At 37.9% G+C, this 288358-nt stretch overlaps 5 protein-coding genes and 1 non-coding gene across 16 annotated transcripts; 3 read left to right on the top strand and 3 right to left on the bottom strand.

Moving 5' to 3' along the window:
- Nucleotides 1-60468: 60468 nt before the first annotated feature.
- Nucleotides 60469-162656, bottom strand: NLN (neurolysin). Its single transcript, XM_045494617.1, has 13 exons — nt 162475-162656; nt 121090-121349; nt 116617-116765; nt 102449-102556; nt 99063-99165; nt 98274-98434; nt 90855-90990; nt 89549-89915; nt 85348-85549; nt 74802-74988; nt 74347-74475; nt 72731-72867; nt 60469-62346 (listed from the first exon to the last, which is right to left on the bottom strand). Exons 1-13 carry the CDS (start codon nt 162513-162515, stop codon nt 62212-62214), a joined length of 2115 nt encoding a protein of 704 aa, XP_045350573.1. The 5' UTR covers nt 162516-162656; the 3' UTR covers nt 60469-62211.
- Nucleotides 162657-162849: 193 nt separating this feature from the next.
- Nucleotides 162850-213433, top strand: SGTB (small glutamine rich tetratricopeptide repeat co-chaperone beta). Of its 2 annotated transcripts, none has more exons than XM_045494770.1 (11): nt 162850-162959; nt 164443-164563; nt 174015-174118; nt 179020-179089; nt 185220-185319; nt 198776-198880; nt 202805-202931; nt 203048-203110; nt 206103-206140; nt 206365-206448; nt 208111-213433. In XM_045494770.1, the coding sequence occupies exons 2-11, from the start codon at nt 164464-164466 to the stop codon at nt 208220-208222; spliced, it is 903 nt and encodes a 300-aa protein (XP_045350726.1). In that variant the 5' UTR covers nt 162850-162959; nt 164443-164463; the 3' UTR covers nt 208223-213433. The 2 variants fall into 2 exon arrangements, with proteins under 2 accessions (XP_045350726.1, XP_045350717.1); XM_045494761.1 differs by having other exon boundaries at nt 202805-202943.
- Nucleotides 211301-251265, bottom strand: TRAPPC13 (trafficking protein particle complex subunit 13). 8 transcript variants are annotated; one of them, XM_045494707.1, is made up of 13 exons: nt 250564-250939; nt 239593-239661; nt 238979-239078; nt 237770-237854; nt 228372-228499; nt 225330-225402; nt 223954-223998; nt 220568-220585; nt 218475-218608; nt 217001-217199; nt 215481-215581; nt 213158-213308; nt 211301-213038 (listed from the first exon to the last, which is right to left on the bottom strand). In XM_045494707.1, exons 1-13 carry the CDS (start codon nt 250607-250609, stop codon nt 212931-212933), a joined length of 1257 nt encoding a protein of 418 aa, XP_045350663.1. In that variant the 5' UTR covers nt 250610-250939; the 3' UTR covers nt 211301-212930. The 8 variants fall into 8 exon arrangements, with proteins under 8 accessions (XP_045350663.1, XP_045350681.1, XP_045350642.1 ...); XM_045494725.1 differs by having other exon boundaries at nt 213158-213305; XM_045494686.1 differs by having other exon boundaries at nt 225312-225402; nt 250564-250938.
- Nucleotides 246204-247156, bottom strand: SHLD3 (shieldin complex subunit 3). Its single transcript, XM_045494802.1, has one exon. It carries the CDS (start codon nt 247039-247041, stop codon nt 246286-246288), a length of 756 nt encoding a protein of 251 aa, XP_045350758.1. The 5' UTR covers nt 247042-247156; the 3' UTR covers nt 246204-246285.
- Nucleotides 251266-251309: 44 nt separating the features above from the next.
- On the top strand, nt 251310-288016 carry TRIM23 (tripartite motif containing 23). 3 transcript variants are annotated; one of them, XM_045494671.1, is made up of 12 exons: nt 251311-251458; nt 256795-256957; nt 258227-258348; nt 260556-260834; nt 261399-261581; nt 264552-264767; nt 269132-269266; nt 277650-277779; nt 278526-278636; nt 283377-283501; nt 285707-285812; nt 286133-288016. In XM_045494671.1, the coding sequence occupies exons 1-12, from the start codon at nt 251312-251314 to the stop codon at nt 286189-286191; spliced, it is 1776 nt and encodes a 591-aa protein (XP_045350627.1). In that variant the 5' UTR covers nt 251311; the 3' UTR covers nt 286192-288016. The 3 variants fall into 3 exon arrangements, with proteins under 3 accessions (XP_045350608.1, XP_045350627.1, XP_045350618.1); XM_045494652.1 differs by having other exon boundaries at nt 251310-251458; nt 285707-288016; XM_045494662.1 differs by lacking the exon at nt 283377-283501 and having other exon boundaries at nt 285707-288016.
- Nucleotides 262880-262986, top strand: LOC123581668. Its single transcript, XR_006703920.1, has one exon. It is a non-coding gene; the product is annotated as a U6 spliceosomal RNA (small nuclear RNA).
- Nucleotides 288017-288358: the final 342 nt, after the last annotated feature.

Genomic DNA, 288358 nt, shown 5'->3' with positions numbered 1-288358 from the left:
TTAGAGCTCCTGCAAGAATCCTGGAATCAATCCATTCCTTTGGATGCTCTTATGCATTTCAATTCTGAACCAGACATGTGGTCACACTCCTAGAGGGACTATTAATAAGAGCACATTTCTTGGGCCCTTTCAACTGACCCTCTAAACACTGAAGACTCAAGTTCAGGATGCAGTAAGCTACTGAGAGTTTGAGGTGTACATGAAGAGCCACGAAATGAAAAGTGTCTCTACAGGGAGCCTGCTTCTAACTTCACATTGTACTGACTTAATTTTCCCAAATAAAATGTAATTTCTTCATTTAAAAGAAAGAATGCTATTTGCAGAGCCGTTGAGACAAATGTAAATTTAAGAGCATCACAAGGCCACTCTCAAAAGAAGTGTGAAAAGCAATTAAAATTTATCAATATTAACAATACTTTTACGATGAGAATGAGAAAGCAAGTTTCACGCCAAGAATTTGGCCAGTCGTGCAGAACTGAAGTCTGAGCAGGCAAGTAACTCAGTTAATCAGGGTCAAAGGAGGATAATGAAAGAGGCCTTTGAGGTATAGAAAGAATATATAAAAATTGGGTGAACATGCAGAAACCAGAAAATCCTGAGGTTTAAACCTCTTGGAGTCCAAAAGGTTTGACATTGAGGATATTTTCCATACTCGTAGTTAAGACTATGAAAACTTTCTTCACATAAATTTCTACCATCCACAAATATTCCCTTAGCCATGGTACAAATGACCAGCATTAGACATTCCCACTTAAAAAGAAGGAGTGTCAGCGCAATTGGGTGACTCTTGGTTTCGGCTCAGGTCATTATCTTGTGGTTCGTGAGTTCGAGCCCTGCATCCGGCTTCACATGGACAGCGCAGAGCCCGCTTGAGATTCTCTCTCTCTCCCTCTCTCTCTGCTTCTGCCCTGCTCATTCTCTCTCTCTCTCTTTCTCTCTCTCTCAAAATAAATAATAAACTTTATTTATTAGTTATATGACGGGTGTTATTATATGAGGGGTGTTTACCAGTGAAAGACATGCGCAAGGAATAGTGAATGTATATTCAATGTCCACTATCTTATCTATGAAGAGAAGCGGTAGAGAATCCAGAACAGAAGCTGACCCCCAAATCACTCATATTTCAACTTGAAATATACATGTTAATTGTAAATTGCTTCCTTATTTTATCCTTACGTAGGCCAAGGTTTCTCAACTTTAAGACTACTGATATTTTAGACCCGATCACTTTTTTTTTTTTAATTTTTTTTTCAACGTTTATTTATTTTCGGGACAGAAAGAGACAGAGCATGAACGGGGGAGGGGCAGAGAGAGAGGGAAACACAGAATCGGAAACAGGCTCCAGGCTCTGAGCCATCAGCCCAGAGCCTGACGCGGGGCTCGAACTCACGGACCGCGAGATCGTGACCTGGCTGAAGTCGGACGCTTAACTGACTGCGCCACCCAGGCGCCCCTAGACCCGATCACTTTTTGTGGTGGGTACCCTTTGTATTGTAGGATGTCACCGGCATCTCTGGCTTCTATCACCAGGCGTCAATTGTGACAACCAAAAATGCCCCCTGGGAGGCAAAATCAGTCCCAGTTGAAAACTACTGATTTACACCAATATTAAAGTTAGTGTATCTTTTCTGCTGGCACACCCCAGCTGGGCGGTAGGGGACGTGGAGTGAAAGAGCACCAGAAGAAGTTGACCCAGGACGAAGAAAATTTACTGCACATCATCTGCAGTGCAGATAATAAACAAGTAATTTATGGAAATCAAATATAAGGCTGAGAGCATCTTATTAGAACCAAGTTTCTCAGTTGGTAGACAGTGAGTGATTGAGGTTGATATAAATACAGGACATGGTTGCAGTCACCTTCCGGCTGCCAGACCCCAGCCACTGATGATCAAATCAAGCATTCCTTTTATAGAACTGAATGACCTAACACACGCGGTACAGTGGAGAGCTTCTTGTTTTTCATTCACTGACAGCTGGTCTAGCAGAAAGTCTGCTGGATGCTTGGGTCAGGCAACCAAATTCCAACAAGCACACAGAGCCTGAGAAGCTATAGACCTGATGAGTAAAGATTTTCAGAAAGACGGAGTAATCACTACTAACTGAAACGTATTTCATAGCATTTCTGATGCATTTAGGCAAAGGACGTTTTAGCCTCTTTTATGTGTTTCGTATGTAGTTTATAGACAAAACTCTATTTCTATCGGAAAATCTTAAGTGTTGACAATGGCACAGTACATGAATAAGTACAAAATATAGGCTAGACCCCTACAGGACCCCTTCTACCCACCTACTCCCTCAAGGATAGTCACTAGGCTGATTTCTAATAGTGTTGATAACTTTTGCCTGGTTTTGTACTTTATTTAAATGGAATAATAGAATGTGTGTTATTTCGTGTCTGGCTTCTCTCACTTGGCATTACTTGGTGAGACTCATCCAGGTTGTTCTGTGTGACTGTAATTTGTTCTTGTTTTTATTGCCATGTATTATTCCAATAAGTTAATATCCCACAATTAATTTCTCTACTGGTGGGTTATTTTCAGTTAGAATTATTAAAAATAGTGATTCTCTGGGGAAAAAAATACAGGCTGAAAAGGGTACATTCTTTAGGAGAATATATACGTTAACTGTATTTCTTCTTGTTCTTCTATTAATGATACTGACTGGGTCTTGAACTCTGTTGTGTGTCCACCGTGAAACATTTTTTTTCAATATATGAAGTTTACTGTCACATTGGTTTCCATACAACACCCAGTGCTCATCCCAAAAGGTGCCCTCCTCAATACCCATCACCCACCCTCCCCTCCCTCCCACCCCCCATCAACCCTCAGTTTGTTCTCAGTCATCATGAAACATTTAACAAAAAAGTTAAACAGATGTGCTTGTGGATTGAGAAAAGTTTACTAACTTGTATTTGTATCAGTTTCAACAATCATAATCTTTGTATATTCATTAATAGATATCTATCTACTTACCCACTTAAAGAAAAAGTTAGAGTTGAGAGATGTGTCCATGGGGTGCCTGGGTGGCTCAGTTAGTTAAGTGTCCAACCTCAGCTCAGGTCGTGATCTCACAGTTTTTGATTTTGAGTTCCATATAGGGCTCTGTGCTGACGGCTCAGAGCCTGGAGCCTGCTTCAGATTCTGTGTCTCCCTCTCTCTCTGCCCCTCCCCTGCATGTGCTCTGACTTCTCTCTCTCTCGCTCTCTCAAAAATAAATAAACATAAAAAAAAAAAAAGAGAGATGTGTCCAGGGGTTGATTCTTGAAGCTACTGTAACTAATGTGTGCAACAATTTTATTAGTCAATTCAATGAACACCCCAGAAAACGTATTTATTGTGTATCTAACACAATGCCTGGCAAGAGAGATGTCACATGACTAAGTTAGAGACAAAGGTTAGTAAGACTAAGTTAGAGACAATATGGTTAGTAAGAAAAAAGTGTTATTTAAGAAAATATTTACAAGGTAAAACAGTTTGCCCAACATCATAGCTAGAAAATGGATGAACTGAGTTCCAAGCCCGGGCAGTTCAACATCAAAGCACTTAAGCTCTAAACCAGGTAGAATGCTCAGAAAAGGAATTCTAACGGGGATAAATAGAAATTCCTGAATTTAAAGGAAAAAATAAATCACACAAGGGAAGAATTGTGTCCTGTTAATGGCCACAGTTCATATGAGAGACCTGAGCATAATCACAGCTGAGCCCACAGAGTGATGCTCTAGTTAAAAAGGCAAAAGCCATCTGAGGCTGTTAATCAACACAGAATATCCCATTCAAAGCCATACAAGCTCTGTTCAAAACAGCTTAGCATCTTTCACTTCTCTCTCCTTGATTGATGCCTCGGATAGGATATTGTAAAAAGATTCAGCTCCTTATCTCTGTGTTCTTGTGTTTTATTGTCCTGGAAATATGTAAGCTTTACCCCATAGAGACAACTAACAAGAACACATTAAAACATTCCAGGGGCGCCTGGGTGGCGCAGTCGGTTAAGCGTCCGACTTCAGCCAGGTCACGATCTCGCGGTCCGTGAGTTCGAGCCCCGCATCAGGCTCTGGGCTGATGGCTCAGAGCCTGGAGCCTGTTTCCGATTCTGTGTCACCCTCTCTCTCTGCCCCTCCCCCGTTCATGCTCTGTCTCTCTCTGTCCCAAAAATAAATAAACGTTGAAAAAAAAAATTAAAAAAAAAACATTCCAATTTAACCATTCTGGATGACTAATGTTTTGCTTCGGGTCCAATTTTGCCCTCCCCTTACTTGACATTTTGAATTGTCCCTTACTTCTGGTCCACACTAAAATTGGAAGCGGCCATCAAATATTTTTTTGCTTATACCTCACAGACCCAAGCAGCAAGGTCCACTCCTACAACCAGCCTAAAAATCTGGCCTGGGTCAAGCTCTGGGTCCTACTAATTTGGAAAGTTTACTCTAAGATGGAATTTTATATTTGGTGATATGAGCCTTGTTAAGACAGATAATGATAAGCTAAGGGCAACCAAGTTGATGAAATATTTGGAAACCATACCACATGTACACATTTGATCTTAGCCAAAGGACTGAAAGAGAATATGTTACAAAAGGAAAAAAATGAAGAAACTGGAGGAGTTTATTATGGACAAGAAAAAGAAATGCGGTAGGCATAATTGTGTTCTGCATTTGGACAGCTGTTATGCAGATAAGGGAATAGTTAATCTCATTTTATTAGTAGGAAATACACACGGATGGAAGCTTTAAGGGACACTTTAGATCTGATGGGAAGAAGAACTTAACCGTAAAGAGGCATCTATGTTAGTCATGTTTACACACTGAAGAGAATGTAATGAATTTTTTTTCTTTTCTTTTTAAAGGTATGATAAACATACAATGTTACATTAGTTTTACATGTACAATGACTCAACAATTCTATACATTTCTCAGTGCTCATGAAGATAAGTGTCCTCTTGCTTCCCTTCATGTGTCTCAACCCTCCCCACACCCCCAAACCCCCACTCCCTAGCAACCACTAATTTGTTCTCTGCATTTAAGAGGCTGATTTAAAAAAAAAAATTTTTTAATGTTTTATTTATTTTTAAGACAGAGAGAGACAGAGCATGAGTGGGGATGGGACAGAGAGAGAGAGGGAGACACAGAATCCGAAGCAGGCTCCAGGCTCTGAGCTGTCAGCACAGAGCCCAACGCGGGGCTCGAACTCACAAACTGTGAGATCGTGACCAGGGCCAGTCGGACGCTCAACCGACTGAGCCACCTGGGCGCCTCAAGAGTCTGTTTTTTTGTTTGTCTCTTTTTCTTTGTTTGCTCATCTATTTTGTTTCCTAAATTTCACATTCAAGTGAAGTCATATGGAATTTGTCTTTCTCTGACTGACTTATTTCACTTAGCATGATTACACTCGAGTTTCATCCAGGTTGTTGCAAAAGGCAAGATCTCAAAGAATGTACTGTCTTTTGAAACTGAAAAAGGCGTAGGAAGAGTTGGCTTCAGATTTGAGGGGGAATAGGGCAAAAAGAAAACAAAGACCAGGATTCCACAACATTCGGAGTCCCTTTAAATTATTTCCAAAGGTTAGAGTATTTTAGGGTCCCTTTCTTAGAAGAGGTTGGTTTTTAAAATATTTTGAAGAATAAAATAGAAATGATTTTCCAGGACACAATGAAAGACTGTTTGACACAATGCAGCTGAGGTGGAGAGAGGAGAATAATGGGTATAGTAAAGGGTTTTCTGTTTGACTAGACTAGAACAAGAAGTGTACTGAACAAAGAGTAAAAGGATAGGAAATTTGAGACAGTGGCAGAACAATTGGTGAGTTAGTCTTAATCTACCTCTTATGGTATTTACAAAACACTTTAGGTCACAGGCTCCTAAAAAGTTCTTAAATGTTGGGGCACCTGGGTGGCTCAGTAGATCAAGTATCTGATGCTTGATTTTGGTCCAAGTCACCATCTCACGGTTTGTGAGTTCGAGCCCTGCATCGGACTCTGCCCTGACAGCACAGAGTCTGCTTGGGATTCTCTCTCCCTCTCTCTCTGCCCCTCTCCCACTTGCACTCACTCTCTCTCAAAAACAAAAACAAAAAAAGCATAACATCTTTTTCAAAAAAACTTAAAAAATTAGAAACTATAACGAATTATTTTATAAGAATTGAATTTCATACAATTTTATTCAGGGGTAAAGGCATGTGCTATTATGAGGATGAAATACTATAAACTGAAAAGAGGTTGTTTCAGAGTATTTTGTGCAGAGGCAGGAGCTGTAAGAGAAAGAATGGCGGCAAGCAAGGTGACTTTCAAGAAAATTTAATAAAGTCCTAATCAAATAAATTAGATGTCCCGGTATTCTCATATTATAAAATTCTCTAACCACAGAGCCAGTCTTATTAATGTGTGCGCTGGATATAAACATACCCTCAACTCAAAGGAAGTATTCTAATGCCTTCCTTCCAGGAATTCAATAAAGACAATATTCATGAACAAAACTTTATTAACACAGTTTAGTAAATTAAACTGGTAAGATCCCCCTCTTTTCCATGGTTCCTGCCAGGCGAGTCTTTACTACCAAATAGGACAATATTATTTTTTTGTATTTATTTATTTTTATTTATTTTGTATTTGAGAGAGATCGAGTGGGGCAGAGGGGCAGAGAGAGAGAATCTTAAGCAGGCTCCACACTCAGTATGGAGCCTGATGTGGGACTCAATCCCACGAACCTGGGATCATGACCTGAGCTGAAGTCAAGAGTTGGATGCTTAACTGACTGAGCCACCCAGGCACCACATTTTGTAAGATTTTATTCTTAAGTAACCCCTACACCCAATATGGGGCTTGATCTTACAACCCAAGATCAAGAGTCACATGCTCCACTGACTGAGCTGGCCCAGAATCCCTATAGTTCCTCAATTTTAAGATTTGAAACATTTTTCTTCCTTTTCAGGGAAAAAGCAAAAATGAAATTTGATATAACCAACAAACTTAAGAGTCACTACAGTATCAACTAGGCTGTAATATGAAACACTATGTCTTAAATACACATATACTCACATAAACATACACATACTTGGAGAAAAGAATGGAAGGAAACACAGCAAAATATTAAGGCTGATGGGATGTTGGATTATGGTTAGTTTTGTTTTCTTTCATTTTTTTCCCTATGTTTCTACAAGAGGTAGAGCTATATTTTTCATATAATTAACAAAAATTAATAAACTTTAAAAATAGGTCTGATGTATTTAACGTATCTTTTGCTTCTCTTCTAGATGCTTAAGGTTTCTAAGTTCTCAATTTATGAAATGAATCAATATACTGTCCCCATATGAACCTGTATTAATGACTCTGCTTCTCGTCTTTTCAGACGAAGGTCATTCTTCTTTCTGGACGTAACTCTATAACTCTTACACAGTCCCCAGACTTGTGTGGCTACCAATTTTTGTCTTATTCTGCACTTGTATGTTATATTCAGAACATGAATTAGGGCCCCTAACATAACCGCACGTCTGATACAAATGGGAAGTGATAGAAATCAGTTTCCAACAGCCTGCAGATGGTACTACATTTTGTGTCTATTCATTTAAATTAGGTGATGGCACAGAAACTAGAAACGCCGTAAATGCTCTTACTTCCTTCTCATGTTCGTGATGCCTGAGAAAACAAAGCAGTTCAAAAACCATTTTTACCTTCCATGCCTTTTCTCCTGTAGCATTTCTTACCCAAACAAAAAGGCTCCAGATTTTATGTACTTTTTTCCTTTATAAAAGTTTGAGCAACCATCTTGGAAAATTGTCCTTCTGGTAAAGCAAAGTTAACTTCCTTTCTTGACAGTTTGCCTGAGAGCTGCTGTACTGGTTTGCAGGGCCACTGAATTCTTGGAAGCAGATGGACAGAGATAAAACTCTGGAAGTAATAGCCAGTACAATAAAAATTTGTACATCTCAAAGCACTTGCTAAAAAGCTCATTAGGTAAAAGAAACATGGCAAGAAGCTTCAGCTCCCTCAATCAGTAATATAGAATTTCCCCAAAAGACAATTTTCTCACCTGTTCACTACTTGGTCACTCAAAATTTTGAGCCATCTTGGGCACTTAGCCTTAAACTTAAAAGACTCTAAATTCTTTTCTTTTAAATGTTTATTTATTTTTGAAAGAGAGAGCATGAGCAGGGAAGGGGCAGAGAGAGAGGGAGACACAGAATCTGAAGCAGGCTCCAGGCTCTGAGCTGTCAGCACAGAGACTGACGCTGGGCTCGAATTCATGAGCCACGAGATCATGACCTGTGCTGAAGTCAGCCGCTTAACCAACCGAGCCACGCAAGAGCCCCTAAAACCTCTAAATTCTAGCAGCAGTAAAGATACACTGCTTCAATCTTTCTGGTAGCATATTTCTATTCTTTTCTAGCCATTCTCATTGAAAAAGTCAATTGCTTTTTAAAAAATCAGCTGATTGTTTTTTCCACTCTACCCCATGAAGAACAGTAGATCTTATCCACTCTCATGGCTTCAGTTACCACTTCGATGCTAGTGGCTTCCAGTTTGACATCTCTTGCCCAGACAGACTTCCCTCCTGAATCTCAGACAACCAACTGCCAGCTAAATATCTCAGTGTAAATGTACCAGAAGTGAGGTGCCTGGGTGGCTCAGTCAGTTGTGTGTCCAACTCTTGATCTCGGCTCAGGTCATGACCTCACACTTAGTGAGACGGAGCCCCGAATTGGGCTCTGCATCGACAATGAGGAGGCTGCTTGGGATTTTCTCTCTCCCTCTCTCTGCCTCTCCCTGACTCATGTGCTCTTGTGCACATATGTGTGTGCACAGTCTCTCTCTCTCTGTCTCTCTGAAAATAAATAAATGAATGAATGAAAAAATGTACTAGAAGCGACTCAGTGCTAGGAATTCACAGCTTAACTTCTTCCCATACCCTTCTCTCATCTTTGATTTACTACCTGGGTGAATGGCCCCACTATTGGCCTAGTTTCCCAAGCCAGCAACCTGTCATCTCTGACCCATCCCTGTTCGTCATCCCCCATATCCAAATGCCAAGTCTTGTCAATTCTACTTGCTAAACATATCTAAAATCACTTCTCATCATCACCATTGCCACTAACAGTAAAGACCACTAACATTTCTCACCTCAAATACTGCAAAAAGATTCTAAATCATTTCCTTGCCTTTGGTCTCTGTCCTGGAAGATTCAATTTGCACTTTGTAGCTAGAGTGATCAGCTACACAAATCTGATCATGTCACTCTCATGCTGCAAATAATGTATTGGTTGTCCACTGCCCTCGGAATTAAGTCCAAATTTCTCAACTTGGCTTTATAAGATTTTCATGATCTGGTCCCTGCTCATTTCTATATTACAGCTCCTCCCACCTCCCCTTCCCCCAAATCTCGTAGCCACAATGAGCTTCTTTTTGTGTGCTCTATTATTTCCTGGTCTTTGCATATACTACACCCATTACTTAGAACACTCTGGCTTCTCTGCATCACCTGATACTTGTTATCAGCTACACTCAGTCTCAGATCTCATTGTAAGTGGCATGTTCCCTGGGAAGCCTTCCCAGCATCATTCTTGCCCTAGATTGAGTAAGGGACCTTGCTATATTCCCATTACACGCCTCACTTCCCCCTGTGTTTTAATTTTTTTATTTATTTGTTAGATTGTTAGCTCCCTAAGGGCAGATACAATGTCTTGTTTACTTTTACATCTCTTTTGAAGTGACCTTGTCTTGTAAAGAACCTAGTAAAGTTCTAGAACCAGCACATTCTCAATTAAGATTTGTTGAACCAATGAATAAAGTTATAGAAGTAACAGGTTTCCTGATGGCTAGACCATTTGCAAATAAAGCTTGAGCTATTCTGATTGCTTGGGTAGCATGTAAACCTGCAGACCTGGGCCAGATTGAAGAAAATTGGGGCTCCTGGCTCAGTCGGCTAAACGTCTGACTTAAGTTCAGGTAATGATCTCACAGTTCATGGGTTTGAGCCCTGTGTGGGGCTCTGTGCTGACAGCTCAGAGCCTGGAGCCTGCTTCAGATTCTGTGTCTCCCTCTCTCTCTCTGTCCCTCCCCCACTCACACTCTGTCTCTCTCTCAAAAATAAATTCACATTAAAAAAAAAAAAAAGGAAAGAAAACCAGCACTCTGATTTTTGGTAGAGGGCCCGGCCTAGATTAAACTGACTATAGCCAGCTGTTTCCTCAAGAGTCTGAGGCATGCGGCTTATAAAAAGCCTCTAATCGCTGATTCCAACCGAAACAATTTCATCTTTAAAATGGGTTATAACCTAGGCAAAGTGAGTTTGCTATTCTGTTCCTTGTTGGAGTACTCTTCTAGGGATTAGATAGTTTCAACCTTAGATTCCAGAAAAACAGGCACGGGAAGTTAGTTCTTGAACGAATGGGTTGAATAGTTAGAATATTTCTACGCTTATATGCCAGAAACAGAGGTGAGCAGGAGATAGTACCCCTGCTGAATAGAAGAGTCAGACAACAAGCAAACGAATAAATCAAGAAGATAAAATCAGAAAACGATCAATGTTATGATGCCAAAAGAGAGTGATGTATAGAGGGTGGGGGTAGGGAGGTAGCTACTTACAATAGGGGTCACTGGGGGCCTCTTTCAAGAAGAAACACTTGAGCTGCAGTGTGAATAGTGAAAAGGAGGCAGGCATGTAATGAAATGAAGGAAGAGTAATCCTGTTGGAAGGAACAGCAAGGGCAAAGAATAAATTTGCAAGTTCAAGGAACAGAAGAAAAAGCCATGTGAACAGGGAAGGCATGGCTGTGACGAAAAGAAGGAAGTGGGCAGAAGCTGCTCGGGAGTTTGGGTTTAATAAACAGTGCTCTGGGAAGCCACTGGAGGGTTCTAGGCAAGTGATTGACTTTGTCTAAATATTCTTGAATTTATAAACTGAGGAAGAAGGAGTTAAAAGGGAAGGAAATAATTATGTTTTATAATTATGTTTTAACCTCTCCTGCTTAAACTAAAACCATGTGTTTGTGCTTTTCAGCATTTCAATACCCAGAATGATTTGTTGATATATTAAAATGCATTTCTTGTATATTCTATTTCCTTAATTGAGGAAGAGCTTAGAAATAACCTTGCTGACAGTGATCTAGGGAAAGAATCAATATTCCCTGGACATTTTAATTTTTTTACTGTTCCTGTGCAATGGGGGATTAGACAGTAATTTTGTTTAAGAACTAAAATTAAAGTAATTACTAATTTTAACCTATTCTGCTCCCATGTGGTTATCTCAATTAAAATCAGAATTTATAACAGTCACATCCAACTAGAATTCAGGGTTTTTAAACCTTTCATTCCAGACCTTTCAGTGAATAGCTGAAATCCTGCAAACCTCTGCTTAATTGCAATTTACACAGCCTTTCTAGTGAAACTATGAGGTTTAAATGTGAATTGAAACTGGGTTCAATTAAAAAGTTATTTGGACAGCATTCCTTGTTAAGAAATGTGATCTACATGGTGTTTGTTGATGATTATAAAGCTTGGTTTGTTATCTACAAATCAGAAACCTCATGTGGTTCTCTGTCAAAATAAAAACGTCATACACTGTAGTACTGAGACAGTATTTTTTTTTCCTAAGGAGCTCAAAGCACTTCACTGATGTTTTCTCATTAGTCCTCACCATTTCCCCAAGGTAAGTAGATGGAAAGTATTATGCACATTCGGTGGAAGGGGGAACAAGGCCAAGAGAAGTGAATGAACATGCCCAAGGTCATATAACACGTCAGCAGCAGGGGAGGGATGATTCTCAGGTCTTCTAATTCCCAGGGATCTGGCATTTTGTCATGCAGGGCAAGGTACCAAACCAGTTCTTGTCTGGTTTGGTACATTTGAATCTCCATGTATACAGTTACAGTGAACTAATAACACATCTGTTCTAGGGTATATGTCTATGCTTTGGTGTTTACATCAGCAATAATTATTAAGTGTTATTTTTAAACGAAGACATTTGGGGAGCATCTGGGTGGCTCAGTCGGTTAAGTGTCCGACTCAGGTCATGATTTCATAGTTGATGAGTTTGAGCCCCACGTCAGGCTGTGCTGATAGCTCAGAGCCTGGAGCCTGCTTCCGATTCTGTGTCTCCCTCTTCTCTCTGCCTCTCCCCTGCTTGTGCTCTGTTTCTCTGTCTCTCAAAAATGAATAAATATTTTTTAAAAATTTAAATGAAGACTTTTTTTTTTTAATGCAGTGAGATTAAGATATTTATCTCATATATTGCATGTGGGTTGTCTGTCTAGGAACCTGTACTGGCTATAGGAACTTTATCATTTTGCTAAAGACTAGATTTGTCGCGGGGTGCCCAGGTGGCTTAGTCGGTTAAACATCTGACTCTTGGTTTTGGCTCAGGTCATGATCTCACAGTTCATGAGTTTGAGCTCCACATTGGGCTCTGATCCTGCCTGGGATTCTCTGTCTCCCTCACTATCTCTTCCCCTCCCCTGCTCACGCTCTCTCTCTGTCTCTCTCTCAAAAATAAAATAAATAAACATTATACATATATTATATATAATATATATAATATATTTTATATGTAAATATATTTATATATAATATATTTTATATAATATAATAATATTACAACATAGGATTGACATTATAATTTAATATTTAATATTTTAACATTAATTATTAATAATGATTATTTAATATTTTAATATAACTATAATAATATATAATATAATATAATATATAAAATAAATAAGCATTATTTATATATATATAGAGAGAGAGAGAGAGAAAATTTGTCGTTTGCTATTTAAGGAATTAGAAATATAAACACACACACACACACACACACACACACTCTTCATTGCATCATTTTCCCATGAAATGTTTTTCCTCCATAATAGGATATTTGAAACCTGTGAGCTCCTATAAAAAGTTAAAGTTGTCTAAACTTTGGTTCTTAGGTTTTACAGTGTTTACATGTCCTCCCAAATCAGTATATATCCTCGTTTTTTTTGCCTTCTTTCTCTTTCTCATTTGGAATTTCTGTAAAAAAATCCAAACACACATAAGCATAGCAAGAATAGTACAATAAACCTCCATATACCCATCATCATGATTATAATTACATATAATCATAATCACACAATTACAAAGATTTTGCAACATTTATTTGTCCCTGTTTTTGCCCTTGCTGAACTTCCAAAAAGTACGTCTCAGACATGAAGTCATCTTATCCCTGCACGCTTGACCTATGAATCTCTAAAAATAGGAACTTTTAAATCATAGTCATAATGCCATCATTGTGTCAAAATTTTAACAATAATGCCTTTATAGGATCTAAAATCCACTCCTTAATAAAGTTTGTCAGATTATTTTTTAAACGTTTATTTATTTATTTTGAGAGTGGGGGGAGGGGAAGAGAGAGGGAGAGAGAGAATCCCAAGCAGGCTCCACACTTAGCAGAGAGCCTCACATGGGGCTCAGACCCATGACAGTGAGATCATGACCTGAGTGGAAATCAAGATCAGACGCTTTAAACAACTGAGCCACCCAGGTGCCCCATCTCAGATTTTTTCTTTTTAATTTTTTTTTAATGTTTATTTTTGAGACAGAGAGAGACAGAGCATGAGTGGGGGAGGGTCAGAGAGAGGGAGACACAGAATCCGAAACAGGCTCTGGGCTCTGAGCTGTCAGCACAGAGCCCGACGCGGGGCTCAAACTCACGGACCGCGAGATCATGACCTGAGCCGAAGTCGGCCACTTAACCGACTGAGCCACCCAGGCGCCCCTCAGATTATTTTTAAAAAAATTGTTTTCATAGTTGATTTGTTCCAATCAGAATCAGAACACGTGGCACCTGGCTGTGGTGCAGCCTTCCCTGGAGGAGCTGCTTCCTCTTCCCCACCCACTGGTCTTGGCTAGTTGCAGAAACCAGGTAAGCTGCCCTGCGGAATGCCCACATTCTGAAATGATCTGTTTGCTTCTTTGTGGCATCATTTAACTTATTTCTCTATCTCCCGTATTTGCTATGAATGGAAGTTAATTCTAGAGGCTTGATTATATTCAAGTTCATTTTTTAAAAAATTATTGTTGCAAGAACACTTCATAGGAGACACTGTGAGCTTCTGATTACACTGTATGAGGAGGCCCACAATGTGTGTTCATTCCAGTCTTGGTGATGCTAAGATCATTAGAGGATTCACATGGGGACAGCCTGACCCCTCCACTGTAAACTTCCCCATCAGCCTTTCTGATAATACTATCATCTAGCATCTGGATGTCTCCGTTGGTTAAGTGACCTACTCTTGATTTTGGCTCATGTCATGATCTCACTGTTGGTAGGTTCAAGCCCCACATCTGATTCTGCACTGACAGTGCAGACCCGGCTTGGGATTCTCTTGCTCCCTCTCTCCCTGCCCCTCCCATGCGTGCTCTCTCTCTTTCTCAAAATAAATAAACTTAAAAAAAAAAAATACTGCTATCAACCACTGATGATTTTGGCCTGAATCAGTTATTTCAGGGGTTTCAAATGATTATTTTATAATCTTATCATTGCTTCCATGTTTATTAGCTGAAAATCTTCTGTTAAGAAGAACAGTTTCCTCCTCAACTAAGCCTACTAAAGAGAGAATTGATGCTTAATTCTTTCCTTTGATTTGGCAAAGGACTGATACCCCAGTTACATTCATCAGTGTCCAGTGAGGTGGGTTTCAGTTAAGTGCATTCATGCACTGAATTTTTACTTCTAACAACAGCAGACCGTGGAAGAATATAATACAGGTAGAGTACTAGCTATGTATTATTTTTTGGAGAAAGCCATGGAACAGCACGTAGACACTTCTCTACGACAAGGTACTTCCCTGACTCAACTGAGCCTTTTCTTTTGTTTCCTCTGACTTTCCTTCACTCTCTCATGGCTATGAATGGGATGTAGAACCAACGAGGAGGAAAAAGAGGGGGAAAGGGCAGGTAGAAACAAGAGGGGTAGAATGGTGACTCATGGTCCAAAGCCAAGCATCCTGGAAAAATGAAATGCAAAGGAACCAAAATATGCTTCTATAATATCTCCAACCTTGAAGGAAGTGAACCAACCACAGGAAGTTCTTTACAACTTTGTTTAAGGTCTGTAACACTGAACTTTTACACTGAATATGTGAAAACTCATTTGACCCTGACTGATACTCTGCAATCATTAATATGAGCCCATCTTATAGATGAGTATATTTGAGTTCAGAGATATTAACTGGCTTGTCTAAAAGACAAAATCAGGAATAAAACTGTGGTCTCCGATTCCTGGTGCAGGATATTTTCTCCACAACCATAGTCACTGCCTCTGCATCTATTCTGTCTTTTGCCTTCATGATTGTGTGATGAATTGGTGAGAGTAGCTAAAATGGGGAGATGTTGATGACCAAGACTTCTTGCAGTGCCAAGACCTTTCATGTTGTACATCAGAACAAGATCACTAGGCAGAAACACCCTTATAAACCCGTAAGCCAAGTTGGATTGTGGTTAGTGTACCTGTGAGCCCACAGTGTTTGTGCGATACTAGCATTAACAGGGAACATGGCCCTGTTTATGCAACTGCCACAGGCCTAACTGGTTGGGTAACTTCTTTCTAATAACAACCCTTTATTCAGCAACAATATACTTTTTATTGTAGGTGTCAGAAATAATTTCATCCTTTGCCCATGTACAAAACGAAGGGGAGAGATGCTTTCAGCAATGAAATTTAATACCAACATTTTAATATCTTTCAATGTTAGAGATAGTTACAGAATATAAAAGATCTTTTCCAAATTTAAAGGGTCAATTCACAATATTTTTTTGAATGGCTTAAAAATTCATGATGAAAATCATCCCTCAGAATAAGAACGCTTTGTTTTGCATTCACCTTCCTGTAATGGATATTAATCCCTGAAGGTAGAAAACTTTCACCTGCCTTGCCAAGTTACACATTCTAAACATCAAATTTTATACCACAGCCTAACATTCCTCAAAGATAAACAACATCAGGGACAGAAGTCTTAGAATATTTGAAGACAGGTGGAAGTAATAAATTACTGCCCTTTTATGGAGAGCAAGCTTAAATGGTGTCTTTTTCTAAAAATGGTTGAAAAGAATCTTGACACTCAGTTCTGCTGTCAGTTGGGTGGTAGTCCTTGTGGGGAAAGTTATACGAAGGTTAGACTGGGAAAGTCTGAATAATGAGTTCCCAGAGGTTAAATGGAAATGATTGCTTTTTGGTGCTGCGAGAGGATTTCTCATTAAGGAGCATATATATTTGTGGATGGACCTATGTGAGTTGGCATAGAATGTGAAGATTTTTGTTTCACGCATTAACACCTACTAGGGAGAAAACACCATGAAAGAGTTGCTAAACAACTAAAGAGACGAAACGACTTGGCTCTGTCATTGGCCACCCCAGTGCTGGCATCATGGGCACATGGACAGAGCCACAGAGAAAGATGGAGGCTGTGTATGAGCCCAGTTGCATGGGCTGTCATTTACTGAATCTGATCAAGAGTGTCACTGCCACATGAGAAACATGTCAGCAAAAGAAAGCAGTGTTGAGCCACTATTGCAGCATTATTTACCAAAGAGGGGATACCGAATAGCACCTTGGTAAGAATTGAATACAATGGAATCCTTCCATTAATTTTTTTTTCTGACAGAATATGCAAATATTCTGGTTATATGTTAGGTTTTTTTTTTGTTTTTTTTTTTGTTTTTTTTTGTCTACAGAGCCTCTCCTAGCATCACTTTCTAAGAGCTTATAGAACATTTGATCCACTAACATGGGATCCCACAAAACGGCCATCACACTGAGGACCCACTTCACAGCAAAGGAAATGTGAGAGTGGACCTATAACCGTGGGATTCCCCTGGCTTTACCATATACCATGCCAACCAGAAGCTACTGGCTTTCTGGATAGAGATCTGGATAGAGATAGAGATCTCTAGATAGAGATTTGGAATGGCTTGCTCAAGACATGCTTAAGTGCCAGCTCAGAGCCAATAGTTTATAAGGATGAGGCACCATCCTTCAGGATGTAGTGCCCCAATAGATAAAATTCATGAGACTGAGAGCCAAAAAGTTAAAGCATGAATGATCCTACTTACCATCATTCCAGTAATCCACCTAGGGAATTTGTGCTGTCCATTTCCATTACATTAGGGTCTTCAGGGTTAGGGATACCAATCCCCAAAGGGAAACGTTTTTCCCCAAGGAAAACAAGAAGAACCCCCATTAAACTATAAGCAGGCTGTCCCTGAGCATTTCAAGCTTCTTGTGTTAAGGGACGAGCAAACATGAAGAGGAGTCTTTATTCAGGCAGGAATAATTGGCCCTGATCGTCAAGAGGGGGTAGCGCCACTATTCCACAACGGGGGCATGGAGGAACAGGTTGTAGAACTCGGGTGATCTACTTGGGTACCTCTTGTTACGCCCTTGCCAAATAGCGGTGGAAATAGATGAGAGAGATGAGGTAAGGATCTGTAGCCTGAGAAGGACATGGAGACAAGGGGCCCATTCCGCTTGGGAATGGTCATGCCACCAGCTACACCACACAAACCAGCACAGATGCCAGCTGAGGGTGAGGGTATTCCAGAATCATTAGTGAAGAAGAGATACATTGAGTATTAGTTGCAGCCCCAGGACTAGGCTCAGCAATAGCGGGTATAATTTGTTTTGCTAGCCTTCCCCTTCTGAGGAAGAGAGGCCTGAGGGATATATACATGAAGCACAAAGGGGTCATCTGAGAATGCAACTGACAGACAGCCTTCAGCTGTCAGTTCTTGTAGGGATGGCCTGGGCTGCAGAAATCCACGCTACCCCAGGTCACATCCTTCTGGAGTGGCCCATACCCAGTGAATGGCTGAGGCGAGGATATAAAGGCCTGGCTCATGTGGTCCCATGTGGGACAGCTCTGAGAGAATATTTAAGCTCTAGAGCTCCCCAAGGAACTGGCTGAGGCTTGCACTGCAACTTGACTCATCCCCTCTGCTCAATCCTTCTTTCTCTCCCCTCCTGGAAAATGTCCCAAACAGTAAGGTCTGATGGTCCACTTCTCAGAGTACACAAACTGAGTATTGGTTACAGAGAATCCTGCTTTTGTCAATTTTCCTGTCTGCCCATTTCTTTCCTTTTAAATTTTTTAAAATGTTTATTTTTGAGAGAGAGAGCGAGCGACCATGAGTGGGGGAGGGGAAGAGAGAGGGAGACAGAATCTGAAGCAGGCTCCAGGCTCTGAGCTGTCAGCACAGAGCCCGATGTGGGGCTTGCACTCAGTAAGGGCGAGATCTTGACCTGAGCTGAAGTCAGATGCTTAACTGACTAAGTCACTTAGGCCCCTCTGCCCATTTCTTTGGTTAGCCATGTCTCTGTGGGGTCTACTGATTGTCCAGGCTGAGTTGACCCTCACCTCTCTGCCACCACAGCACGAAGTTTCCTCTTTTCATTGCCACACTTATCACATCAAATCTAGTGCATCTCATCTATGCCAATGTGTCCGTCAGTTGTGAAAACAGGGATCTTTTCCTCAGCAACCTTTTATTCCCGGGTGCACCATCGGTGCTCAAACTATGTGGTTTGAGCTTTTGTTTCACTCCTTCTTGAAGTTCTAAGCCCTTTATAAAACAAACAAACAAAAAATACGATCTTCACCAGGCCAGCTTCTATATTTGACTCTGTGTCAAGAAAAGTCTTACCGATCACACAATTTATTTTCCCTTTGGGGGGATTATGAATCAAGTGGTAAGTGGGTCCCAGCAGCAGAGCAGCAATTAGTTCCTCAAGCAGGGGTAAAGAGGGAACGAGTCCTGTCAACTACACTCGTCAATATCCTCTGTGTCGGTGTCTCTCTGCTGACACGCGTAGCTGTCGCTTACTGAGAAGCTGCCATAGGGCTATCCTAGGAAGGCTAACCTTATGAGGAAGACAGAGGCGCAAATAAAGCTTGGATGTAGATCAGCCAAGTTCTTTCTAAAACCTGTGACAGCATCCGTACCTGGACAAGAATGAAATGTGAAGGATTCTTTGAAATGTGATAATAAAAGCCAACAATAACTAGAGTTTCATTGGAGACGCACACACATACCCACAACCAAACCCTCCCCAACCACCCCCACACCCCGACTTTCCTCCATAGGTAAGCAGCTAAGGAATCACAAACCTTTTCAGAAGATAGTAGTAGAAAGTGCAGGTTATTTACTGGGAAAAGAAAATAGGTGATTAGGTGACAATGAAGTGTTTCTGCAGTAAAAGCTCCAGGAAGATTGTACCAAAGATGAACTCAGGGATTAATGGGAGACACCACAAGACTCATGTTCTCTTTTTCTTCTACTTTGAGGGGTATGTGGGTTCAGAGAGCAGACAAAGAGTGGATCCACAGCCCTTATAAAATGAGAGCCTAGGGGCGCCTGGGTGGCGCAGTCGGTTAAGCGGCCGACTTCAGCCAGGTCACGATCTTGCGGTCCGTGAGTTCGAGCCCCGCGTCGGGCTCTGGGCTGATGGCTCAGAGTCTGGAGCCTGTTTCCGATTCTGTGTCTCCCTCTCTCTCTGCCCCTCCCCCGTTCATGCTCTGTCTCTCTCTGTCCCAAAAATAAATAAACGTTAAAAAAAAAAAAAGTACCTTTAAAAAAAATGAGAGCCTAACATTTAAACTAAGTATTTAAAGGGCTCTTGGGTGTCTCAGTCAGTTAAGCCTCTGACTCTTTATTTCGGCTCAGGTCACAATCTCACAGGTCTGTAGGTTTGAGCCCCGCATGGGGGTCTGCGCTGACAGTGCAGAGCCTGCTTGGGATTCTGTGTCTCCCTCTCTCTCTGCCCCTCCCCCACTCACGCTATCTCTGTCTCTCTCAAAATAAATAAATGTAAAAAAAATTAAACTAAGTGTTTGAATGCATAGACTAGAAGGGGTACAAAGTTTTGTACCAGGATATCAATTAATTACTTACACACAGAAAAAGAACAAAGTGTCAGAATCTTTGCAGAAAGTTAATGCATCTTTTGGAAGACTAGGATAAGAGCTGACATCAATGAGATAATAAATTTTACACTAAATTAATGAGTTGCCCTTTGTCAACAGTAAGAATGGTACAGCACCCCCTTCAGTAGGGCTTGCTCTGCTAAAGAATAAGAGTGGATTTGTCCTAAACCAGCTCTACTCTTTTACTCCTTGGTCAGGAATGAGAACAGTGAACGGGTTAGGATTCAGCAGGATGTGTAGTCAGACATTCACAGAAGATCACATGATTGGGGAGAACCCAAGGCAAGCATCGTTTTCAGAGGACAATAATAAGGAAGATGCCAAAGATATATGGGACACAGCACTAATCAAGGCAAGATGGCAAGTTTGGTCACTATCCAGGTGTCCACTGCAGTGCTCTGGGAAGGTCACTATTAAGCTTTGGTCTTAAAGCCTACACGGATCCTTATGTCTTACAGCTGTGTAGATTGTGTGGCAGCCACAGAGAGTGCTTCTCCTCTGAGCTGCTCTCTTCTCTAGCCCCAGTACTAAATACTGGTTTCACACTCCAATGGTGAAATGAGCCAAGGGGCAAGAAACCCCCCAGAAATGAACCCATTAAAAGAACACAGACTAACAACATGGATGAATACTACAGGCATAACAATGAGCAAAAGAAGCCAGATACAAAAAGAACATACTGTATTACTCCATTTATATGAGGTTCAAGAACAGTAAAACTAACATATGGTGACAGATGTCAGAATAGTAATTATTTCTGGGTACAGGCTGGTGGGGGTGGTAGATACTGCCTGGAAAGGGATTCAGGACCTCTTTTTGGGCAGTGAGGAAGGTTCTGTATCTTGATCTGTATAGGAGTGACCTGAGTGTATCCAATATGTAAAAATTCATGAAAGTATACATTTAAAATTTCTACACTTTATGGGGGCACCCGCGTGGCTCAGTTGGTTGTGTCCGACTTTGGCTCAGGTCATCAGCTCATAGTTCGTGGGTTTGATCCTGGCATTGGGTTCTTTGCTGACAGCTCAGAGCCTGGAGCCTGCTTAAGATTCTGTGTGTCCCCGTCTCTGTCCCTCCCCTGCTTGCACTCTGTCTCTCTCTCTCTCAAAAATAAACAAACATTAAAAACTTTTTAAAAATTTCTATACTTTATGTATGTTACACTTCAAAATGCAGTAGAAAAAAACTTATTTTACTTACTTGTTTTTAACCCCATTTTCCTTTCCTTCCTTCCACCACACACATGGTGCGTGTACACACACACACACACACACACACACACCACGCAAGTTATATAGCCCAAGTATGTTGGCCAGTTTACCTGTGAGCTCCTCTTCCTTGGGAAACGGTGTATGGAGGGGCCGCTTTGCATTTTCTCTAGTGGTTGGAGGACATGAAGACATGGTAGTATGGTAGTACATAACACAGTCCCATACAGGGGCATTCAGGATGGGTAGAGGGCATTTCCTGAGATTTGGGAGTGAGGTGGGAAAGTCTGGAACCCTAAAGCAAAAGGATATATACAGAGATAAGACTAGCTACTTATAAGGACTCAAGAGACTTGGTCACAAAAAGCAAGACCAGTGTCCTATCCTGTCTGGAAGTTGCAGTAACTGAAGGGGACCAGATACGGCAACTATTTTGCTGGACACCATGGAACTAACAGCCCAGGTTCTGTGATTTCCCTGGTTTAAGAAGAGGATTAGCTCCAGAATCTACAGTGGAATTAAACTACAGGGATGGATTGTTGTGTGGCCCCATTTTTGTGAAAGGAGCCAAAGCAATCACTAGAAATACCATCTGAAGCCAGAGAAACTAAAGAAAACTAACTCTCACCAAGGGATTAACCTGAAACCTTAGGCCCAGTAACACTGTATTTTAATCAAGCGTCTTCCAAAGAGGTAATAGGCACTGGAAACAAAAGCAACATTGAACCTTTTCAGGATGTGAGACCTTGTCTAGTACCTTCATGGCTTTCAGCTTTGAGAAAAATATAATGTGTCAGTGGCACAGTGCACATAACAGAATGGCAGGATGGACTCTCCCACTGCAATCAGTAGATCCGTGAATATAAGCGCGGCTTGTCTAAGATCAGACATAGATGCTATTGTAATCAGAAAGACAGAGCAGCTCTCCATGCAGTCATTTAAGGACAACGTTAACCATTTTAGCATGCAAAGACAACAACGCCGTCAGAAACAACAGCTGCCTCTGAGAACACACTGCTCGTCAGAGACCAGCACCAAACTGGACAATCAAATAGATGCCGGTAATTAATTAAGTTAAGACATTGTTCCAAGTTAGCTGCTGGTCTTATTCACCATTGCCATTTATTACAAGCATTTTTTTCCCAGTTGGGACAAGAGCACATGTTCACACAGGTGAAAATCCTGCCCCCAGGAACAGGAACTGTGCGGGAATCCCTTCCTGAAATACCTCTTCCAGGATTCCCCTCCTCTGCTCTTCTTCCCAATGAACCAAATATGCGTCATTTTAATTGGCTTCCCAGCTATTCCATTATCTGGCCCCATTCTACATGGCAAAAATTCTTTTTACTTAAGCTTATTTATTTATATTGAGAGGGGGGAGAGAGAGAGAGAGAGAGAGAGAGAGAGCAAGCGGGAGAGGGGCAGAGAGAGAGGGAGAGAGAATCCCAAGCAGGCCCCGCACTGTCAAAAACTGTAAGATCATGACCTGACCCGAAGTCGGACGCTTAACCGACTGAACCACCCAGGTGCCCCTATGTAGCAAAAATTCTAACTATACGCTCGGCTCTTTGTGCTTTGGCCAGCTTAGAGAGCCTGTGCTGGCACTGTCCCCCTTACCTCAGCCTGTCCCCTCAGCCTCCCTCCGACTAGTTCAAACTTTAAGCAGGCTTCAAAACCCACTTCCAGACTCCCCTTCTGGAGACGGTGCAACTGTTCTGGATTCCGTTAACTGCCAGGGAGCTCACCCTCACGTCCCTCAGCACTTGAAAACAAAGTAATGCTCCCTGCGACAAGTCAGCTCTCCATCTCTTCATTTTATAGGAGCACTCCTCTGTATATTATCCTTGTTTGTGTGAATTTAATCTTTGCTCTGCCTTAGAAGCCCACATGGCAACCTTCCCGATGACATCGTCATCTCTCTCTGCCAAGAAGAACTTGGCTGTAAATTTTTTGGGTGAGAGTGTCTCTAGAGTATATACCTAGGACTGGAATTTAAGTTGTAAGGTTTACGCATCTTCCACCTTACCGAGTAATTCCAAACTGTTTCGGAAAGTGCTCATGCCGGTTCATATTCCACTGGGGAAGCAGACTCTGAGACAGTGTGCATGGGAAAGGGAAGGGGATGAAGCAGGGCTGAACAGGGGAGGAAGCTGGGCTGTGATGAAATCGCAAGGAAAGCTTCAGCTCACTCACCGGGAGCTTTGAATCTGAGGCACTTCGTTGTCCATACGGGGCCAGGGCCTAGGGCTGTACAGCCCCACGTGACCACTTATTGGCCGCAGGGAGAGTGCAGCACTCTGGGCAAGACAATCGTCTTCAGTGGTTTCATGACACGGCCAGAAATCAACTTTCCATAATGTGTTGATTGTGTGGGGGCTCTCCATTGTGTTCCACCAGTCTCTTTGTCTATTCTTCCACCAATACCACACTGTCATAATCACTGTTCCTCTCCTGTAGCTACAGACTCGTTTTGCGAGTTTTCTTAAAATACTGAGTCTTCCTGGGACGTCTGAGTGTCTCAGTCGGTTAAGCGTCTGACTCTTGGATTTGGCTCAGGTTATGTTCCCGGGGCTTTGGGTTCATGGTTTCAAGCCCCACGTTGGGCTCTGAGCTGGCAGTGCAGAGCCTGCTTGGAATTCTCTGTCTCCCTCTCTCTCTGCCCTTTCCCTACTTGCACTGTCTCTGTCTCTCTCAAAATAAATACATAAATAAATAACTTAAAAAAAATACTGAATCCTCATGTCTAAAAAAGTGATTTCTTTCCAGATATTGAACTCTTTTTTTTAAGTTTATTATTTATTTTTAGAGAGAAAGAGAGAGAAAAACACATGTGGAAGGGGCAGAGACAGGGAGAAAGAATCTTAAGTTCTGTCAATGTGGAGCCTGATGAGGGGCTTGAAGCCCAACTATGAGATCATGACCTGAGTCAAAGTTGGATGCTTAACTGACTGAGCCACCCAGGTGCCCCCGAAATCTTCTTTGATGGCTGTCAATAAAGTTTATAATTATCTCCATACAAGTCTTGCATATGTTTTGTTAGATTTACGCCAGGGTTCTTTATAGTTCTTGTTGCTATCATAAAATGGTGTTTCCCGACAGCTTGTTGCTGGTGTTCAGAAATACAATAAATGTTGATTTTTATCTAGCAATTTTACTGAATTCTCACATTAATTCTAATAATTCCTCTGTAGATTCTTTTCAGTTTTCCAGTAATTACATCTATTTCATAGTATCAAACTGACAACAATATGTTTCTCTAATAATTCATTACAATACAAAGATGTCTAAAATCAAAGCTAATTATTTCCTTCCTCCCTTGCTACATTCCACATTCTGGGTCTTCATCCTCTTGAGTTTACCAGTGTTAGCAACCTCCCATGCGTTCCCCCTTGTTCTTTCACTCTGTGTATGGGTATGCAGAGGAGTTTTATTTGCTTTTGCTGGGATAAGACCATAACAAACTCATTATTCTGCAACCTGCTCTCCCCCCTTGCCTGTTACCATGAAGTTCCATTTTTGCATCAGTTTTTCCAGCATCTTTATACATTTTGCATAAATTAGCTCATGTCATATATGCTGGGTTTTTTGTTTTTGTTTTGTTGTTGTTGTTGTTTTGCTTGGTTGGTTTGAGTGCCTTACTCTTTAAAAAACAAAAACCGGTTGTTGATATTCAGCAGGTCCACTGTGAAGGCCTCGTTTGAACCTTCATCAAAAGATTGCTTAACTCTCAAAAAATTAAAAAATTAAAACAGGGGCACCTGGGTGACTCAGTATGTTGAGCATCCGACTTCAGCTTAGGTCATGGTCTCGCTCGTGAGTTCGAGCCCTGTATCAGGCTCTCTGCTGTCAGCACAGAGCCCTCTTCAGATCCTCTGTCCCTCTCTCTGTCCCTCTCTCTCCTGCTCACACTCTCTTGCTCTTTCAAAAAATAAAAAATAAATAACAACAACAACAAGATTGCTGAACTAGTTGCACATATAGGTACTGAGTTTAAATAAAATATTTAAAGTATTTATGTATCTTTTTAAATGGCTCACACTTCAATTGACTGTTTTGATTACTGGACACAGAGTTAAACACACACTGCTCAGGGACAAAGTCTGTTAAACTGTAAAGTCATGAGCAGACACACACACCAACTAAGAAGCCACGCTCAGCAAAATACTTGTTGGGCCTCTAAAGATAAAATAACAATCTGACTTTCGTTGTCCTAGGGCAATGTACTGTATCAGGTGACCCCAGTTGTCCCCGTGGCACCGTGCCGTGCCACAGGGATCACGTCTGTCCGGTGGGATTAAGTGAGAACAGAAACTGTTTCAGTCAAGCTGCTAATAACTTGACTGAGATACTGAAGCTGTAATCTAGTGGTGATTTTAAGCTAGAACCCGAGGACGTGAACATAACAAGGTTTGGTGGTTTTTGTTATGTCTTTGCGGTAGAACATTCCACTTGTATCACAGCATGTAAAGTCCCATTATGTCAAAAATCTTGAACACATGGAGGCTTCTGCAGAAGCATGATGTGTTATCTGCCAACAAGATATTAAACAAACCAAATTCATCTGGTGTTTTCTGTAAATAATTCGCTATTGTTATTTAGAATCTTATAAGTATGGACTGTGTTTGTGAAAATAGAATTCTAGGAAAGACTTATCCTATTTTCTGGGATTTCATTGAAGAAAGAGCATATTGTTTTATTTGTATACTTCATGTCAGCAATGCTTTAATGTTATAATTTCCTGTTAATATTTTATTCCTGGAACCATGAAGTCATAATATTTTCCAAACTAAGTGATTCATTAAGTTAATAGCCAAACAAAGCAATTCGTTATTTCTTTGAAGTTAATAGTATGTATATTTCACAATCCTCATTATTGTCACGAACAACAGAAACTAAGTATGTATCATATAGGAACCCCTACTGGACAGAGTTCAGTGGATACTAGTTTCTGCTATCCAGGAGTTGACAATCTAGACAGAGAGATAAGATGTCAACAGATGATTAAAAAGATCATCATAATATCAGCTTTTTAATGGATAACTATGTTCTGCTACTGGGGTAAGTGCTTTTCATAATTATCATAACTCTCACAATGACCCAACATGATAGGTCATAGTGTGTCCCATTTTACAAATGAGAAAACCAAACTTAACAGAAATTTGAACTTGACTGGGAAGATTTATTCATAACTTCCTTCAATAATTATCACTTCCTGAGTATCAGACATCATATTATAGATGAATCCAGGGAGGGAGAACCCTGTCAGTAGTACCAGATCTGAGCTTTGTAGCTTAGTTGGATTTTAGCTAATGGAGAAGAGGGAAAGCATCAGGCAAGGGGAAAGGGGCTCCCAGAGGTGGAAAACATGAAAGCACATTCGGTGAGAACGGTTGGGCTCACGTGAGTGTAAATAGGAGAGTGAAGAGTACCCTCAATTCTATCAACAAACATTTCTAAAAGACTGGCGAAAGTAGTGGAGGGACAAGCTGGTGAGTGCTTTAATGATAAAGCGAAGGAGGTTATACTTTATTCCACAGGAAGTGGTGAGGCAAGGTGATTTAATGCATAAATTATTTAAATTATAATAGTAACATATGTGCACTTTTAAAAACTCAAATGATACAGAAGTATAGAAAGAATAAAGCTAAAGTTTCCCTCCCTACTACCACATATAATTTTAGTTCCCAGAAATAATCACTGTTAATAGTTTGGGTGCCTTTCCAACCTTTTGTTGTTTGGTTTTAAAAAAAATTTTTTTAAATCTTTATTTACTTTTGAGAGACAGAGATAGAGTGCAAGCAGGGAAGGAACACAGAGAGAGAGAGAGAGAGAGACAGACAGACAGACAGACAGAGTGTGAGCAGGGGAGGAACAGAGAGGGAGGGAGACACAGAATCTGAAGCAGCTCCAGGCTCTGAGCTGTCAGCACAGAGCCTGATGGAGCCTGATGTGGGGCTTGAACCCACAAACATGAGATCATGACCTGAGCCAAAGTCCAAGGCTTAACTGATGCAGTCACCCGGGCTCCTCTGTTTGCTTTTTAAATTTTAGTATATATATATATATTTTTTTTAGAGAGAGAGAGAGAGAGAGAGTGTGCGTGAGTGGGGGAGGGGCACAGGAGGAGAAAGAGAATCCTAAGCAGGCCCCGAGCTCCACACAGTGCTGGATCCCATGACCCTGGGATCACAACCTGAGCTGAAATCAAGAGTTACATGCTCAACCGACTGAGCCATCCAGGCAACCCCAACATTTAAAAATTCATAAAAACGTATGGAGCGCCGGGGTGGCTCAGTCAGTTAAGCTTCCGAATTCGGTTAAGGTTTAGGTCATAATCTTGCAGTTTGTTCGTTCAGGCCCTGCATTGGGCTCTGTGCTGATACCTCACAGCCTGGATCCTGCTTCTGATTCTGTGTCTCCCCCCCTCTCTCTCTCCCTCCCCTGCTCGTGCTCTCTCCTTCTGTCAAAAATAAATAAACATTAAGAAATTTTAATTTATAAAAATATAGATCTAATTTTTAACATAAGTAGAATTATACTGTCATGTTTTTCAGCCACCTGCCTTGTTTTTTTCAGAGAGTAATGTATCATGAATACCTTTGCATGTCAATACATGCTATGAAGACTCTTAGAGAGCCTCAGGCATTTCAAAGTTTGGATGTCCTGAAATGAAAAAAAAATTAGAAAAATAGATATTAACATAGGCAATATGTTGCAATAAATATCTTTGTATGATTATCTTACACACCCAGGTATTTCTTTAGACTAAGTTCCTAAAAGTGGAATTGCTAGATATATACATGTTAAAATTTGATATATGTTTTCAAATTGTCCTCTGGAAAAATTATATCAATTTATGCTGTTAAAGAAGGTGTTTTGGAATGCTTTTTCCTCCATACCCTCACCAATATCAGATCTTATCAACAAAGAAGCTTTTTAGCAAGGATGTGACATGATCATAACTGTGGTATGTCAGGTAGCTGGCTTATCCCAGATCATTGTTTTTAATGCATGATTCATTGTCTATTTTAAGTCTCAAAGTCAAGAATGGGATAATCAGATACCAAGGAAATGAAGATTTCTAATGTATTAGGAAGGAGACTAAACATAATAAATGTCACGTGGCAGAAAGCTAATCTTACTGCTTTAAGTCAATGGTTCTCAAACCTTGGTGTATGCTGAAATCATCTGGGGAGCTGGAGAGACTAGCAGGGTCTGGGTCCCATGTCCAAAATTCTCATTTAATTGGTCTGAGCCTGAGCATTGACTTTGTTTTTTTTGAAGCCCCTTAGGTGATTCTAACATGAGACACGGTTGAGAATTCCTGCTTTACATGTTAATTTTTAAAGTTTCTAAACTCCATGCCCACCCAGCTCATAAAGATGCCTCATGTAGCTCTTTTTTCTGAGGCTGTCTTGAAAGTAAGATATGCATTCCACTTTTGGGGGAGATCTCACTAGATTCAAACCGGGCACTCCATAGTAACTGTCTGAAGAAATTTATATTTCTTTTCTTGGCAAAGAGCCTGGATTGTATTCCAAGGCTACATTTCATTTCTATACTTTGGGCCACAAAGACTAAGAAATACAAGCATTCATGGGCTTGAGTGAGACATTCTGCTAGGCCTTGGGTGAATTAAATAGAGGCCTAGTAAATCTGCAGAAAATGAACAAAATGACAAACATGCTTCTTGGAACATTTCCTGGAAGATGAAATGTAGAGCCAGAAGCTCTAGACTGGCTGACATACAGAGAAAGCAGGGTTTATACACGGGAATATTAGCAGAATAATGAATAACTATTCCAGTGGAGAATTATTCTTCAAGTTTCAACTGTGTGAGTTCTAGTTTTTCCCATCCCGTTACTCTATAATCTTCAAACACATTCATCATGAATAATGGTATTGGAAGGATAATCCCATCATGTTTTGAGGCATGAATGTCCCCTCACTCTGCTGACCAGGAGAATGAGTAACTTGCTTGCCACAGACGTCAGGATATTTTGGTACTTCATGGCAACCTATCATTGCCAAGCAGCAGCTGACACTTGAAAGAGAACTTCTGCCCTTCAGGGATGCAAATTGATCTCTAAACATTGCTATTCTGAGTTTCATATTTGCCTGGGTTGGTAACTTTCTAGGTATTAGGAGAAGCAGGTTGCTGACTTTTGGCAACAGAGCGTTAGGTCTGCAATTCACTTCCTGACATCTCACTGCAAACAGGATGTCTCTGGCCCAGGGGTATGATGGTAAACCAGCTCTCTGGGGCAGGAACCATGTGGGACTGGGCTGATTTCCAGTATTTGCTAATTTCTGTGGTGTAAATACTCCCATTGTGACTGAGTTTAGGCTACCAGTGTTTAATAACCATACTCAAAATCCTGAATATTTAACAATCAGCTCTCACCTTCCGGCTCTAGCATGCTACTGATTCCACCTCACCAAGAATCAAAATCTTGGTGTTCTGGTGGGTAATTACAGATTGACAGCTAAAATACACTGCAGTTATTATGCCTGAGGCCATTTTTTAAATTTAAAATTCGGTCTAAGTAAGCAGCAAAGCCCAGATCACACCTAGATCACAAGTTTCTTGGCATGGACTTTCAAAGACTCTAAGGGTCTGACAATGTCAAAGCTCAGCTGTTAGCAGTTTTAAAAGGTTCATTTATAGGAATTTTTATAAAACTTATAGTCTACAGTAAAATAATTATTTGGGGCTAGAACCATGGAATGCATCGAAATTTAAACTATATTCAATCTGACGACTAAACCAACTTATTGGCAGTAATGGTTGCAGGCTTGACCATGCCCCCCTTTCCTCATAAAATTCAAACGCTCTTTGAGAAGTGTGCAACCGTTCCAGATTCCATTTTGTGTGACCCATCTATGAGTCGTAATCTTTTTGGGAGAGAGGACTTCTCTATTTCCCTTGTGAAGTCCCATGTCCCTCAGTGGGTGCCTTCTAGAATAGAAAGAGGCACTGGTTGGCCTGGCTTCTATTTGGAAAAGGAACCTGTCCATGTCATCTCAGGAAATACTCATTTTTTATACACCTGTTTGTAGGGGGGAGTCATTATTTTTATTTAGCACTGTTCCCTTAAAAATATACGATATATATGAATAAAACACGTGAGGAAATTAATATTTGAAATAATTATCTGTATCTGTTTTTTATATCATCACCATGTCATAAAAACTGCTCATCAGACCACCATACAAAGATAACAACACCTTGCATTTGTAAAGAGGTTAAGAGTGATCAGGAGTCTGAATAAATGTTAGTTTGTATCCTCACTTGTAAAAACAGACATAAAAATAGGACCTACTTCATGGGGTCATTGTGAGGATCAACTGAGATAATATAAAGAAACTACGTAGCATAAGCTTGGCATTTAGTAGATGCACAGGAAATCAAGAAATCTTCTTTTTGTGGCATTATTCTTTTTACCCTTTACAAAGTTCTTTAATTAACCCAATCTCATATATTCTTTTATTATAGTCATGTGAAGTATGTAAGGTAATTATTACTATCGCCCTTTTAAAGATAGGAAGAAGGCTTAGAAAAATCCAGAATTTGAGTTCCCCATTTCATTGGAATTCCTCAAATGGAATAGCTGGTAAATGGCAACCTGGGATGTATTTTTCACTATAATATGTTTTATATAATTAACCATAATACTACTTTGCTGACTCAAAATAGGGTTAAATTGATAAATATCTGTAAAAATGGAGTTCTAATCAGAAGATATTTTTTTCACTCGCAAATAATATAAATATTGCTAGCGACTGATTTTGGAAATATTCTTATTTCTCAAAAAGAACCATAAGTTTCTTCTATTAGGAGCAACAGCAGAAACTATTCCTAAATGTTTCCTATGTGCTGAGCACTATGTTAAAGGCTTTAATGCTTTATCCCTTTTGATCCTCAGAACAACTCTCGATGACAAGTATTCTTTTTACAGATCGTCATAATGTAATAATCATACATTTATCGCCATTGAGTCCGTGCCAGATGTCGTGCCAAGTGTTTTACATGAATTGTCATTTTGATCAGCCCAACAACCTCCTAAGATAGGAAGCTACTACTACTACCATTATTATTATTATTATTATTATTATTCCAGTTTGCTAATGAACTTAATATATAGACAGATATGCTGGAATTACAGAGCAGGCAACTTTTTATTAGATATCATCTCTGTGTAATTATGTAATTTAAAGGTCCTGCCAGGATTATCCTTCTAGAGCCAGTCCCCTTAAAAATAAGCATTGAGGTACAGATTAGAGAGAAAACACTTCTTGGGGGGAAAATTCTACTCAAAGCATGTTTGTGAGTTCCCTGAGACTACCCCTCCCCCAGAGTTGTAGGATAGCAAGATGTTCTATGAAAAACTTGAATTTTGGGTAGTCATTATATCAATCGGGCTCTATCCAGTTTGAGTAAAAAATAAATTCAGTTTGGCAACTGCACACTGAAGAGTAAACTATTCTTAACACCCAGTAACACTTCAGAGCCTTTCCAAAGATAAAAACGGTGATGGGGTCAAAGAAGTATGTTGTTTCAGAAGTATGTTGCTATTATTAAAACAGTCTCTCTGCAGGAAGTATACACAGACTGCGCACAAAAACAGGAAAGTCACTCAGGAACCTACTTTAAAACTGCTGGTCTGAACTCATGAAATTGCCCTAAAGTCACAAGGAAGAGGTATCACAAATTAGAAGTAAAAAAGAACATACTTTTTCTCATACTCTACCTCAGGCAAGTACTATATTTTCAATCCTGTGAAAACTGAACTGGATGGACTAAGGAACAAAACTTTTTACACCAGCGCCCTCATTTTACAGATAAAGAAACAAAGAATACAGTGGATAAGATAGATATCTAGCGTTTTTGCCTGCCCAGAATTCATTTCCCCTTCTGGTAACAACCCATCTCATGGAATTTTCTTTGGTACTCCTCCCTGATTCATGATCTTCTGGTTGTTAGAGGGCTGACCTCAGCCTTAGTTCCAGTAGTGGGCATTAACCAGACATAGACAAAGGAGGTCACATGAAGCATTCACTAACTTGCATGAAGCAGAATCTGGAATGATTTCACACAGGCTAAAGTGAATCCAACACCACACGGTTAATACCAAAACCAGGACTATATTCCAAGCCCGATGCTCTTTTCATACCATCATGTCACATAACCTATGTAAATTGAAAAAAAAAAAAAGTTCTGACTGATTTAAAAAATAGTTGTAGGTTCCACTTCAGTGCGAATAAGCCAGACCGTCTCAGAGTCAATGCTACTTCCTGTTTATATATTAGAATACCTTCACAACATATGCCCACATTTCCTTCTATTTCCTTAAAGGGACTAACAACTTACACCAGGGTAAGGAGAGGACAATGTAATTTGCTACCTAATTTTCAATATTCCTCTAAGGCCTTAAAAAAATCATCCTGGGGCGCCTGGGTGGCGCAGTCGGTTAAGCGTCCGACTTCAGCCAGGTCACGATCTCGCGGTCTGTGAGTTCGAGCCCCGCGTCGGGCTCTGGGCTGATGGCTCAGAGCCTGGAGCCTGTTTCCGATTCTGTGTCTCCCTCTCTCTCTGCCCCTCCCCCGTTCATGCTCTGTCTCTCTCTGTCCCAAAAATAAATAAACATTGAAAAAAAAAAAATCATCCTATGGCACTAGGACACCACAATCTATTTTATCCTACTGATGACTGCAGTGTGATTTACACCTATGTGAAAAGGGGCTGGGGAAGAAAGGCAAGAAAGTACAGTATTCCATAATGCTTCCTGTGGTCGCGTCAGAGTGACTAGATCAGAAATAATTTCCCCTCATTCCATTATTTTCCCACTTGGGGGGTAATATCATATTCCAAAAATCAAGAAGCTGATACTTTCCAAAAAATCGAATTATTCAAAGATCAGTTATCTGTGTTTTAAACTATTCAATCCTTTTTTATTCTCTTTCCTATTTTGGTCACTAATCTCCTTAATTCTGCCAGGAGAAAAGGCTGGGAAACAAGCAAGAGGACGCTGGGCCTATCCCCTGGTGTAATTTTCCTAGGAGTGCCTGTGTAAAGCGTGGCTGGCTCAGGGCAGGTGCTCCAGGGCACCCAGGAAGGCAGCCAACTCCCAGGAAGTCGGGGAACAATCGAAGAAGAAGGTTTAGGAATTACCCAGACCAACTTTATTTTTTTTATTTTTAAAAATGTTTATTTATTTTTGAGAGAGAGAGAGAGAGAGAAAGAGAGAGAGAGGGAGCAGGGGAGGGGCAGAGACAGAGGGACACAGAGAATATGAAGCAGGCCCTGTGCTGACAGCAGAGAGCCCAATGAAGGGCTTGAACTCATCAACCATGAGATCATGACCTGAGCCGAAGTCACACACTTAACCAACTGAGCCACCCAGGCGCCCCTCATTTTAAGTAACCATATCAATGTGGTCTTTCATGACTTCAGGAAATTTGGAAATTACTGAAAATGATGTTTGGGTGTCACACTCAGCCTCAAGCACAAAATGTCTGAATTTCTTATCTTTTCTTTTCCAAAACAGCTGTGTACTCTGCACACCATCTCCCAGCTCTGTCTCACTGCCAACATCAGATTGTCACCAAGTACCAGTGTGTGTTCTTCACCATTCTCATATTATCAACTGCCCTGTGGACTAAGAGTTTCTCTGTGGCCAGTCTCTTCCTCCTCCCTTTAGTCCTCCACCCGGGGTCTTGAAAATCACAAATCCAATCCTGCCCCGCCCCCACCTCATCTCCACCCCCCAACTCAAAACCATTCGGTCGTTCCTTATTTCCTTCAAGATAACATTCACACTCCTCTGGGATGGCATTCAAAGACTTTCAGGATCCGGCCTCTCTGGCTGTCATTCTAGCATCATCTCTCACCGGCCCCTGGACATTCATAGCCTCACTTCAGTCCCATCAATCTACCTGGTAAATAAACACAATCTATCAGGTAGATTGTGTATAAAGTGCATGAATTATTACCACTGTCTGGAAAACCTTCATCCTTCTATGTGGGGGTGATTAGTTCACATCTGTTGGCAAAAGAGTTTGTGTTGTGTTGTAGCTTTGATGTAAAACAGGACACAATTCATATATATGTTTCCAAATGCAGAGTGTTTCTGGAGGAATACACAAGAAACTGGCAAACGCTGGCTGTCTCTGGAAAAGAGAAGTATGGAACTGGAGATGTAGGAGTAGGAGAAAGACTTCTCACTCTATACTCCTTTGTGCCTTTAGAATTTTGTGCCATGTAAATACATGCAATTTTTTTTTTAACGTTTATTTATTTTTGAGACAGGGAGAGACAGAGCATAAACGGGGGAGGGTCAGAGAGAGAGGTAGACACAGAATCTGAAACAGGTTCCAGGCTCTGAGCTGTCAGCACAGAGCCCGACGCGGGGCTCAAACTCACGGACCGCGAGATCATGACCTGAGCCGAAGTCGGACGCTTAACCGACTGAGCCACCCAGGCGCTCCAATACATCAGCAATTTGATGAAAGCTAAAGATACGTCTACTCCACAAACCAGCAGTTCCACTCTTTGCTATAAACACAAGAGAAATGAATGCAGATGTCCCCCAAAAGACATGGACAAGAATATTTGTAGCAGCTGTTTTCATAATAGGCAAAACCTGAAAACAATCCAACTGTCCGTTGATAGGAAAATGGATACATAAATTGAACTATATTTAATGGAATGCATACAGCAATAAAAAAGAATAAACCATGATGCATTCTGTCAGGGATAGATTTTTGAACCAAAGGAGTCAAAACAGAGGGCAAATACTGGATATTTCTATTTATTTCAAGATCAAATACAGGCAAAAGTAATTAATGGTGATAGAAGTCAGAATAGTGATTGCCTTTCGCAAGAGTGGCGCATGGAGGTTTGGCGGGGGGCAGGAGGATATTGGGAAGGGGATAAATTTGGGGGTTGTTGGGAATGTTCTGTATCTTGAGGTGGGTGACAGTTTTACATATATACATATGTAAAATATGCATATACAGTAGATATATACATATATAGAAAATAATTGAGCATTGTATTAAAGATTAGTGTATGTGGGGGAGCCTGGGTGGCTCTGTCGGTTAAGCATCTGATTCTTGATTTCAGCTTAGGTCATATTTCACAGTTTTGTGGGTTCAAGCCCTATGTCAGACTCTGCACTGGCAGTGTGGAGCCTGCTTGGGATTATCTCTCTCCCTCTCTCTCTCTCTGCCTTTCCCCAACTCATGCTGTCTCTGTCTCTCAAAATAAATAAATAAACTTAAAAACAAAGAATAGTGTATTTTACTGTATGGAAGTAAATTTTTTTAAAGTTTTTAAAAAGCATAACAAGTATATATTACCAATTTGAGAAAAGCAGGTAACATTTATAAATTTTACCCAGAATGTAAAATGATTTCTCCAAGCACAGTGATAAAAGTCAATACAGTCTCCATACTAAGAGTCAGTAAGGGAAAAAAGGTAATAGGGAAAATACCAAGAATTTCTTTAAATTAAAGAAAGAAATTTTGAAGTAACTATTGACTGTAAAAAAAAATAAATAAATAAATTCTGATTAAATCAATTACAAAACAGAAACAAAATCAGAATTTTCTATCATAACCTGACAGCCCCAAAGAGTGTAAGGTAATTCTTCAACCCATCAGGGGAAAAAGGGTTCTTTCACAAATTTATTAGAAAACTTTTAGAAATGTAAGTGAATAAAACGGAACTTAGATTGACATTTTCTCAGGGGACATGATGGTAACCTGGGAACAGAGCTCAGTTTGTGGAAAAGAGGCAGCTAGAAATGGAAGTGACAAGGGCAATTATGAGTAACTAAGGTTTACCTGGTACACAGAGAGAGAGGCAGAGCAGTGGTGAACTTTGTAGGTAAAAGGACAGGAGAACCAGATAGTCCAGAGAAAGAGGAAGAGGCAAGGAAGAGACAAGTCTCCTGGCATCCGGAATGTTTACAAGTGGATTTTAAGTTACATGAGACTGAAAAATAAGCTGCTTTAGACTGTATCAGAGGAGCTCAAGAACAAGAGTAGGGCAGAGGGAGTCACCCAAAGTGAAAGCAACATGAGCTGCTTTTTAAAAAGACTCTTTTCTTTTTTTTTTTAAGTTCCGGAGTGGCAGTAAGGTGCTAAAAGAAGGTGTTTGAGTGAGCCTTCCACAGTCCCAAGATTTACTACTTTGAACTTCTTGCCTGTCACGTTTTTTTCCTCTTAATAAGCTCTTTTTTTTTTTTTAATTAAACAGTAATAGAGCCTCATTGTAGAAAATTTGGGAAATACAGAAGAACTTTAAAGAGAAGCCAAAAATTACTCACAAGATGGTCACTGTAACATTTCAGTAAAAGACAATTTCTAATGGACAAAGAATAACAAAACAAGAGCAGGTCAGAGGCTCTCCTGCTCTAGGAACCCAGATGGCATTTATCTTTGGAGGTTTGTCATTTTTACTTTACTGGTACATTTTCCCACTAGAAGTTCCATGAAAACAGAGATTTTGTCTGTATTTTTCACTGCTGTATCCTGGAGCCTGGCATATAATGGACACTCTAGAAATAGTTGTTGAATTAGCTTTTCCCCCCTGCACATTAACTTACAAAGATTAGCTGCTACTTTTTTTTTCCCCCTCATAATTACAACATTTTAATTCCTTTTCATGTACCATTTCATGACTATTATTTATCAGAACATGTAATCATTAAATAAAAATGGCTGTTGAAGTTACGTAAATGCCAAATGTAAACAAAATCTTCATGACTTTTATTAACACCACATTGTATTTCTTCTGTGATGTCGTCTTGTGCATTCTCCCTGCATATTTGAAGAAATGATTACTTTCATTCCCTATGTCAATCTATTGCTCACATAACTTATCAAATAGAACTTGAAAATCAAACATGTAGGGCATTTCAGCTCATTTCTCCTTATAAACCATGATTTCTTATTAAAGTTTAAGTTAGGATACTGATTATTTTACCCCAAATTCAGGACTTGCCTTTGATAAGTTGAAAAATGATCAGGAGACCCCATGATGCTTAGAAGTCCAGTGAGGGAAGTAAAGAATATTGAATATTTTTGCAGTAAAAAATTTCAGGGAGGGCAGATGGAATTACTTAAGCTTGAAATATGGCCAAAATTCTGTAGTCAATATTCCTACTCTTGGAATTAAAACAAGACCCTTGGAATCTTTCATAATCAGAGATAGCCAGGGCCCTTCAACCATCCAAACCAACAAAGGCCTTGAGGACTATAACACAGTTATTTTTTGGGGGAAAAACCCACACAATTACGCAAAAGGGTGTTTTGTTAGTTAATAAAACTGGGAAGTCTAGAAGTAGAACTAAGGTGAGCATGGCTGCATCCAGGGGCTTAGATAATGTCAGGGTTCGCTCTCTCTGAGCACTCGGGTGATCAGATCTCAGTAGATCAGTTGGTCCTGTTTGGATCGTGTACCCTTTCCTGGATCATTAATAGTGATCAGAGGAGAAAGATATTTGAAGTGGCAGGGCATGGTCAGGGCTGGGGCCATATACTCATTCATATAAAAAGGGAAGTGGGATCAACCTCATTCAAACCAAGGGAAGTAGATTCTCCACAAGATGCATTCTTCACCCCATGGAGTGGCAAAGAATGCTGGCAACCACATTGACATTTATCTGAGCGCTGTGCTCCTGGAACAGAAGCCCCCAAACACACACCAACTCACCCTCTGTGTTCCAAGAAACAGCTTCCTGCAAAGAACCACCCTTCTCCATGTGACTTAGATAAGACTCATGACCACCTGTCTACCTATGACAAGACCAGACACAGACTCTACAAATTTCCATTCTTTGTCTCATAAATCATTAGCTGAACTGTTTATCTCACTGACCAAGGTAGAAAAATGCCTGCTAACTTGCCTTGAGTAGACTTTAGTCGAGTTTCTCTCCCTCCACCTGAATTTGGCTCCTGAACTTAGCCTATCTTTGACCTACCTGACCTCTGAGATGCTTAAAAGTCTTATGGCCTATGATTAGAGCACCCCTACTGTGACAGCCCCCATCCCTTCACTGCAGTAATCCTTCTGAATAAAGTCTCTCCTTACCTCATTCTAGATTTGTTTTTTCTTGACTTTGGACAGATGAAACAATACATGTGTACCACAAACACTCCGTTATCCAATCTGCTGGGTCTTAAGGGAGTGAACACTAATTACTATCCCTTCCCATCCTTAGTTTTGGACCAATGGACAAGTACAAAGAGAAGCCAGAATCAGGTAGGTAAGAGTTCAAAATGTCAGCCTCATCAACGGATAAATGGATAAAGAAAATGTGGTACATTGGAATACTGTGTGGCCTGAAAAAGGAAGACAATCTGACATATGCTACCACACAAATGAACCTTGGAGATACGCTAAGTGAAATAAGGTAGTCACAAAAAGATAAATACTGTACAATTCCACTTAATCTCAGTTACCTAAGTTACCTAGGAGTAAAATTCATAGAAAAAGAAGTAGAACAGTGATTGTCGGGAGCTGGGACAAGGGGGAAACGAACTTGTTGATTAATGGATAGAGAGCGTCAGTCTGAAAGACAAAAAGAGTTCTGGAGATTCCTTGCATAACAATGGGAATATAATTAACAGTACTGAATTGTATACTGAGAAAGGGTCAAGACGGCAAATTTTGTTCCGTGCTTTTTCCCATAAGAAAAAATAATTTTTACCAAAGTCAGCCTCATGACTAATACAGCTGACTGGAGAATGGGATGTAGATCTGTGGTCAAATGAGCTTCCTAATACTTTGCTGAATTAAAATAAATTCCTTCAAACTTCAGTCCTTCTTGCAGGACAGGACCTACTATGATATGGTTATTTCAAGGTAGGTCTTTTTTTTTTTTTTTTTTTTTTTTAATTTTTTTTTTTTTTTTAACGTTTATTTATTTTTGGGACAGAGAGAGACAGAGCATGAACAGGGGAGGGGCAGAGAGAGAGGGAGACACAGAATCGGAAACAGGCTCCAGGCTCTGAGCCATCAGCCCAGAGCCTGACGCGGGGCTCGGACTCACGGACCGCGAGATCGTGACCTGGCTGAAGTCGGACGCTTAACCGACTGCGCCACCCAGGCGCCCCACAAGGTAGGTCTTTAAGGACAGGCAACTCTGAAAGAAAGAAGGGCTGCGCGGCGCATTAGTTCTTTCTCTCCATCTTACCAAAGGTGCTTTTTCCCAAAGCGAGAGTAAGTGGGAGAGGCCCAAGTCCTCCAAGTTGTCCCTCCTGGGGAATAGACAGATTTCAGAGGATAAGCATTTACTCCTAACCAGTCTGTTAAAAGAAAAACACATTAGAATATAGACTGGGAAGGATTCTTTTTTCTCAAAACAATTTTAGTATTGGTATGCCTTTTTAAAAATATAACTTTGCTAACTTTGGAAGTATTACATTTATAATAATTTGATACACTTAATTTATTAAGTGGCAGAAAGGGGAAAAAATAACAAGGATTATTATGTACAGTTCACTTTTTATAATTACCTTTTTTCTGACTTTTTGTCATGTAAGTGTCATTAATACTATCCGTGAAGCTGAACACTTTCAAAATGCTTTTCAATGATATTAATGCAAAAACAAGAGTATAATTTTGTATTATAAAGAATCCATCTGACTTATATGCTTTCATTTGAAAAAGAAAGACATCCTTTTGGGCACAAAAACTTAAAGTTTAGATATAAAAGTCAATTAGATATATTTGGCTCCACATGTAAAAAATATGTGCAATTCAATTTACTGTAGGGTTGGGACATCTCTGTCTTGCCAACATCTCTATGGAGAAGGTAGAGCAGATTTAATTTTTCTAGGTTATCAGAGAAGAAAACAAGAATATTATGTTAAATTATATGCTTAGTATTATATATCCAGGGATTGAAATAGCTAAATTTAAAACTCCTTTCTTGGGGCACCTAGGTGGCTCAGCCGGTTGAGCATCTGACTTCTGCTCAGGTCATGATCTCACAGTGTGTGAATTGAAGTCCTGCATTGGGCTCTTTGCTGACACCTCAGAGCCTGGATCCTGCTTTGGATTCTGTGTCTCCCTCTCTCTCTCTGCCCCTCCCTTGCCCATGCTCTGTCTCTCACTGTTTCTTTCTCTCTCTCTCTCTCTCTCTCTCAAAAAATAAGTAAACATTAAAAAATTAAAAAAAAAATTTAATGTTTTTATTTATTTTGACACAGAGGGAGACAGAGCATGAGCAGGGGAGGGGCAGAGAGAGAGGGAGACACAGAATCTGAGGCAGGTTCCAAGCTCTGAGCTGTCAGCACAGAGCCCGATGCGGGGCTCGAACTCACAGACTGTGAGATCATGACCTGAACCGAAGTCAGATGCTCAATTGACTGAGCCACCCAGGCGCCCCTAAAAAAATTTTTTTTTAAATAAATAAAACTCCATTCTTTCTGTGTTTTCCAAAGAGAGTATGTTTAAATGTATATCTCTCTCTTTAATTTTATGGTGAAAGGATTACCTTTACAAGTTATGTGCAATCAGATTTTAAAGAAAAAAACCCTTACTTATAGTAAATGTAAATTATACCTCAATTAAATTTATGAAACAGTAGCCCCAGCTTGGTTCAGTCGGTAGAGCATGTGACTCTTGATCTGGGGGTTGTTAAGTCTAAGCACCATGTTGGGTGTAGAGATTTTTTTAAGTTTATTTATTTATTTTTTAGAAAGAGAGAGAGAGAATGAGAAAGCATGAGTGGGGGAGGGACAGAAAGAGGGGGAGAGAGAGAATCCCAAGCAGGCTCCACGCTGTCAGTGCACAGTCTGACATGGGGCTCAATCTCACAAACTGTGAGATCATGACCTGAGCCCAAATCAAGAGTCGTTCTTAACAGACTGAACTACCCAGGTGTCCCAGGTGTAGAGATTTCTTAAAAAATACAATCTTTTAAAAAAGTTTATAAAACATAAAACAAAGCTGGGGAAACATTTCTCTGCAGAAACTTTGGACAAATAAATAAGTACATTGAGAATAAGTTGTGATATGACACTCTGAATAAATAGTACAGACTAAAACACTTTGCATCTTTTAAAAAAAGATAGATACTGTTATGTCAAAAAAACGTATATCCTCTATCAACCGAAAGCACATTTGGTTTGAATAATTTCTATGTCCTCAGAGACATTCTCTCTCTAAGGAATCAATCCATTTAGGAAATTACTTCCTAGAACTTGTACTAAAAAATGAAGAAGGCTTATCTATCACACTTGCTTTGAGGGGAAAATGGTGCACTTTAGATAAAACATTATAGTGACCAAAATACTTCCCATCTGTCAACTTTATATTCCTCTCATTTAGTTTCACATCAGGCACTTTGGCAGGACTCATGGGAGGAAAGCAGACAAGAACCTATTTTTACCATTGTTGAAAGCATGCCAATTTGGCAAGGGTGTGGGACAATGGGCACTCTCATACGCAGTAAGAGTATAAATTGGTTCTGCCTTTCTGGAAAGTAATTTGGCAATATAAAAGATATCAAAATTTTAAATATGCATATCTTTTGGCCCAGAAATTCAACTTCTGGGAATTTATCCCAGTGAATGAATTGAACAAATATGTAAAGATATACACAAAGGGCCTTCATGAAGCACTGTTTACAATAAGGATGTTAGAAACTACCTCCATCTTTTATTGTTAGTGGATTGATTGAATACATTATGGTATATCTGTTCAGTGAAGTACTTTATGGTACATAAGAACAATCATATATACTTGTGTTTACTGCTAAGGAAAGGTTATAGGATATTATGTGTAGTCTGGATGAAAAATTTTTTACAGGCATAGGAAAAAGCCTAGAAGGATATTCAGCAAAACAATGTTGTTATCTCTGGGTTGTGTAGTTCAAATGATTTTATTTTTTATTCCTTTTATGTTTTTTGAAATTATATCATGAGCCTGTATCATTTCTTTAGTCCTAAAATACATGTGTTCTGGCTTGAAAAAAAGTTAAAACATGCCAACTTAAACAATTGTTTCAGGAGAAAGTATTTGCAAATCATATAGCTGCTCAGGATTAATACCCAGAATATACAAAGAACCCCTACAACTCAACAACAAAAACACAAACCACTCAATTAAAAAATGGGCAAATGGGGCACCTGGGTGTCTCAGTCGGTTAAGCGTCCGATTTCATTTCAGCTCAGGTCATGATCTTGCGTTCGTGAGTTCAAGCCCTGCATCGGGCTCTGTGCTGACAGCTCAGAGCCTGGAGCCTGCTTCAGATTCTGTTTCCTCCTCTCTCTGCCCCTCCCATGCTCACGCTCTGTCTCTCTGTTTCTCAATAATAAAGATTTTAAAAAATGGGCAAAGGACTTGAGTAGACATTTCTCCAAAGATGATATATAAATGGACAATAAGCACATAAAAAATGCTCAAAATCACTCATTATTGGGGACATGCAAATCAAACCCACAATGAGATATCCCTTTACACCGATTAGAATAACTAATATGAAAATAAAAACAGAAAATAGCAAGTGTGTTGGCAAGCACATGGAAAACTGGAACACTTCTGCTTTGCTGGTGGGAATGTTGCTGTGGAAAACAATACAGTGGTTTCTTAAAAAATTAAATATAGAATTTCCATATAACTTAGCAATTCTGTTTCCAGATAGATTCCAAAAGAACTGAAAGCCAGGACTTCAACAGATATTTGCACACCAATGTTCATAGTAGTATTAGTCACAATAGCCAAAAGGTAGAAATAACCCAAATGTTTGTAGACAAAATGATGGGATAATCAAAATGTGATACATACATACGCGCGCGCACACACACGCACGCACACACACCATGGGATGTAATTCAACCTTGTAAAGGAAGGAAATTCTGATGCATGCTACAATGTGGACGAACCTTGAAGACACTATACTAAATAATATAAGCCAGACACAAAAGGGCAAATACCATATGCTTCCGCTTATGCGAGCTATATAGAGTGGTTAAAGTCATAGAAAGTAAAGTGTTGGTTGCCAGGGGCTGGGGAGGGTGGAAATGGGAGTTGTTGTTTAATGGGTATAGTGGTGATGGCTGAACTGTGAATGTACTTAATGTCACTGAACTGTACACTTAAAAAATGGTTAAAATGGTAAAGTTTATATTCCATATTATTTCACCACAATAAGAACATTTCTTTTCCCACCTAACACTATCTATTTCTACCATGACTGAGAAAGAACTAACTTGTCAGAAAAATATCTACAGACTCTAGAAAGCAGATAACCCTTCTTCATCTCAATTTATTTCCCTTAGCCAGGCTTGGCCTACATTGGAAGGTATAAGTGACATTAATCCAAATTAAGAGGGATTGAGTTAAACCTCTTCATTTCCTTAAATCCAATTAGGTTTATTTATATGTGACCCTTATTTCTCCAGCTTATACCAGATACCTGAAAGAAAAAGAGAGCTTGTGGGTTGTAACAGGCAGATGTTTATACCAGACACTTTTTTTTACCCAGCTCTTTCAGCCCACCTGAAATAGTCTGGCTTATAAGTGATTACAGCTCTTCAGGTTCTCAGAAACAGTCTGGCTCTTACCAGTGTTTAATCTTCATCATTAAAGATGGGACTGGGCTAGTAGGAGCCACTACTGCTGTGACCCCGGTCTGTGCCACTTTCCTTAGGCATTTTCAACACCCTCAGCTCCTGGCCTCAAAAGGAGCATGTACCCCTCTCTTCAATCTGATGGTAAGTTTCTGTCCTTTTCAGAGACCATCTCCCCAGAGGTGGGAGCAGCTTTCAACCCTGCTGATGGAAGAACTTAACTCTGGTGGGGGGGCTCTCTGTTCCCAAGTCCCCCGTGCTGTGCCTCTCAATGGTGCCACTACGGTGGGCAGACAGTGCTTGGGTTAGGACTGGGTGAGGGTGGCGTGCCAGATCACTACCCACCAGGGTTGGTGCAGGGAGGGCAGGGGGAGCTGGAGCCCCTGCTCAGTCACCCTGGGCAGGTCAGCATCTTCCTGGTCCTCCTTACAAGCACTTGTGACAGTATCCAGATGAGCCATCTACCCTATAGCATTTCCCATTGTGTGGCAACTTCCCTTCCACCACCAAGAGAAAAATAAAACAGAAACAAACGCTGGCCATCCTCCTCCATTTTACTATCCAAAACCCTATTCTTACTTAGTAAACATCACCTTCTCCTCCAGAAAAAGAAAAGAAGGGTGTTCCTTCTACTGTTATAGGCAGGGGGCCCACACTGCACCAGCCATATCTTTACTGATCAACTCACTGCCCACTGTCTGTGGAACCCAGGAAAACCTATGCAAATAGGTCTTCTGACTGTGTGCCCTGTACCCCATCCTTCCTTAGGCAAATAGGCATATCAAATGCTACTTTGATTCTCAAGGCCAAAGCATACAGGCTCACGGGACTTTAGAGCTGAAAAAGACTTCGGAAAGGGGTGCCTAGGTAGCTCAGTCCACTCAGGTCATGATCTCATGGCTCATGAGTTCGAGCCCCGTGTCAGGCTCTGTGCTGACAGCTCAGAGCCTGGAGCCTGCTTCAGATTCCTTGTTTCCCTCTGTCTGTCTCTCTCTCTCTCTCTCTGCCCTCGCTTGCACTCTCTCTCCTTCTCTCAAACATAAATAATAAACATTAAAAAAAAAAAAAGACTGAAAAACAGCCAGTCTAGGTGCTTTAGTTTTTGATGAATTTCAAGGACGTTAAGTGATCTGGCCAAGGGCACAGCTATTAGATATAGAAATCTCCACCATTAAGTCTAGGGATAATTAAGATATCTCACTTTTGTTTGTTTTCAATCACTGCTTTAAGTATTATGAGGGGAGAAGTGAGAAGAGAAAAACAATCTTAGATTAGTCATTCTTGGTAGTTGTTCACAACTTGGATGTAAGGTTTTTGCGGTAAAGGAAGTTGAAATTCATGACTAAAATGAGTAATTTTTAAAAAGTCAATATTTGCTTAACATTCTCCCATCCTCGTGGACATTTAAGAGTTTGCAGAATTCGGCATATACCGAATCAGCTGCGTGGACAGAGTGGTTAAGAACTATAAATGATACAACAAAAGAGCTAGTTGAAAAATAATTTCTGAAAATACAGTCACAAAGTTAGGCATGTATACACACACACATACCCACAGAGTATGTTTTTAATCTGAGCTTTGGAAAATTGGGTCCAATTTGCTTTTGGAAAAGGCCCTATTCTTTGTGACTGAGCCACTCCTAATTCATTGGAATGGTCTTTCTAACCATCTTTTACAGCTTGTATCAAGACTTAACAAGCTTGAGGTTCTGCTGGTGTCCACATGAAGCTGGTGAGATGGAGAAGGCTTAAGATCTGCCTATCACGGTTGGACAGCAAGATGGACCTGGCTACTAAGGTTGACTCCAGAAACCTAGGTAGTTGGGACAGACAGAACTACTGATGCAGCTTCCAAAGGACACAATCATTCAAATTCCAGAAGTAGTGACCATTGGACTTTCAATAAAGCAGGCTGGGCACAGTTACAGGAAATTCAGGAGGTACTTACCACTCATGACTCAGTCTAAAGGGGAAGTAGGGGCAAGGGTTAGAAGGATAGGGAAGGGCTTAAGTCTGGAATAATTTGAGTATAGAGATCAATACAAAGCTGACCTTACCATAGGCTGGGAGAGGGAGGAGACGATAACATAACCATATTGATTCAGAGCTCATCCCTGTAAACGCCCTAACTCCAGTTAAGAACATGAATACCTGAGGGCTAATTAGCCGCAGGCACTATCATTCAGTTGGAAGAACTCACATTTTCAGGACTCCTGTATGCTTTTCTTTTTTTTTTTTTTTTTCAACGTTTATTTATTTTTGGGACAGAGAGAGACAGAGCATGAACGGGGGAGGGGCAGAGAGAGAGGGAGACACAGAATCGGAAACAGGCTCCAGGCTCTGAGCCATCAGCCCAGAGCCCGACGCGGGGCTCGAACTCACGGTTCGCGAGATCGTGACCTGGCTGAAGTCGGACGCTTAACCAACTGCGCCACCCAGGCGCCCCTCCTGTATGCTTTTCATATATCACACACACACACACACACACACACACACACACACACACACAGAGATTTATTGCAAGGAAGTGGCTTATGTGATTGTGGGGGCTAGGTGAGCAAGTCCAGAATCTGCAGGAGAGGCCATCAGGAAAGGCAGGCTGGAAACTCTCAGGAAGGAGTTGACATTTGACTTCACAGACAGTATTTCTTCTTCCTTGGGAAAAACCTCAATTCTGTTCTTAGGCTTTCCACTGATTGGTTCAGTCTCTCCAAGATTATGGAAGATAATCTCCTTTCCTTAAAGTCAAATAGTTGTAGATGTTCATCACATCTACAAAATATCTTTACAGCAACACCCAGATTAGTGTCTGGACAACTACATATTGTATATAGCCCAGTCAAGCTGACAAATAAAGTGACCATTACACCAGTGTGGTATCATTGAGTATCTCAAGTATCTGTAGATGTGGAATCTGAGCCCTTGAGAGGTAATAACTTTATCCTAGAAAATAGGCTATGGGTTTTTTGCATTATACCATCCTTCCCAGAGGGATACAAATGTATTCCACTCACCTATCTGATTAACATTCCTAAGATCTAAAAATGTGGGAGAGATAAAACCAAAAACATATTGCCTGTCTTGAAGATTTGCAAATCTGAAAACAGGTGAGACTGAGCCTTCTGGTGAAGGACTCAGTGGGGTCAGTCGTGGAAACTATGTAGGGCAGAGGTTAGGGGAGGTGGTATAACCTCATAAAAAGAGGAAGGACTTTGGAATCAGACACGCCTGGGTTTGAATTATAGCTTTACTACTTTGCAAATGCTGACTTGAAGCAAAGTGCTACTTTAAAAAAATCCATTTCTTGAGGTATCATTTGCATATGATATAATTTAAATGTATATGTCAAAGACTTTTAATAAATTTATACACGTGTAATCATACACATGATCAAGATATAGAAGTTCCCTGTACTGCTCAGTCATTTGCCCCTCCTCACTAGTCCAAGGCAACCAATGACCTGCTTTTCTATCACTATGTATGAATTCATTCATTTTAAACTAATATTTATTGAGAACTTACTATGTGTCAGGCATAGTTCGGGGCACTGGGATATGGTAGTAAATAAAACAGACAAAAATAGCAATGATGATGTAGACAGAAAAAGAAAGCAAACAAAAATACATTAGGGAAATATGTGTAGATCATGTGGTAATTTCCACAGATGAAAATACAGAAAGTAATTGGGGCACATGCTGCTCTTTTCAGGAAGGTAGCCCGGGATCACATCCCTAGGAAGTTGAGTTATGAGCAAAGAGCTGATCGAAGTAAGGGCACGAGCAATGTGGATATCAGGACAAGAATGGTCTAGGTAGAAAGAACAGCAAGCGCAATGGCCCACTGGTGAGTGTTGCTGGAATGTTGGAGAAACTGCAAAGAACCCAGTGTGGTTGGAGGGGAAGGGGCAGAGACAGAAAGCAGCAAAAGGTAAGAGAAGTAAAGAGGTCCAGGCAGGATCGGGCCCATAGTCCACAGTGAAAACTTTGACTTTTTATCTTAGTGTAATTGGGAGCCATTGCAGGGTTTTGAGCAGAGGATTTGACATATTTAAAGGATCACTCTGGCTGTTGTGTTGGGAACTGACTATAGAGGCCAAGGGCAGAATTAGTGTCATGTGCCTGGTACATAGTAGATGTTCAATAAGTTTCAGCTATTTGGAGGTTATTGATTTCTTAGCGCAAATGAGGCTGTGACCTCTTTTTGTGTGTTTCTTGTTTCTGTAGAGTGCAAATACAAATCCATTCATTTACTCAACAAATACTTGTGAAGCATGCCTATCCGGAGTGCTGGGGAATAAATGTTGAGTTAAAAAAAGATAAGATTGCAAATTCATAGAAACAGAAAGTAGAATGATACTGGGATGGGGGAGGGGAAAATAGAAAGTTGTGCTTAATGTGCACAGAGTTTCACTTTCACAAAATGAAAAAGGTCTGGAAATCGTTTGCACAACGTGAATATACTTTACTGAGCTGTACCCTTGAAACTGGTCAAGATGGTAAATTTTATGTGTTTTTTACCACAATTAAAATTAATTTTTTTTCAAAGTTTATTTATTTGAGAGAGGGAGGGAGAGGATAAGCAGAGGAGGGGCAGAAAGAGAGGGGAGAGAACAATCCCAAACAGTCTTCATGCTATCAGGGCAGAACCTGACATGGGATTCCATAGCATGAACCACGAGATCATGACCTAAGCTGAAATCAACAGTCACATGCTCAACGAAATGAATCACTCAGGAGCCCCTAAAAATTAAAAAAAAAACCATAAGATTTAGGGGTGCCTGAAAGACTTAGTCGGTTGACAGTTCAACTTCGGCTCAGGTCCTGATCTTGTGGTTCGTGAGTTTGAGCCCCGCACCCAGCTGTCTGCTGTCAGCACAGAGCCTGCTTCAGAAACTCTGTCTGCCCCCCTCCACCCCTCCCCTGGTCTCTCTCTCTCTCCCTCTCAAAAATAAACATTAAAATATATATATAAAGAAATGTTAGGAAGGAATAAGTAGCTATGATGAAAACAATAATGGTGATGTACTGTGTCTGAAGGGCTACTTTAAATGAAAAAAATTAAGACCAGTAAACAAAAGAAAGCATGACCGTATTTATGTAAAGATGTATTTAGGTGTCTGTTGCCTGACTAGACAAGCAATATTCTAAACAGTATGAAGTCTTACATCTTTATCCCCTAGGATGTGGAATCAACTATACAGTGAAAAAAATAGAGCCATTTCTTTTTGTCCTACTAAAAATAGATGTGTGCTGTGTACATATGTGTGTATAACTTAGGTATGGATATATGCACATACACACATCATATATGCTTGTGTGCATGTATGTGTATGCATATGTACATGCCACATTAAACAGAGAAGTGTCTGGTTGCTTATCCAGCTTATTTACCATCCAGGTAACAAGATGACTTTCATTTCATTTGTATTCTTTTCTGTATTGTTTTAATTTTTAAAGTAATAGCATGTAACATTTTCCCTAAAACAATAAAGCTATTTTAAAAATGAAAGCCACAACAACTCTACAGGACAGTTCTGGTATACGAGTTGGTAAATATGAAGTGCTTGGAACATGTCTAGAACATAGTAAGTGTTAGTAAGTATTGGCTGTTATTATTCTGCTTGTTACTGTGTCACCTGTTAGGCCCTGCTCTAAGTATTTTACATGTATTTTCTACCTTAACCCTTATAGATACTGTAAATGTTGAGATACAGACAAGTTATGACAAAGATGACACAATTTTTAAGTAATGAGCCCGTATTTTACAGACGAAGGTCCTTTAACTCCTTTAACATAAATGGCTATTTATTTATTATTATTATTTTAATGTTTATTTTTGAGACAGAGAGAGAGCATGAGTGGGTGGGGGGAGGCGGGGGCAGAGAGAAAGGGAGACAGAGAATCAAAGCAAGCTCCAGGCTCTAAGCTGTCAGCACAGAGCCAATGTGGGGCTCAAACCCACAAACCATGAGATCATGACCTGAGCTGAAGTCGGACGCTTACCCGACTGAGCCACCCAGGTGCCCCATAAATGGCTATTTAAAATTCCTCGAACTTGTACTCAAGTAAAAACTCATTGCTGAGGATATTCTCAACCGACAGTATAAATATATAACTGCTTTATATGATTCAAAAGAATGACATATAAATTTTCATGTTTCTGAAGTATCACTTAGATGAGTCAAATAACAACATTCTAAGATATACATAATTTACATAGTGAACTAAAATATGTATCTCAAACTTCATAGTAAAATTATTAATAATAGTACCAGTTTGCCCTTGAATAGTAATTTATAGTTTGCAAAGCACATTCACATACATTGGCTCATCTTGAGCTCCAAAACCACTCATTGGAGTTGTAGGGCAGGCCAGATGTTAATACCATCACTTACAGCTGAGGAAGCTGAATCATATATGTATGCTTCACTTAGAATGCCTTTGGTCACAAGGAACAAAAACCCAATTCCAAATGGTTTAAACAACACAGAGCTATACTGGGTCACTTTCTTGGATGCCCAGATGGACTTCACACTTGACACAATCTAGCTGCACTATTTCTTTATAATTCTCTTGATTCTGTCCCATAAGGGCTGGCTTCATCTTGAGCCTTGTGCAGTTCCAGGTCCCAATGCTACACATGATGATGCCAGAGGAGAACAATGTTTTTTTCTGTAACTTTGTCTTGAAAACTAGGAAACCATCCTCAGAAGTCCTTAGCAAATTTTCCCTCACTTATCATGGGCCCAAAGGAATTCATATGCCCACCCCTGAGTCAATTATTGGCAAAGGCCATGGACTTACCCTTAGATGAATCAAGATACTTGATGAAAATGTGGGCTCTGTTGGGAAGGAAGAAAAGTGGCAATGGTAATGAGCACTGGTTGAGTACTACAGTCGGGGAAGGAGCAGTCAGGAATCAAAGCCACCTCTCTTAGGTTAAGTACTGGGGCCAGGAGTACCAATGAGGTCATGAGAGCAAGACTCAGGCCCTCTAATTTTCATATTTTTCATATAACAACCTCAACTTGATCTTCATTGGATTAGAATGCTCATTTTTGGCTTTGGTGGAGACACCCAAGGGGCATCTTTAAAATATTTGAATGGGGGAATTATCTACGCCTGGATTTTGCAAGATTGAAGTTGGATGGACTGGTAAAAACTTGGTTTTGAAAGCCACCTTTTGATAAACCCCTCAGAAGCATTATACTTGTTTTTTAACTAAAAGTATTTCAAGGAATAAAAAAGAAAGCTTTAAAAAGATTTGTACTGGATTTTTGAAGAAAAAACGATTGCACTTATAGTTGAAAGTATCTCTCCCAGATGCCATTCTTTTTCCCTCACCAGAGGAAATCCTATTCTGGATTTGGTGTCCATTTTCATGTGGATATTTTTGTACTTTTACTACTGTGTATAGATCCAAGATAAATAGTATTGTTTTAAAAATACACACACACACACACACACACACACACACACACACAAACTTTATAAAAATACTAACCTCAACGTATCTTTCTGCAGTGGGATTTTGCGTTTGATATTTTTTTTAAGTGATACCTATAATGATAGATGTAGCTTTAGTTCACTCATTCTAACTGAAATATAGCCTGTTTTTCAAATCTGCCCCAGTGTATCATCTACTCTTCTGTTGGTGGATATTTTCATGGTTTCAACTGTTTCATGATTCCAAACAAAGCTCTTGTGAGCATTCTAGTAGATATCTCATGCTATTCAGAAGAGCTTGTCTGGTACGTATCTTGGAATTTTTGGACATGTTCATCTTCAGCCTTAATACATCTTGTCATATGGCCCCCAATCTGATGGCTGTGACGTGGAATTACACTGTTGGCTTCAGAAGTATAGTAACTTCTTTTTTTCCCTTGTTTCCTATGCATTTGAAACTCTAGTTTCTTAAATTTATCCTATTTTCTTCATTGAAAATTTGTTTTCATTCCTCCATCATGGAAAATTGTAGCGCCTATGATGAGTCTTTTCATTTTGATATGTCTTATTTCAGTTAGCCTGTTTTTTCCTTTGGAAATATATTTTATTATTCATTGGACACCATGAAATGACAATGAAAGAAATAAACACACACATCCAGACACTTGACATTTTCTCTCCAAACTGTTGAGATCAAATCATTTTTCTTGATAATTTCTGGCTCACTTGACTACACAATGTGATCAGAATTTGTGTATTTTCTATGGAGAATGGAATAAATACATCCCTCTTTCTTCTCACTGGAGAAATCCTCAAATCACAAGATTTAAGAATAGCACCGATAACCAATTAGTTTAATTAGTATCTGGCAACTCTGTTTAGCAGAATCTTTGGACGTGCACCTGGCTTATAGAGATGGTGCTACTGAATGATGCCACTTTAGCATCCGAAAGCATTGCTCTATTTTTACACAGTGTCTACCTAAGAGATTCAGCTGAACTTGGATATGCTTACAGCAAGCTCCCTGAAGACTTTCCCTGGGTTTGGGGGAAGAAGTAACGTCAGTAAGTCAAAATTTACACCCTATTGTCCTAGGAAATGCAAAGCCAACCCAATAAACAAACATGAGATCATATTTCTATTTTGGTTGAGGGTAGGGGGAACACTTAATCCTGAGCAGCGTGAGAGAGAGACAAGAGGAAATGAAACACACACTGATTGAGATTGTGCTGTCTTCTCTTGCAGTTTGCAAAACTCAGATGGGAAAGGAATAAGCATTTACTTCTCTCAGTTTCCATGCTTACCTTTTAAGTGTCTCAGCATCAAAGAAACACCTGCCCTGAAACTGTATTTTCTTTACCCAAAGAATCTGGTGTAAGTGAGAATGTTGTATGAAAGGGTGGAGGGGCAGGGTGAGCTGTGTGGGCACAGAGAAGGATTCAAGATAAAAATCAAGATAAAAAGGATAATTTCCAAGACTTGAGAAACATGCTTCTGATGGGGGGAGAGTTGGTTACATTGGCTATAGGTTCCTAGAGAGTTAACCCACACCATTTATCCTTATTGATTAGGCTGTTTAGAAATGTTAGAGATGGTTGTCAAGTTTGCCAAACAGCTCCTTTTATTGCTTCCTCTAGAGTCTCAAGATGACATCTAGATTCTTCTGGCATGCACAGTAAAGGTGAACTCAGGTAACGTTCCATTAAAACAAGACTACAAAAATTGCCATAAATAAGAGGTAATATGGAAGGTTTTAGGAGGTTTTTTTGTAATTTATTTTTAAGTAATATCTGTACCCAGCATAGGGCTCGAACTCACAACGCTGAGATCAAGAGATCAAGCAGGCAACTGAGCTAGCCAGGCACCCCTACCACCAACTGAGCTAGCCAGGCACCCCTACCACCAACTGAGCTAGCCAGGCACCCCTACCACCAACTGAGCTAGCCAGGCACCCCTACCACCAACTGAGCTAGCCAGGCACCCCTAGGAATTTTCTTCTAACTTCATAGCTTTTTATTTTAAATTTTTAAAAAATGTTTATTTTTTAGAGGGGAGGAGGGGCAGAGAGAGAGAGGGAGACACAGAATCTGAAGCAGGCTCCAGACTCTGAGCTGTCAGCACAGAGCCCAACACAGGGCTCAAACTCACAGACCTGAGATCATGACATGAGCCGAAGTCAAACACCTAAATCACTGAGCCACCCAGGCGCCCCCATACCTTTTTATTATTAAAGGCTGGTAAGACCTGAACTTTGTTGGAAGTAATTAGATATTTTCTTATATTACTTTTGAAAAGCAAAGCTTCCCTTACTTATCTTGAATTAAAATAATAATTTGTTAATCAAGTATATCTTGAAGCCACTTTCCTCTCTGAAATATTAGTGTCCCCCTCTCTTTTGAGTCCTGAAATTGTTCACAGCCAGCACTTCCTGCTGTCAGGTTCTTGTCCCTGCATTCTGACACTGACGTTCCAGCAGTTACCTTCTGACAGGCACCTTCAACCAGCCTCCTACGAACCTCTGTCATTATTGTCTCCAGTACCAGAAACCTCTGTGTTCCTAAGTGGCACTTCTGCCTCACCCTCTCCTGGCTATGAGAACCCTTCCAGCTACTGGATCAGTGACCTTAACCTGAGAGCGCCAGTGTGTTCAGGGGGAGAGAAGTGTATCCTGAGCACATGATCCATTTTCTGATGTGATGACTTCATTTCTATTATCCCAGAGGAATGCAACAGGCGTACTGACATTTTGTCTACTAGCAACACAGACAACAGTGTGTTGCTGTACTAACATGCCCAGCTAAATTTGGATACGGTCCTGAGAATTTTATTAGGTAAACGGAGGAACTAATCAGGTCTCTGTAGATGTTAACACAACTCTACACTACCTTTATAAAAGAAGTTGGCTTTAACTAGCAGAAAGTTAAATTAGGATTCAAAACATTAAATAGTGCTTAGTGGATGTTCCACCTTAACCTTGAACTTCAGTAGATAGAGGTCAACCAGGTAGCAGTCTGGCTTTCTGGAACAAGTATTTAATCTTACTTGAAATTTGGATGATAAGTTAGGAAAGAAGCCAAATCTTCGAGAGCTCTTAGGCATTCTGCAGACATTTTTAAAAGGCATTTACTTCTAAGGGTGGTTGAATATAATCTGCCCCTCTTCTAGTCCTTCCAAATCTCTTCTTTAGCATGTAGCCATGACAATATTGACTGTTCTTAAAATGGGATATTGTGAGAAAAGCCCTCCAAGCCTGCACGGCCTCACTAGCTGTTTTCTGCCTCAGACCTCTGTTGTGCTCCTAATGGGATTTGGAGATATTTGCTTAGAATCTTCCATTCATCTAATTAGTCTTTTGGGAGAAAGACAGATGAAAGACAGGGAAGGCAGGAGAGAAAGCAATGCTTCATAGGCCTGGTTAGACCACAGGATGTAGCTTATCTACCAAAGAATGAGCGACATGAAACTCATTACACAGAAGGATTGAGCTCTGTGAATTTGGAGGTTCTGTCTTCATTTACAGAAGTCACCATTCAACTACTCCTATTTCCCTATCCTTAACTACGGTGGAATTTAAAAAGGAAATGCGAAGTTGGGGCTTCAGAAAAATTTCCCTCATCAGGGGCCCCCCAAACAAAGAAACGTACTGGGGTATAAAAGGGATTGATAGATGAAGTCTGAGAAATTTCTCTCTTGCCACCTGATCCCAGTTGGAAATTCACTGGCTAACTGTGCTGCTGACTGAACAAAACAGAGTATAATAGCCTCTGGCTGAAGATTTTATAATTGAAGCTGAGGCAGAGTGGGCCATGTGCGTGTTCAGAACAGTGATTGCATTGTGGATGACAACACAAGTCCCACTTGTCAGTCACACAAATGTTTAAGACTGTAGAAAGGCATCTGATTTGGGACAGGGATGACAAAATGGATCTTTTGGTTTTCCCCACTTAGCCCTGAACACAAAGGACTGATGACTGCTTTGTTCTGGAATAAAGTCTTACATTCCTTATAGGACCTATCCAATCATTAATAGAGAAAGAAAATTCCTGTCTGGAATTACTCCTACTACTTTCTGAAAGAAGCCAACTTTTAGTCTCATCACCCAGTGGGGGAAAGCAGTATGAACCAGGTTTTTTTTTTGTTTTTTCACTAATCATCACTTTTCCTTATTCATTTTTAGTGACTGCCTCAATGTTAAACAACTGTACTAAACTGTATTAAGACACATAGCTCTAATTTGATAATACCTGGCAATACTTAAAATGCCTCTTCCCGTTGAACCAGGAACTACACTTCTAAGAATTTGTTTACTAAACTGACAGATGTGGAAAACTATATATTTGGAAAGATAATCTTGGCAGCATTGTTTGTAATGTCCAAAGAGTGAAAATGACCTAAAAGCTCACTGACAACAAATTGATTAAATAAATTATAGTATATTTACACAGGGAAATGGGATAGAAGCTTAAAGTCCAGTTCCAGTCCTCATGAAACTTGGAACTTTGAAGTTTTTTAGTCTTTCATTGATCTGCTTAATTAATTGCTATCCTTAGTAAGGGAAGTTGTAAATAACGGGCAGTAAAGGAATCAAGAGTTGGGTGCTTTTTCCTCAGCTCTCATTAGTAGCAATGGAAAACTAACACTGATGGGAGAAGGAAGTAAGGAATCTTGACGAATTCTGGACCATCTCTAAATAGCTTGATGGGTCATCTTAACAGCCTATTTTCAGATTTATAGGATGTACCAATGCCTTTTGGGTGTATCATACTTATCAGGTTAAGAGGAGTCCCGTGTGAGTCCTCTAAGGGCTAGGGGTTTATAACCATTTGATCACAATGCATAGATAGGGTTAAAGGGAATATTTTCACCTCTTTCTGGTTAAGTCCTTTAATCACAGGGCCTGAGAAACTCCTGGATATAAGACAGATGGAAGGGCACCATTTAGTCCCACTGCTGACAGGCTGAAAAAAGAGAAAATCAACCATTTTGTTAGAAATGTCTGTGGTGGCAGGTGGCATGGTAATCATAAAATTTGGTGACACAAAAGTCAAATTGTACAATGGAGTCAACCATTGTCAGGAAAAACAAGAAGGCTTTTTAAACATACCTTTCTTCTTTAATTTATCTCCACTTATTTCCTTTTCTCACTATATTTAAGCAATATGAGCTCAGGAGTTTTTGTCATTTTTTGTATCCGCAATGCCTAACACAGTGCCTGATACATAATGGGCACTTTACAGTCCTCAAAATGAATTAAAAAACAACAGTTTGAAAGCAAATTGTTTAAGATTGTTCTTAAATTTTTCTGATTAATGCTAAGGATACTTTTCCCAGAAAAAATACACATATCCATGTACGTAAAAACTTAAATATATTTTCTGGACAACCATGGGCATCTACTTTCACTCTTCTTTTCATAGATTTTCTAGGGAGCCAGAGATTGTAGATTAAGAAATTCCTACGTTTAGAGTACATAATCACAGAGAAAAGTGGAGGAATCTTCAGAAATATTTTCCATTCTCCAATTTTTCTTTTACAAAATGCATGTTTCTTTCATCTAATTCATAGAGAAACTCTTTCAGTCCCTAAGGATAAGGGCCTCTTCATGTAGAAAGTGTAAAAAAATTTTACGTATGTAGATTCATATCATCTACATAGATAAATCCATCCTTATAGCAGAAGGTAATTTCAAAGAAGATATGTTTATTTAACATACACTTAGGGACTATTCACCATGAGTCAAGGGACTGTAGAGGACAGGGGCTATGGGGCTATAAACAATGACTCAGAAATCACAATATGGTGGAGAACATGTATAATAAACTGGGTACTTGAGTTTGATTTTGGCGTCTGTGTATGTTTGATGAAGATAGTGATGGGTGGAACGGGCAGAGAACAACTATAAATTCTGTAAAGGAAGAAAATGCAACTGCAAGAATCCCTAGCTTTACTATGGTCATACACAACTGACCTCTCATCCCGTTACCAGATTATCCATAAGGAGTCTGATAATGACCTCTGGATAAGCACTGACTAATTACGGAAGAGGAATAAGGCAATATACACTATAAATGCTTAAATCAGATATCTGCGGTATGGGCAGCTGCAATCATCTACATACCATTTGTAAGATCCAGTGTGTAAACGTTTCTTTCACCCGAGTGATGTTTTTCTGGTGAAGATTATACATTTGTTGCATCTTAAACTTTGGGGAGACTTCAAAGCTGATCTGGCATGAAAGTCTACTCAAAGGAGCAATGCCTGCTGTAACACTCCTGGTAGCCACAAGCTTTGCTTTGATCTTCATTAACAGCAGCAGAATATATTTCAGTCAACAATAATTATTAGAAACAACTTCCTCATGTTGAATTAAAACCTCTTTGTATTTTCCAACCATTTTTCTAAGCTTTGGCTTCTGGAGATGTAGAATAACCTATCCTCTCTGCCATACCTTAAGTATTTGAATACAGCTTTCATTTGTATTGCTGAATTCATCTTCAGGAAGGCTGAAATTCCCTTTCGTCAATGTATTCCTCTCGAGAAGTCATCACCTGCCTGTCCCTACTCTTTCAAACACTGTAATACTTGGTCAAAATCTGCTTAAAATGTGACACCTAGAACAGAACACGATATTCTAGCTGTGAATCATCTTAGCACATCTGGGTCCAGAGGATTTCTTTTGATCTGGACACAACCTTCCATCAACACACTCTTACAGGCTTTCATTCTTACCTTCTGTACCCCTCCCAGGTGTGCTATACTGTGTAGGCTTATATTGGAATTTGGTCAAATAAAACTGTCATGTCTTTTTTTTTTTTTTATTAAAAAAAATTTTTTTTAATGTTTATTTTTGAGAGAGACAGAGACAGAATGTGAGTGGGTTAGGGGTAGAGAGAAGGAGACATAGAATCCGAAACAGGTTCCAGGCTCTGAGCTGTCAGCACAGAGCCCGATGCAGGGCTCGAACCCACGAGCTGTGAGATCATGACCTCAGCTGAAGTTGCATGCTCAACCAACTGAGCCACCTAGGTGCCCCAAACTGTCATGTCTTTTTTTTTCTGAGTACCATCAAGTCAGGTTTCCCCTCTGTTTACCTTGGCAAAGGAATGTGTCTAATTTTGTCTTAAATTTGCCTCGGCATGGAAATAATTTTAAATCTTAATGATAACATTTTCAACGACTGCAGTTCTGCTATCTGTAAATTTGATAATACCTTCTATGGAATTTCTTGTGTCTTCATCCAAAGGATTGGAAATTTTCTTTGGTTTGGTGTGAATCATTATTCAGCTCTCTTAGGCTGTTTCAATAGCTAGGAATCCACCTCGCTAACAATAATCTATCTGAGCCACAAAGATTTCAATAGAGATGCCAGGTTTCTTGCCAGATTCAGTGAATACGGTACCTTAAAATCAGTCTAAGCCATACAGTTTCTCCAACAACAGATGTTAGGGACATTCTGTCATCACAGTAAAATTTTAGGTGAGCCTCCAAGCTTCATGAAGTAAGCAGCCAGAATGGATGCCAGGTCATGTGAGCAGAAATGAGAGCCTGTGTCATATTCACCATTTACCTTTTCTTGTACATACACAGTGGTCCAGATGCACGGGATCTATATTTTATTAGGAAAGACTACAAGGTAAATTCAACCAAATAAAAGCTCAAGAATCACTCACTGGAGAGGGATGTATGAGGGGTTCTGTTCACTGGCCCAGTTTTTCAAGATTTTTTTCAGACAAAATCTCCATGTATAGCATTATTGTGGGTGTGTTAGAAAAGGCTACACTGATCTAGTATTCAGATTTTATAACCTTTACCTTTTGCCCTGATACAGTTGGGACTAGATGAATCACTTAGGTGGCTCTGTTTCCGGTGCAAGTTTCTGAAAAAGACAATTGAAAAAGTAAATGTTGCACATTGACTGGTTTTCAAAGAAAATGAAAGCATGTCTTTTTTTTTTTTTTCCCTTTTATTCCCACCAAACTCTTGTAAGAGAAGGCATATTCAATTTTGAAGGGCTATCCAATTTCAGATGGGAGATCTGTAACTATAATAATGTTGCATTGAGAGAAGAAGGAAGCCTTGGTCACTGCATCTATTTAGGTGATATATGGTTTCTCTTTTTACACTTTTAGGGGCTCAGTTAACCACCTCTAAGCCTAATTTGGGGGATTAGTGTTTTAATCCAATTCCCTCAGAGCATGGAAAATTCTTCCTGTGCATGAATGCAAAGGAAAAAATGAATAATGGTCATAAACAAACCAGCTGATCCACCAAAGAGACAGGATTGTTATACACATTAATTCATATACAAAGGCTAAAGGCAAAATGGGAAATAAATCATCTCCTATTACTTAAGGAAAGTACAAGCATAAAATCATATCATTTAAAAATTAAAAAAAATATTTTCTCTATTTTGGCCTCGTACACAATGCAGTTTGTCAAGTCTATAGAGCTACAGATATCCACCTTTCATCATATTAATTTTAGAAAAGCAAGATTTTCACATAAATAGCTCAGGTGGTAACTCTTCAAGATCACTTTTAGTTATTCATTTAGGTAACATGTAGCATTTGCACTAAAGGGAAAAAAAAGTCTGTATTAGGTGGCAAAACATCATGGCTTTTCTTTCTCTTGTCTGTAGTAACCCGAAACAGACCTAAATATCTTGGGTCAATAATCAAGACAGACCTTATTATATGTTGCTCAGCTCACAAACCTGAAGTGTAGCTTGGCTAATTACAATTTTTATAGTTATCCACCATTGAGAACCTTACCAACACTCTATACTCTGATATGAAAAAAAAAAAAAAAAAAAAAAAGGGAAGAGAAAAAAAAAGGTAGATAAATGGCCACATTCAAAAAGTCTTTTAAAAATTAGTTCTGGGGCGCCTGGGTGGCTCAGTCTGTTGGGCGTCCGACTTCGGCTCAGGTCATGATCTCACAGTCCGTGAGTTTGAGCCCCGCGTCGGGCTCTGTGCTGACAGCTCAGAGCCTGGAGCCTGCTTCGCAGTCTGTGTCTCCCTCTCTCTCTGCTCCTCCCCTGCTCATGCTCTGTCTCTCTCTGTCTCAAAAATAAATAAAAACATTTAAAAAAATTAAAAAAAAAAGGAAAAAAAATTAGTTCTTAGTTTTTAATTATTGTAAAGAGTAAGTATTTAAATTTGTTGCCGTGCTTTGGTAGATTTTAAATATCATATATGGACTCTAAATAAAAAGAACATCATAGCACTTTTGTTTTCTTAGGCATTTCAGCTTAAACATTAAAGTATGAAAGAAATGTGAGTTCATTCTTATGGATAATAATGCAACTTTATTGTGTGCAACCTGTTTCACACCAAGTATTAGTTTTTCCATGTGAAGTAAGTTGAGATTGAAAATGATAAAGTTATTGTTAAGGAGACACAGAGAAAGGCAATAGAAAATGCTGAAAAAAGTTTTTGTCTGAAACTGGAAAACAGAACAGTCTGGAAGAAAAAAAAAAAGATATGAGAAGAGTACCACAGGTTACTAACACCAAAAAAACAACTTTGTGGGAGAGAAGGGCCAGGCGATTATCTCAGAAGGGAGGGTTGGATTTCATGTGCATTTTTAACGTATTTGCTTGGCAATAATAATCCCGGAATTTTCTTCTGCGTTGTTAGAGCTCTTAACCTTTCCCACTGTCTATAATTTTATTATGCAGCATAATATATATGTTTTTATTTAGCGCAAAGTCCATCTGTCTAATTTTGTCCCTCACCAGCAAAGTCATACCTCAGATACACAGCGGGAACCAACTGGAAGACCTATCAGAGTATATGTGAAGTTTGGATTTTTTAATTAAAAATTTTTTATTATCCTATTTTGGTTTCCTTACTGAGTAGACTCCTAGGGAAAAATAAGTCCTGTGAGTTTACTGGTCTGCTTTAGAAGTACAATTTAGACTCACAGAAATGAAAGTTAAAGAGAGATCCAAAGTTTCGCTTAAAATAAAAATCACCAGACAAGATAGGCTATGAAATCCTCCTCCCTGTGGTTGAGGACACGTAACACTTTGGAGCAGCTGTTCTCAAACACTTCTGTCCAGAACCCACTCCTCTTCTGGAGTTTCTGAACTCTTTCTGCTCCACACCACCTTCAGCTCTCTTCCCTAAACTGCCATTGGTGATATGTATATCTGTCACTTTGGGTGAGATGGTAATAAAGGAGGCAAAGTCCGTACCACTTATCAGAAACACGAGAAGAGAAACATATCCTTGGACTTGTTTTAGTGTTCTAATTGGCAAATATGCCAAAGGACTGACAACCTTGTATGCTGTGGTGGAAACGAACCTCTGATGCAAGATCTACAATCCTCTAACGCAACATACAAAAGCAATATACATAGGCCAGTTCAGTTGAAACTCTTACTTTTTTTGGTACTCTGTGACAGGACTTTAGAAAAGATAAATCCCAATGGTGGAACATAATTTAAGTGCGGCAGAAAAGTAGAAATAATGAGGCCTGAAATCCAAAGATAAACGCATTATTGAGGCATATTCCCCTGGCCCTTAGGTATGTGGACAAAGAGGTCACGCGTTACTGTGAGACAGAGGGTCAAAGGTGACACAGGGCTCCAAGAAAATATTTACCAGAGAAATGTGATGATTCATTTATCAGTCCAGAAATACCAAGTACAAAACTTCAAGATATAAAGAAGGATCAAATTATATAATGTATATGATTCAATTTAAAAATTCTTAGCCCTCTTACATTATGTTATCTAGATTACAATAGTAAAAAATCAAATTACATTCATATGAAACTTGTATAAAAAGAAATCAAATCCATTGTTATGAAATTTTATAGTACAATTATTTTCTGATGGGTCTTTTCTTAGGTCATGGTATTTATAATTCCATTTACATCTGTGACATTTTTCAAAGTGAAAAACAAAAGACAGTCAATAGAAATCTAAACTTTCATTTGCAAAACTCCATTCAGTTTCCGGGATAGTAACACATGGTGATGTCGACTTGTCCTCCAGACATGGACTGCTACCAAAGATCCCCAGTTTATGGAGCATGCAGGCCTCTACTCATTAGGAACGCTTTTTGGTTTGGCTCACGTTTCAAGAAATTCTGCAGCATGTCCATGCCGTCCAGAGATCCCCCAGGTTTCAGGATTAGGTTTCTGTATTTCATTCCAACCTAATAAAATAAAACATCACACCTAATAATTCATTGTTAAAGCAATTTCCCAAATCTCTAGATGCAAAAGAAAAAGGAGGAAGGGTGAAGAAAAAGGGACTTTACTTTGTCTGGATGTTCTCTTTTGCCTTAACTACAACTCTATAGAGCTGTACTTATTTATTTTGGTAGCTATGAGAGCTGAAGCTTAAACCTCCAGTCTTCTACGTTCCCCTTTATTACTGTCTTATCTCCTTAGAGTTTCAACGGTGAGCAAACAAACAAAAAATAGCCAATGGAATGTATAACAGATTCCTATTTAGTAGCCCATCTCAAATGCTATTTCAAAAGAGTTAGCAAACCAAGTGTTCAAGAAGGCCACAAATAGGGGATTTGTGTACCTAGAACCAGTGGCATCACCACTGCCAAAATGGCTTCTGCTATGTTTTTACAAGGGGTTTATAAAAAATGCCTCATCCTTATGGATGGCGGTAGGACAACAGCACATGTCCCAGGTGTAGGTTAAGTTATTTCTGTGGGCTCAGAGCTAGGAATAAGGACCTTTGTAAAGTTTTCCTTGGGGATGAGGTCTGCAACCTTAAAACACAATGTAGTTACTCTGCCTTTATTTACATAAATGTAGCAGCAAGTAAAGTGAAGGAAAACGACTGAAAATCAGTATCAGTGTCATTCATTATTTTCACTTCCTTTTCATCATCCTTTTAGGGATACAAAGCAAGACAATTCAGTGAAGAAAAATTCCAAATATACATATAAATAGTTCACAGAGTAACACTTTTAAATTTATATCCATTAAATCATTTGATCAATATGACTAATAGTCTTTTTGACAAGAATAGCTAGAGAATTTTCAGAGACAAAAGTAACTTTTGACTTGTAACAATAATTCTCTTTGGTACAACCATCAGAGATAAGTCTAGTCAAATTGTTAATAAACGAAAACATGCATGAATGAAATTTACCAAGTTAGATACAAAACTATTTTATTCCCTATAGCGTCATAAAATAAAAATTTTGGGGTTTATCTTTTTGTTATTAACAGAAATCATCTGCAGTTTATTAATCCTGACAGGTTAACATCAAACTTCCTAGTCTGGGCCCTGATTAGGAGTAAATAATTAGTCAGTTACCTTCTTGTAAAGTCTAGGGCAGCACAGTCCAACAGGAATATAATATAAGAAACATAAATAACTTAAAATTTTCTAGTAATCACGTTTTAGAAGGTAAAAAAAGTCAAAATGGTGAAACTAATTTTAATAAGATATTTTAACCATATATCTACGTTACTTCAGCATATGTCAATATAAAAATTACTGAGATTTACTTTCTGTGGTAAGTCATCAAAATCTCGTGTGTGTTTTTCACTTTTCCAGCACAATTTTTTAGTTATGCTAGCCACATTTCAGGTGCTTGACAGCCACAGGGAGCTACCACAGTGGACAGGGGTAGGGCCTAGAACACAATGTGATCTTTAGAAGGGCTTACTGGACAATATTCTAGTATGACAATGAAAAGGCATGTAGTAATCTTGTTGCCTTATCTACAAGTTTTAGATAAATTTTCCTAAAGAGGGTAGGCCTGTAATCACTGATATTCGAATTCCTGAAAACTCTGGTAATGAAGACTTAGAGCTAGATTTAATGTTCTTTGGGGGGGTGGGGGATGATGTGTAGTTTTTTGCTTGGTCTGTAGCAATCCATTACTGCTAGGCTAGCAATTGGGAACCTAAAATGTGAGTGATGGCTGATCCTGCCATAGACATTATTATTCTAAGAAGTAGCAGCTTAGAGCTCTGGAGCGCAAACACAGTCTACCTCCCTTTTCTTTCTTTCATTGCCCCAAATGCCTACATTTGACCAGTGTTAAATCAGTAGGGGGAAGGGTAGGATGGGGAAGAAAGACGGTGCTCTCCTGGATCTTCACCCCTTTCCCTAAGAAGCCACCATAAAAATAGGGAGAACTGGGGCTCCTGGGTGGCTCAGTCGGTTAAGTGACTGACTCTTGATTTTGGCTCAGGTCATGATCTCATGGATGTGCAATCATCCTGCATCGGGCAGCTCCATACCCAGCACGGGGCCTGCTTGGAATTCATTCTCATTCTCATTCTCAATCTTTCTGTCAATTTCCCTCTCTGTCTCTGTCTCTCTCTCTCTCTCTCTCCTCCCTCCATACCTCCCTCCCTCTGACCCTCCCCTGCCTGTGCTCTCTCTCTCTAAAAAAATAAACAGACATTTAAAAGAATCTCCCACAATGTGGCTACCTGACAAAATAGTCTCATTTTGTACAGAGAACTGCAGTTCTAGCCAGCAAAGAGATGCAGGTACTTGAGGAGTTGCATGGTGCTGTGAAGAGGCAGCTCAGGGCTCCTCTGACCAGTAAGGTCATCGGGGAGCCGGGGAGGGGGGGCGGTGCAGCTCAACACAGCTCCAGTCCTGTCCCGCTTACAGCTCCAAACAAGTTGATTCAATTTCCTGAATTACAGAGCAATGGTCTTTTAATAGTTTCATTTCCTTCACAATGAAGTTTGGAGAAGAGTTTAAGAGTCATTTTGGTAATAGGATCTTGCTTTTCTTACAAAAAAAAAAAGTTAAGTGAATTTTTGTGTTTTAGGAAGGTACCGGCTCTCTGGGTGAGAGAACACTGTCTGGGAGACATATGCCACAGGTGGAAGGAGTCTTTGCCATAAGTTGTTCTAGTCTGTTTACATAATAAAGAAACTTGAACTGTAAGGAAGGCAGAAAGACAAGTTCTTTTTTAAAATTTTTTTTTTTTTCAACGTTTATTTATTTTTGGGACAGAGAGAGACAGAGCATGAACGGGGGAGGGGCAGAGAGAGAGGGAGACACAGAATCGGAAACAGGCTCCAGGCTCTGAGCCATCAGCCCAGAGCCCGACGCGGGGCTCGAACTCACGGACCGCGAGATCGTGACCTGGCTGAAGTCGGACGCTTAACCGACTGCGCCACCCAGGCGCCCCAGAAAGACAAGTTCTAAGACAACCAGTGAAATTTTTTTATGCTAGAAGAATCCTTCAGGAGGATCTGCACATAGTAAGAGCTTCTATTAACTAGTCTATGAAGGCAAATCAGCATCAGTCACCTGTGTGGGTTTTAAAATTTTTTGGTTTTTTTTTTTTTTTTTTTTTACTTATTTGTTTAGAGAGCCAGGGAGGGACAGAGAGAGAGAGAGAGAGACAGAGAGAGAGAGAGAGAGAGAGAGAGAGAGAGAGAGAGAGAGAGAGAATGAGCAGGGGAGGAGCAGAGAGAGCGGGAGACAGAGAATCCTAAGCAGGCTCCCCACTGTCAGCATAGAGCCTGCTGGCAGGACCTGAACCCATGAAGTGTGAGATCATGACCTGAGCCAAAATCAAGAGTTGGACGCTTAACCAACTGAACCACCCAGGCACCCCACCTGTGTGGTTTTTAATCCTGGAAGATTAGAGTGTATCTTTTGGCAACTGTGCAAGTCCTCTCTAACAGTGATGTTTCCTAAAGCAAGGTCAGGAGTCTTGGAGTCAGGCCCAGGTTTGAATCTTGGCTTAACCCTCAGCTCTGTGACCACAGGCCTTGGTTTCTTTTCCTGTAAAATAGGAACATAACTCCCTCACCTAGTTTATGGGGATTTGGGGATGATTTCAGGACACTGCCCTGTCCCTAGTATAACACATGGCACCCAGGGCCACTCAGTAACCCTCTGTGGTCATCCATTCCTCCTCTCATTTCTGTCCCTCTCACACTGGCCCTCCGTTCAGTGTCTCATGTACACAGCAGGGACACAGATGCATTCCTGGTTTGGAGTCTCCTTAAAATTAGTTCTGTTTCCTAATAAAACTAAAAAAAAAAAAATACAAGAGACTTCATCTCCATTATTAATAAGAAATAGACTACCTCGTTCAGTAGGAATATTAGGGAGGTGAGACAAGGCACTCATCTAAGAATACATACTCTTTATTTGAGGTAATATTTTAAGAGCAATCATAATGGCCTGAACGAAGGATGCCACCATCTGTAAGTAACGAGAATATGTCTCCTGCTGGGTCTGGCATTTCTGAGGCAGCACATGCAAACTCCCACTGTCTTCCAATCCTCCCTCCTTCCTACTGTGACTGACTCTGGGGAGGAGAGCCAGTTGTCTCCTTCCTACACTGAGTAACAGGCATCAGGGAAAAGAGCATCCATCCAACGATAGGTGATGATGATCAGGCACCCAACAGGCTCCCTAGCCAGCTTTAAAAGTGGATGCTGAAACCTTTCACAGCCCATCTGTAAACTCCTTCCCAACAGCACACTCTTTGTGGGGATATCGTGGGTGGAAAAAGAATACCTTGGACAACAACAAAGAAAAAGGGAGAGAGTGAAAGAGTGGTGCTGGTAGTCAGGGAGATGGAAATGAGAACAGCGGGTCGGAATCTGCTTGATTAGAAGAGGCCTTCTGGAAACTGTGAGCAAAGTTTCAATTTGTGAGGATAGAAGGAAAGATCTATATTTATGGGGAGGGAGATCAGAAAAAAAGAAAAAAAGAAAAAAAAAAGAAGAGTAGTCTGGCTATTAATATGTAATGGGGGAAGGGGAAATAGATGGGGACAACTACCGTAATTAAATGTAACAGTTTTGAAGTAGAGGACACACAAAAATGAATAAAACAGCTACAATTACAAGGACTTTATCATCTAGGAGGTAAAAAAAAAAAGACAATGTACAAAGCAGATTATTAGGGTTCTAAGAGAAATACAGAGAAAGGCTGTAAGAACACAAAGGAAGAAAAAGTGCTTCCAGTTGGTTGGGATTCAAGACTTGGAAAGTCTGGTCTTGTAAATATGCAAGAAGTTAAGTTGGAAATCAATCCCATTTCTTTCCTTTGTCCCTTAAATCAGGCAAAATCTAAGTCTGTCAAGAAAGGCTGAAGTGTAAGAAAAATCAGCTTTGTGGTGGTAGGTCAAGAGAGCCGAAGCAGAAGTTAATCCATTTGTAAGGACCTTCAGAAGGAATTTCATATTCTCCCTTAGCAACACATTGTAGCAGGAATTGGGCTTAGAATTCTGAGTGGAGAGCACTGGAATAGTTAGCTTTAGAGTACAAATTCTCTGTGAAGTAATTCTTTTTCATGTTAACCCAAAGTTTGTCATGTTTCTGTGTCTGCTATTGCATGTAAAGATCTAGCTACTTCCTTATGGCATTACAGATTAAAATATAATAGTTGCATTTGACTGTCTTGATTTTCTTGGTATTCCATTCTGCAGTGATACTCAGTTTTATTTTTTCTTCATTGAAGGAAAAACAAAGGTTAGCAATTTCTCTAAATGCAACAGAGGAGGGAGATAATTCTAGCTTAATAATATAATTGTCTTTGAATCCACCAAGTCTATTACCTCTTAGGAAATTTTCCCACAATGAACTTGCCTTATAAAAAGAAATGGCCCTAGTTAAAATGCCGCCATTTTCTTCAACCCTATGATTAGCTGCTGGATTTTGAAACTACATTTGGTGACGCTGGATATCTTCTTTAAAGAGCTCCTAGAGCTTGCTGGAAAAGTATTATTCCCAAGCAGCTCCCTTCCATAGTTATTTAAGAAATCAGCTGGAGAAGGAAAACATATGTCTGATAATGAGAATTCTCTATATTCTACTAGAAACAAAGATTTTAGGATATGTTTAATGAACAAATTAAATAATGAAGATAGTCTAACTATTTATAATGAAGAAAAGAGAAAATCACAAATAAAACCAGAAGTAGCAAACTGTGGCTATTATAGGTAATTGGCCAATTCTAACACTTGGATAGAGGCCCTCAAAATAGAATGAAAACCACTGTACCATAAAAATATGCTATTGCTACCTTAGGTATTCAGAAGACTACAGGTTTGGGGTGCCTGGCTGGCTCAGTTAGTACAGCATCTGACTCTTGATCTTGCAGTTGTGAGTTCAAGCCCCACAATGGGTGTAGATTACTTAAAAAAAAAAAAAAAAAAAAAAAAAAAGACTAGGTTTATATTTGACCCTTCCTATTATTGTTTTCCCAGTGAGTAGTGCACTTTCTATAGTTCTGCTTGCTAACACCTGGAATGTTTCTCAAAGCAGACCCTGAGCTTTGCAGGATGGCAAGAGGTTATAGAGAGAAGGACTGGAGATGTTCTTTTGTTGATACCAATGACCAGGACAATAATGTCAACAGTACATGATCTTTCAGTCTCTAGCCTCTCTACAGATTTTGGGGACGAAGAATAGCAGACACTGATTCCTTGAAGGGCCATCCAGTTATCTTCTCAAAATGATTCAAATACATACTAGGTGAAACTAATGTAACATGATGTGTCAACTACAATTCAATTAAAAAAAAAAAGGTGTCAACTTTACATCGATATAATGGCACCAATATGTACTCAATTGTGATGCTTATTAAGAAATCTAAGACACTCTAATCCTCCTTCCTTTCAAGGTGTCCTTTTATTTGCTTGCTTTTGTTGTGGTTTATTACTGAACGTTTCTAGAGCCTATTATTTATCCTTGCTAATACAGAATTTTCACAATGGTTTTAGGAAAGAGTCTTTTTACCTCCCTGTGCTGGGCAATAATAACTGGTCCCTATCTACCAGAAACTTTGTAATTCTGGAAAGTACAGCAGAATTTTAGTGATGAGGGAAAAAACATACGAGGGAGACAGGGAGCCCTGAGACAACAGGGTCTGTGTGATATATTGTGAATGCTCTGATACCCTTGACTTCAAATCAAATTCAGTATTTCTATAAAAATTCTTTCGGGACACCTGGCTGGCTCAGTTGGAGAAGCATGTGACTCTTGATCTCGGGGTTATGAGTTTGAGCCCCATTTGGATACAGAGATTACTAAACATAAATAAACAAACAAACAAACAAACAAACTTAAAAAAATTCTTTCTCTTCATCACAACGTAGCTGTAATGACCAAATATTTTTCTTAGAACAGGATAACTGTCTCAAAGTATTACATTTTAATAAGTGGGTATTTAAATTTGTAAATCAGGTATTACTTTAGAGCAAACATTTGTAAAACTTAAAAAAAAAATAAGTGAACCAAACAAACAGTATACTGTAGAGGGAACAAAATGGCTATTTAAAAAGCTGTTCTAGTCTCTGCCACTGCAGTGAAGAGTGTGAGAGTGGGGTGCAAAGGGATTCTCCTTGGTCACTGGAGCCCGATTCACTACTGTTGTGACAAAAGGGGAGCAAGAAATGCTACAATATCCCAGAATACTTGATAGGGAAGAAAAAGGAAGGGATTAAAGTTAGCTTCATGGCATAAGATGAATAATATATAGCAATGTTGAACCCAGAATTTTAGTGAAACTGAAAACTGTGTTTTACATTACAAGGCAACAACTCCAAATTGTTGGGAATCTTGTGTTCTCCAAGTTCACCCCAGGCCCCTGATCTAAAATAAAAGTAGTCTGGCTGCCTGCCAAGCTGTGAAGCTTGAGAGTAAGAGGAAGTACACAGAAGCATAATGGCAGGGACTGCGTCTGCTGGACTTGCAAGTTCCTTGGGGCTGACTGGGATCAGTACATGGGCTGTTACCTTGACAGATGGAAAAGAAGAGGTAACAGCGGAAGGTACTGGAGATGTGGCTGTGTAAGTGGAAACACAGAGGAGATGAGTAAGGAAGCTTAATTGAAAAAGGTACTGTGGCACTTATGCTAGGAAGCATCACCAACTTGTAAGAGTCAGTAACAGGTCATAATTGCACCTTTATATAAGTAGACCTGGAGTCTCTATAATCATTGTTTTCTGATTTCTGCAATAATGCATGCTCTGTGTAAAAAATAAGGAAAAGCCCCATAAAAATCACAGAAAAATATTTAATAATCACTCATGAAATTATCACTCAAAGCTAAGAATGGACATTTTGATGTACTCTTTTTCTAAACATGTATTTTAAAATAAAAATTTGCATTCTATGGTACAAAATATTTTATAGCCTGATTTTTTTCACTTTGTGTTATAGTTATATTAAACATTCCAGACATAAGAAAAAGCTTGGTGAAATCCTTCCCTCACACTTCCCTCAAGTCCATTCTTTTCTTCAAAAAATGGAAATACCACTTTTGGTTCAGATGATCTAGAAGATTTCATAAGCGAGTAGCCAGCCATGTGACTAGGGCCTTTAAGAATGGTAAGATTGAAGTTGTATCTGGGTGGCTCAGTCAGTTAAGCATCTGACTTTTGATATCAGCTCAGGTCATGATCTCACGGTTTGTGAGATCAAGCCCCATGTGGGGCTCTGTGCTGACAGTGTGGAGCCTGCTTGGGATTCTCCATCTCCTTCTCTCTGCCCCACCCCTGCTCGTGCATGCTGCCTCTCTCAAAACAAATAAATAAACTTAAAAGAATGTTAAAATTTTTAAGAGGTAGAGACAAGAAAGTCACACCTTTTAGGTGGAAGAAATAGAATGATCGTATTTGTGAAGGTGCAAAGACCTATGGGAACACATAAATCTGGCTGACACATTGAATTCTGGGAAGTAAGGAAGACATGTGATGGCTAAGCTAAGGACTGTGAACAAGGAGAGGAAAGCAAGAAACAGGAAGTAAAAACAAAAGGGTAGGTGGGGGCCTTTGGAAGTTGGCGACTGGGTCATCAGTGGTCACTCGAGAGAGAGTAATTTTCTAGTTCCGTTGGTGGAGGCAAAATAGAAGTTTGCATGGACGGCTCCTTACACCAAGAAATTAGGCTGTGAAAGGAAGGAGAACTGAGTAATAGCAACAGGGTTACCAGAGGCAGTAGCAATAATCCCAGTTTTTGCCAAGACACATTAAGGCTTGGTGTTAGACACATCTTTCAGACAGAGGGAAAGAAGGTGAATACTGAAGTATAGAAAGAGAACAAAAATGACATATTTAGTCTTGATGACTGTAATTTTCTTAGTGGAGAGGAGAGAGGATTTGAGACTCGGGGGATCTCAATAAGGGAAGTGGGACAGGACAGCAGAGTAACACTGGGTGTCCACTACAGGTTGGATAGCACGATTTTGTAGTGGGACATGTTAATGGAGTCACACAATCTTCCCCGGAAAGCTCTGAATCCCAAGGGCACCATCTCTAAGTGAGATGGTAGAGGAATCCAGGGCTGGGTACTTGGCTAAGGGTCATACAGAAGTCAAGACATATATGAGAACAGTCAGTGGCTGACCATTGTAATAGGTTGGCCAGGGAATGGAAGGAGACTTACAGTGACCTAATAGCCTGGGTAGGGTAGGATGGAAGAAGGAATGATTGGGAAGGTTAGTGTAGATAATGTAGGTACCCTGGAGGTGTTTTGTTTTGTTTTGTTTTGTTTTGTAGGGGGGGTGGGAAGAAGGGGATGGTGGGCTAAATTACAGCTATGTGGGGCGCCTGGATGGCTCAGTTGGTTGGGCAGTTGGGCATCCGACTTCGGCTCAGGTCATGGTCTCAGGGATCGTGAGTTTGAGCCCTGCATTGGGCTCTGTGCTGACAGCTCAGAGCCTGGAGCCTGCTTCCGATTCTGTGTCTCCTTCTCTCTCTGCCCCTCCCCTGCTTGTGTTCTCACTCTGTCTCTCTCAGAAACAAATAAACATTAAAAAAAAAAAAATTATAGCAATGAATTTCAGTATATGTGTGTGAGGCACTATGCAATCCAGAAACATAAAGTTGGGGGGAAGAAATTGGTTGGCTGAAATAAGCACAGAGAACCTGGATTTGGTAACTTGCTCTTCTAATTTCTGAATCAAATAGAATGACAAGCACACTGAAAAATGCATCAGGCCTGGAGATAATCTGACAGCTGAGTCTTCAACAAGAGTGGAGACTAGGGGACTATAACTCAGGAAGGTTTGGCTGGTAGCCACCTGGCAGTCAATTCACTGTACACAGAAAGGAATGGCTCAGGTTAATGAAGCAGCCTAAATTACTTAAAGGCATTTCGGTTACAAACTATGTAGGAGGTGGGGTATGCCAGTCACAGAGAAAGGGTACCTCCCATAGAAAATGTATAAAGAAACTGTGTAGAGAATGTGAAAACATACCTAGACCATTAACATCAAGAAAGAGTTTACCTTTCTTTCCCAACCTCCTATAAAACTAAAGCATTGTATGGCACATGTCAAAACTAGCAGCTATAAATGCTCAAATGCATAAACAAAGCTTTGAATTTTAATTATGCAATATATTGGAATGTTAATAAGCAAGAAAATGTGGTAGGTTTTTTTTTTTTTTTAACCTACAGAATTAGAGTTAATCACTTGTGCACTGCAACTTAATGATGGATGATTTGAGAAGATTCAAGATTTTCAAGTTAAAAGCTGTTACCAAATCTCTTACACTAAAATCTAGGTGTAATAAATATTTTACACTGGGCACGACAAAATTAACAAAAGGAGAAAAGAAAATACAATACCTCTGGATTCATTATCCCTTCTTTTTTAAAACAGCTGTAAAACATATCCATGGAAAATACTTCACTCCAAAGATATCCATAATATTGGCCATCATATCCCCCTGCCAAATGTCCGAAAGTAGCTGGCATATTTGTGCCTTTAAAGAAAGATACATTTCAATCAACGTGATGGCCAATGTTAATTATCATGTTATCAGCTGGCTAAGGTTTCCCTTTGGGGAGTCCGGAGACTGGAGAGTGACAGTCTCCAGCAACAAGCAGGATCTTACCTGCAGTACTCTCTGGGTTTACATGTGCCCTTGGCCAAGATGTTTACAAACTTCTCTGCTATGATGACTCAACTTCAGAGCTGGTTTCGGCCCAAAGTTCTGGAATGTCTAACAATAGTTTCAGAGGCTTTGTCCACACCCATCAGATAGCTCAGTATTTCAGGACTACTCAGTCCTTTCTAATCCTTTAGACACATATGTGTCTTATAGATACTCTAATAGTAAGCCCACTCTTTGTCACACAGCTTTGCATCTAAAATGTGTCAGAACGGCACTTACTTCAGGTTCATAATTACTGAAGAACTCTTTATTTAAAAAACTAAAAAGGTTTTGCCAACTCAATCTACCTCTAGGGCTATTTTTAAAAAGGATTTTTTCAGGGTGCCTGGTGGCTCAGTCAGTTTAAGCATCTGACTCTTGATTTAGGCTCAGGTCATGATCTCACCATTTGTGAGATGGAGCCCCGTGTCTTGGATTCTGATAGCGTGGAGACTGCTTGGGATTCTCTTTCCCTCAGTCTCTGCCCCTCCCCACCTCCACTTTCTCTCTCTCTCTCTCTCTCTCTCAAAATAAATAAATAAACTTAACAAAAATAAAAAGGATTTTGTCAAATTGGTCTCAGGGACAAAACTGTTGTATGGTCTACTATAAACAGATCACAAAAGTAAGTGAGGAGCCTGGATTGACTCCATTGGACTCTTCTGACCTTTATTATCACTATCAATGTGACAGGTTCATTTAAATAACAACTTCCTTGGTGGAAAAAAGTCACCTTGCCAACTATGTATACATGAACAACTACATGTTGGCTTAAAATATATAAATACAAATGTAAACACAGTCACGTGTGTACCTGCCCACCTACCCACATGAATCTCATAAATACTGGGCTAGAAAAGGCTAGCTGGAATTCCTTAACTGATCTCAGAACCAAAATCAGAAACAAGGTAGACAAGGTAGAAGTTTGTACTTCTCTCTAAAACTTCCCCATTTGCCAATTTCTCAGTGAAATCACTAGGAAGTCAGGGCACACGTACGGAGGGAGGAGCCAGGTGGCTGTTGCCAAATGCGAATGGCTTTCTCTGCTCTGGGGTGGAGGCCAATTGCTCATTCTTGATTACACTAAAATGCTGCAAAGCTGGAGCCACCTTTCCTTTAAACACACTTGGACAGGATAAGTCATACGGACATAGTAAGCTTATCAGAAAGCCATGGCCTGATTATAGAAATCAGAAACAAATACACATTAGGTAAGCTGCCTGACAAACCCTATGTTTCCTGGCAGTGTTAGGAGGATACCCTGTACTTCACTGAAGAAAATGAATTCAGGTCATAGTGCTTACATACCTGGAGTTGCCGCGACACCTAAAATCTCTGTGCAATATTTGGCATATTCACTTGCAGCATCCAGCGACGTGTTGGTATGGAGAGACTGATCAACTTTGCTCAAAACAATCTGGCGTAAGGTCAGAAGACCTAATAGCATAAGAATGTTTGGGCATGTTTTGGAGAAGAGAGAACTACGTGTTCTAATATCACAAGATCAAAGATTTAAAAAACTGACGCCTATAGTACATATTACAAAATGGGAGTAAGATACCTCATTTAAGATTTAAAAGAAGATGTATTTTTTTTTTCTTGGACACATTCCCAGGATATTTAGCAGTCTCCCCTCCCCATATTAGCACTCTTAGGGTAATACCATGATTACAAGGGAAATAAGTTCTATAGAACAAGAAGCCAGCCATTGTCTATTAAAGCAATTCTAATGTATTTTCCTTTTCTAAAATTACAAGTCGTACCTGTGTTGACCAGTCTGGAAGCAACAAGTTTTTCAAGCAGATCATCCATAATAGGACTTCCATCTTTATAATGTTTTGACAATCTTCGGAGGGAATCGATGTCCCATACCCAATTCTCAAGCATTTGTGATGGCACCTCTACAAAGTCAGTTTCCACATTTGTTCCACTAAATCGAGCAAAATCAGTCTAGAAAATAAACATAAAGGTCTTTTTTTAAAGCACTGAATGAAAACTACCTATGTGATGAATCATAATTAAGACTCTGTAAAACTTGAGTCAGAATCAGAGTCAACTACCTGTTTGAATAAAGGGTTAGGATAACTTCAAATTTAAATAAAAACAAAACACAGTACCAAGCAGCCTGAAAAATAACCCCCAAGTACTCTATGTTAAAGTAATATTTCATTCTTTTAAATCATAGACAAACTTGGAACAATCATCAGGAAATCATAAATGAAAAAAAAATCAGACTGAGTTAAAACAAGCCCTAAGCTTTGGAAATAAAAATATTAAAACAATTTTTTTCCATTAAAAATGAATAGATTTAAGACAGTTTCTCCCTACTTATCTATTTCATGTGCTTCATTTTGTTTATTCAAAATATGCCTTTCTGGAGCACTCATCACTCTATTGTTTAACTATTAAAGTTAAAAAAGTTTTTTTTTAATGTTTATTTATTTTTGAGAGAGAGATAGACAGAGTGTGAGCAGGGGAGGGGCAGAGAGAGAGGGAGACACAGAATCTGAAGTAGGCTCCAGGCTCCAAGCTGTCAGCACAGAGCCCGATGCAGGGCCTTGAGATCATGACCTGAGCCAAAGTCAGATGCTCAACCAACTGAGCCACCCAGGCGCTCCTTAACTATTCGTTTTAATCAAAATCAAAGAGTTAAATTATAACACTGCAGATACCCTTTGCATGTTATATTTTGTGTTCTGAACTTTAAATACGTGATTCTAAGATAACTATGTTGCAGAAAGCCTAGTTGTACCTCTCAGGGTAGAAGAGGTTAAAATAAGAAGCCACTTCAGGGGGAGGTATAAGTGTGGATCAGTTGGCAAGAGGGTAACTTAAATGCAGGGAGAGCTTTCTGGACAAACAAAGCATATACTCAGAATTTAAAGCATCCCTTGGAAAAATAAAGGACTTACTCTCAGGGTGTGGTCTAAAAGTTAAAAAAAATTTTTTTTGAAGTATAGTAAGTTATTGAATCTGATGTCAGAAAAGCTCTTGATCAAAAAAGGGGAATTCACTAGAACAAGCTGATATTTTCTACCTTTCACACTGTACACAGAACTTGTATAAAATTGACATTGACAGAGAAGACTTTGCATTAAACCAACTGGCTCATCTGTAGAATGGGGTTATCTTTCTGTTGTTTTTCCCTGAGCCTCTGTCCTGTTTCCTTCTTCAGATGTGTTACAATCCCAGTCCCTCCCTGACTTCATCATCCCTGGGGCTCTAGGGGAAGAGAAAGGAAGAAGGGCTTAAGCACTGGAGAAGGCAGCAGATGGGATGCCAAATCAGCAGCAAATAACGATTCTGCTTTTGGCCCAGGGCAGAAGCACAGATGTCAATGCCATTTCACATTCTGCCTTCCTCTCTTTATGCAAAAAAATGTTTTGCTTGACTTCCTATCATAATTGCGCTGATTCTAGATATGAAGAGCTGCAAATACTGAAGGGCCAAAGGGAATGAAACTCACTAGATGCTGGAATTAGGCCACCTGTGTTTGAGGACATCCTAATAAAAAATTCTTATAGAAAAGAGGCAAGGGTTCCAGAAAACTGAATATTTTGCCTCTTTCTGGTACATAATCTAAAATAACAACTATCCTACATTTAGATTTAAAAAATCTGATAAAATAATCAGATAATAATGGATATCTATTGAGACTTTACCATGTTAGGCATTATGCTAGGCACTTTACCTGGATTATCTGATTCAAATTCCAAAATAATTGTATGAAGTATATACCGTAATCTCCATTTTGAGATAAGGAAATTGAAACATACTGAAATTAACAGTAGAACTAGGATTTGCAACCAGGTAGTCTGATTCCAGAATTCAGGTTTTTTTAAAAAAGTTTTTATTTATTTATTTTGAAAGAGAGAGAGAGCAGGGGAGGGGCAGAAAGAGGGGAGAGAGAGAATCCCAAGCAGCCTCTGCAACTGTTAGTTGGCATGGAACCTGATGCAGGACCCAAACCCATGAACTGTGGGACATGAGCCGAAACCAAGAGTCAGATGCTCAACTGACTAAGCCACCCAGGCGCCCTCCTGGCCCCTGAATCCACAGTTGGAACCACAATTGCTATAATGCCTCTCTACCTTATAGAAAAATAAAAAAAATAAAAAAAAAAAAGGAAGTTTAAATTACGAGGTTACAAAATAACTAAATCCTCCTGGAAGTTATCTAAAGTAGCAAAGTCTTTTATCAAAACCGACTTTAAAAACAGAGCAAAAGTGAGGTTTCAGTTCTATTTCCTTAGAAATCCTACTTCCTCTATATACTGGAAGCTGTCTGTTTCAAGGGTCAAACATGAGGCTGGATGTAAAGGTCAGCCTTTATAACCATCTACCCTGGACTTGGGACTGATTCTGTAATACTAATTGCATGATTTTCTAAAGATTATAGTTTTTAAGTAAGTATTAACAGAGCAAATAAAGGCAAATACACCATCAGCTACCCCTATAAAATATTTTGAGAAAAATATACACTTTGTATATTTTGCTTGTGTGAATATTTTTCAGGCAGCCACTGCAGATTAGGGTACACCTCAACTCCAAGTAACAACAAATTGTGTGTGTGGTTGGAGGTGGTGGTGGTGGTATTTCAGAACCTAGAAAAACATGAACAAATGAATAACTCATGAGTTGCAATTGAATAAAATAAGAATTAACACAGTTATGTCATGCAGAGTAGAGAAGAGAGGACTTATTCTGCCCCAAATCATGGTGGGGGTGGGGGGAGAGAGTGCAGCAAATGAATGAACAGATCAACAATGTCTTCTAAAGAACAAAAGGAAATGTTTGCAAGGAGTAAAAGCTAAAAATAACCCTACTGCTTACTAATTTCCCGTAAGTCAGTCATGCTGTTTCTCTGTGTGCCCTTTGAGCAAGATCATTTAAATATTTTTCAAATGAGGAGGACAAAGAACCTACAAAATTCAAAAGCTCAATTTCCAGCAAACAACTAAATTCTAAAAAGAAAGGAATCCACAGTCAGCCACTGTATAAGTCTACAAAGAAATTCTGAGCAGGTCTTAGGATGTGGGAGCCTGCTGGGGGTCTGACAAGCAAAACAGCATGACTGCTGAATTATTACTCACTGCTGACCAGCCAGCAAACACTACTCCCTAGTATTAAAGTATTTAGGTTCCAAAGAACCCTAAAAGTCCTTTATACAGTTTTCTCCTTTTTAAAATTTTTAAAAATTTTATTTTAAAGTTTTTAATTTTATTCATTTTGAGAGAGAGAGCGCAAGTGGGAGAGGGGCAGGGAGAGAGGGAGACAGAGAAACTGAAGCAGGCTTCATGCTGTTAGCACACATCCCAACACAGGGCTTGATCTCATGAACTCTGAGATCATGATCTGAGCCGCTTAACTGACTGGAGGCTTAAGTGACCGAGCCACCCAGGCACCCTTAAAATTTTATTTGAGAGACAGAAAGAGAGAGGGGGGTGGGGAGAGAGAATCTTAAGCAGGGTACATCCTGAGCCTTGAGCTTGAAGCGGGACTTAATCCAATGACCCTGGGATCACAACCTGGGCCGAAATCAAGAGTTGGACATTCAACCGACTGATCCACCCAGGCACCCCAATATACAGTTTTCAGTAAGACCAATTCAAACGTGTCAAATATAGTAGCTTATGGGCTATAATAACTATTGATGTTAATATGCTTCCCTGATAAAGCAGAGCATTGTAAAATACACACAAAATAATTCAATTAAATCATTTTGCAGGTGACACTTCAAAAAAGTTTTAGAGCATTATTGGTGCAAGAAATATTTTGAGAATAAAAGTCTAGAAAACAACGTAAACTTAGATTTCTGTTTGGTCCGAAGTTCTTGAGAGGAAGCAAGTTGTCTAAAACTATGAGATTTACCTTTATTACCTTTTCAACAGACAACAGGATGCCTAAAATATATACCACCATAGATTTTTACAACAGATGACTCGATGTTATAGAGATTAACTTCTCAATTCATACAACACAGTAAGAGCTGGAACCAAGTTATATCAACTAAAGCTCAAAAGTCACAAGGGTTTTTGCTCTATTTAAAGACCAAAGTCTTATGGGTTACTGTTCTAATTAAGAGGCTGATTGATTTTAGTGGTTGTAACTAAAGTGTTATATTCATGATACCAAATCCCAACTCAAAGAAAAAGCAACCGCTGAAATCAGTAAATGTACTGTGTTTAGAAAAGGAAAAGGCCTCAAGAGACTAGCCTTTGGCTGTGTAAGGTGATCCCCTAATGATTTCTTAGCATTCATTCCATACTCCAACCTGACTCGCCCTGAAATGTACAGATGATGCAGAAATTTATGTAACAAAGCATTAAAAAAAGAAAAGTGCCAGCGTCTCTTAGACTTTGCTGCAAATAGAGGGTTAAAGTTCATACTTTTAACTTCACATACACCTAGCCATCATTGGAAGTAATAATAGTAATAAAGAGACCTTGAATAACACTTTGTTAACTTGCTTATTAAGCTTCAGAGCAGTACTACAGTTCAGCAGATCAGTATCACCCCCATGATTTAAAAGACATGAGAAATGACACATAATCCACAGAGGTCTTAAATACTGCCATCTTGAACTCACAGGTTCATCCCCAAAATGGCTATACCTTCCTGACTACTTCTTCCTGTATATAAATTTCTTTTTTTTTTTTTTTTTCTTTTTAGACAAAAACAAATAAAAGTTCAGTTCAAACTCAAATGCTAACTAAGAAGGTTAGGGAGTATGTGTGCCATATTCACCAGTGTATCTCCAAAACGCAGCACATGCCCAGAGAGTACATGGTCAATAAATATTTGTGAAATAAATGAAGGAATGAGGAGAAATTTTTTTTAATGTATATGTATTCTTGAGAGAGAGCAAGTGCACGCACATGCACATGGCTGAGGGAGGGGCAGAGAGGAGGACAGAGGATCCCAAGGAGGCTCTGCGCTGACAGCAGAGAGCCCAATATGGGGGATATGGGGCTCAAAATCACAACTGGAGATTGTGACCTGAGCAGAAGTCGGAGGCTCAAATGACTGAGCCACTCAGGCACCCCTATGAGGACAATGTTTCTGTATGAAGACCCAATCTTAAACAACTCTTAAGATATTTTCTCTTACTCTCATACTTGACCTGACCTCCTAGCCTCAACCTAACATCAGCACTCTACTGTCTTCTTTCAATACTTAATAAATACTTAATTGATATCATTTTACTTACTATTCTTCTTCTTTTAATTTAGTATTTCATGTCCTCAAACTAAACTCAAAACATTCAAAATATTATCTCCTTTTTATTTTTCTTTTGAACCCCATCCTACCACATGTTTGACACAACAGATAATCAATACCTTTGCTTCTAAGGAATCAACTAAACATTTACTTCCATTTAAAATAACTTTTTCTAATTATTAAAAAAAAAACCACGTGTAGAAAAGACAGTAAGCAAATGAAAAAAAATAAATGTGTCCCCACATAGAAATAAACCATGTATGTATGGGTCATCATATTTGGTTTATGGCTTTAGCATTTGTTCTGTGTACACAAGCATATATATAAAGAAATAAAAACACACATAAACTAACAAAATTGAGATCCTGAAAGAAATCACTTATAACGCTGATGATGGAAACACTAACAGTGTAAGGGCTGGAAGTCGGGAGCAGAGGCTACAAGGTTGTTGATAAGTGTTCACTGTACTTCAGGACTAAAACCTAAAAGGTCACTTTAGACAGAGGGAAATGTGGAACTAGATAAACTCATTCATTCCACACATGATTACGTATGATTGATTTAGAGGGAATGTCATTTAAGAAGCTAAGGAGATAAAAGTCGATCCAACAGGAATACATACTTGGGAGACCAAATTCCGACCACATGACACAGTGCTGTCTCCAAGGCACAGAAGAGGAGCACAAAAATGGTTATAGTCAGTAGAGTAGCAAAGAGCATGACAGATCGTGGGTGAACCATTTAACCCTCTTGAGTATCAGTTTTCTCTGCTTGAAAATGGGGGGAATAATAGTACAATAAGAGAAGTAGGTTGGTAAATCCACTTCAGGGAATACTGTGAGGATAAAATTAATTAATGAATGGAAGGCAGTGATTATGGTGTCTGGAACATGGACAGTGCTCACCAAGCCTTGGCTGTTATTATCCTTCTTAGCCTGCCCAGTTTGCCTAACCAGGTATGGTCTTGACTGATGTCATTGTGACTGTCCTCGGTTTCCTCCAAGTATCTATTTTTCCATATTAATACTGGATATATTCTCTTCAACTAATCCCGCCATTCGTAATCCTCTATAAACTGCTCATTCTGTTCTGGCTTCTGGAATCAAATTTCCATATAGGCAATAATCATTAAAAAACCAGAAAAATCCAAACTTGGTTTCTAATCACCTTCAACAGATCTTCACCCAAAATCCACTGAGGATAAGCATTTGTGAATCTCTTAAACTGTAAGCAACAGTACTTTGCCTCATGGACGCTTTGTCCCCCCTCTTAAATTGTGACTTGTGTGTTACATATTGATCCCCAAAGGGTTGCATTATGTATAAATTATAGTTAGAAAAATACTTCAAATATATATGGCACTTTATGCTTTCCCAAATAACTTTCACACATTATTAAATCTCACCAGCACCCCAGGCAAGTAGGTATGAGAAGTGTTGTCTTCATCTATGAGTAAGAAAAATGAGATGGCTCAAGGAGGTGAAATAACTTGCCAAAAGTCACACAGTCAGGCCCACAAGTACATGGATGGTTTTTAATGCAGTGTTCTTATCCTAACACTAGAATGCCTTCCTGACTGGTACAGGGTTTACTTACAAGATGAGAAGCTCTCTATTAGACTTTTGACCAAATTAACAAATTATTTGGAATTACATAATTTGAAGTTTTTCTGCTCTTCCATTCCTTTCACTTTGAATTAATAAGGCTTTATTATGATTATGTGTTGCTTTAAAATGATCTCTAACAGTCCAAAACTCATTGCTTTTAATGTGCAAACGAACATAGACATCCCAATGGAAGCTATTAAGGAGTATTACTTTTCTTTTCTACCTAAGTTCAAAAGGCCAGTGATTACTGAGAGCCCAAACCACAATAAAGCCAAGAAACAGGAACAGATTCTAAAGATACCACCTTGTGATTGTATCTTCAAAATTATATACCCAGTAGTATAAACACAAGAAAATATGAGTGAAACTTTATCTCCTGAATGATGAGACAGTAGACATATTGAACTAGTGCACTTACATGTTTGAAAACTGGATGTTCCTGCAGACACATTTAAATATTACTATGACAAGCTCCAACGAGCTCTTCTGGTCATCAAACTTGCACGCTGCCAAGGTGAGGAACCTAAACAGTGAGCTGCTATATCTTAAAATCAATCTAGTGAATATGTATGACAAATTTAATTCACTATGTATTTCTCAGGGAAGTCAGATGTATTACTAAACACAGAAGCTTTTAAGCTCCTTATTCACTACCACCCAGTTTAGGTCAATACAAAAGGTTTTGAAATTAGTATAGAGCTGCAAAAAAATGGTCCTGTGCCCATTACTTTTGAGAAAAAGTAGTGATTATTGGTCCTATATACAATTACCTAAAATTTCTTTTTTTTTTTAATTGATGTGTAGTGGACATATAATATTAATTTCAGGTGTACAACATTCAACATTTTTATCTTTAAAAGTTCTTAAAACATTACAGGACACTTGAAAGAATTAAAAGACAAATAGAGATTTTTTCAAAGATAATCTTGTGAGGAGATGACCGATCAAGGGATTGTACTATATACTATTTAACTATATGACACATTTTGTGTTCATGGAGGAGGTTAGGCAAACTCCAAGAATTGAATATAGTCCACTGTTTCAAGAGACACCATATACGAACACTGTCATCATCATATATACTATCATCAGTATATGAGTACATATACTGACTCATGTATATATTATATATTCATAGATGTATATCAATAATTATATCAATATAATTAAAATATACTACATTATTCATTACAACATTTTAGAAAAACGAAAACTAGACTTATCCTAATTAAAGGAAATGTCAGCCACAGAATGGACACTGACTGAAAATAAATATTTCAGGATCCCTATAGCTGTGAAAGTACTTTAAGACTATGAGAAAGAAAATTTAGTTTATTCTGAAAGATTTCCTTTCCTTGGCTTGAACACAGGATAGAAATGGCTATATAAGTATATAAGGACTTTTTTACCTGAACAGATTCATATCTTATTTCCCTATGGTTTTTTTTTTAAACACGGAAATACCAGAATGTAAAGATAAAATGTTGAAATAACTAAACAGTTTTTTTTTTAACAATAGTGACAGTCGTATTTTGGAATTAAGTAGGTACATTTTTAGTCATTATAATGATTAGGAGCAGTTTTGAGGGCTGGGGATGCTCGATGTCCAGGACTGAATTGTACATACCGGGAAAATTAAAAAAAAAAAAAAAAAAAAGGTCCCATATGCTGCAGGCCATTCATATATCCTACTGGATATTCACACAAGTGAAAAATCTATAATTAAGTGAGCCCAGACACCAACTCTATTGCACATATTTCTGTAAATTATTTTTTACCCACTTGTAATTTCCAGGACTCCTTACTGGGATCAATTGTGTAAATCAAAGTAAGACTGCTTTTGTTTAGAAGTTTCCCAAGAGATGCTCACCATATTGGAAAATCATGTCACCACTGGTGCTATTGACCAATATGGAATGTCTCTCTGATCCCCCATTCATATGTTAAAACGTAACCTCCAATGTGATGGTAGGAAATAAGGCCTTTGGGAGGTACTTAGGTCATGAAGGTAGAGCCTCCATTAGTGGGATTTAGTGTCCTTACAAGAGGGATCCCAGGGAGCTCCCCTGCCCTCTCCACCATGTGAAGACATAGTGAGAAGGCACCATCTCTGAACCAGAAAGCAGGTTCTCACCAGACACCAAATCTGCCAGCACCATGATCTTGGTCTTTTAGCCTCTGGAACTAAGAAATAAATTTCTGTTGCTTATAAGCCACCTAGTCTATGGTATTCTACTATAGTAACCTGAACCAAGACATTTGGCAATACCATTCTGGGACTTGAGTTGACAACACAAACCACATTTATCACTCTGTAGTTTCTGCTACTGGATTTTATTCATAATGAATACTTCATTATGTCTTACTACATAGCCATATCCAAGCATTACTATTTGGAAAACATAAAAATGTATTTCTTTTATGTTCAGTGAGGACACTGTATCAATTTAAAAAATTCTTTGTATGGAGAAAGGCTGTTAGGGAAAAAAAGAGTAAAATCCAAATAAAGTGCTGAGTATACTTAGGAGTACTGTAGCAATATTGGCTTCTTGGTTGTGACAAATGTATTACAATAACGTTAGATGTTAACAGTAGAGGAAATAAGGTGAGGGATACCTGGGCAATTTTTATACTATCTTTGCAAGTTTTCTGTAAATATGAAATTATTCTAACCAAAAATTTCTTATTAACAAGTTTACCTTTAGAGATGCATAGAGATTTCAAATTTGGAAAACTGTTCCTCCATTTCTGTTAACATCAGTTTTCTAAACTGTTAGGTTGAACTACTAACTTGATATTTTCATATGTCAAATAACAGCTAAATACGAACAAGTTCATATGGTTTATCCTAGAATAGTGTGGGGCGAGTTTACCAAACTGTATTACAAAGCTGAGAAAAAATGTACTTTTCATTTTCAGAAGTAAAGAGAAATGAGTTGCAATCTACTGCACATACCCACATGTACTTCTTCTCTAAGTCTCCCCATGGTTATAGTATATTACCTATGATTTTGATTTGAAGCTAGTAATGGAAGGTGTTTCAACATAATTTATTATTAAAAAAAAGAGTTGAGTCTGAGACCATTGAAAACCACTAAACCACTGAACTAAACAAAGCATTAGTAAGTGGAAGAGACAGATTACAGCATAGTTTATCTGTGAAGCTCACACTAAATTCCTATGCAGAAGAAAAGAATGAAAGGAAAAAAACAGAGTATTTGTAACCCTTAATGATAAGCCTTCCTTCTTTTTCTTCTGCAGGGTGGTCTTCAGTGAGCTCTTTGATCAGTGAATTAAATTCCTAGTAAAAATCTGGTGTTAAAGAGGACACAATAAGAAAAATTTCATGTTTTTACAGAAGGCCTATGAAATTCTTGAGCATATTCAGCTTTTGAAAAAACATGTAAGAGGAGGAAACTAACAGCAGTAGAAAAAATAAAAAGCCAGAAAAGCAACTGATAGGTTTACTATAAAACACTCACCTGTGCACAAATCTGATGCATGACATGACCAAATTCATGGAAGTAAGTCCGCACCTCATCATGCCTCAGGAGAGAGGGACGACCAGCTATTGGCTGCGAGAAGTTCACCACAAGGGCAGCCACTGACATCATGCGGCTCCCATCAGGGAGGAGGCAGCCGGGCTGGAGACCAAAGCAGGCTGCGTGGTTGTACTTTCCTTCCCTGGGAACCAGAAGCATTGTTGGTGAGATAGGAACGCTCTTCTCTAGCAACAACATTGCTGTGACCTCTCTCAGTCATTAAGTCTTATTTGATACCAGAGGACACTTTGGAACATGTAATCCACCCTTTAGAAAGTAGGTCAGCATTTTATTAAAATGGACAAACTAAAACTAAGCAAATAAAAACTCCACTATCACTTCACAAGAGTTATATCGCCAAGGTTTCTTCTGTTGAAAAATCTTAATGTAAGAATTAAGAATATACACCACACCTACTGTAGAGCTCAGTGTTCAATTTATTTTAATGGGATCTTGCTTTTCTTCTTCAAAAATGGTGTCACTAAACACTAAACTGTGTTGAAGCAAGCTTGAGGTAAAAGATATAGTCTGATACACTAGGTAGTTTTTTCTTAAAGTTAGAATTGATAAAAACCAAATACTAGACAATAAGGTTTTTCCTTTTATTCAAGGAAGGAAGAATAAGTATTCACAATTAAATGAGCTCCTTTTATAAACTAGTCAGGACTTTTTGAAACAGAATACTTTTAGTTAGCTTAGGAAAAAGCATAAATTATACTATAAAGTGGTCTATTCTTGGACAATGGGGTATCAGTGATGGTCTCTCCAAAAGCTATGTGCAACTGGACTTTATTCTAGAAGTAGGCTTCCTTCTTCTTCTTCTTCTTTTTTTTTTTTTTCCTCAGAAAACTAATGGTACTTTCAGGTTTGGGGTAGAACTTTTAATTTGATTTGTTTTGATTTATACATACATTTTTTTGTTTTATCTTTACTTGGTGACTACTTGTCTTTTTTTCCCCCCCCCACTGATGCCATTCAATTAAAAAAATAAAATTAAAAAAAACTAGCCTTTTCCAGCTTTCTATTATGAGGTATAAAGCTGAAAAGTGTGTTGTTCCTATATCTGTATAACAATATGCTGCACAATCTCCAAATCACAACTTTTCTTGAATTTATCAGAAATCGGAAGGCAATCAACTAACTCACAATCTAAGACAGATGACTTTAAGGAGAGAGGAAGTGAGGAAGCAAGCATTTTTTCACCTGGGGCAAATACTGCAAACACCAGTGAGAAAAGTCTTTCAACAAATTGTTAGGGGCACCTGGGTGGCTCAGTCGGTTAAGTGGCTGACTCTTGGTTTCGGCTCAGGTTACATCTCACGGTTTGTTTGTTCGAGCCCCACACTGAGCGCCATGCTGACACCTCAGAGCCTGCTTAGGATTCTTTCTCTCCCTCTCTTTCTGCCCCTCCCCTGCTTGCTCGCTCTCTCTCAAAATAAACAAACAAACACAAATTTATAAAAAAAACAAAACTGTTAAAGGCCATCGTGGGCCAGCAAAACAGGGAGACACTGGGAGATATATATATATATATATTATATATATATATATATAAATAATATAGCCATTTGCAGGGTCTTCTCCCTGGACACACACAAAAGGACGGTAGCAGGATGACAGCCTTGAGACAGCATCAGTCTTGATGTAGGCCTGGGGATAGGGAGCCTCTACCTTGATAAAGGAATGAAGCACTGCCTTCTGGGAGGAAAGGCAACAAACCCTGTTGTCCTATCAGCACTGGTGAAAACCCACTGCCACTGGGAAAGAGAAGGAAAAAAACCTCTACTTCTGAAGGAAGGACAGGGACATAGTGTGGACCCAGACATACCACTGAGGGTGGGGCGGGACCACTGAACAGGCTGAATCATCCCTGAGCAGGGACATGGGAAGGGAATGCGGAGAGAGGAGGGGAGAGAACCCATGAACATGTACACCAGAAACTGTACAACGAATGTCATAAAATTTTCATCCAGCCAACCTTCTGGTTGTTCAATGGGCTAATCAGTGTTTCTGGAAGAATTTTGTGTAGTTATTTGGAAATGCATAAAGAGATCCATAAATCTTATTTTTAATGGGGGAAAAATAACTAAAGTAATCTGGAACATGTATATCCTGTTATATTTTATACCTCTTGGTACATTATGAAAGGCTAAAAACGTATCCTCCCCACACCCCCTCCAAAGTATTCCTAATTTGAGAGTAATGTCAGTGCTACTATGTTAGAGAGACAAGGGTTGAGATATTTGGAGAATTTTTAAAGTGTAAGAATAGCTTAAAATCAAAGATTTTCTATCAATTTAAAAATCAGTGCCATTGAGGGGTTTTTAATCTTTCCTTTTAAAAAATAAACGACACATTTAGTTTTAAGGGATTCTTTATTCTGAGGTTTTGCCTTTTCACATATTGTTTATAAAATGATGTGGATTTAAAAAAAAATGTCCTTTCCTTATCAGGCATCTTCTATCGGAACCATCAGAATACTTTTGTTTTTCTTTTGAAAATCTCAGTATTCAATGAAAAAAATTGAAATGTGATTAAAAAAAAGTAACTGGTCTTTCTTAGACCTATTCCAAAAATCCTTTTTTGAGTCACAACACAAATTACCCTATCTTACTTTTATGGAGTGACAGGAAGGTGACAGGAAGTGAATATTAAGTAGGTCACTACTTTCACAAGAGATCAGCTTCTGATCCCCATACCAGTGCTGGTAGGAACGGCCAGATATTAGAGTATGAAAGAAATCAATGATATGTTGGCAGGGAGACAGCAGGATGGGGTGGCAAGAACTGCTAACTTTGACACTGGAAGTAGAATTTGGGAACAGTTACAGAAGACTCCAAGGTTGAAGGATCTCTCTTGAAAGAATTCTTGCTTAAAACTGTATGCTGACACTCTTCAATTAAAAATAGATCCATCTACATTTGACAAGGGCTTATTTTTAGACCATATCAAAAGTGAAATTAAGTCCATAAAACATTGGGATAAAACATCACTGTCCATCCACTTGTCTGAATGGCATAGTTATTCAGCCTCCTTCCCAGCAGCTACCCAAAGTCACCTAAAGTCTGTGGATTAAAAACTTGTTTATGCTGCTCAAGTAGGGGGATACTGTAATTTCCTTTGGCCTATTTAGTAAGATGAATTGGTAACTGGTTAACAGGCTGGCTTTGGTTTAGAAAGGAGCTTAGAGGGGCGCCTGGGTGGCTCAGTCAGTTAAACATCCGACTTTGGCTCAGGTCATGATCTCGTGGTTTGTGGGTTTGAGCCCCGCGTTGGGCTCAGAGCCTGGAGCCTGCTACAGGTTCTGTGTCTCCCACTCTCTGCCCCTCCCCACCTCTCAAAAATAAATAAACATTAAAAAAATGTTAAAAAAAAAAAAAGAAAGCAGCCTAGAGAGAATGTGATTCAAATCCTTTCATGTCTGATGAAACAGAGTCCATAGTTACCACATGGTTCAGAGATAGTATTTTGAATTCTTATCATTGGCTGAATACCTAGCCTGGGTGATATGCATATACAGCCTGATGCACAGAACAATCCTATAAAGGGATCACCAGCCCCATACTACAGAGGAAGAGATGGAGTCTCAAAGAGATTAAGTCACTTAAGCATCCCAACTCAATTTGAATGACTACAAAGACTGTGGTATTCTTACTGTATTATGCTGCCTCTCAGCCAGACTCAGGGAAGTGGCCATAGACTGAAGAGTACTGGCAGACAGATTACCTGAATAACAAATATTTTGGGGGCCAATTTAAAATTAAGTAAGTGTAGTACACAAACTAGATGATGATGATAACGATGATAACAGCTGCAAAGTGCTGCAATTGCTATATGCTGGGTAGTCTTCCAATTAATGTTTTGCATGTGATGAATCATTTTATCCTTCCAACCCTACAAAGCAGGTAGAAGTAACACTCCTGTTTTATCGGACCTATGATATAGGTAAAGAAACTGAGGCACAGGAACATTAAGTAAGTTGCCTAGTAAGTATCGGAGCCAGACTCTCTGGCTTCAGAGCCTGTATCTCTACTCGCATTACGGAGAACCACACAAGAGAACTCTGGAAGACAAGAGTCTTAATCTGGGTAGGAACTGAATCCCTAAGGTCCCTTCCTTCCAACAATGTGATCCTCAGTACCTTGGATAGAGGTCCAAGTAGAACTGTCCCAGTACTTCTCCTGTAACTTTATCCTTCACAGTGTAAAGTGTAACACTTGTATTCCACACGTGAGCATCTGCCACTTGCTCAAATGAAAGCCCCAACAACTCCTGGTAGATGTTGAGTAAGCCTTCAGTGACCACTTCAATTGGGAAGTATTCCTTGAGTATCTCTTGATCTATGGAATACTTGAGTTCTTCCGTCTGAGTCATGTAGTAATGGAGATCCCAGGCGTTGATTTTCCCATCGTATTCAAAACCTCTCTCTTCACATTCCTTTTTCTTCAAATTCAAAATAAACTCTCGCTCTGCCTCACCCAAGGGTTTTAATTTCTGGCTTAAATCATCTGTGAGGGAAGTGAGAAAAGTCAGTGATTTACTGCTTCTGGGAGCAAGCACATTCATACATATACTGCTGTTTTAGCATGGTGCTTCCTGCTTTGAATACTTGATACAGATAATTGGGAGCAAGGAAGGGCGGAAGGAAAGAGGGAGGGAGGGATGGATAGCAGGCTCTGTTATGACAGCACGGATGTTCTTTTCAGGGTAATTTATTTCATGGCTCCTTGCCCTCCCATTTTTTTTAGCACCAGCCAAACCAGGCCACAACTTCCTCACACCATCAACAAAGCTCAAGTTTATCTCAGAGAACTCTGACTCCAGAGTGTTATAATTCAGGAAACAAAACAATAGTGCAACCAGCTCATATACATGATTATTCTTCAATGAGATTAGACTCCTGAAAAAGCCAGGGAAAATAAATCAGATGTGACCTGGGATCACTATTAGTAAAAACTACTCAACGCCTAAACAGCCATGGGTTTATCACTAATCCCTTCCTATGAAGAACGTCTAATTGGACACTTTTAGCAATTCCACTTTTTAGATGGATGCCACAATTTATATACTGTGGTTAATTCTATTTTAATTTCTCCCTAATTTATTTTAATTTAAAATTGGCATATTCCCATCTGAGTTACCCTCTTGCCGCCTGTATTCACACACTCTCTCACAGTTTTAGTCAGAACTGTATCGCTTTGTATACTCCATAAGTTTCCTTCTTTCTCCTTACAGCATTCCTCATGCTGCTGGCTTCACCTTATACTCTGGGGCTCCCTTTCAAATTGCCATGTCCCCTACAGGACCAAACACACGTTTATCTTACATATGTGACAAAGAGTAAAGGATAAATACATAATAAGAACATACACAGTTAGCCAAATACAGTTCAACACTCAAAGACAAAGAAAAATGGAAATACAAAACAGATTTAAAAGAGACCCAACCTAGAAAGGCTGTTACATGGCTTGTACTCTTTGCAGTGTTCATTTCAAGGACAAAGTCAGCATGTGTGTTGTAGCCGAGGAGTTTGGCTACCTTGGCCCGCAGTGGGAGTAGCTGCTGCAGAATTAAGGTGTTTTCCTGGTAATAAACAACAAAAACAAAGATTAATAATTCACTGGATCCAAAGAACTAAAAGGAAGTTATTACATGTGTTTTGGGGTTGGTAAACTGTCAAATATTTTTAGACCATCTCAACCTTGTAATAAATTACTCCATTTCAGTGTTACAGACATTTTTAAAATTCATGATCCAGGGGTACCTCAATGGCTCAGTCAGTTAAAGGTCCAACTTCAGCTCAGGTCATTATCTCACAATTCATGGGTTTGAGCCCTGCATCGGACTTTGTGCTGACAGCTCAGAGCCTGGAGCCTGCTTTGGATTCTGTATCTCCCTCTCTTTTTCTGTCCCTCCCCTGCTTGTGCTCTCTCTCTCTCAAAAATAAATATTTAAAAAAAAATTCATGATCCAATTTTATTTCTGAAATAATTGACTTTTTAAGCCTCAGGGGACTCCTATGAGGTCTTAATAAAATTTTAGGTACTGTAAACTTAAGAGTTAAAATGTATTAGGGTGTAGGATGTAGGTTAAGTGTCTGACTTTGGCTCAGGTCATGATCTCATGATTTGTGAGTTTGAGCCCTGAATCAGGCTCTGTGCTGACAGCTCAGAGCCTAGAGCCTGCTTTGGATTCTGTGTCCCCCTCTCTCTCTGCCCCTCAGATGCTCGCACTCTGTCTCTCTCTCAAAAATAAATAAACATTAAAAAAAAAAGAGTTAAAATGTATTAAAATGTATTCTTAAGGACCACAGTGATTCCACATTTAATTTCAATGACAAGACTATAACAAATGTATATGTATATTAAGCTGTTTTTTTGGTGGTTAAATATATATATATAAATATAAATATATATATAAACATATATATATATGTAAATTTGTCACTTTAACTTCACATATAGTATGGCTATTTAAAAAAATAGTATTAATGAGGATGTGAAGAATTTGGAAATTCTGTGTATTACTGATGTGAATGTAAAAAGTATAGCTGCTATGGAAAACAGTATTGCAATTCCTCAAAAAATTAAATACATAATTACCATATGATACAGCAATTTCACTTGGGGGTATACATCCCAAAGAGCGGAAGCAGGCACTCAAACAGATATTTGTACACCTGTGTTCACTACAGCATTATATGAATATTAGCCAAGTGGTGAAAGCATCCCAAATGTCCATCGGTGGATGAATGGAAAAAGAAAATATGGGGCACTTGGGTGGCTTAGTCAGTTGAGTATCTGACTTCGGCTCAGGTCATGATCTCACAGTTTGTGAGTTCAAGCCCCACGTCAGGCTCTATGTTGACAGCTTGGAGCCTGGAGCCTCTTCAGATTCTGTGTGTCTCTCTCTGCCCCTCCTCCACTTGCACTCTGTTTCTCTCTGTCTGTCTCAAAAATAAACATAAAAAAAAAGACGAAGAAGAAAGGGGCATCTGGGTGGCTCAGTCGGTTAAGCATCTGAAATCAGCTCGGGTCATGACCTTGCCATTCGTGAGTTCAAGCCCCACGTTGGGCTCTGTGCTGATAGCTCGAGCCTGGAGCCCACTTTGGATTCTGTGTCTCCCTCTCTCTCTACCCATCCCCAGCTTGTGCTCTGTCTCTCTCTCAAAGATAAATAAACATTAAAAAAAAGAAATTAAAAAAAAAAGAAAATGTGGTATATACGTATAATGGAATATTATTCCATCTTAAAAAGGAAAAGAAATTTTGACACATGCTAAAATATGGATAAACCTTGAAGACATTATGCTAAGTAAAATAAGGCAGTCACAAAAGGATAAATATTCTGATTCCACTTACATGAGGTTCCTAGAGGAGTCAAATTCATAGAGCCAAAAAGTAGAACAGCGGATGCCACGGGGAGGGGGCAGGAGGATTCGGAGTTAGTGTTTAATGGGTACAGAGTCTTAAATGAGAAAGATGAGCAAGTCTGAAGACACATGGTGGTGATTGTTGCAGAACAATGTGAATGGACTTAATGCCGTAGAACTCTCTACACTTACAAATGCTTCAGGGATTTGTCTCAAATTATAACAAACATTTTTTTTTTTTTTTTTTCTTTCTGTATGTATTAAGAATATAAATAATGATATTGCTTTATTTATTTTAACAACAAAAGGAAGAGTAATCCCATGGAGAAAGCAAATAAATGTTGGGGCTAAATAAAAATTACCCTCAATGATTACATCAGCAAATTTATTTACAGACATGTTTCTAAAGAAGATCACACACTGGGGTTAGTCTACCTGGGTTCATAATTAGGCTCCACCATTTGAGCCTTTGAGAAGTCCTTTAACCTTTCCAAGCTTAATTTTTTCGTTTGTAAGATGTGGATAATAAAAGTAGCTAAGGCACAGTGTGATAATGAAGATTCAAGTAAGAATATAGGTCAAGTGTACAGAAAAGTACCTGGTACAAGAGCAAATACTACATATAGTCAGTTCAGCATCTGACTCTTGATTTTGGCTCAGATCATGATCCCAGGGTTATGAAATCAAGCCCTGCATTGGGCTCTGTGCTGAGCATGGAGCCATGCTTAAGATTCTCTCTCTCTCTCTCTCTCTCTCTCTCTCCTCCTCCTCTCCCCTGTTCATACACGCTCTAAAATAACAAAACAACAACAAAAAACTTCAAGTATGGAAACATGGATAAGAGAAACACGTAATATAATTCTTCAAGTTCTAAAATTAACTAGTTTGAGGAAGGGGGCAGGAGGGAAAAATATAATTAACTAGTTTGAGTTTTTCTTCCATCTTTTTCAGTTTTCCCAGACCTCTCTGGACAGCCAATTTTCTCCAAATACTCACCCTTCCCCATTCTTTCTTATAGTAATAGAATTTCCTGAGGTTTTGTCGGACACATGGTACCCTGCCTTCCCAACCCTTCCTTAAAACTAGTTGTGGCCACGTGATATACAGTGGGACAAGGGACTGTCATTGAGGTGATGAGTGAAATTCCTGGCTCATCTCTTTATACAGGCTTATCTCACCAGCTGTTAAATGCAGACGATGATGACCTTAAAAGCCACAATAGCGAGGACTGCAGAACTATCCCTTCCAGGGTGGATCATTCATCTATGTACTGTTAGTTGCAAGGCAAATAAACCTTTCTTTAAAAATTCTGTAAAACAGGGGCACTTGGATGGCTCAGTTGGTTGAATGTCCAATTTTGGCTTGGGTCATGGTCTGGTAGTTTGGGAGTTTGAACCCTGCGACAAGCTCACTGCTGTCGGCATGGAGCCTTGGAGCCTGCTTTGAATCCTCTGTCCCCCTCTCTCTGCCCCTCCCCACTCATGCTCTTTCTCTCAAAAAACACATAAACTTAAAAAAAATTGTGGTAAAACATATATAACGTAAAATATGCCATTTTAACTATTTAAAAATTATTTAAGACCTTTATTAACAGGCGCTTGCCAACTGTTGACTTTTTGAAAAAATCACTTTTTGAAAAAATCAAGTTGTAAACTTTCATTACACATTAAAAATGAGGTTCTTAAAAATCTCAACTTGACCAGATAGGAAAACAGTTTAAAACCCTTTAAAGACATATTGAGAAAAATCAGGCTTAAATTAAAAAAAATATATTGGTCATTACCAAAAAGAGATGTCTTTAGGTAAAAATAATAAAAACCCCATGTTGCATAGATAATGCAGATTAGAAGTTTTAGTTATCTGTTCAATGGACAAAAAGGCAAGCACTTCAGGTCTTCAGCTCCAATCTTTTGTCCATTTCTTTTTTTTTTTTAATGTTTTAATTTTTACATTTGAGAGACAGAGAACGAGCAGGGCATGGGCAGGGAAAGAGAGACAGAATCTGAAGCAGGCTGCAGGCTCGGAGCCGTCAGCACAGAGCCCGATGCGGGACTCAAACTCATGAACTGAGATCATGACCTGAGCCAAATGCATGACCGACTCAGCTACCCAGGTACTCCTTGTTCATTTCTTATTGTTGGAATTTCATATTCACTTCTTGTGGAAGGATGAAACCATATGATGGTAGAGAAGGTAAGCCGGCATTTACTCAGCCAGCAGACTACTTCTCAGCCTGTAGATTTGGCTGCTTTGGTCTCCATGCCATCTTGTGGTTTAGGGTTCTCTGGTTGTCTGTATGGGTCACTGAAGTTGTATCGGCAGTGACCCTGAGGTGGCTGCTGACACTGGGTCTCATCTTGATTTTCCGTAAGGAATGTCTTCACTGCCATCCTCTCTAGGCTGTCTCTGGTGAGGAGGACCCCTGTGGAGTCGTGGTCTGCCTTGCTCTCCTTCACTCTGCTTGCCAGTGCCCTCCAGCACTTCTCCCTGCACGGGAGGGCTGGAAGACTGGTTGCCGCCCCTGGCAGGTAGGAACCATGGCCTGCAGGAGGGCAGGTGTGGTAGGGTCTGGCCTTTGGGAGCACCGTTCCAGCCCTTCTCTCCCAGCCCCCACCTCACTATTCTGGTACTTCTGTGGGTAACTGTGGGGAGGAGCCCCATGACAGGGAATCAGTAACAGTTACCATCAGCTGTGCATTTACTGCCTAGCGCTGGGGCTCCATGAGGGCCTGTCACATTTGCTGCCTCCATACCCTTTCCTTCTCCAACACCAAACTCCAGTCTCTCCCTCTCCTACACTGTGCAGGTATCTCCCTGGGTTATTCTTTTTTTTTTTTTTCTAAATGTTTATTTATTTATTTTGAGAGAGGGGGAGAGAGAGAGAGAGAGAGAGAGAGAGAGAGAGAGAGAGAGAGAGAAAGCACACATGAATGGGGCAGAGGGACAAAGAGAGAGGGACAGAGAATCTCAAGCAGGCTCCATGCTCAACATGGAACCCAATGTGGGGCTCGATCCCACAACCATGAGATCATGACCTGAGCTGAAATCAAGAGTCAGATGCTTAACCCACTGAGCCACTCAGGTGCGCCCACACCGGGTTATTCTTTATGGCAGTCTGGAGCAGAAATGCATCTTCCTTGGTCTCATTCCTGTTGATGAAACCACAATTGTTTCTTACACGCTGAACCACTTGACAGTTCTGAAAATCTTCGTTGTGATGACCTGTCTCTGCCGACCACGGAGGTGAGGGGGCCTAGGGTCTGCAGAGCAGAGGGTGGGTGAGGGCTGGGTCCCCCTCTCCCTGCTCGTGGTGGCCGTGATGGTGACTGGGCTGGCTGAGGTAGCTGCATCTCCTTGGGGTGTGATGCGAACTGGCCAGTGGGGGCTGGGCTGCTCAGGGCTCTCTGCTCCCACTCCCGCTGGAACTCCCATTTTAAACATTTTTCAGTGTACAATTCAGTAGCACAAATTGCATTTATGCTATTGTGCAACCACTACTACTATCTGTTTCCAAAACTTTTCCAACACTCCAAACGGAAACTTGGTAACCATTAAACAGCAATTCTCCAGTGTCCCCAACCTCTGCCAACCACTAATCCTTTCTCAAGAGAAATAACTTTTATCTTATTTGAGTCACTATGCTTTTGGCTGGCTTTTGTTAGCTGCTTAACCTGTAACCTTATACCCACAGAGGCTGATATTAGGAATAGGGTACTGCTATAAGAAAAATGAAAAATGTACGGAAATGGAAGGTAAGGACAAAGACAGTGCAGGCTGGGAGGGTGACAATCCTTATACCCCATGGTAACATTTGTTAAAGCTATTTCATAGCATTACTTGGAAGGCAGGGCAATTACCTACAGAGTCTTAGCTCTAGGGGAACTGTTGGGGGAAAACTAACAATGTTGGTGCATGTTTGTTGTTATCTGGGGCTTTTAGAAAGACTACATAAGAGAGATGAACTCAAGTACTCAAGTGAGAAGCGATCAGTTTGCAAAGATGGAAGGAAAAGACTTCTACCAGCACAGATTCTGTCTATGGCCCACAATCTGGGCCTTCAGACAGCTGGAAAAGCTGACTGCTCTGTACTCCTAACATTGGGAGAAAAGACTGTCACTCAGAGTTACTGAATTGTAGAGATGCATTTGAGAATGTTGCCTTCCTCCTCAAGCCTACTGTTTCAGAAGGCCCCAAAACAGACTCCATTAAATTGAAAAAAAGCAGGACGGATAGGATATAGGAGCCAATATAAAAAGATCTGGTAGGTTTAAGAAATGTTGACCAAAACATTATTTGGGTGTAATCGTTTTAACATGGATCTGACTAGAAGCAAACAGACAATAAACCTACTAAGTTTTTGAGGGAATTGTATTACCAAAGGCATCATGAGCTTGGCCTACAAAAGCTTGAGGTTATTTGATCCCTAAAGCAATCCTCAGGTGTCAAACCACCATCAGCAGGAATCTTTATTAGTAGCTGCCCAGGATATGGTCATGGAAGGTAACAGGAAAGAAAGAATTTCTGGCAGGTAAAACCAGGCGTCATGGAGTACAATTGCTAAAACAAACTCCTATTGGAAAAAAAAACCCAAATAACTTTAATGAGCTATCCAAGGAACTTCACCACAGCTTTTTGAAAATTGGTATGGGCCTATGTTTCTCATGCTTTCCTTTTCCAAATAGGAGATTTTAGTGTGGTTATTCTGTTCCTATTCTATCAGTGGGTGTGCATGGTGGGGATGAATGGACCAGACAACTTGCCCTCTCTTTCACAGGCTGCTAGATAATGAGAAGCTACAAGTGGGGAGGACTCCAGACATCCAGGGGTTTGAGCTCAAGGCAGTAACTGGTTAGAATCTGACATATGGTGAATAGGTTCTATATGTGGGGGAAAAAAGGAGTTATCTGCAGAGCTAGAGAGGCAGACTGCGGTGGAGCTGGCTAGTTGACTCTGAGAATGCATTTCTATTTCTTCCTTTTTTGGTAATAGAATTCCCTGAGCTGAGCCAAAGACTGCCAACTAAAGTCTATACTTCCCAGGTTCTCCTGCAGCTAGATATGGCTACATGATGGAATCTTGAGTCAATGGGATGTGAATGGAGTTGATGTATGTCATTTCCAGGTCTTCTTAAAAGTGCTGTCTCTGTCCTTTACTTTCTTTCTTCCCAAGAAGCTGGGGAATGGTGACAGCTGGAATGGCCTTGGAAGTCACTTGTTGAAAACAGGTGCTCCACGAGCCCTTGACTAGCAACTTAGTGAAAGAATACAACTTTTAGTTTATTTAACCCATGCTATTTTTATTAGAATAGCATAAGATATGGCCACACTGAGGCTGCTAATGAGCAAGGGAAAAGCTAAAAGCTTTCAGGAATTAGGAGGCATAATACTCACACAAATAAGTGTACTGGTCTCTGAGCTAACTCTGACACTGGTAAACAAAGCAAACCTCTTTCTTAAAATCTCCCATAAAGACAATAGACAAACATTTAGAGTACCTCTTTGCACCTTGTATTAAAAGCCATTTCCATCTTCCTTCTGGTTTCAGGGATGCAACATTTCTTCATGACGGGAAAATAGTGTGGATATTTTAAGGTAATTTTATACTTGTCATCATCTGTCTTTTCTAAACTGTCAATGAAATCATCAGGAAGAGCACCTGCAAAAAATCATTTTCTCATACATCAATTTTTTCCACTCATTATTGGTTGATTTAGCATTGGCATGGTGCCTTTAAGAATCTCTAGGAATTCTGTAGAGTAACTGAAGTTCAAGTAAAATAATGACAATCCTTATAATATCATTTGGATGTTACCGGATTGGGGGTGGTAGTTAGAAGACAGGTGGCTTAGGAGGTGGTAATTCAAAACATGAATAGGCTTCAGTGCACTGGTGCAGATGGTGTTTTGATGGAGAACAGGCAAAATTAAGCCAAGAAAGATCCAGAACAGATTAAGAAGACACTAGGTTAAGTGACAATGTAGGGGACATTATAAGGCAAAAAAATGTCAAGGCACTGTTAAATACCAGTGTAATTTACCAAGAAATATTATGAAATCTCCTTTGGACTGTCTCTAAAAACAGTATACACTCTTATTAGCATAAAATCTATGCATGGTTTGGTTGTCTTTTCTGTAGAAGGCATGATGGGCTCTGTAGAAGGCACTGGTTCATTTTTTAAAAAATTCTTTCAACTCTGATTTGACAAATTATGAGGTAACATTATTTGGCTAAATTATGTTATTTAATCCAGAAAAAAAAAAAAAACAAAAACCACAGGATTTTACCAAGTTCGGCCTTAGAAAATACAAGGAAGGTATCATCCTCATTGAGATTTTTGTTGAAGTCGATACATAGCTCACTCATTCTTTTCTTCATTGCTTTGATTTCCTGAACAGAGGATACAAATACAGAATATGAACAATAAAATGAAACTTTGATTTTTATTGTCATTGGTCAAGTAAGTTTCACTTTTACATGAAGACTGGCTTCTATACCCAACCATCAGGAAGTACTTTTTTTAAAGGCATACTTGAGGAGTGCTTGGGTGGTCAGTCGGTTGAGCGTCTGACTCTTGATTTCAGCTCAGGTTTTAATCTCAAGGTTTGTGAGTTCAAGCCCTACATCAGACTCCGTGCTGACAGTGCAAAGTCTGCTTAGGATCCTCTCTCTCCCTCTCCCTCTGTCCCCCCCCCTGCTTGTGTTCTCTCTCTCTCTCATAATAAATAAATAAATGTTAAAAAAAAAATAAAGATATGCTTGATACAACAGTTCCCTTGCAGTCTTCTCTGCTATGTCCATGAGTATCTGTATGCAACATGTACAAAAAGGCAATTCCAGTGATGCAGTAGAAATTAGCTGTAAACTTGTAAGAGCTAAATAAATTTAGGAGGGATAGTCAAAGTGCACTCTGGCACATGGTATATACACAAAATAAATAGTTGCTGGGTGAATGGATCAATCTAGTAGCCTATTAATAATTAACATATTTCTAATCTTTTCCAATTCAAAGTTTTAATGTAGAAATCAGTATTTGGTGCTGAAGTAAACCAAGAGATAAGAAGTGCAAATTAATTCCATAGTTGCTTTGGAAAAAAGGCTATATCTTAGTGTTACAGAGCTTTGTAAACTGAGGTGATTTATGGGACCTAACATATGTATAAAAACTATTAAGTGGGAAATCAAAGGAAGAAAAAAAAAGGAAACCACAAGAAAAAAACCTGAGACATTTTTATTAACCTGTCCCATCTTCTAAAAATGCTAGATAATGAAATTTATATAAACCATAATGGTTCTCAAAGCATGGGCCTGACCAGAAGCCTCAATATCACCTGGGAATTTATTAGAAATGCATATTCTTCTTTTTTTTTTTTTTTCTTGAGAGACAGAAGAGAGAGAGAGAGGGGCAGAGGAAGATGAAGAGAGAATCTTAAATGGGCTTCATGCCCAGTGTAGAGCCTGAAGCAGGGCTCGATTGCACATCTATGAGATCATGACCTGAGCCGAAATCAAAAGTTGGATGCTCAACCAAGTGAGCCATCCAGGTGCGCCAGAAATGCATATTCTTGAGATTCACACCAAACCAATGAAAACACAAACTCTCAGACATGAAGCCCTGTACTCAGAGCTTTAAAAGCTTTCCAGGTAATTCTGTTGCACGCTAAATTTGAGTCGGCTGACTTAACACATACTGCGCAATATTGTTTTTGGACACTCTGGTAGTCACCCCAAACTCCCTTCCCCTCTCCCTCATTCTACAGGAGCCATGTAGATTGGGTGGGACCTGATCCTATCTGAAGTTCCAGGGGTGTGACTCTGTGCCAGTTAGGATATCAATTGGGATGGGACTGGTTCAGGTAAGCCAGGCCTGGCATTATCCTCACTAAAAGGGGATTTGGGATTTGGCATATGATCCAATCTGGGCCACCACTAAGACATGAGGGGAGGTTTGATGGAGACTTCTCTATGTCCTTCTGGATGGTGGAAATTCCCAGTTATACAAGCAAATAAATCTCCTGTTGTTTAAACTGTGTCAACAGGGTTTTGTGAGCTGTAAGTAAACACATTTTAACTAATACAGTGTTCATGCCCCAAATAGATTTGATGAGTGACCAGGAAGACAAAAGGTCAGATAAGTGAGATCAGTCACATTGCTCCTATAACTAGGTAAAGACACAAGGTGTTCAAAGGGCATCTGGGTGACAGAAAGGTACCCGTATGTCAGTGGTACCTTCAGTTGTATCTACTATGCTGAACATCACTTGGTTATTTCCTGTTCTACTGGAACAGGAGAATAGAAGAATGACCTGGAAACAAATCATGGGTTTGTTTTTCCTGTCCAAGAAGAATGAGTTAATTCTACAGCTGAGTTTACTAAACTGGAAGGTGTGATCAGCATTAGACAAGAGACAATTTGAGAAGCACTTTTCAGTAGCTAATCTCTCTGGCTTTAAAAGGTATATGCAGTTGGCCCTTGAACAACAGGGATTTGAACTATCTGGGTCCACATATATACAGATTTTTTTCAGTAAATAAATTTCAGTCCTGTCAGTGTTTTTTCTTTTGCTTACAATTTTCTCAATAACATCTTCTTTTTTCTGGCCTTCTTTAAGAATACAGTATATAATACACAAAACATACAAAATACAAGTTAATTGACTACATTATGGATAAAGTTCCTGGTCAATAGGAGACTTTAGTAGTTAAATTTCTGGGGAGTCAGAAGTTATATGTGTATTTCTGACTGTGCAGGGGGTCACCACCCTGACCCTCAGGCTGTTCAAGGGTTAACTGTATTAATCATAGGGTATTTCATTCTAAAATGCTTGTATTAAAACTCTCCATCACATGAACATAGGGGAAGGGAAGGAAAAATAAGATAAAAACAGAAAGGGAGGCAAACCATAAGAGACTTAATTATAGAGCACAAACTGAGGGTGGCTGAGGGGAAGTGGGTGGCAGGAGGGGCCAGATGGATGATGGGCCATTAAGGAGTGCACTTGTGATGAGCACTGGGTGTTATCTGGAAGTGATGAATCAGTGAATTCTATTCCTGAAATTAATACTACACTACATGTAACTAACTTGAATTTAAATAAAATCTTGACAGAAAAAGAATAAAACTCTCCATCATAAAAATTTTATTACCAGAGTGTGCTATCTCTGTATGACCAAGGGAGTGAGGATGCAAATCAACTATTAAGATCTGGAACCAGCTTTAAGAAAATGTAAAATACAGTAGGGAAAATAAACCCAGCACACATGAAACGAAGGTAAAATATACAGGATTAAAAAAAATCATGAGTTGTTTGTCAGTCACCATGAGGTTTACAAGAGTTATAGACTTTTTTTTCTTTCTTTTTTTTTTTAGGGGTTGCACAATTTAAAAACACTGACTACCAAATACACTGTAAATGGATTTAATATTATGTGTTATTTTCCATATTACAAATGTATTACTTGTTTTTTTTGTTGTTGTTGCTGTTGTTGTTGTATTTTGTTTATTTATTCTTTTTCTTTCCAATAAGAAAAATAAACAGGGTGCCTGGCTGGCTCAGTTGGTAGAGCATGCCTCTTTTGATCTCAGGGTCATGAGTCCAATCCCCACGATGGGTGTGAGGTCTACTTAAAATAAAACATTTTTAAAAATTAAAAAAAAAAAAAAAAAACTCACATTTTGTACTTGTTCTGGAAGATGGAGCCCATTCCTTTTTCCCATTTTAACTGACTTTTCCAAATATCTTCTGGCTTCAGGTTTTATCTTACCCAGATCACAGGTTTCCTGAAATGAAAGAGCATGACAGCCATTTCTGTACAACAGTGCATGGGTATATTATCAACTATGAGACCAAAGCAAATCTATTCATCATCTCTGTTGGGCTATGAAACACATAGGTGATTACGAGGCAGGCTCTTTTGAAGACCTAATTTCTTTTATGCTTAAGTGAGCTTTGCTCATTTAAAAGAGATAAATTAAATAAATAAAAAGCTAACCAGAATTGCTTTGCCTTGCATTAGAATCAAGAGCGTCTGTACTACTTGAACGTGTGATAATAGAAACATTTGCATAATCTCATTCTGAGCATTCTCTATGACCATGGTCTTTTTCATAAAACATATTCCTTATCACGAATCATCTGGATTTAATTTTCTATCATTTGGCTAACCTGGCTCCACTTGAGAGGCAGGAATAGAAATAATGGGCAAATTCTACACAAATGGAGAGTGGGACTCTTTTGCCAACATACCAAACAAGGACAGCTGGATAAAACCCCAGCCAAAGACTTCCGGCACTTCAAAAATGCCTTACTGTCGTTTGGCAAGAGAGATCAAGAGACGACAGCAAGCAGCATATGAACAAGTGTCTGGGGAAAATGAGTCAACACTGCACAAAAAGGAAGAAAGCTGGACAGAACATTTGAACCCTTATGCAGCAACACAAACAACATCACTCAAAAGAATGGAGGGCCTTGGAGGAGAATGGAAAATTCCCCCAGCAATAGCAAGGTAATAAAAACACCAGATGTTTCTTCAAAACAGGTGGCATAATATGCATGGCACATCTGGATGGCTGGTCAGTTCATGGTCCTTCGGAGGAAATGGACTGCAGACAGAGTCAGCAGGTGTAATGGACTCAGTTTGGGTGACAGCCAATGAGAGACTTCTGTTTCTAGAGCCTTAGAGATCTACCATTGGGTGCACTCTCTCTCCATGAAGACCTGGGCTGTCCACCCCTGAACTTTATATTTTCCCAACTAAGTTTATCTTTGAAAGAACAGTGCTCAGCTTTAGTGTCTGCATTTTAGACTGTTGGTGCAAACCTTTGCTGCAATAATTCTGTAATTTTTTACATTTTGTTGCAGCAGGTAAATAGCTGTATTTTAACTGAGGGCACTACTTAATATAACAATCTGTATCTCACTTTGCCTGCCAATAAAAAATTTTATGTCCTGGTACTAAAAAGCACTTGTTGTGCATACATTACTCATAGTTTCCTCGGCATTTATTCTCTGTGGAGGCAGAGAACAGTAAGTCTCCTTTTTCTATAATAATCTCCTTTCATATCCATGGAGAACTTCTGAGCATGCTGGCATGACTGGAGTTGGAACCCTCCCTAGTTGGTGTTGGCAAACACTGGGGTCCCCACAGCAGGTGCCTACAACAGCAAGAAACCCAGAATGGCCAGGGGGACTTAAGTGGGCTGTGGGCTGGCTCCCTCAGGGACAGCTAGCAGTTCAAATCACAGAGTTCATGTGGATGTGATTAACCTGGATTTATCAAGGCCGGTTTTAACAGTACCAGAAAGTATGTCCTGAGGTGTGGGGCATGGCAATAGGAGTTTCTAGAAAGTACAATACTGGATGTTGTAAGGTTGGGGAGCATCTAGGCAGGAGCTATATGTAGCAGGGGCAGAAAAAAACTGCAGTGAAAAGGGCCTGTCAAGAGTTGGGTTAAGTTGTGAAGGACCCAAATGAGCAGGCTGAGATTGGGAGCAGAGGGCTTTCCCATCAGGGAAGTGGGCCAAGGCAGAAGCCAGGCACACTGCTGCACAGCAGTGTACCACGTACTTGGTTCCTGGGTTTACCTGGTCACACTGGCCCTGACCTGAGAACAGAGGCTCTTCACATATCTCAGCAGCTGACGCGAGCAGAATTCTTACTCTCTGCTAAGCTCCATCAGGAGGGGCTCCCCAACTAGGAGTGCCTGGACTTGCTGTATCTGGGAGCACCAGGGCTGCTACTTCAGATAGCCCAGAAGCGTACTCAGCACAATAAACTCAAAACTCATGGTCTAGATTAGGTAAAAACTATTGACTCCCCCCAAAAGGTAAGACAAGCATAAACAGGTAGAAGGATGTTCTATGAAAAATCTGCCTTGAATTAGGTCTAATTAAAATATGACTAATCATCTGTACTGAAATAGTTGACTGGGCACAAAAATGACACTTAACAAAATTCTGACTCAAATGTAACCAGGCACCATCTGCCAGTCAGACTCTGAGGTCTCGGCAATCTCTGGAGGGCTCTAGTAGGAGTTAAGCACTTCTAAAATGTGCTTCTGAAGCACATTCCTGTCCCAGAGCTGATCATAAGAATATTCTCCCTTACAATCTCCAGGCAAGGTCAGAATTACTGCCCAAGTACTTACTACACTGTTCTGCTGGCCTTGCACCATCCTTGTTGAACAAGAATTGAATCCACTTGAATCCAACAAGGTCTCAGTCCTCTTTGGGTGAAGTTTCTCCTCTTCAGGGTTAGGGCAAGGCCTAAAGTGCTCTGAAGTAACTTTCAAATTTGTATAATCTGACAGCAGAGGCACTTAATTCATTTAATCTCTGTGGTGACAAGATTTAGTTTCCCCCTAACCTCTTCCTGTAACAAAGAGCTTTTATATAGAAGCGTGAAAGCACCCGTGCACACGTGCACAAACACTTACACATATGCTTGTATATTCATTTTACAGACAAGAAAACTGAAGAGAAGTTCCTGATATCATTCAGCTATTTATTAGTAAAAATGGAAAGAAGTAAATTTCTCAAATTCTTAATTTGGTACTTTCCCCAATATACCATATACCACTGTATTACAAAATCTTAATTTATTATCATTCTTCAAAATTTCATTATAAATAAGTGAAAATTTTCTTAATATCTCCCAAATCCTCCCCACCTTCTATCCCATGACTTTGTCCTTTTCTTCACAAGACCTTCACATTTTCAGTTTCTAAAATATATAGAGGCACCTGGGTGGCTTAGTTCTTTGAGCATCCTACTTTTGATTTCGGCTCAGGTTATGATCTTATGGTTTATGAGATCAAGCCCCTCATTGGACTCTGTTGACAGCACGGAGAATGCTTCGGATGCTCTTTGTCTCTCCCTCTCTCTCTCTTTCAAAATAAATAAACTTAAAAAATATGTAAATAAAAATTTTTTTCAGTGGGACATTCTATATTGTGTACACAAAGTAGGAATTATAACCGTGTTAAAAGAATCCTGAAAACAGGGGTGGCTGGGTGGCTCAGTCAGTTCAGCATCTGACTCTTGGTTTTGGCTCAAGTCATGTTCCCATGACCCTGTGGGTTCTAACCCCACGCTGGGCTCTGTGCTCACAGTGCGGAGCCTGTTTGGGATTCTCTCTCTCACCCTCTCTCTCTGCCCCACCCCCACTTGTGCTGTCTCTGTCTCTCTCAAAATAAATAAAACTTACAAAAAAAAAAAAAAAAGAAAAAAGAATCCCAGGGCGCCTGAGTGGCCCAGTGGGTTGACCGTCTGACTTCAGCTCAGGTCCTGATTTCCCTGTTCCTGAGTTCAAGCCCCGTGTCGGGCTCTGTGCTGACAGCTCAGAGCCTGGAGCCTGTTTCAGATTCTGTGTCTCCCTCTCTCTCTGCTCCTCCCCCACTTGTGCTCTGTCTCTCTCTCCACCTCTAAAATAAATAAACATTAAAAAAAAAGAATCCTGAAAATTAACATAGTATATTCTTTCGAATATCATTTAGAAAAACTGATATGCTAAAGCAATAGAAGATAACAGAATACAGATTCTATTGCAAAAGCTAAGACAGAGGCATAACTTACTTAAATATGTTATATATGAAGTTTTGTTCTCCTTTTTCCTGTTCATTTATTTAAACATAACTTATTGTCAAATTGGTTTCCATACAACACCCAGTGCTCATCCCAACAGGTGCCCTCCTCAATGCCCATCACTCACTTTCCCCTCTCCCCCATCCCCCATCAACTCCCAGTTTGTTCTCCGTATCCAGTGTCTCTTATGGTTTGCCTCCCTCCCTCTCTGTAACTTTTTTTTCCCCCTTCCCCTCCCCCCATAGTCTTCTGTTAAATTTTTTTTTAAACATGAAATTTATTGTCAAATTGGTTTCCATACAACACCCAGTGCTCATCCCAACAGGTGCCCTCCTCAATACCCATCACTCACCCTCCCCTCCCTCCCACCCCCCATCAACCCTCAGTTTGTTCTCAGTTTTTAAGAGTCTCTTATGCTTTGGCTCTCTCCCACTCTAACCTCTCTTTTTTTTTTTTTTTTCCTTCCCCTCTCCCATGGGTTTCTGTTAAGTTTCTCAGGATCCACGTAAGAGTGAAACCATACGGTATCTGTCTTTCTCTGTATGGCTTATTTCACTTAGCATCACACTCTCCAGTTCCATCCACGTTGCTACAAAGGGCCATATTTCATTCTTTCTCATTGCCACGTAGTACTTCATTGTGTATATAAACCACAATTTCTTTATCCATTCATCAGTTGATGGACATTTAGGATCTTTCCATAATTTGGCTATTGTTGAAGGTGCTGCTATAAACATTGGGGTACAAGTGCCCCTAGCATCAGCACTCCTGTATCCCTTGGGTAAATTCCTAGCAATGCTATTTCTGGGTCATAGGGTAGGTGTATTTTTAATTTTTTTGAGGAACCTCCACACTGTTTTCTAGAGCGGCTGCACCAGTTTGCATTCCCACCAACAGTGCAAGAGGATTCCCGTTTCTCCACATCCTCGCCAGCATCTATAGTCTCCTGATTTGTTCATTTTAGCCACTCTGACTGGCATGAGGTGGTATCTGAGTGTGGTTTTGATTTGTATTTCCCTGGTGAGGAGTGACGTTGAGCATCTTTTCGTGTGCCTGTTGGCCATCTGGATGTCTTCTTTTTTTTTTTTTTAATTTTTTTTTTTTTTAGCGTTTATTTATTTTTGAAGACAGAGAGAGACAGAGCATGAACGGGGTAGGGTCAGAGAGAGGGAGACACAGAATCTGAAACAGGCTCCAGGCTCTGAGCTGTCAGCACAGACAGCCCTGACGTGGGGCTCGAACTCATGGACCACGAGATCATGACCTGAGCCGAAGGCGGCCGCTTAACCGACTGAGCCACCCAGGCGCCCCTGGATGTCTTCTTGAGAGAAGTGTCTATTCATGTTTTCTGCCCATTTTTTCACTGGATTATTTGTTTTTCGGGTGTGGAGTTTGGTGAACTCTTTATAGATTTTGGATACTAGCCCTTTGTCCGATATGTCATTTGCAAATATCTTTTCCCATTCCATCGGTTGCCTTTTAGTTTTGTTGATTGTTTCCTTTGCTGTGCAGAAGCTTTTTATCTTCATGAGGTCCCAATAGTTCATTTTTGCTTTTAATTCCCTTGCCCTTGGGGATGTGTCAAGTAAGAAATTGCTGCGGCTGAGGTCAGAGAGGCTTTTTCCTGCTTTCTCTTCTAGAGTTTCGATGGTTTCCTGTCTCACATTCAGGTCCTTTATCCATTTTGAGTTTGTTTTTGTGAATGGTGTAAAAAAGTGGTCTAGTTTCAAAGTCTGCTAGAACTGATACATGAATTCAGCAAAGTTGCAGGATACAAAATCAAGGTACAGAAATCAGTTGCATTCTTATACACTAATAATGAAGCAACAGAAAGACAAATAAAGAAACTGATCCCATTCACAATTGCACCAAGAAGCATAAAATACCTAGGAATAAACCTAACCAAAGATGTACAAGATCTGTATGCTGAAAACTATAGAAAGCTTATGAAGGAAATTGAAGAAGATATAAAGAAATGGAAAAACATTTCCTGCTCATGGATTGGAAGAATAAATATTGTTAAAATGGCAATACTACCCAAAGCTATCTACACATTCAATGCAATCCCAATCAAAATTGCACCAGCATTCTTCTCGAAGCTAGAACAATCAATCCTAAAATTCGTATGGAACCACAAAAGGCCCCGAATAGACAAAGTAATTTTGAAGAAGAAGACCAAAGCAGGAGGCATCACAATCCCAGACTTTAGCCTCTACTACAAAGCTGTCATCATCAAGACAGCATGGTATTGGCACAAAAACAGACACATAGACCAATGGAATAGAATAGAAACCCCAGAACTAGACCCACAAAAGTATGGCCAACTAATCTTTGACAAAGCAGGAAAGAATATCCAATGGAAAAAAGACAGTCTCTTTAACAAATGGTGCTGGGAGAACTGGACAGCAACATGCAGAAGAATGAAACTAGACCACTTTCTGTTAAGTTTCTCAAGATCCACATATGAGTGAAAACATATGATATCTGCCTTTCTCTGCCTGGCTTATTTCATTTAGCATAATACCTTCCAGTTCCATCCACGTTGCCGGAAATAGCCAGAATTCATTCTTTTCATTGCCAAGTAGTATTCCCTTATATATATAAACCACATCTCCTTTATCCACTCGTCAGGTGATGGACATTTAGGCTCTTTCCATAATTTGGCTATTGTTGAAAGTGCTGCTATAAACATTGGGGTACATGTGCCCCTATGCATCAGCATTCCTATATCCTTTGGGTAGATTCCTAGCAGTGCTATTGCTGGGTCATAGGGTAGTTCCATTTTTAATTTTTTGAGGAATTTCCATACTGTTTTCCAGAGCAGCTGCACCACTTTGCATTTCCACCAACAGTGCAAGAGGGTTCCCGTTTCTCCACATCCTCGCCAGCATCTATAGTCTCCTGATTTGTTCACTTTAGTCACTCTGACCGGTGCGAGGTGGTATCTCAGTGTGGTTTTGATTTGTTTTTCCCTGATGAGGAGTGATGTTGAGCATCTTTTCATGTGTCTGTTGGCCATCTGGAACTTTTATTTATTTTTTTTTTAACATTTATTCATTTTTGAGAGACAGAGAAAGATAGAACATGAGTGGGGGAAGGGCAGAGAGAGAGGGAGACAGTATCTAAAGCAGGTTCCAGGCTCTGAGCTGTCAGCACAGAGCCTGATGCGGGGCTCAAACTCACAAACCGAGAGATCATGACCTGAGCCAAAGCTGGACGCTTAACCTACTGAGCCACCCAGGTGCCCCTTCTGTCCTTTTAAATGTTGTTTTCTGTTAGGTTTCTATCTGACTATGGTGAAGCAGGCATTCTTAGGCAGCTGCCTACGTTCCCAGACAGGAGGGCCACACAAAGGCCTGCTTGCTTACTACTAATTCAACTTACCACCACAGGAGCCCCTGCTTTGGTATGAGTCACAGCACAGTGAGGACACTGGGAGTGGGAAGTGTCATCCTGAACGAAGACACATTTAACTGGGGCCCGTTTAGCTCGATTTGGCATACATTCACCGAGCTCTCACTTACACTAGGTACCAGGGAAAGAAAGATGAATATCCTGCAAGTGCTTTAAGTAATATGAAAGAAAAAAGATACATTAGCAGACAATGTCAGGATCACGTAGTGAGTGAAGACAGAGTTAAGCACTCAGGAAGCACAAGAGTGTCTGGCTAATGGAGAAACTAAGGCAAGGTAGTTGATGCTTTGTTTCTAGGCTTTTAAAGCCTCACAAAGCTACAAGTTTCAGTAGTTCTGATTATGACCAATAACTAGACTTACGTATTTCAAAATCAAGAAGGGATGGTGTAGGTTAAGACACTTATCATTACCATGCTGAATTTTGGACTTAGTTTTTTCCTTCCCTGCCACTCTCCCTTTTTTCTTCTCTTTTCTTTGTTTTTCTTTTCTTTTTTCTTTTCTTTTCCTCTTTTCTTCCATTCCTTCCTTCCTTTTTTTTTTTTTTTTGCCATGGTTTTAAGGCATGTTTCCTGTATTTTAATTTGGCATGAGGCTTCCATGGCTGGTGGAATACAAAAATGTATAATGCTTCAAAGCATTATTTTACACTTTAAAATTAAAACTTTTCACTAGGTGGCTGAGATTAATCAGCCTGACAAAAGCCCAGGGCTCTAAAAGATTAGTATAAACAATATTAAAATAGATAACTGTATTTCTCAATTCAGCTTGCATAATTGAGACTCTAATTTCACTAAAGAGTCCCTCTTCTGTGCTTATTACTCAGTAGTCCACTGGAATAAAATGTTATATGCCTGGACTGTTTCAACATAGAGACAGTGCATTTTTCTCACCACTATGGCTTGAAAGAGGGTCTATGAAACCTTTGCTGGCTTTAGCCAACAACTAAGAAACCTTTGTCAGGATGGGGAAACACCAAGATCTGTGGCCTTGACTGCTGGCTTTTGATACCTGGACATTTTATTTTAAACTGAAAGGAATAAGGAAATGTTTGTTTTAATTTCTTATTCCTTTTTTTTTTTTTTCCTGGTAGAATTAAGGATAAATTTAACATGTTAAATTTGCATGTAATAATTTTTATATAACAAAGGGGCAAAATTACATATACATGTTATAAAGACAAATGAAATCTACCCTTTAACTTATGAAAAAGAATATTAACAACACTGCTATACTTTCCTATGCAACAGGTAACCATTCTCTTGAATTTTGTGTTAAACATTTTTTTTTTTTTTCAATTTTACCAGTATGTATACATTTGGTTTGCTTCTTTTTGAGCTTGGTAAAATGATACTGAGTTGTAGGTAGTGTTCTGGGACTTTTTTCTTTCACTGTTACTCATATTCAGCCATGCTGTTGCACGTTGCTGTAGTTTATTTACTTTACTGCTATAAAATATTCCAATGTAAATATACTAAAATTCATTGATCCACTTTCCTGCTAATGGAAATCTAAGTTGTTTCAGTGTTTTGCTATTATAGATAATGTTGTTATGCACAAGTGTCCAATTTCACCTGTGTACAAATGCAAAACTATTTCTAGATAAATGGGGAGGTAGGAGACAGTGAGGATATGCTGAGTTATGGAGAATGTGAGATCCTACTTCATAATATTAAGTTTTTCTCCAAATTAGTTATTACTCTAATTTTTAAATTAATTTACACCTTTACCAGTAGTGAACAAACATTCCCATTGATTCACATTCACAGATTGTTGGCACTGTTAGACTTCTTAGATTTTGCAAATCTAGTGAATGAAATGGTATCCTATTGGGATCTTCATCTGCATTTCCACAATTACTGACGAGGTTGAACATCTTTTCATGTTTAATTGACATTTATGTTTCTTCTGAAATATCTTTTCATGTCCTTTGCCCATTTTTCTTTTGGGATTTGTTGTTGTTGTTGTAGCTCTTTATATATCCTAGGTACTAATGCTTTGCTAGTTTCCTGTTTTATAAATTTCTTAATTTAGTATTTGGGTATTTCAGTATTTTTTAGTTTTAGTGTCTTTTCACATTATTAATAGAAGTTCTTTATTTTTTCTAAGCCTCAAAGTTATAAATGGGCATTTGTTTTTATTTATTTTATTTTTTATTACTTTTTTTAATGTTTATTTATTTTTGAGAGAGAGACAGAGCATGAGCGGGGAAGGGGCAGAGAGAGAGAGACACAGAATCTGAAGCAGGCTCCAGGCTCCAAGCCATCAGCACAGAGCATGACGTGGGGCTTAAACTCAAAGACCACAAGATCATGATCTTAGCCGAAGCCAGAGGCTTAACCAACCTAGCCACCTAGGCTCCCGTATTTTTTTTTTTTTTAAGTTTACTTATTTTTGAGAGAGAGAGAGAGTGTGTGTGTGAGCAGGGGAGAGGCAGAGAGAGAGGGAGACTTAGAATCCGAATGAATAGAATGCTTAACTGACTGAGCCATCCAGGAACTCCAGAAGTTCTTTATTTTAATGCAATCATGTTTATCCATCTTATGCTTTAGTTAGGACTTTGGGGTCTTGTTTCACAAATACTTCTCTGCTCAGGTATCATAAAGACATATTCCTATATAATTTTCGAAAAGCTGTTTCTCCGTTTGCTTGTGAGGAGAAGAACCAATTTTTTCTTTCCCACATTTGAAAACCCCTGTCCTAGCACCAATTACTAAAGGCCTAGTTTTCAGATTGGTCACCAACTGTTTCTAGCTTTAGTTTATGAACAATGACTAAATATTTACCTCTGTGGCTCTTGAGAAGTTACCATTTCTGAACTTCAGTATCTCCATTTATAAAAAAGGGATGCCTCACAAGCTTGGTAGGAAAGTTAAATTAGATAACTATACTGCTGTGTAAATGTAAAGTACTAATCACACATAAGAAGGAGGCAGGAAGACTATGGCACACTGGTTAGTCTCAGGCTTTATTATAATTTCATCCATCTAGAGTCAACACATGACTTATTTTGGAGGTTTTGAAACATGACTGCAAATAAGTTGATACTCCTTAGACTGAGATGTCGTGTCCCCTGAATTCGGGCAGATCGCAGTGACTGGTCAATCAGTACAGTATGGCAGAAGTGATGCTAGGTGACTTCTGAGGTCAGAAAATGTAACGGCGGCTTCTGTGGAGTTTGTGGAAACACCATTCTTGGAGTCCTGAGTCTCCATGAAACAAGTCGTACTACCCTGATGCTGCCATGCTATGAGGAGGCCCAAATTAGGCCACATGAAGAGACAACATGTAGGTGCCCAGACATGACACCAAGAGAGATGTCTGGTTAGCCTCCACATGCTTCAGCTCCAGCCACCACTTCCTTTTTCCATATAAGACCCCAAGCCAGAGCTACCCAACTGATTGATTCCTTTCTGAATTCCTGATCCACAGAAACCATGACAGAAAAAAAAAATGATTGCTGCTATTTTTAGGCAGTCAGTTTTGAAGTAATAGATTATACATCAATAGATAACTGGAAGGCTTACTGAACGCAGATTTTGCACAAAGAACTGAGAAAAGTAATTTCATATATTTTTTAAAGATTTTATTTTTTAAGTAATCTCTACGCCCAATGTGGGGCTTGAACTCAGAACCCTGAGATCAAGAGTTGCATGCTCCACTGACTGAGCCAGCCAGGTGCCCCTAATTTCTTATTTCTATTTATTAATCCTAGGTGAAGAACAACACAAGAGCTAAAATAACATTTTATATCAAACTAAAAATATATTTGATTATTGTCTACATTGGTGGTATCTTGAAATCTCAATATTACTCACAGTACCCTCATTTTAGTAGGTTATGCCTGAAATTGCTGATTTCATATACTTTTAAGAACCTATTATCCAACTTAATGAAGGCTTTATGTGTCACATCATGGTTGCCCTATTTTACTTACAACATTACACTGAAAAGTAAATAGATATATCTACCTTTGTCTTTTAGGTATAATGGGATGAAATTTACCATTTGTTAAAGTGTCCAGTACTAGCAGAAAACTCATATTGATACTTTTAGATTTTAAAAAATACTGCCTATATACCGAGTAATATATAGAATTGTCAAATGGCTATATTGTATACCTGAAAGCAATTTGACACTATATCTTAACTATATTAGAATTAAAATAAAATAGAGGCACCTGGTGGCTCAGTTCGTTGAACGTCCACCTTGATTTCGGGTCAGGTCGTGATTGATCCCAGGGTGGTGGGATTCAGTCCTACGTCAAGCTCCATGCTGAGCATTGAGCCTGCTTGGGATTCTCTCTCTGTCTCTGTCATCTCCCTCTACCCCTTTCCTACAGTCATCCTGTCTCTATCAAAAAAATAAAATACAATAAAAAAAAATACTGCCTAAATAAACACAACTCTTTGTCAATGAAGGTATTTAAAGGTAACTAAATTCACCAGATAAGTTCCACTGCATAAAAAAAAAATTGTTATTTGTTTATTATTCTGATCTAACCTTAACAGATACAGTAAAAGCTCCTACCAATGGTCACGGAACGAATGACATGCATGGGAATAATTACTCTCTTGGAAAAAAGGAAAAATTATGGAAATGACTCTGAAACTACTGTAAATTATTACAATAAAACCAGCCCAAACAAATAAACTAATATGATGAATGCACTGGTGTCTATCTGGTATAGTATTTTAGTATACTATCCTGGCAGCAGTTTGTTTCCAAATTTACTGGGATCAGATTCCAATAAAAGTGTAACAAAGAAATCTAAAGTGACACACCTTCCATATCTTGAGAACATTCATAAATATCAGAGAAAAACATTAAACACGATATATAACATTAAGATTGCAATACCTTCTTGAGGTTAGAAAATTCCAAATGAAAACTTAGAAGTCAGAATGAAAACAGAGTTAACAAAAGAAAATGAGATATTCTGGAAAAAGTTTTAAAATACATACCTAATATAGAGCTAGAAAGGAATTAGATGGGGGGGGGGATGAAATAAAATAAAGGAGACTGTAAGGGCCATGATTTGAGTCACACAGAGTAATAACTGAGGTCAAAAAAAGAGAACAATATAACTAATAAAAGAATAATCATGAAGTTATTAGTTTATGTTATTGTTATAGTGCTAAGGGTGAACAGTTATGGGGGCACTTGGGTGGCTCAGCTGGTTAAGCATCTGACTCTTGATTTTAGTTCAGGTCATGATCTCATGGTTAGTGAGTTTGACCCCATATTGGGGTCTGCACTCACAGTAAGGAGCCTGATTGGGATTCTCTCTCTCCCTCTCTCTGCCCCTGTCCTGTTCTCTCTTTCAAAATTAATAAACTTAAAAAAAAAAAGATGAATAGTTATGAACAATATAGATGAATATAAATTACAGGGTAAAAAGTGCCTATCTGACATGAGAGAATAGACAGCACATATATCTTAAATGTCTAAAATCTTGATTACATATTCTTCAGTAAGTTAAAACATGAAATAAAACTGCTTTCTTATTTCAACTCTTATCATAATTTGCTAAAAGGAACAAAATGTTTGAGATTTAAAAAAAATTTTTTTTAATGTTTATTGTTTTTGAGAGAGAGACAGAGAGCAAGCAGGGAAGGGGCAGAAAGAGAAGGAGACACAGAATCGGAAGCAGGCTCCAGGCTCTGAGCTGTCAGCACAGAGCCTGATGTGGAACTCGAACTCACAGACCATGAGATCATGACCTGAGCTGTAGTCGGCCACCCAATGGACTGAGCCACCCAGGTGCCCCCAAAATGTTTGAGATTTGAATAAAGAAACATGCAAAATTAAACAAAAATGTCTAGGATTATAAAGAATGGCTGTTTTCCAAACAAATTGCTGAGTGTCATGAAAATAAAAATTCAAAGCAAAGACATGACGAAAATGCTAGGAAGCAAATCAACATTGGTGATGAAAATATCAAAAGCACTCAAGGCAGACCCACCTAAAACATTCATTATCTGTAATTTCTGTGAGTCTTGAAAAATGTAAGGATGACAGAGAGGAATGACTTTGGCATGCAGCATCAACAGTATGTCATTAATATCATGGCCAAAACCACGTGATATTTACAGATAAACAATTCAATTCCATTTAGTTGATCTGATCTAATATAAACCTTGCAACATTTAGAAAATTCAAAGAGTAACCATTATGTTCATGACAATTAACAATCCTTAGATTTATAGATGTACACTTTTTCACACTTGGTCTTTAGTATTAAGTGAATGTAATTAGCAACTCAACATTAACCTATGTAGTATAACAATAAATACTATGCTGTACCCATTACTATAATAATTAGAAACAGAATCTAGAAATTTTCAAATACCTTTTTTTAAAGTTTGTTTATTTTGAGAGAAAGAGAGAATACAAGCAGGGGAGGAACAGAGAGAAAGAGAGAAGGAGGGAGGAGAGGGAGAGGGAGAGGGGGAGGGAGAGAGGGAGAGGGAGAGGGAGAGGGAGAGGGAGAGGGGAGAGGGGGAGAGGGAGAGGGAGAGGAGAGGGAGAGAGAGAGAGAGAGAGGAGAGAGAGAGAGAGAGAGAGAGAGAGAGAGAGGCGGGGGGGGAGAGGGGGAGAGAGAGAGAGAGAGAGAGAGAGAGAATTCCAAGCAAGTTCCACACTGTCAGCGCAGAGCCTGATGCGGGGCTTGGACTCATGAACTTGAAATCATGAAATCATGACCTGAGATGAAATCAAAAGTCTGATGCTTAACTAAATGGGCCGTCCAAGTGCCCTCAAATACTTTTTATTGTTGGTCAAAGATTTTTACTTTTTTAGTACAGATTTTGTTTTTCTTTTAAAAGGGTTTATAACATCATTTACCTGTAAATGAACAATTCTCAGAAATATATCTTCTCTCATGCTCATCTCGATATCAAAACGAGAAAGTCTTTTGTCTGCTTCTGTACTTGCTGCCCGCACTTCTTTGTCAGAGGAGACATGCTGGGGAAAATCTAACATGGTTCGTTCCACTGTCAATAGAGGACAAAATCATAAGGATTCATCCAATCAGCATTAAGAAAAATACCTCCTACCTAGATGAATGATTATCTTAATATAAGTTTTTCATTTTATGCCTTCTGTAAAGTTTTGTAAGGTTATCAGGAAACAGCATCTAATGCAGGACTTGGCTGTTGCAGTGGCATTATTAGGAACAATAAGGGTATAAACTGAGCACTTATCAAAGTATGTTTAGGGTGTAACTATTAACTGGGAATGCTGAAAGATAAAGACATAGTTCTCATACTAACACATTTTATAATCTGGTGTGTGGGAGGAAGGAACAGTACATGAAAAGATAAAGAATACAGGATAGAGCAGCTTAGTTGCCAAAAGAATGGGATAGTAACTCGAACACAGCAACATTAGGACTGGAGCACTATGTAATACCTATGATGAAGGCTGGACCTTAGGGCGGGCAGGGCAAGAGGAAGACCTCAGGAGAGGACTGGAAAAGTAGAGACTACAAGCATGGGGACTGGCAGAGAGAGAGGATGTTTTAGAAAAAAGCAGACTTACTTACTTACTTACTTATTTATTTAAATATAATTTATTGTCAAACTGGTTTCCATACAACAGTCAGTGCTCATCCAAACAAGTGCCCTCCTCCCTACACATCACTCACTTTCCCCTCTCCCCCACCCCCATCTACACTAGTTTGTTCTCAGTATCCAGTGTCTCTTATGGTTTGCCTCCCTCCCTCTCTCTAACTTTTTTTTCCCCTTCCCCTCCTCCATAGTCTTCTGTTAAGTTTCTCAAGATCCATATATGAGTGAAAACATATGATATCTGCCTTTCTCTGCCTGGTTTATTTCACTTAGCATAATACCCTCCAGTTCCATCCATGTTGCTGCAAATGGCCAGAATTCATTCTTTTCATTGCCAAGTAGTATTCCCTTATATATATAAACCACATCTTCTTTATCCACTTGTCAGGTGATGGACATTTAGGCTCTTTCCATAATTTGGCTATTGTTGAAAGTGCTGCTATAAACATTGAGGTACATGTGGCCCTATGCATCAGCATTCCTGTATCCTTTGGGTAGATTCCTAGCAGTGGTATTGCTGGGTCATAGGGTAGTTCTACTTTTAATTTTTTGAGGAACCTCCACACTGTTTTCCAGAGAAAAGCAGACCAATTTAGTTGGGGTTGGGGAAGTTTATTTAAAATAGAAATTCCTAACCTTCACTACAGATTCTTTAGAGAATCTAGTCAAAGTTATGGACCGTCCCCGAAATGCAAACGTTCATACAAGCATAAAAGTTCCATACAATTTTAGAAGATTCCCAGAAATCTCAGTGGACACATCCAGTGAACAGTTGAATACTGGGACTATTCCTATTAAATGATGGTGGTAACGAACTGCTCTAATTTTCACATATTAAAATTCTTTCTTGGGTTTTTAATACATTTGTATTGTGACTTTCATCGGGCAAAAATCTGATGTCAGTGAAATGACCCCAACTACAGAAAAAATGAGTATGGTTTATTTTTTTTTGTTTTTATTTATTTAAAAAAATTTTTTAATGTTTATTTAATTTTGAGAGAGAGAGAGAGAGAGAATGAGGAGGGGAGGGGCACAGAGAGGGAGACGTAGAATCGGAAGCAGGTTCCAGGCTCTGAGGTGTTAGTACAGAGCCTGATACAGGGCTCAAATTCACGAACCATGAGATTATGACTTGAGCTGAAGTTGTATGCTTAACCACTGAGCCACCCAGGCATCTCTTTATTTATTTTTGACAGAGAGACAGAGAGAGGAGGGAGGGGAAAGTCAGAGAGAGAAAGAGAGAGAGAGAGAGAGAGAGACAGAGAGAGAGAGAGAGAGAGAGAGAGAGAGAGAGAATCCCAAGCAGGCTCTGTGCTGACAGTGAGGATCTTGACATGGGGCTCTAACCCATGAACCATGATATCGTGACCTGAGCCAAAATCAAAAGTTGCACGCTTAACCGACTGAGCCAGCTAGGCAACACAAAATGAGTATGGTTTATAGGAACGGTGTGGCTATACTGTGACAATGAATACACTTTTATTAGCTTTAGTACTTTGAAGGTATTGTAAACAGGTAAAACTTCCACATATGATATATGGTAGACAGTAGAGCTATCCTTTCCATACCAAGAAACTATCCAGTTAAACAAGCTACCTCACTCATATCAGTCCTCTTAAAACAGTGCTATAAAGCTGTAAAAAGAAAAATCACCTCAAATATCTGCATAAATTCATAACATGTGGTTTAAAAAGTCTAATTAAATAATTATTCTTTAAGGATTTGATTTAATATACACTTTTATGTTCCTTGATTAAAGAATGGAACAGAATTAAAGTTTCATAGATGTAGCACCTGTTTAAGTGATAGAGTTAACTATATAGGTATAATTTCTATTTACTTTTTAAAATTAAGTCAAGGAGATATTAAGAAAAAATCAAATTGCTCAAGAACTAAAATGAGCAGAACAAAATGCAGGAGCCTAAAACTGGAAACATATTCTTAAACAAACAATAATACTAAAAACCATTTCCTTCCTTACTTTGCCACAAAGACCTAAACCAGACTTATGCTCTTACTGCCAAACTATAAACAATATTGGACACTAGTCAAATGAGGTTTTAACAGTTACTGCAGGAGGCAGAATGAGCTCTGAGAACAAATATAGATAAGATAAAGTTGGTCTTTAAAAATCTCCTAAACTCAAAAATTTTTAGGATTAACTTACAGAGGTAAATTTATGAGAGAGCAAGGACTTCTAAAACTAAAAGTATATTTAAAAGATGCATTACTGGGGGATGCCTGGGTGGCTCAGTCGGTTAAACTTCTGACTTCGACTCAGGTCATAATCTCACGGTTTCTGAGTTTGAGCCCCGTGTTGGGCTCTGTGCTGACAGCTCAGAGCCTGGAGTCTGCTTTGTATTCTGCGTCTCCCTCTCTCTCTCCCCCTCCCTCACTTATGCTCTCTCTCTGTCTCAAAAATAATAAATAAACATTAAAAAAAATAAAAGATGTATTATTGGAAAAGCAGCAGACTTTAAGATAATTTTTAAAAAGATTTTGTTTTTTTTCCCCACTGATTTTTATATTTGTTAAATGCATAATTCACCAGGCTGGCACACCATGTTGGCCATATGTGACTGAAGAAGAAATGAGTCTCTGAACCAAGGACAAACCACATATAGCAAGGGAGACACACAAAATATTGCCTTCTGGGAAAACTCTGCCAAATGCGAACAAACTCCATCCCTTTGAGTTTGACTAACGAGACCCACCAGGTCTTTTTTATTTAGTAGTTTAAACTCAAGACTTTTATCCAGAATTAGTGGCCATTAATGAGAGTGAAGCAGCTGGTGGGAAGAGGCAGAAACTGAAACAGAAGAGGTAAGAGAGTCCCTATTAAGGTGGGGCACAGGGTAGGGAATTCTTGGTGTTGAGGGGTTGGTGAGGGTTAAGAGATGACTAGATCACTAGGGCTGTACAGGATTCTGGACAACCTTCCAAATTCCAGAATACATACAAATGTTTATGATATCCCGATAACTTACGTTCTTACAAAACCTGGATAGCCAAGGTTGTTTAGCCATAACTATATCACAGAATATGTCTAACCCTTAGGGGCAATTGGAGTGAATCCCCATTCCTTTAACTCAAAGGGCTTAATACTTATATTATAGAAATAATGTATTTTAAGCATAGGAAATATGCAAAATAGAGAAAGGCATAGAGAGTAAATTTTAAAAAATCAAGCATAAATCCGATACCTAAGAAATTAGCTACTAGTAAAATTTTCTTCTGGTTTTCGTCTCTGTATTTTTTTTCTATGTTAAGAAATGCTGTTCCTCAACATGATTATGGCTACATAGTGTTGCAGAGCCTGAGCATACCATTACGTGGTCTTTCTATATGCTGGATGGCACCCAGGAGTTGTTTCCAAGGTTCTGCTATGACAGAGTACCTGTTTATACATAAATTTGTACATAATTTTTCCTGTATCTGATAATTTATTTAGATTAAATGCTTAGGTGTGGAACTGCTGGGCTAGGGTATGAACTTCTTAAGAGTTTTGATATATTATGTCAAAATACTCTCCAGAAAGCAGATGTAATGAGATTGTACATTTTGTAGCACCACTGCCAACATAATAAAACATTTTAATTTTATTTAATTGAATTCTAAGCAATTAGTTAATCATTATGGAAAAATCAATGTCTTGTAAAACTGGAAAATGATTGCCAACACAGAAAGCATAAAACGGTTTATGATGCCTACAAAATGAAATATCGATGGGCATCTGCATGCTACTCACCTATATACTTCACTTCAACATCTGCCAGTGCCTGCAAACAGTTCTCGTAAGTTACTTCCTCAATGTCAAGCATTCCAATAGCATCGTACACCTGTTTGGTCTGCACAATGAGCTCCTCAGTTCTTGTTTTAATTTGCTCTGGTGAAAGATCCCATCTTAAGACATTTCTGCCAGCTACAGTATAGGAAGACATTGCCTGAAGAGAAGACATCACTTCTCTTCCTAAAGTCATTCTGAATAAAATCCTAGAACCACCAACTCTGAAAAGAAACAGAAAAAGAATAAAAATTAGACATCTGTTGGTCCAAAGCCAATACACAAATGTATACTGTCTAATTATATTAAAAAGAACTTTTTAATAAAATTGAGCAAGTCTCTTTCAGGTGAACACGTAAGCACAAAATTAAATGCATTTGTTTTTTTTTTCCCTTGAATGTAGATTTAATGAAATTAGTACTTACCAAACACTGAATTGGTCATGTAATTAAGTCATGGTGAGAAATGAAATTAGGTGTCAAAGACATAATAACTGTCCTTTATAAATTAAACCAGTAATCTTTTTTTTTTTTTTTTTTTTTAACGTTTATTTATTTTTGAGACAGAGACAGAGCATGAACGGGGGAGGGTCAGAAAGAGGGAGACACAGAATCCGAAACAGGCTCCAGGCTCTGAGCTGTCAGCACAGAGCCCGACGCGGGGCTCGAACTCACGGAACGGGAGATCATGACCTGAGCCGAAGTCGGATGCTTAACTGACCGAGCCACCCAGGCGCCCCAGTAATCTTTCTTATATAAATGTTATTCTGGTGCTGGGGCGTCTGGCTGGCTCAGTCAAAAGACCATGTAACTCTTGATCCTGTGGTTCTATGTTCAAGCCCCACGTTGGATGTAGAGATTACTTAAAAAAACAAAATCTTAAAAAAAATAAAAATTAGGGACACCTGGGTGACTCAGTTGGTTAAGTGTCCTTCAGCTCAGGTCATGATCTCGTTGTTTGTGGGTTTGAGCCCTACATCGGGCTCTGTGCTGACATCTCAGAGCCTGGAGCCTGCTTCGGATTCTGTGTATCCCTTTCTCTGCCCCTCGCCCACTCTCTCTCTTTCTCTGTCAAAAATGAATAAATGTTAAAAAATTTTTAATTAAGAAAAAATTAAAATTAAAATAAAAAAAGTTATTTCCTGTGTCAACATCTACCTACAATGTTTCCAAACGTTTTTATAATGAACAGCATGTAAAAAAATGTTTTTTTACCAAAATTTCACACAAATCAACTATGAAAATTTGAATTTAAGGTTTGGGAAATAAACTCTGGTATTGCTATGGCATTATTCTTTTTTTTTAAATATTTTTTTTTTTTTCCAACGTTTATTTATTTTTGGGACAGAGAGACAGAGCATGAACGGGGGAGGGGCAGAGAGAGAGGGAGACACAGAATCGGAAACAGGCTCCAGGCTCTGAGCCATCAGCCCAGAGCCTGACGCGGGGCTCGAACCCACGGACCGCGAGATCGTGACCTGGCTGAAGTCGGACGCTTAACCGACTGCGCCACCCAGGCGCCCCGCTATGGCATTATTCTAAAAGACAAAAGAAATTAAGTTAATGATAACAATCCTTTACCTCCCTGAAAACCTCAAACTAATAATTGATGCCATATGTGTGTATATATGTACTATATATCATGCAATATAATTTTAGAACTTAAAAATAAAAATATTATAATTAATGGCTAACATTTGTTGTGTGTTTAGGCACTGTATTAAATGCTTGCCATTTATTCACTTAGTCCTCAAAACAAAACTATGAGGCAGATACTGTAGTTATTCTCATTTTACTAAAGAGGAAACTAAAACACAGGAAAGTTAAGTAACTTGTCCAAAGTCACATAGCTGGTTATATGGTGTGAGCTAGGATTAAAAACCAGACGGAGATAATAGAGATCCAGAACTCACACTCTTAACTGCTATGCTAAACTTCAATCCTATTATCTTACAAGACCCCAAAACGACCCTATGAGGTAGGCAGTGCATTATTCCCTTTTTAATGATGAGGCAGTTGAGGCTCAGAGAGGCTAATGACTTATTTAAGGTCATTCACTTAACAAATACTTATGAGCATATATTGTCTGGTCATTGTGACAGGCATCAAAGATAAACGGACAAACTTACTAAGATTCTGCTATTATTGTGGAGAGACAAACTGATAAAGGAACTATTATTCTATATTGAGGTGAGTGAGATGACAGGTATAAGCAGAGGGAACTCTGAAAGACCTCAGAAGGAACTTTTCTTGGAAGATTTTACAGAGGCAACAAGGAGCAAGCCAACATCTGGACTACATCCAGAAATTATCTAAATGCCAAAAGCTGTAAGGAGAGAGAAATCTGATAAGGTCAGTAAGGACTACAGAATATGAAGAGCCTTGGGAATCAATAAAGAGTTCAACCTGAAGTCTGTGAGAGAGCCACTGAAGGGTTTTAACCAGGTAAGAGATGAAATAAGGTATACATTTTAGAGAAATTGCCCAAATCAAAGTGAGTTGAAAGGTTTGGGAAAGAGAGATTATACTAGAGGAAAGCTACTCCTGTAACTGGAGCATAATATCATGGTATACTGAATTAGGAAAAGGGGGGAACTGGAGTGACTTAAAAGATATTCAGGAAGTAGAATCAGTATGACTTGGTACTTGGTATAGGGGTGGAGGGTGAGAAAGTCAAGGATGTTGTCCAAGGTTCTTGTAATTGGATGTATGGATGGTGGTAACATCATTAAAATAGGCAATGTAGAAAGAGGAGGAGGTTTTTTGGAGAGAGGGAAGAGATATTCAATTTTGGACATGCCAAGTTTGAAGTGGTGTGGCACATTTAAATGGAATTCATTAATATGAGATGATAATTGGAGTTAGAGGAATGGTTGAACTGGCCCAAGGGAGTTTGCAGATTAAGAACAGAACTGAGCCCTAACTCTAGTTTAATCATGGAGATAAAGGAAAACCAAACCAGAATGGATTTAGGAAGCTGTGAAAAGTAAGCAGAAAAAAAGGGAGGGAGGGGTGCCTGGCTGGCTGGGTTGGTAGGGCATTCAACTCTCGATCTCAAGGTCGAGTGTTTAAGCCCCACCCTGGGCGTGGAGGCTACTTAAAAAAAAAAAAAAAAAAAAAAAAAAAAGGGAGTAAATAACTGCCAAATGTACAAATCTCAAGAAAGATGGAAGAGTCTGTTAAATTTAGCAACAGGAATGTCATTGATGATTCTGGCAAGAGTAGTGTCAGCGGGATGGTGGGGTGGAGGTGAGACTACAATGATTGAGGGATAGGAAGAAGGTAAAGAACTGTAGAGTACATCTAAGTGATTCTCTAGAGTTGGATATATTTTACTTTTATTTTTATTTTTTTATTTTTGGGAGAGTGCAAATGGGGGAGTGGTGGAGATAGGGGAACAGAGGTTCCCAAGCAGGCTCAGTGCTGACAGGCTGACTGCAGTGATCTGGATGTGGGGCTCAAACTCACAAACCAAGAGATCATGACCTGAGCAGAAGTCAAACACTCAACTGACTGAGCCACCCAGGTGCCCCAAGTTGGATGTGTTTTAGATAAGAAAAGAGACTGCAGTCTCAGTAAAATCAATAAAACAGGTAAAGTGGGAGTAGTTAGGTTGTAGTAAAAAAGTGTGGGTTTGAATTTAAGAATTCAAAGGTTAAGCAGTCTGATACGATTCAGGACATTTTTCCAGAAGTGGATGGTTGATATAAATGAGTTGAAGAATGCAATCTAGTATTGGATAAATTGTTTATGTGGACACTGGAGTCAGCAGCTTGACAGCTGGGCCTGGGAATAGAAAGGAAGACTGAGCCAGAAACCAAAGTCTTCAAAGAATGGAGAAGACCAACCAGGTATCTGGTGGAGGACATCATGAGCAGGGTATAGAATGATAAAACCAGATTATGAGCCTTGAAGGTGTTTATACAATGGTGAAGAAGTATTGGTCTGGGAGCATAAGTGAGGGCAAGGCAGGAGCTGGCAAACAAAGAAGATGTGGTCTTTCCTCTTTACTTTGTGATATATGGGGTGTGAAAGAGAGGGATATAGAGAAAATATTTTCCCCAGGGTTGAGTGGATTTCAGTAATGGTTACTAGAAGAAAAGACAATCCAGAGAGTATCAAAAGGGGAGGAGTTTGTTGACTACAGGACAAGGGTTCCAGAAATAACAAGGCAGAAGTCTAAGAGTAGAATAGATAGCTAAATATTTGTTCATTGTCCAGCCATTCACTGCCTCCCTCTAACTAAGTCTATGCACATATTTCTTCCTAGTACCCATGCACACCATGACTACCACACCCCCTGCCATGTCCACGATCTGTGAACGTGGCTGCCCGTACCCTCAAACTCCTGTGAGAGAAACAGGTCTTATTTCCACTGTGTGTGACCAAGCAAGCTTGTGTTCTTGACTGCAGCTGGCATCCACCTTATGTAGAACCTGACTTAGGATGAAATAAACACTGTAAACAGAAGAATAAAGGAAGGAAAGCAAATATTTACTGACATCACCCTTATAACAGTTAATTCTGAAACCTGACCTAGACCTGTTTTCCAGTTATATTTAAGCCAGCTTGAATGCAGTTTTATGTTATTTGTTTCATAGAGGATCCGAACTGATAAAGGAATGAAAACTGGTAAAGGAATGAGCACATACATGCAAAAGTATGAAGGTCACAACAAGAAATGATGGATGATTGGAGGGTTTCATATGCTTGGTGGTGGCTGAAATTAACAGGGATGCAAAGTTCAGCGTGTGGAGCTAGCTGAAAATGTCTAAAATAATTATTTCCACAATCTCTTATGGATACACAGAACTGAAGCCTCGAGGAGCAGTAAGACATCACCACTACTGACTGGGTTTCTGAGGAAGTTCTAGTATAAGTAAAGAGGATGGCCATGGGATTACTGACATAATGACCAGCAAGTGGACTGATGACTGAAACACAAGACTTTGGTAGCTAATCACCTGTTCTTTTCACAACTCTTCTGAGTACAAACCAATTATTACAGACAACTTTTCATTACTGTTAAACACCTTTAAGAGAAAATTACCTCAAACATTTACTGATAAGATGAACCTCCACTGGTTTTCCTTTATTTCCTAACATTTACCTCAAGGTTGAGTGTTTGGTTACAGCATACCTGATTTTAACTCAGTGAAACTGGTGAAGGTATCAGAACCTCCACCTTGGCTGAACAGATACACCCATAATCACCCTTGTACAGTTTCTGTTGCAATTCATGAAAAACTACCACTTTCTTGAAGTGATACTATTCCCCAAATACAGGGAGGGTAAAAAGAAAGGAAGAAAATTTAGAAACCATAGTTTTATGTGTCAAAAGAACACATTAAATTTTGTGTCATACTTTCTTCTTACCTTCTGGGATTTTATCTTAATTTCTTTCAGGATTTACAATTCTTGTTACCAAAGAAAAGGAGACTGAAGGATTCCCTCCTATTTCTAACTAAAATATTTTGATCTAGGGGCACCTGGGTGGCTCAGTTAAGTGCCCGACTCTTGATATCAGCTCAGTTCATGATCCCATGGTTTTTGAGATTGAGTCCCGCATCAGGTTCTGTGCTGACAGTGCAGAGTCTGTTTAGGATTCTCTCTCTTCCTCTCTCTCTCCCCCTCCCCTGCTTGTGCACGCATCCGCTCTCACAATAAATATTTTCAAAAAGAATGAAAACTGCCTTTTTAAAAAAAATTAAAATATTTTGATCTACTGGGAATTTTTCTATCTGCATTCTCTCTGCTTTTCCTCTTATATCATCATTTTGCGGAGTATCTTTATTCCCCTTTGTTATGACTTCAAGCTCATTCAATGCTTCAGGTGCTGGTACATTTACCTTTTCTCCCCCTTCAGTGCCTCTGCAGCCCTGGAGAACTGCACCTGTGTGGAGAAACCAGTGCACCTGCAATCACTCTAGCAAATATGATTATACCCTTGGGAATGGATTTTTCTAGTCACTTTTTGCAACCAAGAAGTACAAAAGTTGAAAACAGGCAATACTATGTGATTCTGTCTTCTCTACAGGAGTTAATACATGCAATTATTTGAAAATGAGAATCTAGATTAAATTTGAGATTTCTACTGTCTAATTAAACACTAGTTTTTTTCTTTCCCTAAACTTCCAGGCTCTATTATTTCTGTCCCAGCCACACCTTCTTCATTGTTTCTTTTCTCTTTAAAACACTTTCAACACAAAACTCTGAAACTTCTAAGAAATAATACAGAATAATATAACAGCATTGACAGGAAGGCATATTTGTTAGGTTTGATGTTTCCTATGTCCAGCAAACAAATGAAGTACTCAGGCAAAAAAAATCAAGTGGTGTGGATTTTGACATAGATCACCAGACTGCAGAGCTGCATTTGGAAAAATGAGCATGCCACAATTATACTGAGTTAATTACTGTCTTAAAACTTTTGCAAAACATTTTATAGAATATACTTTCAGAAATTTTCTGACCTACTGGCATAAAGGCCTCCATTTCCTCCTATCAAGTCTTCTTTGACCATTCAAATTCATCCAAATCTGAGCTTCTATCACCTTTTACCTATGCCATTCATTTTAGGTATTTAAATTACTGTCATCCACCCGTTCAGTTGGTTTGACTCATACTCTAAATTAGACGAGGGCTTTCTCAAGCACAATAACCATTGTGTCTTCTTTTGTCAAAATCCTCAACTCTAACACACTGCACCCTGCTGAGCACATAGTAGACGCTGTGTACTTGAAGTGAGATGGGATTGATATGGCTAAAATACTACAGCAACAGCATCGTACATCAACATCACAAATAAATATCCATGCAGGGAAATGTGTTTTATTAGAGCCAAGACTTGAGTGAAGACCATTATGCAAAACATCCTAACTTCTTTTCCCTACAATTTACATTTTATACATTCTTTCTGGTGGTTGCATAGCATTTCCTGAAACTTGTCCCAATTCTTCAAAATACTTGGCAAATATTCCTAGTATTTACTTTAGAACTAATCTTTCTTTACAAGCTGCTATTGAGGACTTCAATGCCCCCAGACTGGAATTATCTTTTCTTTATTTACTTTGAGAGAGAGAGAGAGGGAGAGAGGGAGGGAGAGAGGGAGGGAGAGAGGGAGGGAGAGAGGGAGAGAGGGAGGGAGGGAGAGAGGGAGGGAGGGAAGGAGGGAGGGAGAGAGAGAGAGCGAGCAAGCACAAGCTGGGTAGGGCAGAAAGAGATGAAGAGAGAGAGAATCCCAAGCAGGCCTGATACAGAACCTGAACTCAGAAACCACGAGATCATGACTTGAGTTGAAACCAAGAGTCGGACACTTAATCAACTGAGCCACTGCGGCTTTTGATCTCAACTCAGACCTCACCTTCTCCAGGAAGTCTTTTTGATTACCTCCAGCTGTTCCATTTTTTTTAATGTTTATTTTTTTAAAATGTTTATTTTTGAGAGAGAGGAAGAGTGAGAGACAGCGCATGCAGGGGAGGGGCAGAGAGACAGGGAGATGGAGAATTCCAAGCAGGCTCTGCAGTGTCAGCGCAGAGTATCATGTGGAGCTCGATCTCACGAACTGTGAGATCATGACCTGAGCTGAGATTAAGAGTTGGATGCTTAGCCAACTGAGCCACTGAGGTGCCCCAATAGGAATTATTCCTCTGTGCACCTACAGTACCCTAAACGTACACTGACCAAAGCACTTATCAGACTGAAGTGTATTCACCTATTGACTTGGCTATATGTCCAACAGACCTTAAGTGGAAACTGGTTTTTAGTGATACCAATAGACCCTGAACCTAACATAGTGTCCAAAAACTTCCACTTGACTTTGATCAAAAGGCCAAGAAGTGATTGACTTAAGGTTATTTAATACTTCTTTTCTATCTACATGTCCAATATACAAGTAGCTCCACCTGACAGTATTTAGCCTTCGTGGGGCATTTTATAAAGCCCTGATCTGCAATTAGAGATGATGCAGAATGGAAATAATGGCACATATTGGACTCAAGCATTCTGAATGTTGCTAATATTTTTTTCTTCTGAATGGACTGTTGCATTGGAGAAACAGATTCATGAGTAGTACTCAATAGTTAGTGAGCTCCATTTTGGGTACTTATAGCCCCCTAAAAAAGATAAGCATCTGGTATTTTAGTTATTAATGGTCCAGGCAACAGCTTTTTTATTTAAGGAACTTTCAATTTGGCTCAGGATAGAACTGCTTTACAAAAAGAATGTTATAGAATTAAATGCCTTAGGATAAGTCAACTTGTACCAGTAAAGAGAGACTCACATTCTTAGCCAAAATTGTTACTTTTGATGTTATTTAGCAGAATTAATGTCCAGAAAGACCCGTCTAGCTTGGTTAATGAGTTTACAGAAAATGTAATTAAGTATGATAACCTCCTGAATCTCTACCGGTTCCCATGTTCTTTCTTAGTTTTAAAGAAAGATGTGTCTCCCTACTTAGTCTTCGGTTTTTGCATCCTGCAAATGTCCCACCTGGTGTCTCTACTTCTTTGTCTTGTCACTAAGTCGTCCACATTATGTCACTAAAAGTTCTCTGGCAAAGCTCACTTTTACTCTTTCTTAGTCCTTCTTCCACTTTTCTGACCATTTCTTCTCAGTCTCCTTTGTTGGCTTCTCTTCCTGTACCCATTCAAAAAAGTTGGTGACTTCCATGATTCTACCCAGATGCCTAGCTAGAGGACCAGACCCCACAGACATCTCAAATGCAATATGTTCAAAATTTTTCTTTCTTTTTTTTTTATTTAAAAAAAAATTTTTTTTTTCAACGTTTATTTATTTTTGGGACAGAGAGAGACAGAGCATGAACGGGGGAGGGGCAGAGAGAGAGGGAGACACAGAATCGGAAACAGGCTCCAGGCTCTGAGCTATCAGCCCAGAGCCCGACGCGGGGCTCGAACTCACGGACCGCGAGATCGTGACCTGGCTGAAGTCGGACGCTTTACCGACTGTGCCACCCAGGCGCCCCCAAAATTTTTCTTTCTAATGAATTCCCAACCTCAGTTTACCAATCTTCGTCGAGGCTCGTAAGCTAGAAACTTGCCACACCTATGACTGATGTTATCATCATCACCCCTACTGTTTATGAAGAGCCTGCTAAAGTGCCGGCACCATATCAAGAGTTTACGTGACTTTTCTTAGTTAATTCTTCCAAGAAGCCAAGAGGCATATAGGGTCAGGGTCATACCGCAGGTGTGGAGCTGGGATTTAAAACTAGATGTGCTTACAAAGCCCATATTCTTAACTACCACGCCACACTCATGTTGCAACTGCATCCTAGAGAAGGAAAATAGCAGATTTCTCACTAGTTGCACCTCTTTGATCTTCTGCCCTGCTCGTAGTGGGGGAGAAAAGGCAGGTAAGGCACACATACTGACGTCACTTATCTGATCTGTTATCTGAAGGACTGCTACAAGTGCTCTACTTCAGCTTTCATCCAGCTCTGAAAAACAGGCCATGTAGGAATGGGCAGCTTGTAGTCACCCATTTCCAAAGATTAAAACAATTCAAACTGGGGCAACCTGATGGCTACCCTTTGCACCGGGTCTCGCTCTTTTTCAGAGCCCTTTGATTAACTGTTCTTAGGTAAGTAGTAAACCACTTGAAAAAGTGTACTCCTAGGAAGCTGCAAACAATCTACATTTCACATAGGTAAGGTTCAGCCAAGGCATTCTAAGAAAACTTTTACCCAACAAATGCTAGTTCTTTTTTTTTTTTTTTTTTTTAATTTTTTTTTTTTCAACGTTTATTTATTTTTTTTGGGACAGAGAGAGACAGAGCATGAATGGGGGAGGGTCAGAGAGAGGGAGACACAGAATCGGAAACAGGCTCCAGGCTCTGAGCCATCAGCCCAGAGCCCGACGCGGGGCTCGAACTCACGGACAGCGAGATCGTGACCTGGCTGAAGTCGGACGCTTAACCGACTGCGCCACCCAGGCGCCCCCAAATGCTAGTTCTTAATTCCCTGTTAATTTTTCAGGTAAGTTACATTGAGTTATTACTGTCATCTGACTATGTCATACTATGACATGACTATGTCATGACTATGTCATGACTACTGTCATCTGACTATGTCATACTGACTATGCTTAGATTCCAGATTGTATTACCAAAAAAGGTTCATCATAAAGGGATGTGCCATGAAGTAAATTAATTGATTCAGTCATTCCTTTAATAAATACTTACTGAAGTTATGAAGGTATTGCCTTTTAGGAACTTACAGACTTGTGAACAAGACACAAAAGATTAGAACACAAGTCAGCAAATTTTATAGGAATAAACTGATGGGAAATTATTTATTTGTTTATGTAGAGACAGAGAGAATGTGAGTAGGGGAGAGGCACAGAGAGAGGGAGACAGAGAATCCCAAGCAGGTTCCATGCTGTCAGTGTGGAGCCTATCACAAGGCGTATCTCACAAACCCTAAGATCATGACCTGAGCCGATATCAAGAGTTGGACGCTTAATCAACTGAGACATCCAAGCGCCCCTAAACCGATGGGGAATTTAGATGACAGAACAAATAACTGCCTTGGGGAAGTTTTATCTTTCACTTTCCACACATACACATGCGCATGCGCGCGCGCATACACACACACACACACACACACACACACACACACACACACACACAGCCTTAGATGTTGATTCTCCTCTTTCATTTCTATCCTTTGTATAAAATGTTTTATTATCATTCTTTTTAAAAAGTTTATTTGAGAGAGACAGAGACAGTGTGAGTGGGGGGGAGGGGAGGGGAGGGAGGGAGAGAGAGAGAGACAGAGAGAGAGAGAGAGAGAGAGAGAGAGAGAGAGAGAGAGAGAGAGAGAATGAATCCCCAGCAGGCTCCACACTGTCAGCACAGAGCCCAATGCAGGGCTTGAACTCATGAAACCATGAGACCATGACCTGAGCCAAAATCAATAGCCAGACACTTAACTGACTGTGCCACCAGGTGCCCCTTATCATTCTTATTAGCTGTTACTAAATAGCTAACAGAACTGGTCTAGAGTATCATGCTTCCATTTTATTTCAACTAGCATTTGTAGAAGGTCTTCCAAGTATATTCAAGGAAATGTTACTAACATTAGCTACTTCTAACTTCTAAATGTCTTAGGTTCAATGTTTCTGGGTCTATATGTCAATTGGATACTTACTCCATATGATCTGTATTAAAAATTTAAAAAATTAATGATACATATAAAGATTGCTTTGGTCTTTTTTTTAATCTATAAGGAAAAAAGCATAAATTTATAAGTTAAGCCCCTATATAGTACCTGGTACTCAGCAGATATTTATTGAATGAATTAAAATTTATATGAATATTGAATACCAGCCACATATTGGCTGGAGAAAAACTAGGAAGGCTGACTGATCTGTTTCTCCCAGGTCAGGGGAGGAATGAAGACATTCTCCTTCTAATTCTACTAGAATATAAGTTCTTTGAGAACACAGTGCATGTCTTAGTCATATTTGTGTTTCTTAGCAAATGTGGAAGAATGTTCAATGCAAAGCACACATGTTGTTAACTGTTCAATCAGTGAGTTAGAAAAGTGATAAAAATCTAAATTTGTCCCAGAATAACTATTAAGTTCAGCCCGAGACACGAAGTAAATAAGGTAATAAAGCAATCAAGAGAAAGTGCCAAGACAATAAAATTCTTGAAGCAAAGTAATTAAGGGATATATCATAAAGATACTTTGAATCACGAATAGATTGTCTACAGAACATGCCAGTATACTTGGAAAGTCAAGTACACAATAAGACTGCTCTTGCTTCCACCTGCTGGTATGGGAAAGTAATTTTTTATATTACACAAAAAATGTTTAGCAGCTCTAGGAAAATCTTTATGGAAACACTGAACTTTCAAAGTGCTCTTGCCAAGGTAACACAGTACACTTCCCAAAAAAGCCCGTTCACAAAAAAGTATATATACCAAGGTCTCAGCCACAAATATTTTGAGTACAGAACAGAACTACCCTTAACATAGAGGCATTCCAGGGTCCTTTATTCTGAGTGTCCTCCAATGTCTAATAAAGCCAAAAGCAATATCTATTTTCTTTCATTGTACAGTCCTGTTATTATACTCAAGTAGCATTTAAACTTGAGGACTAATGGTCACAGTAATTCACATGTGAAAAAAATTGCAGATATAAATACACAATCACATAGAAATGAGTGGATGTATCACTGGTGAAACGTGATTAAGATTGGTGGATTGCATCAATTCCTTACTCAAACTGGGGAAAACTGTATGAAGTAGATATGGGACCATTCTGTGTTATTCCTCATAAGTGTATATAAATCTAGATCTCAAAATTTAAAGTTAAAAAAAAAAAAAGGTGGCTGTGAGACACCTGGGTGGCTCAGTCGGTTGAGCATCCGACTTCAGATCAGGTCATGATTTCACGGTTTGTGGGTTTGAGCCCCACATTGGACTCTGCACTGTCAGCACAGAGCCTGCTTGGGATCCTCACTCTCCCTCTCTTTCTGCCCCTCCCCTGCTCGCATTTTCTCTCTCAAAATAAATAAATAAACTTAAAAAAAAAAAGGGTAGCTGAGTGCTGTACACAGCACTTGTGGCTTCTTTAAAGGGAGGGAGAGTCAAGGTATGACTGGTTTTTCCAAAGTATAAAATCTATGACTCCATAAATACATGTATGAGTGAAGAAGGAAGAAGGAAGAAGGAAGAAGGAAGGAAGGAAGGAGGAAGGAGGAAGGAGGAAGGAGGAAGGAGGAAGGAGAAAGGAAGGAAGGAAGGAAGGAAGGAAGGAAGGAAGGAAGGAAGAAAAACAATCTCCTATATAGGAGAACTCCAAATATTTGATGTAGATATTCCATTGCTCAAGAAGGTGAAGATTAACTTCTCTCCTACCTTGAGCGTGGGTTGCACTTAGTGACTTGCTTACAAAGAGGAAGGGCATGGAAAAGCAGAGGAAAGTAACTTTATGGTAGAGAAACCTGGCAAACACTATCTCAGTCATGTAGACATCGTGTACCCCTAAACATGACACGAAAATAAGGGCACTTTACCTCTATAATCTTCTTCCCCGAAACCTATAACCTTAGTTTAACTATGAGAAAAACATCAGACAAACACAAATTGAGGGATATTGTACAAAATAGCTGTTGGTACAGCTCAGCACTGTCAAGGCTATTAAAAACAAAGACTGATTCTCACAGCCCACGGGAGCCTGAAGAAGCATGCTGATTAAATATAATGTTGATCTCCTGAAAGGGATTCTGAAAGAGGAGGGAAAAATGAGTGAAATCTGAGTAACATACAGAATTTAATTAATAGTAACAGACAAATATTGGTTCCTTAGTTGGTTCCATAGTAATATAAGATGTTAACAATAAGGGAAACTGGGTAAGGGATTTATGGTAACTCTCTGTACTATCTTGGCAACTTCCTATAAATCTGGAACTTTTCAAAAAAGAAAAGTTTATTTTTAAATAACACAAAAAATTTGATGACTAAAATGACCAGTGCAGCTATAAAGTTCCAATCTTGGTCTTACATAATGAAAATAATACTATTTATTGTGGAGCCAGTGCCACATACAACCTCAGTCATGTACAACTTCCTGTTAGAATTTTATACTATATATTATATAATATATCATACCATACAAAATCTCCTCCTCAAGGAATGAATGATAATTCAGTTTGGTGAACTCTTTCTTAAAATGTTAATGATCCATTTTAAAAAAGAGAAAATGGAAATTTTGCATTAGATATTGGAATGTAATGGAAATAAGTTCTTATTCCCAAATTTCACTGTAAATAAATGAGAAGCGGCCTCTTCAAAGTAATTTTTTCCAAGAAATAGGAATTAAAATTAAAGGTATTAGAAAGAGGGGTGCCTGGGTGGCTCAGATGGTTAAGGGCCTGACTCTAGATTTCAGCTCAGGTCATGATTTCATGGTTCATGAGATCGAGCCCCATGTCAGGCTCTGCACTGACAGTGTGAAGCCTGCTTACGAGTCTCTCTCTCCCCCCTTCTCCCTACCCCCTGCCCCCACCGCCAAATAAATAAATAAACAAACATTTAAAAAACTGTAAGAAATAAACTGCTTAAGGTCCTATGAAGAACTATGTGACACTAGAAATATTTGTACTATTGCTACTCTTGACAAATAGAACTTTTAGAGAAGGTTCAGATTACAAACTTGTAAGGAAGGAAATAGTAAAATATCAGGTTTTGAAAAATAAGAAACAGAAGATATTAGTCTTTCTCTTAATGTTTTATATAAGACAAGAGGTTTAATATTTACAGGGTTTTTAAAAAAATTTTTTTTAACGTTTATTTATTTTTGAGACAGAGAGAAACAGAGCATGAACAGGGTAGGGTCAGAGAGAGAGGGAAACACAGAATCTGAACAGGCTCCAGGCTCTGAGCTGTCAGTCAGCACAGAGCCCGACGCAGGGCTCGAACTCGTGGACCGTGAGATCATGACCTGAGCCAAAGTCGGACACTTAACTGACTGAGCCAGCCAGGTGCCCTATTTACAGGTTTTAAATGTGCTATAAATGAACATGAAAAGATTTCTCTTCTTAAATCCTTGAACTAACTTAAATAAAGCCACCTGCAAATTAAAGCATCTGAAATCAAATGCTGTGTCACAAATGAAATGAAGACTTCCATAATAATTCATTAGTAAATGGCCTACCCACACTCATGGAAAACCGCAATTCAAAAAAGACATTCTACTTTTATTTTTCTCTAGGAGGATGAATAAATTGCTTCTGGCACATTTAATTGGTGTTTGGGGTATACTTTTCAGAATTGAAATCCCTACTAAATTACTCAGGAGAGAGACTTTTCTCCACAGTACATTACTTAATACTTAGGCTTTTTTTTGGGGGGGGGTGGTGGTGATCTACAGATGGATATTTTGTTGAATGAATGAGGATGGCTAAATATTTATGCTAGGCCTAGCTAACAACTAGTTTGCTCTTCTTTTTAAACAATGGTTCAGCCACAAAGGGGTATTCATTTTTTTTTTTACATGTGACAATGGTATTGTGATTATGTATCTTAGAAAAAGAATTTATCTTTTAGAGTTATATATAGGAATACTTATGACTAAAGTAATATAATGCTGGAAAATATTTTAAAATAATTGGAGGAAGAAGTATATGAAAAGCGATTAACCATGAGCTGACAATTTCGAAGCATGGTGAGGGAGGTTCATTTACCGATTTCTGACTTTGGTTTATGATTGAAAATTTACATAATAAAAAAATTAGTAACTTTTCATGTGCCAAGCTCTAGTTATTCTAAATTTAGACATGTTCTTAAAACCAGATGAATGGGGGTGACAGGGTGGCTCAGTCGGCTAAGCATCCAACTTCGGCTCAGGTCATGATCTCACAGCTCGTGAGTTCAAGCCCCGCATCGGGCTCTGTGCTGACAGCTTGGAGCCTGGAGCCTGCTTCCGATTCTGTGTCTCCCTCTCTCTCTCTGCCCCTCTGCCATTAGCGCTCTGTATCTCTCTGTCTTTCAAAAACGAATAAAGCCATTAAAAAAAATTAAAAAAAAAAAAACCAGATGAATGCAACATTAACATGAATTCAGTATATGAACTCATGCTGACAAGCATATTAAAAGGGAAACTAGGAACACCCGGCTGGCTGAGCTGGTACAGAATACAACTCTAGATCTCAGGGTTGTAAGTTCAAGCGCCATGCTGGGTACAGAGATTGCTTAAAAATAAAATCTTAAAAAAATTAAAAAATAAAAGGGATACTAAATGGAGCAAACCTCAAAGGAAAACAAGAGCACAGGAATAAATATATTTGATGAGTAAATAAAGACTCACAAATTCACAGTGGGAAGGGGACTTAGAAACCAGCTAGTCTAAATCCTATAATTTAGGATGAAGGCCAGTGAAGTTAAATCACGGGTAATCAACTATGGGTCTATGTGTCAGCATTTTACTTTCTTGGAGATCTGATGAATGTTACATTATAAATGCATTGTTAGAGAAGATTCAAGGGATGCCGCTTTCAGTGTACCTAAAAACGTGTGGTCAACAATTCTGAGAACAGCTACGAGATGGCTGGCATGCTGCTTCATCCAGTTACAATTAAGCCTCTAGTTGCCATTTGGCCACTGCCAACCACTACTACCAGCACCATCGATAATAATAATGAAAATATTTATATAACAGACACTGTTTTAAGTGGTTTACAAATATTAATTCATTTAATGCTCCCCCCCCACAACATTGTGACAGAGATTACCGACATTTTGAGAGATGATGAAACGAAGGCACAGACAGATTAAATGACTTACTCAAGGTCACACTATTAGAAATGGCCAGTCACCCAGGCAGTCTTCCCCCAGAGTCAGTGCTATTCAGTACAATAGTCTATCACCAGTCACTAGGTCAATTCTGCCATTCTCTTGAAGTTACCCACAGCTCCTCAGTGCAACTGTTCTTTATTCTCTCCTGTCCTTGTTGGGAGACAGGCACAGAGATCATCAGAAAGCATGGCCTGTGTGGCTCTGTGTTGACAGAAGCCATATTCCAATTCTCCTGGTGGTGTGGCTTAGCAACCCCTAGAAGTCAACTGTTTGTACTTATGTGAGAAATAAGAAAATCAACAGACTATGTGAGAAAAAAAAAATAATGATGACACCTTGTATTTCTATGATACACGTACATCCTTAGCAAATTTTACCAAGAGAATAAAAATGACTTCAAGTTCTCTGCCTACAACAAAAGGGTACTCTTTAAAGCAGCAAAGAGTTTTCTCACCAATAAAAGATAAAAGGCAGGTTTTTAAAAAATTTCCTAACAAACATGAAAGATGAGTAATTACCAACCTCAGCTCCTTTAGATTTGGAAATCACATTGAAAGCAAAGGAAAGCACCTACTTGAATACAATACGAGGTCATTTTACTTACTTGTGAAGTCTCGTTATGTCTGTGTACTATGCTAAGTGTTTTCTACGCATTACCTTATTTAATCTTCACTCTAAAGATGAAGCGAAGGCAGAGAAATATTCAATTATTAAGTTCAGAGTCACACAGCTATGTAAGTGGCACATATGGTATGTGAATCAGGCAATCTTATTCCAGAGTTTGAAACTTAACTATTTACTAAGCTGCCTCTTCCAACCTGAAAATGCTATATAATTGTGGCTAAATCAAGCTGCTGATTACCAGAATAACAAAATTTCAGAACAGGAGGTCATCCAGAATGATTCTGCTTTCTAGTGGAGCCCCAATGAGATCTGGTAAAGGGAGAATGGAAGGAGGAGGGGCATCCAAGATGATGACCATATTTCTGTTTTGCACAGGCATGAGTGAGAGCTAGAGGGCTCGGGAGGAGAAGCAGATTAGAATGTTTCTTTCTTTTTCTTTTATCGGGGAAGGGTGGGAAGGCTGAGAAAATAGAAGCTTTACAGGCATTCGATTTTAGAAGTATGATTTTAACACCAGTAAGCTATCCGAGGATAGATATGTAGTAGGCATTTGGAGCTCAGAAGAAAGTGAGTACAGAGCTAGTTGATAAAGATAAAAGATGGATATGTCTCCAAGGAATTTAATGGCTAGTATGACAGAGAAACATGTAAGGATTTAGCAAATACTGGGGCGCCTCGCTGGCTTGGTCAGTGAAGCGTGTTACTCTTGATCTCGGGATCATGAGTTTAAGCTCCACCTTTGGTGCAGAGATTACTTAAAAACAAAACTTAGGGAAAAAAAAGAATTTAGCGAATACTTATTGATCACTTAGGTGCACTAGTCAATATAGTATTGTAAACGTAATTAGAGTGTTACACCAAGATGTTACAGTCGGATAGAGGAACAATACTCAACTCAGACTGAGGAGTCAGAGAAAGCTTCCTGGAGAGGGGATATGAATAGGAATTACCTAGGCAAGGATGGAATAGGATGTGTGGAGAAGCCTAAAAGCAAGACAAGCATAGTGGAAAGACTAACAGAGGCCCACTTTCAATCACCGGATAGGTGATATTCTAGGAATTACAGCCAATTTGGAGGTTAGAAATGGGAATTAGAGAGAAGTAAGGCTGGAGAGGTTGATAGGCAAGACTGTGGAGTTTTTTTATGTCCTGCTAAAGAGCCTGATCTTTGCACTGTAGGCAATGGGACCTCCTGAGCAAGAGGGTAAGATCTGTAGTTTAGCCAAGCACTCTGGTAGCTGTGGGAGTTGTGGAAGTCAATTTTAGGAGGTAAAGGAGACCAGTTAGGAGGCTTCACGAATCCAGATGGACAATGAGAATTAAAAGTGGGAGAGTAGGAGTGGGAGATAAAACGACAAATTCAAGGAATATTCAAGTAGTAAAACTGGCAGGACTTTGTGAAAGACAGGATGTCATAGTTTGTAGTTTGGTTGAGAGTGTGGATGGTAGCATTAGTGATGACACACAGAGCATTTACCACTGCAAATGGAAACTGCAACAGCAAGACCAGGCTGGGAGAAATATACTAGGTAAGTTTTAGGCACGTTGCTTTTTGAGTGCCTATAAGATATGCCAGGGTGTGGAAGCATGGTGATTTTGGCAACTAGACATAAACCTGATAACTAGGACAGGACCCTGGGGCAGGAGACAAAGATAGAGATGTCTTCAGATGTCCTATTCCTAGAATGGACTGGGACATCTTGTAAAGCATGCAGATTAAGAACAGTGGGATGAGTGTGGAAAAGTAGGGAGAGGAAAAGACTGTAAACTAGCTGGACAGGGGGAAAGTTTCAGACAGGACAGTACGTGTGGAAAAGACTTCATACATGTAGGCTCAAAGAAAGGAGATTTTAAAAAGAGCTTTACAGCAGACATTGAGAAGAGAAACTTGAGAAAAACTATCACTAGAGGGGCCGGTATCAGTAAAAAGAAGCTTGAAAAAAATTTCAGGAATGCTCATAGTAGAGAAAATTAGGAATTTGTTTCTCTGGAAGTCAAGACTGTGTGGCCAATAGTGTAAATGTTACATAAAGACTAAGTAAGGCAAGGCAGGACTGTAAAGTATATACCTGATGACAACTAACACCAAAGACTTATCGTGTCATCTGATAAGTGACTCTTTCCTCTCTTACTCTTTAGCAGCCACATGAATCGGCTTCATACTGAATCTGGTAACAACTAAAGGTTCTGAGTTTTTTCCTAAGTGTTGCTCTTATGTGATTGTGCTCTTATCTAGGTGTGATTTGTTTAAAAACAGACTTCATATTTAGTATCATTAAGAATCTCCTTATTAGAATGGTGTTCTAGAGGTATCGGGCTGGCTCAGGAGGTCAAGCATCTCACTTCGGCTCAGGTCATGATCTCACCGTTCGTGAGTTCCAGCCCCATGTCAGGCTCTGTGCTGACAGCTCACAGCCTGAAGCCTTCTTCGGATTCTCTCTCCTCTCTCTGCCCCTCCCCACTCACGCTCTGTTTGTCTCTCTCTCTCTCTCAAAAATAAATAAAAACATTAAACAAATAAAAAAAAAAAAAAAGAATGGTGTTCTAGTGAGCTGAGATCCCCTGGAACTTGAAGTTTTCACCTTTACTTAGAGTCATCTGAAAACTTTATCAATAGGTCATCGGTATCCTCTCCCAGTCACCAATAAAGCATTTGTGACTTTCAATAACCACATACAGTCATTCTTATTATCCAAATCCTTAGGACTACTTTTTTCTACCTTAAATGGAAGGGAGGAAATTATAAGTCACTATGTACTCAGGTGGTATCAAGCATTGTGCTACATGTGTTCATGTACATTAATTCCTGAAATCTTTACAAAAATTATGGCAGGTAGCTAATATTATCTCTAATTTAGGGTTGAAGAAACAGGTTCTGTGAGATTAGGCAAGCATATGAAACCAGGTCTGCCCCAAGAGCCCTATAGATTGCACATTCTCTTTCTTGTCTCTTTTCCTTCCTTCCTTCATTCCTTTCTTCCTGGTATCATCTACATATACTGAGATTTGTTTTTTCCAGTTTTGTTGAGACATAATTTATATATAACATTATATAAGTTTAAGTTATAGCACATTTTCTTTCTTGGAGTCATTTCATTAGTCTTTAGCATGTTTGCCTTGGACATTCAGCTTACTCAATATGGCTATTTCTAGATTCTGATAGTCTAGGGATAAGAGAACACCCTCTTCTAAACTTCATATGTCCAAATCCTACCACCCTTCAAGGATCAGTTATGACCTTGTCCTTCCCTTTTATCTTGGAACTAATCTCTCACTCCCCTGAACTCCCATATCAATTTCTCTATTACTCTGACCCTTGTATTCTAATTATTTATGTATGTGCCTTATCCCATACATAGTATCACATTTATGTATGTGTTTTATGACCCTTAGCAGGCTATGTTGCCTTGGCCTTTTAAGAAAAGTCAAGGGGCACTTGGGTGGCTCAGGTGGTTAAATGGCCAACTCTTGATTTTGGCTCAGGTCATGATCTCACCGTCATGGGATCAAGCCCTGAGTCAGGTTGTGTACTAAATGTGGAGCCTGCTAGGGATTCTCTCTCTCCCTCTCTGCCCTTCTCCCGCTCATGCTCTCTTTCTAAAAATAAATAAACTTAAGAAAGGTCAAAATAGGACATAGCCTTTATAAAATCTACTTCTGCACTTACTGTATAAGTACTCTTGAGGCTAGCATTCATTGGACTTACTCAATTTCTCTTATACAATAAATCTACATGATAAATTTATCACACAAACAGTGCCAGGAAAAACTGTGTTCTTGATATTTCTTAACTAGATATATTCCCTTTGCTCTTACTGCCAGAAAGCTTTCAGTAAAACTCTGGACCCAAATAAATCAACAAGGCTGAAATCCTAATGTTCTTTTTGATTTTTTGTCTAATATTCTTCTCCTTTTATTCTATTAATGTGTATTTTTAAGGTGAGCAATCACAGAGTAATTCTGGTAAAGAGACAACCACGAAAATAACGCCAACCTAGGTGCTTTGCTTTACACATCTATTCTTGTGGGATTTAGCAGTTCATGGCATATAGTAACTGTACTCAGTTGATATTTGTGGCACGAGTGAATAAAGATTTTGAAGTTATATACAGGTTTCAATTAGCCACATTCTACTACCCACCACTCCTGTCATTTTACAATTTTTCAGTGTCATTAAGAAGATTTTTGATGAGCTGTTATACACTTTAATGAGTAGCCTTGTGTCCTTTTTGTCATGCTAAGCAAGTTTTTTGTGTTTTTACTTCTTCTCAGCTACCTCTGTGCATGGAAGTATAGTACCTGCAGCACAGGGTCTAGATCTAGCAGAGCAGGCATGAGATGTGTTCCAGAATGGGAACCCATCATCATGGCTTCTTTGGGTTCTCCTGGGTACTTTTTCCACCAGATGGGGCAAACTGCATGTCATTACCTTCTTGGTCTGACCGATAAGTACTTTTGCTGCATACGTCCAAAACAGGATTATGTTCTGTTCAGTGCCATGTTTCACCAGCCCCAACTAACTTCCAAATCACACAAGTCCAGAGACTCTGGCTTCCGTGTCCTCAGCTGACCTCAGGCTCACACATGAGAAGTTTGCCTTCTGTTCTTTCTCAGCTTGGTTGCTTCTGACCCAGTACTTCAGAGGCTGGCACCTCCCCTGATCTCTTCAGTATCCAAGTTGACATATTTAGAATGAGCCTTGCTCCCAGAGTATTTATTAAATTAGACTATTACTCTTCAGACCCATTAACTAAGTCTGTAGGGTACCAAGTCACTGTGTGAATATCCTAGTGATGATAAGAGAATATGACCAATATTCTTTTAATATGGCTTTTAATATATGGCTTCTCTTCTCTCATACCCACCCAGCATGTACTAAAAATATATCCATGTACTAAAAATATATACCCAGCATGTATATATTTGTTGGTTAAGTTTGCTTCCTATTGCATATTACTCTACTCTGTAATTTCTTATCACAAAACTAGGTCTAAATTAAAACTTAGACATAGTACTTTCCCCTGGCAACTGTGTTTTGGGTAAAGAAATTCGCAAGGTTTAAATATTTACTTTCTACTTGTACCTGTCCTTGTCATATCAAATTGCCAAATCCAGGCCTATGCTCCTAATATATCAGCAGCGAATGCTGAATTTTCAGTTATTACCACTGATGACAACTTTCCATTCATTCATTCAAAAAAATGTATTTATTAAGCATCTACCATGTAAACAACACCAGGTTAAGTGTTGGAGATACAGTAACAAACAACAACAAAAAAGGTTCCTGATCTCAGAAAACTTGTCAACTAGAGAGGAAGGCAAACAATACTACTAATATGTGTGCTGTGGAAATACAGTATTCAAAGGGACCAAATTTAGTAGGAGTCAGGTAAGTTCGTTCCAAGGAAGTACAAAGTGAGCTGATATTAACAGCACCTATTACAATCTAACTACTTTAGAGATTTGATTACTATCTGATTCCTTGAGCAGAGTGAGGGCAGGAACCCATGTGAGCAGGGATAGTTTCTTTTTTCTTCTTAAGTTTAAAATTTTAAATTCCAGTACAGTTAACATACAGTGTTATACTAGTTTCAAGTGTACAATATAGTGATTCAGCAATTCTATACATTACTCATTGCTCATCAGGGTAAGTATATACTTGATCCCCTTCACCCATTTAAGTCATCCCCCCATCCACTTCTCCTCTGGTGACCATGAGTTCATTCTTTCAAGTTAAGAATCTATTTTTTTGGTTTGGCTCTTTTTTTCCTATTGTTCATTTGTTTCTTAAATTCCACATATGAGTATAATCATATGGTATTTGTCTTTCTCTGACTGACTTATTTCACTTTGCATTATACTCTCTAGCTCCAAGGGATAGTTTCTTTCTTGTCCACAGCTGTCTTCTCAGTTTAGCACAGCACCTACCATGGATAAAATACACTATGTTTTCTGAGTGGAAATCAAATGGAATGTATCTAGAATGTATAAATACTGCTCAAATCCAATATGAAAAAATAAACAACCTAATAGGAAAATAGACAAAAAATACCACAGGCATAAAATACAAATGGCAAATAAACATGAAAATACACTCTAACTCATTAGTAAACATGGCAATACATACAAAACCCAAGAGATACCATTTTACACCAAGAGCTGCTAAGGATGGAGTATCAATGGCTATACATGAACACTATACAGGAGGAGGGAGTAAATTAGTATTACCACTTTGGGAAAAAATTGGACATCATTTGGTAAAGTAGAGAATGCACAGATCCTACAAGAGAGCAATTTTTCTCTTAGGCCTATATTCTTGCACATATGTATCAGGAGAATTACAAGAATACTCATAGCAATATTGTTTATAATAGCAAATAACTGGGAATAACCTAAATACTCACCAACAAGACAATAGATAACACATTTCGGAATGGTCACCCAGGTAAAGATCTTAACAGCAGTAAAAATGAACCACAGCTATGTAAAACTAGTTTCATCAAGTGAAACTAAACCATATATTGCTAAGGGAAACATAGATTTGTGTTATGACATTATAAAGAAAAGGAACAGGACTATAAATGTAAATTCAGGACAGTGGTTATCTTTGGAATAAGGAGAAGAGATATGGTCAGAAAGGGGCACATAAAAGACTTAGAAGGTACTAGACGTATCATTTTAGATATACAGATACTCCTTTTTCATTCTTTTAACGGTAGATATATACATTTTTTGTGTATAATACTTCGTAATAACTTTTAAGATGAATGACAAGTATTAGCCAGGCTGTGGAAAGGTAGGGAAAGAGAAGAATGCTCCAAATAAGGGATCGGCTGTGTTAATTTAAGAAGAGGAGGTAAAGACATGAACTATCTGCCGAAAACAATGAGTTCCCTGAGTGAGAGGAAAAGCTGGAACAGCTTAGTGGTCAGACTGTACAGGGATTTATAAACCAATCAAAGAGTTTTTGATTTTATCCTAAGGTTAAGGGCAAACTAAAGAATTTTAAACTGGAGTATGAATGTCACATTTGGATTGCATAAAGATCTCTGTTTTCATAAGGAAAGTATATTAATAGGAAGCAAAAACTGAGGCTGTGACTCATGATGAGGATTTGGGTCATAGGGGTGGTAATGCAAATAGAGAACAGAGAAAGACTTTAAACCTGGTAATTGATGAAAAAGGTAGAGACAGAAAAAGGCCAGGGACAGCTCCCAGAATTTTGACTTCATTAAATGTTAACATTTGTTGAGACAGAGAACAATGGCAAAAACAGATTTATAAGATTTGTAAATCTGGTTTAGGATAAAGAGATACTGAAATTAAACAATAACATAACAAGTGCTCAATAAATATTTATAAAATGAAAATGACTGAATGTAAGACTTCTAAAAGGAATTACACAATTGGTAGTTGGAATCTAATATTCATTGATTTCTCTTTCACATAAATAATTTGTGCTTCTCTATGTTGTACCATGGTATAAAAGAATTCCTATGAAAAATGAAATCTGAAAGTCGTATATATGTATAAATTGCACTGTTACAATGAGAAGATCTAATAATGTAGCCCTTACTGTATGAATGTTATGCAGTATAGCAACCAGACTATAACTAAAAGTTGTGATTATTTCAGTCACTACAACCATACTTAAGATGTGGGGCAGGAAGACCCAGAAGAACCCACCAAAAAGTTGCTAGAACTGATAAACAAATTTAGTAAAGCTGAAGGATACAAAATCAACATACAGCAATCTGTTGTACTTCTTACACTAGTGATGAACGAGCAGAAAGAGAAATTAAGAAAACAATTCCATTTAAAATTGTACCCAAACCAGTAAGATATGTAGGAATAAACCTAACCAAAGAAGTGAAAGACCTGTACTTTGAAAACTGTAAAAAACTGATGAAAGAAACTGAAAATGACACCAAGAAATGCAAAGGCATTCCATGCTTATGGATTGAAAGAACAAGTATTGTTCAAATGTGTATACCACCCAGAGCCAACCGCACATTTAATGCAATATCTATCAAAATACCGACAGCATTTTTCACAGAACTAGGATAAATAATTCTAACATTTTATGGAACCACAAAAGACCCTGAATAGCTAAAGCAACCTTAAAAAAGAGAAGTGAAGCTGGAGGAATCACAATTCTGGACTTCAAGTTATATTACAAAGCTGTAATAATCAAAACAAAGTACTGGCACAAAAATAGACACATAGATCAAAAGAACAGAATAGAAAACCCAGAAATGAGCAGTTTGGGATGCCTGGCTGGCTCAGTCAGTAGAGCATGCAACTGTTGATCTCCAGGTTGTAAGCTGGAGCCCCATGTTGGATAGGGAGATTACTTAGAAATAAAATCTTAAAAAAAAACAACAACACAGAAATGAATTCAGAACTATATGGCCAATAATATTTGATAAAGCAGGAAAGAATATCCAATGGGAAAAAGAATGTCTCTTCAACAAATGGTGTTGGAAAAAATGGACAGCAACACGCAAAAGAATGAAATCAAGCCACTTTCTTACACCACACACAAAAATAAATTAAAAATGGATTAAAGATGGGAATGCAAGCTGGTGCAGCCACTCTGGAAAATAGTATGGAGGATGCTTAAAAAATTTAAAATAGAACTACCCTACAATCCAGCAATTGCACTACTAGGTATTTATCCAAGGGATACAGGTATGCTGTTCCGAAGGGACACATGCACCCCAATGTTTATAGCAGCACTATCAACAATAGCCAAAGCATGGAAAGAGCCCAAATGTCCATCGACGGATGAATGGATAAAGAAGATGTGGTATATACATACAATGGAGTACTACTTGCCAATCAAAAAGAATGAAATCTTGCCATTTGCAACTATGAGGATGGAACTAGAGGGTATTATGCTAAGTGAAATGAGTCAGTCAGAGAAAGAAAAATATCATATGACTTCACTCATATGAGGACTTTAAGACACAGAACAGATGAACATAAGGGAAGAGAAGCAAAAAAATGTAAAAACTGGGAGGGGACAAAACATAAGAGACTCTTAAATATGGAGAACAAACAGAGGGTTACTGGAGGGGTTGTGGGAGGGGGGATGGGCTAAGTGGGTAAGGGGCACTAAGGAATCTACTCCTGAAATCATTGTTGCACTATATGCTAACTAATTTGGATGTAAATTAAAAAAAAATAAAATTAAAAAAAATTGAAATCCCACACAAAAAAAATGGATTAAAGACCTAAATGTGAGACCTAAAACCTTAAAAATTGTAGAAGAGAACACAGGCAGTAACTTCTTTGACATCGGCTGTAGCAACTTCTTTCTAGATATGTCTCTGGAAACAAGGGAAACAAAAGCAAAAATAACATGTTGGAAACTAAAAAGCTTCTTTACAGTGAAGGAAACAGTCAATAAAACTAAAAACCTATACAATAGAAGAATATATTTGAAAATGACATATCTGATAAAGGGTTAGTATCCAAAATATATAAATAACTTATCAAACTCAACATCCAAAAAACAAATAATCCAATTAAAAAATGGGCAGAAATTTGCAACGACATGGATGGAACTAGAGTGCATTATGCTAAGTGAAATAAGTCAGTGAAAGATAAATACCATATGATGTCACTCATATGTGGAATTTAAGAAACATGGAAATTAAGAAACAAAATAGATGAACATAAGGGAAGGGAAGGAAAAATAATAAATATAATGATAGAGAGGGAGGCAAACCATAAGAGTCTCTTAAATATAGACAACAAACTGAGGGTTGTTGGAGGGGTATTGGGTGGGGGGGATGGGTTAAATGGGTGATGGTAATTAAGGAGGGCACTTGTGATAGGCTTTGTGTGCTAGATGTAAGTGATGAATCACTAAATTCTACTCCTGAAACCAATACTACACTATGTTAATTAACTTAAATTTTAGAAAGGTATTCAAAGAAAAAAAATTTTTTAAATGGGCAGATGGCATGAATAGACATTTTCCAAAGAAGACATACAGATGGTCAACAGACACATGATGGTCAACATCATTTATCATCAAGGAAGTGCAAAATATAAACTACAATGAGATATCACCTCACACCTATCAGAATGGCTAAAATTAACAACACAAGTCTGGGTGGCTCAGTCAGTTAAGCGTCTGACTTCAGCTCAGTTCATGATCTCACGGTTCTTGAGTTTGAGCCCAGCACGGGGCTCTGTACTGACAGTGAAGAACCCACTTCAGATCCTCTGTCTCCCTCTCTTTCTACCCTTCCCCTGCTCTCTCTCTCTCAAAAATAAAAGAAAAAAAAAAAACCATTAAAAACATTTTAAAAAAGAAACCACAGGTGTTGGCAAGGATGTGGCCAAAGGGGAAGCCTTTTGCACCGTGGTGGGAATGCAAACTGGTAAGTCACTCTGGAAAACAGTATGAAGGCTCCTCAAAAAGCTAAAAATAGAACTACCCTATGATCCAGCAATTGCACTACTGGATATTTGTCAAAGGAATACAAAAACACTAATTCAAATTGATACATGCACCCTGATGTTTATGGCAACATTATCTACAATAGCCAAATTATGGAAACAGCTCAAGTGTCCAATGAGGGATGAATGGAATAAGAAGATATGGGGTATGTGTGTGTGTGTGCATGTATGTATATGTCATATATATATATATACACACACACACACACATATACGTAATATTCTTTGTATTATATCATTGTATATATTATATATATCATATATATACATACATATAAATGAATATAACTCAGCTATAAAAAAGAATAAAATCTTTCCATTTGCAATGACATGGATGGAGCCAGAGAGCATTATGCTAAGTGAAATAAGTCAGAGAAAGACAAATACCATATGAGTTTCATTCATAGGTAGAATTTAAGAAACAATACAAACGAACAAAGGGGAAAAAAAAAAGAAGCAAACCCAGAAACAGATTCTTAACTATAGAGAACTGATGGTTACCAGAGGGAAGGGAGGTGGAGAGATGGGTAAAATAGGTGACTGGGATTAAGGAGAGCTCTTGTTGTGATGAGCACCAGGTGTTGCATGGAAGTGTTGAATCACTATATTGTACACCTGAAACTAATACTAGACTGTATGTTGACTAACTGGAATTTAAACTAAAAGGTAAGAAAGCAAGAAGGAAGGAAGAAAGGAAGGAAGAAAAAAAGAGGGGTGCCTGGGTGGCTCAATCGGTTAAGTTTCTGACTTTGGCCCAGGTTATGACCTCATGGTCAGTGAGCTCGAGCCCAGCTTCGGGCTCTGTGCTGACAGCTCAGAGCCTGGAGCCTACTTCAGAATCTGTGTCTCCCTCTCTCTCTGCCCTTCCCCTGCTCACACTCTGTCTCTTTCTCAAAAAAAAGAAAGAAAGAAAAAAGGATTAAAGGGAAAAAAAGGGGTTCATCTCTTTCCGTATGAATATGCATTTATTTATTCAAAAAAAGCTCTCCTTTCCCCTACTACAGTACTGCACACCAAATATTATAATAGTTGTCAAGTATGTATAAGTTTATTTCTGGACTCTGTTCCTTCATCTATTTTTCTATTCTTGCACCAATACAAAACTGTGTTTTGTTTTGTTCTTTTTAAATTTTTTAAAAATGTTTTTATTTATTTTTGAGACAGAGAGAGACACAGCATGAGCGGGGAAGGGGCAGAGAGAGAGGGAGACACAGAATCTGAAGCAGGCTCCAGGCTCTGAGCTGTCAGCACACAGCCTGACGCGGGGCTCAAACTCACGGACTGTGAGATCCTGACCTGAGCTGAAGTCGGACGCTTAACCGACTGAGCCACCCAGGCGCCCCTTGTTTTGTTTTTTAATGACTGTAGCTTTGTAATACCTTGGTATTTGGTAGCTTAAATCCTCTAACTTGTTATTTTTCAAGTTTGTGTTTTCCTATTCTTGGCCCTTTATGTTTCAATTTAAAATTTTAGACAACGCATGTCAATTTCCACAAAAAGTTCTTCTGGGACTTTGATTGGGATTTTATTGAATCTAAAGGTTATATTAGGGGAAATCGACAATTCTCCTGCATTCAGTAGTCCACCTTTCTGTGCTACCCAGGGAGGGGTTGATACCATGTTGTTTTGTGTTCCCGTTGTAACTTAAAGGGAAACTTTCACAATGTCCGGAGCCCTGATGTCCTACAAGTGAAGGAGGAGAATATCCTCAAATTCCTTGCAGCAGGAACCCACTTAGGTGGTACCAACCTTGACTTCCAGATGGAACAGTGTATCTACAAAAGGAAAAGTGATGGTATCTACATCATAACTGAAGAGAACCTGGGAGAAGCTTCTGTTGGCAGCTTGTGCCATTGTTGCCATTGAAAACCCTGCTTGATGTCAGTGTCATATCATCCAAGAATACTGGCTAGCGAGCTGTGCTGAAGTTTGCTGCTGCTACTGGAGCCACTCCTATTGCTGACCACTTCACTCCTGGAAACTTCACTAACCAGATCCTGCAGCCTTCCAGGAGCAGGGACTTCTGGTGCTTACTGATTCCAGGGCTGACCACCAGCCTCTTACAGAGGCATCTTATATTAACCAGCCTACCATCGCTCTGTGTAACAGACTCTCCTCTGTGCTATATGGACATCACCACAGCATCCCTTGCAACAAGGGAGCTCGCTGAGTGGGTCTGATGCAGTGGATGCACGTTACCATTTCCCGTAAACACCCATGGGAGGTCAATGCCTGATCTCTACCTCTACAGATACCCTGAAGAGATTGAAAAGAGCAGGCCACTACTGAAAATGCTGTGACCAAGGAGGAATTTCAGGGTGAATGGACTGCTCCCACTCCTGAGTTCACTGCTACTCAACCTGAAGTCGTAGGCTGGTCTGAAGGCCTGCAGGTGCCCTCTATGTCTATTCAGCAGTTTCCCACTGAAGACTGAAGACTGGAGCACTTAATCTGCCACTGAAGATTGGTCAGCAGCTCCCACTGCTGAGGCCACTGAATGGGTAGGAACAACTACTGACTGGCCTTAAGCTGCTCTTTCCCAAAGGCAAACAAAATGGAAATAAGGTGGACAGAAAATAAACAGTTTCTATCTTTAGTAGTCCAATCCCAAACTGACATCTCCTTTCATTTACTTGGATCTTTTGTTTTAGATCTGTTTTTTAGAACTTGCTTTTTATTTACTTAGACTTTTATTCTTTTCACAAATGTTTTGTAGTTTGCTGATGTTTTATATTTTTTGATTTGTTCCTAGATATTTAAGGTTTTTAATTCTATTTTTACTTATATAATTTGAAAATTTCACTTTCCGATTGTATCTTGCTAAGGAATAGACCTATAATTCAATTTGTATGTTGATCTTATGTCCATGGATATAAAACATTCATTCTAATATTTTATCCTTTGAATTTTCTATACTCACAATTATGTCATTGCAAAAAAATGACAGTTTTATTTCTTCCTTTCCAATCTTTCCATCTTTTTTTTTTTTTCTTAGATTATTGCACTGGCTGAACCCTCAAGGACAACATTGAATATACATAGTAAAAACGGTCATCTCTGCCTCATTCCTGATCTCAGGCAGGCTTTTTAAAAGTAATTTTACTACTATGTATGAAGTTTCACATAGGCTTAAAAAATATATACTTTATGAAGTTAAAGAAGTCCTTCTATTCTTGGTTTTGCAATTTTTTTTAAATTATGGATGGGTATTAAATTTTATCAAATTCTTTTTATGCATCTCGCATAATAATCACACGATTTTTCTCCTTTATTCCATTAATTGGTTAATTTCATGGATTGATTTTCTAATTTTTTCAAACTTACAAAAGCCCACTGGTTTTTCCTTGTAGTGTCCTCTTGAATTTGTGGAATGAGGGTTTGCAGTCTCATAAAATTAGTTAGGAAGTATCGACTATTTTTTGCTTCTTTGGAAATGATTATGTATGACTGGTATTATTCCTTAGATATTTGGAAGAATTCACTGCTGAAGCCATATGGGTCTAGAGTTTTCTTTGTGGAAAATCTTTCAATACAAAAATAGTTTCTTTAATAAATAAAAGATTTTCTATCTCTTTTGGTGTCCATCTTAATGTTATATTGTTCAAATAATTTTTCCATTTATCTAAATTTTCAAATATATCGGCAAACACTTCTTTATACTCTCATCTTTGACCATCTGTACAATCTTTAGTGACATTCCTCATTTTAATCCTTTTATTGATGTATATGTGTTCCCTCATTTTTCTTGCTAACCTAAGTCAATCGATTTTATCATATTTTTAAGGGACAAACTTTGGCTTTGTTGAATTTCCCTATTGTATGTTTGTTTTCTGTATCATTGCTTTTTGCTTTTTATTATTGCCTTCTTTCTATTTTCTTTGAGTTTAAACTGCTGTTCCCTTTCTGGCTTTCTGAGATAAAAACTCAAATCTTTCTTCTTTGCTAATGTATTTAAAGATAATTTTTTTTCCTGAATACTACATAAGCTATGTAATAGACTGCAAAAATATCTATAAAATTTTCCTATCTCTGTCAGCATAACCTACTGTAATATAATTCAGCAGTTTTTTCTTCTAAGTAATAAAAAAATTTTTTTTAGTAATCTCTACACCCAATGTGGAGCTCAACCTCAGGACCATGAGATCAAGAGTTACACGCTCTTCCAAATGAGCCAGCCAGGTGCCCCACAGCAGTTTTTTCCATCAAGAGTTATCTCCACCCTTGAGTCTAGGTTTGACCATTCGACTTGCTTTAGTCACAAGATACTAGCAAATATAAAACAGAGACTTGTAATACTTTTAAGCATTGGAACTTGTCTTCTTTTTTTTTTTTTTTTTTTTTTTCAATGTTTATTTATTTTTGGGACAGAGAGAGACAGAGTATGAACGGGGGAGGGGCAGAGAAAGAGGGAGACACAGAATCAGAAACAGGCTCCAGGCTCTGAGCCATCAGCCCAGAGCCCGACGCGGGGCTCGAACTCACGGACCGCGAGATCGTGACCTGGCTGAAGTCGGACGCTTAACCGACTGCACCACCCAGGCGCCCCTGAACTTGTCTTCTTTTGTTGTGCTTGGAAACTTGGGAAGACCAGGTAAATGAGAGGAATGTTTCTGTAAATATTTTTGTAGCTACATCCTTATGTATGGTGTGGCATACTCAAAGCATAAAAAACCTACTCCTAAAGAGGAAGCCTTTTGCACTGCTGGTGGGAATGCAAACTCGTGTAGCAAGTCTGGAAAACAGTATGGAGGTTCCTCAATAAAAATAGAGGGGCGCTTGAGTGGCTAAGTCAGTTAAGTGTCCAACTATTGATTTCGGCTCAGGTCATGATCTCACAGTTTGTGAGTTCGAGCCCCACAATGGGTTCTGTGCTGATGGTGCAGAGCCTGCTTGAGAGTCTCTCTCTCTCTCTCTCTCTCTCTCTCTCTCACTCACTCAAAATAAATAAATAAACCTTAAAAAAATTTTTTTTAAGTTAAAAATAGAGCTACCCTGTGACCCAACAGTTGCATTACTAGGTATTTACTCAGAGAATACAAAAATACTAATTCAAAGGGATACATGCACTCTGCTGATTATAGCAGCATTATCTACAAAAGCTAAGGTATGGAAACAGCCCAAGTATCTATTGACTGAAGAATGGATAAGGAAGATGTTGTATTGTGTGTCTGTGTATGTGTGTGAAAATATGTACATATACACATATAATATATATGTATACACACACATACACACACAATGGAATATTACTCAGCCATAAAAAAGAATAAAATCTTGCCATTTCCAATGACATGGATGGAGCTAGAATGTATTATACTAAGTGAAATAAGTCAGTCAGAGAAAAACAAATACCATATGAATTTCACTCATATGTGGAATTTAAGAAACAAAACAAACGCGCAAAGGGGAAAAAAAAAACGGAGAGAGAGGCAAACCAAGAAACAGACTCTTAACTACAGAGAACAAATTGATTGTTACCCTAAAGGTGGTGGGTGGGGGAACAGGAAGAAAAAATAAAAGATATGAGGTAGAAAAAGAATTTTCCTCTTAGTCTTGAGCTTAAATACGATTAGGTATCAAAGATACCAGCTATGTGTGGCTTGGAAATAGAAGGATATCCTTTTGAGTGCCAAGTAGGTGGAATGGGATAGGATCTTCCAATGTACACTGAGGTAATCAGAAACCCCAATTTTGTAAGCTGGAGTTTCTCATACTTCCTTCAGTTTATGTTGATTTTCTTTTGGTTTCACTTAATAATTAGAAAAGTCATTTCAAAAAAGTCAATATTCATGATAGATAAAGGTTTCAAATATGCAAAATGAAACATAAAAGTACTAGAAGAAAAGTCAGGTGATTTAAAAAAATTCTAATCTTGGGGTAGAAGGGCATTCTAGGCACATGACCAAAGGCAGACATCATTAAAAAAAACAAACAAAAAACTGATATACTTGATTACATAAAAATTTTAACTTGTGTAGAACAAAAAGCGGGAACAATCCTCCCCAAAATTCAAAGACTAAAAAAAAAATTTAAAAAAAATTGCAACATTTATGAAGGGCTATTACAAATTAATACTCTGAATTTAAAAACCTCCAAAATCCAACCAGGTAATTCACAAACATGAAAATAATAGCTAACATATATTGAGCTTTGATGTGCCAATATTGTAGACCAAATGCTAAAATGACCTCCATTTCACCCCTCTATGTACCTATGACTTCTTACAATTTTGAGTTTGCTGCTCCTCCCATCAGGATACAGTCTGTCTTTGGGAGTTGCTCTGGCCAGCATAATGTGGCATAGTTGATGGTACTCCAGTTTGAGCCTAAGCTTCAGGAGGCCTGTATACACTTCCACTCTCATGGAACCCTGCCATCGCCATAAGAACAAGTCAGAATTAGCCTCTTGGAGGATGAGAGAGAATGTGAAAGAGAGCCAAACAGCCCCGACTTTTGCCATCCCATCCCCAAATGTATGACGCAGCTCAGCCAAGATCAACAGAGCTGCCTACACAATCCATGGCTGATAGGTGGAATGATCCTGGTCAAGACCAGAAAAACTGCCCTGCAAACACAACGTGTGTCAGCAAACATAAATATTTATCACTATACTCCCGAGATTTGGTTTGCTACATAGCATTATTTTGGCAATAGTAATGGATATAGTCAAGTAATGTTCAAAGTACTCTATATTTATTTACTCTCAATCTTAAACAGGTGATATAAGATAATAGCGAATATATATTGGTCTCTGCCCCTGATTCTTGGCAATGAGCTCCTAAAAACCTTACTTCCTAAGTGATAAGGGCACTAGGATCATCTTTTGTTGTAATATTTGGTTTCTGACGCTGGTTCCCGACACAGGGCTCCTGAAAGCCTTGAAATGTCCTGGCTGATAGGAGTGTCTTTTGTTCTGATGAAGTGACTGGATAGGCTCCTAGATGAGGGCTGGTCACCAAAAAGAGCCATGATTAGAAGATTGAAATTTTTAGCCTTCCCTCCCATTCTCTTGAGAAGGGAGAAGGGCTGAAAATGGAATTAATGACATATCATGCCTACCTCATGAAACCTCCATCAAAATCCCAATAATAAGGGGTTTGGAGAGCTTCTAGTTTGGTGAACACAGCCATGTTCCAGGAGGATGATGCACCCCAACTTCAAAGAGACAGAAGCTCCTGTGCTCAGACCTCAGTATCTCTTCATCTGCATCCTTACAATAATGTCCTTTAACTGGTAAACATGTTTCCTGAGTTCTGGGAGCTGCTCTAGCAAATTAATTGAACCCAAGGAGGGAGTCATGGGAACCTGAGACATAGCCAATAGGACAGAAGCCGTGGAAACAACACGGACTTGCAATTGGCATCTGGAGTTGGGTTAGCAGACTTGTGGAGCCAGCCCTTAACCTGGTGGATCTGATGGTATCTCCAGGTAGACAGTGTCAGAATTAAGTTAAAATGTAGGACACCCAGCTGGTGAGGCAGAGAATTGCTTGCTGTGGAGAAAACTTCCACACACATTTGGTGACCTAATTGTCATAAGCCAAAAGTTCTGTGTGAGTAGTAAAAGGCCTCCTAGGAGAAGGAACAACTGTTTTTCTAATACAGATGAGTACAATTTTTCCCTCTCTTATCTCATCTCCTGTACTCCACTCCAGTCACAATGGCCTCTTCGAGTTCTCAAACACATCACACACAACACCAGCTTCTCACTGAGCCCTCTCCTGTAAACTCACCAATACTAAATACCCATCTATCCTGCTTTATTTTTTGCCCCCTAGCACATTTTCCCATTTAACATATGCTGTATTTTCCTTATCTGTCTTTCCCATTAGAAAGAACATAAGCTCCACGAACATAAGGATTTGGGGCTGCTTTGTTCATCACTGTATCACTAGACCTAGAATAATGTTTGGCACATAATACTCAGTAAATATTTGGCGAGTGAAAAAAATCAGCCAATCAATTTCAGCTTGCTGATGAAGAAATAAACACAGAAAAATTAAGTAACTCTGCCTAAGATCACAGTGCTAGTCAGTGGCAGAGGCAAGCAGGCTACAGATTATTCTAGTCTAGTCTAGAGTACTATACTACCTGCCTTTCTAAAGCAGAGTGTGGCATATACATATGTGCCCAATAAGCATCAATTTCCTTGGCTCTTCATACTTTAATCTAGGTGCTTCTCTCCACAGAAGTTCTCTCTTTTGTCTTAACCAAAGAAGTGATATTATTTAAACATGAGAAAGTACTAGGACGTTTCTGTGCAAAACCAGGGGTAAAGAGCAACAATAAAAATCCTCCTTTACAACATTTTAAAATCCATTTATACAACTAATGTGTAACCTTTGATATTTGTAACTTAAAACCTTTTCTCCATTAGTATTTTTTTTTCTAGAACCACTGTAAAATTCTGGGGTTTCTGTCTACTGGATTTGGGGAGACAATCTCGATTTTATTTAATTACAGTTAAGATACATAAATGTTAAGTTTATGAATAACTATAATTTAATTTGTCTGACTTTCTAAGACTTCCCATAAGAATAAATTGGGAATGCCTGGGTGGCTCAGTCAGTTAAACAGTTAAGCATATAACTCTTAGTTTCGGCTTAGGTCATTATTTCCTCCTTTGTGGGATTGAGGGCCGTGTCAAGCTCTGCACTGACAGCAAGGAGCCCGCTCGGTATTCTCTCCCTCTCCCTCTCTGCCCCTCTCCTGCTTGCATGTGTGTGTGCATTCTCTCAAAACGAATAAATATTTTTTAAAAAAGGAAAAAGAAAACAAGGAACTTTTTTGGTCTTCAGATCACAAGTCCTGAAATTTTATTAGAGAATTAAACTCACCAAATAAACTCTCAAAAAAAAAGTGCAAGTGAATGTAAATTATAATAAGAAAAGTTTCAGGGCATCTGGATGGCTCAGTTGGTTGAGTGACTTCAGCTCAGGTCATGGTTCATGAGTCCAAGACCTGCATCTGGCTGCTCGTTGCTGTAAAGGCGGAGCCCACTTTGGATCCTCTCTCCCGCTTTCCCCACTTGCACTTTCTCTCTCTCTCTCTCTCAAAAATAAACATTAAAAAATAAACATTTAAGAAAACAATAAGAAAAGTTCTACTTATCTATTTGGTAAGGATAAAAAATATTAAAATGCTCAGTGTTGGTAATCGTGTAGGAAACTAGCATTTATACACTCCACTGGTAAGAGTGAAATTTGGTCGAAACTTTTTGGAAAAAAATAGGTACCAAATCCTGAAAGATGTGCATCAAAGGCCTCTGATGTACAAATTCCTTTGCTAAAAACTTATATTGATGAAATAATTAAGGATTTGGAAAAAGACCTAATAGCAAGAATGTTTATCTAAGCACTATTACTCAGCAAGAAGTTGGGAAGAGTTATATCCAAAAGTAGGGATTAATTATCATACATTTCCAAATGGACTATATTGTAACTCTTTATATTATGGAAGAGTGCTTGCAGTACATAAAAATTATAATAAATATGGTATAATCTCATATTTGTAAAAACAAAAACATCTATGTAGAAAAGATTTTGGAAGCTATTAACACATGGCTCTTCTGGATTGGTGGACTTGTTTCTTTTGCTTGTCAATATTTTCTAGTTTTCCACAGTGAACACGCATTGCTGTCATAATTTTTAAAACCAAGGGTGTTTTTAATTGAATGAGGAAACGAGGGCCATTATAGGTATAATCTGGACTAAATATTGTTGAGTCATCTTTCCCATTTGTCTTTTTGATCATGCCATGATCCATCCCTCACTCTACATTAGATTCTGCTTGGCTCAAATTCTGTGCAATTTAGATGAGGTAGGAAGGGAAATTCTCCTGGTTTAATTGCTATGGCAACAAAAGTTGAAAGAAATCTTAGGTATCATTTAGTCTAGTCCTTTTCATTTTACAAAATAAGGAATTTGAGAGATCCAAGATATTGAGTGATTTACTTAAGGTCACAGGTTATCTCAACAGCAAGCATAATGTCTTCAGATTCTCAATCCCCTCATTCCCAAGAAGTTAGCCTAGTAATCCATCAATGATATGGGCTGCTCAAATGGCTTTGGAAGGTGATATATAGCAGCTCTGCCAACAGGAAAACACAAGAAGAATCTTAAGTCAGTAAATAAAAACCTGGTCACTTTAAAACACTAAAATGAACTCCCAAGTGTCGGAAGAAATTAGGAAAAATATATCAAGAGAACACAGAGGCCTTCCATGTTGCCTAGTATCAACTGTTTTTTGGAGGATACAGTTTGAAACAAAGATATTGTGATTAACTCACTCACAAATGCTGTAATTTAATGACTACTACTACTGTTTATGTTGATTAACTGTAATATTATGCTGTTAAGTAAAAAAATAGTTGCTATAGTTGATCACCAGCTTTTTTTTAAAGTTTATTTATTGAGAGAGACAGAGAGAGAGAGAGAGAGAGAGAGAGGAGAGTGCACGAGCAGGGGAGGGGCAGACGAAGAGAAGGAGAGAGAATCCAAGCAGGCTCTGCACTGTCAGCACAGAGCCCAATGTGGGGCTTGAACTCACAAACTGTGAGATCATAACCTGAGCCAAGATCAAGAGTCGACACTTAACCAACTAAGCCACCCAGGTACCCCTGATTACCAGCTTCTAACAAGATAATAATTGCATGGCTTTCTATATATTTATTTTCTTCCACACATAAACAAAGAATCTGAGTAACAGGGGGCACTTGGGTGGCTCAGTCAGTTAAGCATCTGACTCTTGGTTTCAGCTCAGGTCATGATCTCATGGTTCATGGGTTCAAACTTCTCAATGGGCTCTGTGTGGAGCCCACTTGGGATTCTCTCTTTCCCTCTCTCTCTGCCCCCCTCCCCTGCTCTCACACCTCTCTCAGAAAAAAAAAAAAAAAATCTGAGTAACACAGACCAGTGGTTTTCAAAATGTGGTTTGCAATCCTTGGGGATGGGAATATGGAGAGGGGTCCTTGAGACCATTCAAGTCATCTGTGAGGTTAAAAGTATTTCATGATAATACTATGATATTATTTACTTTGTTCACTTGGTCGACATTTGTACTGATGGTAAGAAGCAATGGTAGATAAAATCATTGGCACCTTAGAACAAATCAAGGCAGTGGCACCAAAATGTCTTAGCAGTCATTATACTCTTTACGACCACTCACTCATGCTAAAAATTAATGTCAATTTCACTTTCATGAAATAGTAAAATATTTAATTTTATTAAATCTCAATCACTGAATGTGTATGTGTGGCAATGTATGCATACAGCATTTCTGCTGCAGAAATTCTCTCAAAAAATGTAACAAAGTGAGCCTGTCACTTCAAGGAACTGACAGTATTTGTTAGCAGTGATAAAATGTCAGCTTTAAAATGAAAATTAGAATTTTGAAAAAGTGTATCTGGCATTGTGAGCTTGCTAGTTCCCTAATACTTCAAGACATTTATGATGAGATGGATGATGACATTAGGGAATATGATTTGATATTGTAAAACGTAATGTATCAACATTAGGAAGATCTGTTTAACAGAGTGAACTGCTATTTTCCAAGTAACCAATGTTTGTTATTTGAAAATCATGGGTAAAAGATCCGTTTAAAATCTAAGATAGACACATGGATTTTAATATGATAGAGTAAGAAAAGTACATGGATAGTTTCATATTCTGCATTGAAACTAATCTTTAAAACACTACCACATATCAAACTTTGGTATGATATAAAGCATATCCATGATTACTTTTAAAAAGTAGTCCTAGGGGTGCCTGGGTGGCTCAGGCATTTAAGTGTGTGACTCTTGGTTTCAGCTCAGGTCATGATCTCACGGTTCATGGGTTCAAGCCCCATGACAGTGAGGGGCCTGCTTGGGATTTTCTTTCCTTCTCTCCCTGCCCCTCCCCCGCTCACTTTGTCTCTGTCTCTCTCAAAAAATAAATAAATTTAAAAATAAAAGTAGTTTTTCCAACTATATATGAATGGGAGGTGGAATTTTTTTATCTTAAACCAAAACAGTGTAACATATCAAATGCAGAAGCAGATGTAAGAATTCAGCTATTTTCTATTAAGTCACACATAGACAAAAGGTGGAAACAACCCAAATGTCCATGGACAGATGACAAACAAATGTCATATATCCAGACAAAGGAATATTATTCAGCTTTAAAAAGGAAGGAAATTCTGACCTAAGTACATGGATGAAACTTAAAAACATTATGCTAACTCAAATAAGCCAGTCACAAATACTTTATGATTCTACTTGTATGAGGTACCTAAAAAAGTAAAATTCATAGACAGAAAGAATAGTGGTTACCAGGGATGGGAAAGAAGAGAATGAGGAGTTATTGTTTAATGGGTACAGAGTTTCACTTTAGGATGATGAAAAAGATCTGGAGACAGATAATGGTAATGGTTGCACAACAATGTTTAAGTTCTTAATGCCACTGAATCTTGCACTTAAAAATGATTAAAATGTCAAATGTTAAGTTATGTATATTTTACAACAATAAAAAAAAAAGCTGAAGAAAAGGAAAAAAAACCCCACAATTCCACTCTTCTTACTCATGTTTTTGGAGGAGTTTTGGAAAATAGTTTGGAAAATAGTTTCATTTTTAATGAAATGTTATTTGTGTATGTAATGAGTTTATTATTGTTTTATAAATAAACTAATAAATACTTTACAATTCCCTAGTTTTCATTTCTAATATGGTTAATATGGATAGATCTAGTACAGCCCACATAAACAGAAGCTCTTAGGTCCTCGATGATTTTTGTAAGGTAAAGAGGTCTTGGGGCTAAAAAGTTTGAGAATTGGTATCTTACTCGGTATTTATTCTCTCTTCTCACACCTGCATTATTTATCTTCACTGGTTGGTATAGCTGCATTTGAAGCTGTTATCACTTGCAGCCTGCAGACTAAAATGACAGCGTGAAATATGGCCAAAACCATCACATTAACTCTTTATAATTACTACTGTCCCTTGGACGCACCATAAATATAAGGACTGAGCAACATAAAGCTCCTCACGGATGAGTGACCATGTACAATAGAAAACTGTTAAAAAGGTTGAATGCTTAACATTTCCCAAAGTAGTTTCATAAGTATCTAGCAAGAAAGACACATTTCCTTTTTTCTGTTGGACCTTCATTAGGATGTACAGTTCAAGGCTGTCTTCGGGAATGGGAGTGGTAGAGGCATTGTTTCTGAAAACCACTCCATCTAGCGCAGCCAAGCAAAGAATTTAATTCTCTCACCATCTTGATACTGGTCTGTTGCAGAGGGGTGTGGTTTGGGAGCTAGGAAGCAATCCAAAACAGCAGCTGAGGCTGCCCCAAACCGTGTCCAAGCAATAATTTCCTCCATTTTGGGCCAAGTCAATTTGCCCCAGCAAGAGGCCGAATGTTTTATGGGGAAGAGGTAAATAAAAAGGAAATTAGAAAACATGGACGGAGAAAAGCCGCAAAACCATGGCGGGTTTCATCTTGCAAGAACGTTAAACGATTTGTATGCTAATGATGTGCGTGAGGGGCAAATTAGAATCGCTATTCCTGAGTCTACAGCTGCCGGCACTTTCAATAAGAGGTCTGCAGTTCTGGATGGGGGGGCGGGGCGGAAGTCAAACGATTTTCTTATCCGAACCATCTTTCTGCATTCATTTTGGGCCGGGCCTGTGACCAGTCTCGCTGACTGCAGCCGAGGCAGTCCCAAACAAAGGGGAATGGATGCCTTCCCAAGAGAGCGGAAGAGGGAAAGGTGGCCCCAAGTTCCCCCGCGCCAGGTGTCCCTCAGGGCAGAGCATGCGGGCCGCGGGGAGGGAGAGGCCCAGGAGCGTCAGAGGGGTGCGCTTGGGAAAGCCCGAGCACAGGCACTTGGCACTGACAGGACGGAAAACCACTCCCGGCCCACAGTCAAGGTTAACCCGCAAGCCGAGATACCTGTGGAGGCCTCGCACAGCCGAAAGGCACTGGGCGATCATGGGAGCGCCGAGAGGCGGTGGCGGCGGCGGCGGCGGGCGCGTTGTCCTCCGGTTTGGGGTTGAGGGAGGCGGGGCGCCCGGGAGCCAAGAGGCGGCCTAGCGGAGGAGGCAACAGCGGCGGTGGCTGCCAGCCCTGCCCGCGCCCTCCCACGTGCAACAGCACCACGCCGGCGCCCACTCGGGCCCCGCCCCCCCGGCTTGCGCCCCGCCCCGCGCTCCTGGCACCGCCCCGGGGGCGGTTCTGGCGAGACCCACTAGCCGGGAGCAAAGCGCACAGCCGGGTGGGCTGAGGGGCGGCGGCGGCCCCAGAGCAGCGGAAGTTTTGGCGACCGCTGGCACTACTACGATCGGGAGCCAGGCTGAAGCTCGGAGGACCAGCGAGCGGGCGGACCGGTTTACGGACGCCCGTGGGCCCGCTGCCACCATCTCGCGTCCTCTTGCCTGGTAAGGGGCTTCTTTCTGGGATGGGTGCGTCTCCTGCCGCCCCAGGTGGGGCCTGCACCGCGCACCCGCATCAAACCCCGTCTGGGCCGAAGCGAGGCCCGGGTACCCAAGGGAGGTAGGAGGTCGATATGTTATGGGGAGAAGAAGGGGGAGAAGACGGGAGGAGATTGGCTATCTTCGTTTCCCCTCCTCACCTTCTTCACTCCCCATTCTTTTTTCACCTTCTGCCCTGGGGCCTTATTTAATACTTGCAACCCCATGGCCTAAAGACTGGGCTTGCCTTTAGAATAAGCCTAGAAATAATAAACATCCTGGCGGCGGGTACCACACCCTGGCTTTGGATTAGGGAACCTGGAGAACAGATGGATGATGCGATTTAGTGGAAATAAGCCATTAATGCCGGCTGGCCCTGCGCCACTGTTTGGATGCGATAGTATTCCATGTGAATGAACATGACCGGGAGCTTCCAGCTTGTCCACGAGAGCACAGCTACTGCAGAGAGCACTGGTCGGTGTGTAGTATCCATCGATTTAGGCAATGATTTTCCGACATATCTAGATTAAATAGAAATGCTATTTTTATTAAGAATGACACTCAATAGTTGAACACCCTTTCATTAATATACTTCCTCCTCAAGTAACAGTCTCAGCCTAAAAAAGTTGGTGCAGTGTAAATTATGCATACATTTAAAAAAAATCTCATGAAATAGACGAAGATGCTTATTGTAGATGAGCATCTGAGTCAGCAGTATGAAATCTCCCTCAACATAGTACTGAGGCCTTTTGGGGATTTCTACTTCTGTATCTGTACCCCTGTCCTTATCCGTATCTGTACCATATATACTGTTAAGATATAATGAGATAATGGGGCGCATGGGTGGCTCAGTCGGTTAAGCGTCTGACTTCTAATGAGGTCATGATCCCACAGTTCGAGGGTTCCAGCCCCCCATCGGGCTCTGTGCTGACAGCTCAGAGCCTGCAGTTCGGAGCCTGGAGCCTGTTTTGGATTCTGTGACTCCCTCTCTTTCTCTGTCCTTCACCGCTCACACTCTGTCTCTCAAAAAATAAATAAACATTAAAAAAAAAAATACAGTGAGGTAGTCAGTGACTCTCTCTCTCTCTCTCTCTCTGCCCCTCCACTGCTCACACTCTGTCTCTGTCTCTCAAAATATAAATGTTAAAAAATTAAAAAAAAAAAAGATCCAGTGAGTTAGTGTCTAAGCTTGTGTGGTACATGTTTTGAGAAAAATTCTACTTTTGCAAGTTTTAACATAATCAAATACTACTGGGTATAAATCAAAATATGTGATACATTATCATAACAATACTTTGTGTTCTCCTGACTTTTAAAAGAAGAATGAAGGTAATGCAGGTTTTGTTTTTGCTTTTTACTTTTGATGTAATTTATAACCCTTGTTATTTATAACTTTCCTGACTAATTCTTTAAAATAACTTAGATCAGTGTTTTCCTTTTTCTTATCAAGGAAAAGCATTTAAGTTTTAAAATGTCATCTATCAAGCACTTAGTTTATGCAGTTATTCGTTTCTTACGGGAACAAAGTCAGATGGATGCTTATACTTCGGATGAACAAGAAAGTTTGGAAGGTAGGCATGAGCGCTTTTTGTTCATTTGTATTATAAATAAAGACTAAAATAGCTATAAGCCTGACTTTATGACCTATAATAACAAAATGATAATGTTTTGTTGATCTTTCGAGAAGAGAGATCCTGTGTCCATTCTCTGAGGCTTGTTTGGTTTTAATTTACAATACAATAGGAGGACTGTGATTCACTTATTGAGGACCTAGTATGTGTCAGAACTATGCTGTTCACACTGTGGGGAATTTTTTCTTTATAGTAACTGCCAAGTTAGTATTATTCTCATTTAACAGATAATAAATGAAACCAGATAGATTAAGTAACATAACAGCGAAATGTGGCAAAGCTGACATTTAAATCCTGGTTTTTATTCTGAAGATCTTGTGTCTTCCTGATAGGAAAGCATCTTGTTTAGGATTGATATATGAAAATACCTTAGTCATCATAAAAGCAGTATGTAAAAGTCTAATAATTACATCATAATTAAACTCTAACAACGTTCTATTTGGACACTTGAAAATGAGAGGATTTTACCCTTGTTTTATGTAAGCTTTAAATATTAGATTTGGTAATCTGTAAAGTTGAGTGAGACTTGCATGAAAGCATCATGTGTTTCCTTGACACCATCTTTTCTGCTTCACATTTATGCATTATAAAATTTAAATTCACTATAACCATGGAAAGATTGAATTCTGCAGATGAGCTTGTGGAGGTTCAATGAGTATACCTTCCTTGTGGCCTAAAGACTTAATTATTGCAATGAGACAGTGCATTTGGGAGAATTTAATAAGTTATACAATTTGATTTTGTCATCTTGAAGCTATTTCTCCTATAAAAGGGATCCCTCTATTAATTTCAGTAGGCACTTCCATTGTGAATATGCTTTTAAGAGGTGGGGATGAAAATCGGCATTTGCTCTAAATCTGCTTGCAATCTGGTGAGATGCTGTCTTTCCAGGTGGCAGTGAGAGGAGCAGGTGACACACAGTTGGAGAACATTGCAGTTGGTTCATTTCATATTAAAATCTTTTTGTCCTCAGTTAGACTATGTGAAGGTAAAGGTGACTGGTTATCTAAAGAAAGTGTTAGTTATGGTTTCCCAGTAATAAACACATAAATGCAATTATTTAATAAAAGATGTTTCTTTCCTAATCAAAGCAGTATAATACTTTTAAGGGCCAGAAAGAAAATTGAGAGGTTTCTAAAAATCAAGATGTTATGCCCTATTTTTAGGATGGTCTTCAGCCAAAAATATGTGCCTTCATCTGTTTGTTATGTATGGCAGTCAGAAATAGTGCCAATTGTTTTTGACCGACCCCTATTTTTGACTCTGTGAGTCTAATTTAATTGAGTATGAAATCATGTGGAGAAGTCTGCCCACCTTCTAGACATTTAAAAAAGCTCTAGGAAAGGAGCCTGAGTTCTAGTACCAGCCTTACCATAGTGGTGAAGAATTATAGCCTTATCAGCTTTGAGCTTTTTCATCAGATTTTGTCACCCACACCTAATTGTCATCATCTACCGACATCTACTTCACGTGGCTCCTGCCCTCTGTCACTCTTTCTAGTACTACTCCTGTCTTAATTCTTGGCAATTGCAGTGTACTCATAGGTGATTCTTTGAGCTCTCTCAATACTTCTGTTCCTTGGCCTCTCTTCCAGTGATCTCAACCACTCAGCTGTTTGGCCATACCCTAGACTAGTGGTTCTCAACTCAGGATGATTTTGCAACATCTGGAGATATTTTTGATTGTCACCAGTGGGGGGCTGCTTTGTGGCATCTAGTGGGTAGAGGCCATGGAAATTGCTAAACATATTATAATGCACAGGATGGACCCCAGAACAAAGTCCAAAATGTCAGCAGTGCCAAGGGTGAGAAACTCTTCCCTGGACATTATCATTACTGAAACTGCATTCTCCCCGTAATCTCTATTGTCAGCATAACACTTCCTGACCACTACTGCCTGTTCTTTCCAACTCACTCCCTCTAAAATCGCTACCTCAACAATTCTTGACCCTACCAATACCTCCAGTATGTTGATCCCTTACCTTTCATACCCCTTTTCTTACCCCATTTAAATACCATGGTTCATAATTATGTTCATGCATTGTACATTTCTCCCTTTCTTGTAAAACCCAACCTTGTTTAAATTCATCTCTCCATCTACTATGTGCTCATGTCCATGTGACTTTGTGTAGATGGAGCAAAACCTATAACTTTGCCGATCGATCCCACTTTGATTTCATCATCATGAGCCTCAAGTGGACCTATCATGCTGCCTGACAATCACACTGTCTCTTCCAAGTTCATTCACACTTTTGCTCTCCTAGACCACCACTTTAACACTTTCTCCCATCTTCTCAAACTCTCAAATCTCCTCCTCTGTACTCACTTTTAGTTCATGAGCTTCCTTCTTACCCTACCAAGATAATTGAAGGAATAAGAAAACAACTTCCACAGACTCCCCCTACCCCATCTACCCACCCACCAGCATGTACACCCCTACATATTCTGCTTGCTTGGCTAACTGTTATATGCTATGGACTAAATGTTTGTGTTTTCTCAAAATTCATATGTTGAAATCTAATGCCCAGTGTGAGGGTATTAGGAGGTGGAGCCTTCATGATTGAAGTTAGTGCTCTTATAAAGTGACCCCAAAGAACTCCTTTACTCTTTCTACCATGTGAGGACACAGTGAAGAGGTACCATCGATGAACCAGAAGGCAGGTTCTCATTAGACATTGAATTTACCAGCACCTTAATCTTGGACTTCCCAGCCTCCAGAACTATGAGAAATACATTTCTGTTGCTTATAAGCCACCCAGTCTATGGTATTCTGTTAGAGAGGCTGAAACAAGATTAAGATACCACAGATGAACTATCCATTGTCTTTTCTAAATGGAACCTCTTTACTGGCACACTGGGTCTGATTCCATCCTGTCTCACCTACTTTGGGATATCGCTCTAGTTATTCTACCCTTCTTGTCTTACATCAGCAAATTTTCACTCTGTGTTGGATCACTTTTATCAGAATATACTTTTCATTGTTTCTCACTTCCTAAAAAAAACAAAAACAATAGCTAATTACTCTTGCCATATTACCCCCTACTTCCAAACTACTGCCTACTTTTATTGTCTTGCTTTTGCTGGAAACCTCGTTGAAAGAATTATCTATACTTTTTAAAATTCCTCTCTTATTCTTTCTTGTACCCATTCCAGTTTGGCCTTTGCTTCAGCCTCTCTACCCATAGTCTTCTCATCAAAGTCATCAGTAATTGCTGAGTTATTTGGTTCAGTGATCAGTTGTCAGTCTTCATGTGTCTTTTTAGCTGCTGTTGATAAAGCTGATGATATCCCTCATCTCACAGCCCCCACCCCTGCCCCGCTGTCATATATTTGATTCACTTGGCTTCCAGGATACCTCCTCACACTCTCTTGGTTTTCTTCTTATTGCTTGCTCCTTCTGTCTCCTTTGCTAGTTTCTCATCTCTTCCCTGACCTGGAGTGCCCAAGGTCTAGTGCTTGATCTTCTCTTCATTATCTATGCTTATGTTTTTTTTTTTTTTTTTAACGTTTATTCATTTTTGAGAGACAAAGAGAGACAGAGTGTGAGTGAGGGAGGGGGAGAGAGAGAAGGAGACACAGAATCCCAAGCAGGCTCCAGGCTCTGAGCTGTCAGCACAGAGCCTGACACGGGGCTTGAACTCACAAACCATAAAATCATGCCCTGTGCCGAAGTTGGACAGTTAACTGACCGAGCCACCCAGGTGCCCCTACACTTACTTTTTTGATGATGTCATTCAGTTTCTTGGCATTTAACTAAGACCTTCCTTCTGAACTGCAGATTTTTATATCCAACTGCCTACTAGATATCTCTACTTCTATGTGTAATAGGCATCTCAAAGTGAACATTTCCAAGACTGAACTCCTGATCCTCCCACCCAAAATCTGTTCCTTATCTCAGCTGATGGCAACTCTATCTTTTCAGTTGGTTAGGCCCCAAACTTGGGCATCATTCTGAACTCTTTCTCTTGGACTCTGCCTTTAATCATTTAGTAAATCCTGTTGGCTGTACCTTCAAAATTAGAGTCTTAACCGTTTCTTCCCATCTCCACTGATGTCACCCATGGATATAATTAAGTATTTCTCATCTTTTTTAATGTAATAGCCTCCAACTGATCTCTCTGCTTTTGTCCTTGCAGCTTTGTTGACTATTCCCAATACAGCTACCATTGATATTTTAAAACAATATGTCAGGGGCCCCTGGGTGGCTCAGTCAGTAGAATGTGCGACTCTTGATCTCATGGTTGTAAGTTCCAGCCTCACGTAGGTGTAGACATTACATGAAAATAAAATCTTAAGGGGCGCCTGCATGGCTTAGTCCATTAAGCATCCAACTTCTGCTCAGGTCATGATCTTGGACTTCATGAGCTCGAACCCCGCGTCCGGCTCTGTGCTGACAGCTCGGAGCCTGGAGCCTGCTTTGGATTCTGTCTCTCCCTCTCTCTCTGCCCTCCCCTGCTCATGCTCTGTCTCTGTCTCTTTCCCACACTTAAAAATAAGCCAACGTTTTTTAAAAATTAAAAAAATAAAATCTTAAAAAAAAAGAGTCTATCATTTCTCTACTCAAAATCTTGCAGTGACTTCTTCATGCTACTTAGTCATTGTTTAAAGTATTTATATAACTCAGGCTTCTGTGATGTGTTGTTCACAGACTCTTCCCCTTTCTCATTTGGCTTTAGGCAAATTGGCTTCCTAACTCTGAATACACAAAATCCTCTTTCCTAAAGGCTTCTGTTCTGGTTATTTTTTCTGCTTAGAATGTTGTTCTTCTAGATAATGGTAATACCCCCATCTTCTTTGAGTCTTTGTCAAATCTGTTTTCTGAATGAGTCGTACCCTGGGCACGCTGTTACATCTGGAACCTGCTTCCCTGCTTTGCTCTCCATACTCCCATATCTTCACCCTTCTCTACTTTTTATTGCTTATAGCCTAGCTCTTCACCCCTGTCCCTGAATGTCAGCCTCAAGAGGTCAGAGATCTTTTCTGTTTTATTCACTAATCTATCTAGCGCTTGTACAAAAGTACCTGACACATTGAACTGCATGTAATATAGTGTAAGTACAGTAAACATGGGTTGAATTGAATTGGTGAATTGAATGAATCGAGTGATCCTGGGCATATCAGTTAGTTGGACTATATCTTTATTTCTAAGTCTGTTAAGGGAAACTGTCTGCCTCTTCTCCATCAGACAGATTTGTTAGGAGAATCAGAATCAGTCATGGCAGGTAACTAGAGTATGGAAACTTTTGAATAAAGTGCTGAACAGGTAGGGTGTGGTAGGTGTTGAATAGAGTTCTTTACTGTCCTTCTCCTCATCAGTACCAAACACACTATTATTGTTTGGTGCTAAAGGGGAACAATATTTATATACAGTATTTGCTTATAGCGTATGACTTATTCATGAGTACGACCTCCTCAAAGGAGGATTGAATGTAATAATCCTTGTTTCATAAGTGAGAATCTTGAGGTAAAAGTAAGATAAATTATTGTACCTAGGTTATTTAATTTTTTTTGGCTGGATAAATAATAAGGTAGTCCTGAGTTTTTGCCATATTACCCTCACCCCACATAATACTTCATGCTTTTTTGTCTTCCTTTTGCTGGAAAACTCTTTGAAAGAGCAGTCTATGCCTTTTCTAATTCCCCTCCTTCTCTTTTTTCTTGAACCCGTTCCAGTTGGGCCTTTGCCTCAATCTGTCCATCTACACTAACATCATCAAGGTTAAACACTTTGGCAGCTAGGTTTACCTATCAAACAATTCTTTTTGCTTATACAGAGAATCTAAAATAGTCAAACTCAGAAGCAGGGAGCAGAATGGTGGTTGCCAGAGCCGGGGAAGGAGAAAATGGGGAGGTGATTGTCAAAGAGTACAAAGTTTCACTTATGCAAGATAATCAAGTTCTGGAGGCTTACTACTCTTCACAGTGCTTATCATCAGTTGTTATATACTTAAAATTTGGTAGGAATATAGAACCTAGGTTAAGTGTTCTTACAACACACATAATAAAAGTGATAAGAGCAAACTTTGGGAGGTGATGAGTATGTCTCTGGATTCAATGGTGGTAATGGTTCCACAGTTGTATACTGATCCTCAAATTCATCGAGTTATAGATGTTAAATATGAATAGCTTTTCATATGTCAACCATACTTCAGTAAAGCGGTTTGAAAAAACACACAGCAAATAATTGTGTTTAAAACAAAGCATCCACCTCCTTTAATGATATTTAATTGTGTCTAGTATGCACAAGACATGTGTTTTAAGATCAGTGGCCACAGAGATAAAGGAGCTAGACTGAATTGCCTCAACAAGATAGAGCATAAAAATCCCTTAGTTACCACATGGACTTTTCACCTGTCATTGTTTAGCACTGAAGTTACATACTCTGGTTTTTGGTTAAAGACTTGGTTGTGGACTATCCTTTTTTCCCATGGCTGCGAACTAATGTTTTGGAGCGCAGAAGGGCCGTACTCTACAGATTTTATTGTTGTTATTTCCTCTGTAATTTAACTATACTTCCATTGTAAACAAAGAAGTAGATTAACTTTATTGAATACCTACTATTTGCCATATATGTTAAAGTCAGAGATGAATAAGATATAGGCCTTATCCTCATGGAGACAGTCTGATGTGGGAGATAGACATTTAAGAGCAAGTCCTATAGTATGATAAGTAAGATAATAGAAACATGTACCAGTATGTGTTTACATGGTACAGTAAAGGAATTGACCAGTCTGATCAGGGAGGAAAGATATTGATCAAGAATCAATGTATACACATAAACAGACACATTTACCATTATTATTGTTGTTGTTTACATTAACTGACTTCATGGCAGTGGGAGCATATTTTCTTGTAGCCCAATGTTTTTAGTGCTGGAACAACTGAAGTGTGAAAACAAGCGCTTGGCAAGAATAGAAATTGAGAGGATGAGGAATGGGTAAACAGCAGATTATTTTCTATGTTAAAGGCACTCTGATTTCTTGTGGTTGGTAACTTAGTTGCTTATTAGTGTTTATTTATTTATTTAAAACTTTTTTGAATGTTTATTTATTTTTGAGAGAGAGAGACAGAGTGTGAGCGGAAAAGGGGCAGAGAGAGAGGGAGACACAGAATCTGAAGCAGGCTCCAGGCTCTAGCTGTCAGCACAGAGCCTGATGCAGGGCTTGAACTCACAGACCGCGAGATCATGACCCTAGCCGAAGTCAGACACTTAACCCACTGAGCCACCCAGGTGCCCCAATGTTTATTTATTTTTGATAGGGAGAGAAAGCGCGTGCAGGGGAGAGGCAGAGAGAGAGGGAGAGGATCTGAAGCTGGCTCTTTGCTGAGAGCAGAAAGCCCGATACAGGGCTCAGACTCACAAACCATGAGATCGTGACCTGAGCCAAAGTTGGACGCTTAAGTGACTGAGCCACCCAGGTGCCCCAATTCAGTCCCTTTTCTAATGAGAATTGTTCTGTGGATAGTGATAGTAATAGTATTTCTATTATGACGGAGGTGTTTTTCTCAGGGCCATAATTAATACATAATGTATCCTTTAAAAGTCATACACAAATATCAATGAATCTATAATCAATCAGACAGAGGGAGATGAATACTCTATGATCTCTTTTATATGTGCAACACTAATAAATAAACAAAGCAAGCACATAGATACAGAAAAGAGATTGGTGGTTGTCAGAGGTGGGGCATGGAGGTGAGAGTAATGGGTGAAGTGTTTTTGTTCTGTTGTGTTTTTAGTTTAAATATATTGCATACAAATAATAATGAAAGTCATACATAAATATTTGTGAATCTATTCCATACTGCTTGGAAGTACACTGGACACTGTGGCTACATTCTCACCTTGTGGAGCCAGGAGAGAATTCCTTTTCAAAGGAGAGAATTCTCAAGATGAGAATCTGCCTCCATTCACCTTGTAGTGAGTACTTGTAGAGAGGACAGGTTATCTTTCTTCCCTGTAATTGCCCTGGTTTGGACTCCTTATGTTTAGATCGTTTAAGTAGGAATCCATTTGGTTTTCTGCTTCCATTTTCTCCTTCAGCTTGTCTTATTCTAATTCATTCTCTGCATTCCTATCAGACTTGTAGTTCTTTTTTTTTTTTCCTTTTTTTAAATTAATTTTGTTTTTTAAATTTACATCCAAATTAGTTAGCAGATAGTGCAACAATAATTTCAGGAGTAGATTCCTTAATGCCCCTTGCCCATTTAGCCCATCCCCCCTCCCACAACCCCTCTGTTTGTTCTCCATATTTAAGAGTCTCTTATGTTTTGTCCCCTCCCTCTTTTTATATTATTTTTGCTTCCCTTCCCTTATGTTCATCTGTTCTGTGTCTTAAAGTACTCATATGAGTGAAGTCATATGATACTTGTCTTTCTCTGACTGACTAATGTCACTTAGCATAATACCCTTTAGTTCCATCCATGTAGTTGCAAATGGCAAGATTTCATTCTTTTTGATTGCCGAGTAATACTCCATTTTATATATACACCACATTTTCTTTATCCATTCACAGACTTGTAGTTCTTAACACAAATCCAGTTGTTATTCTCCTTCACTGAATTCTTTAATGGCTCTCCATTTGCCCATAGTGTGAAGTGCACATTCTTTAAGAATGTTATGTGAGGTGCCTTGTCATCCAATAACAGACTTGCTTTCCAGCATCATCTCCCATCATGTCTTTCTACCCTGTCCATACCCTGGCCATATCAGTTGTCTTGTCATATACCAAATGCAGATGACACACCTTATCACCATTTAACATGCTGTGTACTTTTGTGTTTCTCTGACTCCTTCTATTAAATGTAAGCTTCATCACATGAATAGTGATTTTTGTCTTTAGATTGACTGCTGTATTTCTACCATCTTGCACGTAGTAGGTGCTTAGGGTAAATTTGTATGCATGAATGAATTTTTTAAAGCCAACCTATCTATCTAAGTAAATATACCAGGATTAATATTTAGTGCTGTTTCTGTTACTGTTTTTGGTCAGGTTGAGAATTCTGTTTCTCACATAAAAGAAAGAAGATTTTTTTGTTTTATTCAAAACATTAGAACATTGGTGGATAATAGATATTGGCAGGGAGGAATAACTTACTGTTAGTGACTGGCTTCAGCTAGAATATGATGTAATAGATATATTGAGAAATTATATTCTAGGTAACATCTTTCTTTAAGTGAGGAATAAGAAATCAAGTTGTCTTCCTTCAACAGCTGATCTATAAACAGAAGTCTCTATGTAGCTGAACCATTTAGTTTTCCTTATGTTCTGTGATCATAAATACTGAATTACCACAGATTGCACGGAGTGCAGATTTCTACCAGAAAAAAAGAGGTTGTTTCTTTTTTTAGGTTGCTAATTTTCTTTTTCACTATTCAAATTTATTTCAAGTTGCAATTCAGTGCTTGGAGACAGTTTTTAAAATCAGCCCAGAAGATACTCATCTTGCAGTTTCACAGCCTTTGACAGAAATGTTCAGCAATTCCTTCTGTAAGGTAAGCTGTCATTGTTTTCTATTAGTATCTGATTTAAGTATGATTACAATATTATGTTGAGTTCTTAATATTTTACGGGCCAGGCCTTTAAGTACCTAACTTCTCCCTAGGTGTAAGGTAGATAGTTCACATGGATATGATTTGGGAACTAAAATATAACTCTTTTAATGTGCTTTTAGATTTTCATATTAGTAGCTATTCTCATTCTCTCACCTTCTTTTATATTTAATGATGTACTTTTTAAGTCCTTTATATTATCTGAGCATTTTTAGATTTCTGACATCTGTATTAACATTCCCCTAAAGCATTGAATAAAAGATAAAAACAAGATTTTCCTGCTTACGCAGCAACTATGTAGAAATAGATTCATCAGGAATTGAATCATCACTTTGAAGCAGATTTCATCAAATTGGCCATTGTAAGGCCTCTTTAAAACAAGGGAAGGTTTAGGCTCAATGTGCAAACGTAACACTGAAAACCAAGTTTCTGATGTCTGCTCTTGAGAACTGTTTACATCGTCTCTGGTTTCTGGCCTTTTCAGGGAACATGACCATAAATTTGAAAATTTTAAGGTGACTGAGTTTAGGGCCCCAGGGTGATCTCCCATGTGTTTTTTGGTTACATTTTGATGCCTCATGAACTCATTTTGTTATTCTAGTTCTGTATTCAAGCTTCAGTACAGAAGGAGGCACTCAGGAGAGAGGCTGAATCATGTAGTATATATTTAAGCCTGGCAGGGACATTGCTGAGAATACCACATTGACTGTTTCTAGAACTTGTGAGAAGAGGTTCTGAGAGTTGCAATGAAGATGGCAGTTTGGCAGTAAACTGTTCTCTCTTTCTATTCTTGGAAAAAGAATAATGCAGTTATCACACAGATGAATTCTAATTATATAACAAAGATATAAGGAGATAGTGACGTGTCCCTGCACTCCTCATCAGAGAATTCCCCTTTTCTTCACTTCAGTTGCTATGGTTCTTTCATTGCCTGGGTTTCTGGCCTCCTTAGGGAACCCCATTTCAGTGGCTGGACATGCCCATGGCTGAAGCTAACCTTCTTTAACTCCTAGATGCCCAAGAGGCCTCTGCTGGAGACAACACTTGGATGTGCTCACTCCTTAGCTCTTGTCACTGGTGACTTAGTACTAAAGAGATCAGAATTTTTCTTTACCTCCCAGAAAGCTCAAATTGACTTTCGCACTCTGTTTAAGTAGAGCTTTTTTTTTTTTTTTTTTTTTTTTTTTGACGGCTGTCTTACTTTTTCTCTCTGATTGTGTTTAACTGTAAGCATTTTTGACTTGCTATTTTTAAAATATAATTTCTTTTTTTTTTACATATAATTTTCTTTATCCAGTCATCCATTAATGGACATTTGGGCTCTTTCCGTACTTTGGCTATTGTTGATAGTGCTGCTATAAACATGGGGGTACATGTGTCCCTTCAAAACAACACACCTGTATCCCGTGGATAAATGCCTAGTAGTGCCATTGCTGGGTCGTAGGGTAGTTCTATTTTTAGTTTTTTAAGGAACCTCCATACTGTTTTCCAGAGTTGCTGCACCAGCTTGCATTCCCAAAAATATAAGTTCTTAAACCTGGCTTCATTGTGTATCTGTATAGTGTTATTTGTGATGTCACTCCTTTGTTTGCCTTATTTAACAGCAGCAACTTCATTACGTATGTCTTTGTTAGCAGAGTACAGCAGACAGAGTCTAAACCTGCCCAGAGCAGCATACAGATTGTTATAATTAAGGAAATTATTTGCCTCTTTTCAGTAATAAAAAAGAATGAAATCTTGCCATTTGCAAAAACATTGACAAAGCTAGAGTATAATGTAAGTTGGATAAGTCAGTCAGAGAAAGACAAATCCCATATGATTTCACTCATGTGGAATTTCGAAAACAAGCAAACAAAGGGAAAATAAAAAAGGGAGACAGAGACAAACTCAGAAACAGACTCTTAATTATAGAGAACAAACCGATGGCTACCAGAGGGGAGGTACGTGGGGAGATGGGGGAAATAGGTAATGGAAATTAGGAGTCCAGTTGCTGTGATGGTCACCTGGTGATGGATACAGCTGTTGAATCACTCCATTGTACACCTGAAATTAATATAATATTGTATGTTAACTAATTGGAATTAAAATAAAAACTTAAAAAAATTGAAGTTATTTGTCTCACCAAGTGTCCATGGTTGTTATTTCTGTCATTTTAGTTTTAGGATAGTGGTCTTTCTCTTCTGTTTTTTCCCTCAATTAAGTTTATATACTAAATGGATTCATTCCTTTTATATAAGGCAGGTAACACTCATCCCCACATCATGGCCTGCTCAAATGCATTTAATGAATATGAGAATTAGTTTTCAAAGTTATACAACTGTGGCAATTTCATTAAAATAATTCAGAAGAATTTAGAAGACAGAATGGATTAGAGTCCATTTCTCAATATGCCATTCTTCTGACTCAAAAAGTCACTCACCTCCCTCCTCCCCTTAACTTCCCAGGATTATTAGAAGATGTGAAATAGAAGAAACCCTGAAAGTAGGTACTGCAGGGCAATAATGTGTCCTTGAACTACACTTACATCCTAGGAGACTGTAGCCAGTTTTAAGTAGTGACCTCTAGTTATAAGGATTCCTATTTGTATTCTATACATTTTTATTCCAATATTTTATGTTTAGAAAAACTGATTAGTATAGAAAGATTAAAAAAAATAAGAACAACTCACATACTTTATCATTTTGTACTTGTGAATATTTGTGTGCAATTAGCGAAGTATATTTCCAAAGTTAGAGCTATCAAGTTTATTGAAACTTTGGTCAAGACAGAGATAATGGTGAAGGATGCCTGAGTGGCTCAGTCAGTTAAGCATCCATCTCTTGGTTTTGGCTCAGGTCATGATCTCATGGATTCGTGGGTTTGAGCCCCACATGGGCTCTGCACTGACAGTGTGGAGCCTGCTTGGGATTCTCTCTCTCCCCCTCTCTCTGCCCTTCCCCACTCGTGCTGTCTCTGTCTTTCTCAAAGTAAATAAATGGTGGATATATTCTAAATGTGGTACATAGGTATAGTAGCTACAAATTATGCTTTCTTGGAAATTTTAGACTTATTTATGAACTTCAGAGTCAAGTGTAAAAGCAACACAAGTTAAAAAAGATCTTTCAAGGGGTGCGTGGTGGCTCAGTCAGTTAAGCCTCTGACCTCAGTTCATGTCATGACTCACCTTTCGTGGGTTTGAACCCCCATTGGGCTCTGTGCTGACAGGTCAGAGCCTGGAACCTGGATTGGATTCTTTGTCTTCCTCTCTCTGTGCTCCTCCCCTGCTTGCACTCTCTCTGTCTCTCTCTCAAAAATAAATAAACATTAAAAAAAATTTTTTTTAAAGATCTTTCAAAAATGGAAAAATACATTGTGTTCCAATTGCTACTCAAGATATTTCTCAATGCCCCTTCAGTTTGAACATTAGTAATGCAAAAGAGGTTTGAGGATGATAGTAGCTACTGAAAACAGGAAATTTACATTGCCTTTTTTAAATTTTTTTTTTTTTCAACGTTTATTTATTTTTGGGACAGAGAGAGACAGAGCATGAACGGAGGAGGGGCAGAGAGAGAGGGAGACACAGAATCGGAAACAGGCTCCAGGCTCTGAGCCATCAGCCCAGAGCCTGATGCGGGGCTCGAACTCACGGACCGCGAGATCGTGACCTGGCTGAAGTCGGACGCTTAACCGACTGCGCCACCCAGGCGCCCCAACATTGCCTTTTTTAAATGATAAATTAATATATGTCCATTGTTTTTATTTTTTTTTATTTTTTTTTTTAATTAATTAATTTTTTTTTTTCAACGTTTATTTATTTTTGGGACAGAGAGAGACAGAGCATGAACGGGGGAGGGGCAGAGAGAGAGGGAGACACAGAATCGGAAACAGGCTCCAGGCTCCGAGCCATCAGCCCAGAGCCTGACGCGGGGCTCGAACTCACGGACCGCGAAATCGTGACCTGGCTGAAGTCGGACGCTTAACCAACTGCGCCACCCAGGCGCCCCTCCATTGTTTTTAAAAAATTGGTCAACAAGGAAAGATATAAAGAAGAAACTGAAAATTTTACCTCCAAATATTACTTTTAACCTTTCTCATTAGACCTTTCCTGTCTTTGTTGTTTTAGCCTGTGTGCATGTATATGTGTGTATGCACATATTTAAATAATAGTGTTACATTATTAATGCTTCTTTTTATAAACTGTGAATTTGACTTAGGATATCTCTTTAGATATTAAACATTATGCGTCAAGATTTTTATTAATATAATCTCTTGAATATATTTTCTATTCCTATTCTTTGTATACTGATTATTTATATTTGTTGTTCATGAAGTAGGGTTTTTTTGATGTAGGAAAAGCAAGTAAAAAATTTGATTCACATTAGCCATTATCTTCTAGAAAAATTCTACATACTCATTTTTCTAAAAAACGTATGTGGGAGAACTTTCCCCCTATTTCTTTTTTTTTTTTTTTTTTTTTTAATTTTTTTTTTTTTTCAACGTTTATTTATTTTTGGGACAGAGAGAGACAGAGCATGAACGGGGGAGGGGCAGAGAGAGAGGGAGACACAGAATCGGAAACAGGCTCCAGGCTCTGAGCCATCAGCCCAGAGCCTGACGTGGGGCTCGAACTCCCGGACCGCGAGATCGTGACCTGGCTGAAGTCGGGCGCTTAACCGACTGCGCCACCCAGGCGCCCCATCCCCCTATTTCTATGTAACCCTATTATTTACAGCCAGATTTCATCACGTGTAAATATAGGTGATTTACTGTAATACAATTTATTTATTATTATTTATAGTTCTGTGGGATGACTTTTTTATGCAGGTAAATGGAAACTCTGTACATTGATTTTTATTTAATTTCAGAATGATATTTTGCCTCTCTCAAACTCAGTGCCTGAAGACGTGGGAAAAGCTGACCAATTAAAAGATGAAGGTGAGTATTTCATAGAGAAATTACTATTTCGTAAAACTTCATGAAACTCTGGAGAAAGTCACTCTGGCAGTTGGTGAGAATCTGATTTACGCTGCCAAGTCTGAACTGTCATACGTCCACATGATATTTGTGAAACAGAAATGAATGTGATATGGAAGAAACCTGGAATGGCTTGTGAACAATAATGTAGTTATGCCTTGCTTCCAGAGAAGCAGATCTGCTGTGAATAAAACTTGCAAAACAAGTAACTTAAGGGGTGACTAATTCTAACTGCATTTGCTACATGTACTCTGGGGTTCCAAATTCTTCTTTATGCTTGAAGAGAGGAAAGGAGAAATTTGGGATTTCAAATTTTTTTTTTTATGCTTGCATAGAGGAAAATAATTTTCAGTATTATTTTAACTTTTGTATATGTTTAGTGTTTTTGAGTTCTTTGATACTTGTTAATACATGTATGTGGCGCTTGACTTAAGTATTTATTACCACATTTGACTACTACATAATTACATTTTTCAATACTGGCTCTTGAGGCATTTTTAGTTATAATAAATAAGTCAGTGTTGAAGATCTGCATTTAATTTTTTCTGTCATGTCATTTATGTTAAGCTATAGAGGAGAGTTAGGTCAGGCACACAAGATTTGTACTAAGAAGCTCTCGGGAAGAGTCTTGTATTGGCAATGAATGAGAGCCAAAAAATTCCCTGTCCTGTAGGCAGACATTTATTAGGGAATATGCCACATTCAGAAGCTATACAAAATTGGTTCAGAAACCATTTCCTGGACTTTAAACTGAAGAAGGCAGTTAAAAACAAAACAAAACAAACACAATCACTTGATTTCTTAAAAGGTAGATATGAAAGAGAGTATACTCTTCCTATTCCTTTTGTCTTATTCTCTCTATCAAATTTTTATTTTAAACATACATGTATATCACTGTTGTTTTTTTTTAATATGTCACTGCTTTTAATGGCCGCATAGTGCTCCATAGTACTTTAGACCATGATTTACTTACCTAGCCAGATAATTTTGTAATCTTAGATAAACATTGTCTTTTTTTAAATTTTGTTTTTTAATGTTTATTTATTTTTGAAAGAGAGAGAGAGAGACAGAGCATGAGCAGCAGAGGGACAGAGAGAGAGGGAGACCCAGAATCCAAAGCAGGCTCTGAGCTGTCAACACCGAGCCAGACGCAGGGCTCGAACTCACGAGCTTTGAGATCATGACCTAAGCCAAAGTCAGCCACCCAGCTGACTGAGCCACCCAGGCGCCCCATAGATGACATTGTCTTAATATCTTTGTCTATATTTTTACTATTATGTGATTATCTTCATGGGATTACATTATAAAGTTCTGTATATCCAACAAATAGACTGATTTCAATTTTTAATTTCTTACTTTAAGAATTAATACTACTATAGTGGCTTAAAATTTTAGAATAGTATGACTTTCATAAATTACATGCAAAATTAAGTAAAAACTAGATCCTTGTTGTCATTTGAATTAAGAGTACTCCCCAAAGAATTTGGATTGAAACTATCTGGATAGAAATGCATTTTTCATATATTTAGTTTCTAGTTGAAACAATTTAACCTGATGTTTTTTTCCCCCCACTCTGAGTTTTGTAGTTGTGTGAAATCCTTAGTGATGCTGTGTATTTTCCATTAACGCTTGCTTTTTAAGCTCCCTTGGTTTAGCTCTAGTAATGATATTGAATAAATGGCAAATTGAAATTTTATTTTTGGCCCTCATGTTTACTCCCTCTGCATGCAGAACATGGGGAGATTGCATTCCCCGCAGAGTTTGCTTTGATATAATGAATGTTGGTAAGATGAGGATTAAGAGAATATGCAGGCTGAGACTCATTTAGTGCTCCAGCATGGGTAACTGAATTACTTACCACTTTCCCCTTTAACCGCAAAAGCTTTTATTCTTTTTATTTCTTTTTTTAATATTAGAGAGAGAGAGAAAGAGAGAGCATGCACACGCACAACAGGTGGGAATGGGGGAGAGAGAGAGAGAGAGAGAGAGAGAATGAGAATCTTAACTAGGCTCCAGGCTCAGCTCAGAGCCTGAAGCAGGGCTCGACCCCACAACCCTGGGATCATGACCTGAGCCAGAATCAAGAGTTGGACACTCAATCGACTGAGCCACCCGGGCACCCCTCAAAGCTTTTATTCTTTCATTTTACTAAAACCTATCACATCTGAGACATGTTACACACAAAGTTAAAGCAATTGTTATTTTATACAGGTTTTTATTCATGTGAGCACTAATGGCCACTGCAGTTTGTCAAGCGTAAGGTTTTTCCAGGCTGCCTGTGACACTTGTCTGTGTTAATCAAGGCTTCTAGCCAGGTAGTACCTTCCTAGAGGTGTCTTTCAAATATTTTTGTGTGCTTCATTTGTAAAGAGTTGCAGTAAGTTGAGACAAAACCAAGATGGTTTCTTTTCTGTGATTCCCTGACACATCACAAAAATATGTACGTATCTTGTAGGTTGTCTTTTTTTTTTAATATTTATTTTTGAGAGAGAGAGAGAGAGAGAGCGAGTAGGGGAGGGGCAGAAAGAGAGGGAGACACAGAATCCGAAGCAGACTCCAGGCTCTGAGCTGTCAGCACAGAGCCTGATGTGGGTCTCCATCCCATGAACTATGAGATCATGACCTGAACTGAAGTCAGATGCTTAACTGACTGAGCCACCCAGGTGCCTCTTATAGGATGTCTTGATAATTAAAGGAGACAGTTTTACAGGAGAGTACCCCATAAGTATAAAGTGCTATACAATGTTCAGTTATATTTATCTTTACAAATTTCTTCATTTGTGTCCCAAATATTTGCATATTGGATATTTTGTGACTTAAGGCTCATCGTAAATATATGTAAATATATATATACATCTAGTGTACATATGCATAGTGTATATACAATGTAGTATGTAGACTTTTGATATGGTGGTTTGTAAGAAAATACATACAATAGATTTTAATAATAATAATAATAATAATTATTATTATTATAATACCACTCGACTATCAAACGATCTGTCACAGCTGCTCACTCAGGAAAGGAACAGGTGAGCTCTTGCACTGCAAGGCCAGCCGCTCTGTCCCCTGGAATCTCAAGGGGGCTGCACAGTCAGAAGCACAGCTCCTGGCTGGGTTTGCCAACACTGTTGCTGAACAAACTCAGATAAAGTCCTAAACTTCTTGCAAGAGTAACCAGTAACTCAAGAGAGGAGGGTTTGGAAAAGAGAAAGGAGAAATTAACTTTGGGTGCCAGCAGCCAGGGGAGGCGGCAGGCTCCATCTTTACACATGCCCACCTCTCCTCCCACAAGATGGACACCTAGAGTTTTACTGGCAGAGGTTCAGGGGGTACGTGCTAGAGAGCCTGGAGGCAGTGCATGATCACAGCTGGGGATCAGTATGTTTTCAGCACGTATAAAGGGTAGGGAAAGGGATCTGAGGGGCGTGGTATTCTAGGCATTACCTTGCTATCAGGGCTTTTCTAGTCTAGCAGTTGGAATGTTCTGGTCATTGCACAACACCTTCGTCATTGCCTCAAGAAAGTGTGATAAGAAATAAGAACAATGGATTTTAGTTAGAGCATGAGTTAAGTAGTCTTTTCATTTTCTGGTTTTAACTCTTAGGGTCTATAGTTGAGCAAGAGGGCTCCCTAAGAACCCCGAGACAAAAAGGCCCATAGCAACAGGAAAATCCACATAACCCAGAAAATTTAAATCTTTTACATGGGTTAAGCAAATGTATTTCAGTACTTAGGCTCATGTAGTTAATTTCTTGCTCTATCATAAAAACTATGTAATCCTCTTAGCTTCCTTAGAGGCTTTATATTCATTACATTTTGGGGGTGGGGGTCTAAATTAGTTTTTTATTTATTGTAAAAACACCTTTATTGTAAATAAAATTTACTCCTTTAAAGTGTATAAATTCAGGGGCGCCTGGATGGCTGGCTCAGTTGGTTAAGCATCTGACTTCAGGTCATGATCTCATGGCTGATAAGTTCTATCCCTGCATCAGGCTCTGTGCTGATGGCTCAGAGCCATCTGAAGCAGAGCCTGCTTCAGATTCTGTGTCTCTCTGTCTCTCTGCCCCTCCCCTACTCAGACTCTGTCTCTGTCTCTCTCTCTCTCAAAAATAAACATTAAAAACAAAAATTTTAAGTGTATAAATTCATTGGTTTTGAGGAATATTCAGAGTTGTGCAGCTATTACCACAGTTATGGAACATTTTTTTATCACCTCAAAAGAAACTGTGTACCTATTAGGTTACTCTTTGTATTCATTTCTGATTCTTTTTTTTTTTAAACCAGGATGAAGGTCTGTTTTTTTTTTTTTTTTTTTTTTTTTTCGTGTTCATTTACTTTTTCTGAGAGAGAGAGAATGAGCAGGGGAAGGGCAGAGAGAGGGAGAGAGAGAATCCCAAGCAGGCTCCCCACTGTCAGTGCAGAGCTCTACCTGGGCGTTCGAACCCAGAACTGAGATCATGACCAGAGCTGAGATCAAGAGTCTGACACTTAACCAACTGAGCCACCCAGTCACCCTTCATTTTTGATTCTTAATTTGCAGTAACTTTTGCATGCATGCTTTTATATGCTTTTGTCTACCTGCCTTTCCTTTAATCTTGCTGTTCCTGTTCCCTGCAAAGTTATACTCTCCTACTCCTGGTAAGTAGCTAATGATGTATTAAAAGACAAAACTAATAGGAGAGCTTCTGGTTTAGAGAAAGTTGGGAGGAGTAACAGAGGCTTTTGTGATGTAAATTCTTCCTCTTAATCCCAGTGGTTTAAAATTTCAGTTTTGAACCATTGTTCTTATCAGTGAGCAGGACACATTTTTCCCTTTAATGGAATACAAAAGATAGCCAACAGGAAATTCCTTATTTTGCTGGCTAGTTCTTAAACTAGCTAAATTATTACCAGATGTATCTGTAGATGACTTCCTGAAAATTAGCACCCTGTGGGCTAGCCATGGTATCTGAAATTCTTTCTAGAAATTAATGTCCAACAGTCCCCTTTAAGAAATCTGTCTCTGGAATGGATAGCACAAAAAAATATGATCTTCTGATAGCATATTAACATAATTAATTTTACTGGCTTACCCACATAGCAGAATTCTGAGATTTTGGCTATTCAGTAGGGTTTTTTTTTTTTTAACATTTTTTTTTTAATTTTATTTTTGAGACAGAGACAGAGCATGAACGGGGGAGGGGCAGAGAGAGAGGGAGACACAGAATCCAAAGCAGGCTCCAGGCTCTGAGCCATCAGCCCAGAGCCCAACATGGGGCTCGAACTCACAGACCGCAAGATCCTGACCTGAGTTGAAGTCGGACGCTTAACCGACTGAGCCACCCAGGTGCCCCTTCAGTAGGGTTTTTTGTATCGTTTTGTTTTTTGTTTATTTATTTTAAGAGAGTGGGGGGAGGGGGAGAGAAAGAGGGAGAGAGAGAATTTCACTGTACACTGTCAGCCTGGAGCATGATATGGGCCTCAATCCCATGATCCCTGGGATCATGACCTTAGCCTAAATCGAGTGTCACATGCTTAACTGACTGAGCCACCCAGGTGCCCCATAGCAGGTGTATGTTTTGACAAGGGAAGGAGTGGATAATGAGATGATGATGGGGAAAGGGATTGCATCTGGAATGGGGGAGCAGCTCTAAAAGGAAGGCAGGAGATGAATATAAGGAAGGTGAGAAGAGATTAGATTTTGCCATGGGATACTCATAATTGTTGCATTTACTCACTGATGAAGCCTGGATTTAATAAGGTATACAAGCTTTACTTGCTTTAAGACTTCACGTTGTAAAAATCACTTGAACACACTGATGGCTAAGGAGTGTCAACTGTATAGTAAAATATAAAATTTAGCTCTACTGCTGATGAAAAATCATGTTGGTGGGGTGCCTGGCTCACTCAATTTGTGGAGCATGCGACTCTTGATCTCGAGGTGGTGAGTTCAAGCCCCATATTGGGGGTAGAGTTTACTTAAAAAATTTAAAAGAAGAAAAATCACATTGCTGACCTTCATTTTGTTGTAGTTTCTATGATTAAAATGTATCTTTCAGGCTTTTTTGTGTGTGTGTGTTATACTTATTGTACATATTGATTATTTTAGGCAATAACCACATGAAAGAAGAAAATTATGCTGCTGCCGTGGATTGTTACACACAGGCGATAGAACTGGATCCAAATAATGCAGTTTATTATTGCAACAGGTAAACTGGCACTGTTGTGGCAGGTTTATAGTTCTTAAACTGTAATTTGTACTAATAGCACTGAAAATTTATTTTGAAATAAATTTATTTTGTAAGATTTATTTTGAAAAATTTGAAAGTTCAGGAAGGTAGAAAGAAGGAAAAGTAACCCATAAAATTAACACTCAGAGGTAGTCACTCTTATTAACTAACCTTTGGCATATTTTGTTTGATGTGTCATCGGTTTTAGATTCGTTGTTATTCAGTAGGCATATCATAAACACGTCCTTATTTTGTTGAAACTCTTCATAAACATTCTTTAAATGGATACAAATTAGTCTGTTATTACCTCTTAATCTTTTTTATATTTCCAGCACCTATCATTGTGGCTGGCAAACAAGCACTAGTTATTTTTTAATAAACGTATAAATGTACCTTAACTTATTTTATTGTTTTTTTAAATGTACTTTATATAAATGTACTGGCAGATTGTTCCTTTTTTTTTTCAATATGATGAAGTTGGAATGAACATCTTTGTTTCTCAAATTATTTTCTGAAATTCAGATTTTCTGGACTTTGGGTTTATCCTTGGAACTGTATTCAATTGATTTAACTGTGTAAACATTCAAAATTTGTCGATGCTGATTGCAAAATTGTTCGAACTTCTTTGAAAAATTTTGAAAATTTATCTCCTTCCCTGGAAGTGTATGAGTGCATCTGTTTTTACCACATCCTTATCAGCACTAAGTACTTGAGTTATCATTATTTATTATTAATTTAATATTAATTTTATTTTAATAGTAATTGTTCTAATTTATATTTAACTACTGGTAAGGTTGGACATTTTTCACATGTTGGCCATTTGTGTTTGTTTGTTTTCTTACAATTATCTCTTTGTACCTGTGCCCGGCCTTAGCTTGTTTGACCTCATATTTCTTTCTTTCCCTGTTCTGCCCTTTTTAAATAAAGGGTCTGACCCTTATAGGCTACATTTCCCAGGGCCCTTTGTCACCTGAGTTTTGTCTGGGTTCAGTCACAGGAGGTGCTGGCAGGAGATTGGAGGGCAGAGGAGGGGAGAAGGCGGGGTGTTTCTTCCCCTCTTTTTACATCAGGGTATTTATCCAGCAGGGGCTGCTTCTCATCCTTGTCTCCAGCTCCCACCCAAGACACCTGCTATGGTCACAGCTTTTGCCAGGCGATGTTGGCTTTTGGACTCTGCACTCTGTCCTCTATCTTAGGGATGGTAATGGCTCCTGCTGTTCCTCATCTCTGGATTGCTACACAACAAGATGCCCCTGCCTGGCATCTTAGCTCTTGCATCAACTGTGTAATGAATTCCCTGAACTAAAATAATCTATCTTAAATATTAAAGTTCCAGTAGTACTTTTTGCAGTGATGGAAATGTTCTGAATCTGCTTTGTTCATTACAGTCGCCACTAGCCAGGGTGGCTTTTGACCACTTGACATGTCTAGTGCAAATGAGAAAGTAAATTTTTGTTGTTTAATTGATTGAAAATCAATTTAAATTAATTTAAATTTCAGTAGCCACGTGTAGCTTATGTCTACTCTCCTGTACAGCATAGCTGTATATTAAATATATAATCCATTTGTCCTAATTGCATAGCTTACTGTTTGCCTTTTAATGTTTTTCATATGTAAAGGTTTTAAATATTTGTGTAGACAAGTTTGTCTTTCCTTGTTTTTTTTTTTTTTTTTGTTTTTTTTTCGTTTCTTTGGAATTTTATTCCAGTGTTTTTAAGTCTTATTGATTTATTGATTTATTGATTTATTGATTTATTTTTGAGACAGAGAGAGACAGAGCATGAACGGGGGAGAGTCAGAGAGAGAGGGAGACACAGAATCTGAAACAGGCTCCAGGCTCTGAGCTGTCAGCACAGAGCCCGATGTGGGACTCGAACTCACAGACCACAAGATCATGACCTGAGCCAAAGTCGGACACTTAACTGACTGAGCCACCCAGGCGCCCCAGTCTTATTTATTTATTTAAACTCAAGTTAGTTAACATACAGTGTAGTATTGGTTTCAGGAGTAGAACCCAGTGATTCATCACTTACATACAATACCCAGTGCTCAACCCAAGAAGTGCCCTCCTTAATGTCCATCACCCATTTAGCTCATCCTCCCACCCACCACCCCAACAAGCAACCCTGTTTGAGAGTGTCCAGTGTTTTTAGTCTTAAAGCCTTCCCCATTTGCAGACCTGACAAATAACTTCTCTTTCCTTCACATTTAAATTTTATCATTGCAAGTCTGCTTTGGTGAATGGTATCTATTTTAACCAATTTGAAACCTTTTAGGGCCGAAATCTATAAAAATCACCTTTTGTTACATAGTAAATTCTTAGATTTGGAAGAGATCTTTAATTTGGTCTAATCTTTCATTGAGTTATCCTTGTGCTATTTAGGGTATTCATACCCTTCTGAGATGACCCCTTCTCCCCTGCATTTTCTTTTATTAAGAAAAAACATTTTTTTTTATGTTTATTTATTTTTGAGAGAGAGAGAGAGAGCATACGAGTGAGTGGGGGAGGGGCAGAGAGAGAGAGGGAGACACAGAATCTGAAGCAGGCTGCAGGCTCTGACCTGTTAACACAGAGCCCTATGCGGGGCTCGAGGCCACAAACTGCAAGTTCATGACCTGACCTTAACTGACTGAGCCACCCAGGCGCCCCTCCTCTGCAGTTTCTTTCGTGGTTCTGTCTGTTGGAATAGTCTTCCTTATGTTGACACTGAACTTGTTTTCCTGAAGCCCTTGTAGCTAATCTCAGTTGGCAGTTTTAATTTTTATTCTTAAGGGCAGTTACAGAATAATTATGATCCTCCTTTTTCATAATAGTACCTTACATTTTGAAGTTTGCTACCATGTTCATTTGAGTTCTTTTCTCCACATTGTATATTTGCAGTTTTTTCAATTACACCTTAGATAATATAGCTTAAAGTTCTGCACTTTTGCTCTGAACTTGTTCCAGTTTACCTGTATCTGTTACTCTGTAGTTCCCAGAAATTCATACAGCATTTCCAGAATTGGTCTGACCAAGTAGTCTTCTAGGGCTCTCATTTAACCTACTTCTGGATAACATAATTATATATGTTAGCGTTTTATAGCATTATTTATTGAATTAATATTTTGCTTTTGGTTTATTAAAGTGTCTCTTTTTCACACATTCTCTTTATTCTGTCATTCAGTCATATTTTCATTTGACAGGTTCTTGCCAAACACCTGCTGTGTACCAGTGCTGTCACTGGAGGTTTAGTTGTGTCTCTTCCAAAATTCAGGATCTTCTATTTTATCCCTGTAGAATTTTATCTTGTTAAAGTCTCTCATGTGTATGACCCTTAATCTTTTCGGGTAATTTGTAAAGTAATGTGTTTACTTTTTGCTCCAAGTTTCATGTCATTCACAAATTTAAGAACGCCACATGTTATATTCTGTCAGTTATGAAGTCAACTAAGGGAACAATCATAGGGAAGTGGTTAAGAGCAGGGGTTCTGACCCAGCCTCTTTGGATTCTAATTTCTGGCTCTGGCACTTACTAGGTGTGTGACCTTGAGCAGATTACCTAACACAGGTATACTTCAGTTTCCCCATTAGTAAAATTTGGCTAATAGTATTTACCTCATAGGATTGTTGTAGAGATCAAATAGTTAATACATATAAAGTGCTAGGAAGCTTTCTAGTAAAGAGTGTTGTACACTACAGTGTTATTATTGCATAATAATATTGTCTACTCATAATAATATAAATATTAGTTATATATTATATTAAATATATACTATATAATGAATTCTATATTATAATGTTATTCAATATTATTATTTATGCACACTGGGTTTTTTTGTTTTGATCAGAATATGAAGAGAGATCCAAATTTATTGGGAGTCCAAATATGTTGTCAATTGTCTTTCTCTGATTCAATAGAGTCTGGCAGTAAGCCTGTTAAAATGAAAAGGAAATGATGTTAGTCTGATAGGTGTTGTTTTGAATTAATCTAGTGTCATTTATCTTCTTTTTGGGGGGTTTCTTACATTTTTATGAAATACTTGGAAGTTGAAAGAAGTTTGCAGTAAGTACTCTTATATCCATCCATATCAAGATATTGCCTTTAATATTTTAGTATATTTGCTCAATCACATTTTTATTCAGCTATTTGTGCTCCCTCTGTTTATTAGTCCATGTTACTTTTGATGAATTTCAAGGTAAATTGCAGCCATTAGTACATTTTCCTCCTAAATACTTTATCATGCAATATCATTAATAGAATGATAGAATTAAGAGACAAATACATATACTTGTACAACACAAAACCCCCTATCAAGATACCGAAAATTCTTTATGCTCCTTCAGAGTCAGTTGCCTAAAACATCAGAGGCAACCATTGTTTTCTTTTTTCCACTAGAGGTAAGATTTGTTTCTTTTAGAATTCCACATAAAAGGAATCATACCACATGTACTTTTTTGAGTGAGACTGTTTTTATTCAAGTTAATGGTTTCAAGCTTCACCATGTTCTTGCTTCTCTTAGTGGTTCTTTTTTTTTTTTTAATGTTTATTTATTTTTGAGAGAGAGAAAAAGAGAGAAAGAACATGTACAAGTTGGGGAGGGGCAGAGAGAGAGGGGCTGACAGAGGATCTGAAGTGAGTCTGATGTGGGGCTTGAACTCATGAACTGTGAGATTATGTCCTGAGCTGAAGTCAGACATTCAACCGACTGAGCCACCCAGGTGCCCCTCAATGGTTCTTATTTTTAATTACTCAGTAGTACTCTATTGTTTGAGTGAACCACAATTTGCTAAGCTGTTTTCCTGTTTATGGTCACCTGGGCTGCTTTTAGCTTTTTGTTTTGTACAAATTTATAGCTGTTGGATCCATAACAAATTTAGTTGTACATACTAGAAATCCAACTATATTATCTTTACCAAAAAAATCCCTTTATTAATATGTTTTAATAATCTAGCCCAAAAAAATAAAAAATCCGAATAATTTGTAGAAAATGAATTCCTCAAGCTATGGTTTTATGTTTTTTATTCCTGTCATCAGGTAAATATATGTTTTAGCATATTAAATATTTGAAACAAAAGTATTTAATGAAGTGTCACTAAATGTTATGACCAGCTATAGATGTTATCAGAAAATTGCTTGTTTATAGAACACAGTAAGCCATACACTTTTGACTATGAATATAGTAAATTGGATCCTAAATAAATCATTTATTTCAAATGAGATTGGGTTCATTAATAATCTTATGTTTGCTAGTACTGGATTTGAAGAGATTATTGATAATACCTGTGCTTGCTTTTCATTTAATTATGGTTAAATTGAAATCAATAATCAAGCTTATCTTTTTCATTTAAATGGTATCTATTTTCCTGAGGAGTTCAGTAATAGAGCATGGAATTTAATATTAAATAACTAGAAAACTTTATTTGTATATTTAATACAAATATTGAGAAAAGGTTTAAAAATTTTTTAGACCATAGTGGTTTTTTTTTTTTTTTTAACTTTTTTAAATGTTTGTTTATTTTTGAGAGAGAGAGACAGAGACAAAGCGCAAGTGGGACCGGGCAGAGAGGGAGAGAGAGGGAGACACAGAATCTGATGCAGGCTCCAGTCTCTAAGCTATCAACACAGCCTGACACGGGGCTTGAACTCATGAACTGTGAAATCATGACCTAAGCTGAAGTCAGACGCCTAACCTCCTGAGCCACCGAGGCACCCCTAGAAGTGATTTTTTTTTATTTGTTAAAAAACAATCATATTTCTTAATATTTCTTAATCTTGAGTCTTGCTTTGGCATATTTCTTAATCTTGAGTCTTAATCTAGAGTCTTGCTTTTCTAATATTTATCTTAAAGGCTAATGATGCTTTAGGCTCAGGTTAGGTACCAGGAAAACCTGAGTCTTCCCTTGAATACCTATTATTTATTTTTGCCTTTTTTGTATACTCCTAGAATTAACCGTGATATGTAACGTATCAGTTTATCATACGTTTTACCGTATAGTTATATACATACTTTTTTCTTCAGGTGAAGGGCAGAGATTGGATCTTTTTTTTTTTTTTTTTTTTTGTATCCCCTATAGTACCTAGCATTGTGCCTCACAGGAGTTCAGCCAATTTTTTTTTTTTTTTGGTTGCCTGGAGGACTATACATAGAGGACTGTACACTTGTATACAGAAAACAACAAATGATTGAGTATAGGTCTAAAACATTTCCAAGTACTTTATAATATGAAATGATATTTTACATTAAACAAGCCAGTTTTCTGGGTCTTCTGTCCCTAAACAGTATTCTTTATTTCTTTTGTACAACCTCATTGCTGATTTGACCCATATTTGTCTCATGCTTCTGGGATGGAGGGATGGTTGAATGACTGAGGCAATAAATGGAATTAAAGATGTACAGGAGAGAGACCAGGCGTGATGGAGAAAATTTGTCCAGAAGACCTCTCAGGTGATGGGGAATTTGAGTTGGAGCTAGATTTGATGGACGTAAAGAAATTAGAGGACAGGGAAAGGGTCTTAGGTTGGAGAGCATAATTTAAAAGGCACAATTAGGAATCATCAGGGCATGGTACCAAGGAATGCTAGAGACAGCATGAGCTCCGAGAAAGCTTGAAACGGAGACCACATTGTTTGGTACTCTGTTTTCTTCCACCTCCATAAGCAGCATGTAGTCATTAGGCTCCCTGGGAGTTGGACTTGGTTTGTTGAACTTGGAATTGAATCTCAGGTCAGCCACTTAGTAGCTCTGTGATCTTGGGCAGCCACTTAAGCTTTTTGAGGTTCAGTTTCCTCACTTGTAAAATAGAGGTGATACTAACCACATCATAGGGTAGCTGAAGAGTAATAATGTATGTAAAGGAACTAGCATAGCTCTAGGCTTTCAGTATTTGTTTCTTTCAAAAACAGTGTCATTCCTAGCTGTAGAAAGAGGTTTTTGCTATAACTTATTTATGCATGACGTATGGTATGGGAGATGTAAGGCATCTGTGATTTATTTTTCTGCCTTATTTTCTCTAAAAATAGAACACAGATTGTATTCATGGTCTTTCTCTAACAAGGTAAAGAAAGCGAGGGTGTCTCCAAACATGGTGACTCTGACTGTATTCTTCTGTTGGAATTTCATTAGTTATGCCCTGATAACCAGACAGCTGGGGCAGTGAGAGCCGGCCACACTGATATTCAGTTCAGACATTGGCATGTTTGGCTTTATCTCACAGAAGATTGGAGTGGAATGCAGCCTGACTTCTCTTCCCTTTCCTGGCCTCAGAGGTTCAGGTGCCTGCATCCTCTTTTGAAAGATGCTAGCTTGCAGTTTGTGTTCTAAAACAAAAGCTGTCAAGATTGAAAGAGGTGTCAGGTCACCCTCTTAATGTTCTGCCCACTCTTCTTTCTCGGTGTGATTCTTCTTGCTTTATCCCTTGTCTTGTTATCAGCATCTGAAGCCAGAGATCAGGGTGTCTTCTCCTCAGTTTCCCTTTTCCATATACCTCCCAGTAGCCCATTTGTTCCCTCCTCCATTTCCATCACTATTCCCTTAGGTTCTTAAATCTGTTAAATTAGTGCTGTAGTAGCTTCATTTGGCTTCACGTTTCTACTTGCCCTCCGCAATTCATTCTTCTGCCAAAAGAGTCTTTCTAAAATGTGAAATTAATCATGTAATTCTTGCTTTTGCTGACTTCTCATGAGTAACATGTTGCAACATCTCTCCGTGGTTTTATGTGCTCTGCCTAGAATGTTTCCTAGGAAAGACTTTAAAACATTTTTTTACATTTATTTTTTATTCATTTTTTTAAAAGTAGCCTCCATGTCCAATGTAGAGCTTGAACTCAGAACCCTGAGATCAACAGTGAGATGTTCTACCGATGAAACCACCTGAGCACCCCTGGAAAGACTTTTTTAAATTTCTTCTCTTCCCAGCCTCCTGTCCATGCCCTTCTGCCCTTCCCCACCATGTCCTATGGAGTGGTGCTAATCAGTAATGTAGCTCCTAGCCACATGTGGCTGCTCAGATGTAGGTTCAACTTAACAAAGTAAAAAACTCAGTTCCTCACTTGCACTACCATATTTCAAGTGCTCTTTAGTTACATGTGGGAAGGGACTACTGTATAGAATAACACCGATGAAGAACTTCTTTATCACAGGAAGTTCTATTAGACACCTCTGCAGAAGGTTAACCAGACTTTTCTCATGTTGCCTCTTCCTCTGATACTTTGTCGATACCTCCTTTGATTCCATTGCTGAAATTATCATACTATTTACTTATTTATTTACATGTCTTTTTCCCTATTAAGGCAGTGAAAGATTGGAGGGCAGAATTATATCCTCTTCATCACTGTGTATTTGGTTTGGAGTTCAGGGTTTAGCATATTATAGTTTTCAATGAAAGTTTGAGTTGAATTGATACAGTGAATTTTAGAAGGTGTGTGTGTGTGTGTGTGTGTGTGTACCTGTGTATAAAATTTTCTTGGTGATCCCAAATACTTCAATTATATCTCTTAAGAATAAGGATATACTCTTCATAACTATCATTCCCATCACATGTAAGAAAATGGCATTAATATTGAAATTTCTCCATTTGTCCCCAAAATACCTTCTGTAGCTATGTCTTTTCATCCAGAATCCAATCACTGTTTGTGTATTGCATTTTGCTATGTCATTTTCATCTGCTTTAATTTAGAAAATATTACTGTGTTTATTTATTTATTTATTTATTTATTTATTTATTTATTTATTTATTTATTTATTTTTAATGACAGACATATTTAAAGAGTTCAGGCCAGTGATTTTATAGAATGTGCCATATTCTTGATTTGTGTGACTCCTTCCTCATGATTAATTTGAGGTTAAAGTTTGGTGTGAAGCCTACGAAAATAATAACATAAATAAAAGTGTACCATTTGGGGCACCTGGGTGGCTCAGTCGGTTAAGCGGCCAACCTCGGCTCAGGTCATGATCTTGCAGTCCGTGAGCTCGAGCCCCGCATCGGGCTCTGTGCTGACCGCTCAGAGCCTGGAGCCTGTTTCAGATTTTGTGTCTCCCTCTCTCTCTGATCCTCCCCCGTTCATGCTCTGTCTCTCTCTGTCTCAAAAATAAATAAACGTTAAAAAAAAATTAAAAAAAAAAAGTGTACCATTTATTGCACTATGGTAGGAGGCACATAATTTCAAGCTTTCCATTAATGGTGATTGTAACTTTGATATCTTAGGGTGTTAACCACCATATCTCTCTTATTATTCCTTTTCTAATTAAAAATTATCTGTAGGGTCAGATCATGTGAATATCCATTCCCCAATAATCTTTTACTCAATGTTTTACCATCCATTCATGATATTTCCTTGACTTAGTAAAATGCTGATTGCTATAAAATGATGATTCTCTGATTTTATCATTTCATTTACATATATTTCCTCACGTATTTCTGTAGAGAAGAGCTTCTTTCCATTCCCTCATTTTTCCTTTCCTCCTCCTTCTCCCTCCTCCAACTTTTTAAAGTATCATTATGGACTCATGAATTTTTAAAACCCTATTTAATATGTTATAATAAATGACCATAATCATTATTTTTTGGCACTTCTATTATTCCATCTGGTGGGAGCCCCTTTAAACTGGCTATGTGTCTTGTTTTTGGATACTTTCTTACTTTCTGAGACATCAAGGTATTCCACACTGCCTTGTGTTTTCTCTGCCCTGGACCTGAGCCCAGCTATTTCTACAGGTAGCTCCTGTTCTTATTAGTGGAGAATAGAATTCAGAAACCAGGATCTGGTTGCAAGACATGATCATTGCTACTGAAGAAGTGTTAGTGCTTCTTCAGTAAACAGAGCTAGGAAATAGAATTTTTAAAAAGGCATTGGTTTATACAGATATCTTCACAGAAATCTCTCTTACCGTTCCCCTTTTATATGGATTTCTGTTCTTCCAGAATGAAAAAAGCTGCTTTCTAATACCACCAGTATATTTACTCATTAGCTCTACCCTTCAGTATTCTTCAGTTGATAGTCTGATATCAATATTCTACCACTAGTAAGCCTACTAAGTAAACTTCGGTTTCTTTGCAAATTTTTTTCTCCTTAGAATCCACCTCATTAAAAATACATACTCAGAGGGGCGCCTGGGTGGCGCAGTCGGTTGGGCGTCCGACTTCGGCCAGGTCACGGTCTCGCGGTCCGTGAGTTCGAGCCCCGCGTCGGGCTCTGGGCTGATGGCTCAGAGCCTGGAGCCTGTTTCCGGTTCTGTGTCTCCCTCTCTCTCTGCCCCTCCCCCGTTCATGCTCTGTCTCTCTCTGTCCCAAAAATAAATAAACGTTGAAAAAAAAAAAATTAAAAAAAAAAAAATACATACTCAGAATACTGTACTTGAAATTCACTTGAACTCTTGTTGATACACAGCATCATTTGTTTCTGTTTTACTCCATTTGAAGGTTTGCTTTTTTACCCTTTTTGAAGTCTCATTCCCATTTTTATCCTAACTACCCCATGCCACCCATCCTCTGTGACAGTGAAACTTTTCTTATAAGTTTGATATCTGAACCATATTAATGTTTTCCATAAAATTAAACTAACAGGATTCATCAGTAATAATGACTCTCTTTATGCTTAATAATACTTTTTGTTTCATTTCTGATATTAGGGTTTCTACATCAGCTTTTTTTTTGCTTGGTTTTCAGTTGGCCCAATTGCCTTTTTCTGTCCCTTTAATATGTATGTGATTATGTTTTAGGTGATATGTATACAGTTTGAGAAACTGATTTTTATCTAGTTTACTTTGTAATTGCTTTTAAGTTTGAGTTGTTTTTTTTTTAATTTTTTTAATGTTTTATTTATTTATTTATTTATTTTTTTATTTTTTCAACGTTTATTTATTTTTGGGACAGAGAGAGACAGAGCATGAACGGGGGAGGGGCAGAGAGAGAGGGAGACACAGAATCGGAAACAGGCTCCAGGCTCTGAGCCATCAGCCCAGAGCTCGACGCGGGGCTCGAACTCACGGACCGCGAGATCGTGACCTGGCTGAAGTCGGACGCTTAACCGACTGCACCACCCAGGCGCCCCCATGTTTTATTTATTTTTGAGACAGGGAGAGACAGAACATGAACAGGGGAGGGTCAGAGAGAGGGAGACACAGAATCTGAAACAGGCTCCAGGCTCTGAGCTGTCAGCACAGAGCCCGACGCGGGGCTTGAACTCATGGACCGCGAGATCATGACCTGAGCCGAAGTCGGCCGCTTAACCGATTGAGCCACCCAGGCGCCCCAAGTTTGAGTTGTTCTTATGCTATGATATGTTCTGGCTTCTCTCTCCCCTTCTTTTTTTTCTTTTTTGCCTTTTATTGTAATGATTTATTTTTACTTCATTTTTTCTAATTGTTTGGAAGTGATATATTCTATATCTCTTATTTTAATGGCCATTTAAAAAAATATTTATTTTTGAGAGAATGCAAGCGGGGGAGGGGCAGGGAGAAGGAGCCAGAGGATTCAAAGCAGGCTTCATGCTGACAGGAGCGAGCCTGATGTGGGGCTTGAACTCACAAACCATGAGATTGTGACCTGAGCTTAAGTTGGATGCTCAACTGACTGAGCCACCCAGGTGCCCCTTAATGGTCATTTTTAGTGGCCATCTTTGTCATGCTTGTTAGTGTGTGTTGAATGTTGAGTCGCTAAACCCATACCTCTTTTTCATATGAACTACCAAATCAGGTTTGTTGAATTCTATACTTTCACACTTAAATTTTTTTTTCACTAAAGGAAAGGAGGCTATATATTTATTTTTTTTTTTTAAGTTTATAACCTAATTTGAAAAGAACGGGTCTCAGTCATGCTATATGAAGAAAAATTGACAGAAAATTGGACTCACCACCACATTTCCTTTATAGCCTGCCAGCCACCCGTCACTCACACCACAGGAACCTAAGCACTGTTGAGGCCAGGAATCTTATTTTTAGTTATTTATTTGTTTGTTTACTTAAAAATTTTTTTAATGTTCATTTATTTTTGAGAGAGAGACAGAGTGTGAGCTGGGTAGGGACAGAGAGAGAGGGAGACACAGAATCTGAAGCAGGTTCTAGGCTCTGAGCTGTCAGCACAGAGCCCGATATCGGCCTTGAACCCAGGAACTGTGAGATCATGACCTGAGCCAAAGTCGGACACTCAACCGACAGAGCCACCCAGGCACCCCTATTTTTATTTATTTTTTTATTTGACAGAGAGAGAGAAAGAGAGAATGAAAGAATCCCAAGCAGGCTCCACTCTCAGCACAGAGCCTGATTGATGTGGAGCTCGATCTCATGAACTGTGAGATCACGATCTAAGCTGAAACCAAGAGTCGGTTCTTAACCAACTGAGCCACCCAGGCGCCCCCAGAATTGTTATTTTGATTAGTGCTCTATCCATTAGGCCTCGAAAAGTGTCTGTGCATTAGCTAGACCTTGATAGATATATGAGTTGAATGAGTAAATAAGAACTATTTATTCTGGAATAAATAGAAGAATGAATGGGACAGTAGTGGGACGGAGGGCAGGAGACGTTATGGAATGTTTTAGTTTGAAGGGCTCGCATGTAGAACAGCCATTCTGCTTATTTAGTCATTCTGCTTATGGCCTTGAGGGTTGAAGTGGGCACTATAACAGGGAAACAGAGGGCTGTCTACTCTCAAGATTGTGTGCAGGAAGAGGAAGTAGCTTGATTATACTGTCAGGCCCCAGTTATTCCAGGAGAGATTTGTTAGAGGTAACCTAGAAGGGATTTAATAGTGCTTAATTGCTCTGAGATTCTGTGCTCAGTGGATGGAATGCATTGCCATCCTTTGTTTGCAGCCAGATTCTGGCACACGGGTAAGTTAGATTTTCATCTTAGACTTGCCAGATGATGATCTTAACCCTACTAGTAAAGTGATCATTTAACAGCATACCCCTGGGTAGCCATTTGCCACTGTCTCTCACTCTGCCTTCTCCTCTAGTAATTCCTGGTGTTTTCAGTTTTCTGTTTGGGCAAATTCGAAAGGCAATAAGTAGGTAGATCAGTTGTATGATTCACTTATTTGTCTTTTCTGAAGGAAAGCACACAGTGAAAGGTGGCCTGCATATTTTCTCTGAATTATTTTTTAATTTTTTTAATGTTTATTTTTGAGAGAGAGACAGAGAGGCAGAGAGATGGAGACACAGAATCCTAAGCAGGCTTCAGGCTCTGAGCTGTTAGCACAGAGCCCAATATGGGGCTTGAACTCACAAACCACAAGATCATGACCTGAGCTGAAGTCAGATGCTTAACCAACTAAGCCACCCAGGAGCCCCTGAATTTTGTTTTTGAGTTATCTTTTTGATTGTAGAATTATCTTTGTTTGATTTAGATATTTAATGGAAGTTATATGCAAAGTGGGACAAGGAAAATATAGTTTTATTAGTACTAATCTCAATTAGTGCCTTGAGGCTGCTTGTAATAAATATCTCTTCTCTTTCTCTTAGGGCTGCTGCTCAGAGTAAATTAGGTCACTACACAGATGCAATAAAGGATTGTGAGAAGGCAATAGCAATCGATTCAAAGTACAGCAAGGCCTATGGGAGAATGGGGTAAGTTCTGGCAAAATGTTCAAAGTAGTACCAAGGAGTATCAAATATGCTGTTCTTAATGGCTTGGTTTTCAATTTCCTGCTTAAATATTGCATTCTCTATTAGGATAAATATAACATTGAGAGAGGAAATGACTGCAATTTCTATGACTTGGGATAGAGATGATCAGTTGTATGATGAATGGTTGGTTGTTGGAGAAAATAATACAACCTTACTCAGTAGACTCACTTTCTGTTCAAGGCCACAAATCTCAGATGAGCACTCAATATCTTGGCAGACAATTCTACTATACTTGCTTCTAAATTCACCTTACTACGCTGAGTGGCTGCTTCTCACTTTTTCTCTCTTCAAATTTATATCATACCCTCTATGGCAGCTCTCAGCTGATGGTATTGCCTTGCACTTAACTAAGAAAATAGATCGATGTAGAAGAAAAATAACTCTTCCTACTTCTGAATCAACCAATCTACTTGCATTTATATCCTCACAGACTGCCTTTTATTCCTTTTCAAATGGGAGGGTTCTTATCTAAGACTTCGTTCATGCCTTAGGTCTCATCCTTTTGTACCTTCTTCAGGACTTTACCCTTGGAGTCCTCTCCTTTATCTTCTGCAACACAAGGTTGTCTCTAACAGCAGCAGTGACTGCGCGTGGAAAGGTCCTAGAAAATCACCCACTGGAACCAAGATTTTACTCCGCGAGGCCATTTCCCAGCTCCTCTTTTTCTGCATTGTCCCCATGGCTGGCTGGGTTTGCTCTCTCATCTCCCTCATGTCTCATTTGCTCTCCACTCACTCCAATAAGGCCTTTGTCTCTATCACTGTGCTGACAGCCCTGTTCAAGGTCACCAGTTGTCTATATTTTGCCAAGGCCAGTGTTCGTGTCTGTATCCTTACCCTGCTCCATGTTTTAGTATTTGGCACAAGTAACTTTTTTTGTAAGATTATTTATTTAAGTAATCTCTCTACCCAGTATGGGGGCTTTGAACTCACGAGCCCAAGATCCAGAGTCGCATGCTTTTCTGACTGAACCAGCCAGGTGCCCCAGCATGATTAACTCATCTTTGAAATACTTCATTCTCTCTGCTTCTGTGTCATCATACTTCCTAGTTTTCCTTCTCCTTCACTGGATGCTCTTTCCTCGTCTCTCTTACTGTTTCTTCCTTCTCTACTGCCTCTAAATAATGGCGTACTTCAGGGCTTTCTCTCCTGCTGCTGTCGTTTGTCTGTTCTCTCTTCTGATTCTGTCCTGTCCCATGCTTTTAAATTCCATTTTAAGTCCGTACTCATTATTCATGGAGTCTGTATTCATGAATTTGCCTACATGCTGCAATTTGTTTGCAACCCCCAAATCAATACTCCACTGTGCTTTGGTGGTCATTCACAGAAGGGTGAAAAATTTGAGTCACTTGTCTATCATGCCAGTTCTCCGCAGAGGTCTGATAAAGCTCTGCCTTTTTGTTTTAGCTCTTAGGCTGTAAACAAGTGTCCTTTTCACAGTTTTTTCAGTGCTGTATTTTTTTTTTATTTTTTATTTTTTTGCTTTTTTATGCCTTTTGTGGTTGATTTCCTGTTTACACTGGCCCCCAAATGTAGGCTGAAGTGTTGTCTAGTGTTCCTAAGCACAAGAAGGCTAGAATGCACCTTATGAAGAAAATACATGTGTTAGATAATTCTTGATCAGAAATGAGTTAGTGCTGTTGGCTGTTAGTTCATTGCTAATGAATCAGTAATATATATTAAATAAGGTTTCTTTAAACAGAAACACATGTAAAATAAGATTATATTTTGACCTATTGATGAAAATGTTGTAACCAAAAGCTCACAGGATCCCAACCCTCTATTTCCTCTAGGAGGAGTTGTTCATTATTTACTAATTTAGTGTTTGTGGTGACTTTATAGAATTTAACTACTGTTATTAATGAGACTCAGCTTTGTTTGATGGAGCTCTTAAGTTATATGCCTAAATTCCATACTCATATATTCAATTACTTTTCATCTCCACCTAGATATTAATAGGCATTTAAAGCTTAACGTGTCCCCAAAAGAACTGTTGTTCCCTTTTTAAATCTTCCCCATCTCAGTAAATGGTGTCATCATTCACCTATACCCAGTGCTCAGGTCAAAAGCCTAGGAGTCTCCTTCATTCTTATTACACCTGACACAACTAATTCTATCAGCAAGTCCTGTCAATTCTGGTTTCCATATTCAGTACTATGTATCTTGAATGCTGTCTTGTTTATAGCCCTAGTCATATTATCATCTCGTAAATAGGCTATTGCAGTAGCTTCATAACTGGTCCCCTTGCTACCCTTCCACCCCCACCCATGTCAGTCTTCTGCAGAGAAGCCAGAGTGAACATTTTAAAACATAGATCAGATCTGTCATTCCATTGCAACCAGAATAAAATCCAGACTCCAAACCACAGTCATATATGATCTGGCACCTAATTATTCCCTGATGTCATCTCTTTCTACACTTTATTTTCTGTGTTTCCTCCTCATCAGCTTTTGTCCCGTTCCTTAAGCCTTCTCAGGGCCATTGTGTTTGCTGTGTCTTCTCTTTAGATGCCCCTCCTCTGATTTTCATGTGGCTGCCTTCTTCTCATCACTCAGGTCTTTTTAGTGTGCCTGTCTTTGAGGAGCTCCCCTATTCATTCTCCTTAATATTACTATTTTTTTGTTTGTTTATTGCTTATTTTCCCAGGGAGGATGAAATTTTCTTAAACTCAAGGACTTTTCCTTTCTCATTGTGAACTATAAAGTAGTCTCTGGTATGCAGTAGGATTTCAATAAATACTTATTGACTGTTGATTAGTTGAGGACTCTGATGATGTATCTTTCATGGTTGACAAGTAGAAAACAAATTAGGTTCTGAGAACTTTTCTTTGGTTAGGCCCTGTATTCTGTCTAGATCAGAAGTCTGGGAGGCAAGTCGTCCAAGAAAGAATTGGGGTAATTTATTAAAAATGAACATAGAACAAATAAAAAACCTCAGTACTTTCTCTCCATATACACCATTATTATGTAGTTCTGAAGTAATTGTCTGATAAATAAATTCTACTAACTAGGTAGCGAAAATATAAAAATTTAGTAACTAACGCTTTGATCTGTGCCTGGGATATGTGTTGAGTTGTAAAGGGTGCTAATTTTATTTACTTGACAATAAACATGTCTTGTTCAGGAGAAGCTTGCTGATACCTCATAGCCCAATTTTATTTTTTATTTTTATTTCTATTTATTTTTTTTAATTAAAAAATTTATATTAATGTTTATTTATTTTTGAGAGAGCATGAGTAGGGAAGGGGCAGAGAGAGAGGAAGAAACAGAATCTGAAGCAGGATTCAGGCTCTGAGCTGTCCGCACAGAGCCCGCTGTGGGCTCGAACTCAGGAACTGTGAGATCACAACCTGAGCTGAAGTTGAACGTTTAACCGACTGAGCCACCCAGGAGCCCCTATTTTTACTTTTTTAATGGCAAATTGATATTTATTGTGGCTCAGGGTCCCTGCTAGGAAGAAGGAAGAAAGTGGGACATTAGGAAGCACAAATCTAGTTCAGAGTTCTTGAAATGGTTTTAGCTTCATGGAGTTAAAATGGCCACAGGATTGTTAGCTCTCATCTTTGTGGAGCTTTATCATTCATAAGGCAAATTACTTCACATATTAGGCTTAAAATTGGAAGGGTAGGTAAGAGTCATTTCTAAGCATTAAATTCATGATTCATAGGACAGCCACGTTTGTCAGCAGGCAGAATAGATAAAGTCCAGACTTATGAATCTTGGAATTAGAAGGAATTTTAGTGATACTTCTGTGAATCATAGTACAGTGAATAAATTAAATGTGTAGTCTGGATTCACATTGAATACTGAGACAGATGTTTCTTTGTGATGTTCTTTAATCATATCTTATATTGTATTCTTTTCAGACTGGCCCTCACTGCCATAAATAAATTCGAAGAAGCAGTTACAAGTTATCAAAAGGCATTAGATCTTGACCCTGAAAATGATTCTTACAAGTCAAATCTGAAAATAGCAGAACAGAAGTTAAGAGAGGTATCTAGTCCTGTAAGTTATTAATGCCAAATGAGGGAAATATTTTCTCTCATTCACAATTTATTAGAATCAAATTTTAGTGGTTAGAATAATTCTCACATATAATTGTTTTACAGACAGGAACTGGATTGAGCTTTGACATGGCTAGCTTAATAAATAATCCAGCCTTCATTAGTATGGTGAGTATATTTCCTTTTCTGCTCTGCTGGCTGTTTTCCATAGAGTTGTATGGTTCCCAAACTTGAAGAAACAAATAGGGGAGCTTTTGTAGAGGTGGTGGGGGTAACAGCAGTAGAATGGTCATATAATGCTCTGGCTCAGGTATGGATCTCTTTATGAGAAAGCCATGGATGGACTTTAGGAAGCCCATGGATTCCCTGAAATTGTATATAAAAATTTGTATACATGTACGTATATGCATTTTTCTAGAGAGAACTGTTTTTTTTCATCTGATTGGTGAAGGGGTCTGCAAATCTACAAAAGATTAAAAACAACTCTTTTACATGAAAGTGGCCTTAGGAAGATCCCTAATAATGGAGGTCTGATCTAAGGAGTTTGGCTGTGGTGGTTCCCTAAGCTCTCCTCTCAACATGGCCTGCTTCCTTCCTTTCATAAGAGTTTATTTGAACTTTTAGTATAATTCTCCTTTGTATGTACTTCATCCTACAAAACAACAAAATCACTCATGGATCTTTTTGAAAACATATATGTTCTGGTCCAAAATGTGGAAACTCTGATTTCATGGGTCAGGGATATTGCCTGGGTAATCTGTAATATTTCTGGCTGAGAATCATTCATTCCACCACATGCCATGCCCTTGGAAGGGCGCGGTACTACTTGTATTCGCCTTTGGTTCCTTCAAAAAATGTTGTCATGCATCCACAAAAATCTTCATTTGAATTGAAATGCATGGAGGGCTCATTCCCAGTGAGTTAAAGAAGTCTTTTGAACATTTAGTAAGTTTGTAGCAATTGGTAGTTGAAATCTTTGTAGACAGTAGTTAATTACGACTTGCAAATAATTCAGGAACTCTCTTCAAGTCTCAGGATTGAGCCCATCAAATTTAAGTTGGTCTTCCGGTTTACTTGTCAACAATTATATGTCTCTTTGTAGGTTTTGTGACATTTTTAAGCATTGTTACTCATTTGCGGGTGTCAAGCTATGCTCTTGTAGCAGGATGTGAAAATGGATTTCTTATACTTTCAGATTTGGTTTAGCCCTCGAGACTCTGTGCACCAAAGTGAAGTGTTGCAAAAGGTGCGGGTAAAAAACATACTGTGTGACTTGTATAAAGAGTCAGGTTGATAGAGAGTCAGGCTTTTTGGAGAAAGCTATTGAAGTTACAAAGCCCTTTTTCATGTATGAGGGAAGTAAAGGGCTGCCTTCCTGTCTAGCCCACAGAGAAAAGGCTTTTCTGGCCTTCTTAGAGAGCTTTCTAAATGGCCCTCAGTTTGGAAGACAGTAGACTGGGGTCTGACATGCCAGCTAAAGAAGGCTGTATGGTTTAGGAAGTAACTGTACTGAAGCCAGTGGAGGGGAGATGTGTTTCCTGTGGACCAAGGTGAGCACATGTGCTCATAAGATAGTCCTGTGTGAATCTGCCCAGAAAGGTTTCCAATACAGAGCCTCAGGACTAGAGGGCTGTGAAGAACCTGGGACTACAGTGTTCTTCATACTGTCCTTCCAGAAAGTTAATTACCTTTTTCAGAGAATGGACAAGAAATGCCCAGATTGGTGGGGGTGGGGGAAGTTTCTGCAGGACCTCAAAAGTGCCGCTATAGAGAACCAGAGTAGTTTTAAACAACTTGCACACCCACTGAGCACAGGTGCAGAACCACTGAGCTAGTACCAGCCATCAAAGAATTTGCCTGCACCTGTGACTCTCTTCCTTCCCACAGAGCCAGGACTCTTGCCTAACAAGCTGGGAGAAGAGGCATAGAGGCACTGTGGTGAAAAAAGAGCAGGCAACTGGCCCACCTCTAGTAGGCCCACGTTTGGGAGGTGAAACGTTTTGCCTGTAAATGAATTTTATGTATTTGGTTATTACAGTGAGCAAGAAGTGAATTCCGGAGGTTGTTTTCTACCTTAGAGTGACTAGAGGACTGCATACTTCAAAGTGGCCAGAAAAGCTCTAGCATCTCCTCTGTATCTCTTCTACGTCCCAGAAACTAGAAGAGGGTGAACTGCTTTTGCAGAATCAGATAAAAAGGTCTGTGAAAGGAGCACCTGGGTGTCTCGTTCAGTTAAGCATTCGACTCTTGATTTCAGCTCAGGTCACGATCTCACGGTTTGTGAGTTAGAACCCCACATCTCTGTTAGCACAAAGCCTGCTTGGGATTCTCTCTCTCTGTGCCCTTCTCCCACTCATGCTCTTTCTTGCTCTCTATCAAAATAAATTAAAAAAAAAAAAAAAAAAGATTGTGAAATGAAATGCTTTATATTTATAGCTTATAAATCCTGGTTTTCCTGCGTAATGTCCATAGCACTCATGTGTTGGTACCAGAAGCACCAATCCTGAAACTTGAGGAGAGTTATTGAATTGTTGACAAGTCAAACAGTTCTCTTTATGGTAATGAGAGCACGTGATGGCTTCTCCCAACACCTTGTTTAGGGTCAGTGAATGAAAAATTACTGTCTACAAAGATTTAGACTCCATTTAAATTTTACATGAACATTGTTGATGGAACAAATTTGAGGCAAAAAAAATTGTTATGCTTTCAAAACGGAAAGTTATACAAGTGAATGCACGCATGAATAGAATTCTCCTCCTACTGTAAGCACAGGAACCATTAATACTGCTGAGCCCCGTGGAGCAAGGTCACATCTCCTAGAGTCCTCTTTTGAAGGAGACCCTCAAGGGTAGAAGATTCTTTAGCCATACTTTTAAAGTTCTTATTTTTCCTGTTGGCTTTATTGATCTGGTCAGTAGTAGGAAGTAAACTGCTTAGTTTATTATAGTGTTTGTAACGTCTTTATCCTTGCAATATACTTTCACTGCCATTTTTTCTAGTACTTCTCTATTTTTTACATTCCTACTTCCTTGAGTATGCTAAAACTCTAGAAAATGTTACTATATACTGGTTTTGCTTTCATTCTTTTTTTTCCAAGTCTTTGTTAAAGACCCATAAATATTAACTGCCTTTAATGGGAAATGCCGCTTTTCAATTCCAGGCAGCAAGTTTAATGCAGAATCCTCAAGTTCAGCAGCTGTAAGTATATTTTCCCTTTCCACCTACCTGCCAGGTTCCTAATTTGAGCACATCACCTCCAAAATGATAAGTGATAAATGATAGATAAATGCCAATTAGAACTGATAGCCATGCACATTTGACCTGACTTCCTACACAGTGCGGGTATATTTAGCTGATTTCTCCTTAGTCTGCTTGTTAAGAATATATACCAATCCTAGTGATCTATCTTTTGCCTATTCTAGAATGTCAGGAATGATGACAAATGCCATTGGGGGACCTGCTGCTGGAGTTGGAGGCCTAACTGACCTGTCTAGCCTCATCCAAGCGTAAGTGTTACTTAAATACAAATAGTAAAAAAGTTTATGTTTTACAGCTTGCCTCTAAAGTGAGAGGACCAGGGTTTCCTTTGTAAAATTTTCTTTCACTGTTCATATCAGTGGCCTCAGTAGTTATGCAATCTAGAGAAGTTTATAAATCGGAATTTTCAGACTGAAGGGCAGAAATCCAGAAGATCTGGATCCATGAAAAAGTTTTCTGGCAGATTTGAATAGGTACTCAAGCATGTAGATGAAATTCAAATATCTACTTAAAGAATGTATTAATTTATTAATTTAGGTGTATCTAAATAATCTTTTTTTTTTTTTTTTAAATTTTTTTTTTCAACGTTTATTTATTTTTGGGGGACAGAGAGAGACAGAGCATGAACGGGGGAGGGGCAGAGAGAGAGGGAGACACAGAATCGGAAACAGGCTCCAGGCTCTGAGCCATCAGCCCAGAGCCCGACGCGGGGCTCGAACTCACGGACCGCGAGATCGTGACCTGGCTGAAGTCGGACGCTTAACCGACTGCGCCACCCAGGCGCCCCAATTTAGGTGTATCTAAAAATCACATATTACATATATTAATGTTCCAACAATGTAGGAAACCATTTCATTTGAACTTTTCAGTGCATATGTCATCACTAAAGATACTTTTTGCATCTTCTCGTTACTTGAGCACACTACCTTCACTTCCACCCAAGTTACTTTTTTTTTAGTGTTTATTTATGTATTTTGAGATAGAGCAAGCATGTGAGTGGGGGAGGGGCAGAGAGAGAGACAATCTCAAGCAGGCTCTGTCAGCACAGAGCTCAATTGAGGCTCGATCTCCCAAACCGTGAATTCATGGCCTGAGCTGAAATCAAGAGTTGGATGCTTAAGCGACCGAGCCACCCAGGTGCCCCAAGATACTCTACTCTTTGAATTGATTTTTCAATCTGTGTGTCATGTTGTCACTGGAAATGTTATATGAAGACACAAATAGCATTTCCTTTTTTTTTTTTCAATATATGATATTTATTGTCAAATTGGTTTCCATACAACACCCAGTGCTCATCCCAAAAGGTGCCCTCCTCAATACCCATCACCCACCCTCCCCTCCCTCCCACCTCCCATCAACCCTCAGAGCATTTCCTTTTTTGATCACAACCATGTTACCCCACTTAGAATATTGCATTTTTACAGTGATCTTTAAGTGGCATGATTATAGTGATATGTAACACTTGTAATTGAGGGTTACACACTCAGGAATTTGTATTACATTTCTTTGCCTTTGTAAAAATCAGTTCTGTTAGGTGACATACAGGTGACCAGAATGGGTATGACACCTATCATGCCTGATGACAAGAGAAATTCCTTGCCTTGTATTTGAGCACATACAATGAAAGCATGTACTTTTCAGCCCTTAGCTTATTTGTCGTGTGGATTATATGCATTTCAGGGAGTCACTTTTTAGCATGGGTGTTTTGTTCCTTATAAAGAACACTGTGCTGTAATAATGCTATATGGAGGCATTGGTAAACTTGAAGATACTAAAGCCATGATTCTAAAAGTTGTTTTTATAGAAAAGGTTCCCTCTGAGTAATATCCACATCCTCTGCAGTTCTTTTTTGCATGGGTATTATGTGACTGGAAATTGCTAATTCATACCACTTTGCCTCTTTACCACAGGGGACAGCAGTTTGCTCAGCAGATACAGCAACAGAATCCTGAACTTATAGAGCAACTTAGAAATCACATCCGGAGCAGATCATTCAGCAGCAGTACTGAAGAACATTCCTGACTTGACCAGGGACCCTAGCCCAGAGCACAAATGATTATGGCTCTTAAATGTTTGCTGTAGATAGTGGCCAAAACAAAGACACCTAAAGAATCAATCTGTCTAGATGATAGGTTTATCATAAACAGACTTGATCATGACTCCTTTGTAAACAAATGATCATTAGCCCTGTTGAGTGCCAGTATAGTACTGAACAGGGTTCCATTTTCAAATCAAATCATCATCATCATATTTGTATATTAGACCTAATAGCAGAGTATATTTATTGAACAGTAGCGCTGTGTATTGGCAAGTTCTCTAGCTCCAAATTCCCTTAAGCAGACTTTTTTGAAAGATGGGGATGACCAAGAGGAAAGGTTTCTCATGCTGATTCAGGAGAAATATACAGCCATGGAACAGCATGTTTGGAGAGAAGAAATTTGTTGCCTAGTTTTAGCTCTGATAGTGCTATCAGTACTGAATATCTATCACAGGGGCCAGTACTGTCCTTAATGCTGCTTGCTCTGATGGGGAACAAGGAATACTAAGAGCTGGTGAGAAGCAGCATTTGGTGCAAGGGTTGTTTTGAAATGAAAAATAGATGCTGTGAATGTACAGAAGGTGAAAGTAGGACGTTCAGGTTGTTTGCATAGTTCTTAACCAATCTTGCCTGCAGTTTGATCTTGATAACGTTAGCATGGCCAATTACTCTAAGTACATAATCAAATACATTTAGAAATCCTTAATGGTACTGGTTAGGTCCATTGTATAACTATTCAATTTAACTAGCACAATTTCCCCAATGGTGACCTTACCATGGAAACTCTTAAATATATTTACATTTAAATAAGCCAGTGGTTTGATTCTCAAGTTAAGGATTTTCTAAGTGGCATTTAATTATGTGCCTATAAATACTGATTTTTTAAAACTAATTATTTGATGGCTTATAAAAAGCTTCTATCACTAACATTGCTTGTTCATATAAACCTTTGCTATAATTTGGCTTGGCATGTTGCTTTTATGCTTCATCTTAATTTGATGCAATGTAAACATAACAGGGGACTTAAAATATTTTATTGACATCAGATCATAGTAGTTAATGAAGAGATATGGCATTAAGTATTAATGGCATGACTCTACAGTGATGAGAGACCATTTTAACTAGAATTTTTGTTAATTATGAAATTGGTAAAGTTGGGTGAACACATAATCATTTCACAAGTGTTGTGAGAGAAAACTGAAAAATTAAGTAATATAAAATTAATTCAATAATACTCATGATGATGAAGGCCTTACTATAACTGTTCTCCTCAAAAGACTAATAATGTGGTATCTACAAGGTTAAAAATCAACTCTTCCTTTCTTTCCTCTTGTGAGATTAGAACAGTGGTTCTGTAATTTCACTGTAAGAATTAAAAATGCAGATCCAGAGCCATACTTTCCATTTTTATTTAATAGGTCCTATAGTAACGCCTAGGAATCACCATTTTAAACAGCATCCTACACGGTTCTGATGTAGGGCTAAGGACTCTAATTTAGAGTAACGGTAAGTTAGAGATTTCTCCTCAGACCAGCAAATACCTCACTGCCTGTGCTCAGCTTACAGGGAAAACCCATAGGAATCTAGAGTCTGGCCAGAGAAGAGCAGGACTTAAATTTTAGGCCCTCTGAATTCAATATCCTGTATTCCATTTAAACCAACTTTATTGTTCATGAGGTTAAATTCAACTCCTAGTGTTCAAGCATAATACAGAATGAAGTACTAACTATTCACATGAAAGGACTGTGCTGAAAACAAAAGTGAAACCCGATCCACAATTAAAAATTAGCTACTCTTGGGGTACTTGGCTGGCTGAGTCCCTACAGCATGTGACTCTTGATCTCAGGATCATGAGTTCAAGCCCCACGTTGGGTATAGAGCTTACTTAATTAAAAATAGCTACTCTTATCCAGTGGTAAGAGAAAGTTTCTAACAAAACTATCTTGAGTATATTAAAATGCTTTTAGATCAGTAAAACTGGTAAGCCTTTAGTTGACTATGAAAATCGAGAAAATGCAAATCAACAGTACCAAAAGTGAAAGAGGGAATATCACTGCAGCCCTCCAGACTTTAAAGGGTAATCAGAAAATACAGTGACCAACTCTAGGCCTATATATTGGACAACTTACATTAAACACACAAATTCCCTGTAAGATAAAAGCTACCAAAGCTCAGTAAGGAAATAGATAAATCCCCCAGCAAAGCAAGCTATAGGCCCAGATGATTCCAATGGTAAATTTTGCCAAACACTTAATGGAAGCAATACTATCAATTCTACACTATCAGAAAACAGAAAAAGAGAAAACACTTCTGACTCGTTTTATTTAGCTATTACTATTACTCTGATACCAAAATCAGACCAAGGCATTATAAGGAAAACCATTTTAAAACAATGTCTTGATTTGCTAATATATTTAGCTGGGACAGCCATTCTTTTACATGAACAGCTGGTGTATTTCTTCCATTTCAACTTTCTGATCTGTTTCTTGGCTGATATACCACCTATAACAAATTCACTGTAAGTATCTGTCCACTTACCTGGATTTTTGCTCTCTAGATACCTTCATCACTTTGGAATCACTGCATTGCAAATTATTTCAAGAAAGTTTTGTGTAGTTGGACTGTGCTAAGAAATTATAAGGAATGCCCCAAATACTATACTGGCTGGTGTGGAACAAGAAAACATTGAATCTTTATATACATTCCCCTTAGGAATGACTGGCTTCCATTAACCACATTTCATTGTTGTAGCTATAGCAGTTATGATGCTATGTAAAACCTAAAAGGTCCTTTTTATGCAAATGACATTTTCATTTAATATACCAAATTGTTTATCTAATTTTTATAATATGATTTAAACAGATCCCTTCCAAGATGACGTTATCTAACCTTTACTTAAGGAATGGACAATGTTTATCATAAAAAGAGAGTTTATAATTAGATGAAATTATATAGCAGATTCCAAAAGACCATTATATGTTACTTTTAAAATCTGGAACAATGAAACACAAGGTTCAGTCATGAGAGGATACTTGAAAAGCAATCAGAATACACAGTGACTATCAAGTCTTATCATTTAATCAGTCTTATTCTGGAAGACAGACTTCAACTTTACACTGCTTTTACTTTATTTTGCACAGATTTCATTATTAGTGCAACTTAAGGGGCAAATCTCATTCTGAATATAGCTTTCACTTTGGACCAAATAATTTGTCATGGCAATAAATAATTATGCATTTAAGAAAAACAAATTTTTGTATTTGACTTAATACCTCTAACAGTTAAGCGATTCTATATACATTCTTGAATTTCAACTTACCAAAATAAGTTTTTATTTAACAGCATAAGCTTTTGTTGTCCTTACAAAATATTGAAACTTACTATATTCATGTTGCAAAGTTGTTTACAATCTTTTTAAAAAAAATGTTTTTATTTGTTTTTGAGAGAGAGAGCAAAAGCGGGAGAGGGGCAGACAGAGAAGAAGACACAGAATCCAAAGCAGGCTCCAGGCTCTGAGCTGTCAGCACAGAGCCGCACATGGGACTTGAACTCACAGACCTCGAGATCATGACCTGAGCTGAAGTTGGACACTTAGCCGACTGGGCCGCTCAGGAGCCCCTCAAAGTTGTTTACAATATTAACTTTCTCACTGTTTTGTTCCTGACATAAGTAAATTAGTGTGATTACATCTACAGATAGTTTTGTAGTAGTAATGCATGACTTAGAGTTCAAAATCAAATATCAGAAGGTAGAAATCCTTTCAATATGCCTTATGAAAATAAGTCACTTGTTTTTCAATATGAAAAAAAACCCTGGAACTTTCTGGCTTTGAGTTAGAAAATTATCAGGTTTCTTAGTTAAAAGTTAATAGAGTAATCAACAATCCGAGAAATTAAGCCAATTCTTATCTGCTGTTAGTAACTGAAATTTAGATCTGTTTATATGTACATACAAACAGATACATACAAATATAGTAACTTTGAAAACACTAGGAGAACTCATACTGTGTTTGCAATATAAGGTTACACGGGGACTACTCTAGTTGTTTTATTTACTTATTATTTTTACTATAGTTTTCAACTTTTTCTGCTGACTGAGGAGTTAGGGGAAAAATGGACTAATTGAAAAGTTTTAAATAAAGTATTATAATAATCTAAAGTTTTAAGAAACAGTTCTATATTCTAAGTCAAGGTCAGCAAACTATGGCCTGCGGGCCAAATCTGGCCAGTTGCCTGTTTTTGTAAATACTGCTGTGTTCTTTTTGCCTACTGGCTGCTCTCCTACTATAACAGCAGAGCTAAGAATTTTCAACAGAAACCACATTCCCTGCAAAGACAAATATTTAGTATCTGTCCCTTTACATAAAATGTTTGCTAACCCCTGTTCCAGATACTTGCTAGGGGTAAATGGCCTCAAATACAGAGCTTTTGGAGAACAAAGTCCAGTGGTGAGAAATGAAATCAAATAGGAGATGTATAGAAAATGTACAAATATTCTTTTAGAATATAACTCATAAGATAAAATCAGTAGATGGCTGTTTTCAAACAAATATTTAATATTTTAGCTTTTGCAGGAAAGAAATTTAAATAATAGATACTTATTTTTGTTGTAGACTCGATCATTTCACAAAGGTGACAGAAATACAGAAAGTTCTGTTAAACTCAATGAAAAGCAGAACACTGGAAATTTTCTTCAGCTCTCCACTTTGATGGCCGAAGATACCACACAGACCTGTGCGATGTCATCATATTCATATGTTCTCTTTAAGAACGTGTCAGTTAGTCTTAAGCCGGAGACACTCTATTGAGAGAAAGATACCGGTGTAAAGTTTCATTCATTGGTAATTTATCAGAGGAAAAAAATGGAAATAGTAAATGACCACTGGTTAACAGTCCCCAAATACTGAAAAGATGGCGCACCTGCAGTCCCTGTACTGAAGACAGGAGAGTAAGGGCAAGGCAGAGAGAGGAACTTGGATGTAGCTTTCCAAGCTGTCTTCCTGAAATGCCACACCAGTGGATAGAATTGGTATTGCACATTTCCAAAACCAGATCCATAGTCCTTTCACTGCTGGAGGAATCAGAAAGACAGGAATAAATCTTGTTCCTTTCACAAAGCAGTTCTGTGATATTTCTTCCACTAGTGCCAATGAATTTGTTTTCAGGATGTCCAGAAGAATAAAAGTGGAATCAGAAGTAAAAAGCTATAATGTCGTTTTTATTTCACTTGAGACAATCAGGAAAATGAAAGATAGGGCGTCTTCTAGGGTTTAAACCACTGAGACTGATCTGCCTGTCTGGATACAAGCCTTCTGGTTCTATTACTGAATCCTGGCTCCCTGGTGCTGATCTGTTGGCAGCTTTGCCATTTCTCTGGGAAACTTCCAGACATCTGTGTCTCACCTTGTTTTTATGCTTCCTTCCTATTTCTGTTGAGTATTCTACAGCAAAGACAAAGATAAACTGAGCCTTTTGCTATTTAATCTATGTTCCTTTACCCTGCAGATAAAACGACAGACAAGATTTCTAAGTAAATACTATCCACGTTTGTTCAGTGTTCATGTGAAAAGACTGCTTCTGCTTATAACTGATAGCACCAGTTTAGCTTAAACATGTAAAGTTAAAAATAACTTTCAATGAAGGTATATACTTTTTTTTTTTTCTTTTTTTAAATTACCAGAGGCTCATAGTAAAAAATAGTCCTCTGGCTCTACCACCATTTCTGACCACACTCAACTGTTTGACCTCTTTTTATCCTCTCATAGTTGGCTCCATATTTTAAATATTTATTTAAATTGCAATTCATACATTCTTTCACATACTCATTTAATGATATTTAGCTTTATATGTATCTATCTCTGCAACAAACATTTGAAGTATCCATTATGTGCCATAGACCAGGTTAGATGCACTACATGAATTTTGTCAGTACATTTCACAAAAAGCCAGTTACTGTATATTGTGTGTATGTATCTGTGTGTAGGTGGGTGGCAGTGGTGGGGGTCCTATTTTTATAGATAAGGAAACTGAAGATCTAAGAAACAGGTGGTTTTTAGAAAACTTAATCACCTAACATGAATTTTATTTTTTACAGTGGTTTGTCATTTGGTCATTGATTTGCTATACCTCAAAAAATTTAAACAAAAAATCCAAAAGCACACTTATACACAAAGGGTTTTCACCCCATGTGAGTTGCTGTTTACTGAACTCCAATGACATGGCAGGCAGTGCATTTACAATGCTAGGGAAGACATGGTCCCTTCTGTTGAATAATGCACAATTTAGTAAAGAGATACTAAAAACCACAGCAATACATGAGTGTCACTAAAAAACTATATTAAAATTTGCTGTGACAGAAAGGAATGATTAACCGTGTGGGAGGGTCACTAGCTTCAGAGGGAGGGAGTATTTTTATAATTGTCATGGATGGGTATTTCCTATATCAAAGTTGGAATGGATATGGAATTTTAAAAGATTATACATTCAGACTATGTGCATTGGGATTCATCACTGCAATAGTATCAAAGTGCCACAACGAATAATATATCCCAAGTAGTAATAGAAGTTGTACCAAAAGTGATAGGACTGGACTTTAATCCTCAGTTTTGTTGGCTTCAAAGCCCTGTGCTCTTTGCATCCCAATAGCTAGATTATACTCTCTATTATAAGGCTCTATTTTCCAATCTATAATTAAGTGACCCCTTGTATTAAATTCGTGACAAATTACTTTCTCAATACTAAAGATAAAATTCAGGTATAAGTATGCCTCAGAAAAATCTATCTTACAATGTTAAATCTGTAATGTATCATTCCATAAGAACGTACTAGTTTATGTTTTAATAATCTGAAGTGTGAGGAAATGCAAAAAATGAAAACAGCATGGGCTCTCAAGTCAAATACACCTGGTTTCAAATTCTGGCCCCATCTTTTCTAGCTCTCTCAGCTTGACTAAGTTACTTAACCTCTGAATTGGCTTTGTATTACATAAAATGTGAATAATTCATATCTACCTCGTAGGGTACAATGCATGAAGGAAATAAAATACAGAAAATGCCTAATAAAGTAAGGCCTCAAAATATGTAATACATACAGTTAGCAGATGAAGAACTTTACAGTATTCAACATCAACCTCGGAGAAGGCTGTTTGTCAAGGAGAAACTTAAGAGAGCATAGTCAAAAGATTTTAATTCTCTTCGATGCAGGCAAGGGGGAAAGGACACCCATCCAGAAACACTGCCATTACCTGCAGTTTGTTATTTTACAGGTAATATGAAAAGGTTCTTCTAGGTTTACAGTATCAGGGATTGCCTCCAAAGACAACCTAACGTCTCCATAACCTGGAGCCTAGGAGAAAAAGCAACACAGTTAGCACACATCTATTAACAAAACTTTCCCACTTTAATAAAGGTGCCACATCAGCAAATTCATTCAACAGTTGTGGATCTCCAAGCTGATGTTCAGGAAAAATAATTCACAGCCATTCTAACTTCTTTTTTCTTTTTTTTTCTTTTCATCCTAACTTCTTTTGCTGCCATTGATTGCCTGTGGAACAATACTATGGACTCTGACTGTGTTTGCTATAAATACTTCATGTTCAGTAGAGTTCAAATGAATCTCAGAGGTAAAAACTCAGTAAAGAAATTTCAATAGGTCTGATCTTAAAGGGATGCTTTCCAAAAATCCTGCAGCTTATACATATATAACTCTAAAAAGAAGGTTATTGCCTAAGCAGAAAAAGTACGATTGTCTTGAAAAGATCCAGGAAAAAAATACATGTCTGTTCACAAGACACTCAAGCAGGGAAAAGACCACAGAAGCATCAAAGCCTGGAACATCCATGGCAAGATGATAGCTAATGCTGTATTTTATTTTATTATTTTTTTTTAACTTTTTAATGTTTATTTTTGAGAGAGAGAGAGAGCACAAGCTGGGGAGGGGCAGAGAGAGAGGGAGACACAGAATCTGAAGCAGACTCCAGGCTCTGAGCTGTCAGCACAGATCCAACATGGGGCTCGAACTCATGCACCATGAGATCATGACCTGAGTCGATGTCAGACACTCAACCGACTAAGCCACCCGGGCTTCCCTTAACTGCTATATTTTAAATTAGGCCCAGTGAAAATCTTTCTTTTTCCAATTATTACCTGACATAGTGAAAGAAAAGTAATTTTTAAAGAATATATCACAGCAGTTAATATTCAGCATAAAGGGATGATTCTGTAGCATAGTCTCACTAGCACAAAAGAAAGAAGATCGGGAGCCATCCCTGCTTTAAGAGCAGAAATTAGGAAAAGTATCCAAATAATGCTTATAAAACAACCTTAATGGAACTCACTCTCTGAATTTTAGATGACTCGGATTCTAAAAATCTTTTAAAAAGTCTGAACTGAGTTGGTGAATGTAGTAAGTCCAAGAGTTGCAGAACACTGCAAAAAAGCCTTTTATGTAGTGGAAGTCAGATGAACAGTAAGCATGAAATACTACAGGAGGGAAAAATTGGTAAGTAGTAATTTACTTTCTGTTTAGTAGAGTAACAAACCATGTATTATGGATAAATTAATATTTGAACATTTTTCATCCATCTCAATATGAATTTTCTATCTAGAAATCAGTAAAATTATTAGTCTTTTATCTCTTATTCACTGGTAATAATAATACCTTTTACAAGTGCTGATTTTTAGTAATACACCTAGGAAAATTTAAGTTGGTCTATCTGCCCCTCCTATCCCCCAAAACCCCCTCCAGTGTTTTTTCCAGACTCACCATTCGTTGAAGCTGGCTGGTCTGTAATCTTCCCCTTTCACCTAGATTTGTTTTCCACACTATATCCAGTTTTCCAATTACTGTTACTCCTTTAATGATGCCTGCTTTTTCTGCAAACTCCTTCTTGGGTTTTAGGCAGTACAAATACTGGCGTGTATCCATTGGTTGCAAATAAGCTCTTGACCCAAATGTAGTTACACTGAGACAGGTGGAGAGAGAGAGATGGAGAAAATTCTCTAAAGTCTTAAAAGAAAAACCATGGCTGTGATTTTTCTTCTGGACGGGAACTGCATGATTTACCATTTCAACACAAATGAAAAAGGACTTGAACTGAGAAGATTTACTCTTCTTTAAATGTTTCAGTTGATATGGAAAACCTTTAGTTCTTTCTTTATAACAGAATGCAATATATTACCCTAAAATACTGGATATGTATCAATTAACTGAAAAAATGTGACAGAAATCAGAACCTAAAGTATCCTGTCCCTTTTTCTAAAATTATCAAGGAAAATAGTTTAGAATAAGAAGAAACATACCACTGTAAACTAAGTGATCATTTGTAAAATGAACCAAAAGATTAGGGAAAGAATGAAGTTACTGTTTTCCTCAGTGGGGATATGGGAGGCTACAAACTTTACTCAATTTAACCACCATAATAAGATAGAAGTAAATTTTTCATCGATGAACAAAATCAGTTACTTTCTGCAGTGATTACCTTCTTATCCATATTAATATCAACTTTGTATTTATTTATTCTTCCTCTTTTAAATTATCTATAGAAAGACATATATATTTCATTTCTGCAAAAAAACCTACATTGCCTCTTCCTATGTCCACTCCTTTTAATGTTGAGAGAATATTCTTAAAACTCATCCTTCATTTTTATCCTTTCTAGCCTCTCCATCATTTCTTCCCATGCCTCAGTTTTATCATATGCAGGAAAGGATGAACAGTTTCATATTTACCTCACTGAATTATTATAAAAATTACAAGACTATGTTTCAAACAGTAAAACATAAAATGCAAATGGCTAGGATCTTTATAATTGTATGTGGAAGGAGGAATGAATGGGTGAAGCACAGGAGATTTTTAGGGCAATGAGAGTATTTTGTCTAATACAGTAGTGGGGGCTGAATGTCATTACATTTGTCAAAACCCACAAAATGTATGACAAAAAAATGAACCCCGAATGTGAATTATGGACTGTAATTAATAAAAGTGTCATCAATTCGGCTCATCAATTGTAACAAATGTGCCACATTAAAACAAGATGTAAAAACTGGGAACTATGAGCAGGGACAGGGGCATGTGGGAACTTTGCTTTCTAATCAGTTTTTCTGTGAACATAAGACTTAACTAAGAAAAATAAAGTCTATTAATTAAAAGGAAAATTATAAACCACCCAAGAGTAACAAATGTTAGAAAAGTTCAGATACTTCAAAATAAAAACAAACACTTCATAATTCATATTTACCATTCTCCAGCTTGGCTGACTGAATTTAATTCTGCTACGTTGTACATTATAGATGGCTCCAGTGAAACTTTCTCCATAAACATGGGTGAGGTTGTAATATTCTGAATCTGGGCTTCGAGAAATACTTCATCAGTCTGGGGACATGAAAAAAATATCCACCAAAGTGTAATGGTATTTAAAACATTTACCTCAACAAAAATATCTGATCTATACGAAGAAAAAATATTAACCACAAATGTGATTAGTTCATGCCTGCAAATTAAAGTTATCATAATTAATGCAAGAAAAGAAATCTTCACCCTAACATAATTAACAGGGGCAAAGTCAAGTGTTAGTTAACTGATAACTTGTCAAACAATGGATGGGGGATAACTATATTTTTTTATCAACATCCAAAAATAGTTCTTTAACTGGAATTTCAATGACAAATATCCTAAATCTTCTAATAACTCATTAAAATGTTAAACTGTGATTTAGTAGTATGCTTATACCTATGCATCTATGATTTTAGTGATATGTTAATAGAATTAGGTCATTATAATATTCCATCATATCATTAATATAGTTTCAGTGGTCACATTTTTTCAATTTAGAAAGTATAAGTACCACCAGTACAAAGAATAGCCTATTTTATAATCATATAGGATTTAACTTTTTGAATAAAGCAGTTTGTTAGCAGTCATTAGTGATTTCTTGGTTTATTTTACACATATATTTAGGGCTGAAAAAAAGGATGTGAATTATACCTGACTATCATAGAGCTTTTAAATCAAACATAAGGTATTTTGTAGTCTTAGTGACAAATTTGAAAACTAATGCTATTCAGCAATATTTTTATGAATGGGTAATTTAAATATGTATTTTTATATAAAATTTTTATTCCTAAAATTTAGGCATTGAAATTTAGATTATGTATACAAACAGCCTTCTTTTTATGTGATTTGGATTTTTTGTGTGATAAATGAAGGATAACAGACAACTTGGTTCATTTGTGAAACAAACCTGTCTAAAAAATGATATAGCATATTCAATAATTACTTTGTTCAAACGTTTCAAAGTAATATATGTAGAAAAAAAAAAATAAACTATGACCCCGAAATTTGGCACTTAATGTAACTTTTTATATATTAAATCCAGGTAAATGGAAATCATTTGTAAAAATATAATGATGAAGAATATAATATAAAGCATTATTATGTAAATTAAAACAGATTCTTTAGTTCTTGGCACATGTGCTCAAGTGAAAATAGAAATACAATGACTTATCAGTTTAAAAGAATGTACCACTCATAGCTATTATTCTGTTACTTTTTCTCAGAATATGGTAAATATATCCCATCAATCCATTGCTTTAAAAAAAATAACCATAGACCCACATTTCAAATTTAAAAATGCAATTTTCTGCTTAAATTTAGGAAGAACTTAGATAAAATGAAAGAAAAACAAGCAGCATAATGGAAAATTAAGTTAGTTTGAACAGTTAGTATAAAGTCATTTGACATTTGGAAAATTAAGAATTCTGTGCTACAACAGTCGATGTTGTTATTATGTAAGTCACATATTATAAGCAAATGCCGCTTATATTAAACAGAAATTTGAAAATATGACTTTAGCCAACTTGGGAAAATTTGATATTCTTCTGTTTGCTAATGTCAAAGGGCCAACTTTATCTGACCCAGACGTAAAACTAAAACCACTATGCATTTGAAGATGAAAAAATTTCAACTAGAGTTTACTCAAAAAATTAAAGTATAGTAAAGAACCTTACAGGAAGTTGTTGAAAATCCCAAGTCTATTTTAAACAAAGTTAACATGCCTCTTTTAAAAAAACACCCAAAGGAAAAACACTAAAAGTGAGAGCATAACTGTTTCAATATGACAATTTAATCTTCCATCTAATTTTTTTCCCACAGAGTAAGACAACCAATATGATGTAAAAAGTACAAATTATCTACCTCTTTTAAAGTCATATAAGTGGTATTCACAACTAACTTTGTTTTTCCACTATGTTTTGTACAGAGAGATTAATTAGGCAGAGTCAAAAAGTGGTAAGTAAGAAAAGCATATAAATTTATAATAAAAAATCAAATTACCACAGAACTGAGGTCACTCTAATGGAAAAATAAAAAAGAAAAATTAGAAAAATCAGAATTAAATGTTAAAGAAAAAGAATAACTAACTTTAAATAAAATGCATTTCTGCATTTTTTAAAATTTATTAAACAAGACAGCATTAGTAAAACAAGGAAGAAAACAGAAAGTAACACAGAAATATGACAAATCATTTTTCTAAAGAGGGGAAATTGCTATGGTTAAATGAATAGAGAAGAACACGGTGAATATTTAAACACGAGCAAATATTCAAGGACACATTTGGGTGACAGAGAGGTATATTCCATGCTTTGTAGTTCTATAAATTCGTTACCTATACTGTTATTTTTCATTGATAACTTAGAATGGTTATACATTATCATCCACATCACAGGTGATATATACTGTACAGCTTCTCCTAAATTTGCCTAATAATGGAAGCATTTTCTCAAGGACCGTCTTAAGTGACTAGAGTTCTATGCATTATACTTCAAGAAATGCTGGGCTAGATCACTTCTGAAAACTGAAAGTTTATTGTCTTCTTGTTAATATATTTCATAGTTTGTCTCTTTTTCATATATATTTCTAAGGCTACTTATTTATCAAGGGCCATCGCAAATGTTGCCTTTTTCATCCAACCCATAGCTAAAAATACTTTTTCACCTCTTGATGTTCTGAGTCTAAAGTACACTTTATGATCTGGGGGATGGTGCTTACACTGTGGTTTTGTCATGTTTATTTCCTCTACCAAATCTAAGTACCATGAAGACTGGGAAGATGTCAAGTTTATATTTATTTCCCTTTAGGACCTAGGATAGAGCTCTATACCCAGCAGGTGACCAAATGTTTGAATCCTGGTTTCTAATGTCACCATTCTTCTTTCCCATTTTAGAAGACTACAACAAAGTTTCTCATAAAATTTGTTTTCCTTTAGGTGATTCACATACTACTAGAATTATTAGAAACAATGTGAAAAAACATGTTCGAGACAAATGTGGGGCTAATAAAAGTCAATGTGTAAGAACTATGGCACATGGAATACTGAGTACTTAGTGAAGAATATACATATTTGATGGAAGGATACAGTCTCATCAGGGGATTAGTAGATGTTTAAAGAGTTAACATCTCTTTATCGTGGGTAGGGGAGTTGGAATACTACATGTGTTCTGTCTTTCTGGTTTACTGTAATACTGTTGATTAATTATAGTATAGCTATAATACTGAATATCTTAGAGACCCTAAAGATTCTATTTGTTCACTCCTAGTTTTTTTTATGTGTTTATTTATTACTGGGGATGGACAGAAAGGGAGGGAGACAGAGAATATGAAGCAGGCTCCATACTGTCAGCACAGAGCTGGATGTGGGGCTTGAACTCACGAACCGTGAGATCACGACCTGAGTTGAAATCAAGAGTCAGACACGTAACCAAATGAGCCACCCAGGTGCCCCTTCACTCCTAGTTTTTAAAGATATCTCTATTTTGAAAGGTTCAGAATTTTACTAAAACTTTTTTAGCTGACGTTTGTTGGCAAAGATTACAGATCCTATAAATGTTAACTGAAAAAGGCAACAAACACAATTGGTACTATGATTATGAAAAGAGGATATTAAACACAAATGAGTAAAAACTGAAAGAAGACATGGATTAATGAAAAGCCCATTACTTTTTGGTGTGGTCAAATTGTGGATTTGTTTCCCCTTCCTTTTGGGGGAGTATATCACTTTTATAATATTCATGGAATAACTAGTAATTTAAGAAACTATGCAAATCACTGTGAATATCAGTGTTATAAAACTATTTGACAAGTATCTTACTGTACCACCACATTTTCATCAAAGGAAGCCTAAAACCGCTTAATATGTGCCTTCCTACAACCAAATTATAGGAAAAAAGACCCACATACAGCCCTATTTGTTTCTAATTTTCAAACATATGTGTTGTAACAGAATAGTTACCCATCTCCCTCATATTATGGATGAAATCTTTCCCAGCAAAATGATAAATTAAGATCACTTAAAATTCACCAAGCTGAACAGCTATACTATAATTAATCAACAGTATTCTAGTAAAACCAGAACATGTATGTAGTATTCCAGCTCCCCTACCCATGAAAAAGAAATGTTAACTCTTTAAATATCTAGTAATCTCCTTGATGAGACTGTATCCTTCCATCAAATATGTATATTCTTCACTAAGTACTCAATAATCCATGTGCATTTGTAATTCTGCTAGGAATGCCTTCACTACTTTGACACTTTTATGTTTCCAACAGGTTACTTCCAAACCCTCCCTCTAGTTCCCCTCCTCATCTTCCCTGAACACTACTCTAAACTCTCAACCCCAGACTTCCTATAGCACATCTTTTTATATCATTCACTTTAGATTCACTCTATATACTATATTAGATAGTTTTATTATTTTATGCACTTTTTTTCTCTTCTCCTAATAGGGCTTTACTGCAGGTCAGGTTCCTTATCTTAGGCATCTTTTGGTATGTCCAGTAGTACAAACTTTATATTGAATAAAAACTCAGGTGTTGATGGTAAAAATACATAGGAAATCTGACATATGACTGTAAATTTCTGATCATGTGGCTTAGAGGAATAAAGATACAATTTTCATTTCAAAATACTGTAAATGTTTTTTAATTTATCACTGTGGTATGAAAGATATGATTTTTACGGGAGTAAGGGACCTATTAGGAAATCTGCTTTTTCTGGAACTTTAGAAGCCAAGATAAAGTAGAATTTTTAAAAGGAAATCCAAGCAATAAGACATTTCTCCTAGGCAAAGTCTATTTTATCTCTTTTATTAGGACAGAAGATATCTTCTATTCTAAAAGTTACATATTTCTATATTTTTGCCAAACCTGTTTCTCCCAAAAAGTATTTCAAGCCATTCACTGAATTTAATAATCAAACTGTAGCTAACACCCTAATTTTCCAGGGCAAAGAATTTAATTTGATGAGCTCTATTTGTCAATATTTTCCATGAACATTAAATCTTTTTTGCAGGGTTAGATCAACTACTTCAATTTTATGATATCAGAATCACACTCTAAATACTGAACAAATTGCTAATGTTTTTAGATAGTAAAAATAACCATTACATGGAAGTACAGGGCAATCATTTAGTGCAAGGGGGTGAAAGCCTTACAAAATTTGAGAGAGTAAAATTCAAGATACACTGATTCTATGTAAGTTAAACACAGCAGATTAAAAGATCTACAAGGAAATTATTCTCTTTTGATTGAAATTTATGCTCATTTTTTTACAAGTAATGTGCAGTTATATAAGCAATTTAATATGAAAAGAAATGTATCAGAATTTTAGTCAAATAAAGATCTTACTGTTTAATCTGAATTCCCATTAAGTACCCAACACTTACCTCTGCATTATAAAATTTGGTTTTCACATCCAATGGTTTGAGAACCTAGTTTAATAAAGCATATCAATCAGAGGAGATTATTATCATTTGACCATTTATCTTTGTTTGTTTTAAACCACAGGGCATAAATTTGTCAAAGGCATTTTCCAATCTTAACTGTGAAAAACTTTTCCAATAGGTATGCAGTATTTTTGCAAAAACAAACAAAAACAAAAAACAATCTCAAATGCATTTTTAAAAGACAACCATCATTTCTTGAGTGGGTGATAGTTACATGAATTACATTAAGTGTTTATTTCATAATATTTTGCTAACTGAATATATACATTTTATGTATTTTTCTCTCTATATTTCACAAAAGTGTTTATCAAAATAAGCAAACCTCTTATTTTCTTTTAAAAGGCATGCAAAATCTTAAATGTGTGATACAGCAAAGTCATAGCAAAAATTTTTTCCTTTATAAAAATTTTTTAAAAATATTTTAAAGTAATCTCTATGCCCAATGTGGGACTCAAACTCACAACCCTGAGATCAAGACTCATATGCTCCACCTAATAAGCCAGCCATGTGCCCCCAAATAAATGTGGGTATGTATGTATGTATGTATGTATGTACGTACGTATTTACTTATTTCCTACTGATAGTACTTTTTCTGCCACTTAAAAACAGAGAGGTATGAAAAATATACACAGCATCGTATCTAGATCTAATTTAGATAACTGTATATGGTCATCCCATCCCTTCTCACATACATGTGCCTATGGTAAACCAGTGGTTTTTAACTATTTTTGATCATGGACTGAAAATTGTATATAAGTACAAAATTCTACCTACAATTTCAGTGACTCACGGAATCCCAGAAGGAAGCCTAGTCCACTCAGCTCAAGTCAATAATCTCTCATTTAAAAATTTGTTTAGAAATTTGATACTATTTACATTGATTTTATCTGGACTTTACACTCATTTCATCCCTCTCATATATTCTTGTGTGTTTTGTCATGGCATAAAAACAGAACAATTATTTTATGGATAAAAATCTTCAAGTGAGGGGCACCTGGCTGGCTCAGTCAGAAGAATGTGCAACTTTTGATCTCAGAGTCATGATAAGTCCCATGCTGGATGGAGAGATTACTACAAAAAAAAAAAAAAAAAAAAGAAAAAACTTAAAAAAAATGTTCAAATGAAATATTACATTGACAATGATAATTTCTCTGCTTTTACTTAATTTACTCTGACTTTAGATTGCTAGTAATATAACAAAATCCAAATACATGAAGCTCCACTATTTGGAGCCTGTTTTCACTGCAGATACATAGGAATAACTTCATAGGGAAAAAAGGCATCTAAAAAATATTTACCATTGTCATATTTAATACCTGAAATTTGAAGAATTTTCTAAAATACATTTTTTCTCCACCCTGAGTTGTATAGCTCACTGCACACACCAGGCTGAAATAGAAAGATATCTCTGAATCATCTTCAATTTTGTTTTTAAATAATAAATCCAATACACCTCAATTCTACTCACAAATCTGGAAAAACATTAATACCAATAACGTGGAAGTATAGCCAAATGGGCCTAGAGTAGGAAAAAAAGAGTTTCAGCAGACAATATAATTCCATGAACAAGAAAGTTCTAATTAGCAAAATTAAATACACTCTTTTGGAGCAGGAAGTCAGAAACTTTTCCTTCAAAAGGTGAAATATATTCCAAAATAAATCCCAGAATAATCAAATAGTTGAGCGTACAAAGTAAGTTCACAAAAATTACAAGAAAAAAAATTACAAAATCAAATTTCAGGACAGGGAAAGACTTTTTAATATTAAAGGGCAATGGAAAGGAAAAGAGTCTTATAAATTTACAAACTGAATAAATAAAAAACACTGAAACAAAATTAAAAAGCAGACAAAATGGGATAAAATACTTCTAACATTATGAAGAGAAATTCTTGTAAATAAAACATTAGTATCTTACTCAAAAGAGAGGGAAAGGATATACATAGGTAAATCACAGCACCAGAACAGGCTAACAAAAATGTGAAAATGTTCAGCCTCACAAGTAGTCAAAGAAATAAAATAATGAGGTAATATTTTCTACCTCTTAAGATTTGGAAAAAATTCTTTACACATGTCATCAAGGTTGGCAAGGGTATAGAGAAACTGACTCTATCTATATTGCTAGTGGTTGTAAGAAATTTAGAAAACAATCCTTAACAGTCTTAAAAATCCTTACATGCTCCTATAGTAAACCCACTTCAAGCAATCTACCATAGGAAATACTATGTTATTTAATTCATCACTGTGTGAAATTTAGAAAACAATCCCTAACAGTCTTAAAAATCCTTACATGCTCCTATAGTAAACCCACTTCAAGCAATCTACCATAGGAAATACTATTTATTTAATTCATCACTGTGTGAAATTTAGAAAACAATCCCTAACAGTCTTAAAAATCCTTACATGCTCCTATAGTAAACCCACTTCAAGCAATCTACCATAGGAAGTACTATGTTATTTAATTCATCACTGCGTGAAATAACTCATACTGTGTTAATAACTTATCACTGTGTTATTTCTAATAGTGGGAGACTAGAAATAATGTGAAGTCCAACATTAGGGTAAACAAATTTAAAGAATATGGTCCAAGTATGTAAGATAAAACCATCTTAAAAATAATGTTTTCAAAGAATACTGACTCAAGTGACTCATAATATATACATGTTCATATATATATGAACATTTACAAGACTGGAAAATAGTACACTAATGTTTTCATAGTGGTTACACTCAGTGGTGATATTACAGGTAATTTAATTTCTCCTTTGTAACTGTCCATAAGCCAGATACTAGGGATACAGAGTTGATCAAAGCACAGTAACTGCTCTCAAGTGCTCGCGGTAGGAAGCAGTAATAGCAAGGTTATGAGTTTTTTGAAGCCAGATATAGATTTGAGCTCCGTGCCATTATTTATGAGTTATTCAATTCTACAAGAGTCTCTTTTTCTCTAAAAGGAGGATTTAACGCATTTAATTTCATTTTGGTAAACTCAATTTCAACAAAGGTTGACTACTGTTCTCTGGTATATCTTCTGGTAGCCGACTCCATGGAACTCATACTCTAATGGAAATGACAGGATCGCTTCTCGGCCTTTTGGCTAAGATCAAGTGTAATGGAAATGACAGGTACTAAGTAATTAATTTTAAGTTCAAGACCAAAACAATGGTAAGTTGTGAATGCTACAGAATACATAAAAAGGGGTCTAGTGTAGGAGGTCAGGAAAGCCTCTTTGAGAAAGTTGTGGTGAATCAAGATATGAAGAAGTAGTACTAAGGTAAACAAAATAACAAAGGCATTCCTTTGTGAGGGAAGAGTATATTTCCAGTCACAGAGGAGAAAGGAAACATCTGTATGACTCAGTATAAAGAAGGAGGGAGGAAGGAGAAAAGGTAAGAACTAGAGCAGCTGGTAAGGATTAGGCTCTAGAGAACTCTGTAAAGCCAAAGCAGTCAGAATTTTCTAAGGGTAGTGGGAGGTCAGTGTAGAGTTAAGTGACTTATCCAAGACCACATAATTAATAAATGATGAAGCTGGAATCTGAAATGTTTAAATTTTGATTCTAAGGCTTATATCAACCACAGAGTATATGCACTAAGAAGTGCCTACAAAAGAGAGGTCACCAAATTGAAATGATTAATAGCTAATATTATATACTTCTTTAAGTCAAAGAAGAGAGGCAAAAATGGTGATGTTAAGTGGAGATGAAGAAGGGAGGATAATGACATATAGTTAGTAAGAACAGGACTTTGTAAAATGATTGGATGTGGGGGTGGTAAGGCAGATGGAGAAGCCTAAAATTACTTTAGATGGCTGAAATTTTCATATTTGCCTCTCAGGAAAATAGAGCATTCATATTCAAATACATATAAAGGCCAGGAATACAGAATTTGAGATTTTTTTTCTTATAGCTTGTCTTACTTTGGTTCTGTTTTTCTGAATTCTCAGGGTAGAGAATACAAACACAGTTAAATACATAACTGAAAAACCATGACTTTAAAATTAACATCAGTTAATTAACTGCTATTAACATCAGTTGTCAGCATTTGAAAAATAATAAACATACTTTCAGTCAGGGTGGTACCTGGGTTTTAAATGTTTGCATGGCTTGTTATTTTTTGGATAGGGCTGTCTATAGATGCAAATAGGAAACTAGAAATAAATGAAAATAAATCAAGATATTTTTCCTTACAAAACAAACATTTTGTTTAAAGTTTGTTTCTGGTAAGCATGTAAACCTGGAACATAAAATTCCTTCTGAAGTAGGGTCTTAGGGTTTAATGATAAGTGGGCATACAGTAAAAATTTCAAATACTGGCATATATAAGAAAAAGCCTTTGAGAACTAGTAAAATTAATCCTTACATGTGTGTTCCAATTTCCTTTACTTCATGATGTATGACATCATCAATACAACAATCAGGTTTAAGTTCAGCCACTGCAGCATTGGAGGCTGAAAGATTTAAACGCTGAGAACTTGTCTGAAGATCAGCCTTGAAAGAAAGAGGCAGAAAAATCCAAATGAGACTGGTTCACTACAGGATGTGGATAGGTATGGGTGAAAAGACCAAGGGAACAGGAACAAGGAAGTAGGATTGAGGGGGAGCAATACTTCTTGGTGGCAATCTTTCTACTTAGTTCTGAAGCTTAGAACCATGGTAATGGTTCACACGCACCAAAATTAAATACAATCAGCCAGGAGGGCAGGGGGAATGTGGAATGGAACACGAACAGTACCAAATGAACACAATCATAGTCAGGGGGAAAGGGTGACAAAAAATGAACTAACCTAAGTAAGTCTGGCAAACAAAAGCTAGAGACAAAAAGAATGGTACACTAGCTAGAATGTACTCTAGCTAGTACATTTGTTTGTTTACAGGGTATGGGTTAGCAATTCTGAAACGGTTATGTGTATGCTAAGACTAAACAAAAAAATATGGATAACAAGAGAGAAGTTTCTCACTTTTGGAGAAAAAGAAAGTACAAATAAAAAAATGGAAAAGGCTGCAATGAACTTTTGATACTGAGTTGGAATTTGAGGCATCAATATGAACATATGGTTGTAAAACACATATACAGATGGGTATTCCAGAAACAAATACAGATAGATGTGTGTTCTTTTTTTTTTTTTTTTTTTTTTAAATTTTTTTTTTTTTTTTCAACGTTTATTTATTTTTGGGACAGAGAGAGACAGAGCATGAACGGGGGAGGGGCAGAGAGAGAGGGAGACACAGAATCGGAAACAGGCTCCAGGCTCTGAGCCATCAGCCCAGAGCCTGACGCGGGGCTCGAACTCACGGACCGTGAGATCATGACCTGGCTGAAATCGGACGCTTAACCGACTGCGCCACCCAGGCGCCCCTAGATGTGTGTTCTTAATGCTAGGCACTTTGAAGTGGGATACTTATTAGTGCTATGTCTTTGGTCATCATATTCAGTTATTTAATAGTAGTACAAAAATTTATTGGGCACCTTCCATGTGCAAGGCCTTGCTCTAAGCACATTACTCACTCAATAGTCACAATCCTAAAGTAGGTAATCGTGCTATTCCTATTCCTATATTCCTAATAGTTGTACTATTCCTACTAGTCCCACTATTCCTCCAAGGCACAGAGAAGTAACAACTTCCCCAAGGTTATACAACTAATAAGTAATGGGGCTGAGATTAAAAATTTTTTAAACATTTTAGAAATCAGAGAAGGGGAAAAAAAAGAAACAGCCAAACTCATGGACTTTCTGTCCAATATGTTTTCCTGTGTGTCATTTTGTAAACATTAATCATAATAACAGTGTTAATTTATATATGGCTGAACATTTTTATCTTTCTCCTTTTTCACTATTATAAATAGTGCTGCACCAAACATTTATTTCCTTATTCTCTCTGCCAAGACTTCTCCAGGAGCTGGAGAAACATCAGTAAACAAAACAGACCAAAATCCCTGCCCCTGCTGAATTGAAATGTTTGGGGAAAATAATAGAAGAAATGGAAGGCTGGCTTGGGGTAGGAGAATACAATTTAAAATGCAGGATAGGCCCTATGCTGCAAATTGGGTTTTGGATGAGTAGAATTTGAACAGGCCAAGGGGAAGGTGAGGAGAGAAGGAAGCACTTCAGGTAAGTCTTCAGAGGCCATTAAGAAAGAGTTTGGGGGGCGTGTGTGGTTGGCTCAATTGGTTAAACATTCGACTTCAGCTCAGGTCATGATCTATGATTCATGGGTTTGAGCCCTGCATGGGGCTCCTTGCTGTCAGCACAGAGCTCGCTTTGGATCCTCTGTCTCCCTCTCTCTGCTCCCCTCCTTCCCCCCCCCCCCGCCCCGTTCACACACTCTCTCTCCCTCTCTCAAAAATAAATGAACAGTAAAAAAATTTTTTTTCAATAAAAAAAAAAAGAAAGAGTTTGGTATAATTAAGGGATTTATATTCAGGAAGAGAGAAAAAAATTTCAAAGATCTAGAATAAGCTTCAAGAGAATAGAGGCCTTGTCTGTTTCCTGCTATAACTCTAGCAACTAGGAACGTACCTGGAACATGTTAGAAATAGAAATTCTTGGGCACCATTTCAGCTGATCAAATCAGAAACTCTGGGAATAAGCCTCAGCAATCAGCATTTTAACAAGCCCTCCAGATGATATTAATAAACTACTGGTATAGACCATAAAGGTTATCTATTATTTTCGTTTATAGTACACTAAGTACATTGTTTTTGTTTATAGAACACTATTTTTTTTATGTAACATGCTAAAGTTTTCAGACACGGAATTTTTTTTTTTTTTATCAATTAAAAACCAAACAAATAGGGGTGCCTGGGTGACTCAGTTGGTTAGGCATGTGACTTTTGATTTTGGCTCAAGTCATGATCTCACTCACGGTTTGTGGGATTAAGGCCCATGTCGGGCTCTGTGCTCTGTGGGATTCTCTCTCTCCCTTCTCCACTCATGCACATGCTTTCTCTCTCTCAAGATAAACATTTAAAAAAAACTCAAAAAACTTATGGCTCAGTTGGTCAAGCATCTGACTTTGGCTCAGGTCATGATCTCAGGGTTCATGAGTTCAAGTTCTGCTTGAGATGAGGCCTGCTTCTCTCTCTCCGTTTCTCTCTCTCTCTTTGCCCCTTACTCACTTGCCTCCCCCCCAAAAAAAAAACAAAAACAAAAAACCCTAGTGGTTTCTAGTTAAACATGTTAGATTATTATAAGCATATTTATCCTCAAAAACAACACTAAGCTGATAGTAAAAGAATAAAAAAAGTACAGATTCACAGTCTCTTTTCCAGGATTCCAAAATTGAAGAGCTATACAAAATTAAAGCTTTGAGGCACCTGGGTGGCTCAGTCAGTTAAGCATCTGACTTTGGCTCAGCTCACAATTTCACAGTCTGTAAATTCCAGCCCCACATTGAGTGGGGCTCTTTCCTGACAGTGTGGAGCCTGCTTTGGATTTTCTCCCTCTCTCTCTGCCCCTCCCCTGCTCATGCTCTCTGTCTCTCTCTCAAAAAGAAATGAATAACCTTAAAAAAAAGTTAAACCTTTGAGGGTAGAATTCTGGGTAGCTGAGGTAATAGCAGCAGTGTAATTGTGAACTTCTCAAGTCATCCTCAAAACAGAAACAAAACACACAACAAAAGCAAATAAATCTATATTAAACCTTGTGTTTGTATAATCAGAAGGCAGCAAAAGTCCAAACTTCAAATTACCTATAAGTATACACATACCAAATTTTTACAAGCTGTTTCTCACACTCTTGCCATGAGCCTTTGCAAAGATTAAGAAAAGTCCAGGAAAAGTTGAGCTGAAGAGACAGCTAAGAATAGAGAGAAGAGTAGAGATGATCTAAACCATTTCCAGAAAGACAAAGTCTATTCTAAGTGTGAAAGTACTGAGAAATAAATAGCATTTTTGGAAGATGAGAGCACAGTCTTCAGGAAAGGGTCTTAACCATGTTTGTGAAGAGACACTCTTGGAAAGAAAACACTTCAGGAGAAAAAGAGTTAAAAAAAGAGAGACGCTTTTTGGAAACTGTGCAGTGAGGAAGAAAAATTTAGGACACTACAATTCATATGAAAAGCGAAAATGTGAGAACACACAACCCTTTCTTACTCTACCAAAATCTACCCTATAAAGAAACCATACTTTGCTCCCACTGCTTTAAGAGTGTGTTTTTGAATAAGGAATATCAAAGCACCCAAACTGCATTTCACAGAATCAAAAGCCACCAATTGTCTTCATCTATACAAAAATATTGTAAAAAGAAGAAAGATAAGAAATGAAATAATTCACTGATAAAAAATGCCGCACAAAACCAATAGTGAAGCAGAAGAAAACTGTAAAACACTCAAAGTGAATTAAATACTCTCAAAAAATTTTTGAAATATGAAAAAACACCTGGAATGAGAACTTTGAAAAAGTTTTTTAATGTTTATTTATTTTTGAGAGTGGGGAGGGGCAGATTGAGGTAGACAGAGAATTGGAAGCAGGCTCCACACTGTGAGCACAAAGCTTAATGCAGGGCTTGAACTCACAACTGTGACATTATGACCTGAGCCAAAATCAAGAGTTGGCTGCTTAACTTGCTCAGCCACCCAGGCACTCCAGAAATGAGAAATTTTAAAACTAAGGCTAAACATTTTTTGGTTTGTTGTTTTGTTACTGTTGTTGCTTTAGTGTGGGGCTAAACTTTTTTTAGAGAAGAATATAAATAGTTGATTGAATTCAGGAAAGATAAACATAGAAAAGATACAAATCATATTAAAAATGTGATATGCCAAAGGAAATAATGGAATAAAACTATTAAAATATAATCCATGAAAACTTTCTAGCAATAACAGATCTAAATCTACATTTTGAAAGAGTCCACTTGGTATCAGAGATATTATATCAAAAGACCAATTCTAAAACATACAGAAAAAAAATCCCCAGGGCCACCAGGAAAAAATTATCAAATAACTTAAAAAGCAAAAAAATTAGACTGGCATTAGTCCCCTCAAAAATAACATATACAGGGGTACCTGGGTGGCTCAGCTGAGTGTCTGACTTTGGCTCAGGTCATGATCTTGTGGTTTGTGAGTTTGAGCCCTGAATTGGGCTTGTTGTTGTCAGTGTAGAGCCTGGTTGGGATCCTTTGTCTCCCTCTCTCTCTCTGCCCCACCCCCGCTCACACTTTCTCTCAAAAATAAAAATAAACATTTAAAAAGAGAAAAAAAACCCACAACATGTATAGCTAAGTAACAAAGGAGTAGCATTTTCAGAAAACACAAAGAAAATGTAAACAAAGGATTTTATATCCAGCCAAACTGTCCTTCAAGTATAGAACCATTTTTTAATTATTTTTTTTAATGTTTATTTAGTTTTGAGAGAAAGAGACAGAGTGTGAGCAGGTGAGGGGCAGAGAGAGGGAGACACAGAATCTGAAGCAGGCTCCAGGCTCCAAGCCATCAGCACAGAGCCCGACGCGGGGCTCGAACTCACAAACTGTGAGATCATGACTTGAGCAAACTCAGATGCTTAACCAACTGAGCTACCCAGGCACCCCAAGTATAGAACCATTTTTGAACATGTAAAGGCTCAGAGAATATTATACCCACAAGCATGTCCTGAGCAATCTACTTGAGAAATCTCTGTCCAATCAATATGCAAATAAAAATGGGAAGAGATGAGAAAGGGAAAAAGGAAAGTGGTATAAGCAATAGGTAAGAGATAAAGGATGATATTAAAGACTAAAAGCTTTACAGTAAGCAGTTAAGTAAGAAACAGGTAAGGGGAAATATCATAAAAGGCATAAATATAAAGGCAAAAACTAAAACAAAAATAAAAACCTTCCTATATACAAAAATTATTTGAAAATAATGAAACACATTGTGTGAAGAAAAAACCCATAGCAGTTAGAATATAATACACTTAATATTTAAATAGAAAATAATGTAACATTGTAAATCAAGCACATAAACTTATACATACATGTGAGTGCACTTAATTCATCTAATAAAAAATCCCATACAGCTCACAATGACCCAATTATATGTTGTATAAAAGAGACATAAATAAAAATAATTGCTAAAGGCTAAAATTAAAAAGATGGACAAAAGCACTTCAGTCAAATGGAAACAGTAACAAAACAGGGATAGGGATATAGACACCACAACTAAGATACAGGCCAAAAAGCATGGCAAAGGAGGAAACTTTTAGTGCTATAAGCTGCAATTCAAAACGAAGAATAAGTATAAATACCTATGAACCAAACAGCATTGCCTTTATAAAGTAAAAAGTATAAAAGATATAAATAGAAACACATTAACAATATGAGATTAACATGTCACTTTCAGTATAAGATCAAGCTGACCAAAAAAAAAAAAAAAAAAAAAGGGGGGGGAAGTAAAGGTACAGGAGACCTAACAACACCAACAGTACATATCTAACTTTACCATGGATAATAGAAAATACACCTTCTTCTCAAATACATATACGATATTCATTAAAAATTAATATTAGGTCACGAAGAAAACATTAACAAGTTCTACTGGAATAAAACAATAACAAAACTGATTATGATGCAATTAAACTACAGATCATTAACATTAGAGAACAAAAAAGCCTATTAAACAACAGTTTAATATCTGAAAAACCTATTAAACAACTCTTGGGTAAAAGAGGAAATACAAATAAAATGATAGAATTCTTTAAAAATAATCATAATGAAAACGCTACATATCAGAATCTGCAGGATATATTTAAAGCAGTCAATCAGAAGAAAATTCACTTTTATCAACAGAAATAAAAGAATAAAAACTTAAAAATTAAACCCCTAGATGAAAAGCTAGAAAAGAACAAGGTAAATAATCAGAAGCACAAGAACGGAGCTCATTAAAAGCAAAAATCAATGAGGTAGAGAAAAAACATTAAATAGAAATAACAAAAATCCCTTTTTTGAAAAAAAATTAAAATATATGAACCATGAGCTAGTTTAATCAAGAGGAAAAAATAAAGGAAGCAAAATTATATAAAATAAGGAATAACCAGGGGAAAGTAACACCAAAAGAGAAGAAATTTTTAAGAGACTACTTTGCAGACCTGTATGCAAATAAATTTGAAAATCTACCTCAAGTGAATCATTTCCTATAATGAAACAGTCTCACAAACTGTTATATAACATTAGACATAAAAAGCTTAAACAAACTGATCACAGGAATGAAAGTGCAAATGCTATCAAGAAACTTCCCCTATAAGACACACAAGTCCATAAGATTTCACAGAATTCTATACACCCTACAAAAACCAGATGGTCTAAATGCTCCAAATATATTGCTCCAAGGCACTGAAAATGAAAGAAAATTATCTAAATCTTTTATTAAGCAACCAAAATACGACACCTAAAATTTAATAGACAACATAAAAATGAAAATATAGGTGAATATTTTGCTGTGCTTCCTGACCTGTATCCTCTTAAGTTATTTTTAAGTCAAAAATGGCTTCTGTGCATATCGTGAATCTTAATGTCTTACCTGAGAAACTAAGATAACTCTTGGGTGGGCACTGCACTGTTCAATAAACATTAGCTACTATTATTATTAAACACCCCTATCTTTATGGAAATTAAAATTGAATAAAGCCAACAGAAATATAAATACATATTTTACAGTAAGTATGCTATTATATTGCTTGTTCTTTTCAATATTAACTTAAATCATATGCATTTGCTGATTCACTCACCTTATGAAAATAAATTCATCCTTTACTGAAATGCCAGGAAAAAAGTGTATATTCTCAAAGTTCTCAGAGTCAGACCTTTTCATAATAAATGTAGAAGCAGGCAAACCTTTTCTTTAAAGCTCAGATACCAAATACTTTAGACTTTAGAACTCCCCAGTTGTAGCTTGAAATGTGCCACAGATGACACATAAATGAATGACTGTGGCTGGGTGCCAATAAAATTTTATTCATGGAGACTGACATTTGAATTTCATATAATTTTCACCTAACAAAGTAAGATTGTTTCTTTTCAATCATTTGAGAATGAAGAAACCATTCCTAGTACAAAGGCCCCATAACAACAGGCAAGAGACCAAATTTGGCCAATATGCTATATAGTCTGCCAACCCGACCTAATAAAAGGCAGAAACTCCATTCATAGTATAACAAACATACATTTTGCATCCGGTTTCTGGAAGTTGGGTAATATATGAAATTTGGCATTATTGGCTCTCCGAGGACCTTTTCAATTCTAATACTTGCTGATATTTTCAAGCTCATATTTTTTAATGTTTATTTTTGAAAGAGAGAGCGTAAGTGGGGGAGGAGCAGAAAGAGAGGGGGATAGAGGATCCAAAGGTCTCCGTGCTGACAGCAGGGAGCCCGATGTGGGGCTCAAACTCACAAACCCTGGGGATCATGACCTCAGCTAAAGTCAAACACTCAACCGACTGAACCACACAGGAGCCATTTCAAGCTCATTTTCATGGGACTTCCCTTTTGGCAATGCTCTAGTAATCTAAACTCACCATGTGAAGACAGCTTTGGTGCCTTCTCTCTGACCTACAGTAAATTTTTACTTTATGTCCTTTCTCTTTCTGAATAAATTTCGGATTGTTTGAGTTACCATAGTCTACCTCTTGACTTCTTTTTATTAAAAAAAATTTTTTTTAGTGTTTTATTTATTTCTGACAGACAGAGCATGAATGGGGGAGGGACAAATAGAGAGGGAGACAAAGAATCTGAAGCAGGCTCCAGGCTCTGGGCTGTTAGCACAGAGCCTGATGCATGACTCAAACCAGTGAACCATGAGATCATGGCCTGAGCCGAAGTCAGACGCTTAACCAACTGAGCCACTCAGGTGCCTCACCTATCCCTTGATCTCTAAACTAATGTAACAATCTTCTAACTGGTGTATTTGCTATAAACTATCCCATATAATGCTTTCATATCAATCTTCCAACACAGTGTGAATACCTTTGCTGACTGCCCACTGTCTTAAATTTAAAAAAGAAAAAAAAGGCTAAAACCTTCAGCTATAACCTTTCAAGATACTCCACTTTATGGCTACTACACATCTCTATAACTTTACCTATTTCTTCTTCTTCTTCTTCTTCTTTTTTTTTTTTTTTTTTTTTTATTTTTTTTTTTTTATTTGTGAGAAAGAGAGAGTGAGCAGGTAAAGGGACACAGAGAGAGGAGGACAGAGGATTGGAAGCAGGCTCAGCACTGATAGCACAGAGCCCGATGTGGGACTTGAACTAACCAACGGTGAGAACATGACCTGAGCCAAAGTTGGATGCTTAACTGACTGAGCCACCCAGGCCCCCCTAACATTACCTACTTCTATCAAGTGAATTCTGTTCACTGCTACAAGAACACATTATGGATTCCTATGCCTCTGCTCCTGATTATTATGTCCCTCTTTTTCTCTAAATCCCACCATTCTTTAAAGATCCTGTTGTGTTCCTTCTCTTCCAATAGGCCTTTGTGATTGATGCAATCCTCTGTGATTTGTCCTCCTCTTTCAAATTTTATTCTGTTTATTACAAATTATTAACAAAAATTTAAATCCGTGACTGGTACATTTTCTCACCCAAGCTATCAAACCTTGGAGGACAAGGAAAAATGATTCTGTGCTTAGCATAGTATCTTAAAGCTTTAGGAGTTCAGTTAATGCTTGTTGTTAATGACAATTAAGAAGTCCAGTATCAAATGCATTTGAATGAAGTTTCAGAAACATAAGAATAGAAATTAACAAGCTAAAAAAATATATATATCCCAAACAAGAATGCCACTTACTTTTACTAATATATCTTTAACAACTTGATTGCTATCATTATGAACGCTGATATAACTGGAAAAGGTCTCTCCCAAAAATATATTCCTGCGAAATAAAATAAACTTTTAGGCAGAAATGCATTCGAGTTTTAACACAAATATTCTACTTGAACACCACTGAGAACTTTAAATGGAGAAGAATTTACTAAAGGATAGAGATCAGTTGAAATACCGCTTCAGCATTCCTTTGTGTACCTTAGCTCATTCATTACCCAGTACAATTCAAAATACTGACTTATTCTATAAAACATGATATATATCTAGCCCTCAACTACTGCACAGCCAGTTTCCTCAGATATAAGCCACTAAAATCAGATCCATGTTAAAGGTCTTTTGACTAATTACTTAAGATACTAGAAAAAGACAATTTTTGAAATAACTTATTCCCTGAATCTAGAGGAGACCCAAGTAATTGATATCAGTATTTTTTACCAATTTGTTTTACTTTTCTAAGTTGTTCTAATACAAATAATGATTACTGGATTTACCTTATGCTTTTATTGAAGTATATTTTATAAAAATACATGTTTATAAATATGTATTACAAAAAAATACAAAAATATTTTACATGAATTTTTTATATGAATATATTTCCAAGCTTTCAAGACACTAGTCACATTCTGTAAACCTTTTTTTAAAAACCTGAAAAATTCCATGTGGTCTTAAATACTCTCAGTTGCAAACACAGTGAAACCAGAAGCTTCTACCTCATTAATAAACTAGAATAAGAGAAGAGCTAGCAGTAAGAAGGAATAAAAATTGAGAGTTCCTAATAAAAAGATAAGTCTGATAACTTATGCTGGGAAAGAGCTGTGTAAGTGAATAAAAAGTTGCTTCTGAAAGACATTTAGATTAAGTCAGTTAAAATAAAAGGAATACATGGTCATTAAAAAATACAGTAAGATCTAAAGAAGAAAGTTAAAATTTTATCATCCTAGAAACCCCTATTCATATTTTGGTAGGTTTCTTTTCTTTCTTTCTTTCTTTTTTTTTTAAGTAAAAACCGCCCCGAATCATATAGTGTAATTTTGGTAAAACTTCTTTTTTTTTTTTTTACACCACTTAAATGTACAGGAGTATTTTTCCATTCCATAGTTATTTTATGAAAACATAATTTGTAATGGCTTTGAAGTACCGTTGCATGCTTTATGTCAATGTTATCATTCTTACCCAAAATTCTGTGGTAAAGTCAACATTTCTCCCAACATTAAAATTTCTGCACCATTTACGGTTGAAGGATCATCTCTCATGAGTTGGTTAAAGAGATCTCCTATAGAAAGAGAAAAACAGAAAATTCTAACATCTATGTTGTGAGTTTTACTTCCATTAAAGAAATAGCTGGGAGAAATATTTAATTAAAAAAAATTTAGTTTGTAACCTTCACTACAACAAATGTGAGCCAAAAAATTCTACTTTCACAGAGAATGAACACTTCAGAAAGAAAGGAAAATGAAGGTCATGAAATATAAAATATACATAACTCCAATAATTTTAAATAAAGGGAATGCTAATACACATGTTGATGGAACATTTGAGGATAAATAAAATTTTAATATCATGACTATGAATATACTCCTCTTGTTGCCATAGGATAGCAACAGTCTCTTGGCTAAGAAATTATGAGTGAGACCTACCACTTAGAAAGCCACCACTCACATCATATAAAACCAGACAATAAAGAATGCAGCAAAGAGCATGAGACTGGCAAGATTATGCTTATTGCTAGGTAATACAGGCAGTCCAGGCTTCAACTTTTCCCTAGGCGCAAACAGAACAAAGCATACCAGGTAAGTCCTTTTCTTCACATGTTACTGGAATATTGGTGAATAAAGTAGGTTTAGTTAACCGCATCACTGTGAATTAAAAAAAAAAAGAAGAAAGAAAAATATTAATATTGCTTTGGGCCAGTATTCCCAAGTTGAGAGTATATTTCAATTCTATACTAACATGAAATATAACCTAAAAGCTTCCTAAATATAATATTATGTACTTCCCCAAATAACACTAAACTATTATTAAATATTACTAAAATAGTAATTTATAACAAAAAATCTTACATGATTTATTTACAAGCTCATTATAAAACTGTAAATGTAATATACCACATAATAGAAAAAGTGGAAAATAAAGGAATTTTAAAGCTTAAGGTATATGAGAACAAGACTTTAAAAAATATCCTGAGCGACTTCACTGTGAACAAAATATCAGCCTTACAGAGAAAAAAGTTTTGATGCACCACTTTGAACATCAAACCATAATTTTATACCAAAAGAATCTTTGTGAGCTTTCTCTCTCAGTTTTAATCACTGGCCACTGGAAGTTCAATAAGTGGACCTGTAAGTAATATTTTTCTATACAGAAATTACAAAGGTATCACTTAACCTATAGCTCTTTAAAATTCCAATTAAAACTAAGATTTGTTCTTGGGACATAAAAGAATGTGTCTAAGTTTAGAAAAACAAGTAAAAATAAGCTAAGGAAATTAATGGGAAAAAATGAGGAAGAACTGGATTTAGCATATATTAAAACATTTAAGTCTAAAATCAATTAATTGGTTTATTAATGTAAGACTATACAGATATATTAGTTTAAAAAAAAAGATTAGGATGCAGCCAAAGAAATCAACATTATAAACTGCTAGAACTGTTTAGCTATCTAGAAAAAATTTAAAAAATTAATATACAAATTCATTTCAAATATCAAGTAAAATGCCTACATATCAAATAGTTAACAGGCAAAAATTAAGCACAAAAAGGGAAAATTTATGTAATTTAGTTTAGTGTGGATAGGACATCCTAACTATTGAAACTATTGAAACATGCTAACTACTGAAAATCTTTTTCAATTATTTCTAATGACTGACATTTGATCACATCAAAATAAAGACCAAAATATAACATTAAAAATCATACAAACTTGTAAAATATTTCAGAAAATGCAGGGGTACCTAAGTGACTCAGTTGGTTAAGTGTCCAACTCTTAGTTTTGGCTCTGGTCATGATCTATCCCATGGTTTGTGGGTTCAAGCCCCCTGTCAGGCTCTGCATTGACAGTGCAGAGCCTGCTTGAGATTTTCTCTTTCCTTTTCTGCCCCTCCCCTGCTCATGCTCTCTCTCTGTCTCTCTCTCTTTCAAAATAAACTCTAAAAAAAAATGTTCATTCAAATCAAACCCCCAAAACTTTAGACTATTGACCTAAATGGTTATTCACAGTATAAGTGGTATTCATTAGCATATGTAAACATGTATCACCTAACTACTAACTAGTTATATCATTCATATTAAATTTAACACCTTTCTCATCTTGGTCTCAGCTTACACATCATCTTTTCAAAAAAGAAATAACAGCTCACCTACTTCTTTCATAGCTCCTTGTATTCATCATGGACTGATATATGTACTTATTTACAACACTATGATCCAAAGTCCATGAGGTTTAGGCTCTTATGTATTATGTTTAGTTTTGTGGCTTTGTTGCTTGACATAGGTTCTGGCACCTAGTATATTTAATAGATCTTTGCCAAATGAAAGAATTAGCAACTCATCCAAATCCTCAAGTAAATGGTATTTTGAAGATGTAAGTTTCATGAACCAAGGGCACTAAACGTTATATTAAATAGATGGCTTTTGAGAGGTGCCTGGCTGGCTCAGTCGGTAGAACATGTAGCTCTCGGTCTCAGGGTTCTAAGTTCAAGCCCCATGCTGGGTGTAGAGCTTACTTAAGTAAAGTAAAAACAAAATAAAATTAACAATAAAATAAAGTGGGGCGCCTGGGTGGCTCAGTGGGTTAGGCGTCCGACTTTGGCTCAGGTCATGATCTCGCAGTTCGTGGGTTCGAGCCCCGCATCAGGCTCTGTGCTGACAGCTCAGAGCCTGGAGCCTGTTTCATATTCTGTGTCTCCTTCTCTCTCTCTGACCCACCCCTGTGTATGGTCTGTCTCTCTCTGTCTCAAAAATCAATAAACATTAAAAATAAATAAAATAAAATAAAATAAAATAAAATAAAGTAAAATCATAAATAGATAGCTGCTGATATAGGCAACAGATGTTAGCCTTAAAATTTCTGAAATCACTTGCAAAGCTAATATTTAATGAGCATTTACTAGTGCTAGACTGTGCTAAATATCACACATTCAAGTCTCAGGACTACAAATTTGGTACCACTGTCCACCTTTTATACATAAGAATAATGCTTCCAGAGGATAATTTGCCTATAAAAGATTATATAGGGGCACCTGGGTGCCTCAGTTAAGCATTGAACATTTGATTTCCGCTCAAGGTCTTGAGATGGAGTCCTGCATCAGGCTCTACCCTGGGCTGGAACCTGCTTAAGATTCTCCCTCTCCCTCTTCCTCATGTGCTCTCAAAATATATATATGTATACATATATATATACACACGTATATATTTGTATATATACATATATATATACACATATATATACATATACACACATATATATACACATACACACACACATATATATGTTTATAAATTTTTAAAAAAGACTACATATCAGGTGGCAGAATTAGATTTGAGCTCAGGTAAATTCACTTGATTCAAAAATAATTATCTGGGGGCATTGGGTGGCTCAGTTGATTAGAGGACTGTTGGTTTTGGTTTAGGTCAAAATCTCAGGGTTTATGAGACAGAGCTCCACATCAGGCTCTGTGCTGCACAGAGTCTGCTTGGGATTCTTTCTCTCTCTCTCTCTCTCTCTGCCCCTCTCCTGCTTTCTCACTCGCTCAACATAAATAAATAAACATTAAAAAATAATTCTCTGTATGATTAATTATAAGCTTAGGGTCATAAACCCAGAATGTAAGGCCTTACTAGAAACATCTTATGGGAATTCAAAACAGGACTATATATCAAGCAGAATATTTAACAGGTAAAGATCACTGACCTGGCATGGGAAGTGTTCAGGTAGCCATTTCTAACTTTCTAAAAAGCCAACTTTTTTGGCTATTTAGGGTCTTTTGTGGTTCCATACAAATTTTAGGATTGTCTGTTCTAGGTCTGAGAAGAATGCTGGTACAATTTTGATTGGGACTGCACTGTAGATTGCTTTGGGTACTACTGACATTTTAACAATATTTGTTCTTCCAATTCATGAGTAAGAAAAGTTTTTCCATTTCTTTATGTCTTCTTCAATTTCTTTCATAAGTTTTCTATAGTTTTCAGCATACAGATCTTTAACATCTTTGGTTAGGTTTATTCCTAGGTATTATATGGTTCTTTGTGCAATTGCAAATGGGATCGATTTCTTGATTTCTCTTTCTGTTGCTTTATTATTGGTGTATAGAAATGCAACCAATTTTCTGTACATTGATTTTGTAACCTGCAACTTTGCTGAATTCATGTATCAGTTCTAGCGGCTTTTTGGTGGGGTCTTTTGGGTTTTCCATGTAGAGTATCATGTCATCTGCAAAAAGTATAAGTTTGACTTCTTCTTTGCCAATTTGGATGCCTTTTACTTCATTTTGCTGTCTGCTGATGCTAGGATTTCCAACACTATGTTAATCAACAATGGTGACAGTGGATATCCCTGTCGTGTTCCTGATCTCATGGGGAAAGCTCTTCAGTTCATTTTTAATTAGGAAAGCAGATTTAAATTATGCACAACCTGAAGGGGATATAAAAGGGTTGTAAAAATGATATATACAGTTTTTCACAATCTAAATATCTAACACTCTAAGCTCACTTTTTATATTTATTCATTTATTTATTTTGAGAGAGAAAGCACAACTGGAGGAAGAACAGAGAGCGGGGAAGAGAGAATCCCAAACAGGCTCCATACCATCAGCAAAGAGCCCGACTGTTGGCTCAAACCCACAAGCCATGAGATCATGACCTGAGCTGAAGTCAAACACTTAACCAACTAAGCCACCCAGGATACCCTCTAAGCTCACTTTTAACACCAAGTGGTCTTTATTCCCCATTTTTTTTTTCATTTCAGAAGAAGGTAAATCTTAAGACAAAATACACTCTCAAATCTTGAAACACTTTTAAAAGTGTCCTTGAAAACACATGATTTCACTCATATGTGGAATTTAAAAAACAAAACAAACAAGCAAAAGGAAAAAAAAGAGAAAAACCACTAAACAGACCTGTATAGAGAACAAATTAATGGTTACTAGAGAGGAGGTGGGTGGGAGCATGGGTTAAATACATGAAAAGGATGAAAGAGTGCACCTGGTGTATTGAGCACTAGGTATTGTATGGAAGTATTGAACCACTCTTTCGTACACCTGAAACTAATATTACATGTATGGTAACTAATTGGAATTTAAATTAAAAATTATAGGGGCTTCTGGGTGGCTCAGTCATTTAAGCATCCAACTTTGGCTCAAGGCATCATCTCTTGGTCTGTGAGTTCAATCCCCGTATCAGGCTTTGTGCTGACACCTCAGAGTCTGGAGCTGCTTCCAATTCTGTCTCTCTCTCTCTCAAAAATAAACATTAAAGAGAAAAAAAAAAAAATTACAGAAAGTGTCTTTGAGTTCACCCAAACATGTAGCCAACTTATTTGCTTATTATATGCTCAAATTTCCATTGTGTATCAAAGTCTTATTGAGGCTAGTTTTTGCTGATTCTATGATTTTTATGGTATGAGACAATAAGGGGGTTGGTAAAAAAACAACCCTCTATTAAAAATAAAAAGTTCCCAAACTGGTATTAAAAATATATTTTCTTCAGGATCCCCTGAGTGGCTCAGCGAGTTAAGTGTCCGACTTTGGTTCAGGTCATCATCTCACAGCTCCTGAGAGCGAGCCCCGTATCTGGCTGTCTGCAGACAGCACACAGCCCGCTCCAGATCTCTGTGCCCCTTTCTCTGCCCCTCCCCAACTTGCCCACATGCTCTCCCTATCAAAAATAAATAAAAATTTAAAAAAAGAAACCTTTTAAAATATGTTTTCTTCATATTTTCAAAGAGGGTAAAAATCAGCAGGGGTGGAGGTGGGGATAGCAGTGGGTAAGAAACACTATCATTTTATGGACTCAAAGAAAACTACTATAAAGCACAGTTCATTATAATGCAGATTATTAAACACAAACTGGGAAAGCCCTGTTAGTAATATAAAACTATCTCATTATTTGAAGGAAGATCCAAAGTATGCCCCTATCAAATACAGACTTAAAATGCAATATTTCCTGTCTTATAACAAATTAATGAACCTCAAAAATTACACATAATGTTGGCTGGAAAAGAGCAAATACCAATAAAAGCAAGGCTTAAAAAACAAACAAACTGGCAGACGGAGTGCCTGGGTGGCTCAGTTGGTTAAACATCTGACTTTGGCTCATCTCATGGTTGTGGGTTCGAGCCCCACCTCAAGCTCTGCGTTGACAGCTCAGAGCCTGGAGCCTGCTTTGGATTCTGTGTCTCCCTCTCTTTCTGCCCCTCCCTTGCTTGTGTTCTCTCACACACTCTCTCTCTCTCATAAATAAATAAACGTTAAAAAAACTGTCGAGGAACTCCTAGGTGGAATTTAAAAAATAAAACCAACCAGCTAAAGGAAAAAAAAGGTAATTAAATGATAGTCTTACATTCAGCTCTGAATGTTAGATCAGGTTCTTAGTCAAAAATTGAGGAGGCCAAAAAGAGTATGTGACTTTCAGCCCAGTGCCAAGCCAAATATTCACTGTACACAGCAAATAGTGTCATGTATAGAGCCATCCTCATTGGAACTCACACAGACCCTTGATTTACTTATGAAATTCGGGTTTCATCTATTATCTTATAAATAACTTTTAGAAATTTTCAATAAATTATGAAAAAGATAGGTTTGAGGTTACAAACTAATGAACTGGGCCAAGTTCAACTTGTATATATACATTTTGCTTGGAAAGAACTTAAAAAAATTAAATTAGAATCTTCTTACAGTTCAGAGTCCTTAACCATATTCTACAGTCTTGCCTATCTAGTCCCTGAATGATTTCAAGTTTGTGAAGTGAAATGCTGGGCATTCTGAGCACATTATATTAAAGTTAATCATTATGCAGGAGCTCATCTTAGAAATTCTCAAGAAAAACGGTCTTTAGTCATTTGCTAAGTTGGCAAAAGAAGTTAAATTCATATGATAGTCCACTTTTTTCCACTGAATTTGAGTTAACATTTATCTAAAGGTAGACAACTTGTCAGGGAAAAATAAAATTATGGTACTGCTACCATTTCTTAGAGTAAATGCTGTTAGTATTTTATCAAATGCTGTCATAGATTCACCTTCCTGTATACATTGTTCTTGAGTTAACAGACATGCCTAGGAACTCACCTGATAGTCATTTACTTCTAGGGAACAAACTATACATATTACCACACAATTTTTTACAATATTAAGAATGAATAGGCTATATGACTGAAGGGTCAAATAAAAAAATTAAGTCATCAAAAATTTAAAAACTCATAAAAAATTTATTGATTTCAGATCACAGTTCATTCAGGATATTCTTCTCTTTCACAATCAGTGGAATTCATTACATACTAAAAATAACACCATATTTACGTACACATAAATTCATTTTCCCAGTAAGAGCTAATCTACCTTTAAGAAGATTTCCCACATATTCACAGTACATAATATCACAGAACACCCATATTTGGTCTAAGTGTCTCTGAATTGTAGCATTACAAGATGGAAGTTCATTGTGCCTGATAATTTGATTGAGTTTTGCCCAAATGTCTTCCAGAGTTTGGTTATTACAAATAGTGTGCTCTATAGTCCATCTTGCCCTATAAAGTGAATGCAAATTCAGTGCCTTTAAACTATCTTGCAATTTTTTAGACAAAGGAAAAATATTTTCAGTGCAATTACTGTTGGGAAGTGAAACACTCCAAAACCTCTTCTTATGCTGTCTTCCCTTTTCTGATTGCTTATCTAGATTTCCAGAATTAGTCTGTTCATTCAGTGTGCGTGACTGGATTAAGTGCTTTTCTTTTTTTAAATTAGGTTGAAATTCCAAAAGATCTATTGTGCAATCATAACTTTGTGATTTAACATCATGTTCTGAAATGGTTAAGTACAGTTTCACATCTTCAGCTGCCTCTTCAGAAATCACAGGTGGTGATCTTTTAGGTTTGAGTGGAAGTTTGGACCCATCATGAGAAAACCAAGGAATAAATCTTGATAGTGGACGTGTAGGAAAGTCTTGAAGTGCTTTCTCTGCAATTTTTGACAGTTGTGTGGGATCATTCTCATATGGTCGATAATGTAATATTACTTCTGTAGTCATTCTGCAGTAATCCAGTCACTCTTAATGAAGAGAAAATTTCTTAGATGTGCTCCTCAGCGCTAGAATGTAATTTATAATTACAAGACTTTCTTTCCAAATCAGAGGGAATCAGGACCTAAAGCGGAAGTATTGCAAAGAATAAGATATGGTAGGGATAACCTACACACAAATCGGGAGAAAAGAAAAAACAAAAACCAATCCCAATATATTTTACCAAGTGTTGTTGGTAAATGTGAATGGAATCCACAAAATTGGAAACCCTCTGTCTAACCAAAATAAGGGATCTGGATTAAATGCCTGGTAAGCCTCAAACTGCTAGTAGTCAACACATTTAGATCAACATGTAAATATTTGTAAGTATTGTCATTAATATATTAGGTAATAATCTTAAGACTATAGCAGAAACAAAGGGTAAATAGGTGATTACTAGGATATTTTATTCATTTGAAGAGAACAAAAATGTAATAATACTTAAAACTTTGAGACATTGAGGAAAATGAAAATCATTGTGATTTTTGATGCATTGAAAAAAATAGATTTTATACTTTAAAATGATATGAATTCTACCAAATACATAGATACACTACTTAACGATTTTCATCCCCAATACTAAGCACCAATAACATGAAAATAGTTAAATTTTGCATTTTAACCAGGCTGGGAACTGGTCTTGTTAAAATGTGTCCTTAGTATAAACGGGGCACTTTCACACTATCAAGACATTAGTACCATGGCTTCTGAATTCCAATTCAGAGGAGGAACAAGAAGGCTAGACCTTAATATTTTTTTTTCCTTTTAGAACAAAGAAGTCTTCAAGCTGTCCCAAATTGGGTCACTGATAGTAAGTTCTAGCATACAGTTAGGCTTCCAAAGTTGCATGAGCCACAATGCAAGCTCTTTCAAATCCTAATTACTGGAGAAAAAAAATGAGAGGTTCTCCCCAAATCATTAGAGAACTCCTTGAAGGGGTTCTCCCATTACTAGAATGGCCATAGGTGGGGACTCCTGTCATGATGTCATAATACTCATTTGATCACCAATTTTGAAGAGTCAGAAGTAATTAATTTCATCATGATTCTTTTCGCCTGTTAATGTCCACTAACTGATTTGACAACTTAAATTCATAAATGACTGTCATCCTTTTTTTTTTTTTTTTTTAAATTTTTTTTTTCAACGTTTATTTATTTTTGGGACAGAGAGAGACAGAGCATGAACGGGGGAGGGGCAGAGAGAGAGGGAGACACAGAATCGGAAACAGGCTCCAGGCTCTGAGCCATCAGCCCAGAGCCCAACGCGGGGCTCGAACTCACAGACCGCGAGATCGTGACCTGGCTGAAGTCGGACGCTTAACCGACTGCGCCACCCAGGCGCCCCAATAAATGACTGTCATCCTTAACACCCATAATTCTTAACATGAATCTAGACATAGCATACTCTTTTTTTTTTTTTTTTTTTTAATGTTTATTTTTGAGAGAGAGTGAGACAGATTGTGACCAGGGGAGGGGTCGAGAGAGGGAGACAAAGAATCTGAAGCAGGCTCCAGGCTCCGAGTTGTCAGCACAGACCCCATGTGGGACTCGAACCATGAGATCATGACTTGAACCGAAGTTGGTCACTTAAACGACTGAGCCACCCAAGCGCCCCTAAACATAGCATATTCTTAATTTTTTTTTTTTTTTAACATTTATCCATTTTTAAGAGTGAGAGAGACACAGTGTGAGCAGGGGAGGGGCAGAGAGAGAGGGAGAGGCAGAATCTGAAGCAGACGTCCGGAATCTGACGCAGAATCTGACGCAGAATCTGAGCTGTCAGCACAGAGCCCGACGCAGGGCTCGAAATCAGAGACCTGGAGATCATGACCTGAGCTAAAGTCGGAAGCTTAACTGCCTGAGCCACCCAGGCTCCCCTAAACATAGCATATTTTTAAAACAATAATGCTTTTATTTTTTTCTTTCCTTTTCTTTACAGTTTCACACTTTAAGATACTGCATTGAGAATTATTTTTGTTTGAAAATATTCAATGTTGTACTATGAGGATGATGAAGTTGTGACAGCTCATTTTTTTACATATATAAGAAAGTGAACTTAAATGATCATATAAGTTGGTACACTTGGCATCCAACAATCAGTACAATTAGACTTGTTAAAATCTTGAAAGTTTCTTAAATTTCTGAAAGATATTAATATCTATTTACATACTTGATATGGGATTAAGAAATAACATGACAGTTTCTTTTCCTTTTTCTCCAGAAAGAACCCATCTCAGTGTAACTCATTTGCTCAGGCTCAGCTTACAGGTCATATATTTATATTAATATTGTTGTTTTTCAGCTCTATAGTCAGAGACAGATTTATTAATTTTTTTTTTCAACGTTTATTTATTTTTGGGACAGAGAGAGACAGAGCATGAACGGGGGAGGGGCAGAGAGAGAGGGAGACACAGAATCGGAAACAGGCTCCAGGCTCTGAGCCATCAGCCCAGAGCCTGACGCGGGGCCGAACTCCCGGACTGCGAGATCGTGACCTGGCTGAAGTGGCTTAACCGACTGCGCCACCCAGGCGCCCCGAAATAGATTTATTAAACCGAGCTATCAGTATATGATTTTATGTTACAAATGAGACTGTTGAGCTTCTGGAATGTTTAATGCCTACATCATAACTGTGTACAAGATAATGGTCCGTCAAAATGGATGCCAAAAGAAGGTAAACGAAATTCAACTGAATTCAAATGTCTATCCAATCTCTTCTCAGCTCAGTTCAAGAAGTTATTGGAAACCACACAGTAGAGCATCCAAGAAATAAGTGCGTTTGGGGAAGTAGAAAACAGATGAAATACAGCTGAAAGCATTTTAAATAAAAAGTTTTCAGAAAACAGTAATTCCAGAAAACTCTGCCCTGTTCGTTTTCCCTAAATAATAATACAATTACATCATCAAACTTACTCAAAATTTTCTGCTGTGTACAGAAAACGAAAGCTGACATCAATTCTCCCACATCCACACTACTTTGAAGTAAACTGCAATAAGTTATAGCAAATCTAAATTATACATTGTTGTACTATGTATCTCAAAACCCTTGGCACTGCTAAAACTAGACTAATTTTGCTGATCAAACTGAAGACTGGTAACTTCGTCAGTGCTACACAAAGACACAAGAGACAAGGAAAAATCACCGGAGATGCCTACTGTACATCATCTTGGCTCACAAGGCTCTAGGGACGTTAGCTTCTCTGACTAAAAATGGTCTGGTTACTGCAAGCAGCATATAACACAACGAGTGATTTATCGGGTATCTACTACATTCTAGAGGAACGCAACATAAGTCTCTCAAACCTAAAAAGCAAAGAAGAAAAATTGCTTCCTTCCTCTCGGCGCCGAAGGACACAGCAAGAATGCAGGAACTAATGGTGTTTACGAAGGACGAGGCCTACATCCCCGGGACCAGGCCTAGGTGGCAAAGGCTTCGAGAACTAGCGAGAGAACAGAAAACAGACTAAACGGAGTCAGGTTCGTGAAAGTTTACCTTTCAGGGCCAGCAGGTGCTCCTGTTTGGGGGGATTCACTTCCATTTTGAACGGCACTTTCGACCCACTGCCTACGGCAGCTGGGTAGGTTCAAAGCAGCCCGGAAGAAAACAGTAAAGCGTACGTTCGGGAAGATCGAATGCACTCCCAACAGTTTCTGCTGGTAGTGCCTTAAATTCTCTTCTTACGACGTCCTTTAGGTACTCAACGGCTTCTTTTCACCAAAGCCATCTCTTATTTCTTAGCGATTTATACATAAAATACTTCTCTGTTTTCCAGCCACAAATCACACATAGCGTCTTCCAGAAACCACTCCTCGCTGACAGTACATAACCCCACAGATGACTACATGGCGGAGTAGAGGGAAAAAAAAAACAACAAAAAAAACACCTAGTGTGGCATCCTGGGATTTGTAGTTTAAACAAAAACCGCACTGCATGCAGGGAGATGTAGTCTCCCGAAGTCCTCACGTCTATTCTGCAATTAGGAAGCGATCGTTTCTAAAACGGGAGTTTCACTCCAAAATTTTACTTCTTGTTTTATCCTTTCTTTTTTCTTTCTTTAATTTTATTCCTTCCATACTTCAGTCTCCTAAATAACAGCAATAAAAACAGCAAACCGTTCATACACAGGGATCGGCTTCCCAAGAGCTAGGGACTGACAGGAGGAGCTCTGAGGTCAGCCCAGCCGTGCCCGGCGTCGTACTGCGCCTGTGCGGTAGCGGCGAGCGCCGAGGCTTCTGGGTAGATGGTCCTACCCCGCCCCTTAGTTGAAGGCGGTGACGGCTGCTTCTGCGGCACCGCTCCTCCTAGGATGGCTACTCTGGTTGTAAACAAGCCTGGAGCGGGACTAGACAGTGGCCGTCAGGGCAGCCGGGGTACGGCCGTGGTGAAGGTGAGGGACTTTGCGTGCTCCGTTCTCCACCTTCGGCCTCCCTTCGGTTTATCCCTGAGTTCTGGCGGCGACGCCCCGGCCGTCTTCGGGCAGGATGCGCGGCCTTTGCGTCCCTCTCGGCTTTACATGCCTTGTTCCCCACTCCGCGATCTTTTCTCTTTGCGGGCGTGAAGTTGCCTGGTCTTCTGTTAATACCAGTTCTTTACTTGACATCGCCGATGGGGATATTTGTGAAAATGATCGTATGGGCCTGTGAGACTGACTTCGACCGGTCTTTTCCCTAGATCCTCTGCTTTTGGTTAAGTTCAACAGGCATTAGCTTTTTTTTTTACTAAATTGAACCATTATTATCGCTAGGTACTATGTTAAGTATTGTAGCTCGTTAATAATCTACCTATGAAGTATATGATCATTACCGTTTTGCAGGTGAGGAAACTCAGGTTTGGGTTAACACAGTGAGCCAGGGTTGACTGCCTTTAAAGTCTGTTTTTCATCATCACACTAATTCTAGGCGTGTGTTAGTGGTTGATCTGCCCCCTCCTCTCTTGGTAGTACAGTCTTTCAACACTTGAGAAGTCTCCCAGCAGCAGCATGGTTGGGCAATAACGTTAAGGTATACCAATTGCCTATGGTTTGAGGTTTGAAATTCTACCATGGTTGAGTACTTCAAAATGTATTTGCTAAAACATCAATTGAAATACGTGGGATTCACGTTTCCCCTTCACTATAAAGTCATGGAAAGATTTGGAAGGGAGAACTGATCTCAGTCGTTTGTAGAAGACTTTCAGGATTATTATAATCTCAGTTATTGGTATTTGTCATTACTGGTTACATATTAGAATAACAGGATTTAAAAAAAAAATACCCTAGTTATGCACACTTCCTCCTCCAGTTCTGATTAACCTGACATAAGTATATTTTTTTACATTTCCAGAATTGATTTTAATGTGCAGGTAGAGTTGAGAACTACTATACCAGATAATATCTGAAGTTCTTTTAAGATCTTGGATAATAGGCACCTAATGTTGGGTTTAGATGACAACAAATGATATATTTCTGCTTACGAGTATATTATCAATCAGTGTTGGTGGCTTTTGATTCATCTGACCTTTATATATCAGTGAAGTTATTCTGAAGGTACACGGCGTATCTGAGATACAGAGGGAGCCCTGTTAGGCATGTTGTATGGTTGAGCATTTATTGATTTGTGCTTTATCTAAGTAGAGAATTCCTAAAGATAATTTTGTGAATTAACTTGAGTCAGTAAGTTGTAATTAGAATGGATATTATTGCTGTATCTATCTTTGTTACACTTAGTTGCCTTAAAATCTCAAAAATATACTAAAGTCTGATATAATTCAAATTTGTTACAGTAAAGAGTTTAATATGTTAGAGCTTCACTTCGTTCATCTTTATCTTTTTTTTAAACGTTCGTTCATTTTTTTGAGAGAGCATGAGCGGGATGGGGCATAGAGAGAGGGAAAAAGAGGATCTGAAGCGGGCTGCACAGCAAGGCCTGGTAGGCTCAAACTCACAAACTGAGATCATGACCCGACCTGAAGTCAGGCACCCAACTGCCTGGCCCACCCAGGCGCCCCACATTTTTGTCTTTATATGTAAAATGTGCCTGAGCTTTGCGGCAGAATAGTCTTTTTTGGCAAGATCCTTATGCTGTAATTTGTAGGGAGTATGGTGGCATAAATTTAAAAAACAAAAACAAACTCATTGTCATTTTCATAGATGAAAGCAGAAATTATTCATTGGAAGTTGAAAGTTGAAGTATATGATGCTAATATGTAAAATGACCTATTTAATGAACAAGCTGAGAGTGACATGGTTTTTTCACTAGAAAAAGACAAAAATCTAACATTCTGAAATTCACATTCAAAAAGGAAAAAGGAGTCAGGAAAGTTTCTTTTGAAGAGTGAGTCTCCTTAGCACTTCTAAAATATGGTCTGGTTTATTAAAGTTTTATTTACATGTGATAAGTTTGTAGCTCTCCTTGGCATATTTGTGAAGTTTATAAAATTAAGAGCTTTTCTCTTATCTAGGATTTAATTTCTTGGGCTTTTAGCCACACTTCCTAATGATAAATACTGAAGAAAGAATGTCTTACTCTATTGTTAACTGAGTTGATGTGAAATAATCTAATAACTTTATTTTTGGACCCATGTTTGGTTTATAAATCAGTTGTATGTTGCTAGTGCTTTTTGAAAAAAACCTGTGGTAGCAACTTAAGTTTTTTTTATCTTCTGTAATTATGGGGTCACAGATACAAGGTATGAATGGACTAAGTAAAATTTAATTTGATTCTTTGAAGTATATGATCATAAACAAGTTTATGTTAGAATAGCAAGAACATCTATTAAAAATGTTGCATTTGTTTTACATCTAATTGTGTTGTATCTTTTCTGTATTTGATTGAATTTGATATTTAAGTGAGGATGTTTAAAAAATTTTTTAATGTTTTATTTATTTTTAAGACAGAGAGAGACAGAGCATGAGTGGGGATGGGGCAGAGAGAGAGGAAGACACAGAATCTGAAGCAGGCTCCAGGCTCTGAGCTGTCAGCACAGAGCCTGATGTGGGCCTCGAACTCACGAACTGTGAGATCATGACCTGGGCGGAAGTCGGACGCTCAACCGACTGAGCCACCCGGGCGCCCCTAAGTGAGGATGTTTAAATAAAAATTCTTTCCTGCCTTTTTTAAAAACGTAGGTTAACTATTCCAGTGTAATTAATTTCCTTTATAGCCTGCTAGAAAGTTAGTATGCCTGTATAAAAACATATATATATATATATATATATATATATATATATATATATATATGCTCTTTCACTCCTCAGTTTAATGCAAAAGCTATGTATTCTATGTATCATTTTTCACTTTGCTTTATTTGTGTGAAATCATTCTGTTTGTGTACATAGAAAACTTCCTCTTTCTCCATAGACTGCATAGTTTGTGGTACATGAATATACTATATTTTCTAGTCTGTACTGGTACATATTTACTTTGTTTCCAATCTTTTACAAATGCAAATGGTGCTATAAGGAATAACATAGAGACTGCTTCACACATGTGTAATATATTTGTAGGATGAATTCCTGGAAATAGAATTACTAAACCATGTAGGGGTGCCTGGGTGGCTCAGTTGGTTGAACATCCGACTCTTGATTTTGGCTCAGGTCATGATCCCAGGATCATGGGATCCAGCCCCATGTTGGGCTTTGTGTTGGGTGTGGAGCCTGTTTGAGATATTCTCTCTCTCTTTCTCTCTCTCTCTCTCTCGCTCTCACTCTCACTCCCTCCCCCTCTGCCCCCTCCCTCCTTTCCCCCTATCTTTCTCTCTCCCTCTGCTCCTCTCCCCTGCTGGTGCACTCTCTTAAAAAAAAAAAAAAAAAAAAAAAAAAAAGAATACCTGCTTTCCCACACTTTCACCAGCGCAACAAAGAGTTATTGACCTGTTTGATCTAATCTGAAAACTGGAAACAGTATATTGGTGTAGGTTTAATTGCATTTCAAAGTTTTTTGAGTGAGATTGGACATCTTTTCATGTATTTAAAGAGTTGTTTTCATGTCTTTCTGTGAACTATGTATTACATTTAAGACTGTCTTGAACCATACTGGGATGCAAGCCAATTAGAAGTTATGAATTTACAGTGAAAAATGTTTGTATTTCATGCACTAAGTCCAAATTAATTACAGAGCTAATATTTTTAATATATTAAGTGTGATTTCCAGTAAGCATTTTCTGGTTTTTGTCTTGCATTATTTACTTGTTGGGGGATGGTGGTTGGGCTGAACTGTTTAAAACAATTTTTTTTTTAAGTTTATTTATTTTGAGAGAGAGAAAGTGCAAATGGGGGAGGAACAGAGAGAGAGAGAGAGAGAGAGAGAGTGAGTGAGTGTGAGTGAGTGAGTCCCTGCACTGTTAGTGCAGAGCCTGCTGCAGGGTTTGAACTCAAGAACCATGAAATGGTGACCTGAGCCAAAGTTGGATGTTTAACCTACTGAGTCACCTAGGTGCCTCCCCTCTTTTTAAAAACTTTAATTTTGTCAGACTTTATTTATATAAGCACACCAGCGGTTGGTTGTTTGGAATGCCCTGTTTCTGGGGGCTTTTTGGTCTAACAGGGAAAGACATTGGCTTATTGGAAAGCCAATAAGGGAATTAAAGTGCTCTGGGGTTTTAAGATTAAACACTTATCCATGGTGCATGATGGCCCAAGGCATAGTGTGCTCATTTCAGTTGGACTGACCCGTGTGGGTAGGCTGAGAGATATAGTTGTTTAGAAATTTGTTAGTTTACTAATGTTAAAAAGAGGATCCACAAGAAAAATGTCTGTTTAGCTATTTCCTCAGCATCAACATAAAGAAAGAGGCAAAAACAGTTTATCCTGTTCTAGGAACTACAAATTGTTTCATATAGTTTGAGAATAGAGTCTGAAGGGGGTTGCAATAAAGCAGTAGGACAGAGGACAGATTGTAGTAGGTCATGGATGACAGACATAAGGGTTTGTGGCATAATTGTTCAACGTGGGTATTAAAAAAAATAAAATTCTGAAACATTTCAGCTATATTTGGAAGTAACAGTACTAACAGTACTTCATTAATAAAAATATAGGTTGTTGACTTAATTCTAAAAGCACTCATGTGCTTGGGAATCAATATGCTGATTTTTGTTGCCTTTCCTTTGACTGCATGGCCTTGGGCAAGTCATGTGCCTGTAATTGGAACTATATAGACAAAATATTTTCTAACCGAGGGGAATTATTTATTAATTGAGAACAAGGAATTGAAATTTAAGTCTTAGCTGATCTCTTGTCTTTACATTATATAATATAAACACTAGAAGATACTTGAAAGTTACTTATAGTCTTTTCTGAACAGGTTCTTGATTATTTACAAGGGTTAAATGTCACCCTAGTACATATTTCAGATTATTTTTGTTAAAATTAATGATGATTTTTGGGGGGTAATTTCGGAGAAATTGCTTAAGAATGCAACTTCGGTAGAATTATATAGTGTACAGATTCCGATATAATGAATCAAGTCATAATTTTCAAAAGATAAAGATATTAATTTACATTATTTTTGTCCCTAACACTTGACATTTCAAGGAGATTTCACTATGATATAGTTTTGGTAGGGTCTGTCAGATGATATGATAAAAAGATGATTTAAGGTTTTACAATCTAGACTGTTTTTTTTCATGGAGAAATAAAGTGACTTAGAAAGATTGATTTAATATGTTCGATCAAGTTTTTTTTTTGGCCTGAAGTATGTATGCTTTTAAAATCATTTAAAGAGCACATGTTCCCATGCCAATTATTAGGTGCTGGAGTGTGGAGTTTGTGAAGATGTCTTTTCTTTGCAAGGAGACAAAGTTCCTCGCCTTCTGCTTTGTGGCCACACAGTCTGTCATGACTGTCTTACCCGTCTGCCTCTTCATGGAAGAGCAATCCGTTGCCCTTTTGATCGACAAGTAACAGATCTAGGTAGGAAAATATATTGTATTTAAGATTGAAAATTGTTTGGTTTATTTGTGTGAAAAGGAGTTTGTATAGTCATTGATTACTGTAGGGTTCTAGGTTAGAAGAGATGTATGGAAAAGGATTATCTTCACTTGTTCTAGTTCTAGTTTACTTAGAGGAGTTATTTTAGCTAAATGTATATTTCATACAGTGGTTTTCAAACACAAATCATAGGTAATTTTTAGTTATGAAATCAATTTAATTGGTTGTGAACATGCTTTTTTAAAGAAGAAATGGAAAAAAAATGTGTGTTGCACTCTGAAGGTGAATATTGGTGTGTGAAACTTTTCTTTCAGATGTATACATTATATATGAACATATTTTTAAAACCATGCATATATAAATATATATAAGTAAGCATATATCTAAGTACTTATAAGTAAATATATATATAAGTAAGTATGCATATGTGTACATACACACATATATACACATATGTAGGTTATCCTGTGTTGAAAGGGAAAATGTATTTCTTACTGGAGGTTGCTGTAAAAAGTATTTTAAAGCACTTGTTTTAATATATGTAGTAAAAGTCAGTGACAAAATAGTTTTTAAAAAGTATAAAGAAAAATAGTAGAACTTTATGTTTTTACTGAGAATGCTGAAGAGTTGGGGCGCCTGGGTGACTTAACAAGAGTTAAGCATCCCACTCCTGATTTCAGCTCAGGTCATGATCTCACATTTTGTGGGATTGAGCTGACAGCACAGAGCCTGCTTGGGATTCTCTCCCTGTCTCTCTCTGCTCCTCCCGTCCTTGCTCACCTGCACTCTCTCTGTCTCTGTTAAAAATAAATAAATAAACTTAAAAAAAAAAAAGAATGCTGAGGTTTTCTTTTAATGTTTATTTATTTTGAGAGAAAGAGCATGAGTAGGGGAGAGCAGAGGAGAGGGAAGGAGAGAATCCTAAGCAAGTTCTGTGCCATCGCTATAGAACCCTACTTGGGCCTGGATCTCACAAACCATGAGATCATGACCTGAGCTGAAATCGAGTAGTATGCCTAGTTGACTGAGTCACCCAGGTGCCCCAGGAGTTTCTGTTTTTTTAAAGAGAATTTTTAACAAGACAATAGTTCTAGCAATAAAAAGAAATTAGGGAAAATTTGAATTTTGAAAATTTAGACATTATTAATGATATTAATAATTAAATATATGATAAATTACTGTTAGGTATGAGGTGAAATGATTAATATTCCATTTTATTAGATTTAGTTTTTATTTTTATATTTGTTTTAGGAGATTCAGGTGTTTGGGGATTGAAAAAAAATTTTGCTTTATTGGAGCTTTTGGAACGACTACAGAATGGACATATTGGCCAATATGGAGTTGCAGAAGAAGCCATTGGGATATCTGGAGAGGTATTGATTGAATTTATTAAAATATTTATTATGAGCATGAATTTTTTCTTTTATTTTAAAATATAAGTATAATCTTACCTCACTTGCTTCGGTAGATAGGAATCCAGAAACACAACTTTTCATTACATTACAGTTTTATAGGAAATAATATTCCCAACTGATAGAAAGTAAAACTTAAACTTGAATTCACTGAAAATACTATACCCAAAGTATATTTTATGTATAAACTTACCTCCTTATTATAATTCAGTTCTATCCAAGGATAAAGTCAAGAGTTAGAAGGTTATGGAAAAGTAAAAAGAAGTGGAAGCTACATTAAACCAGAGGATGCAAAAGTGAATCAACAATAAACAGTATGGTGCAAAGAAAGAAAGAGAAACTCCATCAAAGAGGCCATTTAGTGTAGAGGCCAAATGCCTTAAAGATAGCAGTAGCTCTTGAGGGAATTAATACTATAAATATCTTCATGAAAAGTTTAAATGTGTAAGTATACTCTATCCAACAGGCTGGTCATCCAGTAAATATTAGGATGCTGCCCATTAACACAGGTTGAAATACATTTTTTACACTTAATTATATGCATAGCTCATATACTGTACTAGATATAAGAATAGTTGAGTAAATAACAGTTAATGATTTCAGTGGTCAACTTTAAAACCACAGGTTTAGAATCAAGGAAACAAATGTCAGATTGATTTCTACTTTTCTTCTGTTAGATCATGATTTCTTTATATAAAGTGAATCACTGAAGTGAATTTCAAACTAGAGCACTGTTTCCTAAAAGTTTTGCAGTTCCTTCACATGCTATATCTTTTATCTTTCAAAAGACATTAGAATATTATCTAATGTTGTCCTTGTAAATATTAATCATGTCTGAAAAATAGGAGACATGTATTTTTTATTTTACTTGTTGAACTTTGGGTTCATTTTAAAATTTAATATGATAATTAATGATACCATTGGTGTTTTTTCTAATTTTTATTTCTGGAATAATTTATGCCAGATTGCTCCCTTTCCAATTAGGCCTTTTAATATTCATCATAAGTTTTCAAAACATTCTTGATTATCTGTTATATAAAGTTTTTCAAGTTGAAATGCTTTTAAGTAATTCATGAAAATTAGAAATAATATTTAAGAACTTATATATAACATAGGATTTTTATTTTTTCTTTAAACTAGCTTAAATCAGTGCTTTTTCAGCATGGATTACACAGTGAACTCACCTATGGAGTTTTAGAAAAAAATACACAGATTAGGCCTCATCTATAACCTATTGGAATTTCATAGGTTAGAGTCTGAGCATCTGTGTTTTTAAACGCTTTGCATCTGATTCTTATGCACACATCTGGTTCTCACAGTAGCCTTCACACTTCTCTTCTGCTACGTCACCATGATAAGTGGTATTTAAAGTAGTGGTGGGGGAGCCTGGCTGGTTCACTTGGTGAAGCATGCCAATGTTGTTGTCAGGGTTGTGGTAAGTTCTAGTGCCATATAGGGTATAGAGATTACTGCAAAATAAAATCTTTAATAAAATTGAAAACTAAAGCAGTGGGGATGTATTTATTATCAACTTTCTTTTTTAGTCTTAAAAGATGTCTAAAAAAGAGATTTCTAGCCTCTAGTTTTCAGTTTCTTGCGTATAAGCTGAGGGGATTTCATAGAAGATATCTTTACACTGACTGTAAATCTATGAGGATAGTTCTCTTTTTGGCCCCAAATTCATAGCATGGATTGATAATAAGTTTTGGAAATAGCTTCTCACTTACCTATAGAAGTGAATACTTTTGGAGTGTCTGAGTGACTCAGTTGGTTATGTGTCAGACTCTTGATTTTGGCTCAGGTCATGATCCCAAGGTACGTGAGATTGAGCCCTGGATAGTGCTCTGCACCGATAGCATGAAACCTGCTTAAGATTCTCTCTCCCTCTCTGTCTCTTCCCTGATTGTGTGCACGTGCAAGGGCACTCTCTCTCTCAGATAAACAAACTATTAAAAAAAAAAACTCAGAAAACAAAATGAATACTTTCTTAGGTGAGTAGTAAATGACCTTTTTACTTAATTGCCGGTATATTTTCACATGTAAAGCCTGGTCAGTTAAGAAAAGATTATGGGGGGAAAAAGGAAGGATTATGGGCTTGTATATTTTAAAATTTAGCATGTTGTAATGATGGAGGTTCAGTTTGAAGACATTAATTTTTTGTTTATCAGAGTATCATTCGTTGTGATGAAGATGAAGCTCACGTTGCATCTGTATATTGCACTGTGTGTGCAACTCACTTGTGCTCAGAGTGTTCTCAAGTTACTCATTCTACGAAGACATTAGCAAAGCACAGACGAGTGCCTCTGGCTGACAAACCTCATGAGAAAACCATGTGCTCTCAGCATCAGGTACACGCCATTGAGTTTGTTTGCTTGGAAGAAGGCTGTCAGACTAGTCCACTTATGTGCTGTGTCTGCAAAGAGTATGGAAAACACCAAGGTCACAAGGTATGATTATAATTAGACTGGATGACTCTACCTGGTTTATCGGCCTACCATTTGTTTCCATTGACTACTTTATGCCAAGTAGGGATTGAAGAAGAGTTCAGTGATGAATGAGTTGAGCTTGGTAGCATGAAAAGAAATGAGAGATTCAATTTCTGAATGTCATAACAAAAATTTCAGAAGCCTCATGATTCTTTCTTCATTGAAAAATAGTTTTCCAGCAGGAAACAAAAGTTCTCTGTGTGCATGTTTTCTTAATGAACTGGATTGTTTTGACAGTACTTAAGTCTTTTGATGAACTGATGTTTATGGTAAAATCATAAAGTGAGTCTCTTGGATTCTTATTTAACAATAAATGGACTCCCAAATTTTAAATTATTTCTTTGAAGGAAAAATAGTTTTGTGATGAAGATACATTAGTATTTACTATCTTGTGCTTTTGTAAATGTGTTATAAAAGCCACTTGAGACTGATGCTTTTTCTTATTATTATAGGAGTGATTTAAATAGCATTTTATATTGTTAGTCAGTACCATGAGTTCTTTTCTATAATTGTGTTGCATTTTAGCATTCAGTATTGGAACCAGAAGCTAACCAGATCCGAGCATCAATTTTAGATATGGCTCACTGTATACGGACCTTCACTGAGGAAATCTCAGATTATTCTAGAAAATTAGTTGGAATCGTTCAGCACATTGAAGGAGGAGAACAAATAGTGGAAGATGGAATTGGAATGGCCCACACAGAACATGTATGGAATTTTTTTCTTCTGTACTTTCTTACCCTTTGTACTTGTCACCTTTTCATTTTTTTAATTTATTGGGCAATTACGTTGTGCTAGTACTGCACTAGTCACTGAAAACAAGTTTTATAAAAAGTCTCTATCTTCATAGAGTTTATAATCCATCATGGAAGAGAGACATTTTCAAATGTAGTAACTATTTTGTAGGGGAAGTACAGGATGCCTTAGTAATGCATAAGAGTGGCAATAATTTAGCTGCCTCAGGGAAGGCTATCTGGAATATGTGGTGTCTAAACTGAGACTTGAAGAAATTTAGTCAGGGAGAAGAGTGTGGTGGGGAGTGAGTTGTCCCAGAGAGGGAAGCACGTGTTAAAATGCCTGGAAGTGAGAATTGGACATATTATAGAACAACTCAGTTCACTACACTTGAATCTTTGAGTATTGGATGGGACAGGGCAAGAAAAAAATGTTGGAGAGTTAAGGGCCAAATCATGGAGGATATTATTAGCTCTGTTAAAGAGGTTGGACTTGATTATAAGGGCAGTGATGAGCCGCTGAAGAATTAGCATAGAAATAACATAATCAGATTTGCATTAAGAAAGGTTGCTCTTAGGGGCTCCTGGGTGGCTCAGTTGGTTAGGCATCTGACTCTTGATTTTCAGCTCAGGTCATGATCTCGTGCTTCATGGGATTGAGCCCTGTGCCCGACTCCACACTGAACATGGAGCCTGCTGAAGATTAATTCTCTCTCTCTCTTTCACTCTGTCAAAATCATAATCATAATCATAAATTACTTAGAAATCAAATAAAATACAAAATTTGGTTCCTCATTTTCACTAGCTACATTTCAAGTATATTCACGTACATATAGCTAATGGCTACCATATTGAACCACACAGATACAGAATGTGCCCATCATCATTGAAGGTTCTACTGGACATTTTATGCTAGAGTGGAAATACTTTATTCCTTCAGTGAGTATTTATGGAACCCATACAATAGCTAGACACTGTTTTAGCATTGTTCTAGCTAAGGAGACACTGCCAAAAAGCTCTGCCTTTGCAGTTTACATTCTAATGTGGAAAAAGGGTCAGTACTAATGGCAAAAGTATGTTAAGTGCTATGGAGTGTTATATGGGGTGTTCCTGGATAGACTCCCTAAGAAAGGGACATTGAGCAAAGACCTAACGCAGATAAGAAAGGAACCATGCTAATATTTGGGGAAAGAATATTCCAGGCAGAGAGAAGAGCAAGTGCAAAGGCCCTGAAGTTGGAGTGTGTCTGGTGCACTTAGGAAACTGTGAGGAGTTCTCAGTTTGGCAGCACATAAACTAAAATTGGAATGATGCAGCAAAGATTAGCATGGTGCCTGTGTGAGGATGACACATAAATTTGTAAAGTATTTCATATTTTTAAGGATTAAAAGGTACAGACTTCCAGTTATAAAATAAGTAATGGAAATGAAAAGTACAGCATGGGGAATATAGTTAGTAATACTGTAATAACGTTGTATGGTGACAGATACTAACTACACTTAGTGTGCTGAGTACCACGTAATGTGTAGAATTGTTAGATCAGTATGTTGTTCACCTAGAACTAATACAACATTGTATGTCAAGTACACTTCAATTACAAAAACCCAGCAACCATGAGGGGGTCAAATGCACCTAGAGTAGAATGATTGAGGAGAGCATAGCAGGTGTTGAGATCACAAAGGGTCTTATGGATATTTGCTTTTCTTTCTGCCACAAATGTTCTTCCTCAAGATAATCTTGTAGTCACCTTCTTCAGGTCTTTGCTCAGATGTTGCTTTTTCAGGGAGTCTGTTCTTGAACACTCCCTGTAAAGGACTTTGGCATTTACTGAGTGGAATGGGAAATCATTAGAGAGTTTTGGGCAAAAGAATAATCATCTTCCTGACTTAACATTTTTTTTTTTATAATATATTCTTTTTTTTTTTAACATTTATTTATTTTTGAGACAGAGACAAAGCATGAACGGGGGAGGATCAGAGAGAGAGGGAGACACAGAACCTGAAACAGGCTCCAGGCTCTGAGCAGTCAGCACAGAGCCCAACGTGGGGCTTGAACTCACAGACCCTGAGATCATGTCCTGAGCTGAAGTCAGACGCTTAACCGACGGAGCCACCCAGGTTCCCCCTGACTTAACATTTTAAAAGGATCCGTCTGGCTGCTAGGTGGAGAATACTCTGTAGAGGGCAGTAGTGGATCTATTGAGGCCAATTAGAAAACTATTGTAATAATCAGGTGAGCGATGATAATGTCATAGATCAGGTCAGTAGAGGTGAAGGTGATGAGGCTTGATCAGATTTTGGGTATGTTGTTTTGAATACGTTTTGTGGTCAGCAGAATTTGCTGAGGGACTGTTATTGGATGTGAAAGAGAAGTATTAAGGGTGACTCCAGTTTTGTTTTTGTTTTTGTTTTTGTTTTTGTTTTTTGGCTTGAACAATGTGGAGGATGGCATTGCCACTTATTGAGATGGAGGAAACGAGGTTTGACAGTGGAAGAGACTGAAGATTAGGTATTCTCTTTTGCTTGAGATGTTATTTAAAGAGTTGGATGTCCAAAGGCTGTGGTTAAGGAGGAAGATCTTGTGTGGAGATAGCAATTCTGCAATTTTTAAGAACATAGATGGTATTTAAATTTTCACTATTTCTTTTTTTTTTTTTTTTTAAATTTTTTTTTTCAACGTTTATTTATTTTTGGGACAGAGAGAGACAGAGCATGAACAGGGGAGGGGCAGAGAGAGAGGGAGACACAGAATCGGAAACAGGCTCCAGGCTCTGAGCCATCAGCCCAGAGCCTGATGCGGGGCTCGAACTCACGGACCGCGAGATCGTGACCTGGCTGAAGCCGGACGCTTAACCGACTGCGCCACCCAGGCGCCCCAAAATTTTCACTATTTCACATATAAAATCTTTGTTATGGTTAAAGTTGTTTAATTTCTATTTCTTCAGGTACCGGGTACTGCAGAGAATGCCCGGTCATGTGTCCGAGCTTATTTTTCTGATCTTCATGAAACTCTGTGTCGTCAAGAAGAAATGGCTCTAAGTGTTGTTGATGCTCATGTTCGAGAAAAACTGATTTGGCTCAGGCAGCAACAAGAAGATATGACTATTTTGTTGTCCCAAGTTTCAACAGCCTGTCTTCATTGTGAAAAGACTTTGCAACAAGTAGGTAGATTAAATGTGGTTAGGACATATTTTAAGAAGGAGGTTAAACAGATAATTATCAGAGGTATGCACTAGTCTATTTTACTAACAAATATTTTAATATTATTATTATTTGTTACTGTGTGCATTAACATTGTGCTTAGGACTTGGTCTCTAACCTTGAATTGCTCCACCAACCATATCAGTGTCCTCTACTTCATGTGACCTCCCCAGCTTAAAACTATGGATTCTAGAAACTTTAATGTCTTGTCATTCTTTAGTCATGCTAAGCCCTTTAACTCTTCTTTAACAAGCATGTACTATTCTTTCTGCTTGGTGGGCTTATATCTCCCTTTTCTGATAGTGGAAATCCTTTTTCAAAGTCTAGCTCAAATGTTTGCTTTTCTTTGAAACTCTCTGTTGTTCTTTTTTTTTTTTTTGGATGCCTTTCTAGCATGTACTACCTATCTCTGCTCTAATTCATTGGTTCTTAATTTTGATATCACAGTAATCCAATGTTTTTTGATGATTGAGGTATCAGAAGCAATTTGTTTTACCAGTTTTTTTTTTTTTTTTTTTTTTTTTTTAATTTTCAACGTTTATTTATTTTTGGGACAGAGAGAGACAGAGCATGAACGGGGGAGGGGCAGAGAGAGAGGGAGACACAGAATCGGAAACAGGCTCCAGGCTCTGAGCCATCAGCCCAGAGCCTGACGCGGGGCTCGAACTCCCGGACCGCGAGATCGTGACCTGGCTGAAGTCGGACGCTTAACCGACTGCGCCACCCAGGCGCCCCTGTTTTACCAGTTTTCAGATCGTGTCATGAGATCATGATACCATGAGATCATGACTTGGGCCAAAATCAAGAGTCGGATGCTTAACTGACTGAGCCACCCAGGTGCCCCCAGATAATATACTTTTAAAATAAATTGGATTTAAGATTATTTGAGCAAAAATGTCGGTCTTATTCATTTCTATTTGGTTCTGCTTTCATGAGTTGGTGATAGAAAGGTAATTATTGCCCTAGGAATTCCCAGTAAGCTGTAGTGTATTTTACCCTTATTGACATATTGCTAGTAATTGTGTTGACTGCAAATCACTGCAGAGCTATACTACTAATTGTAAAGCTTTTTCTCTTATATATCTAATTAGACTTATATGAATGTGGTGAGGCTGTAACCACAAAAGTCTTGAGCTTATCATATTGAATTATAATAATTGATGTGTATGCCATTTATTAAATTGCCTTGAACTTCAGTCCTATTCTTCTTTCCTCTGCCCTGTGATTTTTGGACTAGAGCTCTACAAACCACATATCTGCTTTGCCAGCTCCTTGTTAGTTTAGGCTCCATCAACAGGGAACGGGAAAGGAAGGTTGGAAGGTAGAGTTAGTTTCCCGTTGGTTCCCATTTACTAGGGTTCCTGTGAATTTCACTGCTCACAAGAAGATACCACTTTCCTTAGAGACCTGAGCTTAAGATCCATGGGGACTTTCCTATAAGTTTCTAAGTTTTAATAATTCTAGCATGTGCCTTTTATTCCCCCTTTCCTGGGGCGTGATAGCTGCTTCCTACATTTGCTTTCCCACATGATACCTCTGAGTACTTTTTACCCTTTTAGTTACCTAGTTAATAACTACACCTAGTTAGCAGTTCTTCATAATAAATTCTTTCTGTTTACATAAGTGGTGTGGTTTTCCTCTACTAATTCGAACCTGAACAATATGCATTCTTCATTCTTCTCTATGTTGACTGCATGCATCTTGTTCATCTTTGTATCTAGGTAGAAGGAACTTAATAAATATTTGTTCAGTTATGATGGGTAATCAAGCTACACAGAAAAATCAGAAATGGATTACATCTAGATCTCGTTTACTTGAATACATAAAAGTATTTTTATATTTATTCTGTTAAAAAGTATGTTTATAGTTACTAAAATATGTGGAGGTTAGAATTTCTGAAGCATTTCATCAAAGTGATTGGTAATTGTTAATGATATGGTATTATTTCACTATGTTAATGCAAATGAAGTTAGGGTCTTAGAGTCATTCTTCATATCAACTTTGGTTTTTAAAGTCATAGAACCCTAACCCCAACCAATATTCTTTTTTTTATTGATAAAAATTTTTTTCAATGTTTATTTTCAATAGAGAGAGAGAGAGAGAGTGAGTAAAAGCAGGAGAGGGATAGAGACAGAGGAAGACACAGATCCTGAAGCACACTCCAGGCTCTGAGCTGTCAGCGCAGAGCCTGATGCAGGACTCAAATTTGAACCATAATATTTGACCTGAGCCAACGTCGGATGTTTAACCAACTGAGCTACCCAGGCATCCCCCCAACCAATATTCTTAACAGTTCCTGCCACAGAGATAATTGAACAGAAGAATGGATAGAACATCACACGTTATTATCAATTTTGAGAACAAAGCTTAATCATCCTTCCCCTCCAAAAAAAAAAAAAAATGATGCATCATCTAAGTTCAAGGCATGAAGCTAAGTGGTGAGGATTTGTCTATTCATTTAGCATAAGTTTTGAGTGCCTACTGTGTGCTAGGTACTTCTAGATAACATGGGATATACTGGTAAACAAGACAAACAAAAAGCTATATAATCTTGTGGAATTAGCATTTTAGCAAGGAGAAGATAAGACAATAAATCATATCCTTATCTAAATAAGTAAATTATGTAAAATGTTAGAATAGTGGTAAGAACTAAGGACAAAAAAAGTGTGGGAGTCCAGCAGACTGCATTATTAAATGATCAGGGTAAAAATCATTAAGAAAAGGTGAGATTTGAGCAAAGCCTCAAACAAGAAAAAGGTGAAGGAATTTATTCAAGCCCTAATATAGGGAAGAATATTCCCACTGAGGAAACCCATTAGAGAAAAAACCCTAGGACACCATGTCTGGTGTATTTGAGGAACAGCAAAAGAGGCCACTGTGGCTGGTATATAGCAAATGAAGGAGAGAGAAATAGGAGCTATAATCAGAAGTAATAGGGAATTATGTGTAACGAAGGCTTTGTGGGCCACTGGAAGGGCTTCAGCTTTTACTGATTAAAATAGAGAAGCCATTGTGAAATTTTGACAAGAATGACTTGATCTTACTTAAAATGATCACTTTGATGTGTAAAAAACAGATTGGAGGAGGGCAAAGATGGAAGGAAGGAGTTAAAGAAAAGGAGTTAGGCTGTTGTAGAATTCCATGTGAGAGAGAATACTGGCTTGGGTAGTGGAGTGAAGTGTCCAAATTCTGGATACCTAATGGGATTTGTTTGTATTTGGGGCATGAGAGAGTAGAAGCAGGAATTTCTTAAAGGCTTTTGTTATGAATAACTGGAACAACATGCAACTTATAAGCAAAGTTTGTTAGTTAATAATTGACTAATATAAATATGCAACAGTGAGCAAAAACTGCAAACACTGCTGCTTTCATGGAGCTTACATATTGTTTGAAGATCTCTGTCTTAGGAAGAATATATTGGTGTCTGTGTAGAAAATCTCTGGAATAATGTTGTAGAAAGTGGAAAGTGCTTGACTTTGAAGAAAGAGTCTGGGGATCTAGAGGGAGAGGGAGACTTCAATTTTACATGTAGTCCCATTTTTAAAAAAAACCAGTACATATATATCTTAAGTTATTTAAAAACCTTTTTATATAAGTACAACATGCAGGGGCGCCTGGGTAGCTCAGCCAGCGAAGCATCTGACTCAATTTCTGCTCAGGTTATGATCTCACAGTGTGTGAGTTCAGGGTTCCTTGCTGGCAGTGCAGAGCCTGCTTGGGATTCTCTCTCTCTCCCTCTCTCTCTGCCCCTCCCCCACTCACATTTGCTCTCTCTTGCTCTCAAAATTAAATAATAAACATTAAAAATAATAAGTACAACATACATACAGAAATGTGTGCATAAGTGTTCACCTGGCTAGTTGCTGTATAACTAGCATCCAGATCATGTAACAGAACATTACCAGCGCCCCAAGATACCCCTCAGACTCTCTTCTGATAACTTCCCCCCTAAGGATAAACCTGACTTCTAATGCATATCTTATTTTTGTCTGTTTTGGTATTAATAAAAATGGAATCATACAGAATGAACTCTTCCTGTCCTTTCTTCTTTTATTTGACATTGTGAAATTCAAATCATCAGGTATAATTGTGGCTCATTCTCATTGTGGCCTTTGTGAATATACCACAATTTATCTTTTCTTCTCTTGAAAGGGTCTTAAATTATTTATTAATGCTGACTTATTATTATTATCCTAGTTAAATTTACATTTAAGTTAACCTTTAATACTATGATGTTAGATGAACTTTTCTTGAGTTTTGGTGATATCTTTTTTTCCCTTATTTCTGTAATAAGTTTACAGGAAAACTGTATTCTCTTTTCTAGGATGATTGTAGAGTTGTTTTGGCAAAACAGGAAATCACAAGGTTACTGGAAACATTGCAAAAACAGCAGCAGCAGTTTACAGAGGTTGCAGATCACATTCAATTGGATGCCAGCATCCCTGTCACTTTTACAAAGGTAATGTACTATATTTCATTTTTAGGTGTGGTTTCTGACAGATCATGATTGTTTTATATTCCATGATAATCAGCTTGAAGAGACAATTAAGAAATTCATGGTTTTTTGTTTTTTTTTTTTAAACTTTCATCATTGGAAAATGAAAAGTGGTGTAATGAATCTCCCTGTACCCATCATCTACTTTGACAATTAAAACCCCTTTTTTTCTTTATTTAAATCCAAGTTAGTTAACATATAGTGTAATAATGGTTTCAGGAGTAGAATTTAGTGATTCATCACTTATATAACACTCATTGCTCATCCTAACAAGTGCTGTCCTTACTGCCCATCACCCATTTAGCCCACCCCCACACCCTCCCCTCCAACAACCCTTAGTTTGTTCTCTGTATTTAAGAATCTGTTATGGTTTGCCTGCCTCTGTCTCTGTTTTTATCTTATTTTTCCTTCCCTTCCCCTACATTCATGTTTTGTTTCTTAAATTCCACATATGAGTGAAATCATATGATATTTGTCTGTCTCGGACTAACTTATTTTGCTTAGCATAATACATTCCCATTGCATCCACACTGTTGTAAGTAGCAAGATTTCATTCTTTTTGGTTGCCAAGTAGTATTCCGTTGTGTATATATACCACATCTTCTTTTTTTTAATATAATTCATTGACAAATTGGTTTCCATACAACACCCAGTGCTCATCCCAGCAAGTGCCCTCCTCAATGCCCATCACCCGCTTTCCCCTCTTCCCCACTCCCCCATCAACCCTAAGTTTGTTTTAGTATCCAGGAATCTCTTATGGTTTCCCTCTCTCCCTCTCTGTAACTTTTTTTCCCCCTTCCCCTCCCCCATGGTCTTCTGTTTAATTTCTCAAGATCTATGTATGAGTGAGAACATATGATATGTATTTCTCTGACTGACTTATTTCACTCAGCATAATACCTTCCAGTTCCATACATGTTGCTGCAAATGGCCAGAATTCATTCTTTCTCATTGCCAAGTAGTATTCCATTGTATGTATAAACCACATCTTCTTTATTCACTCATCATTCGATGGACGTTTGAGCTCTTTCCATAATTTGGCTATTATTGATAGTGCTGCTATAGATACTGGGGTGCATGTGCCCCTTTGAATCTGTATTTTTGTATGCTTTGAATAAATACCTAGTAGTGCAATTGCTAGGTTGTAGGGTAGCACTTTTTAAATTTTTGAGGAACATCCTTACTGTTCTCTAGAGTGTCTATACCAGTCTGCATTCCCATCAGCAGTGCAAGACTGTTCTCCTTTCTTTACATCCTTTCCAACATCTGTTGTTTCCTGAGTTGTTAATATTAGCCTTTCTGACAGGTGTGAGGTAGTATCTCATTGTGGTTTTGATTTGTATTCCCTGATGATGAGTGATGTTGAGCATTTTTTCATGTGTCTGTAAAGCCATCTGGATGTTGTCTTTGGAAAAGTGTCTGTTCATGTCTTTTGCCCATTTCTTTCACTGGATTATTTGTTTTTTGGGTGTTGAGTTTGATAAATTTTTTTTTTTTTTTTTTTTTTTTAACATTTATTTATTTTTGAGACAGAGAGAGACAGAGCATGAATGGGGGAGGGTCAGAGAGAGAGAGAGACACAGAATCTGAAACAGGCTCCAGGCTCTGAGCTGTCCGCACAGAGCCCGATGCGGGGCTCGAACTCACGGACTGTGAGATCATGACCTGAGCCGAAGTCGGACGCTTAACCGACCAAGCCACCCAGGCACCCGGAGTTTGATAAATTCTTTATAGATTTTGGATACTAACCCTTTGTCCAATATGTCATTTGCAAATATCTTCTCCCATTCTGTTGGTTGCCTTTTAGTTTTGCTGATTGTTTCCTTTGCTGTGCAGAAGCCTTTTATTTCAATAAGGTCCCAATAGTTCATTTTTTATTTTGTTTCCCTTGCCTCCAGAGACCTGTCTAGTAAGAAGTTGCTGTGGCCAAGGTCAAAGTGGTTGTTGCCTGTTTTCTCCTCTAGGATTTTGATCGTTTCCTGTCTTACATTTAGGTCTTCCATCCATTTTGAGTTTATTTTTGTGTATGGTGTAAGAAAGTGATCTGCTTCAGCATGTTGCTGTCCACTTTTCCCAGCACAATTTTTCATGGGATATTCTTTCCTGCTTTGTCAAAGATTAGTTGGCCATACATTTGTGGGTCCATTTCTGGGTTCTCTATTCTGTTGCATTGATCTATATGTCTGATGTTGTGCCAGTACTATACTGTTTTGATGATTGCAGCTTTGTAATACAGCTTGAAGTCTGGAATTGTGATGCCTCCAGCTTTGATTTTCTTTTTCAGTATTAGTTTGGCTATTTGGGGTCTATTATGGTTCCATATAAATTTTAGAACTGTTTGTTCTAGCTCTGTAAAGAATGCTGGTGTTGTTTTGACAGGGATTGCATTGAATGTGTAGAGTGGGTAGTATAGACATTTTAACAGTATTCTTCCTATCCAGGAGCATGAAATATTTTTCCATTTCTTTGTGTCTTCTTCAATTTCTTTCATAAGCTTTCTATAGTTTTCAGCATACACATCTTTTACCTCTTTGGTTAGATATCTTATGGTTTTTGGTACAATTGTAAATGGGATCGATTCCTTGATTTGTCTTTCTGCTGCTTCGTTATTGGTGCATAGAAATGAAACAGATTTCAGTATGTTGACTTCATATCCTACGACTTCATGAATCAGTTCTAGCAGTTTTTTGGTGGAGTCTTTCAGGTTTTCCATGTAGAATATCATGTTGTCTGCAAAGAGTGAAAGTCTGCCTTCTTCCTTGCCAATTTGGATGCCTTTTATTTCTTTTTTGTTCTCTGAGGCTAGGAATTCCAGTACAACATTGAACAACAGTCTTGAGAATAGACATCCCTGTCATGTTCCTGCCCTTAAGGGAAAAACTCTCAGTTTTTCCTCATTGAGGTTAATATTGCAGGTCTTTTGCATATGGTCTTTATGATGTTGAGGTATGCTCCTTCTGTCCCTATTTTCTTGAGGGTTTTTATCAAGAAAGGATGCAGTATTTTGTTAAATGCTTTTTTTGCACAGGATAAGGATCCTGTGATTCTTATCGTTTCCTTTATGAGTGTGATGTATCACATTGATTGATTTACAGATATTGAACCAGCCCTACAGCCCAGGAATAAATTCCATTTGATCATGGTAAAGAATTATTTTAAAGTATTGTTGGATTTTATTTAGTAATATCTTGTTGAGGATTTTTGCATCCATGTTCATCAGGGAAATTGATCTGTAATTTTCTTTTTTGGAGGAGTGTTGTCTGGTTTGGGGATCAGGGTAAAGCTGGCCTCATAGAATGAGTTTGGAAGTTTTCCTTCCATTTCTATTTTTTGGACTAGCTTCAAAAGAATAGGTATTTACTTTTGTGTAAATGTTTGGTAGAATTCCTCTGGGAAGCCATTGGCTCGGGACTCTTGATTGTTGGGAGATTTTTAATTGCTGATTCAATTTCTTTACTGATTATGGGTCTGTTCAAACTTTCTATTTATTCTTCAGTTGGGGTAGTTTATATGCTTCTAGGAATTTATCCATTTTTTCCAAATTGCCCAATTTGTTGGCATATAATTATTCATAATATTCTCTTATTATTGTTTTTATTTCTGTGGTGTTGGTTGTGCTCTCTCCTCTTTAATTCGTGATTTTATTTATTCAGGCCCTTTTTCTTTTTGATAAATCTGGCTAGGTGTTCATCAATTTTTAAAAATTCTTTCAAAGAACCAGCACTTAGTTTCATTTATCTGTTCTACTGTTTTTTTTTTTTTTTTATTTCAATAATCGATTTCTGCTCTAATCTATTATTTCTCTTCTGCTGGTTTTGGGCTTTATTTGCTGTTGTTTTTCCAGCTCCTTTAAGTGTAAGTTAGGTTGTGTATCTGAGACCTTTTTTCCTTCTTTGGGAAGGCCTGGATTGCTATATGCTTATCTCTTATGACCACCTTCACTGCATCCCAAGGATTTTGGACTGTCGTGTTTTCATTTTCATTGGCTTCCATGTAATTTTTATTTAGAGTCTCAGTTTATGGAGATTACAACACACAACCAGTGCCAGGTTTTGCTGCACTCTGGCATCTTTGTCCCAGTACCAGAAAACTTGGCTGCTCTCAGGGGTCTGCTGGGACTTTTGCCCACAAGAAGGCTATATGGCATCTACCAAATGCACTCCAAGCAGGGGAACTGGTTCTCCTCATGTGGCACACAGACCCCTCAGACTCACTGCCTGCTCCTGGGGATTCACCCTGCTTCCTCACCAGAGCAGTGGCAGGCACTGAGCTCTGAACCTTCAGACTCTGCACTCCACTGTTTGTAGAATTCTGGTGATATTGAAACCCTCTCCTTTCTCCTTGTCACTGGTTTTGGGGAATAGATTTCTTGTCAAGTCCTCTGTGAGTATTTTCACTGTTTCTCTCTTTCCAGCTACTTTCAGGGGTAGTGCTTTTCTTTGCCATCCTGATGCCCTCCTCTGTCCCCCTTTCTCTTTCTATGTCCTCTCTCCATGAAAATGGCTCCTTACCCTCCACAGCTCCATGGCTTTTCTCTCCCCCAGTTCACTTCTCTGCTCCACACACTGCTAAGCTCTCTGGCTCAAAGTATGCACATTGTTGTGTTAATCCTTACATCAATTTCCTAGGTATTCAAAATGGTTTGATGCTGATCTAGCTATGTTTCAGGGGACAAGACAAGCTCAGGGTCCCTGTACTACTCTGCCATCTTTACTCCCAGTTTTTAATTTCATCTGTCCTTATCCCCATTCCCCTTTCTATCTGCAGTCTCCGAGGTTATTTTGAAATAAACCCCAACATATTTCATCTATGAAATATTTTAGTGTGTATTTCTAAAAGGTAAGGGCTTTAAAAAAATACATAACCAAAATACTGTTATAAAACCTAAAAAAATTAATAATCTCTAATAACCATTATCCAGTTAGTTATTGAAATTTCCCAGATGGTTAAATTTTTTTGTTTTTTTCTGTAAACAGAATCCAGCTAAATAAGGCTTATACTTGACGTTTGGTTGTTGTGTTTTGGTCTCTTTTAAAGTGAATTGCCCCTAATTTAAAAGGTTCATGTATTTAATTTTGCTTTCTCTTTTTAGGTACTTTTTTTTTTTTAAACTTAATCTTGTTCTTTTTTAAAAGTTTATTTATTTGTTTTTAGAGAGAGAGAGAGAGAGAGGGCGTGTACAAGCATGTGCATAAGCAGGGGAGAGGCAGAGAGAGAGGGAGAAAGAACGCCAAGCAGGCTCCACTGGCAACAATCTCACAACAGTGAGATCATAACCTGTGCTGAAATCAAGAGTCAGACATTTAATTGACCGAGCCACCTAGGCACCCCAAAACTTAATCTTGTTTTATAATTATGTGAAACATTTACATAGTCCAGAGTCAAATCTACAAAGCAGAATTCATTTAGAGAAGTCTAGCTTCTATCCCTGACCCCTCCACATTTTCCCTCCTTTCTTCATAGAAAACCATAAAGAATTTTTTCTTAGTTTTGGGGCTCCTGGGTTGTTCAGTCGTTTGAGTGTCCGACTCTTGATTTTGGCTCAGGTCATGATCTTGGATTCATGAATTCAAGCCCCACATTGGATTCCTCATTGATAGTGTGATGCCCGCTTGGGATTCTGTTTCTCTCCTTCTGTCTCTGTTCCTTCCATGCTTGTTCTCTCTTCAAAATACATAAACTTTAAAAACTTAAAAAAAAAAAAGTTTTTTTCTTAATTTTATTCATCATTTAAAAAATATAGAGAAATACATCTATATATTTGTATGCACTTTGATCACATTTAAAGGTAAACTACATTACACATTTCTCCACGATGTTCTTTTGACATACTCGTATGTCCTGGAGATTACTCCATAGCAGTAGTATGTGATATTTTCTATTACTTTTTACAACCTCAAGGTACTGTATTGTGCATATATACCATATTTTTGTGTGTCGTGTGGTAAAAATACAAAAAATTACCATCTTAACCATTTTTAATTATACAGTTCAGTATTGTTAAGTATATTCACATTGTGTGAAACAGATCTCTAGGAATTTTAATTTTGAAAAACTGAACCTCCACACCATATAAACAATAAGTCTCCTTTTCCCCTCTCTCACCATCTGTTGGTAACTACCATTCTATTTTTTTCTCTTTGAATTTGACTATTCTGAATATCTCATATAAATAGAACCATATAGTAGTTGTCTTTTTTGTGACTGGCTGATTTCAATTAGTATAGTATGCTCAAAGTTCACGCATATTGTGGCATATGACAGAATTTTCTTCTGTTTTAAGGCTGAATAATACTTCATTGTTTGTATATACCACCTGTTGTTTATGCATTCATCTACTGATGGACATTGGGGTTGCTTCCACATTTTGGCTACTGTGAATAGTGTGTTACTGTGAACATGGGTGTTCAGTTATCTCTTTGAGATCTTGCTTTTATTTCTTTGGGATATAGATCTAGAAATGAGATTACTGGATATGGTACTTCTATTTTTAATTTTTTTTATTTTTTGAGGAAATGTTGTTTTCCATAGTGGTTGCACCATATTGTAATTCCTGCCAACAGTGCACAAGGGTTGCAATTTCTCCACATTTTCACCAACACATGTTAATTTTTGTTTCTGTTTTATTTTTTATTTTAGAGAGGGGAGAGAGAGTGCACAAGTTGGGGAGAGAGGCAGAGGGAGAGAGAGAATCTTAGGCAGGCTCCATGCTCAGTGCAGAGTCTGATGTATGGCTCAATCCCAGGACCCTGGGACCATGACCCAAGCCAAAGTCAAGAGTCAGACACTCAACCCACTGAGCTATCCAGGTGCCCCTGTTCTTGTTTTAGATTGTAGCCATCCTTCTGGGTGTGAGGTGATATCTCATTGTGGTTTTGGTTTGCATTTCTCTGATGATTAATGAAGTTGAGCTTTTCACATGCTTATTGGCCATTTTATATCTTCTTTGGAGAAATTTTGTACAAGTTCCTTGCCTGTTTTTAAATTATTTGATTTTTGTTGTTGTTGTTGAGCCTTAGGAGTTCCTTATATGTTCTGGATAGGGGTCCATGATTACATATATGATTGGCAAATACTCTCTCCCATTCTGTAGGTTGCTTCTTCACTCTCTTGGTAGTGTCCTTTGATTGACAGAAGTTTTTAAGATTGACATGGTCCGATTTGTCTATTTTTGCTTTAGTTGAATGTGTTTTTGGTGTTATATCCAGGAAATCACTCCAAATCCATTATCAAGAAAATTTTGCATTGTATTTTCTTCTAAGAGTTTTCTATTTTTGGATCTCATGTTGGGGACCTTTATCCATATGTGTGTGTATGTACACACACACACACACACACACACACACACACACACACACAAATACATATGGAGAGGCTGAGGGAGAATCTCAAGCAGGCTCCACACTGTCAGCGCAGAGCTTGACTCAGTTCTCAGTCTCATGAACCGTGAGATCATGACCTGAGCCAAAATCCAGAGTCGGATGCTTAACTGACTGATCTACCCTGGCGCCCCTATCCATATTTAAAATCCAAATTTTCATAATTGTTGTATGTTCTTTGTAAATCTACCCTTTTGTCATTATATAATGACCTTTTGTCTCTTACTAACAGTCTGATTTAAAGTCTGTTTTGTCTGGAATATCTTTTTCTTTTCTTTTACTTTCAGCCTTCTTGTGTTCTTAGAAATGAAGTGAGTCTCTTGTAAATAGCATATTGTTAGATCTTGTTTTTTTAATCCATTTAGTCAAACTTTTTTTGTTGGAGAGTTAATTTCATTTAAAGTTATTATTAATAGGTAAGGACTTAATATTGCCTTCTTAGTTACTGTTTTTTGTTTATATCTTGTAGCTTTTTTGTCATCTTGTAGCTTTCCTCCTACTGCTACCTTCTGTGTCTCAGTGGTGTTTTAGTGTCATGGTTTTATTTCCTTCTCATTTCCTTTGTGTATAACTTAGGATTTTTGTGTGTTTACACTGCTGTTACAAAGAACATCTTGTTATAATATTCTGTTTGAAAGTGGTAACATTTTAACTTCATTTGTGTATAAAAACTATTGTTTTATAGCTCCACCTCCCCATACTTTATGTTATTGATGTCACAAATTACATATTTGTACATTGTATACCTGTTAACACAGGCTTATAGTTTTTTGTTTTTGTCAGTTGAGTTCTATGAAGAATTAGATCTATGCACCAAAATTATAATACAAAAATATAATAATAAAGGTTCCTCTCAGAGGAACAAGTAGGAGATGAAATAATTAACAAAGGTATTATAAATAAAAGTATAACTGCCAATACTTTTTAACTCTATATCAAAATAAGATTTAAATTTTTAAAAATTACAGGACAATAGAGTTCACATTGGACCAAAAATGGAAATTCGAGTTGTTACATTAGGATTAGATGGTGCTGGAAAAACTACTATTTTGTTTAAGTTAAAACAGGATGAATTCATGCAGCCTATTCCAACAATTGGTAAGTATGAGTATTGCTTTTTACTTTAATGGACATTTTATAGACAAACTCTAGCTTACAGCTGAGTTCTTGAGGGTTTTATTTTATGCCAGTATGGCATGGAGGTGGGCTCTTTACTGGCTCTAAGACACTACCATGTCAGAAAAAAAAAATGCAAGATTCAGTGACTGTGTGATTGAAATGTGGATGGTGGGATATTGAGAAGGAATAGGGGTGCCTGGGTGGCTCAGTTGGTTAAGTGTTAGACTGTATTTCAAGCACAGGTCATGATCTCACGGTTTGTGAGACTGTGAGTATTGGGCTCTTTGCTGATAGCACAGAGCCTGCTTGGGATGCTGTGTCTTCCTCTTTCTCTGTCCATCCCCTGCTCGTGCACTTTCTTTCTCTCTCTTTCTCTCTGTATCTCAAAGTAAATAAATAAAAAAAGGAAAGAACAGAGTATTGGTGGGACAGTTGGAAGGATTAAGGATTGGTGTCAAGGCGAGGGAGTAGTAGTGGTGCAGAGCACTCAGTTATTTGAGTTTCAGGATCTAAGGATCCTGGTGGAGGTTTAGAGAGCGAACAGCTGTTAAAGTTATATATTCCTCATATAGATTTATTAGGAGTGGAGTTGGTTGGGCAGCAGTATATATTGCTGTATGAAGATAATTTGTATACCACAGTTATAAACTGTGGGTTGCCTGTGTTTGATGTGTTACTTATTACAAATATAAGTTCAGTATTAAAGTAACTTTTTTAACAAACAGGTTTTAATGTGGAAACTGTAGAATACAAAAATCTGAAGTTCACTATTTGGGATGTAGGTGGAAAACACAAATTAAGACCATTGTGGAAACATTATTACCTCAATACCCAAGGTAAGAGTGAAAAATGATATCTTAATTTTTCAGAATTTTAGGATGCCATTTTCAATGGAATAGATTTAACTAGTGAAGTTTATTTTATTTAAAAAGTGAAGGTAGAAGACTGGGATATGTGCTTTGTTTTATTTCATGAAAAACCATAATTTATATCTTGGCAGTGAAGAGATAAAACCATAATATATATCTTGGCACTTTATTATTAGTGTTCATGTAAGTGTGATCACTGGCAATATCATAATATAGGGTAGAATTCTTGGTGTATGGTTCTGCTGCTCTCTTCAATGCACTTAAATATTTATCTCATTGGAATCTCAATAGCTCCATTCCTTTATTTCCATTAACAATAAGTTATCTGTAGAAGAACCTGCAGTGGTTTGCTTTTGGCCAAAATGTGTTTTACCACATATTCCACCTAGCATTTATTTATATTTCGGCCACATTCTATGCTTTTGCATGTAACCAACATGAAGCTTTTGTTCATGCCACCTATTTCATATGTCATCCTACCTTCCACCTAGAAGAGAAGCTAAGTAATTATTTTTACTTGGGGATTTTTGATGCTTAGTTTAGTATAAGCCATTGACTAATAGGGGAAAATGGGCTTTTAAACATGAGAAATGGTTGATAGAATGTTTAGCTACATAAGGTAGCTGGAAGGATTTCAAAAGAGAGTCAATTCAGTAGATACTTGTGACGTTTCTGCTGTGTGTTTTCAATACAATATATGTGGAAAGTGCTGTGCTAGGCACCTAGAGAGAATACTTGGGAGAGATAAAGGTGGTGATTTATTTAGACTATTTTTTTGGAAAGGGAAATGGTAATCAAAGAACAAGTAGTATCATAGTCCATAAAACAAATCTCAACAAATTGAAAAAGTTTGAGGTTCTACACATCTATTTTGACCACATTGCTATGAAACTAGAAGTCATCCACAAGAAACAATCTGGAAAGACTACAAATACATAGAGGTTAAATAATATGCTACAAGGAGCATCTGGGTGGCTCAGTTGGTTGAACATCCGACTTCAGCTCAGGTCATGATCTCACGGTTCATGAGTTTGAGCCCCACATCGGTCTCTGTGCTGACAACTCAGAGCCTGGAGCCTGTTTCAAATTCTATGTCTCTCTCTCTCTGCTCCTCCCTGGCTCATGCTCTGTCTCTCTCTCCTTCAAAAATAAATAAAAACATTAAAAAAAAATTAAAAAATAATAATATGCTATGAAACAATGAATGGGTCAACCTGGAAATAAAAGAAGAAGTAAAAAAATACATGGAAGCCAATGAAAATGAAAACACAATGGTTCAAGACCTTTGGGATGCAGCAAAAATGGTTCTAAGAGGGAAGTTTATAGCAATACAGGTCTACCTCAAGAAACAGGAAAAATTTCAAATAAACAACCTAATATTACACCTAAAGGAGGTAGAAAAAGAACAAAGTCCGAAACCAGTAGAAGTTAGGAAATAATAAAATTAGACAATAAATAAATGATCTAGAAATGAAAAAACCAATAGAACATATCAGTGAAACCAGGAACTGGCTCTTTGAAAGCCAATAAAATTGATAAACCCTAGCCAGCCTTACCAAGAAAAATAGAGAAAGGACCCAAGTAAATAAAATCACAAACGAGAGAAAAGAAATAACAACAAACACCACAGAAACACAATTATAAAAGAATGTTATGAAATACTATGTGTCAACAAGTTGGACAACCTAGAAATGGATAAATTCCTAGAAATATATAAACTACCAAAACTGAAGGAAGATGAAATAGAAAATTTGAACAGACTAAATACCAGGAAAGGAATTGAATCGGTAATCAAAAAGTAAGCACAAGTCCAAGACCAGACAGATAGTTTCACAGGCAACTTCTACGAAACATTTAAAGAAGAGTTAGTACCTGTTCTTCTCGTACTATTCCAAAAAATAGAAAAGGAAAACTTCCATATTCATTCTATGAGGCCAGCATTACCTTGATACCAAAACCAGATGGATCCCATTGAAAAAGAGAAATACCTTTTTTTCATCTATATCTTATATATCTTTTAAAAATATCAGGCCAATATTTCTGAACACATCTGCAAAAAATCTTGCACAAAATACTAGCAAACTGAATCCAACAGTACATTAAAAGAATTATTCACTATGATTAAATGGGATTTATTCCTGGGTTGCAAGTGTGGTTCAATATTCACAAGTCAGTCAACATGATATATCACATCAGTAACAGAAAGAATAAGAAACATATGATCATTTTAATGGATGCAAAAAAGCACTTTACAAAGTACACCTATTAATGATAAAAACCCTCAACGAAGTATGTTTAGGGGGAACATACCTCAACATAATAAAGGCCAACTATGAAAAACCCACACCTAACATCATCTTCAATGGGGAAAAACTGAGAACCTTTTCTCTAAGGTCAGGAACAAGACAAGGATGTCCATTCTCCCCACTTTTATTCAACATAGTACTGGAAGGCCTAGCCACAGCAATCAGACAAAAAAGGAAATAAAAAGTATCTAAATCAGTAAGGAAGAAGTAAAACTTTCACTATTTGTTGATGACATGACACTATACATAGAAAACCCGAAAGACTCCACCAAGAAACTGATAAATGAAGTCAGTAAAATCATAGGATACAAAATCAGTGTACAAAAATCTGTTGCATCTCTATACACCAATAATGAAGCAGCAGAAAGAGAAATTAACAAACCTACTTATAATCGCACCCAAAATAATAAGATACTTAGGAGTAAACCTAAGCAAACAGATGAAAGACCTGTACTCTGAAAACTATAAAACACTGATGAAAGAAATAGAAGATGACACAAAGAAATGGAAACACATCCCATGCTCATGAATTGGAAAAACACATAATGTTAAAATGTCCATACTACCCAAAGCAATCTACCGATTTAAAGCAATACCTATCAAAATAACATCAGCATTTTCACAGAGCTGGAACAAACAATCCTAAAATTTGTATGGGACCTCAATAGCCCAACTAACTAAAGCAGTCTTGAAAAAGAAAAGCAAAGCTGGAGGCATCAGAGTTCTGGACTCTTAAGTTATATTACAAAGCTTTAATAACCAAAACAGTATGGTACTGGCAGAAAAATAGACAAATACATCAATGGAACAGAAGAGAGAACCCCAGAATGAACCCACATCTGTTATGGTCCACTAATATTTGACAAAGCAGGAAAGAATATCCAATGGGAAAAAGATAATCACTTTAGTTGGGAAAACTGGACAGCGACTGCAAAAGAATGAAACAGGACCACTTTCTTAAACCATACATCAAAATAGATTCAAAATGGATTAAAGACCTGAATGTGAGACCAACAAATATAAAAACCCTAGAAAAGAGCACAGATAGTAATTTCTCTGATATTGGCCATAGCAGTTTTGTTCTAGATGGGTCCCCTGGGGCAAGGAAAATAAAAAGAAAAATAAACTATAGGGACTACACCAAAATAAAAAGCTCCTGTACAGCAAAGGAAAAATTAACAAAACTAAAAGGCAGCCTATGGAATGGGAGAAGGTATTTACAAATGACATACCTGATAATAAAATATATAAAGAACTTCTACAACTCAACACCCAAAAGCCAAATAATCCAAGTAAAAAATGTACAAGATGACATGAACAGACATTTCTTCAAAGAAGACAAATAGATGGCCAACGGACACATGAAAAGATGCTCATCATCACTTATCATCAGGGAAATGCAAATCAAAACTACAATAAGATATCACCACACATCTGTCAGAATGGCTAAAATCAACAACACAAGAAACAACAGGTGTTGGCAAGGACGTGGAGAAAAAAAGGAACCCTCTTGCACTGCTGATTAGAATGCAAACTGGTACATCCACTGAAAAACAGAATGGTGTTTCCTCAAAAAGTTATAAATAGAACTACCCTATGATCCAGCAATCACACTACTAGGTGTTTACCCAAAGAATACAAAAACACTAATTCAAAGGGATACATGAACCCTGGTATTTATAGCAGCAGCATCTATAATAGCCAAATTATGGAAACAGTCCCAAGTACCCACTGACTAATGGATAAAGAAGATGTGGTGTATGAACTGGAATATTACTCAGAAATAAAAAAAGAATGAAATCTTGCCATTTGCAATGACATGGGTGGAGCTAGAGAGTATAATGCTAAGTGAAAGAATTCAGAGAAAAATACCATGATTTCACTCACGTGGAATTTGAGAAACAAATGAGCAAAGGGGGGAAAAAGGGACAAACCAAGAAACAGACTCTTAACTATAGTGAACAAACTGATGGTTACTAGAGGGGAGGTGGGTGGGGGGATAGGTGAAATAGGTGATGAGGATTAAGGAATGCACTTATTGTGATGAGCATCAGGTGATTAAAATAAAAACTTAACAAGTAGCATCATTAGGGAGATCTTGAGAGGTATATTTTCATTAAGAGAAAACTGTTAATTCATTTACACAACAATTTGTGTTTGATGAAACAAGTATGGTAAATCCTGTATAGAAGGGGAAATGAAGAGAGCTGAAAAGTTATGTGAACTATGTGAAGCCATACTCCTAAGTATTGCTAGGTGCTGTTAGAGCAGCCTTTCTGAAAAACATAGTAGATAGTAGACTAACCATAATGTAATAACGAGAGCACAAAATATTTGGTCATTTACTTAAAGTTAACCAATGGCTAATTAGATTCTTTTTTTTTTTTTTTAATTTGGCTAGCTGTTGTATTTGTTGTTGACAGCAGTCATAGAGACAGAGTTAGTGAAGCACACAGTGAACTTGCAAAGTTGTTAACAGAGAAAGAACTCCGAGATGCTTTGCTCCTGATTTTTGCTAACAAACAGGTAACACATTTGTATTTCAGAATACTTACTTTAGTAGTTCTGTGCATTCTACATCCTAAGGTAACTGGAAAGATTTCAAAACAGATAATTCAGTAGATATTTATGAAGTTTCTGCTGAGTATTTTGAATACAGTCTATGTGAAAAATGCTATAGTTGTTACCTTAGAGTATCTAAAAATGTAGTTGATGCTTTCCAGAAACTCCTAGGAATGCCTGAGTGTCTCAGTCAGTTAAATGTCTGACTCTTGATCTCGGTTCAGGTCATGATCATACAGGATTGAGCCCTGCTCTGCACAGACAGTGCAGGACCTGCTTGGGATTCTCTGTCTCCCTCTCTCTGTCCCTCCCTTGCTGCCTCTCTCTCTAAAAATAAATAAATAAACTAAAAAAAAAACAAAAAAACAAACTCCTATATAGGGATGTAAACATGTAAGTGAATGTATATGAGATTTTAATACATAGAAAACTAGTAAGTAACTTCAGTAATATTAACAACATGTTATGAGAAATTAGAGTAGTTTTAAGGTGGCATCTTGTCAAAGATTTGTAAAAAGTAGGTTCTGAGTTGAAATTATGACAAGAGTTGAAATTATGGATAGGACTTTAAGTATGTGAAACAAAGAACATTGCAGGCAGAGAAAATAAAAGCATGAGTATTTTTAGGGAGTATAAGCAGGGTGGATAGCAGTTTGGATAGAAGGGTGGAAGCAGTTTGAAGAGACTTCATGAAGGCAGATTTGTTAGAATTTGATGACTGAATGGGGAAAGGTGAAGGACAGGGAGAAGCTGCTGATTCCTAGATCTTGAGCTATGCTTGTAGGAGGATGAGAATGCCTTCAAGGGCAATAGAGGGGCAAAGGGTAGGATGAAGAATAAAGGATTTTCCTCTTAATAAATAAAAAGATGAACTATTAAGAATAGATACACTTTGCTTTACTTACTATTAAAAACATGCAGGGGCCCCTGGGTGGTTAAGCGTCTGACCTTGGCTCAGGTCATGATCTCAGTTTGAGTTCAAGCCCGGGGTGAGTTGACAGTTCAGAGCCTGGAGCCTGCTCAGTATTCTGTTTCTCCCTCTCTCTCTGCCCCTCCCCCACACTTTCTGGCTCTATCTCAAAAGTAAATAAACATTTAAAAAAAAAATTTAAGGGGCGCCTGGGTGGCTCAGTCGGTTGGTTAAGCGGCCGACTTCGGCTCAGGTCATGATCTCGCAGTCCGTGAGTTCGAGCCCTGCATCGGGCTCTGTGCTGACAGCTCAGAGCCTGGAGCCTGTTTCAGATTCTGTGTCTCCCTCTCTCTGACCCTCCCCCATTCATGCTTTGTCTCTCTCTGTCTCAAAAATAAATAAACGTTAAAAAAAAATTAAAAACAAATTTTAAAAACACAAATAAGGCAACGTTAAATACCCTTTTCCACTTACATTGTTAACGATAAAAATGTTTGATAATCTTCAGACTCACATATACTGTTGCTGTAGTTATTAAATGGAGACATTTTCTTGGAGGGCATTTTGGCAGTACCATACCTGTCAAAATTTTAGATGCATGTGCCCTTTTACCTTGTAATTCGACCTCTAGTAATGTATTCCGCAGACAGATATCCTAAGGTTATTTCACAGATAATGTTGCAGATGTCTGTAGATAATCTACATACAATGTAGAAGTCTGCTTGTCCAGCTAATGGAAAGATACCTATCCTCAAGGTGTGTACTAAAAACAAAAAAACTAAAGTATGTTTCTGTTTATGTTTATTTGCATGAATGTGCATAGAACTTATATGGAAAAATATATAAGAGATTATAACATGGTTGCTTTTGGGAAGTAGGGGTGTTCAGGAGTATTTGGAGTGGGAGTTTAATAACTGTTCATTGTATGAATTCTGTACTTAAGGCATTTTGGTGATACACGTATTAATCTTTCTCTTTTAAGTTGATGCCTTATGACTCAGGCAGTGGCTTTCATTCAGGCTGCATGGCCTTTACTGATTTCACTGTAAGGCTGTTCTTACTGTACTATAAATGACCTTCATCAGAACTTTTCTACTTATTAATCATTGAATAATTATTGAAAGGTGAATCTAGGTTTTAACTTTAGGCTTCTGTTAGAATGGCACCAATGGAATTCTGTATAAATAGTAATAATTGGAAAAATGAGAATTTTGATGGGCTGATTATTAAAAAATTTCTGATATGTGTATATCTTTCAGGATGTTGCTGGAGCTCTGTCAGTAGAAGAGATCACTGAACAACTTAGTCTGCATAAATTGTGCTGTGGCCGTAGCTGGTATATTCAGGGCTGTGATGCTCGAAGTGGTATGGGACTATACGAAGGGTTGGATTGGCTTTCACGGCAACTTGTGGCTGCTGGAGTATTGGATGTTGCTTGATTTTAAATGGAGCAGTTATTTAAACTCTTTTGTGGTTAAGAGTTATTTTGCACATAATATAAGAAATTCTACATCTCAAAGATAGTTTATTTAGGGTGAATATTTAAAATGAATCTTGGTTGGGGAATTCAGTACAATATGGCTTTGAAAAAAGTTACTCTTAAACATTTGACTGAACAGATTAAATTGCATTAAACAGGGACTTCTTAAATATACATTTTTTAAAACATACATTTGTTGCTTAAGTTTTTCACATTATATGTGATCCCTATGTTGGGAAAGAAGTAGTCACAGAGAAAGGGTAAGTGAAGGTTTATTGTTTCAGTGAAAAAAGAATAGCCAACTGAGTGCCTAATGCAAACTTTGTGAAGCAAATAAAACATAGCTGCTTTAACTTGCCTTTTCACTGGATTTTGGCAGTGTTTAATAGCAAAACACCAGTGACTTAATGAAATAGAATCCAAACTGCATCTTTGGGTAATAGGATTACTTTACTTTTATGTTCAATATAACAGAACACTTTTAATGCTAAGAACTATAAACTACATAAAATTAGTATTTTATAGTGTTTTATTAAAACTTTCTCCTAAACCCTTTTGTATAAAACCCACTGAGTCAGATGAAATGCTATCTAACTAGGTACGGCTGTCAGATTAGTATTAAACTGAAGAACAATAATAAAACTGTGAAAGTCAGTTATGTTGTAGTTAATCTTCACTTATGAAAGACCCATTTCCAGGGTTGAACCTGGTTATATTATTTTCTAGGTCACAGCTCTAAATTGGTCCTTCTGTTTTTCAACATGTTTAAAGTAGTTAGTAGAGTTCCTTTTAAAAATAATATTGCATCCTTAGTGGGAATGATTATAGGTAAAATGTAGTTAAGTTACACATAGAGCCAGGGTTGGCTTTAAGTAAAAGACAGAAGTAGAAATGCAGAAAACTACATTTATCTTTAGACAAGGCATTTAAGCAGTGGAGAATCAGTTACGTTAAGTGCTTTCCCAAAATAAATGCATTTATCTTGACAAAATGTTATCAAGGCTCTTCATAAGGCTTTGAAAAGTTATTTGAGAAAGAATATGTCTAAGAAAAGATAAGAAATGTTCAGAAAGTTTACATCACATTTATTATGCAGTGTTGTAAAAGTTTTAAAATTTTCTGCTTTTTACTGTTTTTCATTTTTTTAAGGATACTTATTATGGCAGTAGGATTTACATTTAAACATCGCTAGATTGGATTTTATTTTATTTTTTATTAAATGCTCTTCATCCTTATAGATGAAGTTGAATCCTGTCTTGTTAGTTCAACTGCTAGGAGATGTGGGTCTTAGGTGGCACTGTTTTGGTTCCATCTCTTCAAATGTACTTTTGTTTGTTTAAAATAAACAGCATAACTTTTAGAAAACAAAGCGTTAGGGAAAAAAGTCCATCAGTGTTATGGGCACTGTGTAAATAAGTAAATATTTCATCCTTTATTTTTCAAGTAAAAGTCATGCTGTTACAAGTGTAATTTGTGCATATAAGTAATACTTATGAATTAAATTATTTAATATTTGATTACAGTAACTGTGAAAAATAAAAAAAATGTGTTAACATTTGCCTGTGAGCCCTTGAACTGTTTTCTCTACTAGGTAATTGAAAAAAAAAAAAGTCTAACACTAACATGTAAACATGTTTTTCTTGTAAATTATTAAGTTTATTTCACCAATTTTGCTAAACTTTGTAATTCACATTCTTAGCATATTATTAAACGCAATGTAAAATATGTGCTTAGGCCTGAGTATAATGTACATAATAGTGTTTGTGTGTGATTTTTTTTTTTAAGAAATATTTTTCTCAGGCCCTTATGACTATTTGTGGTTGTATTCTTTCACTGATCATTAGTTAAGATTCTGCTAGTTCCCTCTGGGAAATATCAAATTTAATAACGAGAGAGATGTTTTAAGTACAGTCTATTTGGATTTGCCTCCTAGCTCTGAATTTCTGTATTAAGCCTAAATATTATTGTATGGTTTATGTAAAGCAGGTTTTACAAGTGTGTAGCCCTGGTGTATAATTCCGGAATGCTTTATTATCACCAGAAGCCATTATTTGCATTACATATAGGCAGCAATAAAATGTTAAAATCATTTTAAAGAAGTCCTATCATTATTCCAAAAATTCTGTTTCATGTACCATCTGTCTAGTAATAGAGTATAGCTAGTAACCAATTAAAAAAGTAATTTGTGCTGTGGTTAAGAAAAAGAACACAAAATGGAATAGGATTGACTTGCATGTCAAATTTGAGTTGTAGTTTATTAAAGATTTAGAAATAATTTATTCTGTAGTTGCAAGGTAAGTCTGACTTAAAATGAGTATTATAGATAGTGTCTTGAAAGGAGAACTACAATTTTGCATTAAAGTGAAACTCCTGCCTTTTAAATTTTAAATAACTGTTTTAGAAAATGGCTGCGAAAACTTAGCTGTAGCCT

Source organism: Leopardus geoffroyi, chromosome A1, assembly GCF_018350155.1.
Source record: "Leopardus geoffroyi isolate Oge1 chromosome A1, O.geoffroyi_Oge1_pat1.0, whole genome shotgun sequence".
Lineage (NCBI taxonomy): Eukaryota > Metazoa > Chordata > Mammalia > Carnivora > Felidae > Leopardus > Leopardus geoffroyi.
This window is presented reverse-complemented; position numbering and strand designations above follow the sequence as displayed.

Bases quoted from the DNA above. Each gene is read 5' to 3' on its own strand.
- NLN (XM_045494617.1), bottom strand. From the start codon at position 162,515: ATGATCGCCCAGTGCCTTTCGGCTGTGCGAGGCCTCCACAG. The intron at 74,989-85,347 runs GTGAGTGTTTTA...TTTATTTTCTAG, and splicing joins TGCATCAGATTTGTGCACAG to ACTGATTTTGCTCGATTTAG. The intron at 74,476-74,801 runs GTACGACTTGTA...TTATGCTATTAG, and splicing joins TTCCAGACTGGTCAACACAG to GTCTTCTGACCTTACGCCAG.
- TRIM23 (XM_045494652.1), top strand. From the start codon at position 251,312: ATGGTCCTACCCCGCCCCTTAGTTGAAGGCGGTGACGGCTGCTTCTGC. The intron at 264,768-269,131 runs GTAGGTAGATTA...TCTCTTTTCTAG, and splicing joins GTGAAAAGACTTTGCAACAA to GATGATTGTAGAGTTGTTTT. The intron at 269,267-277,649 runs GTAATGTACTAT...TAAAAATTACAG, and splicing joins TCCCTGTCACTTTTACAAAG to GACAATAGAGTTCACATTGG.
- TRAPPC13 (XM_045494686.1), bottom strand. From the start codon at position 250,609: ATGGAAGTGAATCCCCCCAAACAGGAGCACCTGCTGGCCCTGAAAG. The intron at 223,999-225,311 runs GTAAATATTTTT...TTATTAAACTAG, and splicing joins AGGTATTAAATATGACAATG to GTTCTCAAACCATTGGATGT. The intron at 217,200-218,474 runs GTAAATATGAAT...CACCTGTCTCAG, and splicing joins GTCAGCCAAGCTGGAGAATG to TGTAACTACATTTGGGTCAA.
- SHLD3 (XM_045494802.1), bottom strand. From the start codon at position 247,041: ATGACTACAGAAGTAATATTACATTATCGACCATATGAGAATGATCCC.
- SGTB (XM_045494761.1), top strand. From the start codon at position 164,464: ATGTCATCTATCAAGCACTTAGTTTATGCAGTTATTCGTTTCTTACGG. The intron at 179,090-185,219 runs GTGAGTATTTCA...TGATTATTTTAG, and splicing joins TGACCAATTAAAAGATGAAG to GCAATAACCACATGAAAGAA. The intron at 198,881-202,804 runs GTAAGTTCTGGC...TATTCTTTTCAG, and splicing joins AAGGCCTATGGGAGAATGGG to ACTGGCCCTCACTGCCATAA.